The sequence below is a fragment of the Symphalangus syndactylus genome, chromosome 6 (genome assembly GCF_028878055.3).
Source record: "Symphalangus syndactylus isolate Jambi chromosome 6, NHGRI_mSymSyn1-v2.1_pri, whole genome shotgun sequence".
Taxonomy (NCBI): domain Eukaryota; kingdom Metazoa; phylum Chordata; class Mammalia; order Primates; family Hylobatidae; genus Symphalangus; species Symphalangus syndactylus.
Window position 1 is genome coordinate 28,569,183 of NC_072428.2, and position 256,994 is coordinate 28,826,176.

General features: G+C 40.0%; 2 protein-coding genes and 1 long non-coding RNA gene across 12 annotated transcripts; 1 reads left to right on the forward strand and 2 right to left on the reverse strand.

The window, feature by feature from the left end:
- The first annotated feature begins 27,008 nt into the window (after positions 1 to 27,008).
- BDNF (brain derived neurotrophic factor) lies at positions 27,009 to 95,034 on the forward strand. 9 transcript variants are annotated; one of them, XM_055282083.2, is made up of 2 exons: positions 27,009 to 27,628; positions 93,777 to 95,034. In XM_055282083.2, the coding sequence occupies exons 1-2, from the start codon at positions 27,626 to 27,628 to the stop codon at positions 94,539 to 94,541; spliced, it is 768 nt and encodes a 255-aa protein (XP_055138058.1). In that variant the 5' UTR covers positions 27,009 to 27,625; the 3' UTR covers positions 94,542 to 95,034. The 9 variants fall into 9 exon arrangements, with proteins under 9 accessions (XP_055138058.1, XP_055138061.1, XP_055138059.1 ...); XM_055282086.2 differs by lacking the exon at positions 27,009 to 27,628 and adding an exon at positions 28,287 to 28,614; XM_055282084.2 differs by lacking the exon at positions 27,009 to 27,628 and adding an exon at positions 28,630 to 28,697.
- On the reverse strand, positions 92,860 to 224,384 carry LOC134736996 (uncharacterized). 2 transcript variants are annotated; one of them, XR_010121509.1, is made up of 3 exons: positions 224,328 to 224,384; positions 112,003 to 112,163; positions 92,860 to 93,195 (listed from the first exon to the last, which is right to left on the reverse strand). It is a non-coding gene; the product is annotated as an uncharacterized lncRNA (long non-coding RNA). The 2 variants fall into 2 exon arrangements; XR_010121510.1 differs by having other exon boundaries at positions 224,292 to 224,382.
- Positions 170,513 to 170,988, reverse strand: LOC129484304 (small ribosomal subunit protein eS25-like). The gene has a single exon (XM_055282090.2). The coding sequence runs from the start codon at positions 170,947 to 170,949 to the stop codon at positions 170,578 to 170,580; it is 372 nt and encodes a 123-aa protein (XP_055138065.2). The 5' UTR covers positions 170,950 to 170,988; the 3' UTR covers positions 170,513 to 170,577.
- Positions 224,385 to 256,994: the final 32,610 nt, after the last annotated feature.

The window sequence follows — 256,994 nt, forward strand, 5'->3', positions numbered from 1 at the left end:
TTGCATTTGTTCTTTGCTGTGCCAGTAACTTCCTTTTTCTTCATCTTCCCATGACAGAGTTTAGCTCAAACATCACATCTTCTGAGAGGCTTTCTCTGGCCATATGTCACTATGATATGTCATTATGACTTTCTGCTTAAGTGTTTCATGAATAAAGAGGTCCATACATTCTCGTCCATGTTTGCAATTTAAGAGAAAAAAATACAGTTACATGCCTTTTTCCAAAGTTGGCTTATCTGCAGATAGATCAGTTCTGCCCAAGTACTGAAATCAGCATTCAGCTGAATCTTCAGACACTTTCAAAGCAGCTTCTTGACATATGAAGTGTGAAACTGAGAGCAATTTTGGTGAAAAATCAAAAATCAAGTAACAAATCCCATTAGAAGAAAGTGATTTTAAGTATTCAGGCTATAAAATCTTGTTTTGACAGTTTACAAAGACAAAAGAACTGCTGCTCTTTAACCTAAAACATTGGTCCTGCTGACCTGAAATCATACCCACATCCCAATGGTTTGGAACAGCCCCCAGTACTCCCATAAGGACAGAATTCATGAATCCCTTTGCTAGGATACAGAAGGGTCTCTTTTTTGTAGGTGGTTCACACTGCAACACACTCTAACATTCTCTGGACCTGAATTCTTTCACTTATTACAAGCCTCTTCCTTATTTTTGGATTACAGGGGATAGGGGGACATTTTCTTGTTCAAAAAGAAACAGAGAGAGAGAGATTACTATTGGCCAAAAGGCATCCCCAATTTCTCAAGGTTATATTATTTTTCTGTAAAATGCAATACAATATCAAGTCTCTTTCATTTGAAAGTGATTGAGACCCAACTAAAAATGACCTCAGCCAAATATGTGTATATATAAAATTTATTGACTTGTATAATTCAGAGGTGCACAAATATTTTGGCTCCAAAATCCGTTTACACTCTTAAAAATTACTGATGACCTCCCAAAGACCTTTTGTCTATATGGGTTATATTGATCAATATTTACCAGATTATAAATTCATACTGATAATCATTTCTAAATATTTACTTATTCACTCAAAAATAACAACTATACACCCATTATATGCTTATATAATAGCATATTTTATTTTAAAAGTAGCTATATATTCCAAAATAAAAATATATCATCAGAAGAATGCTATCATTTTACATTTTTGTAAATCTCTTTAATGTCTAGCTTAACAGAAGACAGCTACATTCTTCTATCTGCTTCTACATTCCATCAACTGCATTGTCACACACAACTTAGCCTGTAAAGCTCCACTGTATGCTCCTGAGGGGATGACAGTGAAAAATATAAATAACATCTTATTATTGTGAAAATAATTTTAACCCTTTAGACACCTAAGAGGCTCTCAGGGATCCCCAGGGTTTCTCGGACAACAATTTTTAGTTACATGACAGTGTGTATTTTTCAGCGATAGATTTGGGTTCAGGTATAGCTGAATCCAAGGGCTTAGGAGGTATCATCAAGCATCTGTCTATAACTTTTGGCTCTGCTTTGCTCTGAGTTGGCTTTGTTCCCAGGCTGATTCTCTCCCATCAGCAGCAAACATGGCCATTCACAGCCCCAGGCTTATATCTGAGTAAATTAGTAAACTCGTGGTAAATACTGCCTCTTTTCTGGGAGTGCCAACAAAAGTCCTAAGTCTGACTCTCATTGGAACACTTGAGTCATGTCCTTATCCTCCAAGCACAATGTCACAATAGACAGGGAATAAGACATGCTAAGTAACCACATCTAGATTGCGTGCTCAACCTTGAGCTGAGGAAATGTGTTCAGTACCCTTTGAACCACATGCACAAAGAGAGATGGCTTTCCAAAAAAAAAAAAAGAGTTGTCATTATAAACAGGGAGATGAGCTGCGAGTGGTGGCTCACACCTGTAATCACAGCACTTTGGGAGGCCAAGGTGGGAGGATTGCTTGAGCCCAGGAATTCAAGACCAGCCTGGGAAAGTGAGACCCTGTCTCTACAAATAAAAAATGGAAAAATTAGCCAGATGTAGTGGCATGCACTTGTAGTTCTAGCTACTGGGAGGCTGACATCTGGGGATTCCTTGAGCCCAGGAGTTCAAGAAGGCTGCAGTAAGGAGGTTGTGAATCTGTCACTGCACTATAGCTTGGGCAACAACCTGGACAACGGAGGGAGAGTCTCAGAAAAATAATTTTAAAAAGGAGATGAAAATAAGTGGTCAATTGCACTATTTGTTTCTAAGATGCTAAGCTACTATAATGAGAAGAAAGGTGTGTGTATTTCCCCTCTTCCCATTTCTCATTCATTCAGCCCATATTGAGTACTTGCTCTATACAAGTCCCTGTGCTGGGCACTAATGATAATCAGAAACTAATAACATAGCTGATGCTCATGGAGCATTTCCTATGTGCTAGGTACTTTTTTAGGAGCTCTGCAGGTACTAACTCACTTAATCCTCACAACGACCTCTGAGGAGATACTATTTTAATCCCTAGGGACACAGTAATGACTAAGGCAGTGCCTATCTCCAGAGATGCTGACAGAATTTGGGGCAAGTTATTGATTTCCAAAACAGGGAGAGAAGTCTTACTAGAGTGATAAGAACAAAAAGGCTGAGGATGCCTGGAGAAAGAAGGAACTAACTCTGAAAGAGTTTGGGAAGGCTTCATGGTAGAATAAAAAGAATATGCAATAATATTGGGGCTTGAAGATAAGTTCTGGAAATGGAGAATTCAGTGTCACTGAAGGGAAATCAAACCAAACTCTTATTTATTTATTTATTTATTTATTTATTTGATAGGGTCTAGCTCCATTGCCCAGCATAGAGTGCAGTGGTGTGATCATGGTTTACTGTAGCCTCTACCTCCTAAGCTTAAGCTGTCTTCCTGCCTCAGCCTCCCCAGTAGCTAGGACTACAGGCACATGCCACCTTGCCTGGCTAATTTTTAAATGTTTTGTAGAGATGGAGTCTCACCTTCTTGCCCAGGCTGGTCTCAAACTCCTGGCCTCAAGCAATCATCCCACCTCTGCCTAACAAAGTGCTGGGATTACAGGCATGAGCCACCACGCCCAGCAGCTTTTTTGTCTTAACCAGGAACAATGCCGAACATTTGGCATACATTGTCTCAGTTAATTTCCCCCATTTCATATTATTAGCCTATACAGCAGAAGAGTGAAAATTCAAAAAGCAGAGCTAATAAGAAAGTGAGCCAAAATTGAATCCAGGTCTGTCTGAAAAGTGGGGTATATATGAAGAGTATGGGCATCCAAGATTGGAGGAAAGATTGTAAAGAGGCTGAGGAAACGTTGTTCCCTTTACATGACTCCTGGAGAAAGATGGAGCTTCTATTTATACAGCCACAGGATTTGCCAAACCAGAGAGATACAGTTATTTATAGTTATATAGCTTGACAAAGGGTTTTTGAAAAGTTTGTGAATTTACTTATACCTTTACAAGTTCTAAAAATGAATTTCCATTTAGGGAAGCATTTAACACAATGCCAATGTAGAAAAATATAAAATTACATGAAATTCTAACTCTCATGGAAAATCTGGGATCGGCCTAGAGCAAACGCATTGATATGCTAGCTTCCTCTCAATTAAGCCTGGGAAATGTGATTGACTGGGACTCTATGCTTACAAAAAGATTCTTTCCCCCTTATTCAATTCAGTAAAGACATAGACATGGGTAGCACATGGGCGCAGTGATTAACAAGAGTGGTTGTCTCCAGAAATTAAACTCAGAAGTAGTAAAGAAAGAGAATATCTTCAAATTTTTGAACTAAATCCACCTTGAAAACATCACACCTCTCTACTCTTTTGTCTGTAATGATTTGCAAAGAACATATGCTTAATTTTAATCGCAATATGGATCCAACATAAAAAGCCAAGATGTCTTTCCAATGTATTGACCCAATAATAAAGATACTTAATAGACGGCTAAGAAGTAACCACAAATGGCTAAAATAAAGCATCCTTGAGAAAGAATGGTCCAGAGGACAGAGGAATAAGACCCCAAGAGGTGGACTGTTGATTAAATAGTAGGCTAAATTTGGACTTCATCCTAAAAGCAATGGCAAGTCACTGAGCAATTTTAAGAAACATGATATGAGTTTTGACCATGGAGATCAAGGGTACCATGAGAGTGCGTGGCTAACATTTCTAAATCAAGTGAGGAAATCAGGGAAGGCCTCATAGAGCAAGTGACATTGAGGTTGGGAACCAAAGGAAGAGAAGAGCTAATGGATGAAGAAGAGGATGATAGTGTCCTAGGCAGAGAAAATGTAAGAATTGCACATTCGAGGAACTGAACAAAGTTCAAAAATGGCTGACGCATGACTGAGGAGATGAGGGAGAGGGATGCGATGAGAGAAGTAAGCAGTGCACAGATTGTACTTCCTGCTGCCTTGGAAGTAGTTTTCAGAGTTTAGACAAAACAAAAAACAAACAAACAAAAATCTATGTTTAAAAGATAGATGATCTAGCTACAACGTGGGGAAGGGTTGAAAGCCTCTGGATGTGGTCCTTATGACAACAAGTACATATTTCCGTGGAATATCTTATCTTTGCATAAACTTACTTAACTGGAAAAATATCTTTTGCCCACTGATTTTTCTTGGTTGACAAAGTGGAACGTGGGATTAAAATAACAGGGGTCTCTCAAAGCTTGCAAAGAAAGAAACAATATTGTCTGAAGATTTAATTGTATGATCCAGGCAAGCCAGATGAGAGCAGAGATGGAGAAAGTTACCTAAAATTGAAAGGAATCTGGCCAGAGTATGCATTTGTCTAGATGCAAAAACCTATCTAAAAAGAGAACTGATTGTCCCTGTGACAACAAACAAAGGGAAATAACCAAGGCAAATGTTGGTGCTGTGATTCTACATACTAACTAGGAGGGAGAGAATCTTGCCCAGTGGACTTTGAATAATATGGCACCATTGCAAAATCATTCCTATAGTGGAGACAAATGCTTCAGACCAATGATCTCAACCCTGATAACCAAGACAATCACATATGATTTTTAAGAGAAAACAAATACAAGTGCTTTGCCCTAATCTTAGGTCTGAAATGTGTCCCAAGCTTCTGAAAATTTCATAGACTCCAATAGTCCCAGAGACATAGCCAGAGTGGAGAACCACCACTGTGTCAGGTAATCTTAGCCTGACATTGGAATAAATTTAATCTCTCCCCTATACAGATTCTTTGATCATGCTACAATCTTCTGCTTACAGTTTGGTTTCACCTGTAGGTCTTCATAGAGGGAAAGAATGTGCTGACTCCTGCTACATAATTATTCCAGGGCAAATGATAACTATATTTCTTTTTAAAAATTGATCAACTGATATTGGCAATTTATATAACAATCTTGATATGTCCAGTTAATATAAATCTGACTTTGAGAGAATAATACTTCTCTCTGTGTAATGACAAATCAGGTTTCAGAGGATGTAAGTCTCAAAGCTCAGATTCTGGATCACCTAACTTCACTGAGATAATGTCATCATTTGAAGCTTGTAGGGGTTAGCTACCAGGAGTTACTAACTGATTTTTTACCAACCTTACACAAATGCTTTATTTCCCTCCAGAAATTATCAATCAACAATATTTTAAACTCAAGCACAAATAGTAGTGGTTTAGAAGTGAGATTCCAGGTACTGGGATATTGAACACATTCTTTAATGAGTCCTCTGGTTATACTTAAACTATTAGCCCCACTTACCTTAAAAATATTGTTTTCATCATCAAGGGAAAGTGTTCCCTGCAGTGTATTAAGCTGCTCTAGGGTGAGAGGGAAAATATTATAATTTAAACGTGGAAATGAATATAAAAGATGCATCATAAACTTCACAGATGCAGCAGCAGGTACTAAAAGAGGTCTTTATTTTATTAAAATATTAAACGACTATTCAACTGAGTAAGCTCAGCTTCAGTAGGTATTGTTCTGGCTTTGTAACAGCAGTCGCTACCCCTTTTCAAATGTAAATGGGGGGTATCTTTTGTCATCAAGAAAAGTTGCAAGAAACAATGGAGAACGGAAGAAATGTCATAAAAGCAAATGGAAGAAAGCACAGAGGTGGATAATTCAGCTGCAACATCCTTGAAAACATGCCAAAAATCTTTATCTACTGAGGGAGCGGCAGTGGGGAATGAGAAATCTCTTATCCCAGAAAGGAAGGCTTCTTGTTTTCCTGCAGAGCTGGCAATGGGCCAGAGTAGCCATCCAGAGGAAAATGGAAGAATAGAGTTTGCTAGAAGGAGGCCCAGGTGAAAGCAAAGAGACTTGTGAGTGAAAGGGAAGAAAACAATCGCTTGCTGTTTTCCACCGCCTTCTAAGGAAGGACAGTGCTAGATGCAGGCTGGGTACCTGCAGATCCTTAGGACTTCCATAGGATACACCCCCAGAATATAAAAGAAAAGCTGACACCTCTGTAATGGCTCAGATAGCAAAAAGAAGCTTGACCTCTTAACATTCCAGCTATACGTGTACCCTTACCACATAGTCCAGGTCTAAGCCGAAAAGAATGTTCACCCCACAGCACCAATTTGTATGAGACCTCCATTTAAACTGGTGTTAGAAACATAGAAATAAAATAAGGGAGAGGACATGGCATTTTTTTTTTTTCTCAAAATGCATCCCTCTGGGCTCGCAATACGGCTAGTGAATGAGTGGTCATGCAAACAGATCTGGGAATTAGAAAGCCCTGACTTTGAACACCAGGTCTCCTGCTTTCCGGTTGTATGATCTTGTACACATTACTTAACCTCTCTGTGTTTCCTTTGCCTCATCTATTAAATCAGAAAATAATATCTTTTCCACAGAGTCATTATAAAAGTTAAATAAGGGGCCTGATACAGGGTTTGGCATAGAGCATCCTAACCAGGAATGAAATGGTAGTAGAGCAAGAGAATATTTTGAACTGTGATCCACTGTCTTCCCCACTCCACCTCCACCACTTCCACCTAAACTCCCCATTTCATTTCTTCACATAGACTCTGTGACCCTTTCCTCAGCCCTGGCAGCTGCAGTGAATTCCCCCTTTGCCTTAGAGAAGGTTGTGAGCGTGGAACTAAGGAAGAAAGTAACTGATTGGCCCTCGAGTTTCAAGAACTGTGATCTAAGTGTTACTCAACAAAATATTTATAAGAATAAATGATTAAGTTTTATTTTCTTTCTCCACACCAAGTAAAGATTCCAGGACTGAGAAGAGAGGATGACTATTGAGACAGACAGGATTCGAACAGAATAGGGAGAGATGGCTGAAGGTGGCCAAAGTACCATTTGTTGTCAGCCCAAAGCAGTCACCAGCAGGGAACTGGCTCAGTGCCCACATATAGTTCCCTTTCCATTCCTGGACCCCTGTGCATCACCTGACTTGAGCAGCTATATTAGCTTTCTTCTTATCAGCTAGTGAGGTCCACCCAATGACAGCAGCCAACACGTCATCCAAGGATCACCCAATGATTGTCTGAAAGTGATCCCCATTTGTTCCCTCAAGACTTTGTTCAGAACTATCCGACCCACTCTGCAATTCCCCTCAGTGACCAGAACACTCATTGGTCCAGGCAACTTAGATGGGTGATAGTGGTTCAAATAGAAGTCCTTCATATCTAGCCAAGATATTATTTGGTGGAACCAGCTGGAAAACTAGCACTGAACGAGGACAGTGTGGCACTCCTGCACTTCCTATGTTATAACAACTATTGTCATTTTAAGTTATACCCATAAAATCCCCAGACAAATTCTGACCATCCTCTATTATGAATTTAATCTCAAGAAGCAAAATAAATCTACTCAGCATTCTATGATTGCAGGAAAAACCCACTAGCTAATAAACAAACAAATAAATAAATAAATGGTCTATCTTCTGACTCCTTGAGCCATACAGCTGGAAATAAAAAGGCCCATTTCCACAGCAGCAAAATAATCAATTACTGTCCTACGCCATGCCTATAATGTCAATGAGTCTTTAAAGGATCCCGAAGCTTACCTTTTCCCCTCTACTTAGCAAGACTCCTACAATGGCTTCTTCACAGTTCAAAGTGGCTGGAGAACTGTCCATAGATTAAGAAAGGAAAATCCAGCTGGGCACGGTGGCTCACGACTGTAATCCCAACACTTTAGGAGGCCCAGGTAGGCAGATCACCTGAGGTCAGGAGTTCAAAACTAGCCTGGCCAACATGGTGAAACCCTGTCTCTACTAAAAATACAAAAATTAGCTGGGCATGGTGGCATGCACCTGTAGTCCCAGCTACTTGGGAGGCTGAGGCACGAGAATCACTTGAAGCCAGGAGGCAGGGGTTGCAGTGAGCCGAGATCGTGCCACTGCACTCCAGCCTGGATGACAGAGCAAGAACCTGTCTCAAAAAAAAAAAAAAGGAAAATCTATTCTCATTAAACCAGCTTTAAAAAGTTATGCAGAGCCAAGTGCAGTGGCTCACACCTGTAATCTCAGCACTTTGGGAGGCTGAGGTGGGCAGATCACCTGAGGTCAGGAGTTTGAGACCAGCTTGGCCAACATGGTGAAACCCCATCTCTACTAAAAACACAAAAATTAGCGGGGCTTGGTGGTGCACAGCTGTAATCCCAGCTACTCGGGAGGCTGAGGCGTGAGAATTACTTAAACCAAGGAGGCAGAGTTTGCAGTGAGCCGAGATTGTGCCACTTCACTCCAGCCTGGGCAACAGAGCCAGACCTTGTCAAAAAAAAAAAAAAAACAAAACGCAGAAGAAGAGGGTCAAGGATGGCTCAAGAATTTTCTATGGGGACATGGAAAATAATTTTCAAAATTTCCAACTTGCCCCTGAGAATTCAGGTAGACTGTGATGCTCCTGGGTTTTGCTACACATGAAACACTGGACATATGAACAAGCCAGAAAGAACAAGTAGGTATTCAGTGAAACAAAGCAAGTAACAAGGGTGAGTTTTCCATGCAGAATGTGCTGTAAAAATAATATTGAGTAAAGAAAGCATTTGTGAAGAATGTCTGTGAGATAAAAAATCGTCAAGCAGTTTGGCTTGAGTTCTATCTTCCTTCCCTTGATGGGCATTATAAAGAGAATCCACAGGGCAAATTTTGGAACAGGATGTATCTGAAGCCTTCCTAAATGAACTCCAGTATTTATGACACTAATATAGTACAGAAAGTGTTGAAACTCTGTAACACATTGTACATTAAAATCTTGACCCTCCTCTTTCCTTAACCAGTATCATACTGTACCAGTGTATCTTTCCCCCACTTTTTCTTCATTCTGTATTCAACTGATTGTAAAAAGAATTTGAGCTACATTTTAGAGAAAATAAGAATGCCAATAACCAGTAGAGTGTGAGCATCATAAAGCCAGTAGCCAGGTCTCTCTTGTTCACTCCTCTAACCACAGCAGTGTCTAGTTCATAGTCAATCTCTATTCATTTATTCATTCATTCATTCATTCATCAGTCACTCTGCAAGTATTTATGGGGTACCAACTAGACACAAGATACTGTTCCAAGAGATTAATACATAACAGGGAACAAAATAGATGAAGTCCCTGCCTTCACAGGGCTTGTAGTCTGATACAGTGATTCAAACAATAAGCAAAGATATAAAATGTCAATCATTGATAAATACTTTAGAAGAAAATAAAGCAGAATACCATTCTAGGAAATGCCAAGGGGTGCAGGGCAAGAGGAGAGGACAGACAGCGGGGATAGGGTGCATTTGAGGTGGTCAAAGAAGACTTCTCCGACAAAGTGACCTTTAACCAAAAATGTGAGAGAGTAAGAAAATGAGACATGTAGTTGTCAGAAGCAAGTCTCTAGCAGGCTAAGAAGGGAACTCACAGGTACTGAAGAGGGACATGATTAAAGAATTGTAAGACAGTCAGTGTGGTTGGAACAAAATGAACGATGGTGAGAGTGGAAGGAAATATAGTCAGAGAAGTAGTGGGAGCCTTGAGGAGGAGGAAAATAATGCAGAGCCTCACAGATCCCATAAGAACGAAGCTGTAAGTCCTATAAGAATGCCAGCTTTGTGCCAAATGAGGTTGGAAGCCCCTGGAGAGTTTGAACAGAGGAACCACTTGACCTGGCTTCTGTTCAGAAATGATCTGAGTGCTGTGCTTTGGGATACCGTAGACACACTACTGAAAATGGGCCAGTGTGGGAGCAGGTAGGCTGACGGAGAGCTGATAAAATAACTCAGTGAAAGCTAACGGCTGGCGCAGTGGCTCACGCTTGCAATCCTAGCACAGAAAGGCTGAGGTGGGCTGATCACTTCAGGCCAGGAGTTTGAGACCAGCCTGGGCAACATGGTGAAACCCCATCTCTACTAAAAATAAAAAATTATCCAGGTGTGGTGACACACGCCAGTAGCCCCAGCTACCTGGGAGGCTGAGGCACGAGGATCCCTTGAACTCAGGAAGCAGAGGTTGCAGTGAGCTGAGATCATGCCACTGCACTCCAGCCTGGGTGATAGAGTGAGACCCTGTCAAAAAAAAAAAAAAAGAGAGAGAGAGAAAGAAGGAAAGGTAATGACAGCATGGACCAAGTGAGTATGGGGGTAGAAAGTTGTTGGTTCAAAGATAGAGGGCTGGCAGGGTTTGTTGATGGATTGGAAATGGGGTGTGAGGAAGAGAGGAGCCAGGATGACACCAAGGCCCTTGGTGGTCAGCAACTGATTAAAAAAAAAAAGTTAAGCCCAGAATTCCCTCAAAGGAAAAAAATGAGCTAGAAAACAATGAGGCTCAAAGTTGTCTGCTTAGTAGTACATATGCCTATTTTATTTTTTAACAAACACCATACCTATGGCCCTTTTGCTGATGCAGTATTTCTCTTTGCATTGTGTGAATATCCATTGCCTTTTAAAATTTTTTTTTTTATTATACTTTAGGTTTTAGGGTACATGTGCACAATGTGCAGGTTTGTTACATATGTATCCATGTGCCACGTTGATTTGCTGCACCCATTAACTCGTCATTTAGCATTAGGTATATCTCCTAATGCTGTCCCTCCCCCCTCCCCCAACCCCACAACAGTCCCCGGAGTGTGATGTTCCCCTTCCTGTGTCCATGAGTTCTCATTGTTCAATTCCCACCTATGAGTGAGAACATGTGGTGTTTGGTTTTTTGTCCTTGCGATAGTTTACTGAGAATGATGTTTTCCAGTTTCATCCATGTCCCTACAAAGGACACGAACTCATCATTTTTTATGGCTGCATAGTATTCCATGGTGTATATATGCCACATTTTCTTAATCCAGTCTATCGTTGTTGGACATTTGGGTTGGTTCCAACTCTTTGCTATTGTGAATAGTGTCGTAATAAACATACGTGTGCATGTGTCTTTATAGCAGCATGATTTATAGTCCTTTGGGTATATACCCAGTAATGGGATGGCTGGGTCAAACGGTATTTCTAGTTCTAGATCCCTGAGGAATCGCCACACTGACTTCCACAATGGTTGAACTAGTTTACAGTCCCACCAACAGTGTAAAAGTGTTCCTATTTCTCCACATCCTCTCCAGCACCTGTTGTTTCCTGACTTTTTAATGATGGCCATTCTAACTGGTGTGAGATGGTATCTCACTGTGGTTTTGATTTGCATTTCTCTGATGGCCAGTGATGATGAGCATTTCTTCATGTGTTTTTTGGCTGCATGAATGTCTTCTTTTGAGAAGCGTCTGTTCATGTCCTTTGCCCACTTTTTGATGGGGTTGTTTGTTTCTTTCTTGTAAATATGTTTGAGTTCATTGTAGATTCTGGATATTAGCCCTTTGTCAGATGAGTAGGTTGCAAAAATTTTCTCCCATTCTGTAGGTTGCCTGTTCACTCTGATGGTAGTTTCTTTTGCTGTGCAGAAGCTCTTTAGTTTAATGAGATCCCATTTGTCAATTTTGGCTTTTGTTGCCATTGCTTTTGGGAACACATCATTTTTTATGGCTGCATAGTATTCCATGGTGTATATGTGCCACATTTTCTTAATCCAGTCTATCGTTGTTGGACATTTGGGTTGGTTCCAACTCTTTGCTATTGTGAATAGTGCCGCAATGGGGTTCTAAGGAAAGTCCTTGTGAAATTGAAATGCCTCACTTTTAAAAATACTCTTCTATGATTTGTTTGACTATTAAGGATTAGATGTTCTTTAAAAAGCTGATCTAAAAGACAATCAGATTTCTTTCCATTAAGGTAGAAGTGGAAAATCAATATTATTTTTTCCCATGTCAAGTGGAGGGGAGAGTCATATAGTAATTTTAATTTCCATATTCTTTCCATTCATTCCCAGTGGTTGCTTTAATTTTATTTGTTTTTTTACTTTCAAATGTTTTTTCTTGAAAAACCGCTCCTTTCTCTTGTCCTGCTTCATCTCATACTCCAGTGAAGGCAATTGATATTGAACCCTGTTTCCCTTCTTAGGTGTGTGGTACACAAAGAAAATTCAATACACAGTTGATCTCAGCAAACAGACCAATCGGAGAATGATAACTTGTTTTCAAAATAGTTCTTTGCTTTTCAAAAGGAGGTCCCAATAGGATTTCTTTAAATAGTTTTTTAATCTTCTGGACATTGGTACTACAATAAATTGTTGAGAACTTGATTCAGCATATAGTAAATACTTAAGAAATATCTATTTTTATAGATGATCATAATTTTCTTGATATCATAAGTATTTGTGTATTTATCTGTCCCTCTCCTAGAGTCAGGATACAAATGGATTTTATTGCTTGTTCCTGTTCAGATTGATTGGAAACTGCTGCTCAGAGCATTGAGTTTAAAAAGATTTTGAGACTGAATCTAGGTTCAGACAAAAAGATCACCAGGATCGACTGGAAATGTCTGATGTGGGAACAAGAAGGGAGCATGCCTGCATGTGTGCTTTCCAACTGTACTAGCAGTAAATATCTTCAGGGAATGATATCTTTGAGTCACTCAGCGCATAGGACAATGTATGGCATGTGTGGATACAGTGTATATTCATTGAGTTCAATTAAATAAAAGGATAATGACTTTCAAGACTATATTCAATAAAGCAAATGGCTTCCTTATACATATCTGGTACTTTTGTCACCCAATCAACACACGTATTTAGCATCTACCAGTCAGAAGAAGTCCTTCCATAAATGCATTGTCAAATTCCCTCCCTCTCTCCTTAAAGGGATCAAAGTGTACACACACACACACACGCCTCATTCATAAACCCATGTTAACAGAGATTTCAGTTTTGCCTTGGTTTACCTGTAAGACCTAGGTGCCTCCAGGATTCTGCCTACAGTTCTCTACCGTAAGTTCATGATCATCCATGAGTATTTCTGCTTGTCCCTCTTTGTTAGAGTCATAACAGTAGGCAAATAAAAGATCAGTGAACAGATCTGGCCTAGAAGTTATATAAATACCATGTGATAGCTCTGCCTTAAGTCTCCTAAGTTAAGGGATAAGTATTCACAGTTCTTTAACTAAACTACATCATAATCACTGGAGGAGTGTATAATCCAAAGGCTCCCTAACTATAAATAAAATGGTCACAAGATTAGGAGAATTTTCACTAACTATAATAATAATAATAGTGTACTTAAGGTCGTAACAGGAAGCTCCCTGTCTTGAGTGACATCGCTGAGCAATGCATAAAACTCTGGCACAAGGTCAGTAACTACATGGGAAATCTTTCAAGGGGCACATTGCATGCTTTGTGTGGCCACTTGAATGCTTCCTCAACTTCATCCAAATATACTGTTGTGGAGCTGGGTTGCTAGGAGGGGCTTCTGTGAGTCTGTAAATATGCCAAAATTCTAAGCAAAATTTGGAAAATGCATGTGTTTTTTAGAAAAGCGATTCCAGAAGTCCAAAAATAGTTAAGAAGACCTCCTACAGGAACTTTACTTTCTAATTCATGACCATACCTTTCTTCCTTTCCTTTCCTTTCCTTTCCTCCACGTCCCATTTTTATTTATTTTAACTCCAGATATAATTTATGAAATTGTTAGTTTTCTCCAAGATATACACTATCCATGTCAAGAAGGAGCGAAGTAAGAGGGTTATATTGGCATAGCAAGTTTTTTAACACCTGTACTTGGCCAAAGGAAGTACTCAGTAAACATTTGGTGATGGAAGGAATGAACCGTCTATTTAAAACAGCAGGGTCATTCAGCTGTTAAGCAAACCCCAGGTTTGGGTTTGATTTGCTGTCATTGTATTCACAACCTGGCTTTTTAAAGAGCTACAGATGAAGGAAGGAACTCATTTTAATTTTGAATTTAAATATTACAATAGATAGCAATTAGCACAGACATCAAAGGAGTGGAAAAAATTTCATCATTATAAGGAAAAGGATGTTATTATTATAACCAAAGTAAAATTATTAGATGCAAACCTATTATAGCAGCTTCTAATTTAACTCAGTAAAATGGGTTAAATTACCTCCCTAATATTAAACAAATGATTTTACAGAGCTTTCTTGCTGTAAATGGGTATGAGGGCAAGTCATGGCACATTAGTGCTTCTGTTACTGCATTCCATGACAAAGACAGAAAATAAACAAATAAATGTCATTGTGATCCCACGAGTATTTATGGAGCTGCCTCACTTTCTAATACCTTTCACACATGTTCTCATTTCTTTATTAGACTGAAAGTTATATCAAGTCAGGTGGGGGAGGTTTGAGTTTCCAGTGTACAACCCACTGTAATCTGTATTTATTCTACTGACTAGATAACACTTGTGGCCCTTGAAAACTTTTAGAGCCAAGATGGTGTACCTATGAGAAAGAGTATTTGAATTTTTATCTCATTTCATTCTCCTCCTATAAACACTGAGATCACTCACTATGAAGGAGTTTTCATATCATTCAAAGTAACTGTCTTCAGCACTGGAGAACAAATTATAAGGCCCTAAAATAGTTTGGAGATAGTATGCAGGAACAGCCTTTCATCCAAAGGAATTACGTGAAATTATACAATGCCTTAAGTGTTAAAATGTATTGAACCTCAGAAAAAGTACATAACCCTTTAGAAGAAAGAATAAAACAGCTTACAAATGAGGTGACATCTCTGTTTAAAGGCCAAGGACAGCAGTGCAAAATAATTTGGGATGGGAAGCGAAGCTTACCTTATTCATTTGAAGAGTTCAGGGGAACTCAAAGTTGTCAGAATGCAATTATCCCTGCTGAAATTTGGTCAGGCCAACATCTGACACTTCCAAGGAATGCCGAAGGCTTTTTTAATGAACACGAGGCTTCCAGGTTGGATTTCACCTCAATTCAAGGCATAAAACCTGCACTCTGAGAATATAGAGTTCAGAGATGTTAATTAGTTCACTACTGTCAGGTTCACAATTGCCCTCCTAGAGATCAATAGATCTAATGCCTTCATTTCACAGAAGGAAACTGAGATCTGGAAAACATCATGCAATAAAGAAATAAGTTAATAACTTTGCTTTTGTGCACCCTTTTATGTTCCTCAATCCACGGGTTCCTCAATTCAATTCAATTCAACAACTACTTATTGGTTCCTGGTTTGCAACAGGCCCCTTGCTGGAGTCTTGGTACAGAGATGAAGGATGCCTGGTTTCTGCTTTCTGACAATTGCTACTCTGGGTGGAGGGATTGATATGGACATGAGTAATTTTTCAGAAGGCAGAATGTATAATGAGCTAAAGAACACTTACAGGGCGATGGGAATATGCCAGAGGGAAAGAGTCCGTCTCTGGAGGAATCTGGGAGAGATCCCTGGGGGAGGTCTGTCTTTATGTGTTTCCAGAACTCCACCATAGCTTCCTTCTGGGTTTGTCCTCTTGCTCAGGGTCTCTGCTCTGCCATTTCTGAGACCTAAATCTCAGTCAAAATTTAAGAGAAGTCTCAAATTCAGTCTTTCAAAATTTGCTGAATTTTGGCTTGGCAGTAGGGGTGGATCCAGGTTTTGTGAGAGCTGAAGTATATACAATTTGGGGTGAGCCTCTTTAAGAAAAGAATACACTGTTACAGATACAACTGTAGGTCAAAACAGAAATCTTGCAAATATGTATTTAGAATAAGAGGCCAAATGTGGTGGCTCACACCTGTAATCCCAACAATTTTTGAGGCCTAGGCGGGAGGATCACTTGAGCCTAGGAGCTCAAGATTAGCCTGGGCAACATGGTGAGACCCCCATCTCTACAAAAAAAAAAAATTAGCCAGGTGTTGTGTGTTCCAATAGACCCAGATACTTGGGAGGCTGAGGTGGGAGGATCACTTGAGCTTTGGGAGGTTGAAGCTGCAGTGAGCCATGATCTTGCCACTGCACTCCAACCTGGGTGACAGAGCTAGACCTAGTCTCAAAAAGAAAAAAAAAAAAAGACAAGAAAAGAAATCACAAAAAATTGTTGTAGACTTAGAGGTTACGTCTCTTTCTTCTTGAGTCTCTTTGTCAATCTGCAAGAAAGGCTTACATAGAAATACTTCCTGATTGCTCCCTGGCTTCCAACCCTCCACCCCACCCTCAATACTCTGCAGCTCCTGGAAACTCCTATCTCTTCAGGAGTCTGTGCAAGTGAGATGTTTCATTAGCTTCACGGTAAAGCTGCCTTTGCTTGGGCAGATGACTGGCTCAATGTCACATAGTCAGTAAAGTCGTCAAGCTAGGACTGAAACTAAGGTCATTTTAGGGAAATGAGTATGCACTTTGGATCACATAGACCTGGGTTGAATCCTAGCCCAGGCACTAACTACCTGTGTGACTTTATGAAAATCATTTCTCAGTTTCACTTTCTTTCTCTCTTATATAGGGATGATAATAATAAGCTCATAGGCCAGGTGCGGTGGCTCACGCCTGTAATCCCAACATTTCGGGAGGCCAAGGCAGGTGGATCACCTGAGGTTAGGAGTTTGAGACCAGCCTGGCCAATATGGCAAAACCCCATGTCTACTAAAAATACAAAAATTAGTCGGGCGTGGTGATTGGTGCCTGTAATCCCAGCTACTCAGGAGGCTGAGGGAGGAGAATCACTTGAACCCCGGAGGCGATGGCGGCAGTGAGCCGAGATCGTGCCTTTGCACTCCAGCCTGTGCAACAAGAGTGAAACTCCATCTAAAAATAATAAAAAATAAAAAGGCTCACAGGGCTGCAAAGTACCTGAATTGCCTACCACCACTCCTGACTTGAAATAGTGCTCAAGAAATTGTTAACTGTCACAAAGATTACTTCTTTTCCCCAGTAAGCATTTCTTCTTCCTTGATAATAGAATTAATGTACTAGGCACATGCATGTCAAGTTCACATTTCCCACCCTGTGTAGGAGCTAGATTTGGCCTTATGACTAAGTTTTGGGCAACAATGTATAAGCAAGAGCAATTTGTCCAACTTCTAAGAAGTTTCCTTAAAGTAATAGGGTGCATCCTTCCCAACCAGTCTTCTTTCCTGATAGTGAAGAAGCAGCAGCCATGTTATACCATGAGACGACATGCAGAATAAAACTACATACAGCAGAAGATAGACAGAAGACAGATAGAGCTTGGGTCCCTGACACTATAGAACATCATATGGCTCCAGATCTACTTGTAATTTACATGGAAGTCAAATTTCTAACACATTTAATCCACTGTTAGTTTAGATCTGGAAGGACTTGTAGCCAAAACTAGTTCTAAAATTTTTTAAATCATCTGCTTTTTTTCACTTTGCTATTCTGTTTCCAGTTTGTAATGTTTTTGCCTGTGTTAACCTTGCCAGGTGTAACTGGAAATTTAAAGGATATTGAGTCCTTAAACTGAAATGCCATAACTTGAAAAAGCCAATGGTGAGATTTTAGCCCTCTGGCAGACCAAGGAGAGCTGCTTGTTTGGAAGGGGCATTTCATCCAACTCCACTGGCAGTCATAGGCAAGATGACCTGGTTTCATCATGATTATCAGCAGCAGCAGTAGCATCACTATTGCATTGAGTGGTTACCCTTTATAGGATGCTCTCTGCCTAGCAATAAAATATCTAATTAACACATTAAGTCCTACCAAAACTCCACACAGCAGATGTGATTATCCCTATTTTACAGATAAGGAAAGTGAGACTCAGAGATGTCAAATTACTTGTCTGAAGAAAACAAGTGACTTGTTAATGGCAGAGCTTACCTGAATCCAAATCTCAGTCCAAACCCCAATCCCTTCATAATGGCACCTTACTTTCTCCGTGGGCACAAAATAGACCTGGTAAGAATGAGCCTGTATAGAATTAATATGCTCATAAATGTCTAGTAAATCAGTTCAGAAACTTATTACATCATTGTAACACGTTAACAAGCACTGTAACAAAACTTAGTGGCTTACTCAACAACCATATTGTGTCTGATGAATAAGAATTCTGGCAGGTCTTGGCTAGGCAATTCTTTCATTTCACATGGCACTGACTGGAGTCACTTAGTGACCTCCAGCTAGTGGCTGGTCTGGTCTGGAGTGTCCAAGTGAGTTGTACTCACATGCCCAGCATCTCAGCAAGGCAAACTGGAAGACTGGGCTCAGTTGGGCCTTTCACTCTCTCCATGTAATCTCATGACTACTTCACATGGCATCTCCAGCAGGGTAGTTGGACTTTTTACGTGGTGGTCCAGGGCTCCAAGAGCAGGCGTTCCATGACACAGGAAGAGTAAGTGAAGAGTCTCCTAAGGCTTGGAACCAGGAAACTAGAAGTGTAACTTTTGCCTTGTTCTATTGGTCAAAGCAGTCACTGAGCCCACCCGAAAGCAGGGGAGGAGCACATACAACCCGTTTCTTGATGAAAGAACTATCAAAGAATTTGCAGTCAACTTCAATCCATCCCAATACTAAGCCTGTTGAAGGAAGTTTCACAGAAATAGGAAGGCAGATAATTGGGCCATTTGCAATCTGTATTTGTTTGCTGTAGCTGCCAAAACAAAAAGGCACACACTGGATGTCAATAACAGAAACTCATTTTCTCACAGTTCTGGAGACTGGAAGTCCAAGAGCAAGGTGCCAACCAGGTTGATTTTTTCTGAGGCCTCTCTTCTTGGCTTGAAGATGGATGTCCTCTTGCTGTGTCCTCACATGGTCTTTCCTCTGTGCATGTGCATCCCTGGTGTCTCTCTCTTCTTCTACTTTTTTTTTTTTTTGAGACAGAGTTTCACTCTTGTCGCCCAGGCTGAGTACAATGGCACAATCTTGGCTCACCACAACCTCAACCTCCTGGGTTCAAGCAATTCTCCTGCCTCAGCCTCCCAAGTAGCTGGGATTACAGGCATGCGCCATCACGCCCAGCTAATTTTGTATTTTTAGTAGAGATGGGGTTTCTCCATGTTGGTCAGGCTGGTCTCGAACTCCCGACCTCAGGTGATCTGCCCACCTCGGCATCCCAAAGTGCTGAGATTACAGGCGTGAGTCACTGTGTCCAGCCAGTTTCTCTCTTCTTATAAAAAAAATTAGGCATATTGGATTGGAGCCCCACCCTAATGCCTCATTTTAAGTGAATCATCTCTTTAAAGACCCAGCTCCAAATACGGTTACTTTCTGAGGTACTGGAGGTTGAGACTTCAATATATTAATTCAGAGAGGACACAATTCAACTTGCAACAAATGTCAAGTCTAAGGCCATTATATAGGTGGAAAAACTGAGGCCCAGAGAAAGAAAACGGTTTGCCGAGGTCAGACGATCCAACTTGTAACAGAGTCAGCATGAATGCTCTTTCCCTCCCAGCCCCCTTCCAACACATCAGATGATTCCAAGAGATGTCCTGTCTTACAGGAGGTAGGAAACAAAGTACTGAGACAGGGAACACCAAGAAAGGCCCAGCATTAGGGCCAGAGATTCCTCTTTTTCTCTTGAAATTTCAGGCTTCTCCCCATTGTCTTTATTCCAAATCACTGGGTTCATAGGCTTCTCAACAGGCCCAGATCTCCGGCCTGCCCATTCCTTTTCCCATTTCTTGGCTGACATTTCTGGCATTCAGGTCACTATTTAGATTCTGAATCACAGTAATATTGGAGAATATGATGTCCTTGTTTCTGCCTTAACATAGATCTGTCAAGACTTTGGGAACATCTCCACAGAGATTTGCATATTCAGACCCATTCTGGGACTCTGAGTCATCGCATTAGTGCCCCCTAATTTGCAGTGTATACCCCATCTTCAATTTGCAGCTCGTAGATTTCAAGAATAACCTGCATCTTAGAAGCGAATTGGCCTATGTTCTGTCGAGGCCTCTTCAAGGATGCATCTGCTACCTTCTAGGATGGAGGTGGGGGAAAAGGAGGCTCCAGAAGTGGTTTAAGCCTCCCCAGAACATAGGGCAATTGGTGATCACCATTGTTCTTCAGTCTCTCCTTGTATTGCAATCTATGCTGCTATGCTGGATAAAGTTAGAAAACAAGTCTTCCCAGAGATAAACAAAAGCAGTTTGATTCTAACTCATATAGGAAAATTATATTAAGTTTCTATTATATAGTAGTCAAGGTATTGGGAGAGGGGGAAGCAGTATAGTTAAGTGAGACTGGCTTGTCCCAAAGATGTAACACAAACAAACTGCAACAAAAGCAAAAGTGTACGTATTCAGAAAGGAAGAAGGCAAGAGGGGTAAATATGGTCCGGTGCTTAAAACCATAAACTTTAGGTCTGAAAATCCTGAATTTTAATTCCTCCTCTACTACTTACAAGCCGTGTGACTATGGAAAAGTTGCTTAACCCACCTAAAGTTAGTTAACCAACTTTCCTACATTTTGGGGAAGTTTGGGTCAACTACCTAAAGCAGTGAACCTAGAGCAACTCCCCTCAAAGGTTGTCCAAGTAAAAAGACACAGAGCTGAAAATCAATTTTGACAGAGGACCAGAGTACTGAGCTAACTCATGGAATAATTGACATTTTCCAGATAGCTCACTGGGGAATTTTCAGTTTCCAGAAAGCATATATGCTCTAGTACCATACACATAAAATCTGTATGATTATCAACTCTATGAGCTTTATATTCCCCTGCTGTAAAATTATGGGGTAGTCCAGGATGGTCTGCAAGTCCTTTTGTCTCTGAGATTCAGGGATCAAACTAAGATGTTGAGGTCTCATATAAGAAGTCATGGACAGTGCTTTTCTACCAACTGAAAAGAGAATCAGCCCCGGCACAGTGGCTCATGCCTGTAATCCCAGCAGTTTGAGAGGCTGAGGCAGGCAGATCATTTGAGTCCCAGAGTTCAAGACCAGCCTGGGCAACATGGCAAAACCCTGTATCTATAAAAAATATAAAAATGATCCAGGTGTAGTGGCATGCACCTGTGTTCCCAGCTGCTCGGGAGGCTGAGGTGGGAGAATTGTTGGAGCTCAGGAGGCAGAGGTTGCAGTGAGCCAAGATCGAGCCACTGAACTTTAGCCTGGGTGATACAGCAAGACCCTGTCTCTAAAAATACATAAATAAAATAAAAAGAGAATGTTTTCCAGGATTGATGAAGAGGAAAAAGTAATTTAGAGGGAAAATCCTGCATATTATAACTATTTACATTTCTTTGCTGAATTGATGGACAAAATGCCATCTTGGGATGAAGAGGAAGCAGAGATGTGATGTGTTACAGAAGCAGAACCCTTGAGCTTGGGGAATGTTGGTAAAGTTCACCACATGCCTTGAGTGCAGGGCTTCTATAGGATTAATAAATGCCTGTTTGAAAATGTTCTCAATGAACAAAGACATAAGATCCCCTCTGCCTCCTCATTTTCTGTCTCTCAGTTATTTCCTGATCCCAATCTAGTGTTTACCCCTCCTTTTGCGAGTAGTGGAGTTCTGCCAATAGGAACACTGCTAACTGAGGGCCTTTAGAAAAGCTAGAGCCATTCTTCTGGCCTTCATTCCTTGCCAGAATCCTTCTACTCTTGTTTCCATAAGGCACTCTTGTCTCATCCTATTACTTCCACTACTTTTGGAATGATATCACCTCAGTGAGGTACCATCTTTTCTCTCCTTACAAAAGAAAACAGACCTAGTTTCCTTAACCTTTCAGCAGAAGCAAATTCCCCAAATCCCTCTGTCATTCTGGTTGCCTTCTGCTATGCTTTCTCTAGTTCCAAAATATCCTATTTATAGAAAGAGACCCAGAATGAGCTCAGGACTCAGAATATGACCTAACCAATCCTCTTTACATGACTAGAATAATGTTCCCTGACTTTTCCATTTTGCACTGTGCCCAATATATTCCAAATGGATTCTCTTTTCTTTTACTCCAATAGGTACAAAATGATAAATGTTCAAACTATAGCCAATGTTACTGATAATAAGAAGTTGATGTCCACTGTGCTTAAGAACTTTCTAGAATTAATGGGTTCAGGAGCAAATTAGAGTCTGTGGTTTGTGTAACATTAGAGTTAAAGGAACAGGTCTTTTCCTCGAATTATTTTTTGTTATATAGCATTCACTTCAGTTACTAATGAAGTGCATTAACGAAGCCATAATGCAAATGAAACCATAGGCTGGGGCAGCAAGCTTTAGTATTTTGCTGTGCAAAATGTGGCACAACCTCATATCACCTGGGAATCTGTTGAAAATGCCAAATGTAGATGCTGACCCCAGACTTAGAATCTGCTTTCTAAAGAGTCGCCCAGGAGATTCATGTGCACATTAAATTATAAGAAGCACAGTTTAGCATCTGTAAAAGTTTCCTTCCAGATGTTCTAGGCAGATTAGATGTCAAGCATACCTTGGTAGGCCCTATCATGATTCAAACTTGGCTCCTTTTACTAGTTTTCACTTGCCTCCTTTTACTAGTTTTCACTTGCCTTTCCATGATCCTAAGTTTTGTGACTCCTTGGAGTTTTTATTTCTCATTTTATCCAATTCTGAATATGAACTCACATTTAGTTAAGTACATCTTGCAAGTCCTGACCTGACGTGATCCTGACCCATCTTAATCTCCTGTCAACTTTTCATATTAACAATGTCACTTCTCTCTTACTTGCTACCCATACTTCCTCTTATTCATCTCTTTTTCGTAAGATGGTTTAGAAAGAGTCATTCAGTTCTTCTTCAGTATTCCATGTGGTCTTGCTTCAGCCTCATTATAGGGTTGTCTGGTTTTCTGAAATTGAGTTAAGTCATGTCCAGATCTTCTGTCTCATGCTTGCTTGTCAGGCTCAGAAATGCACAGAGGTTATTGCAAACTAAATCATGACTTTCCCAAGGCTTTCTCTTGCTTACTTCTTTTTGAAGTTTTGATTGTTTCCTTTATAACTAAACTAGGTTTGGTAGATTGAGGATTCTTTGAGTTCTTTTTAAATATGAGCTCAATACCAGTTTCTTGGCAATCATTGCCCATTCTTGCTTTCAGAAGGCTTTCCAAATTGTGTGTCGTGATTCTTTGCCTCTCCTTCTATTACCTGTGGAGAACCATTAGAGATCAGGAAGTGACTAAGAGAGCCAATCTTTCTTCCTACCTGGTCAGAAGCTCTTCTTATATCATAAACAGAAGGATTTTGCTACCTGTTTTTTGTTTTTTAGGCTCCAAGATAGCAATTATATCACCATCAGGAGCTTCTCTGTGACTACTCTTCTGCATTGATTGTAACAAGTGATCCTGAGGTAATGAAGGGGAAGGCACTGTTGACCTCTCAGCTATTATCAACCAAGCACTCTTTAACTTCTGAGATACTTTAGGTAGAGAATTAACATGTGGATCACCAGTCCCATCAGAGTCCCTGGCACAGAATAAGTACTGAAAAGGAAGGAGAAGTAAGAGTAGGAAGGAAGGACAACACCAGGTGAGATGGAGAGCCTGGAAATTAACTACAACCAAATAGATTTGGAAAGACTAGTTGGGAGAAAAGAATGGAAGTACTATCTCATCTTTGTCTTCCTTGATATGTAGTAAGGAATACACAAACCATCCTATTAAAAGTGACTTACTGAATTTCCTTTTAGAAATAAAGACAGTGAACTTTGTCTTAAGAGGTACTCCAATTATTTCTTAGTTTTCTAAGAAAAAGGAGTTCTCTTTCATTTCTGACATTGTAGACTCCTGCTTTGTTACCCATCTCCCACCAATTCCAAGACTTTACACATCTACTTAGTGAAGTTTTTGTGCCTCCTAATATTGATGGGTCTCATTAATTTTTGAACCTATCTTCATAAAGATGTGGGCAAAGAGCAAGCTTTATAACTGTGGCATAGGTAGAAAACTGTGAATATTGAACAGCTCATCTATAAGGAGTGCAATACCCATATTTTGAAAGCAAAAATCCTTCCTTCTAGGTTGTATTAACACATTTTGCTTTAAGTTTGGTTATGTTGTTACGTAGTGATCCTTAAGGAACAATATTTTTTCACTATTCAGTTTGAAATGTTCTTACCATTACTAAATATAAATGGGGTCAAATGAGCCTAGAGAAGTGGGATATTCATATCACAGCTGATTGGGCTTGTATGAAAAAATAAGATAACCTCAGGAATAAGTACAACTGAGATTAAAATTGTGGCAGATACAGTGCTTGGCATTTATCTTAACAAATGAAATTATTGCAACCTTTACTTACATTAGACACTGGATTTCTGCAGATGGAAAAAAATTATGTAAGTGAGTGGATGGAGATAAAAGGTTGGAGAGTTGGTAGTGCACCAAGAGAAGAGAATTGTCTATCAGATCACTGAGAAATCCAGAGTGGGAATAGGTATATAGAGATATATGGCAAACACCATATCTTCACCACTCTCCCTAGCTCCCTATATCAACCCTTATTATTTAGCAACTCTTGTCCATCATTTTGGTCCCTGAGTTGGAGGTTTTAGTAATGGTTCCAAGAAATAAGAGCACTGGTTAAATATATTTCTTAGGAAATATCTTCAGTACAATCATGTGTCTAAATGATTTCAAACTAATCAGTCATTCATGTTCTGAAACCTCAGGCACCTACACCAACAATTCAGGGTATCCCACTATAAGATATAATTTTCAGAATGAAGATCCATCAGAGGAGTAGCTGATAGTTTCTATACAGACCACAAACTGTTGACAAAAAAGTCAGAAAAATATATCACATTGATGGCTACGGGGAATAATATGTTCATATACAGTGGTCATCTCCTTATGTCTTTTCAAGATTGCAGATCTGTGCTAGTCATTGAATTTGTCAGTAGGCAAGGAAAGTTATTAACAGCATTATGGATTCCATTCTCAAAAAAACAGTTTTGTCCACAAAGCCTGTACCCCAAAACCTCTGAGAATGGTATGTACCAGCTGTCCCAGTCTTAGGGCAGCATCTGCTGGCTAATTCATGGATGGACAAAAAGTGGCAGTTTGTGGGCAATTTGAGTAGGCCTTTCATTTGGCGAGAACTGTTGTGTTGATGACTGTGAGGGTGTCTGAAATCCTTTCATGAGGACCCATCTCAGGTCTCCAGGAGCCTGGCAAATCTAGAACTATTCCTAATGAGAACCAGGAAGACTTTGTATACAGATACTTTATCTGGAGCCTAAGATAAGCCTGTTTGATTTTGGAAACATTTCTAGAGAAGCATGAACTCAACATTGGACTTACTGCTAATAATAATAACCCAGTACCAATGGGGGCTGCAATGAACAAAGGTCCGTGCACATAATTGGGAAGTAAAACTTATTTTCCATAAGGAAGGCATTTCTGGGATGGGAGGGGGAGGACCTTGAAGCAGCCACTGAATGCTTATGTTCTGTTGCTTCTAATCATCCTATCGTGTAAGTAAGATTTTTATACATAAGCAAGCAAGAATGATATTCAAACAAAGCACTTTTGATTGGAATAAAGGAACTGGAAATTGGAAAGGGCTGGGTGGTCTGAAACTTAAGAGCTATCCACCATCTTCTGCAGCATCGCTGTGCCTCATCCCTGCAGTCAATAGCGCCACGGCCAGGGCCTGTGACGCCGTTGGTGGGCTCCCCTTGGTGGGAACTCAGAGCGAGTAAAATTATGGTGTCAGTGCCAAAACGACAAAACCTGAAATGCGTCTGGGGACTTCCCAGGGCACTAGCGCTCCTCAGAGCGACGGGCATCTCCATAACAACTGGTCTACATTCATCCCTGGTTCCTCTGCTCGGCTGTGCTAGCGATGGCTGAGGGTAGGCAAAGGGCAGCTTCAGTGGAAAGATACCTTGCGTTAGCGCCTCCCTAGGCTGGGGGACGTTGCCAAAGCTCGAGTTATTGCCTATTTCCCGAGATTTCCGGAGTCGTCCCCACGTCTCCCGCGGAGAGCGGCGCCCCTCCCCCCCTCCCGCTTCCCCCTCTATTAGACACTCCAAGGGGGTGGTTTGTTTCATTGTGCTTTTTTTCCTCTTCTCAAAGTTCATCCTTTCGCCTCCAAGTTACTTTCCGCCAACACGTGACCTCTCCGCTTCCCAGCCTGCGCAGCCACTGGTGGGGAAGCGCGGGCGCTAACCGCGGGGCTTCCTGGGAGAGCCCCCTCCGAGGTTCGCCACCCCAGCCTAGGCTCCCGCCGCGCTCACCCCGGCACCCTGGCGGCGGGGCAGCCCCCGCAGGATGAGGTAGCGACTCCGGGGAAGCAGCACCGAGCAGCCGCGGAGCGCCCAACCTGCCGCCTCCCCTCCCCTCCCTGCCTTGGCCCGCGGCTCCGCTCTCCGCAGCTCGCCTTCCGACCTAGCTGCGCACCGGGGCTGTTAACTCACATTTGGGAAGCCATAACCCATTAGAGCAAACGCAGTCTTAAGTTCATTCAACTCAGCCGCTTGAGAGCTCGGCTTATACAGGTTCCTGTGGGCAACTAGTGGCTCGCCTTGTTGCCTCTCGCCTAGTCATCAGTACCTAAGAGGAAAAGGGAAAGTTGTTGGGCTGATGCGCGCTTCGACGCATGCAGATGTTCCCAAGGACAAGTCACTTACTCGCCCCCCTCCCCCCAGTCCCCATTTGATCATCACTCACGACTTCATCGGCTGGAGACCCTTAGTCATGATGGGGAGGGGGAGGGGCACGAACTTTTCTAAGAAGTTTCCTTTTTTTCCCCAGGGAGTCACAGTGAGTCGGTCACGTAAACAGGGAGGTTAGTCGTCGCCGTTGCCGCCCCCCACCCCCTCCCTGCTGCGCTTTTCTGGTATTATTATTAAAGCGGTAGTCTGCCGGCGCTGATAAGCAACAAGTTCCCCAGCGGTCTTCCCGCCCTAGCCTGACAAGGCGAAGGTTTTCTTACCTGGCGACAGGGAAATCTCCCGAGCCGAATTCAGCTTCGCCGGAGCCCCAGGTGTGACCTGCGTAGTGGGCAAGGGAGCGGTGTGCAGGCTGGGCTTTTTTTTTTTACAGGGGTACCCTGAAACTCCTCACTTTCTCTGGGAACTTTCAGTGCCAGCACCCAGTAACGGGCGGTTAGAAGGCAGCCCTAGGAAACACCTGCTACATAGCAGGGCAGTTGGGCAATCATTGGTAACCTCGCTCATTCATTAGAATCACGTAAGAACTCAAAAGGAAACGTGTCTCTCGGAGTGAGGGCGTTTGCGTAAATCTATAGGTTTTTCGACATCGATGCCAGTTGCTTTGTCTTCTGTAGTCGCCAAGGTGGTTGAGAGTTTAAGCTTGCGGATATTGCAAAGGGTTATTAGATTCATAAGTCACACCAAGTGGTGGGCGATCCACTGAGCAAAGCCGAACTTCTCACATGATGACTTCAAACAAGACACATTACCTTCCAGCATCTGTTGGGGAGACGAGATTTTAAGCCACTTGAGTCTCCAGGACAGCAAAGGCACAATGGTGAGTAGCAATAAACCCTGCATTATAATTGAAAAATCTTGACATGTTGCTTAACAACGGGCATATCACGGCTCTTCCTAGCACTTCACACGCCAAAGAACAGAGCTACTCAGGCCAGGGGAATCGGGTTTTTACACAGTGCAACTTTAATTGGAATCATTTGAGATTTAACACAGCTATGTGGAACTGCGTGGAACAAACTTGGAGCTAGAGGGGGGTGTGTATGTTATATTGGTTGTTCAAGGCTGATGCTTGTCTCTCAGCCGTCTTGCATTCCATTCTTTTTCTTTATGTGTATGGTGTATGATCATATTCTATGATTTATATGTGGGCATGTAATTGACATTTGCAAGGGGGTTAATTTCCATCTAAAAACAATAATGCTGTTAGAGGTTGGGGTTGGGGGTGGAGTGGGGGTAAGGGTGGGGTAGAGACTGGAAGTTTAGGTGTAGATGGGGGGTGGGGTTGGGGGGAGAGAAATAAGTCAGAAGTGCATATCACCGGTAATGAAATGGGTAATCCTCTCGTAGAAGAAAAGGTTCTCATAAACATGTGATCAACTGTTAACAGGATGGCTTTGCCAAAGCCATCCGCACGTGACAAAACGTAAGGAAGTGGAAGAAACCGTCTAGAGCAATATCAAGTATCACTTAATTAGAGGTTTTTAAGCCTTTTCCTCCTGCTCTGCCGGGTGTGTAATCCGGGCGATCGGAGTCCATTCAGCACCTTGGACAGAGCCAACGGATTTGTCCGAGGTGGCGGTACCCCCAGGTAGTCTTCTTGGCCCCGCTGTAAAGCCAACCCTGTGTCGCCCTTAAAAAGCGTCTTTTCTGAGGTTCGGCTCACACTGAGATCGGGGCTGGAGAAAGAGTCAGATTTTGGAGCGGAGCGTTTGGAAAGCGAGCCCCAGTTTGGTCCCCTCATTGAGCTCGCTGAAGTTGGCTTCCTAGCGGTGTAGGCTGGAATAGACTCTTGGCAAGCTCCGGGTTGGTATACTGGGTTAACTTTGGGAAATGCAAGTGTTTATCTCCAGGATCTAGCCACCGGGGTGGTGTAAGCCGCAAAGAAGGTAAGCACCGGGGCGGGGACCCCCTGCATCCCCAATTCTTGAGCTATTTTGATACTCTGTCTTCCGGAGAGGACGCGTGGTGGAGGGGAGGAGGTAGAGGGGGAGCATGAGAGGGGGTTGTTTCTTGGTATTTGCCCAGTTTGAATTGCCCTAGGTGAGAACCCTGGGGCAAAGGGAGAAGGAAAAAAAGAAACTCAGTCTTCCTGCGGATATAATGAGTTTAGTTAACTTGGACCTGCGAATGTCTGATTCAAATGTAAGATTTATCTCTCTTGTTCTCCCCTTCACCTCCCTCTTTTCCGTTTTCTTTGCTGGTGTGTGTGTGCGTGTGTACAGTAGATTCATTACTAATTATGAAGCTTTCGCACAACATTCGATTTCCTAAAATTTGACTTTGTAGCATTTAGAATCAGGCGGTGGAGGTGGTGTGCAGTGGGGAAAGAGGAGGTGGAGGTTGGGAAGAGGGAAGGAGGTAAAGCTAAACCTCCAACATAAAAAATGAATCAAGGTAATTTCAGCTCTTCTAGTGAGAAGGATTCATTCTCTCTGTATACCTCCCTCCCTCTCTTTCCCCCTCCCTCCTTCCCGCCCCCCTTCTTCCACCCCGCCCCCTCCTCCAGCCTCCATCCCTCCCTCATTCTATCTCTTCCTCTCCGTCGCCCTCGCTCCTCGCTGGATGTTTCTTTCTGGGTTTTTTTTTTTTTTCCCTTCTGTCCTCCCTCCCCGCGAGTTTCGGGCGCTGGCTTAGAGGGCTCTCGCTTTCTCAAGGGAAGGGGAGCTGCCGAGACCGCGCTCCGCTCCCCAGCCGGGCCGGATGCCTCACTGAGCCCAGGTCCGAGTCAGTCGGGGTAACTCAGGGAAAGGGGGGCCTCCGCCTGGGAGTAGAAGGTCCTTTCCGGACCGAAGAGCCAGCGAGCGGGCCGGGCGAGGGGGCCTGGGAGGCTGGAGGCGGTGGAGAAGAACACTCTTAGCTCCGTGCGGCGGCTGGACAGAGCCACCAATCAGCTGGGCGCGCAGACCGCCCTGCCAGGGCGAGGTTGCGTCCGGAGGCACCGGTGGAGGGCGGCCGGCTAGTCGCTGAGCCGCCGCCGCCACCCGGGTGGGCCGGGGGACTGGCGGGGGGTGGAGGTGGGGGGCTTGGCGGGTGAGATAGAAGCGGCGCGGAGCCGCCCAGCCCTGTGTTCTACCTCTCCCGCCCCCGGCTGCACCCCCGGGCGACCGCGAACTGCCGGAACGCGCGGCTGCGTTATCCTCTTGCCACTCTTCGGGGAGCTCAGGGACTTAGGCGCCCCTGGGCGGGGGCCACCAGCCTCTCCACACTCCTATAACCCTCACCCCCACCCCCTTCTCAGGCCTTTTGTTCCGGCCACAGAGCCGTGCCCGGTGGCAGTTTTCGCCCCAGGGCTTGGTCGTTCTGGACTCCTCCCCGGATCAGCTCTTCTTAATTAAAAGGCAAGAGCTTGGGGTAGGGGTGAGGGGAACATAGGAAAAACCTATTTCCGAAACTCAAGACCACTGTTTTAACGAACGAAAAGAAAGAATCCCAACTCTGCGCAGGTGGATTCATAGGCGAAGCGAGGATATTGTGGAAATTTAGAAGGAAAAGATAAAAAACAGGCGCTAGGATCAGATGACGGTGATAGGCTGCTCGGCACACAAAGGGAGCGTAGGGCAGGGTTTACGGAGCAAGCCTGCAGCGAATGGGGCACAGATTGTTCCGAGATCCAGTCGTTTTCTCAGTCAGATCTACGCGAAGGGAGGGGAGGGGAGGGGCGGGCAGGGGAGCGTGGCAGGAGGGGCTGAGCTTGGGGGCGGGGGGATTTCTGATCAGTCTGATGCAATTCCAAGCGTGCTGCAAAGGAACTCCAAGGCGCCCGCATCACCATCGCCACCCACCCTTCCCAGATGGTGCTGTTTTAAATACGGATCTGCAGGGCTGAACGCAGAACTGGGAGATTTATTGCAAAATCCCGGGAGGGGCGGGTGGGGGGTGTGCGGAACGGGGAATGGAGGAGCAGAATTTAAAGGTGCAACGCTTGCTTTTTCCTATCAGGCGGCAACCGGCCGGAATTATTATTTTTTTCTTTCTGTCTGCTTGTCTCTGGATTCTAATTCACCAAGAAAGAGGTGTAAATATTGTGACATTTTGAGGTAGCTTGATGGATGGGAAAGAAATCATCTGTCACTCTAAATTGCAGTTTCCTCTCCCCGCGCCATCCCTTGCTAGCGAATACTCGCTGCTGCCTAATACAGTTGCTAGGGCTTCAAATGAATGCATCGTTAAGGGAATATTATCCTTTTAGTTGACTTGCCAATTTAGCTGACAGTTGAATCGAGAAAATTGTAGATATCGTGTCTCTGGGAGGAAAAATGCTTAACAGTCTATGTCTTGTAACCTTGAGATCTTTAACAAATTAAATAAACCTCAAAAGTGTCACGTCATCCTCTACACACACACACACACACACACTCAACTTGTAAGATGACATGGTTTCACCTAAACTGTTGTGGAAATGAATATCACTTTAAAAATGGTGCACCTGATATTCACTGTTTATGTGTATTTACAAAGAGCTCTTCAGCATGAAGGCATGACGTTTCAATTGTCCTGTTTGGAATCAGTCAGAAGTCTAGAAGGTGACAGAGAGAAGAAGGGAAGAAAGAGGAAAGAGAGAGAATTTTAATCTGGCTGTTATTAAATTAACAGTAACCTAGCCTACTTTTATACCCCTTGGTCTTGCATATTACTATTTCTGTATGTGAGATTTTAGCTTGGTCTAGCTCCCCCAATGGAGTATACCAGTATTGATTCACATGAGAATATGTGCATCCTGCCAGTAGCTTTTTCAGTGTCATTGATAGTAAGACCTACAACACAGCAATTTTTGGAGGATAGAAGAGAATATCTATAAGGGCTTTGCAAACTGGGAAGCAGGCACTCCATAAATGGGAGGTATCGTTATGACATTCTCTTTCCATATATCATTTTCATTTGACTGAACCAGAGTACTAGTTATTTTAAAACAAAATCTAATGTATATGCTCAAGGTAGTAAGTGGGGATTTTAAAAGCAAGTGATTAGTTGACTTATAAAATATTATTTTTCAATTGTCTATTAATGTACACTGGAAAGAAGGCTTTTAAAGATCTAAAATCAACATAAATAAGCTTCCCCTTTCATTTGCCAGACTCTTTCCCCATCAAATCTCTGATCTAAATTCTTAATAGGAGAGAAGCTGGTGAATTTAGTTTCTTTCCTTTTCCTGGCCTGTCCTCTAGGGGAAGCTTTAGTAAGAAACAACATTCCAAAATCAAGCAGTGAGAGAGAGAGAAGGCAAGGGACTGGATGACCATAAAATAGATAATCAGCCAACAAACAGAAATGAGGGAAAACCAGCATTAAAGCATGACTTACAAAGGGTTTTTATTTTGTAATTCTGTGATTTTGGGACCAGGCTCAAACTTGCTCAAGTAACATTCACTCGATCATATTGCTTACAATCTGTCAGTTAAAATGATGTCTAACTGAGCATATTTTTTATTAAATATACTTCTATCAAAGGCCAGTAAAGCTACTCTTTGGTTTTAATTAGACAAACTAGTCTAACCACTTAAATAACTCTAATGAATATGAACTGATATCATCAGATTTAAAAGCTCTGCTGAAAACTAAATTTATTCTGAAAAGCACTGACTTGCCAGAAAAATATCTATTTTTGCAGCTTTCTTTTCACTCTATGGATAATTTAATGAGTTGCTTATTTTAATTTTACAACTGCTACCTCAGAAGTATCTCAAATTATCTTTCTTTGGCTGGTGTCTTTCTCTGCTGATCTGCTACTGCTGTGTGTGTGTGTGTGTGTGTGTGTGTCTGTGTGTGTGTGTATGGGCGTGTGTGTCTCTGTGTGTGTTTTCTGGTGGGAATTTAACAAGCAGTGAGTCTCTTAAATTTACATGCCATAATCTATGTCAAGAACATTGCGTACTACTTAGCAATAAAAATAAACATTAGCATCTAGTGAAAGCTTACCATCATTGAGTGCTATGGAAATAGAGGTCTTAAAGAAAGAAAGATTAAATTTTTCAACAACAAATAAATTTCTCCCCTTTTTGGCTTAAAGGTGATTATAATTTCAGAAATATGACATCTTTCCTCTTTTACTTTGGAATGTAGAGCTGCTGCTTTAACAAGTGTCTTTTGAGAAAGATACACGTGTTTCATAAAGATTAATACCCTTAAAACACTATGGTGCAGAGATGGAAGGATGAATTCTTTATCCCTGCCTCTAATCTCATTTGGCAATTTTTGGAGTGTTCATTCTGACTTTTTAAAAATTCAGGTGGATTTTTTTTCTTCTTTCTTTCCAACATTATAAAACAATCCTGGCCGGGCGCGGTGGCTCACGCTTGTAATCCCAGCACTTTGGGAGGCCGAAGCGGGCGGATCACGAGGTCAAGAGATCGAGACCACGGTGAAACCCCGTCTCTACTAAAAATACAAAAAATTAGCCGGCCGTGGTGGTGGGCACCTGTAGTCCCAGCTACTCGGAGAGGCTGAGGCAGGAGAATGGCGTGAACCCGGGAGGCGGAGCTTACAGTGAGCCGAGATTGCGCCACTGCACTCCAGCCTGGGTGACAGAGCGAGACTCCGTCTCAAAAAAAAAAAAAAAAAAAAAAAAAAAAAAAAAAAAAAAATCCTATAAGAAATTTTTCTGCTGTAGTGCAGACTTTATTTGTATTTCCTAGTAATAACACTTTAGATTCATATAGTACTTTGACAGCTCTCTACAGGTTTCATTTGATTTCCTTATCAGTCATGTAAGGTAGGAATCACCAATCACCTTTTACAGATGAGGAAAGTAAGGTGCAGAATTATCTAACACTACACTGCCAGTAAGATGTAAAGACTAACTCAGAATCTTTCTTCAAATTTTAAGGAAATTTGTGTTTGTTCCTCTCTAGACCATGCTGCCTGAAACTCCACTAGGGCATCAGAGGGAGCTGTAGGCATTATTTTCTCCTATTTTGATTTATTTAATTAAATTAAAAACATTTTCTACAAATTGTTTTCAAAATTGTCAGGCCTAATGGAAAGTTTTAACTAGTCTTCCTAAGACAGTCTTTCCCTCTCCCACAGTCAGAAACTCAAAGAAAGCAGGACTCTTCCTCTAGTTGACATACCATCTAAGTCATAGTTGCTAATTCCCCAAAAAACAAATACAGAGAATAAGAAGAGCCAAAGCCAAGATGTACATTACCTTTACTTGTGAATCATAGAATCTGGGGTCTGGGAAGGTTCTCAGAGGTCACTTAGCCCAGCCCATATCTGATACATGAATTCATGCTGGCTTGTTTTCTTTCGACCCTCTGGAATTTCATCCCAGTCTTGGACACTGGGTACTTGTTTATCTTGGTAGATGTTCTGATACTTATGTGGATCATGAGCTTGGCTGATCATTTCCCGTTTTGCCCAAAAGGTATGCTTCCTATAGAGACTCTAGCATTAATAATTTTATTTTGTAAGTATTAATTGGCAACACATAGTTTGCCATTATGTGCCAGGAACTATATTACAATATGGAGATTCAAGAATAAGCAAGACCAAATGGTCCCTATCTTGGTGGATCTTGTGGCCTAGAGACAAAGACTGGTCTCTTTATTTGCTCCAATTCTTAGAAGGGGACAGACTTCTGGACTCATAAGATTCCTTTTTTTCAAGAGAACACAGTGAATAAGATTAAGAGCCTGAGTTTAGGCTTTACTTCCAACCGCTGGTCAGTACCCAAAAAAGTCAATCAGTCACTCTTGATCTCTGCTTCCTCACACATAAAACAAAAGAGATGTTCTCAGAATAAACTCTAAATTCCACTTCCGTTCCAAGTTTGAGTGATATAAGAGATATAGTCTATAACTGTTTCTTGTGGTGTAGGGGAAATTAAAGCCTAAGTTACCCTAACCTTTGATGATTTACAATTTTGGGTACCACAAATTTTTAACTTGTTAAGAAGTATATCATGAAAAAAATCAAAGTAACATATTTGAACCCAGAATAGAAGGAATCTACGTGTTGAACCTGTTCGTTTATGGAATGATGGCTAGGAAAGTTTTAATTTAGAGAATGATCTCAAATTTCTGCGGATTATTTTTAAAAGCAGGTGGTGCGATGGAAGACCTGCTGTCAAATTTACTGCTTATTTTCTTTGTGCAAGCAGAAGTTATAATTTTTCAGGTCATTTCCTTTTAAAATCAAAGATATTACATCCTGAAATTGCCTGGGTCTCATGAATAATGCATTATATACACATGATAATAGATAATTAGATGGACAAGCCAAAAGAAACATGAAAGGGAGCAGGTAGCCCAAGGATTGCAGAAGGTGTGTGGGCATTTTGACATCCAGGAAATGCTATAGATCTGTCCTTAACTAACTCAGCCTGGTGGAGATAATTAAGAAAAAAAATGTGGGTGTAGAAAGACTGCAAGCCATTCCCTGGGATTGGCTAGATTGCTGCAGTAGTTCAAAAACAATTGGCACAGCCACCCACACTAGACATGATTGCCCTTTGATGAGGCAGCTATTGACTTTTATAAAGATGCCATATTTAAAATAACTTCTGATGCACTAGGCATAACAGACATCATTCTTGAATTCTATTTTAGACAAATGGCAAAATATATTACAAAGTATTAATTTAAAAATAAAAAATCTTCAAAGTCTAGTGTCTTAAAACCAGCAGTTTAGTAACATGTGACCTCTGGATTTAACAATTCAGCCTGAAGCTAGGAGAAAGCTGTAGCTTGTATAGGACATTCTGATCCACTCTGGGCATTTCCCAGACCACTACAGGAAGTAAGAGGTACTTTGTCAAAGTTTTTAACCTCTGAGTGAATGTTAAATCCACTCCAAAATCTTCGCATCCTGGGAAAGGTGATCCAACAATTTTCCTAAACAGCAGCAGAAAATGCTCTGAGATCTTTGTTCCCAGAGTGAATGTTATAATGTTATGCTATCTAGAAATTTCCTTGTAGCACCATGCTCATCAGTAGCAAAAGAAGTTAGAATTGATTCCTCCCTCTTCAAGGAAATATATCAACCACCTCCTGTCTCTAAGTAACAAGGTTACTGTGGGGAAAAAATACACAAATTAGGTGATTGCAGAAAGGTGCCACAAACATCCAAAGCCTTTGGGATAGGGCATTGCTGTGTGAGTGAATAGAGAAAAGAAAGAGAATGTGGAAAAAAATCGAGAAATAAAAAGGGAAGTCACAATGGAGTTCTAATTATACAGGGGCTCTTGAATTGACTGTTCTCTACCTTCAATGCTCATTGTTGTTCTGGCTACTTTAGTAGGAAACAATGATTTCTTCTGCTTTCACCTTCCTCCTCCACTAAGGACTTCTTCCTTGCCAATAACTTCCATAATCAATGTTTAAGAATTGCTCTGATGCCCAGCGTGGTGGCTAATGCCTGTAATCCCAACACTTTGGGAGGCCGAGGTGAGTGGATCACTCGAGGTCAGGAGTTCCAGACCAGCCTGGCCAACATGGCAAAACCCTGTCTCTACTAAAAATACAAAAAATTAGTGGTTCATGCCTGTAATCTCAGCTACTCGGGAGGCTGAGGTAGGAGAATAACTTGAACCATGGAGGCAGAGGCTGTAGTGAGCCAAGATCATGCCATTGCACTCCAGCCTGGCAAAAAAAAAAAGAAAAAAGAAAGAAAGAATTGCCCATTGTAAAGACTTTCATGCCATGGACTCAACTCTCTTGGCAGTCTGGTGAAGCCTATGTAAACCCTTCTCATAAAAATGTCTAAATGGGCCCAGGCACGATGGCTCATGCCTGTAATCTCAGCACTTTGGGAGGCCAAGGTGGGTGGATCACTTGAGGTCAGGAGTTCCAGACCAGCCTGGCCAACATGGCAAAACCATGTCTTTACAAAAAAAAAAAAAAAAATTAGCTGGGCTTGGTGGCACGTACCTTTAATCCCAGCTACTTGGAAGGCTGAGGCACGAGAATCACTTGAATCTGGGAGGTAGAGGTTGCAGTGACCCGAGATCAGCCACTGCACTCCAGCCTGGATGACACAGTGAGACTTTGTCTCAAAAAAAAAAAAAAAATTCTAAGTGAATGAAATAAATGTATAAGATTACAAAGGAAGCCAGTGGCATTGATGTACAGTTATAAAAACATTTAAAATAACATATGTGTGATAAAGTAATATATATGCTTTTTAATACATTAAATAAGATCTAACAGCAAGGTAAATATTATAATTTTGAAGTAATGATAAGTATCAATGTATTTTGAAATATCTATAAAACTGACATGTGATATGAAGGTGTCTGTGATGTATACTGGTGAGAAAGCATGCAAATACTACTGTGTAACATTTCCCACACATATTTAACAAGAGAACACTTGAGAAGCACTTATTAGCACAGCGTAGATTCAGAAATGTTAATTTAGTCAATGTCAACATTAGCCATTGTCGTTTCCTTCCTGGCAAAAGGAAACTGGCATTGGGAGAAAACTTTTAAAATTCACATTTGCCATTAGACAAGCTGCCAAGTGGGGAAAGGACCAAATACTGAGAAGGCCAGGGTATGGTAAGCATGTTTCTATTGAATGAGCTTGCTATTACTCTAACATTTATCTTTAGTATCACCAGCACAACCCCATTACCCTAGCAATCCATCACTCCACTGAAAAAGATAAAAAGTTCAGATTCTGGTCATTAACTCAGCATTGCTTAAGATACCTGTTCTGACCTCACTAACCCAAGAGATTACTGAAACTCTTCCTGTTTGTCTTTACTACACCATGGGAAATTATAATGATGTAGGATGACATTTATTCTGCATTCATCCAGTACTGTTATTTGTTTTGTATTTGGCATATATTACTTAACTCTCAAAGTAACTCTCAGAGATAGATTAAGAGAACTAGAGCTCAGAGAATTTAAGTAACTTGCCCAAACTAACACAGAAAATCTGAATTGGAGAAGCTAAACTTCAAACCCAAAGTTTTCTTGTTCCAAAGTCCATTATAAAGTTGTGCCTCCCCATCTTATAGCTACCACCCAGATTTAATCTGGGTCTCCCATTATCAGATGGTTTACACACACATTTTCTTACAAGATCTTGACCACAACTCTTTGAGATGGCCATGAGTCTCCCAATTCATTTCCAGGAGTGCTACTTTAGAATCATTTTGATCTTTGCTAACCAATGAGAGATTTTCAAATAGCTAATTGTCACCTACCCTTTTTGAAGCCCAGTTTTCATAATCATAAAATGGAAAAAGTATTAAAATGTTTTGTTAGGATCATATACATTAATAATAAAATCTAACTTTGTTGAGCTCACTATGGTGAGCATTCTGCATTTCCATAGTTCATCGAATCCTCACAACAATCTTTCTAGGCTAAGATGATTATTTTTCTTTTAAAGATAAGGAAACTGAGGCATCAGTAATTAACTATCTTAAGTTAGCAGAGCCAATAAGTGGCAAAGCTGGGTTCAAACCTAGGTCTGCCTAATGTCAAAGCCCTTTTTTTAATCACTAATCTGCAAATCACTATTCAATCTTAGCTTTTATTATTATAATTATCATCACACTTAAAACACTATCAAGATACAGAATGATCCAGACATAAGTATATAGTCACTGAAGAGATTAGAATCTGAAACCTTTCACCTGCATGTTCTTCCTTCCACTTTAGTTTATTGACCCAATGGGTGATGTCTGACTCCTTTCTTAACTTGTTTAGGGCAGTTCCAAGTTAGTTGACTTCTGAGAGTTATTGAGTAAGAAACGTTATAAATTGTTTGGATTAGGATTTAGTATGTTTAGAAGCTATTTCATAAGTTTGCCTTTGCAAACTGTTACTGGCTATAATACTGCAGATGCTGTGATGAGGAACACCCTCTCCAAAGACACACAGTGGATGACAAACCTCCAAAGCTAACATGTTGTTTACAGATATGGAGAAGAAGAGGATGGACAAGCACAGTCTAAAACGTAATTACAAGGCTTATAGTCCCTGTTGGGGACTAGAATGTTTATTGGCTTTCCTTGTGCAATTCAATGCTCTTCCTCCAAAGGATCCACTCCAAACTTGGAACTTTCCTGAAAACAGCATCTCATTTGGGAGCATGCCAGGAATTGGTGTCTGGGTCCTTTGTGTCTTTGCACCAACTCAGAACTCTGGATACTAGCTCTAGAAACTAAGCTGGGATATATTCTGGGTAAGGGAGTCGCATATCTACGTGGGCATCTTCCTGATATATTTATTTCATCCATCTTCCTCCTAGAAAGCAGCTCCTAGAAAGATGTGGTTTTAAATGAGGGATTGGATGCATACTGGTATGTCTTAGCACACAAGTCAGTGGTCTTTGCAGAGCTGCCAAAGGCATATAAGTAATCAAAGATGCGGAAGTCCATGAAGAGACTTCATCCCACCTCCACTCTAATTTATTCAGGGAAGGAATAACCATGAACCACCATGAACACATAATGGATTTGATATGTCCCAGAGCTCTGAAAGCAGCCTAGCAAAAAAGGATAATCTTGAAGGACATTTTGATATATGAAAAAGTCCACCTAAAGCTTTGTCAGAGATAACTAAGTAATATGATGGCTGGTAGACTATAAGTCCTTACCTTGGCTCAGGAACTGTATATCATTTGGTAAACTAAACTTGGAGTTCAAATTTCGATAGAAAAAGTACCTTACAAATGATCTAGTTCACTGATTCCCCTCATGCATTGAAATCACCTAAATCATCTCTTCTTTCTGAGATAAGGTCTGAAAGTGTTGCCAGGTTTAGCAAACTCAGTTTGTAGCTCACTGACCTCATTTGATTGATTGGGCAACTGAGGTGCACAGTGGTAGATCTATCAATTTATTCAATAAACAATTATATGGCCCTTACGGTATCTATCTGAACAACCCTGGGCTAGTGAAGTCACTTGCCCAGGTTACATGGCCAGAAACTGACAGTTTTAAATTAGGACCCAAGTTCTTTTGACTACTATCTGGGCCTTAAAATAATATCATATGACAAAGATATTTCTTCTATTTCCTAATAGTCACATCAAAAGGAAACAATGGAGAGTCTGTGCAAGATTTTAATTACTTTAATGTTCAAAATAAAATTAAAAACAGATTAATTACTAAAACATAAGCATAACAACACTTTAATAGCATTCTAATCAGATATTATTAATTTCAAAATGGTAGGACAAAACTAATTATACTTTATACTTCTTAAATATCCTATAGTTACTTTGTGACTATTGAGACACTAGCTAAAACTTGAAACTTCGAGTTTTCATTGATTCCTATATTATTACTTGTTTCAGAGTTACTTCATTTGGTTCTTTTAGCTGAGATTTGACAACAGCTTTATTTGATTTTCAGTGACAAAATTCTTTTCACTCCTGATCCTCCACCCCAAGAAAACAACAACGACTAATATATTTTCCCTAAAGTGATCAAGAAATAAAAGAGATGTGGTGGCTCATGCCTGTAATCCCAGCTCTTTGGGAGGCTGAGGCGGGTGGATCACCTGAGGTCAGGAGTTCAAGACTAGCCTGGCCAACATGGTGAAACTCTGTCTCTACTAAAACTTAAAAAATGAGCCAAGCATGGTGGCCTATGCTTGTAGTCCCAGCTACTTAGGAAGCTGAGGCAGGAGAATTGCTTGAACCCAGGAGGCAGAGGTTGCAGTGAGCCAAGATTGCGCCACTGCACTCCAGTCTGGGTGACAGAGTGAGACTCTATATCAAAAAAAAAAAAAAAGAGGAATTCTAAAATTAATTATATCTATTAATATCCCTACTCTTAAAATGTTAGAAAATGTTTGCTCATTTAAAATTTTTATTTTTAAAACCACCTTATGTTCCAACTAAATACTCTTTGGAGCAATTTCTTTGTTCCTCATATAATATCCATACATATAATTCTGCTTTTGTGATTAACTTTTATTACTAAATATTCTTCTAAAATTGTGCTCTTATAAACATCAATTAACTAAAGGGTAAATTTGATGTTTTATAAATTCTTTCTAGAAACAGCAAAATCATATAAATAACAATATGAATTTCCAAAAGTACAATAATAAAAAGAAACATTAGAAAAAATATTAATCTAGGAAATAGTCAAGAATATGTCAAACTTGTACATACTTTTGAGATAAATTGGCATCATGTAGATTAGCATGATTCTTCTTTATGGAATTCAACTTATTTTTACTCACTTTGCTCTAATTAGTTTTTGTGTGTGGACAAGATGGAAGGTAATGGAAATTTGGCTTGCAAAGTAGTTCTAACATGATCTACATCCACAATCTGGTTATAATGCTATAAGAATATGTTTATTATGTGAGAATAGTAGTTCAAATCAGTATTTAGTATCAACATAAAGGGACAAACAATGCAAAGCTAACTTCAGTTGTTTACACTTGGAACTTATTTAAATTAAAAAGGCCAGTGGATGGTCATATGTTTGGCTCATTCTTCTCAAGGCCTTCAGGAAAATATGCCTATGAAATAAAAGATCCTCAATATTAAACATTTTACTGCATTTGGGGGACACATGAAATCTGGTAATAAAGGAAGTGTTGGTCTTCATTTTTCTAATTCAGCATGGAAACTATCTTGAGGAAAACTGACAATGGTCTTAGTTTGTGTCTCAGAAATATATTTAGTTTGAATAATGGCATCGACATCCGACTTCCAGAATTGGATATCTAGCCATATAATACCTCACCTCCCACACACACCACCCCCCATTCCCAGGTCATGACTACTGTCCAAGCAGCAAAAAAGAAGTAATTTCCTGGAGTACATACACGGCAGCGACTACCAACCAAACAAAAAACAATTATGGGGGCTGGAATTTAAATTAATGGCTGTGCTCTCACCAATTCATTCCCCATTCCACCCCATCTCTCTGTCTTCAACTTTTATGAAACATTATATTTGTCCTATTCTTCTGTATCAGCATCAGCCTTTCCTATATCCAACTAGACTTATAGCTTCTTGGTGCCTCTCACTGGCTGACTAAGGTTTCAGAAGTACCTACTTACAGCAAACACTTGTAGTAGTCTCTTTTTGGTTACAAAGTCCCTGGACAATTTCTCAAGGCGGTATTATGAAGAGGAAGTAAACGTTCTCCTCTGCTACCCCATTTCTTTTTAGAGTGTTAACTTTATTCTATATCTGGCTTAATGTCTTCTTGGGCCAATTGGATTGATTTTACAGACACTATAGAATATCTCCTGGGTAATGGGAACAATATTTCTGCTGATCCCATGATTTGGTCACATTGGGTTGTAAGGCCATAATGGAGACATACTTAATGAGTTTATGAAGACTTGATTCTAGGTATCATGTAGGTTAGCATAATTCTCTTTTACTGAATTCAACTTAGTTTTATTCACTTTATTCTAACTGGAATTTGTGTGCGGACCAAATGAAAAGAAATGGTTCAATTTAGGTGAAAGGTAAAGCTTCGAAAGTAGTGTAGTATTTCATAGACCTTACCTTTGAGAGAAATTATATCAGTATATAATAAGGACCTGAGAATATGAAAGCAAAAATCCAATTTAAATGTGAAAGGTCTACAACTTGGGATTTTAAGTGGAGTACAGAAAAGCCACCGGTTCTTAAACAATTTTGTTGAGGGGGAAAACAGTGAAAGCTAAATGTTCTATTCAAGAGTTGTTTCTTTTGAAAATAATGCTTCATTTAAAAGCTAAGGACAGAAGACATAGCTTTGTTATGAAGGCTCATCTTTTTATTAAACAACCACTACTTTGTCTCCAAGTTGCAAGGGGAGGATTTGTCAATCTGATTGAATCTTCCCTTTAGTTTTTCCCAACAGCTGTGTTCAGATAATTCATGACTCCTGTGTTTCCTGAGCCCTGGATAATTTCACACACATGTCTGGTTTGGGGCTCCACATTTTCAGAAAAATATAGAAATCTTGGAGGAGGTCCAGGGTAGACCAAGGGAAATGATTAATGGGTTGAAAGTTGGAGTTTATGAAGAAAGGTTGTGAGATCTGATCTTTTGCTATGAGAAAAGTCTGAGTGGTGACTTAATAACACAAGGAGGTTAGTAAGCAGCTGTTCTCCATCTTCACTAAGGTTGAATGAAATGAAATAAGATATAAATTGCAACAGGAACAAAAATGCATTACAAGTGAGGACTTCCAAGCACCAGCATTGCTGGATTCTAGATAGCTCCCCAGAAGAAGGATGTGTAGTCTACTTCCCTGGTCTGCAGTGATAGGCCTATAAATAGTGAGGAAGATGAGATAATCTCTTAAGATCCCTTCTGGACCTGTCTTTTATAGGTCTATCTATCATATTTAGAAAAATTATTTGCCTCAAACAAAAATTGTCTCATTTCCTCCCTCCCACCCTATCCACTCCTTCTCCTTTGTCTACCTTTTGTAAAACACTGCTAACCAAAATAACTGGGGACTGATTAACCATGGTGGGCCATCCCCAGCATCTAAGCGCCACTCCAGCTTTGGGAGCAAGTTTCTTGTCCATCACTACCACCCCCTGGCCACTAGGGGCATGTTTACCATCATCTTTATGCACACCAAACCTTTGGCAAGGGAAAATAAAACAAAACAAAACAAAACTTCCTAGACTTAACAAATTTGCAAGTGGCACCACGGATTAAAATACAACTCTTATGTTCTAGAATATGAGCATGTAAAGGGCTAAAATGTATTTTATGCATCTGCCTGTATCAGCCCATAGAATAGCCTCCTGACAGATAGTAGATACTCAGCAATCTTTCATCAACTGAATGACTGTAACTATGAAGTAAAAGGCAACTAAAGTTGAGAAAGTCAGGAGTTTCGGATGTTTCCAAATGATTCTGTATGCCAGACTAATCTAAAGCCTAACCCATTCTTCACAACCATGCACTATTAAGGATTTCATTCTCACCACACCTGTGCTATCTGGAGGTAGAAAGAGGGCCAGTTGCACATCCTGCCCAAGTCCTTGGTCAAAAAGACCACCAAAGACTGCTGTGTGGATTCACGTATCAGAATCACATGAAAGTAGGCCAAATTCTTAGTGTGTGTTTTTAAAATAAGACTTTAGGAAGTTCAGTTATTTTTTTTCTAAATTCTTTTGGCATATTTTTCTTTTTCGTTTTTTTCATGAAGAATATAAAATTTGGCTGTAGAAAATCTCTCACTCCAATCATCACACAGCCTAAATAGGTGAGTCTCAAAAATAAGCTAATGTTCATCTTTCATCTGATTCAATGTCCTGAAACCCTTTGGTTTAAATTTGTTAATTCTTCTCACGGCTTTTCTCCTAGCAAAACCAACTAATACCACAGCTATTTATTACTGTCAGCTCTAACTTATGCCCACAATCTAACATCCCTTTTGACCATGCTTATAGAAATATTACAACAAGTAAACCAAATTTATTCTTCATTATTAATTTTTAAATGTTCTCAGCACAAATCTGGTAACTTGGAGGGCTACAAGTTGATGATTCTCATATGTTTGGGGGTCTAGTCTCAACAGTTTCTTAATGGTTTCTATGCTGTTTTTCTTGATCCAACTAAATATTATTCCCAGATGGGATCAGTTTTTGACCCTCTTGTTCTACTCTCCTAGTCTTGGCCCTTCTAAAAGTTTCTTGCTGTGGTTCCTTTCTTTTGTCTGCCACTAATGGCTACGCCTGGTTACATAACTCCTGTAACAGGTGTTGACCAATTTGAACACATTTGGGTATGGTATAGAGCTATTCTTATGTTTCATAAAAAGCTTAGTGAGAATGTAACATCTCATGAATAGGGAAATTACTTCTCCCTTAAGGTTTTTCTCAGGACAGGCCTTATACAAGAATTTCAAGGATTGCGAGTGACATAGTTTAACATTGGACTGGGCCTTTCAAATTATCCAGGATGAATTTGAAAACACCTGTGCCACTCTGCTCAGCAGCAGGGTTTTCTGTTTACTTAGTATTTTCCCTATGCTAATTACGGAAAGTTTCAACAGTTTTTTTAGGCCAACTTATTTGATACTAGACTAGACAACTTATTTTGTTTTTTCTTGCAAGGAAGACTGAAGGTAGGAGTAACTAGGAAGCTTAAATAAACATAATTAAATATAAAATGCTTATAGTGATAGAATTGACCTCAGCCAATTAAAATTATTAATAGAAAAAACATGTCAATGTCAAGCCTACTACCTCTGTTCCCACTTGGGTAATGAGGATTAGTTTATATTTCCTGACAAGAATAGATGGGAATTCAAATTTCTTCCTGACCTTTGTCCCCCCTGGAACGTTGGGTTAGGATCATATTAGAACATAACCAAAAAGAAGTAAAGATTCAGACGAATTCACAATTAATTTTTAAGCCCCACAAAAGTGAAATAGGTAGCATTATTTTTTCAAGCTGTGAAACTTTCCCTCATTTTAGTAATAGAGAAAATGTTCAGATTATAAACTTGGAAACTTTGCTCCTAACATATCCATCATGCCAGAGGCCAATTTTTAAGAAGAATAAGAAACGCATGCTCTGTATTCTCAGCATCATCCTTGCCCACAATAGGGAAATAATTTGGTAAAAAGTTTGATTTTAGACCTCCAAAATTATCTCTATGCTACCTGAATTCAGCAAACTAAAAATAATATTTAGAATTCCATGCAAGGTACTGGTACAATTTTGTTTACCTTGGCTTCATTGTTTTTGAATGTAAGATGTACTTTTAAGGCAAATAAGTATGCGTTTTAAGTCTGGTCACTTGCAGTTTTGGTAATGCTATAATCACAAATCAGAAAGTTTGGAAATGCTTAGAAGTGTTAAGAGGTGTGATTCATCATGGTTATCTGAATTGGCATTTGATCTTCTTTTCTTTCTAAATATCCCTGACATTTCTGACTCCTCTGTCTTTTCCTCAGTAAAACTGCACCACACACTGGAAAGCGAAGATACACACATTTATTTATATAATGTCAAGGGAGAGTAGGAATAAGAAGATTGGCCATAGACCCACCCAATCAGAGTCTGGGAAATGAGAACACTTTTTCCTTCAGCAGAAATGCTGACGTGCCAATGTGAATTTAGCAGGAAAAAGATTTGCCATAACTTCTAAGTGAGCAGCATTCAGAATGCTAGCTTAGATTCCTGGCATTAACTTGCCAGGTATTTTTCAGGAAGGAAATAAATTACAATTGAGCTTAAAAACCTGAGGTTAGAACTCATTTTCAAGCAAATGTGAAGCATCAGTTTGAAGTTAACAAAGTTAAAGTTTGGAGTAGGGTTCCTCCAGTCCTTTATAATGTAGTACAAGTATTTTTTTTAAATGTATAACACTAGCCTTTTAAATTGTATTGTGCTACTAAAAGAAATTGTGTCTGCATTCAGCTTACAACCTGGGAACCAACTCAGAGGGTCTCTGGGGGAACGGTATCCAGCTTCATGCCCTCTGTCCTTTATTGCTTTTTGGTTAGCCTGCGTATTTCACATACATTAAATATTCCACAATAAACTCTGCCATCTGTGCTGTAGGGTAGTTTGTATTGGTCATGTGCTCTGTCAAGTTGACAGAGGTGCAAAGCTAAATGTGTGACACTCGAAGAATATGCATATATTTGAATAATTTGACTATTTAGTCCAACAATTTGCAAAGGCGCTCTGAATGATCACACATTCTGATAACACTTCCAAGGAACAGATAGCTTCACTTAGGGGGTGGGGGAGATGGAAGCAGGGTTATTTCTAGAAGGAATTCTTGAGTTCACTGAAGTCTTGTCCCTGGTACTTCACTGTGTGAACGTGGGTAAATTATTTCCTGGCAGAGGATCGGATTCTTCTTTATAAAACGGGTAAATAATTTCTGTCACTAGTCTTTAGAAGTTCTAAAATAGCTAATGTTAGTGAATTCATTTTGTTAACTGTAAACCCTTAGGTAAATTGAACTGAGTATGTAATAATATTATATATTCAGTTCAACAGCACATTCTTGGTAACCACAAGAGGGTCCAGGAAAGGAAACTGTTTATAAATCTTTCCCTTTAGCAAAATTAATGTTGGAGTCTTTAGGGAAATTCTTACAGCAATGAGTCTTCGCAATTATTAGGTCAAACCCCCTTGAGATTACAGAAAAATGCACATACACAGAAAGCTGCCAGCAGAATTTGGGTGTGGGCTTGGTGGGAGATTCCTCTGATACCCAGTGTTGTACCCCCAAGAGAGTGTTTCTCAAAGTATGACTTCAGACTGTCTGCATTCGAATTGCTTGTGGTATTTATTAAAATTATAATTCCTGGAGCCTGCCCCACCCCTACTAAATCACAATTTCAGGAGGAGGGACCTTCATTTTAACACTCACCCAGGTGATTTTTATGCTCCGAGGAGGTCCAGGGACTCCAAGTTAAGTACGGTACTGCTGTCTTGTTCTTTATTCTAAATTTTAAGGTCTACACAAATTGGTTGATTGAACTAACGAGAAGAAAATTCAACTTTAAAGCAGAAACACAGGTAGACGGTTGACAGAGTTCATCAAATGGATAATTGAAAATGTCCTCTGGACCCTAGCCATATTAGTTTTCTTCAAGGGTCTTGGCTACAGGCAAATGAGAACCCGAAAGGCTATTTGCTCTTTTGCTGAGGGCAGGTGGGGGTGGAGGGCGGGGGAGGATTAACTGAGCCAGTTCTGCCCCCACCCTCGAATCACCTACCCCCACTCTGGTTAAAGCAGAATACTTTTTAGTTATCTTGGTTGCCCTGGTTCGTTATTAAAAGGGTTAGCTTATATGTGTGTTTGCTGGGGCTGGAAGTGAAAACATCTGCAAAAGCATGCAATGCCCTGGAACGGAACTCTTCTAATAAAAGATGTATCATTTTAAATGCGCTGAATTTTGATTCTGGTAATTCGTGCACTAGAGTGTCTATTTCGAGGCAGCGGAGGTATCATATGACAGCGCACGTCAAGGCACCGTGGAGCCCTCTCGTGGACTCCCACCCACTTTCCCATTCACCGCGGAGAGGGCTGCTCTCGCTGCCGCTCCCCCCGGCGAACTAGCATGAAATCTCCCTGCCTCTGCCGAGATCAAATGGAGCTTCTCGCTGATGGGGTGCGAGTATTACCTCCGCCATGCAATTTCCACTATCAATAATTTAACTTCTTTGCTGCAGAACAGAAGGAGTACATACCGGGCACCAAAGACTCGCGCCCCCTCCCCCCTTTAATTAAGCGAAGGGAACGTGAAAAAATAATAGAGTCTGGGAGTTTTGGGGCCGAAGTCTTTCCCGGAGCAGCTGCCTTGATGGTTACTTTGACAAGTAGTGACTGAAAAGGTGGGTTTGTTTTCTTTCTTTCTCTTTCCGTTTTTCTGTTTGGTCGGCTAGAAAGCGTGTGGCTTTAGCGAGGTCTGTCATTGCCTGGGCTTCCTGGCTGGAACAAGTAACTTGGTGTAACGTTATCTGGGGGCGTTCATCAATAAAAAATGCTGTTATTATCTTGATTGAATTCCTATTAGGCAAACTCTAGAGAGGTCAGTGCGCGAACTCTGTTTAAGCCGGCGTGTTTAAGGCAGCAGAGTAAACCAATAGCCCCCATGCTCTGTGCGATTTCATTGTGTGCTCGCGTTCGCAAGCTCCGTAGTGCAGGAAGGTGCGGGAAGGTGTGTCTGTGGCCCGGGAAACGCACGCCCTCTCCCAGAGAACTTGGGTGCTGGGATGGGGAGGAAGGGGAGAGTTGAAAGCTAGGGGAGCAAGACCTCGGGGCGTGCTATTCTCACTCGCTCCCTCCCGCCCCAGCGCCCACAGCCGGGGTTTCTGCAGAGGGTGCGGGACGCGGGGTTCCCCGGGGCTGGGGCTGGGGCTGGAACACCCCTCGAAGCCGCGGGCGTCCTGCCCAAGGCGCCCCGGGAGGGCGCAGGACTCTCAGGGCGATGTCGCGGGGCCCTGGGGGAGGAGGTGAGGACAGGCCCCGGGGGAGCGGGGAGTCCCGGGCGCCCCTCGGTTCCCCGGGCGAGGAAAAGACGCGGCGTTCCCTTTAAGCGGCCGCCCCGAACGGGTATCAGTAGCGCGGGCGAGCGGGGGGAGGGGGGCGGGGGGGCGGCGCCGTTTGACCAATCGAAGCTCAACCGAAGAGCTAAATAATGTCTGACCCGGGCGCAAGGCGCAGCCTGGAGCTCCGGGTCCCCGCCGCTGCCGCCGCCGCGCCCGGGCGCACCCTCCCGTTCGCTGTCCCGCGCACCCCGTAGCGCCTCGGGCTCCCGGTCCGGACAGAGGAGCCAGCCCAGTGCGCCCCCCGACCTCCTGCTCGGGGGGCTTTAATGAGACACTTGAATGCAGCTGCCACCGCTGCTGTGGGGCCGGCGGGGAGCAGCACTGCGACGGGGACCGGGGCTGGGCGCTGGAGCCAGAATCGGAACCACGATGTGACACCGCCGCCGGGGACCCGTGAGCTTTGTGTGGACCCCGAGGTAGGCAAGCGCCGGGCGTGGGGCTTGGTGCAGGAGCTGCCCGTCCGCGGGAGAAAGTTGACTGGGGGACTCCCCCCCCCCCCGCAAAGTTGTGGGACGAGGCCAGTCTCCTTTCTTCCCCTCCAGTAGAAGGGACGATTTGGAGTTACTCCTGGGGAGTTTTCTCCCCCATCCCACAACCCAGAAGGTCAGCGGGCACCACGAGGGAAAAAGGGACCCGGGGAAGTCACGAAGTAGAGGAGAGAAGGCCTGGAGGAGACCCAGAGCTACGTAATGGGAGCAAAGACGGCGACCCGGGGGATCCCTCGCAGCCCTCTCCCAGCCCAGGAGGAGTCGAGAGAGACTTAGGGGGCTAGAGCTGTCGGGGGCCCTGACTGAGAGGAGGGTGCTGGGGCTAGGCTAGGAATCCTTCCAGGGGTTGGGTGGTCCCCGCGCCGACTTGCGCGGGGAGTGGGAGGGAAGCTTGCGCCTTCAGCCCGCATCCCGTCCCCGGAGCTGCACACGGCTACCTGCTCCCAAGGAGTTGAGACTGAAGTGGACTTACAAGTCCGAAGCCAATGTAGCTTGGAAAACTTGGGAGGCGGAATTCCTACTGCTGGGAACTGAAAGGGTCTGCAAGATTCTCGGGCGGGCCGAACCCACATCTCTACCCATCCTGCGCCCCTCTTCTGCAGCGCCCTCCAGGGAAGTTAAGAGTTTTGACTTTCGGGGAGTGGGTGGGATGTACGTGGGGGATTCTTGATTCGGGTTAGTCTCTGGGGATGCAGAGCCGGGAAGAGGAATGGGTGAGTGAGTTGCGCCTGGAAGGAAATAGCTGAGGACTGGGGGCTCTGTGCCTGACGGGCAAGAAGAAGGGGAGATTACAGACTAGGGGCATCCCTAAGGAAGAAGCCTCGGGGCTGCGAGGGTGAACTGGAGGATGCAGTGTTTGTGTGTTGGGGGTGGAGCGGGGATGAGGGACCGGGGTGGAGGGGAGGCAAGGAGGAGGAGGGGACCCGGAGAACGAAGCTAGGGAAGGTAGAGGGTGCCCTCTGCCGGCCATGCTGCCAAGAGCAGCTACTCGGGGGGGAGGCTGGGGGTGGGGAAGTGGTAAAGGAAGGTTTTGCGGGATCCCTTGAAGAGCTGGTAGGAGGGACTTGTTGAATGGTGCTGCTGACTCCAGCTCGGTGGGGCGTGCGACTCGTCGTCGGTGGATTTTGACTCCTCGTTCTTGTTTGGCTTCTATGCAAGTTTTCCTCGCGCTAGGAGAGCTTTGATAAGCCTCGATTGGTGGTGTGTTAGGGCTTCTTGGATCTTATTTTAGGGTCCTCTAGTTACCCTGCACTTACTCCTCAATGTCAGTAGCAACCAAAGAACATTTTCTGACAAGCACGCAGGAATGTTCTTGGCCAGAAGCGAAGAAAGGCATATTTCTGAGTGTTTATTAATCCTCCTAGTAATCTTTTAAAGCAAAGTAATATGTAATTGGGAACGTTGATTTTCTAACTGCCTATAAAAGGCGACATGCTATTAAATGAGACCCCTCCCTACTGGCTCAATATCCTGCAAAATCTCTCTCTCCCCTTTATTATTATCAAAAAATCTATTTTTATATGAGTTTGTTGTAAGGTCAAAAGCCATTTTGGTCTTACAATTTGATATGTCTTTACATTTTAATTTATTGAGGCATAATTACAGATTTAATTTCTCTGAACGTGTGTGCCTTCAATGCTTATCTCATGCGACATAATTTTTAGGTTGGAGATTTCTGATGTTATGACATGTAGCGCTTCAAGACATTACACATAATAGGTAACATAGCATGTTGAAATTACACTACAAAGTTTTGACCCTGGGAACAGCACCTTTTAAAAACAATCACTAAACTCCTGTTCCTGTTTTCTGATTTTGCAAATGCCTTGCTTAAGACTTTTTTTTTTTTTTTTTTTTTTTTTTTTTTGGTAAATTTACCTCTGGGTTAGCGGGAGAGGTAAGAGAAAGGAAAGAGACACTTGTTGAAATGTAACCATAACCTTTACTGGAATTTAAAACATGTTGGTCACCATTACTGGAATTCCAGGGCCATAAAGTCGTTGTCTTTTTTTTCTTCTACTTCATTTTGTAAAATGTGATAAATGTTGGTAAATATAGACCAGTAGTAAGTATTATGACACGAAAAGCATTATGTATGTGGAACTATTTTAAGTTATTACAGAACATTTTCTATTTATAAATGATATAAGCAGAAAGAAATGATTTCCAGATAAACAAGGCTTACGTACATGTTTTGAAGCATTAGAACATTGCAGACACTCTTAGACATCACGTTTTTAAAAGCAAAATAACGGTAATTTTTCACATACCTTTGGAGCCTTTCATGGCCCATTCAGAGCTGAGTTAGTAGCTGGAAGTTTCGTTTATTTTAAGGTGATATTTTAAAACCATTTAAGATGTATAGTAGGTCAACATTGGCGTATCCAGAAAATGAAGCATTTAGGAAATCTGTTTCAGAGTGTCTTTTCAATGTGTGTAACTTTTACTTGCAAACCAGGGGAACCAAGAAAGTCATCATCTGCCTAAAATGCAGTCATCACCTCAAATGATTCATTTATACTATGTGAGTTAATTGCCTTAATCTCATTAATGGCCAAGGAGGGAAGGGAGGTCCTGGGGTATTTCTTGTTCATTTTGACTCACCAGGAGGGAAAATCCTGTAAAAAAAAAAAAAAAAAAAAAAAAAATGCAAATTTCTAAAATCCTGGCAAAGTCCGTGGGTTTCCTGTTTAAAAGGGGCACCATGAGAATGTAAACTATTCCCTTTTTCCTGGAATCTTTAAGAGTACCAGCTTTTCAATAGTCAAAATGTAGATGATTGATATCATTTCTTTCTATGAATAGCACTGGTTTGTAGTTCAGCACACACAGTGAGCTGGGCACGCCCACCTGATAGTATAGCAGAGAACTTGTTTACATTCTTTTTACATTCATCTTCTAAAACCTGGGGCGCTCGCGCTCTCTCTCTCTCTCTCTCTCTCTCTGTCTCTCTGTCTCTTTCTGTGTGTGTGTGTGTGTGTGTGTGTGTGTGTGTGTGTGTGTGTGTGTGTAGAGGGAGAGAGAGAGAGAGAGAACTGTGAAATATAACACAGCCAGCAGCTTTGGTCTCAATCGTAGACTTACTCTTAAGAAAATTGAAGATTTACAGAATGGAAAGGTCATGTTCAAGTAGTTTATTAACATTTTAAGATGTAGGAAATTAATCCCGGAGTAGAGAAGAACAATTTCAGACTTCCTGAATAAAAACAGACAGCATAGAGAGTGCATGATAGCTAAACTCTGAATATCTTTTGAGAAGAAAGGCACTCCCATTTCAGGTGCCCATAATATGGATTTGATTTTAGTGATTAAAACATTAATTTTCAACTTGCATCTCCCTGTGTGGAAGAGTTCAATTTGTGTGAGGGGTCTCACCTATCCAAAAAAAGTGAATATGTCCCTTTTATAGGGTAATTTCTAATTTGTCTCAACTTGTTTTCAAACAATTGTTATAGAACACTCAGTTTCCACTAATTGCAAAATTGTTGCTTAATTGAAGGACTCTCAGCCATCTAGTGCAGCCTTTCAGCCACTGGCAGGCTCTGTGATCTCAAGCTGTGAATTGCATTTTAAAGAGGAATCGAGGAGAGAATTCTGCGGAATTCTAGGTTTTAAGTTCTGGCTGTTGTTCAATGGAAGAGGAAATCATTTGAACAAGAATCGCATCAAGTTGTGTTGTGATAAATTTTATTAGGATGAATAACATGCACAGATGAGCTTCAAAAGTGAATGAGCAAACTTACTGGTTACACTCTGCATCCATTTACTCTGTTTAGTATGGAGTAATGTTAAGCAATAAATGATGTTGGCAAATGAAATCCGTATGTTATTTGCATGTGGTATTTAAACCTAGGAAACATCGAGTGGCTTTGGCATTTGTGGGCTTAGTCATGTGTGTCCTAAAAGTCCTCTTAAACTTCTACTTAAGGCATAGAATTATTTAATCCTAAATAATTTTATACTTAAGTGCCTTACTGGATTTCCAGAATATTTACACTGTAAAGACTTAGAAAGGTCATGGACCCAATTATTGACTATATGGAATCATTATTGATGGCAGATGCAAAATGGAGCTCACTAATGTACTGACATTGAAAACCTTTTGCAGGGGAGAGGAGGGGGAGTGGTAAATGTGTGTGTTCTTTAAGTGGAACAGGAAGGTATTCTCTTTTCTGTAGAAAAATTTGAGTATCTGGTCAGATAAGTGTGGAAGCTTTCATTTAAATTAAGTATTTAAGTTCAAGTAGAAGCTCTAGGGCACTTATCCTCTTGATGAGACAAATCTTATCAAGTATACTAGATGCTAAGAAGTGGCTCATTGCCCTGATGTCTCATTTATAGATTGATGTTTGAGGATGGGTTGCATTAGGTGAGTTAGGGGGCTGGGTGTGGGACAGGAGAACGATTGGAGGGAAGCAAAGTAAATTTACAAGCTTTAGTGACAGCCATAATAAAGTAAAAGTTTATTTCCAGAGAGCCTAGAGAGCAAGGAATGTTATATAGTTTTCCCCAAAGGTTCACTTGAAAGAACTTTTCATTGGTTGTCATGGTAGTAATGTCCTGATTTTGAAATCTCCCAGAACCTAGTAGCTCTTAAACATGCTTTCATGTTGGTTCTTTTGGTCTGATGGAAACTTTATGATGACCCTCGGTGTTTTTGACATGCCTCTGCATTTCTGGAGAGAGGAGGTCAGGCAAGGCAGGATTTCTTAAATCTAAGACAGTATAGTAAGGAAACATAAGATTATATGATAAAAAAAATCACTGAACTTCAAACTGACTTACTGAAATAAAACCTAGAAGGCAACCTGTCGTTTAATTACAACTAGCTTGTATAAAATTAAAATTTATAAAATGGTAATTCAAAGAAAATAAACGGGCAGTTCCAAGTAATTTAAGCAACTCACTAAAAATTGAAGTAATAGTGCCACCTAGAGAACAAAATCACCAGCTTTACCAGCCAAATGGCTTATTTCCATATGAACCATTTTTCCAAGGCTACAGTTACTAGGATTTCCTTGTTACCATATTCAGATCTTGTGAGTGTGTATGGGGGTGGGGGTGCATGTGGAATTACAGATGAAATTTTAAAACAAGCAGATCCACAATTTGATATATGCACTAAATCCTTTTAACGTTGTAATGTAGCCAAATGTAGAATAGCATGCCAGGAATCAACGGCTAGCCTCCTTTTTAACATTTATTATTTTCATGGATATGTACCGAGATGAACCATTGAGTATAAAGGTTCTGATTTTATTTATTTGCTACAGGCAATTCATTATACGTTCTGAGATACAATAACACCAAATAATTTGAGTAGAGAGACCTTTAAGAATGTTTTTGATTTATGATCTACCTTTAATGATCTCAGAAGATGTGAGAATAAAATAAAGTCAAATATAAGCAGGACTTTAAACACACACACTAAAAAAAAAAAAAAAAAAAAAAAAAAAAAAAAAACAAGAAAAAGGAAGAAAATTATAAGGATTGCCTTAACCTTAAAATAGATGAAGGTATACATCTGAGCCAGCACCAAAAAAAAAAAAAAAAAAAAAAGTTATGGAACCAGGAACCAATAATTACAAATTGACTTAAAATTCCTGGATGACAAAATATATTATTTAGTTCATTTTTGCATGTGCCCACAATAGCATCCAAAACAGTTCTGGTAACAGGGGAGGCGCTTTGATAAATGTTGCTGAATGCACTAATAGATTGATTAATGGCTGCTTCAGATTATCACTAGTGATGTAGACAGAAACTTCATGAAAATGGTTTGTCTTGCTGGAAGAAAGGCAGAAATTGGAGGAAAAGGTTTAATAATATTTTTCCCCAGTACCTATTATAAAAGTCATTTAGTTGGCTTAGTTCTACAATTTCTTATGTGTAATTTGATTCACTCATGAAATTGTGAATATATGAAATGTTAAAGTTGATTGAGACAGCAATATAAACTTGTGGATTTTCTTTTAAATGTCTTCAAAATTTTTAAATGCCAGTGGAGATGCCAGCTACTGTGCTTCAGGGAGTAGAATATAGTATATCTTAAATTTGTGCCAATTTCTGGTAAGCAGAGAAAAAATTGCATGATAACCAAAGAAAGTCATATTGTTTGTGCTTTGTGTTATTCGTGGAAGCAATCAGGTGCAGAAAACTTTCTTTTTCAGAAAAAAAAAATTACTAAAATAAAGGTGCATGTGTGTGTATGCACATATACCTAAAGAGAGAGAGGGAGAAGGAAACTTACTAAATAAAATTTTTGCCTCATGGGATTTAGTCTAATCAGTCTTGGTTTTGGAGTTGCTATCATCAGTAGTTCCACTTCTTGATTCTTTCGTTCTGCCTTCATGTGCCTTTGAAAACTGAAACTATGCCCAAATTAAAACAAGTTTTTCTGTCTTTTCACATGTTCACTTATTTCTTGAATGTGTTTTTAAACACAGACAAACTTCTTTTACATCATGTAGAATCTGAAGGTCGAGAAATTTGCAGTCATTTTGCTGGAGAGAGATGCTTGGCGGAGTCCCAGGCCACATTCCTAGGCCAAACTCTCGAAGGTATTCTCTCTTATGCAACATTGGGAAAATACATCCAGCACCGACATATTGGCTGATAATGTGTCTGAAGGCATATGCTTATCATATGAAACATAAAGCCAGCAGATATTGCAGACATTCTGTTGAATGATAGAATCTGGATCATTTACATTTACTTAAATATAAAATACTATGATTAAGTTCAAAAAATCAATTTAGGAGAGAATAGAGAGTTGGGGGCACGATTTTAGGGGATGACTTATCAGCAGATTGTAGAAAGGAAACTTGAATGTTTTAAATTAACTGCAAGTTCAGTATAAGCCAGTGGTGTGACAAGAGTCTGTTATCATAGCTACTGAAATTTTGGGCTGCACTGCTAGAAATACTGAAATGGAGAAGCTAATAATTCTTCACTTTTTAAATAGACTGTGTCTAGAATATTATCATCAGTTGAAGGAAATGAAATAAGTTGCTTTAGGTGCATCATTGATAAATTAGTGTACATTCAAATCACTGTGACCAGGATGCATAAGGAATTTGAAAGTATTGCATGTGAGCAATGGTTGAGAGGACGTGGAATGGATGACTTAGGGACAAGAAAACTTAGGCTGGAACGGCAAGTGGTTTTTGAATGTTGGGTTGAGAAGAATTCTAAAACTGTGAAGGATTAGTAAGAAATAATGTTCAGATTGCTAATGCCTACTGTGGCTGGGAGATTAGAGTGTCAATATGTGTGATGTATTTTTTTTTTTTTTTTTTTTTTTTTTTGAGACGGAGTCTCGCTCTGTCGCCCAGGCTGGAGTGCAGTGGCGCGATCTAGGCTCACTGCAAGCTCCGCCTCCCGGGTTCACGCCATTCTCCTGCCTCAGCCTCTCCGAGTAGCTGGGACTACAGGCGCCCGCCACCACGCCCGGCTAATTTTTTTGTATTTTTAGTAGAGACGGAGTTTCACCGTGGTCTCGATCTCCTGACCTCGTGATCCACCCGCCTCGGCCTCCCAAAGTGCTGGGATTACAAGCGTGAGCCACCGCGCCCGGCCTGTGTGATGTATTTTTGACATCCTTATTTTGAGGATGGGCTTCAAAGATTTGACGAACTGTCATAAGTGTAATTTGTGTTGCTTCCGAGAGCAGTTCTAGAACCAATGATGTAAATTTAGATACTCTACATGGTAGTTAGAAAACTTTCCATTAATTTAATTTAGCAAATATTGAATGCCCACTGCATGCAGAGCACTTTATTAGAGGAATATATAATAAAGAAAAAAGAGGTCTGGTGTGGGGGCTCATGCCTGTAATCCCAGCACTCTGGGAGGCTGAGTGGGGAGGATCACTTGAGCCCAGGAGATCATTACCAGTCTGGGCAACATAGCAAGACCCCATCTCTACAAAAGACAAAATTATCCAAGCCTGGTGACAGGCACTTGTAGTCCCAGCTACTTGGGAGTCTGAGGCAGTAGGATCGTTTGAGCCCAGGAGGTTGGGGCTGCAGTGAGCCGTGATTGTCCCACTGCTCTTCAGCCCAGGTGACAGAGTGAGACCCCGTTGGAGGGAGGGAAGGGAAGGAAGGAAGAAAGGTAGGAAGGCTGAAATGAAACCCTTTTAGAAATGACACTAAAATGGGAGGTTGGAGTAAGGTATTTTCTGAAGTGCCTTTATACTTGTTTTTTTCTAATGCATTGGCCATAAGTCTGCTCCTTACTTATAGTTCATAAAGAATCCTAATGAGAACAGTTATATATTTCTGCCTTTGAATCATCTACTTTATGTGTTTAGCATCATGAATCGAGTATCAGAAATCCCTCCCATTTCTTTGCAAAGAGCTGTACTTTACTTTTCCTTATTCGTATACAGATTCTCAAAATTGGCTGTTTTTCCTTTGGGTTAGACAGAACAGAATGTCTGGAAAAAAAAGAGTTCTTATCAAATTCAGGTGTCCAAATTGCTTAAGAAATTAACTTTTGAGATTATATTTTTTTAGAGTTCAGTAGCTAAACTAAGAAAACTTCTCACCGTTCACCGTCACCTTTTGGAAACCACAAAATCTTCAGATATTACAGTTTTCCAAAGAGTTTCTCTTTTTAAATATAAACAAAAAGGAATTGACTCCTCCCCCAACTCCCTCAGGCCTCAGCATGGATAGAGTTACTTTTTTTCTTTAATAACTTATAACTTATTTTGCTCTTCTGTAGAACGGTTGGAGATTAAGCAATATGGACATGACATAAAATGCAAGTTAGATCATAAGATGGGCAGCCCACTCCAAGTATGAATGAGTACCTATTCTTGTGATCTCTCATACTGCTTTTAGGTATTAATAGTGTCAGTCAGCAAAGCAAACAGTTTAATATTTACATCTCCTTTAGGATATCATATATTTTATAGTTTGTATGTGTTCTTGCGTGTATGTTTTCTTCTGTTTCAAATTCTTTTTTCCTAAAGTAACACTGTTATATGTAGCAAATGGTTCTTTCATTAATTCATTTGTTAATTCACCATGCATTAATTGAGCACACAGTGAGTGCCAGGCACTGGGCTACTTGGATTTCTTTTCCTTGTATTGATCCATATATCTTCAGGTGCTCCTTGATACGGCTCTCTATTGACTCTCTCATATAAGGTTTTCATTACCTACTCACATACTCCCTCCCAAAGAGGACTGGTCCAAAAGTAAAATCTTGAGGAAATTCTCTGAGTTATTTCAGAACTTCTTGCCCCCAAACTGCATTTTTAATTATTGACTGGTAGCATTTTGGAATAACTTACCTCTCTGTTTTAAAGATTGAACTTCTTTATCCTCTCTGATTTTCAGGTGTCAGTTTGTGTTTCAAATTGAGACAATAAAAACCCTTGTTAGACATTGTCTTACAGCATTTTGCTGTCTGAGAATCTTTCATGAAGAACTCCTTTGAACAATGACTCTATAGCAGAAGCCACAGTAGAGGGAGAACTTCTGAATCAAAGATGGTATTTGAGTCTATGATTTTATGATGGATTTTTTTTTTTTACATACAAAGATATGCATGAGTCTTTTAGTATTCAGGAATCTGTTCTTCACTTGACAGTATTTATAAATTGTGTGTTTCCCCCTAGAAAAACTTAAATTGTGAGAATGCTTCCATTTACTAGAAGTTGGTTAATGATTATGCCAAATAAGGAAAAGAAGACAGAAAAATCAGTTTAGTGAATGCTATTTTGCCTTTAAATTTAGTAATTTAGTAACGGTATCTCTTTGGGGTTTACTAGAAACCACTTATTAATCCAATACGTCTCCTTTCATTGTGAAGTCAGGAGGTGATTTTGCTTAAATATGTAGTATAGGAATCTATATGTGGTGTTCGAGGATCATGTAAATATGCTGATATAATTGGAGCACAATTTGGCATCATTAACTCAGAAATATTTAAACTCTTGCTTTACAACATGGAAGCAAATTTGTGCATAGTTTGTGTGTGTGTGTGTGTGTGTGTGTGTAAATCTTAAAAAAAAAAAAAATCATAGGATCAGGAAGTCGGAACAGGTCTCACTTTCCTTCTAATACCAAACCTACAGCCGTGTTCCTAGCCTTCTCTTTTACTCCCGAGCAGGACAGACAGGCAGATGACCATCCTGCTGCCCATTTCTGTGTATATTCACTTGCATTGAGAGTTGTATTCACCTGCTTGTTGAGAGTATTCACAAATGGTAACCTGATAGATACTTCTTTAAAAATGTGAATTTTTTTTCATTGTGTAATGTTTAGAAATAATCATGTATAAATGGTTGAGTATTACTACAGAATTGCCTTATCTTAAGTATTTTATTAATCATTAAAATGTGGTGTCATTAATACAATTTATTTTAAGTGTTTTTCCTAAAATATCAGATTATTTTTCTGATATTCACATCCCTGACAATGACTTTCTTAAACTTGGTAGCCAGGAACAGAAAACCTAACACTGCATGTTCTCACTCATAAGTGGGAGCTGAACAGAGAGAACACCTGGACTCAGGGAGGGGAACCACACACACTAGGGCCTGGGGCAGGGGGCAGGGGAAGGGAGAAAGTGCATCAGGACAAATAGCCAAATAGCTAATGCATGCGAGCCTTAATACCTAGGTGATGGGTTGGTAGGTGCAGCAAACCACCATGGCACATATTTACCTATGTAACAAACCTGCACATTCTACACATGTATCCCAGAACTTAAAGTAAAATAAAAAAAAATAATAAAATAAAATAAACTTAGTAGCATCTATTGTTTCAGAGCCTGTAATTGCTCTTCAGTCAGTCTCACATAAAAACCTAGGAGAACCCTCACTGTCACTGTTCCATGAGGTGTTAGGAAAACTTGCTCTAGTGCAGTGCCCCAGTAGGCATTGGTACTGAGACCAAAATTCAGTTGGTTTGTTGTTACCATGATTCCTACATGATTTCACTTGTCACGTAGACAAGATTGCACACCTTAATAATAATCTTGTCCCAATGTGTGGTATTCCATACATTTTAGAAATGCATTCACATATCTCATTCCATTTGATCCTACAAATAACCCTACAAAAAAGATTGGCAGACATTATTTCTATATAACAGAGGGGGAAACTGGAGCTTAGAGAAGCTAAATAGCAATCCAAAATGCACAGCTATAGAACCAGAGAGCAAGGATGATAGACCAGTGACTTCACCTAACCTAGTCCTCTTACCACCACTCCAGCTGTCTATAACCAAAACCTGCAGTATTCAAGTAAGAAACCATATCTTGCCCTTGATGCATTAATGTAAGACCTGGAGCAGGGACAGGCTGCTATTGCCACCCTGGCCTAGTATCCACTTTTCTCTCCAGCAGAGACTGGTACCCTTCTGTGTGCCAAGGAATAAAGTGGTAATGGGGAGATTCAAAATGTTTATTCCAAGGAGTTTTTTAATTTAATTTTTTTTAAAAAGAAAAAACTCTTAGAAAGAGGGAAAAATGAATATATGACTTTTGATGTATTGTTCCTTAGTAACTTAGTTATAATTTTACTTAAATCTGAGAATCTTGCTAAGTGAATGATTAGAAATACTAGGTGGCTGGCAAGATGGCAAACAGGAACAGCTCCAGTCTGCAGCTCCCAGAGAGATCAATGCAGAAGGGGGGTGATATCTGCATTTCCAACCGAGGTACCTGACTCATCTCATTGGGACTGGTTAGACAGTGGGTGCAGCCCAAGGAGGGTGAGCCAAAGCAGGGTGGGGCGTCACTTCACCCAGGAAGTGCAAGGGGTCGGGGGAACTCCCTCCCCTAGCCAAGGGAAGCCCTGAGGGACTGTGCCATGAGGGACGGTGCTATCTGGCCCAGATACTACACATTTCCCACAGTCTTCGCAACCTGCAGACTAGGAGATTCCCTTGGGTGCCTACACCACCAGGGCCCTGGGTTTCAAGTACAAAACTGGGCGGCCATTTGGGCAGACACCGAGTTAGCTGCAGGAGTTTTTTCTCATACCCCAGTGGCACCTGAAATTCCAGTGAGGCAGAACCATTCACTCCCCTGGAAAGGGGCTGAAGCCAGGGAGCCAAGTGATCTAGCTCAGTAGATCCCATCCCCATGGAGCACAGCAAGGTAAGATCCGCTGGTTTGAAATTCTCACTGCCAGCACTGCTGTCTGAAGTCAACCTGAGATGCTCCAGCTTGGTCAGGGGAGGGGCATCCGCCATTACTGAGGGTTGAGTAGGCGGTTTTCCTCTCACAATGTAAACAAAGCCGCTGGGAAGTTTGAACTGGGTGGAGCCCACCACAGCTCAGCAAAGCCCCTGTAGCCAGATTGCCTCTCTAGATTCTCCCTCTCTGGACAGGGCATCTGGGAAAGAAAGGCAGCAGCCCCAGTCAGGGGCTTATAGATAAAACTCCCATCTCATGGGACAGAGCACCTGGGAGAGGGGGTGGCTGTGGGCGCAGCTTCAGCAGACTTAAATGTTCTTGCCTGTTGGCTCTGAAGAGAGCAGTGGATCTCCCAGCACAGCACTTGAGCTCTGCTAAGGGACAGACTGCCTCCCTAAGCAGGTCACTGACCCCCGTGATTCCTGACTGGGAGACACCTCCCAGCAGGGGTCGACAGACACTTCATACAGGAGAGCTCCGGCTGGCATCTGGTGGGTGTCCCTCTGGGACAAAGCTTCCAGAGGAAGGAACAGGCAGCAGTCTTTGCTGTTCTGCAGCCTCTGCTGGTGATACCCAGGCAAACAGGGTCTGGAGTGGATCTCCAGCAAATTCCAGCAGACCTGCAGCAGAGGGGCCTGACTGTTAGAAGGAAAACTAACAAACAGGAATAGCATCAACATCAACAAAAAGGATGTCCACACAAAAACCCCATATGAAGGTCACCAACATCAAAGATCAAAAGTAGATAAATCCACAAGGATGAGGAAAATCCAGCACAAAAAGGCTGAAAATTCCAAAAACCAGAATGCCTCTTCTCCTCCAAGGGAGCACAACTCCTTTCCAGCAAGGGAACAAAACTGGATGGAGAATGAGTTTGATGAATTTACAGAAGTAGGCTTCAGAAGGTGGGTAATAACAAACTCCTCCAAGCTAAAGGAGCATGCTCTAACCCAATGCAAGGAAGCTAAGAACCTTCAAAAAAAGGTTGGAGGAATTACTAACTAGAATAACTAGTTTAGAGAAAGAACATAAATGACCTGATGGAGCTGAAAAACACAGCATGAGAACTTCGTGAAGCATACACAAGCTTCAATAACCGAATCGATAAAGCAGAGGAAAGGATGTCAGATACTGAAGATCAACTTAATGAAATAAAGCATGAAGACAAGATTAGAGAAAAAAGAATGAAAAGGAAGGAACAAAGCCTCCAAGAAATATGGGACTATGTGAAAAGACCAAACCTACATTGATTGGTGTACCTGAAAGTGATGGGGACAATGGAACCAAGTTGGAAAATACTCCTCAGGATATTATCCAGGAGAACTTCCCCAACATAGCAAGACAAGCCAACGTTCAAATTCAGGAAATACAGAGAACACCACAAAGATACCCCTCGAGAAGAGCAACCCCAAGACACGTAATTGTCAGATTGGCCAAGGTTGAAATGCAGGAAAAAATGTTAAGGGCAGCGAGAGAGAAAGGTCGGGTTACCCCCAAAGGGAAGCCCAACAGACTAAGAGCGGATCTCTCAACAGAAACCCTACAAGCCTACAAGCCAGAAGAGAGTGGGGGCCAATATTCAACATTCTTAAAGAAAAGAATTTTCAACTCAGAATTTCACATCCAGCCAACTAAGCTTCAGAAGTGAAGGAGAAATAAAATCCTTTACAGACAAGCAAATGCTGAGAGATTTTGTCACCACCAGGCATGCCTTACAAGAGCTCCTGAAGGAAGCACTAAATAAGGAAAGGAAAAACTGGTACCAGCCACTGCAGAAATACACCAAATTGTAAAGACCATTGACACTGTGAAGAAACTGCATCAACTAATGGGCAAAATAACCAGCTAACATCATAATGACGGGATCAAATTCACACCTAACAATATTAACCTTAAATATAAATGGGCTAAATGCCCCAGTTAAAAGACATGGACTGGCAAATTGGATAAAGAGTCAAGACCCATCAGTGTGCTGTATTCAGGAGACCCATCTCATATGCAAAGACACATAGGCTGAAAATAAAGGGATGGATGAAAATATACCAAGCAAATGGAAAGCAAGAAAAAGCAGGGGTTGCAATCCTAGTCTCTGATAAAACAGACTTTAAACCAACAAAGATCAAAAAACACAAAGAAGGGCATTACATAATGGTAAAGGGATCAATGCAACAAGAAGAGCTAACTATCCTAAACATATATGCACCCAATACAGGAGCACCCAGATTCATAAAGCAAGTTTTAGAGACCCACAAAGAGACCGAGACTCCCACACAATAATAGTGGGAGACTTTAACACCCCAATGTCAATATTAGATCAAGGAGACAGGAAATTAACAAGGATATTCAGGACTTGAACCCAGCTCTGGACCAAGTGGACCTAATAGACATCTACAGAACTCTCCACCGCATATCAACAGAATATACATTCTTCTTAGCACCACATCACACTTACTCTAAAATTGACCACATAATTGGAAGTAAAACACTCCTCAGCAAATGCAAAAGAATGGAAATAATAACAAACAGTCTCTCAGACCAAAGTGCAATCAAATTAGAACTCAGGATTAAGAAAATAACTCAAAGCAATACAACTACAGTGGAAACTGAACAACCTGCTCCTGAATGACTACTGGGTCAATAACGAAAAGAAGGCAGAAATAAATATGTTCTTTGAACCAATGAGAATAAAGATACAACATACCAGAATCTCTGGGACACAGCTAAAGCAATGTTTAGGGGAAATTCATAGCAATAAATGCCCACAGGAGAAAGCAGGAAAGAGCTAAAATCGACACCCTAACATCACAATTAAAAGAACTAGAAAAGCAAGAGCAAACACATTCAAAAGCTAGCAGAAGACAAGAAATAACTAAGATCAGAGCAGAACTGAAGGAGATTAGAGACATAAAAAACCCTTCAAAAAAATCAATGAATCCAGGAGCTGGTTTTTTGAAAAGATTAACAAAATACATGGACCGTTAGCCAGACTAATAAAGAAGAAAAGAGAGGAGAATCAAATAGATGCAATAAAAAATGATAAAGGGGATATCACCACCAATCCCACAGAAATACAAACTACCATCAGAGAATACTATAAACACCTCTACACAAATAAACTAGAAAATCTAGAAGAAATGAATAAATTCCTGGACACATACACCCTCCCAAGACTAAACCAGGAAGAAGTCAAATTCCTGAATAGATCAATAACAAGTTCTGAAATTGAGGCAGTAATTAACAGCCTACCAACCAAAAAAAGCCCAGGACCAGACGGATTCACAGCTGAATTCTACCAGAAGTACAAAGAAGAACTGATACCATTCCTTCTGAAACTATTCCAATCAATAGAAAAAGAGGGAATCCTCCCTAACTCATTTTATGAGGCCAGCATCATCCTGATACCAAAATCTGGCAGAGACACAACAAAAAAAGAAAATTGCAGGCCAATATCCCTGATGAACACTGATGCAAAAATCTTCAATAAAAAACTAGTAAACCGAATCCAGCAGCACATCAAAAAGCTTATCCACCACGATAAGTCAGCTTCATCCCTGGGATGCAAGGCTGGTTCAACATATGCAAATCAATAAACATAATCCATCACATAAAGAGAACCAATGACAAAAACCACATGATTATTTCAATAGATGCAGAAAAGGCCTTTCATAAAATTCAACAGCCCTTCATGCTAAAAACTCTCAATAAACTAGGTATTGATGGAACGTATCTCAAAATAATAAGAGCTATTTATGACAAACCCACAGCCAATATCATACTGAATGGGCAAAAGGTGGAAGCATTCCTTTGAAAACTGGCACAAGACAAGAATGCCCTCTGTCACCACTCCTATTCAACATAGTATTGGACATTCTGGCCAGGGCAATCAGGCAAGAGAAAGAAATAAAGCATATTCAAATAGGAAGAGAGGAAGTCAAATTGTCTCTGTTTGCAGATAACATGATTGTATATTTAGAAAACCCCATCATCTCAGCCCAAAATCTCCTTAAGCTGATAAGCAACTTCAGCAAAGTCTCAGGATACAAAATCAATGTGCAAAGATCACAAACATTCCTATACACCAATAATGACAAATAAAGAGCCAAGTCATGAGCGAACTCCCATTCACAATTGCTACAAAGAGAATAAAATGCCTAGGAATACAACTTACAAGGGATGTGAAGGACCTCTTCAAGGAGAACTACAAACCACTGCTCCAGGAAATAAGAGAGGACACAAACAAATGGAAAAATATTCCATTCTCATGGATAGGGAGAATCAACATTGTGAAAATGGCTATACTGCCCAAAGTAATTTATAGATTCAATGCTATCCCCATCAAGCTACCATTGACTTTCTTCATAGAATTAGAAAAAACTACTTTAAATTTCATATGGAACCAAAAAAGAGCCCGTATAGCCAAGACAATCCTAAGCAAAAAGAACAAGCTGGAGGCATCACACTACCTGACTTCAAACTATACTACAAGGCTACAGTAACCAAAACATCATGGTACATAAACAGATAGATAGACCAATGGAACAGAACAGAGGCCTCAGAAATAACGCCACACATCTACAACCATCTGACCTTTGACAAACATGACAAAAACAAGCAATGTGGAAAGGATTCCCTATTTAATAAATGGTGTTGGAAAAACTGGCTAGCCATGTGCAGAAAACTGAAACTGGACCCCTTGCTTACACCTTATGCAAAAATTAACTCAAGATAGATTAAAGACTTAAACATAAAACCTAAAACCATAAAAACCCTGGGAGAAAACCTAGGCAATACCATTCAGGACATAGGCATGGCAAAGACTTCATGACTAAAACACCAAAAGCAATGGCAACAAAAGCCAAAATTGACAAATGGGATCTAATTAAACTAAAGAGCTTCTGCACAGCAAAAGAAACTAACATCAGAGTGAATAGGCAACCTACAGAATGGGTGAATTTTTTTGCAGTATATCCATCTGACAAAAGGCTAATATTCAGAATCTACAAAGAACTTAAACAAATTTACAAGAAAAAAAAACAACCCCATCAAAAAATGGGTGAAGGATATGAACAGACACTTCTTAAAAGAAGACATTTATGCTGCCAACAAACATACGAAGAAAAGCTCATCATCACTGGTCATTAGAGAAATGCAAATGAAAACCACAATGAGATACCATCTCATGCCAGTTAGAATGGTGATCGTTAAAAAGTCAGGAAACAATGGATGCGGGAGAGGATGTAGAGAAATAGGAACACTTTTACACTGTTGATGGGAGTGTAAATTAGTTCAACCATTGTGGAAGACACTGTGGTGATTCCTCAAGGATCTAGAACCAGAAATATCTTTTGACCCAGCCATCCCATTACTGGGTATATACTCAAAGGATTATAAATCATGCTACTATAAAGACACATGCACATGTATATTTATTGTGGCACTATTCACAATAGCAAAGACTTGGAACCAATCCAAATGCCCATCAATGATAGACTGGATAAAGAAAATGTGGCACATATACACCATGAAATACTATGCAGCCATAAAAAAGGATGAGTTCATGTCCTTTGCAGGGACATGGATGAAGCTGGAAACCATCATTCTTGGCAAACTAACACAGGAACAGAAAACCAAACACCACATGTTCTCACTCATAAGTGGGAGTTGAACAGTGAGAACACATGGACACAGGGAGGGGAATATCACACACTGGGGCCTGTTAGGGGGTAGGAGGCTAGGGGAGGGATAGCATTAGGAGAAATACCTAATGTAGATGATGAGTTGATGAGTGCAGCAAACCACCATGGCACCTGTATACCTAGGTAACAAACCTGCACGTTCTACACGTGTACCCCAGAACTTAAAAGTATTAATAATAAGAAGAAAATAAATACTAATAAAATAGAACACAGCACACAGCAGTGATTCTCAAACACATTGAGCATCAGAATTACCCTTGAATGTTTAAAATATGTATACATATGAGATCTTAGTCTCTAAGATTTGTAAGTTTGGTATCGGGTCCCTGGGCCTATGCTGGGTTTAGCAACTTCTACAGATGGTTTGGACGTATAGGACAGTTTAAGAATTGCTGAACTAAAATCAAATAAACTGAATATCCTGTGATTTAGAGAGACATCGTTTATTTCACTATCCAAGTACTTGCATTAGAGCGTGGCTAGAAGGGATTTGCAGCCTTGTAAATAATCAGAAATTCAGACACTTTGAGATGAGAGAACTGCTGAAGATTTTATTCTGACTTGAAAGAAATTTTCTAATTAGAAACTTCCAGGTGAGAGCAAAGGCCTGCAACAATATTCTTGAGCCAGAGGAGGATCGAGTTTGACTCCAGGCCTAACACTTACTAGGTCTATGACCTTGGGCCAGTAATTTAAATTCTCTGTATCTCAACCTCTCAACAGGGTGTTGGTAGGGATTAAATGTGTTAGTGCCTGTGAAGTGCTTAGAGCAGTGCTTGGCATAGTAAATGCTTAATGAATTTCAGCCACTGTTTTTATTATTAGTACTTTCCAGCTCCCCAAAAAAGATACTTTTTTTAGACTTGTATTAAGACAATAAAAAGTTTAATCAGCATGCTTCATACCTAACTATGCTTCACTTTATAGCAAAATTTACAAGACTAAAACTGTTTTGTTGTAATTCTCTGAGTCTCATGTGTTTATTCATGACTTTTTCTGCTCTTTATTCATCTCAATTCTACTCATTCTTCAAGACCCAGCTGGAATTCTGTTTCTAGAAACTCTTGCCCATAATAATAAACCTGCCCTATCTGAGTTCCTAGGTGGTCTGTACCTCACAATTTGGTAATTAATTGTATATGCACTTTTATAACAAATCATTGTTGTGTGTCTTTGCTGCATCAGATTTTAGGCTGGAAGTTGTGGATATGATGTTTTTGTCTAGAAAAATGTTCTAGAATGTCCTACTCAGGACAGTCTGTTGACTTTAAAGACACATTTCCTAAATAGAAACTTCACGAGGCAGCCCCAGCCTGTACCTGTGTTCCTGGACCTGATGATCAAGTTTGATTTAAGCCTCACCACTTACTAGCTCTGTGATTTTGGGCAAATTACTTGAATTCTCTGTGCGTAGATAGAACGATGTTGAGGGAAATCCCTTTCCCCCATCCTTGTGTTTCCACAAGGGAACTTGCTTCCTAATAAGTAACACTTTCAGGGGAATATTTTAGGCCCTTCTCTTATCCCTATTACTTGTTCTTTCTGTGAAAAGAGGAGAGGTTAATCTGATTGATGAAATCCTTAATCTTTCATCTTCTGGACTGTAGAGCCTGTGAACCAAAGCAATGGACCACTTGCACTGAAATTGAGGCTGACCCTGTATTTTGATTCTGATTTGGCAACTTGTTTCTATTCTGTTCCCAATTCAAAATCCCAAGGGGAGAAGGAAGATAATTGATTACCAGAAGTAGGTAATGGCAGTAGGAAGTTGACTAAATGGTAACTTTAAAAGTTGCATGAGATATAGTCCTTATCCCAGAGAAGCTAAGTTTGCTTTTTTTTTTCTCTCATGTGTTTTAGTATTATCTCTACAATTAGATTGTAAACCCTTTAAAAGCAAGAATATTTCTACATTTTCTTACTCCTGATAGCACACAGTAGACTGCTGGGTACATACATAGTAGGTGGCTCTGTAGGTACTTGCTAAATGATTCAACATGTTTTTCCCTCATGGAAAAAGTAAGATTTCAGTATTGTTCTTATCAGCTAGGAAGGCACTCTGAATAGGAAATCAGTTCTAGGTAGGTATTCATAAATGGGTTACGATTTCCAACTTACTTGCCCCAGAGGCTCGCTAATATTGAACTCTGCATGGGTACTTTGTCTTGCTTCATGAGCTATACGTGCTAAGGGGTTAGCAGATCATATAATCTTTTGATCTATAAAATATTATCTTTATTGAACAAAAACTTTGGCCAAAGGCTTTTCTCCTCTGCCACCTTCCTCCCTCTTTTCATTCTCTTTTTTGGGAATGCCCTTTGTGCATGTTAGTTACAGCATGTACCACATTGCACTGTATTGTTGGTTTTTGGGTCTAACCCACCTTTAACACTGCAGTCCCCAATGGCAGAAATTCAGTCTCATTTATTTTGATGTCCTCAGTGCCTGTGCTCAGAGAATGTCTATTATATGAACAAATAGTGCAAAAGTAAATTTTAGGAGAAGACTACATCACACTCATCTAAACTGCAAGTTTGACAAGTTAACATCCAAAAGAAAGGCTCTCCCAAACAACCTCGCCACAGAAATTTGGGTGACCTTTGTAGCTCTGGAGGAAGCAGAAGCAAAAATGAAACCTAAAAATTATTTGTGGGTTTTTAAAAAATGTTTTCTCATGGAGTAAAGAAGGTCTACAGCTGAGTTCTTTTCATATGAGGGAATGACAGAAACACAGCTGGTTCCGACTTTCAGCTTCAACTGAGCGACCAGAGTTCTGCTGGTGAAACAGGAACTTGTATTTTGCCCCTGACATGCACCTTGAAGGTGTCAGCTCATTGTCCCTGTGTTCACATGAATAGTTTTTTAAGGATTGTTTTTGATCTTGTGAGCCTCTAACTAAATGATTAACCATGCAAAGTTGGCCGTTTGGGGTAATACTGAAGCACTTCTCTTGAGGGCTATTGACAGGTGGGAATGTGCCCACCTCCTTGGGTCTCTGGTTTTCTTGTCATACTTGAAAATCAGTGACAATTTAAACTTGGAGCAATTACTTAGCAAATCCATTGAGTTACCAAGTTAATTATTCCCACTTTGCATGAAGCAACCTTGAAAAATGATTTTCCTAAAGCAAAGTACATCCAAACTCAGTAACTTCTTAATAACCTTTGCTGAATGAATAAATGAATAATTCATAAAAAAGTAACATATCTTTAACTCTTACTTACAGGCACTTTAAGCCTCTTGTGTAAGAGGAGGCCTCGGCCTGAGATAACATAGGATAGTAAGCCTCCTAGAGAAATTTCTATATGGAAACATGGTCTGCTCAATGAAGCTGGAAGTGAGAGGACATTATATTTGACCATTATATTTGGCTTCAGAGCTTCTCAACATGGGGCCCAAAGTCAAGGTCCCTCGTTTCATTAAGAGGAGGTCCAGGAGTGCATGACACCCATCAGACTACTGAGACCCAGCTGGAACTAGGCACCTTGCACAGGGGCCTTGCCTAATCAAAATAGTTCTTATTTTTTCTGAGTTCCAAGTAACTAGTTTCCTAACCCAGTGTCTGGATAGTAGTGCCAAATGGGAGTACCTTCAATGAACTTCCTCATGAGGTTATTTCTAGCCTATTGGAATGTTTCGTTTTAGGAGGGTGAGAAAAGGAAGTCGTGAATTTTTGTGCTTAGTTTAATGTTGTGATACAGCTTTGACCATCTGTTTAATGGGAGATCTGTTTTCCAGATGACTATAGATGTGGAAAGGAGAAGTTTTTTGAGTGTTTTTTTTTTTTTTTAACCCCCTTTAAAGAATGGTTTTTCATTTAGTCTCTACATTTGGGGGTAAAAGGTCCTCTAGGGAGCCTTTTCAAAAGTATTTGAAGTTTGCTTCTGATTTCAGAGGTGAGTTGGAGGCCTATCTGTGTATGACAGACACATGTCTCCAACAACTATATGTTCACAAGGACTAAGAGCCATCCTTTTGGGTCCATCATTCAACATTGATCTCACATTCGTGTTCGTATTAGTGTCTTTACAGTGTGCTCCCAGTTACATCTCCCTAATTTCCCTTAGTAGGCTTTACAGAATTTGCAGTGTATTCAATGGCAGATGACCACATGTGGAGTTATGTAACCACATCTTCCACTGCAAGTCAGCCCGCTCTTGATGTCTGTTTATGTTTAGATTCCATCTTTTGGAAGATTTCATTCTTCTGCACTATCTCAGTATCTCAGATGCTTTTAGGACTGGGTCCTTTTCCCCTCCTATGTTTGGCCATGGCCACCCCCTCAGGGTTGTGTTGTGTTTCACAGCTGCTGTTTGTAGGGTTGACCTTTACAATGTACAAAGCTCTTTCCCATATGTTGAGAATCCCTGGTGTGATGCGGTGAGTTAGGCAGGGTGTGTATATGTGTCCTCATCATATTACAGTGGTGAGGCAACAGGGTTTTTGAATTTGTTCACCCATGAATTTGTTGGTAAAAAGTGGTTATGTATCAGCCATTTCACAGGGTCAGCTTAATAGAAAGTGGGAGTTAGGCAGGACCAGAACTTCAGGATTTCAGCCCCCGGTCCCAGGGACTATTCTCTATACCCAATTGTCCCACCTTGAATCAGTTTCTTCTAGGGAAATATCTCCAAAACTGAGATGGCACCCACAGGACTTCTTAATTGTAGTCACTACCAGGAAAAACAAGCAAAGGAACTGGTGTAAATCTCTGTTTTTGGTGATTAGTGGAGATTGAGAGATTGTCTTGTGTCAAAAGTAAAGCCACTAGATTAAATGTTTTGTTAAAAAATTAGTTATTTTTAATTTAATTATTTGACAGTTAATTTACATTATTCAAAAATCAAAATAAAATTTAAAAGAAGTTTACATTGAAAAGTTTTGCCCCACTTATACCCTGCTCACCCCAGTATCCCCCAATACATACCATCTATAAGGTGATCATTTGTATTAGTTTCTTGTGAATCCTTGATAGTGTGTTTTATATAGATACAGGTAAATATGAATATGTACTATTATTTCCCCCCCACCCCACCGTTTTTTTTTTTTTTTTTTTTTGAGACGGAGTCTTGCTGTGTTGCCCAGGCTGGAGTGCAGTGGCACGATCTCGGCTCACCGCAAGCTCCGCCATTTTCCCTCATTTTTAAAACAAAAGGTAGTAGCCATATATACACTATTTTACACCTTGTTTTATCACTTACTAATATGTACCAGAGAGCTTTCCATCATTTTGTACATATGCACCTATATCTGTCAATTTATTCCCAGAAGAAGAATTGCTGGGTCAGCAGGAAAAATCATGTATAATTTTGATAGGTATTGCCTAATTGTCCTGCAAAAGGCTTTAATTGTTTGTACTCCCACCATTAGTGTATGAGAAGACCTGTTTCTCCATAGCCTCATCAAACAGAGTGTGTGAGATGAGATGAGAAATAGGAGGTGAGCAGTCTTTTACCCCATCCGTAGTTTGCAGTGGGAACACTGCACAGTTCCAGGAGCTGGTGCAGGTATCAGATTAGTTCCAGTGGAAACAGTGCCTCACCATGGCCATGGGCTTGTGCCAGTTCTAGTGACACACATGGAATGGACCCACGTTGCCACTTGCAGAATTTCCTGTAGCAGAAAGTTGAACATGCATTCATTATTCACCTAACTAGCCATGCTGGATCTAAAGAGCACAACAGTGTTTTTTAGAACCAAAAAGAACATTGTTTCACCACAACACACTGTGTATAAGGCTTTCAATGCTCTTTTCTCAGCTATTAACATTATTTTCAGGACTGAGTTCAAGAGATGTATCCCAAATCACAGGGATGTCTTGCTAAGCTTGGAACTTTCATACTCAAGGGATGCTTTTTTGAGGAATGATTTTACACTTACTCAACATTTGTAATTAAATAATTAGTACTTTATAAGATAAATTTAAACTGCCCAAGTACAATATAAACACTGAACTATGATGCAATATTGCTAGACTTTTTCCTTAAAAGTTGCCAAGTGGTTTCCTGCATTAGGCAAATAGGGGATCATATAAAAACGCCATGATTTACGGCCGAGATAACATCTCCACCATTTGAGCAGCATATATTCCAGGTCATCCTCACATAACTCCTTACCATTCTCATTAGAAAGGTTGATTCTCAGTCTTATTTTTCTCTGAGGACAGCAAAAAAAAAAATCCCCGTCAGTTCCACTGCATAGAAAAGTGTGGTAAATGGAGCCGGACACAGTGGTTATTTAATTTAAATGGACAATATTTTCTTATAGAATTTTGACAGGGCCACTTTATAGGGGAAAGTCACTCCTCTTCCCCTTTATAGAAGAGTTGCACCTGGACAGTTGCACTGATGACTGTGTCCAGTCAACACAAGAGGTCATTCCTGGGCATAAGAATGGACTGCCAAAATCTAGCTGACACACTATTGACAAATACACATTTTCTTTTGTTAATAATACCTGTGAAGGCTTTCATAACAGGCATTTCCAGTTTGTTCTCAGGCTCCTTGCAGCTGCTCCTCTAAAAGTGTGCTGTCTTCCAAGAGCTGACAATGGCCAGAAGCAAGGTGTTCTGTCTTTTGTGCCATCATCATCTAACTTGCCACACACATTTGGGATGTCAGCCTAGGTATAGGTTTTGTATCCACTCACTATGGCTTGTGGGTCTGGTTGCCTTTGTTATTCATGCCGAGGGCCTCTGGGCATCAGTTTGGTGTGAGAGAACCCATTCCATGACCCTCCTTCCTTTGGCTGTTTTGACTCGATGGCTCTTGTTGGCACAGTCTGTGAGTGTCTGATGCTCTATCCACGCCGGACCATCTGTTCTGCTGTCTCTGTGGTCTGAAGTAGTTGTCTGAACTATTTCTTGATAATAAATTTGAGATGATCTTGTTCTACCTTTCTTTTCAAGTCACATCTCAGCCCCTTAGCCACATTCCCGAAGAACATGACAAATGGATGGGTCACAAGTCACGTAGCATAGGGTGTCAGACCACCAGGCTTTGAAGGGATTCTGTTGGGTGCTAAAAAGAAAGATTTTATGTCACCACGATTTTTTTAAAGGCATGTTGACACTTAGGCCTTAATTGAAAGCATTCTTACTCAAGTAGAGTTGACAGAGGAGTATTTGGTAGTCACGGTTGCTGGTCTGAAAAGCATGTGGTTCTGTTTCAATGCCCAATGAGATCTTCTCAGGGAAAAATGTTCTGACATCTCAAACAAATGACCTTCATGCATAGTTTTGACATGATACCCTATTAAGTATGCATGTATGGTTGGTACCTTGTGGTAATAATTCAATACTGGGAACAGTAGCAACAAAGAAACATTAGGGTTATATTTAACCTCTGTGGAATTAGTGTGTAAACAAACTGCTTATCAGAAATGCTCACATGAGGCTTTGTTTAAATAAATAAGAAACTGGCATATAGGGTCTGCAGGATATCTCTGCCAAGTAGACCTCCCTCACATTATAAGACACCACATCTATGTCTGACCCCATATGGAAAGTGGCATAGCAAGCCAGCACTGGTTCATATTCCCTTTCCACCACATAATGGGTATGTGATCTTAGGGAATCCACTGAAACTCTCTGGGCCTCAGTTTCCTCAGCTATAAATGGTGGATAATCACATTATCTACCTCACCATTAATAAATGTTAGCTATTATTTTTTATCAAGCTTAATACAAAGAGAAACATTTTACTTATTTTTCCAGCTGCCCAGAGCATCTTCCAAAATCCTATCACCAACAAATACTGTATTGTATTTATTTTAGCAACTATGTAAAAATGGAGTCCCTGTCCTATGCTTAGATGAAATATGTTGGTGTTTGAGTTTGCATTTCTTCTACAGGAATCAGTGTTTAGTGAAAATGGGTGGATACAAACAGATGTTTTCACAGTCCTGTTGTTCACAGTACCGCCAAATTTAATGTTTCCGTATAGGTGCATTCTAATGGCTTAAATGATGCGGATATTTTCTGGCCAGCCATATGGATCTTTTGTCATCTAAGATGTTAATATTTTCCTTATATTTTATACTAGTTCTGGAGTACAGCCAGTTTCTTGAATAGGGTCCACATGGCTCATTATGCACAGGGCCTGGAAACTGCCTTACTCGTGCTGTTGAAATGAACAGTGACACTTCAGAAGAGCTGGGACCTGGGGTAGAGCAGTGGCTAGGAGAACATATTCAATTATATTTCCTCCTGCATTAAGCTACAAGTAATGAGCACTTTCCTGTGCTTTACAGTAAGTAATTAAAAGAAATTATAGAGTGGGATGCAAAAATAACCCGAAGGACAACTGGATGTGTGGAGCCACCAGTTTTCTCCGTGTGTGCACAAGGTTAATCCTTGTTACTACTCAGAATACTGAGTTTCTGCAGAAGGGGTTGCAGGTCCACACATGTTTTGGCGTCTACCCACACGCTTCTGTATGGCATGACTGTGCATCCCAGAAGAAGGGCTGTGCTGTGTACCTCCACGTTTCAGTGGAATTTAACAAACTGATCCCTGAAAATGGTCTCATAAAGGTGAGTAACAGAAAGCTAATAGCCTTCTCTTGCTAATTTTATCTTTCCCCCAAGATTTCTTGATAATAGTTTGAAAAGGAGTGTTATTCTTTGGTCTCTAGAGGCAACTTACCTTTCCAGTTTCTTCCATCACCTGTTTTCACCTCTCTTGTTTTTTTAAATTTAATGCTGTATGTATTTCAGAGGATAGGATCTAATCTAGTGCGTCCCTTCATCAGGTGAGAATTATTCATCTCACTTTCATTTTAGCCCTTCTGAATTAATGACATTGAAGCCCAGCAATTTGGTCCTAAGATGGGTTTAATTATGTATAGATACTCTTTCTATAATGGAAATTGCTCAGATAACTAATTAACCACAAGAATACACTGACTATGGAAAATTTCAGGAGCACCGTCTGTGGAAAAACTGGGAAGGGCATGCTGTCACCACAGCTCTGGGGTCTATTAAAAGTGTGGTTATGCAGCACTGGTGTCTAATGGGGTGTTGGCTCTCAGCTGTCAGAATTCCCATAGCATTTCATGGCAGAAAGTCAAGGTGTCCAGCAATACTCTGAAAGCGACCTGTTGATTAAAGTCGTCAATTCTGAAGAAAGAGACTGAAATAAGACAAATGGGTGTTAACTTTTTTTCTCTTTCTCTCTTTTGTAAAAATGTGTGATTGTTCTGGCATGTTCCCAATCCCCACATAATGCCAACATCTTTTCTTAAAGGGAGATTCCCTTTATCCTTGGATCTGAGAGTTATTGCATGTTCTCCCTTTAGGGACAATGAATGCAGTTGCATCACCCTTGCTTTTTTTTTTTTTTTTTTTTTTTTTTTTTTTTTGTACACAGCATGCTTATTCTTGGATGCAGGGACTTGAAAGACAAAGCCCCACCTGGCTTTCACAACATCTCCTGTTAGTAGGTGTGCCTTGTGTGTAATTTGAAGGAGGCGGTCCCTTAGCTGTGTTTACACTGTACTTTTCAATGTGGGGCTGAAGGTAGAATCAACCATACCTAAGATGCCACCTGGGGAAATAGGGTTCTGCGTCATCTCAGCCCCACCCATTTGCAAATGACTTAACAGCAGCACTATTAGGGTTCCTAGTGTGAGTCATTTGCATTTGGACTGGTGAACTTGGTGACTTCTTGGTGTTTGGAAACAAACAACCTTTGCAGTCTTTCGTAAAAAGCCTAAACAGTGGACCAGTCTCCAGTTCTACTTGCAAAGCTGCCCCCATCAAATCCCTCATAATGTTCAACTTAAAAAATGTTACACTTTTCTCTGGAAATCTAACCTTTTTTCCTTTTTTAAAAGCCATTTTAAGTACTTCAGTCTTGAATCAAATGATCCCAAATATTGGACACCAACCTAGAAATTGGGTTACCTCCTGGGAACTTTATTGAAGAAGAGAGATTTTGGTTGGAGAGGGGGTTTCGATGTTCGATACTTATATTTACTATTTTAATATTTCATTGTTGTTGCTGCTGCTGCTGTTTTATTTTGTGAGTTTCATTTGTTTAAATTTCATGGTATTTGGTAGGAGAGAGCTGGATCTGTTGGTTTCAGGACAAGTCTAGAAATAAGAAATCTGCCTTGAGTGAGTGAGTTGGTTCCCTCTGTTGCTATTTCACCATTAAGGACCAAGGGAACTCACAACGACCAGAGACGTCTGGCTAAAAGCAATACTAGTGTGACTGGTCATCTACTACCTGCCATAGTTGGTCGTATCATTTCCAGTATGATTCTGATTGAGTGAGTGATATTGGGCTATGTTCAGGGATCAGGGAGGCTAATTATGCTTATATTGCCTTGTAGCATTTTGATAAGAATTAATGATTGTGTAGATGTCCAGATTTAGGTCAGCAATATTCTAAAAGTTCTCATTGAACTAATCATGTTTATAAGTAGCCTGTACTTTCTATCATAATAATAGTGGAAAAGCTAGTTGACATAAAAGGAGCCCAGATTTTACTTAAGTAAAAACACAAAAGCAAAGATATTTTCCCACATAAATTACAAAAGCAAAGATATTTTCCCACATAAATGTCCCCATAAAACAAGTTGAACCAGAGAGGAAAGATGACAGGTAACTGTATGACATGCTAAGAAAATATCATAATATTTAACTTCAACCTTTTATTTCCTTATCCTAAGGCTGCTTAGGATATCCTAGGCTGCAGCCTCTTTTCTCTTTATCATTTAGTCTAGTGCTTCTCAACTTTGACAAGTAAAAAAGTTATTGCACTAAATAAATCTTATTGAAATGCAGGATCTGATTGAGTGGGTGGGGTAGGTGGAATGAGGGTGGGGAACTTGAGATTCTGCATTTCTTAGAAGCTTCTACTTTATGTTAAAATGGCTAATCTATCTCAACATTGAGAAGTAAGGTTTCACTTAATTTCAGCCTGTGTAATTTTATCCCATATGTACATTTCCTAAAACTCTCATCTCAGGCCCCTTGAGTTTCTCCTTTAGTTAAAATATTTTTAGGAATAAATTTGAATTGCATTAATACACAATTTATAAATTTAACACTCAAAAAATTATTTGAAGTTTGAGACTTTAGGTTGCATGAAATCAATTTCATACTTGAAAATTTTCTATAAATTCAGAAGTCTGTGTATTTAAATACAATTTAAATACCTGTGTTACAGTGATATTTGTTTTTCTATCTCTCTCTGCACCATTTCCAGAGTCATCATCCCTGTACAGGAAAATTTTTCCCACATGATTTCACCATAGTTAAATTCATTAAATATGATGCTTACTTGATAATTTCTCCAGGTTCTTTTTTTTTTTTAATTATACTTTAAGTTCTATGGTACATATGCACAACCTGCAGGTTTGTTACCTATGTATACATGTGCCATGTTGGTGGGCTGCACCCATTAACTCGTCATTTACATTAGGTATATCTCCTAATGCTATCCCTCCCCCCCCACCCCCACCCCATGACAGGTCCCGATGTGTGATGTTCCCCACCCTGCGTCCAAGTGTTCTCATTGTTCAATTCCCACCTATGAGTGAGAACGTGCGGTATTTGGTTTTCTGTCCTTGCAACAGTTTACTCAGAATGATGGTTTCCAGCTTCATCCATGTCCCTACAAAGGACATGAACTCATCCTTTTTTATGGCTGCATAGTATTCTGTGGTGTATATGTGCCACATTTTCTTAATCCAGTCTATCACTGCTGGACATTTGGGTTGTTTCCAAGTATTTGCTATTGTGAATAGTGCCGCAATAAACATACGTGTGCATGTGTCTTTATAGTAGCATGATTTATAATCCTTTGGGTATATACCCAGTAATGGGATGGCTGGCTCAAATGGTATTTCTACTTCTAGATCCTTGAGGAATCGCTACCTTGTCTTCTACAATGGTTGAACTAGTTTACAGTCCCACCAACAGTGTAAAAGTGTTCCTATTTCTCCACATCCTCTCCAGCACCTGTTGTTTCTGGACTTTAATGATTGCCATTCTAACTGGTGTGAGATGGTATCTCATTGTGGTTTTGATTTGCATTTCTCTGAGGGCCAGTGATGATGAGCATTTTTTCATGTGTCTTTTGGCTACATAAATGTCTTCTTTTGAGAAGTGTCTGTTCATATCCTTCACCCACTTTTTGATGGGGTCGTTTGATTTTTTTCTTGTAAATTTGTTTAAGTTCTTCATAGATTCTGGATATTAGCCCTTTGTCAGATGGATAGATTGTAAAAATTTTCTCCCATTCTGTAGGTTGCCTGTTCACTCTGATGTTAGTTTCTTTTGCTGTGCAGAAGCTCTTTAGTTTAATTAGGTCCCATTTGTCAATTTTGGCTTTTGTTGCCATTGCTTTTGGTGTTTTAGTCATGAAGTCCTTATCCATGCCTATGTCCTGAATGGTATTGCTAGGTTTTCTTCTAGGGTTTTTATGGTTTTAGGTCTAACATTTAAGTCTTTAATTCATCTTGAATTAATTTTTGTATAAGGTGTAAGGAAGGGATCCAGTTTCAGCTTTCTACATGTGGCTAGCCAGTTTTCCCAGAACCATTTATTAAATAGGGAATCCTTTCCCCATTGCTTGTTTTTGTCAGGTTTGTCAAAGATCAGATGGTTGTAGATGTGTGGTATTATTTCTGAGGGCTCTGTTCTGTTCCATTGGTCTATATCTCTGTTTTGGTACCAGTACCATGCTGTTTTTGTTACTGTAGCCTTGTAGTATAGTTTGAAGTCAGGTAGCGTGATGCCTCCAGCTTTGTTCTTTTGGTTTAGGATTGTCTTGGCAATGCAGGCTCTTTTTTGGTTCCATATGAACTTTAGTATTTTTCCAATTCTGTGGAGAAAGTCATTGGTAGCTTGATGGGGATGGCATTGAATCAGTAAATTACCTTGAGCAGTATGGCCATTTTCATGATATTGATTCTTCCTGTCCATGAGAATGGAATGTTGTTCCATTTGTTTGCATCCTCTATTATTTCATTGAGCAGTGGTTTGTAGTTCTCCTTGAAGCGGCCTTTCACATCCCTTGTAAGTTGGATTCCTAGGTATTTTATTCTCTTTGAAGCAATTATGAATGGAAGTTCACTCATGATTTGGCTGTTTGTTTGCTATTGGTGTACAAGAATGCTTGTGATTTTTGCACATTGATTTTGTATCCTGAGACTTTGCTGAAGTTGCTTATCAGCTTAAGGAGATTTTGGGCTGAGATGATGGAGTTTTCTAAATAAACAATCATGTCATCTGCAAACGGACAATTTGACTTTCTCTTTTCCTAATTGAATGCCCTTTATTTTTTTCTGCTGCCTGACTGCCCTGGCCAGAACTTTCAACACTATGTTAAATAGGAGTGGTGAGAGAGGGCATCCCTGTCTTGTGCCAGTTATCAAAGGGAATGCTTCCAGCTTTTGCCCATTCAGTATGATATTGGCTGTGGGTTTGCCATAAATAGCTCTTATTATTTTGAGATATGTCCCATCAATACCTAGTTTATTGAGTTTTTAGCACAAAGAGCTGTTGAATTTTGTCAAAGGCCTTTTCTGCATCTATTGAGATAATCATGGTTTTTGTCTTTGGTTCTGTTTATATGATGGATTACATTTATTGATTTGCATATGTTGAACGAGCCTTGCATCCCAGGGATGAAGCCCACTTGATCATGGTGGATAAGCTTTTTGATGTGCTGCTGGATTCGGTTTGCCAGTATTTTACTGAGGATTTTCCCATTGATGTTCATCAGGGATATTGGCCTGAAATTCTCTTTTTTTGTGTGTCTCTGCCAGGCTGTGGTATCAGGATGATGCTGGCCTCATAAAATGAGTTAGGGAGGATTCCCTTTATTTCTATTGATTGGAATAGTTTCAGAATGGTACCAGCTCCTCTTTGTACCTCTGGTAGAATTCAGCTGGTCTTGATGGATTTTTTTGGTTGGTAGGCTATTAATTACTGCCTCAATTTCAGAGCCTGTTATTGGTCTATTAAGAGATTCAACTTCTTCCTGGTTTAGTCTTGGGAGGGTGTATGTGTCCAGGAATTTATCCATTTCTTTTAGATTTTCTAGTTTATTTGCATAGAGGTGTTTATAGTGTTCTCTGATGATAGTTTATATTTCTGTGGGATTGGTGGTGATATCCCCTTTATCATCTTTTATTGCATCTATTTGATTCTTCTCCCTTTTCTTCTGTATTAGGCTTGCTAGTGGTCTATCAATTTTGTTTATCTTTTTAAAAAACCAGCTCCTGGTTTCATTGATTTTTTTGAAGGGTTTTTTCTGTCTCTATCTCCTTCAGTTGTGCTCTGATCTTAGTTATTTCTTGTCTTCTGCTAGCTTTTGAATGTGTTTGCTCTTGCTTCTCTAGTTCTTCTAATTGTGATTTTAGGGTGTCACTTTTAGATCTTTCCTGCTTTCTCTTGTGGGCATTTAGTGCTATAAATTTCCCTCTACACACTGCTTTAAGAGTGTGGGGGCCAATATTCAACATTCTTAAAGAATTTTCAACCCAGAATTTCATATCCAGCCAAACTAAGCTTCATAAATGGAGGAGAAATAAAATCCTTTACAGACAAGCAAATGGTGAGAGATTTTGTCACCACCAGGCATGCCTTACAAGAGCTCCTGAAGGAAGCACTAAACATGGAAAGGAACAACTGGTACCAGCCACTGCAAAAACATGCCAAATTGTAAAGACCATCGAGGCTAGGAAGAAACTGCATCAACTAATGAGCAAAATAACCATCATAATGACAGGATCAAATTCACACCTAACAATATTAACCTTAAATGTAAATGGGCTAAATACTCCAGTTAAAAGACATGGACTGGCAAATTGGATAAAGAGTCCAAGAGTGTGTCCCAGAGATTCTGGTATGTTGTGTCTTTGTTCTCATTGGTTTCAAAGAACATCTTTATTTCTGCCTTCACTTCGTTATGTACCCAGTAGTCATTCAGGAGCAGGTTGCTCAGTTTCCATGTAGTTGAGTGGTTTTGAGTGAGTTTCTTAATCCTGAGTTCTAGTTTGATTGCATTGTGGTCTGAGAGACAGTTTGTTCTAATTTCTGTTCTTTTACATTTGCTGAGGAGTGCTTTACCTCCAACTATGTAGTCAATTTTTGGAATAAGTGTGATGTGGTGCTGAGAAGAATGTATATTCTGTTGATTTGGAGTGGAGAGTTCTATAGATGTCTATTAGGTCTGCTTGGTGCAGAGCTGAGTTCAATTTCTGGATATCTTTGTTAACTTTCTGTCTTGTTGATCTGTCTAATGTTGACAGGGGGGTGATAAAGTCTCCCATTATTATTGTGTGGGAGTCTAAGTCTCTTTGTAGGTCTCTAAGGACTTGCTTTGTGAATCTGGGTGCTTCTGTATTAGGTGCATATATATTTAGGACAGTTAGCTCTTCTTGTTGAATTGATCCCTTTACCATTATGTAATGGCCTTCTTTGTCTCTTTTGATCTTTGTTGGTTTAAAGTCTGTTTTATCAGAGACTAGGATTGCAACTCCTGCTTTTTTTTTGGCTTTTCATTTGTTTGGTAGATCTTCCTCCATCCCTTTATTTTGAGCCTATGTGTATCTATGCACGTGAGATGGGTCTCCTGAATACAGCACACTGATGGGTCTTGACTCTTTATCCAATTTGCCAGTCCATGTCTTTTAACTGGAGTATTTAGCCCATTTACATTTAAGGTTAATATTGTTAGGTGTGAATTTGATCCTGTCATTATGATGGTTATTTTGCTCATTAGTTGATGCAGTTTCTTCCTAGCCTCGATGGTCTTTACAATTTGGCATGTTTTTGCAGTGGCTGGTACCAGTTGTTCCTTTCCATGTTTAGTGCTTCCTTCAGGAGCTCTTGTAAGGCATGCCTGGTGGTGACAAAATCTCTCACCATTTGCTTGTCTGTAAAGGATTTTATTTCTCCTTCATTTATGAAGCTTAGTTTCACTGGATATGAAATTCTGGGTTGAAAATTCTTTAAGAATGTTGAATATTGGCCCCCACTCTCTTCTGGCTTATAGAGTTTCTGCCAAGAGATGCTGTTAGTCTGATGGGCTTCCCTTTGTGGGTAACCTGCCCTTTCTCTCTTGCTGCCCTTGACATTTTTTCCTTCATTTCAACTTTGGTGAATCTGACAATTATGTGTCTTGGAGTTACTCTTCTTGAGGAGTATCTTTGTGGCATTCTCTGTATTTCCTGAATTTGAATGCTGTCCTGCCTCACTAGGTTGGGGAAGTTCTCTTGGATAATATCCTGCAGTATGTTTTCCAACTTGTTTCTATTATCCCCTTCACTTTCAGGTACACCAATCAGATGTAGATTTGGTCTTTTCACATAGTCCCATATTTCTTGGAGGCTTTGTTCATTTCTTTTTTCTCTAAACTTCTCTTCTTGCTTCATTTCATTCATTTGATCTTCAATCCCTTTCTTCCACTTGATTGAATCGGCTACTGAAGCTTGTGCATGTGTCACGTAGTTCTTGTGCAATGGTTTTCAGCTCCATCAGGTCATTTAAGGTTTTCTCTACGCTGTTTATTCTAGTTAGCCATTCGTCCAATGTTTTTTCAAGGTTTTTAGCTTCTTTGCGATGGGTTCAAACATCCTTCTTTAGCTCGGAGGAGTTTGTTATTACCAATCATCTGAAGCCTTCTTCTCTCAACTTGTGAAAGTCATTCTCTGTCCAGCTTTGTTCCCTTGCTGGCGAGGAGCTGCGTTCCTTTGGAGGAGAAGAGGTGCTCTGATTTTTAGGATTTTCAGCTTTTCTGTTCTCGTTTCTCCTCATCCTTGTGGTTTTATCTACCTTTGGTCTTTGACGATGGTGACGTACAGATGGGGTTTTGGTGTGGATGTTCTTTCTGTTTGTTAGTTTTCCTTCTAACAGTCAGGACCCTCAGCTGCAGGTCTGTTGGAGTTTGCTGGAGGTCCACTCCAGACCCTGTTTGTCTGGGTATCACCAGCAGAAGCTGCAGAACAGTAAATATAGCAGAACGGCAAATGTTGCTGCCTGATTGTTCCTCTGGAAGCTTCCTCTCAGAGGGGCACCTGACCATATGAGGTGTCAGTCGGCCCCTACTGGGAGGTGCCTCCCAGTTAGGCTACTCGGGGGTCAGGAACCCACTTGAAGAGGCAGACTGTCCATTCTCAGATATCAAACTCCATGCTGGGAGGACCCCTACTCTCTTCAAAGCTGTCAGACAGGGACGTTTAAGTCTGCAGAAGTTTCTGCTGTCTTTTGTTCAGCTGTGCCCTTCCCCCAGAGGTGAAGTCTACAGAGGCAGGCAGGCCTCCTTGAGCTGAGGTGGGCTCCACCCATTTTGAGCTTCCTGGCTGCTTTGTTTACCTACTCAAGCCTCAGCAATGGTGGACACCCCTCCCCCAGCCTTGCTGCTGCCTTGCAGTTCGATCTCAGACTGCTGTGCTAGCATTGAGCCAGGCTCCATGGGCATGGGACCCTCCGAGCCAGGCCTGGGATATAATCTCCTGGTGTGCCATTTGCTAAGATCATTGGAAAAGTGCAGTATTAGGGTGGGAAGTGTCCTGATTTTCCAGGTACTGTCAGTCATGGCTTCCCTTGGCTAGGAAAGGGAATTCCCCAACCCTTTACACTTCCTGGGTGAGGCAATGCTCCGCCCTGCTTTGGCTCATGCTCCGTAGGTTGTACCCACTGTGTGACAAGCCCCAGTGAGATGAACCTGGTACCTCAGCTGGAAATGCAGAAATCACCCGTCTTCTGCGTCACTCACGCTGGGAGCTGTAGACTGGAGCTGTTCCTATTTGGCCATCTTGGAACCTCCCTTTCCAGATTCTTTATTACAGAGTGGGTCACAGAAACTTCATGGAACAAATTGGAAATTATCTTCTTAATGTCACTGTCTACCATGTGTGGGAATTTGGTAAATATTATATGGTTTCAATAACATAGTAGATAAAACATTGTTAAATCTAAACTTCAGTGAATTGTAACAGATCCTACCTGAAATTCTAAAGAAAACAGAATCCTAATTGAAGAGGTTAAACTTTTACAGGGAATGTCAACTGCCATTTGGGTCCTGTAAATGAAAAACTGTTTTTTAAAAAAATAACCTTTAAAAGTATTTTCAGATGACCTCATTTGCTATGCAAGTGGCTTGAGTATGCTTGATGCTAAGACTTCTTTGTTATAGACTGGAGATGTGTGCTATTGGGGCAGTGTTGCTCTGTGACAAGGAGGCAGAGGATGAGGGCAAGGTTCGATGTGACTGTGAATTCTGGGTGGCTCTGGCTATCAGGAGCCTTCATTGATTAAAGCAAAACAGTTGCTTTCCTAGGGCAATAGTGTCTGTGTCACCCAGGCTGGAGTTCAGTGGCATGATCAATCGCTCACTGTAGCCTCAACTTCTTAGACTCAAGTAATCCTCCCACCTCAGCCTCCCAAGTAGCTGATACTACAGGTGTGCACCACCACACCTAATTTTTTTTAATTTTTAAGTTTTTGTAGAGACATGGTCTCACTGTGTTGCCCAGGTTGATCTCGAATTCCTGGGCTCTAGTGATTCTCCCGCCTCGGCCTCCCAAAGTGTTGGGATTACAAACGTGAGCCACTGTACCTGGCCCTTTGCAACCTTCTTGACAATGCATTTCTTTATTCACTAACTGGAAATAATTTCTTTCTCTTGATGGAAGCACTAAGTGCCTGGGGTCAGGAAGCCAGATGGGATGTTCTTTGCCCAGTTCTGGCCCTTGTGCTGGGCATTTTTTATCATTTATTCCAAAATTCATGACATAATTTCAATCTACCTTAAGACTTACTGCTTTTAGTTTAATTGCACTTCCGTAAATACTATATAAATATTTCTAGCACAAAGAGAATTGAGTACTTAATTTGTGCATGGTACTGTACAAATTGTTCTAGGTGCTAATTCAAAGGAGAATACCCAATGTCAATCCTTATCCTTTGCTCCTTATCAAGCAAAAACAAATGTCTTTGTAACATAGGCATTTTAAATTTATTCTTGAAGAAAGGTAGAACATCTGCCAATAAAAAAAAATCCTTATATTTTCAGAGATGAGGAGTGGGGGTGTAGTGGGAAGTAACAGAGGGTCAGAGCTATGGTGCTTTCTAACAAAGATGCATGTAAATTTATCCATCAAATTAATGATTCTGGAAATTATACATTTTTTCTTATGGTAGTTACATGTAGGTATCACTTCAGGTATGAATTAAGAATCAGCAATTTCTCTGACACTCTTAGTGAGTTTAAGTGATGTCTGCAAGTATCAGTCAACACCATGGACATACCAGGGGCTTAGAGCATACTGTGGTATGAAGGACTGTGTTTTGTAGGACATGTATTTGGATGTTCTCAGACATAAGCTACATTATGGCTAAAAACTATATTTTTAAAGGTACCTGCAAAGCTTTGGAATATCTGCATTTTCAGATATCATTTACTAAAATATTTATTAATTTCACTTGAATGGCCATCCGGATAAGTAGGTGAGTATCTATGATGACCATAACTTTTTTTTTTTTTCATTTTATTTATAGATTTCAATGGCTAATTATTTTCTTTGAGGAATGTGTGGGTGGTTTTTGTTGTGGTGGTGTTGTCTTGTTTGTTTAGTCTTCTTGGCTGGGTAATATGTATATGATGGGAAAGTAATGTGGAAATAATATAGAGGAATGAAACAGTCCCTGTAGTTTAAGGCCTAGTTTCCTTTGGAATCTGGGGCTCTGAACTTGTTCTATCAGGGGAACCACAGTGAGTAGATGAGTTGATTAAAAACTCTGGTCCTCTCTCCTCCTGTACCAAATGGGGATAATTATAGTTACCTACATCTCTAGGGTCTTCTGAGTCTTAATTAGTTAATATTTACAAAGTGTTTGGAGATATTTGAATTAAAAGTACTGAGCAGTGTAATCAAAATTCACTGTAATTATAATTGGAATCAGTTTGTAGTCCCACCTTTCCTCCGTTTTTCTCTATCTTGTTCTTTCTGCCAACCCAGACGTTACTGATGGTTACTACTCAGCTCTGCACACTCTCTCATCCACTTTTCTTTTTGCAACTCATTTCAGCTTATAAATAAATAAATGGATTAATTAATTAAAAAGATATAGCCAGGCTTTAACCCCACATTTAAGTAACTACCTAATATTTATTTTTAAAGCTCCATAGTCACTAAGAGTAAAGTCAGCCAATTATTTTCTTCTAGTCTATCATTTTTTTCAGGTCCTCCTTCACATGATGATAAACTGGTCTTCTTGCAGCATTCCCATGCTCAGAAACTCTCACTGGCTCTTTGGTGCCCATATGGCAACATCCAAACTCTTTGGCATCCCCCCAGAGGCTTTCAAAATCTGGCAATCATTCAGTCTTATTTTTCACTGTTCCCATTCCACTCTCTTCTCCCCAGACATTTACTCTATGCCTTCCCACCTTCCTGCCATTCAGCAAGCTGCCATTCACCCACTGTAGGGAACATTTAAACTCTTTGCAATCTTCTTATTTATTTATTTTTGAGACAGAGTCTCTCTGTCGCCCAAGCTGGAGTGCAGTGACTTGATCATGGCTCACTGCAGCCTCAACTTCTCAGACTCAAGTGATCTTCCCACCTCAGCCTCCCAAGTAGCTGGGACTACAGGTGTGCACTACCACATCTGATTAATTTTTAAGTTTTTGTAGAGACCTGGTCTCACTATGTTGCCAAGGCTGATCTTGAATTCCTGGGATCAAGCGATCCTCCCACCTTGGCCTCCCAAAGTGTTGGGATTACAAGTGTGAGCCACTGCACCTGGCCCTTTCCAAACTTCTTGACAATGCATTCCTTTATTCCCTAACTGGAAGTAACTTCTTTCTCTTTATAAAATTTTATCTGTACCTTTTCTGGGTCATTTCTATCTTTATATTCTAGTTACATATGTCCTACCTCCCTCCTAGACTAAAAGACTGGAAAGTAGACTTCATGTGTGATGAATGAATGAACAAAAGGAAGTCTAACATATGGATATAGTCAACTGGATGCAAATTAAAAATTTTTAAATATTGATTTGCAAGATGTCATTAAGGTCAACTCTTAATAGTTTGTATCATATATGTTAGGAACCAAATATTAATAACTTCTTCAGCATTACTATTATCTTTATAGGACTGTCTAAAATGAGCAGCCACATCTTTAAATTGTGTTTTCTCTGTTTACACGCTCACAGGTAGTAAAACCCAAAGGGTCTGGGAACAAACAAGACTTTTTTTTTTTTTTTTTCTGTATGCCTGAATTATCTGTACCGTTGCTTGTTTTCCCAGCTTTGGCCATAGAAACTTAGTTCTAACATGCTGAAAGTTTTGCAGTTCTTTCTCTTAGAAAAAGACCACATTGTCTGAAATTTCATCCACTGAAGTAATCAAGCCTTAAAGTTGAAGGATCTTGGTCATGATTAATCTAGCCCTACAAAGTAGTATCTTAATGGCACTCCTTTTAGAAAGTTAGGTTCCAGGACACACATAGCTGCAGAAAACTGTGTCCACATTTTGTAAGGTCCTTCGTTGTCATAGCCACTCTCTTCTCTGTGGCTGATATTCTAAAACTGGCAACACATCCTGATGGTAAAAGCTTGGTTCAGGAGACAGGTGACCTACTAGCTTTACGGCATTTAACAGGTTACCTAACCTCTCTGACGGATAATTGCCTCATCTATGTAATGGGGATAATAATACCCATCCTGTCTCCTTGTAAAAATCAAATTAGATGATGCCTGTGAATGTTCTATAGTCTCTTAGACAAATGTAAGTTATGACTACAGCAAGAGTAAAAGAGCATGTTGTTACAGACATTCTTTCAGTGAAATGTCTAAGACTTGTGAGTCACACTAACTTGATATCTACTTCATTGATTTTCTTTTTAGTTCTATGTACTGTATTGAATTTCCTGACAGTGGGGCTATGAAAGCCTTCCTAGCATTTTATAGATGTGGTTGAATTAATGGTTGTAAGCCTTAAAGCAGAATTAGACAGCATCAATGAATTTATTAAGTATAAATAAATATATAATCTACTTAGCAATATTACACAGCCTCTTTATCTTATGTGTGATAAAGAGTCATCCGAAGGCTGAAAATGAAGAATTGTCCTGGAAGCTCTTATTTAATCTTTTATTATTTCCTAATACAGTATATAAAATTACTCATTGAAAGCTTAGCAGAATAAGAAACAAGAAGTTAAAAGGCTGAAAACTACAAATTTTGCTATTATTATTGTCATTAGTATTACTGATTATATTACTGATTACTTCCCAAGTCTCTTATTGATCTGTTAGAAATAGAGCTACACAGGAAATTGTAGGACAGTTAGTATGTGGTAGTGTTATCTGCTTTTTAATTATTCAAGTAAAGTTTTATCCCATTAGAGGAACTCAAGAAGGTGGTTGTGGCTGATAATTGCTATCTGTCAAATTCCTTAGAGCAGGGATCCCCAACCCCCAGGCCATGGATTGTTACCAGTCCCTGGCCTGTTAGGAACCAGGCTGTACAGTAGGAAGTGAGTGGCGGGTGAGCAAACATTGCCATCTGAGCTCTGTCTCCTTTCAGATCAGCAGCAGCATTAGATTCTCATAGAAGCGTGAGGCCTATTGTGAACTGCACATGCAAGGGATCTAGGTTGCGTGCTCCTTATGAGAATCCAATTCCTTAAGATAATTTAACTGATGATCTAAGGTGGAACCATTTCATCCCAAAACCATGCACCCTGCTACTCCCAGACCGTGGAAAAACTGTCTTCCACAAAACTGGTTCCTGCTGCCAAAAAGGTTGGGACCACTGCCTTCGAGTTTATAATTTGGGGTTAGCACAGCCTATATTTACCTAAGAATTTCAATGTGTTCACTGATCTTTCCAAATGAAAAGACTTCTTACGAAAATTATATCCAAACTGTCTTTTTTCTTATTGTAATAAACCTATCAGTAAGTTTCTACTGAGTACTGCTATTACATTTTTCTCTGTGAAGAATTATGGGGGCTCAGACACGATCCATTCCCTCAAAGAACTTACCTTCCAGCTGAAGACGGACCAGAAGGAGCAAATACGGTTAACAATTAACAAGTGAGTGGGCCAGCCTGGCCAACAGGGTGAAATCCTGTCTCTACTAAAAATACAAAAATTAGCCGGGCATGGTTGTGGGCACCTGTAATCCCAGCTACTTCCTGCTGAGGCAGGAGAATTGCTTGAACCCAGGAGGTGGAGATTGCAGTGAGCCGAGATCGCACCATTGCACTCCAGCCTGGGCGACAGAGCAAGACTCTGTCTTGGGAAAAAAAACAAAACAAAACAAGTGAGAAGGGAATCAAGTACTATGTAAGATGTAATGTGGAATTTTTGGGAAGGATGGCAGTGTATGCTGGAGTAATTAGAGAAAGGGGCATGCATGATTTGATGCTTTAACTGGATCATGAAGGATAAGCAAGATTTTGGCAGTGAGTGAGAGGGAGAGAGGAGTTTGTCAGAGGAATGGAACAAGTCAGGAGGCAGTAATGTGTATGGCGCTCCAAGGACTCTGTCCTGATCGGAGCAGAAGTGATGAAGCATTGAGTAGTTTGAGAAAGTTAGCTAAGAAGGGTGAGGGCAGATGTTGGAGAGTGTCGAATATCAGAAAGAAGACATTAGATTTGAGCAGATAGAACAAAAACGCCATTGCCAGTTTTTGTGTAAGAGAATAATATGAGAGTGGTTACCCAGGAAGTGGTCATCAGAGTTGAATGGAGCAGAAAGAGTGTCTGATACAGCATGGGGACATTGTGGTCACAAAATGAGGTGGTGAGGGCTGAGCCAAGGTGGTGGCAGTGGGATGGATAAAAAGGGATGGCCAGGAGAAATATTTTAAAGGAAAAATTAACAGGACATCTTTACTGATTGGATTGGAAGGCCATACAGGAAATATATTGTCAAACTTGATTCCAGGATTTCTATCCTATGCCTGGGTTGCCCAAAATATCAGGAAACCATTGTTAGAAAAGGTAGGAGATACCACTGTTGCGACAAAAAGTGTTGAGTTTGGTGTTGCACCCACTTGACTTCAATGCCTTACAAGTGAGTAGACAGAATTGCAGAAGTGCCACTCAGAGAGCAGGGCTTGCAATGTGGGGTTGGACTTTGTCACCATTTTGTTAATTCCTAATTCTATGCAGATGCTCAGCTTGAGGAATGCCCATGTTTGGGCTTCAGAATGAAAGCCAAGTAATATTTACTCAGATGCCAATTTTCCCTCTGAAATATTTGCTCATGGAACTGAGAAAACAATATATAAAGCATTATTTTTCTCATAAAAAAGTTATTAATAAAAAGATAAGATCAGTGAAAGGCAGAGTAAACTAGAAGCCAAGTATAGAAAATGGTATCATTCAAAGACTCATTACTGTAGTGGTGATAACAAAACAATTTTCCAACAGTTTAAGATGCCTCAGTACTTTGGACCATTTTTAAGTAGTTAGTGTGGGCACTTAGTAAATATGTATTAAACTATAGTTCATTAATTCTTTTCTTTTTGAGATGGAGTTTCACTCTTGTCACCCAGGCTGCATTTTTGCTTTCTTAGCGATATATAAAATGTCGAGTTTCACAATGATGGTATCTTAGATTTGATTAAATATGGTATTAAAAAATAGCTCATCACAGAAAGTCTCTACCAGTGTGACGTAGATGGCTAAAGTATTCCACATTTGCAACCTTTTATTGACCAAAATAAGAGGTGCCCCTTGGGTTGTTTTTATTTGGACTGAGAATATTAGGAGAAAGCTTTTTCATTCAGTGTGTAAGTACAATCTACCAGAAATAGAAACCCCCATGGAGGATCTATTTCTTTGATGGTACAGGACTCAGAACATTCACAAAGATTTAGTTATTAGCAGAATAGACATCTGTATTTCATTCAAACCAATTTGCCCTTCCTAATCTGAGAACATTGTGCAATCTAAGCAGTTCTAAGCATGTTTGCTATTCATGCAAAGTGAGAGTAAATCTAAAAGAAATTTTTTTGTGTGTTTAGGGATGGTAATAGTCTCTTAGTGGTTGAAAATGTTATTTCTTACAAAAGTGGAGAACATTTGCTTTTCAATACCAGAGTTTTCAGCCATTTCTGCATTCTGACCTATTGACTGGAGGTAGGTTGCCTTTGAATTCAGTAAAACTTCATGGGCAGAAACACAGTTCCTTTTCCTACTTACTTGGATATCATGATGGCCATTGCATGTATGTGTCTTTTTGTAAGTCCACGCCTCAGAACTGAGAAGTAGGAATAAAATTAGGGTCAGGGCTTGGGATGCTACTCTTTGCTGCTGAGACACAATGCTTCAGGTAAGTGATTCTGAAGTCCTTCACCACCTGACGGTAACCTTGGGTTGGTCCATAGGTATGTTTTCATTTTGCTTGTTCATCCATTTTAATTGGCTTCCTAGAGCATGCTTGTAGATGTAGAGCCAAATTTAGAGTAGAGCAACCCTCTGGCAAACAGGAAGAGATTAATTTTGTGGTATGCTTTTAAGGGACTTCCCAGGAAACTTCAAAAGCAGAAAAAGAAGCACTAGCTGCCTATTCCAAAATGTGTAAAACACCACTCAGCTTTTTAAAAGTAGGATAAACTCAGAGCACACACACACACACACACACACACAGGACATCTCCAGTAAAAAGAAAAGTTGAGCTTTCTTAGCTAGATGTGGGTATTAGCCAGAAAAAGCCAAGGAGTGAAGGGTTTTAGAGAACTGGAGGAGATAAAGTGGAGTCTGCATATGGGAGGCATTTGAAATTGACTTAAATGCCTTTTTAATGCTGACTTTTTCAGTTTTCTCCTTACCAGACACATTGTTTTCATGATATTAGCCCCAGGCGTAGACACATCATTAAAATGAACATGTCAAAAATGATTTCTGTTTAGAAATAAGCAAAACATTTTCAGCTGTGACCACCCAGGTGTAGAATAAAGAACAGTGGAATTGGGAGCCCTGAGTTCTAACATAAACTTTCTTCATGACATAAGGCAAGTCTTCTATGGCCTTTGGTTTCCTTATCTGTAAAACAGGATGGCTCAATGAAATTGTCTTTCTTCTTTGCTATAATAGAGTATCTCTGTGGGAAGAGAAAAAAAAAAGTCAATTTAAAGTCTCCTTATAGTTCCCCAACTGCTGTTTTATTGTGCTATTCATGCCTAGACATCACATAGCTAGAAAGGCCCATCAGACCCCTCAGGCCACTGCTGTTCCTGTCACACATTCCTGCAAAGGACCATGTTGCTAACTTGAAAAAAAATACTATTACACTTGCAGTTGTTGCTTAGTAACATTTCTGATTTTGTGTTTCTTGTGACAGCATGAGCAGAGATCATTAAAAATTAAACTTACAAAGCTGCTAAAGTGGGAGGAAGGAGAACTTGAAGCCACAATTTTTGCACTTGCTTAGAAGCCATCTAATTTCAGGTTTATATGCTAGATCTTGGGGGAAACACTGCACGTCTCTGGTTTATATTAAACCACATACAGCACACTACTGACATTGATTTGTGTCTGGTGCAGCTGGAGTTTATCACCAAGACATAAAAAAACCTTGACCCTGCAGAACGGCCTGGAATTACAATCAGATGGGCCACATGGCATCCCGGTGAAAGAAAGCCCTAACCAGTTTTCTGTCTTGTTTCTGCTTTCTCCCTACAGTTCCACCAGGTGAGAAGAGTGATGACCATCCTTTTCCTTACTATGGTTATTTCATACTTTGGTTGCATGAAGGCTGCCCCCATGAAAGAAGCAAACGTCCGAGGACAAGGTGGCTTGGCCTACCCAGGTGTGCGGACCCATGGGACTCTGGAGAGCGTGAATGGGCCCAAGGCGGGTTCAAGAGGCCTGACATCGTTGGCTGACACTTTCGAACATGTGATAGAAGAGCTGTTGGATGAGGACCAGAAAGTTCGGCCCAATGAAGAAAACAATAAGGACGCAGACTTGTACACGTCCAGGGTGATGCTCAGTAGTCAAGTGCCTTTGGAGCCTCCTCTTCTCTTTCTGCTGGAGGAATACAAAAATTACCTAGATGCTGCAAACATGTCCATGAGGGTCCGGCGCCACTCTGACCCTGCCCGCCGAGGGGAGCTGAGCGTGTGTGACAGTATTAGCGAGTGGGTAACGGCAGCAGACAAAAAGACTGCAGTGGACATGTCGGGCGGAACGGTCACAGTCCTTGAAAAGGTCCCTGTATCAAAAGGCCAACTGAAGCAATACTTCTACGAGACCAAGTGCAATCCCATGGGTTACACAAAAGAAGGCTGCAGAGGCATAGACAAAAGGCATTGGAACTCCCAGTGCCGAACTACCCAGTCGTACGTGCGGGCCCTTACCATGGATAGCAAAAAGAGAATTGGCTGGCGATTCATAAGGATAGACACTTCTTGTGTATGTACATTGACCATTAAAAGGGGAAGATAGTGGATTTATGTTGTATAGATTATATTGAGACAAAAATTATCTATTTGTATATATACATAACAGGGTAAATTATTCAGTTAAGAAAAAAATAATTTTATGAACTGCATGTATAAAAGAAGTTTATACAGTACAGTGGTTCTACAATCTATTTATTGGACATGTCCATGACCAGAAGGGAAACAGTCATTTGCGCACAACTTTAAAAAGTCTGCATTACATTCCTTGATAATGTTGTGGTTTGTTGCCGTTGCCAAGAATTGAAAACATAAAAAGTTAAAAAAAATAATAAATTGCATGCTGCTTTAATTGTGAATTGATAATAAACTGTCCTCTTTCAGAAAACAGAGAAAAAACACACACACACAACAAAAATTTGAACCAAAACATTCCGTTTACATTTTAGACAGTAAGTATCTTCGTTCTTGTTAGTACTCTATCTGTTTTACTGCTTTTAACTTCTGATAGCGTTGGAATTAAAACAATGTCAAGGTGCTGTTGTCATTGCTTTACTGGCTTAGGGGATGGGGGATGGGAGGGGTATATTTTTGTTTGTTTTGTGTTTTTTTCGTTTGTTTTGTTTTTTAGTTCCCACAGGGAGTAGAGATGGGGAAAGAATTCCTTCAATATATATTCTGGTTGATAAAAGATAGATACATTTGTATGCTGTGAAGATGTTTGCAATATTGATCAGATGACTGGAAAGTGAATAAAACTTAAGGCAACTGAACAAAAAATGCTCACACTCCACATCCCGTGATGCACCTCCCAGGACCCACTCATTCTTTGGGCGTTGGTCAGAGTAAGCTGCTTTTGATGGAAGGACCTATGTTTGCTCAGAACACATTCTTTCCCCCCCTCCCCCTCTGGTCTCTTCTTTGTTTTGTTTTAAGGAAGAAAAATCAGTTGCGCGTTCTGAAATATTTTACCACTGCTGTGAACAAGTGAACACACTGTGTCACATCATGACACTCGTATAAGCATGGAGAACAGTGATTTTTTTTTTTAGAACAGAAAACAACAAAAAATAACCCCAAAATGAAGATTATTTTTTATGAGGAGTAAACATTTGGGTAAATCTGGTAAAGCTTAAAAAAAACTTATGGTAAGGCTTAACAATGTCTTGTAAGCAAAAGGTAGATCCCTGTATCAACCCAGAAACACCTAGATCAGAACAGGAATCCACATTGCCAGTGACATGAGACTGAACAGCCAAATGGAGGCTATGTGGAGCTGGCATAGCACTTACCGGCAGTGCGGGAGGAATTTCTGAGTGGCCATCCCAAGGTCTAGGTGGAGGTGGGGCATGGTATTTGAGATATTCCAAAACAAAGGCCTCTGAAGGACCCTTCAGAGGTGGCTCTGGAATGACATGTGTCAAGCTGCTTGGACCTCGTGCTTTAAGTGCCTACATTATCTAACTGTGCTCAAGAGGTTCTCGACTGGAGGACCACACTCAAGCCGACTTATGCCCACCATCCCACCTCTGGATAATTTTGCATAAAATTGGATTAGCCTGGAGCAGGTTGGGAGCCAAATGTGGCATTTGTGATCATGAGATTGATGCAATGAGATAGAAGATGTTTGCTACCTGAACACATTGCTTTGAAACTAGACTTGAGGAAACCAGGGTTTATCTTTTGAGAACTTTTGGTAAGGGAAAAGGGAACAGGAAAAGAAACCCCAAACTCAGGCTGAATGATCAAGGGGACCCATAGGAAATCTTGTCCAGAGACAAGACTTCGGGAAGGTGTCTGGACATTCAGAACACCAAGACTTGAAGGTGCCTTGCTCAATGGAAGAGGCCAGGACAGAGCTGACAAAATTTTGCTCCCCAGTGAAGGCCACAGCAACCTTCTGCCCATCCTGTCTGTTCATGGAGGGGGTCCCTGCCTCACCTCTGCCACTTTGGGTTAGGAGAAGTCAAGTTGGGAGCCTGAAATAGTGGTTCTTGGAAAAATGGATCCCCAGTGAAAACTAGAGCTCTAAGCCCATTCAGCCCATTTCACACCTGAAAATGTTAGTGATCGCCACTTGGACCAGCATCCTTAAGTATCAGAAAGCCCCAAGCAATTGCTGCATCCTAGTAGGGTGAGGGATAAGCAAAAGAGGATGTTCACCATAACCCAGGAATGAAGATACCATCAGCAAAGAATTTCAATTTGTTCAGTCTTTCATTTAGAGCTAGTTTGTCTTTCACAGTACCATCTGAATACCTCTTTGAAAGAAGAAGACTACGTAGTATAGGTTTGTTTTGTGTTGTTTGAAAATATTATCTTTGTAATTATTTTTAATATGTAAGGAATGCTTGGAATATCTGCTGTATGTTAACTTTATGCAGCTTCCTTTTGAGGGACAAATTTAAAACAAACAACCCCCCATCACAATCTTAAAGGATTGCAAGGGCCAGATCTGTTAAGTGGTTTCATAGGAGACACATCCAGCAATTGTGTGGTCAGTGGCTCTTTTACCCAATAAGATATATCACAGTCACATGCTTGATGGTTTATGTTGACCTAAGATTTATTTTGTTAAAATCTCTCTGTTGTGTTCGTTCTTGTTCTGTTTTGTTTTGTTTTTTAAAGTCTTGCTGTGGTCTCTTTGTGGCAGAAGTGTTTCATGCATGGCAGCAGGCCTGTTGCTTTTTTATGGTGATTCCCATTGAAAATGTAAGTAAATGTCTGTGGCCTTGTTCTCTCTATGGTAAAGATATTATTCACCATGTAAAACAAAAAACAATATTTATTGTATTTTAGTATATTTATATAATTATGTTATTCAAAAAAATTGGCATTAAAACTTAACCGCATCAGAAGTCTATTGTAAATACAAGTTCTATTTAAGTGTACTAATTAACATATAATATATGTTTTAAATATAGAATTTTTAATGTTTTTAAATATATTTTCAAAGTACATAAAATCTGGGGGTTCTGGGTTTTTTTCTCTTTACTGTAAAACAAACATGAAAACGTGTTTTATTATAAATACGTGTGTTCCTTGCTTTAAGACTAATCTGACTAGTTTTAGTAATTAAACAGCCCTCCAGAGAGGATACTTATTTGAAAGCCTGGGAGGCCAATCCTGCAGTCTGTGAGCTTCTGAGAAGTTGTAGGATTGGATCTGTCTTCCATGGTGGAAGACGGGAGTGTCATTTTCTCGGACACTTGAAAGTTTTACCCCTTTGAAGTGATATACTTTCATTAGATACCAAACCATGTATCCTAGCAACATCAGGTTCCACGAATCATGGCTGGCTGGCTGGCTCTATTTGATTATAAAATAACTGTTAAAAAAAATCGAAGTAGGTTTACTTAGGGATAATGAGAATAAATTGGCCCAAATTTAGAAAGTCAAGTACTGGGGAAAAAAAAAAAATCAATATTTGGAGACAGGTCACATACCCTCAGTTTGGAAGTGGTGCCATTTGCAGTATGTATTTGTATCCATAGCACTGATTTAATTTTTGTACGTGGAGCACACAGATTTTATGTCATAGTACCCAAAATCTAACAGATTGCTAGGATTTCTAAAAGGATTTGCCTCTGTGATGGCTGCCAAGCCGCTGGGTAATTTAGTTAAAGTGTGTAAAGTTATCACTAAATCTTAGGGAAATAAATGGAAGGATTTTAAATCAGAAAGGGCCATTAAGGAAAAAAAGCATCTGTTCTTACTCTTCAGCCTCCCCATTTGAACACTGACAACCCATCCCATAACGTGGTGAACTATATCTGTGCAATGTATCATTTCTATTTCTAAACATACACACATGGTTCCCTCTTGTATTGTCTTATAAATAAGGATCAGGAAAGTCATAACAAACATTGACTTGTGTTGTGTATATGGAAAAACAGATCGAATGAGATGAATTACTCTATCCTAATCTGTCCAGTGAACTTGAAAAGTACTCTAAGAGAAGCCCTTGACTGCCAGTCTTGACAGCCCAGCCATGGAATTAGAACTTTGATAAACTTCAGGCTTGACCAATTTTCATAGTCAGAGGACTAAAATATTTTTTAAATAGTTGAGTAAAAAAAGTAAAAATTAAACATGACATCCAAATTACTTGAAGTTAAACGAGTTTGGTAAACATGACTGAAAGTTTTCATTAGAAGATGAGGTTGGAGAAAAAAACAAAATAGAGACATCTACTAAATTATCCAACTTGGAGTTAAGAGGAGTAACCAATGTGTACTGCATTCATTGAGTAAGCAGTTAAACTTGTTTAATTATTAAGATGCCTGGAAATAGATCATTGCTTTGATATGTTGTTTTTCACCATACTGATAAGCCTCGGTGGTCATTAGCTGTGTCTATGAAATCTTTTTATGAGCTGTACTAATTCAATGAATAATAAGACAGTTCGAAATGAGAATCTGAACTAAGTCTTAGAATGGATCAGGGTTAAATTGTTCCTCATTCATTTAAGTGGCTTCTAGATCTGGATAAAATGTCAAACGCTTTTTGAACTGCAACAAATGGCTTCAGGCATTGCCTCAGTTCAGCCAGCACTCCCAGTAGTGTCAAGGTTTAAGCTTATTGTAAAACATACTTGTCTCCATCATGTTCTAACATCAAGCCTGGTCTATAAGTTAAAGTGGAAATGGCTGCATATTTTGATAAGCCATTGTTAAGTAAAGACTGTTAATTGGGATAAGAAACAATATACGTGTACACAAATTTAGGAAGATGAAGCGTTTAGCTTGCAAAAAGCCATTCACGGATTTGATCCAACCTCAGAATGTTGACCAGCAAAATTAGTGTTTTATGGAACATAGGCCATCCTTTTAGCTGTGGGTTTTTAAACTGTGGTTTTAAAGGTTGGTTGGCTGCTTGGTTTAGGGACAAGCGGGGGTAATGTTTGGGAATCTGACTTTTGTTGGTTACATTGAACTAACTGGTGGTTGGTGAACTCCCCACCTAATATCTAAAGTTAGCAACTAGAGTAGGTGAAGCCACTCCAAACCAGCCCACGTTTATGGACATTCCTTCTAATAAACACCCTGCCTGCATGTCTATCCCCAATTTTGTGAGTATGATCATCCATTCTCTCAATTCTGGCCACCATTTGAATTATTTGTAGGGAAAAAAAAGCAAACTCCTTGCTTTTTAATATGTGATTATTTGCAGTAAATTACTTGAAAACTATGTTTAAATATTAACAGAAAAAGCACTGTGATCTTACACATTATCATAATTGAGAAGACCAATTTCTGTGGCACTCTGTAGGATTTCTATAGGCCTTTACCTCACCCCCGCACCCTAATTATTTACAAGGCACAGACCACCACATTAGGAGCTCCCCAGCCGGGCATTTGCTTTTCTAACAACAATCCTATGTGCTTGGTAATGTCAGTAGCATGGAATTGTAAAAAGTGGGCCTTCCAATTAAACCTCACCACACAAACAACAAACAAGACCTTTGCATTTAAGTGTGAGCTGCTATTTTATATCTGGCAAAACAAAAGTCCTTTGCTTTAGAAAAATAAGCTTATCTGTCCTGAAAAAAAGCCTCACACACAATGTTGTAGTTAATGACAGGACTTGTCTCAAGCCTGTAAATGACCAAAAAGCGTTAGTTGAAATCCTGAGCTTGAGGTGTATGTTCTACATTTAGAAAGGACATAAAGATGCTTCTGCAGCTCTGCACTTTGGTACTGTATTCTATTTCAAATGGTTCCTTAGAAACCAGGGGCTGGTCTGCATAGAATGGCTGAACCCAGGGGAAATATTTTTGTCTGGCTTAAGTGCTCACAATTTGAAAAAATCCATATCAAGTACTGCAGTACACATTTAGATTTATTTAGTCAAGCTGCATTCTCCATTGAGCCCTAACATTTAAAAAATAGTTGCTAAACTGGGATTTGGTGCATATCAGGAAGGAAAGAGGAAAAAGACATAAAATAGAAACCTTACCCAGCAGAGACCTGCTCCAACAGATACCAAGCAGTGTTTACTTGGAGATAACAGTACCCATACTCTCCTCCAGTTAGACTCATGTAATGATCTCAAAGTGTGGTCTGCAACCAGCATCTGCATCTCTGGGAACTTGTTACAAATGCAGACTCTCAGTTCTCATCCCTAGACTTAGTAAATAAGAAGCTCTGGGGGTGGAGTATAACAGTCTGAGTTTTAACAACCCCTCTAGATGATTCTGTGCCCACTCAAATTTGAGGATCATTGGACTAAGGGGATTAAACAGCCTTTCACATGTTCTAGATAATAGGAAGATAGATAGTACAACCCAAGAATTTGAAACTGTGAGATCTGATCCCAGTCATGTCACTACCTGTTTCCTTGGCCCTGAAAACATCAAACCACCTATGTCTGCATTTCCTAAACAACACAAAAGTGACGGGTGCTCACAGGTGGAACAAGGCTTAGTGTCGTAAGAGAAGAGTGCACTGATGGTTTGAAAGTGAGCATGCAAACGTGAGCCAGGAAAGCTCAGTGCTGTTCATAGTCAACTATTTTTTTTTCTTTCCTTTCAAAGCAACAGCAGTAGTGGATTCAGGACCCAGAGCATGTAGTCGTTTGTAACACATTTGGAACGACTGTGAGAAATGAGAAGCAACATGCAGCAAATTAATAAGGAAAAGATTATTCCATCTGGGAAGCTGGTCTCTGCACATGCCAACACAGCCCATTCTCTGTGAAATAGCGTTTTATAGGTCACAAATTAAATCAGCATCCTGAATTAATCAGCTATTAACATCTAGCTGAGGAAATCTAGGTTCACACCTCTAGAATGACCAGACTATAAATACAAAGGGCGTCCCCAGACTTTGTGGCAAAGCTTTTCTATATTGTAGGAACTGGTTTCTGGAAATGAGGACCTGAACATAGCTATTCCCATCTCTGTGTGTATGTGTATGTGTGTGTGCACACTCCTGCACATTTTACATGGCAAATTGCATTAGAAGATTTTTCTATTTCTGGGATGGAGGGGAGGGTGTCCAAATGTATTACCCATCCATTAGGCAATTCAGAAGCCTGAATTCTAACAAGCCTACCTTGGGAGCCAGGTATCTTGTTAGTTCAATCATTAGGTTGGCCAACCCTTTCCAGTATCTGAGCCTCCATGCCCTCAACTGTCAGAGGAAGAGGCTGAACTTGGGGGATCTCCCAAGAGAATGGTCTTGGAGGTAAATTTCAGTTTTAAGACTATAATTTCATTCTTCCTACTTCATTATTTGCCATAAAAAGAGATTAAAGAGGTTTCTGAAGCACTTAAAGGCTGGGAAGCATTCTGAGATAATTCACTGTGCATCTCCTGCCTCCCTCCATAGTTGGTGTCCTTATTTCTTGGCACTTGCCACAAGATTAAAAGCATGAGGCACCTTGGGTTAGTGTGGCAGTTGGGGAGGATGTGACCAAAGGAAGGTTTCTACTTCATATGCAACTATAAAAATATTACCAACTGTCTGACAAGCAGGCAGAAAATACCTTGGGGAAGGTGCCCATATATTCCTCAAGATGCAAACTTTCTACCAGGCTCTAATCTTACTTTCAAAGCCAGGCAATGTTTTCAAAACCAGCCAAGCTTTGTTTTATGTCACTCATTCTTACTGTATTACATGGTGCCTGGCAAGGAGAGATTCCTTGTGTTTTACCAAGTTGCAGGGTCAGGAAACTCTGCATGAAACTGCTGGATTAGCATCCTGTAGAGTCACTGTTTATAGAGCTCTTTGAATGAAATGGGTTTGCATCTCTGTTCTTTGGGGGCTTTATAAATTCACCAAGGATGTACAGTTCCCAACCTGTTTCACCACCACCACCCGAGTACTCTGGATAGTTCCTCCTCTTGAGAGGATGGCCTTGAGAACAAGAGTATCTCATAACAAATCACAGCAACACCACATTCAGCAGCAGATTTCCTCAGAGCAACAGCAGATATTTCAGAATGGTAAAGAGGTCATTCTGAGTGGAGCTTTGGCTAGCTTAGGAGACAAACCTCACTGGCATGCCAGTGTTTGAAACTCCTCATTTCAGCAATCCAACTTTGGTTTATTCCTGGCCCTGAGTCCTTTGTGCCTGAATCTCTGAGAAATCTATGTTTTTGTTCAATCCACCTCTGCTCCCACTTCATGCCCTGCTTTCCTTCCTGACGACCTCAGAGCTCTGCTTCCTCTGCGATCCAACATCTCACCTCTCAGGGGGCACATAATATAGTAAAGAGTGGAGTCTGAATCCCAACTCTGCTACAAGAGCTGTGTGACTGTAGGCAAGTCACTTAATTTCTCCGTGGCTCAGTTCCTCACCTGCAAAGGACAGGTAAAAATATTCCCACTTGCCTCATGGGATTTTGTGACAGTTAAATGAGGTAATACATATAAAGCACTTAGGAAAGTTATAGACCCATGAGAAAGCCTCAGAAAGTGTTTACAAACTCTTAGAAGTCACTCTGCTGACTGGTAATAAGCTGGGCTCATCTAGTACACACTTCAGAGACTCTTTTCTCATATTCAGACTCCTGGAAGAGATCCCATCTCATCCATGCCATTAGCATCCAGGGTCACTTTGTCTTTTCTGGAAGACTCAGAGAAATAACTCTTGTTTACCCACTAGCAATAATACTGCTTGGCAGTTAAACTGTGGCCACTACATACACTCAGGCAAATGGAAGAGATATACTACAATAAAGGGTGTTTTTCTAGACTGTACATTCCAAACGAAGCCCATTATCCCTAAGTGTCTATCCCAGCTGAATGGCAATGACTGAAGCCAGGGAGAAATGGATGAACTCATGTAGTCTGAAAGAAACAAGGGGCCACAGTCACATTTCTAAAAATAGACATGGCACATAAGGAAAATCCTACCTCAACCTCTGCCCCATGTCCTTGACATACATTTAACCCATTGCACAATTATAGTGACTAGTATTTACTACAAGCAGGCAGTGTTCAAGGCATCTTATGCAGATTTTCTCACTGCACAACAATCCATAAACTAGGTGGTAGTTTTAGTACTCCTGTTTTAGAGATGAAAAAACTAAGGCACAGAGAATCCAATTAAGTTGGCAAAGGCTGCAACACTTGTGAGTAGCAGGGCAGCCTGGATCTGGAGCCACTCTTAAACCACTGAAAAATTTAAAAGTGCAAAGGGCATTGAGAACATACAGAAGGAAAAAAAAAAAAAGGCCATGGTTGGGGGGAGGGGGGTGGAATAGCTAGTTACATGTCCAAAGGATATGGCTTCCATCAAAAAGGGAGACCACTAGCAGTGCTTAGAATTTTTAGCTTTCAAAAGAGTACTGGATTGATCTTTTAAGGTTAACATGCAGTCTCTCATTGCATGGAGGCCTTTGCAAAAGTGGATACAACCCTGCTCTGTGCTGAAAAACCTGAATGCAGGGTTTCTAGAGCTTCATGTCAGCTATTTCCAATACTTGGATATGGGGCTGTTGTCACCACTTTAACCTCATGGCCAATCTGATGAGCTTCCTGTGAATTGCTGGGATTGGGCAGATAGGCAGAGTGTTGTGGAACCACTTGCAAGACTCAGGAATGCCCAATCCTCCCTAGGTCAATACTTTACAGTTATTTTGTGTTTGGGATTGGTGGAGAAGAGAAAGTACAATGACTCAGGCCTGCTGGGTCTGCAATAGCCCTGGCCACCAGCACCAGCCTTCTCTCCGCCATTCCTCCATGTATGGCTGACATCACTTGTAAGTCTTTGCTGCACCTCAGCCTCACAAGTCATCTCAAGGTCATGCTCCACTGCCAACTGAATTGAATTGAACCAAAAGATGAATTCAGTTTGCTACCTTGGCTTTTCCAGTTTCTTAAGAACAGATCCCATTGGTGATGGGGTAGATCAGGTAGTAAAGTCAAGGTGCTGAGGACTGGATGTGTCCCTCGAGTTCCGCAGAAGTTAGATGCGAAAGGGTGAAGAATGTTCTATAATGAGTATAAAGAGTTCTATCGATGGGCTTCAGACAGATGATCCATATGCAAAGAATCATATGTAAATCAAGTAGAGGGTAAGATTACCCTAGGAATTGGTTGAACACAAGGATAAGTGTTTGGCAATAGGCAATACTGTTACATCCCTATTTTGTACCAGATGCCATGCTAAATGTTTTGCATGCTATCTAAAATAATCATGAGATAGATGTAGTTTGAAAGACAAGAAAACTGACAACACAGTAGCCTAAATAACTTGCCCGGGGTCATACAGTTAATAAATGATATAATCAGATTTGAAGCCACATCTATATAATCCCAAGGCCTCAAATTTTAACCACCAGACTGGTGGCTCTCAATCCTGACCTGTACATTTGAATCACATAGGGAATTTTTAAAATAGATCTATACCTAGATGAGGTAAATCAGAATCTCTGGGGGTGGGGCCCAGGCATCTGTATTTCTTAAAGATCTTTCCAGTGGTTTTGTTGACCAGCCAGGGTAGAACTGCTGCCCCAGATTCTTCTTCCTCCAGGTAAACAGGAGTCAGAGGTATCAGAGATTTCTGCCCACGGGACTCAGAGCCCTAACCTGGTCCCAAACTTGGGTGTGGGATTCTAATGACTGGGAATTAACAGGACAGGACCCTAGTTCTATAGGAAATTGAATACAAGTAGGACCCTAGCCATAGAAACAGGAATAATGATTTTAGATAGTAAAATCAACATTCAGAGTCAGAATGGCCCACCCAGAAAGCTCAATCTAACACTGAGCTCCTGAACGAGGCTCCTTAAATTTCTTTAGATTCTTTGTGATTAGAAACAGGAGAGGCACTAATGGCTGCAGGAAGGCTGAGTCTACAGATGAGGATCAACTGACCCAGTGGTGAGGAGAAGAGAGCTCTATGGGCTTCTCACAGGCAGGTTGTGACCTCTCCCACCTCCAAGCAACCTGCTCTGAGCCAACAACGTGTTTCCACACATTTCACACTGCTTGGCTCATTCTGCTGGACTCCAAAAGGGTTTATTAAGTTGAAGCAAAGAGAAAAAAAAAAACAATCCATGTTGACTGTTTGGAGTGTTTTCTCTGTTTTTAGAAGTGACTGTTAGTGTTTGGTTTTATCTTCTGCATCTCTAATATTTTTATATCCTCCCCATCCCTACCTCAAACTGCCAAGCAGTGAGTCCTGCTTGACAGTAGGAAAAAACATCTCCGAGTCTCACAGCCTCTTCCTGGAGAGCTTGTTTTAGAAGCAATGCAGGACATGCCCAGCTTAGCCAGGCCACGGGGCTAATCGAATTTGGCAGATGCTCTGCGTCAGCAGGCACCAGGGTGCTAATGCCCTGGGTCAGCTGGTGAGAGGGTAAGTGGGCAAATGCCTGGCTTCTTCCCCGTGTTTTCAGGACAGGAATCTGAGTCCCAGTAATCACTAGCCTATGGGACCAGAGGCTATTTTGGGCCTTCTTTTATCCAATGGAAAGTTAGGGGTGGTGACATCTGAAACTGCCAAGGAGCATCTGGTTTCACCCTTATCCAGGACATGTCCCTAGAGGAAATGGAAGCAATGTCAAGGAGACCAAAACGTGGGTGTCAGAACTTCCCTTTGTTTTTATTTCTGTGCTATTTGTTTTCATCCATTCCTTTCACTTTCAGCTCACCTTTCCACTACTCTGGTTCAGGTCTTCAATACATCTCGCCCGGGCTATCACAGCAGCCTTCCAACCCATCTCTCTACCCCCAATCTCTCTACCCCCACCCACTTCCAATATCCTCCCATGATAGCAGAATGATCTCTCTGAAGGTTCAATGAAAATAATGAATGTGAAAACACTTGATAATACATTACACAAATAGCAACACCTACCTACACACAAATGTACCGATGTGGCAGGAGAGACAGAAATGCAGTATTTACTCACTGTTGACTATGCAGGTATAAAGGCCAGTGCATTGCAAGGGAATGAAATCGACAGACTAAGAGGAATGTTTCTGGGAAATAATGGTCTAAGTTGGCACACACAGTACTGGAACCCTCAAATGAGTCAAAAAAGCATTCAAGGTGGACTTGTCTGCTTGGTAATTGTATGTCACTGTGATAAACCTGATGAGAGATGTAAGATATAGATCTAATTATGCCCATTTTTCAGGTAACTGAGGCTGAGAGAGGCAGTAATTTGCAGAAGATCACTCAGTGAGCATATAGCAGAACTAGAATACAAATTCAAAGGACATATGCTTTTCAAGTGTGCCATATTGATACAGATACATTAATGTGGATGGATGGATGAACGGATGGATAGATGAATGGATGAATACAGCATATGATTTCCCTCCCTTTAACATATCAAAGGGCTCTCCATTGCTGACAGAGTACAAATTGGTGATATTGGCATTATGGCCTTATAGGATGTAACTTTAGTTTCCTACTTTAATGTCCAGACAACTTCCAACACACTTGACAGTGCACTCCAACCCTACTTCTCCCTATTCCCTAAATGTACCTTAAACTTTACCTCCTCTGCACCTTTGTCCATTTCGTGTCTCCCTCTCTGATTATAAAATCCCTACCCAACCATAACCCATAATAGGGCTGCCAGAAAAAACATCAAACCAAATGAATAATTGTTTAATATAAGTATGTGCAAATACTCTATGGAACATATTTATAGTAAAAAATGATTTGTATTCATTTAAATTCAAATTTCACTGGGTGTCCTGCAATTTTAATTGTAAAATCTAGCAAACCCACACATCAGGCAGTTGCCCCATGTGTACCCTTTGGTTTTCTTCGGCCATCTCAAGGTGGGATTCAGCACTTCTTCGAATTTTTCATACACAATTCACTCTCACTAAATAATGAGCAATGTGTATTTTATGGAAGACTTCTTAATAAATATGAAAATGAAGTTTACGTTCCATAATTGACATTTTAGTTTTAACAGTTCTTATTAAAAGTGGCTTTATGGCTGGGCATGGAGGCTCAGGCCTGTAATCTCAACACGTTGGCAGGCTGAAGCAAAATGATTGCTTGAGACCTGAAGTTTGAGAACAGACTGGGCAACATAGTGAGACCCTGTCTCTACAAAAAAATTAAAAATACATATATAGCTGGGTGTGGTGGCATGTGCCTGTAGTCCCAGTTACTCAGGAGGCTGAAGCGAGAGGGTCACTTGAGCCCACGAGTTTGAGGCTGCAGTGAGCTAAGACCATGCCATTATACTCCAGCCTGGGTGACAGATTGAGACCCCCATCTCTAAAAGTCATTAAGTGTCCTTTTGACCATTTCCCTACACAGCATTTAGTGCTGATCACCTGCTCTCACTCTCTATTATGCAGAGAAGCTTTCACTTTTCAAACCCAGGCACTAGTCCACGGCTTGTTTGTATACCATGGTAGACTTATCAAAGCAAATTTTTGATCAGGCAGGTTTCTCTTAACAAATGCATTTTCTATGAATATAAAAAATGTTTCTATACGTTCAAGGTTCAATTGCATGAAGGCTTTAGCATTTTCTTGGGAAAAATAACTGCTCCCTTACTAAGCCGCAGTTATTTGTATAAACTCTTCTAGAGCAGTGGACATTTTCATTCACCTGTTCACTGCAGTTCACCTAGCCATATACCAGAAAGCACTCAACAAGTGTCTATTAAATTGAATGAATGCAGTGTAAGACCACATTATAAGTGTATTTAGCCCCAAGTGGCTACAACATTGTTCGCAGCAGCCAAGGAAGGGATCCCAGCAGTCAGGGAAAGCTATTTGATAGTCTAATTGAGTAATTCTCCACCCTAGTTGCACATTAGGCATCTGGGGAGTTTTAAAAAAATCATGAATTGTAGACCCCATCCTGCATCAGGTAAATCAGAATCTCTGGGGGTGAAGCTCAGGCATCAATATTATTTTCAAAGCTCCCAGGTTATTTTACCAAGCAGGAAAGGTTAAAAATGATGAACAGTTGCTGGAGATTTGGACTAATATTCTTCCCTGGGTCTAATCCATGACAGCGGAGAGAGACCAAGATAATCAGAGGGAGAAATACGGGTTTCTTTTTGCTTTTCCCTGTTGCAGATGTTTTAGAGTTTACACTGTTCTTTCACATGCATGCACACCTTGCCACATCCCACCCCCACCACATAGTCTGGCCACTGAGCCCTGAGCTGTGTGTTCACTTTGTGAGTGTGGAGAACAACATGGCTACAGCCATGCTATGTAAATATGCGATCTTAGTTTTGGCTTGGTTGAGTATTGCTTCCCCAGGTTCCCAACTCCACTTTTACTGTTTTAGGTTCTGGTTTCACCAAGAATTCAGTGGCTGTGGTACTTCCTGGGTATGAGAGAATAAAGAACTTGTAAAGCGAAATTGGCCAGCTTTCCACACCCCCACCTTCACCACACACCAACCTGCGCTGACATCCAGAGGAGAACCAAGGGAATTGTTTCCTCCTGGTTTGGACACATTCCACTTGAAGCTCCTCCAGGCATTGTGAAGCAGAATTCCTTTCAGTATATGTGACTGCAAAGAGATGAATTTTTGAACTGGAGATTTTGAAAATAAGGATGAGCATGTACAGAGTGAAAGCATGGGCCTCGAGTCAGCAGATTGGAATCCCTGACCTTGCTCTGTACGTCTCTAGCCACATAAGCTAAGCAGGTCCCCCCTCACTTCTTTCAGCTTTGGTCTTCTCCTCTGCAAAAGGAGTTTCTTCACCCATTTGTATTGTTTTAACAGAATTGCTGAGACTGGGTAATTTATAAAGAATGGAAATTTATTTCTGACTGTTCTGGAGGCTGGGAGGTCCAAGATCATGGCACCAGCAGGTTCAGCTGTCTGGTGAAGGCTGCTCTCTGTTTACAAGATGGTACCTTGATGCTGCATTTTTCAGATGGGAGGACACTGTGTTCTCACACAGAAGAAGGGATGGGAGAGTGAAAACGGGCCAAACTCTCATCAAGCCCTTTTATAGTGGCATTAGTCTGTTTATCTAAACATCTCCCAAAAAGGCCCCACCTCCCAACACTGTTGCATGGGGGATTCTTTTCAACACATGAATTTTGGAGGGACCATTTAGACCATAGCCAGGAGGATGCTGAATTTGAGGATCTTAAGGTTCCCTCCAGCTCTAAATACTTCATAGATTCTAAGTCCTGCAGCAGTACATGAGAAGTCTGTTGAGACTCCCTAAACCATACTCAAGAAGGTAAAGGCCCAGAGCCCTGCCTACACATGTGTGCAGATGATGCACTGAAATGAGCACTAGAAAGGAGCCAGAAAACAAATCCAAGTCCCATTTCTGCCTTGAATTCACTCTGTGTTTCTGAAAAAGTCATGTTCTTTCTCTGAGCCTTCATTGTCTCAGCTATAAGATGAATGTTAGAATAGATCATCTCTACTGTTCATTTCAACTCTGCCATTCTAGGGATGTTGGATGTCCTAGTGGCCAAGGGTTCATATTATAATACATATTAAATTGAAACATAAAACAGCACTCAAAACATGAAGGAGAAATTGGGATTAAGAAATGAGAAAATACCTATTGTCTAAGAGAGAGGAGTGAACCAAACACAAATGCAAGCAGAGGGAAGGAAGGGAGAGAGGGAGGGAGGGAGGGGAACAATTCACAAATAAAATTTAAATTCTAGATCTATTTTATCCAATCGAGGAAAAATACCTATAATTGCATTTTAACTTAAATCTAAAAATTATATCACATTTCAGAAAAAATGCTTCAACTCTTCAAATGAACAAGTATGTTGTTTGCAAAATCAACTTCTTTTTTTTCGGTAAAACCTATGTGGCTTTTTCAGAAGAGAACTAACTAGGTTAATAAGCCCATATTCCGCCAGTTCTTACTGACAAATAATCACCATGTCTGAAAGTCTTAGGTCTTATTTTTTCCTTTTTCCCATTTGGTCTTTTTTTTTTTTCCCATTTAGTCTTTTAAAAAGCTATTTAAGGACGTTCAATTTTAGATGCACACTCTTTAGCTTGGTACTTGAGGCCCCTTGTGATCTGACTTCACCTAGGGAGGGTTGCAGGCCTCACCCTTCCCTGCTCTCCTGCACATATCCCAGGGTCCACTTTTACTGAACCATCTACTGCCTGTTTCCAAACTATACCTCACCCCTCTCATCCTTGGTTTTTTGTTTGTCCTTTCTCACTCCTGTTTCTGCACAAATAAATCATTCAAGACTCAAATTCCATTTATTCCTTAAAACTTCCTCTGATTTTCTAAGCTGGAAACAATTTCCCACAGGCCCTGTTGTGAAATCCCCATCCACATTATTTCTCTCTCTCTAGTGGCACTTAGTGGCCCTGCAATAAGGCTTCTAGAATATGACTTTCTGGAGAGCAAGGTTTGTGTCTGAGGACAGCACACAGAACAGTGTTTATGAGGCTAGGCCTGGCTGTCGGACAGACCTGGGCTTGACTTTTGGCTCTGTTGCTGGTTGCAGGGTGACCTAAGTGGGCTACTTGGTCAAGTCCTTAACTTCAGTTTACTCGTCTATAAGAGGTGGATGGTACCTACTACATAGGCTTATGGTGAGACCCAGGGAGATAATAAATGTAAAATAACTGTTACTATAGCACTTATTATATGTCGGACCCTGAAAGCACCTGATATTTGTTTTTTTTTTCCACTGTTAAAATAACTTTATCTTGCATTTTATAGAAGTCTATGAATGATTTTTAAAAAGCACCTCCTTACCCCACATCATGTTTCTCTGACAGTTGTTAAAGTAGGCAATGAGTAGGTCAACAGCTTGAGCATCAGCATCTTGCAAAGATTTCAGACTAACCAACCACTCACCAAAGAACTTGGCAGCTTTTTTTTAATCTTGTTTTTAATACAATGGTATATCGTCTCTGATGGCAAACCTGTCCAGCCACATCTCCACAACACGCTTTGCAAAATCAGTGATTAGCAAATTAGTTAGCTTTGGCAAGGAGCTTGATATTTGTTAAATTCACAACTTCACAGAAACTATTAAGTAAGCCACACTTTATACATGAAGAACCTGACTCCCAAAGAGCTTAAGGGTCTTGCTCAAAATTAATCATTCTGCTAGTAAGTAGCTAGTCTGGCTCCATAATCCATGGTCTTGTCCACTGGGCTATATTGATTTTAGTCTCTGATTGTTATTTACTTATTCATTTATTGAGATGGAGTCTCACTCTGTTGCCCAGGCTGGAGTGCAATGGTGCGATCTTGGCTCATTGCAACCTCTGCCTTCTGGATTCAAGCGTTTCTCATGCCTCAGCCTCCTGAGTAGCTGGGATTGCAAGTGTGTGCCACCACGCCCACTTAATTTTTGCATTTTCAGTGGTGATGGGGTTTCACCATGTTGGCCAAGCTGGTCTCAAACTCCTGACCTCCAGTGATACACCCTGCTCGGCCTCTCAAAGTGCTGGGATTACAGGCATGAGCCACTGTACGCAACCTGGTTGTTATTTATTTTTATCTGTGAGTAATTCACATTTATTTTCTTATAGAATCTAGCACACCACTGGTATGAAGTAGATGCTCAAGAAATAATTTGAAGTGACTCAAAGAAACTCACCTGGTTAGATGCATTTGTGCTGTTGTAAGATTAGCCACTTGAATGACATGTTTGTAGGGAGCCAACAAACAACTGGTGAGCCTGGGGGGCTCTTCTGGTTTCCCTCCTTGGGCTCATCTCTACAGCTTCCTTAAGTGAGCCTAAGATACACTGCTCTAGCCCTGGAAAGAAAAGATTTCATTTTAAAAATTGTTCTTTTTCCAAGGAAATGTCAACAATACTAAACACACCCACATATTTCAGAGAACGAATAATGACAGAAAAAAGATTACTATTTTGCTGTGTGACCTTAGGCCAGTCATTTTGTGTCCCTTAGACATAGTCTCCTCATCTGTACAATGGCAGGGCTGAACATAATGATCTTTAAGCTCCAACCTTTTGTGATTCCATGTTGTTATATGTTTTTTTCTTCTTTTGATATCTCGACATATGTCTTAAGGCACACAGGATGCAGAAATGTAGAAATTTGATTTATATAGGCTATATTTGCACAACGCAAAGAACAAAACAGAAATAAAAGCATTTTTGCTCATAGAGTTATTATTTCCACAACTACTCATAAATTTGCACAGTATTAGTAGTAATAGCACCTCCTGTAAATTTAAAATACTTTTGCATTTATACAGGCTTTTAGAGATTTTTCAAAGCCTTTCACTCCATTGTTAAGAGGTCTCCAGACTGTTGAAAAACATCCCAAAAAAACATGAAAGACAGATGCATAGAAAGCTTGAATGTTATCTGTACATCTAGCGTTTATTAAACATCCATTATTTCTAAGTTCTGTAAAGAAACTTGAAAGACACACCCTAGATTCAAAACTCCTGCCACTTAAAAAGTAAGACATGCAAACATATGCAGCTACATATTAAGAGTATGAAAATACTATGCAAACAATGGCCTTCCCGAAACTGCTTTTGCAAAATTATAACTAAGGAAATTATGACAGTGAAAGATATCAGACATAACCAACTCCATCTTGCTTCTAATCTCTAAACTGTCCTTGTCCATTCCTGGGTGTAGGCTGAACTAACCTTGGGAAGGAATTTAGTTTATAGTTTAAATAATAGGCCTTCCCCAAAACTAAGCTATTCTTGTAAAATGAAGGAAAGGCCACCAGCCACCAAGTTAGAATGAGAGATGCTGGAATTCTAGATATTAGCAGCCATTATTCCAGAGGTCATAGGATTTGCAACTTCCCCAGTTACTCTTAAAGGTAACATCACTATTGTGAACCTAAGATGGGCCTTTTGAGATGTCTTTTCAGGTTTTTGTATTTCTACAAACTGGACAGCCCCACCTGGACCTGCCAACCAGTTCTGTGGTCTCTACCCAGGAACTGACTCAGCATAAGAGCTTTGACTCCCTGTTATTTCATCCCTGAGCCAACCAATCAGCACTCCTGATTCACTGGCCCCCTGCCCACCAAATTATCCTTGAAAACTCTGATCCCCAAGTTTCTGGGGAGACTAATTTGAGTAATAATAAAACTCCAGTCTCCTGCACAGCTGGCTCTGGGTGAATTACTCTTTCTCTATTGCAATTCCCCTGCCTTAATAAATCAGCTCTGTCTAAGCAGTGGGCAAGGTGAACCCATTGGGTGGTTACAAATTTAGAGGCTCATCCAGGATTGCCCTTGTGGCTACCTGCCCGTGGTTCAGTAGCCCCCTCCAGCAATGGATCCAGAGGCCAGCCCAAGCAGCCACCTAGTTCACTTGGACTGGGAGCTGACTCTGGTACTCTCTCTACTGATGGGGCACTCCCGACCAAATGGGCATGGATTTAATTGCAATAGAGAAATAGTCCTGGGGAGATGTCCCATAACTGTAGCCCTATCACAGGGTGTCTGTCTATAGTCCCATTGTAGGGTGTCTGGGTTGGTGAGTATCCTAGGTGCTGCCAATGTCTCCTTCCTTTTCGCAACTAGTTCTGTAGCTCCATTGTGAGGTGTCTGTAGCTACAACATGGGGTGTCTGTCTTGGTTTGGCTCCTGGGGGTCTCGGTTGGCTCTCCCTAACTAGTAAAAAGAGTCTTGGTTCAGGAGACTTCTCCTCAATCAAGAAGATTTCAGGGAGATTTCTCAAACAGAGAATAGGAGGATAGTTTGGAAGAGATACTCTGGAATTCTTGGTTAGGAATCTTGATTTGGAAAGCCTCTGTCTGTCTTGTCTATATGTGTGTATTTGTATATGTGGAAGAGATCTCTGAAGGAATTGCTGATGGAAGTCTAGCAGGCCTAACTCAGAGAACTCTCCTTATCTATCTGGTCACATTCAGTGAGTCCTAAAGAAGTTTAACAGCCCTGGATCGGGTTTGTGACTGCTCTTCATCTTGCCCAGAGACCACCCATTGAATTCCCGGATGGAGGTCACCATTCTCCACTTTGTGCAGATCAAAGACAACAGGGACCAATGGGGAAAAGTTTCAGTCTTGCCAGGTTGATGTTGGGTGCTGAACAAGGTGACCAATGTCTGTTGCGTTATGTGTATTTTGCATCCACTGGAATGGAAAATGTTAATTTGGTTCCCCATGCAGCCGATCAGGCAGCATCTTGCAACATTGAGAAGCTTTTGCCTATGGTTCCATAAAACAGAAAAGGATCATTTTCTTTTGTAATGGGGCTTCGTCCCCCACGTCTATGGCACAGTGAACAGGTTGCTGTGCCATCAAACGCTGCTCCATTCTTCTAGAAGCTGCAGAGAAAGGGGACCCAGAAACCTGATATGCTGGCACAAAGGGCAAGAATTCTTACCAGAAAAGTGTCTGGCCTCTCTCTCTCTTGCTCTGTCTCTCTGCATTTTGTGTGTGTGTGTGTGTGAGTGTGTGTGTGTGTGTGTGTGTTGGAGGGGGGCAGTGGTAAGTGATAAATGTCACTGTGTGTCTCTGCAAAGGTTTGGTGAATAGTAAAAAAGTATTTGTGAGACTAGTCTTAGGCTGTGGCAAATCTGGTGCACTTTGTGCTAAGAATTTGTCTCTGTAATGGAGAGAAGGGTGTCACAGGATAGAACATGAGTTTAGGACCCCTATAATCCTGCTTTTCAAGCCAACCCAGCAGGCTGGTCAGTTATAAACTTTGCCGTGGGTCCCTGAAACCAATACCAGATGAAATTTCTGTCTTGTTTTGTGTCTTTAAGAGCTTAACCTTGTGACCATGTAGAGGTACTTTATCTTGGTCTCCACTATCCAGAGGACAGGAATTTGGGGGTTCATATCACAGCCCTAAAAATTTTCTTGAGCAGTTAAAAGCCTTTGCAAGCTTGAAATCAGCCGCTGTAGCCTTCTTCGGGGGAGAGCAGTAGAAACTACTCAATGCTGTGTAGCTCAGTAGCTAAGGTTTTATCTCTTGACAATGGTGGCCCGGGTTCAATTCTTGGCTTCCAGAATGATTCCTTTCTGGTTTGTTATTTGTGGAACTTTGCCATTTATTGAGGTTTTTTTTTTCACCCTATAGATAGCTTCTGATTTCCTGTCTTGAATTTTCCTTTCACTGAACTACCTTTGGGGATATTCTAAATCTTGTTTTAAAAAAAAAGCTGCTTACCATCTCTTTAAAACACCTTTTGTATCCATGGTTAAGTTATAACCTTAATTAAAACTTGCTAATTTCATGTGGGCGGTTACCTGGGGTAGAATTCAAAGGCCGGAAATATTGGCTGTCCTGACTACAGTCTGGTAATAAGAGATTTAAAAGAGATTTTCTTTAAACAAAAGAGCTCTATGGTTAAAATTTGCTTAATTAAACATGAATATCGAAGCTATATATATTTAAAAGACCTTTATCTTTTTTCTCTTTGCTCTGCATTAAGTATTCTTTCTCTATTGCAATTCCCCTGTCTTGATAAATTGGCTCTGTTACATTTCCAAAGCATTCTGGGAAAGAGGCTATAGGACAAAAAGTCATTCTAGAATTTTTCTGCCTTAATAAGAATTGAGAGAGGAGACAGAAAGAAATCGGCCAGGCAGGCAGTTAGGATGGGCCCTGGATTGAATTTTTAGAAACAAAAGAACAGCCTGCAGGCACAGATAAGGGAACTTGCACTGGGGGACTTGCCTAAGACATACCCACAGCTGCAAAGAAAGAAAGGCTACACAGGTGACTTGCCCAGACATGCCAGCAGTGGAAAATTTCATCCCCTGACACATGCATAATAAGGGCAACAAAGCAATATGGGTAACTCAAGCTAAGGGCCCACATGCGCCGCAGGAGGATGGGGTGGAGCTACCAGAAATACATGTCTTATGCAAATGAGATGCCCAGCCCTCATCAGTTTCCTGTAAGTCTTTGCATTCAACTGTGAAAAACAGCAACCCTCTTCCAGGTCCCCTTTCCGCAGCAGAAAGCTTTCTTCATTCACTTATTAAACTTTCACTCCAACCTCACCGTTTGTGTCCGTACTCCTTAATTCTCTTGGTCTCGGGTGATACCTCACAAGGAGAGACTGCTACATTGTGGTGCGTCGGTGAGACTGTAACAGACTCCTTTCCAAGTGTTTGATGTCTTTGAGTTTTCAGAACCTTTGACATGCATTTCTTCATTTAATGCTTAGAACAGACCACCACCAATAATAACAACTCCACATCTTATTTTTCAGATGGGGAAACTATGATTCAGAATGATAAAAAGACTTGCCTTAGGTCAGACAATTAATACAAAGCTGAAGCAAGATTCAAATCCAAGTCTTCTGACTTGAAATCCTACTTTCTCGCCACTTTTTAAACTATTTATCTGATGTTGGCAATTCATGGCAATCAGAGGATGGATGAAGGGCTCTGGAGGTTTTTGTTACAGTCAGGGAGCATTAGAAAGAACAAGTATGCTTGGATGAGGTGGGAAAGCCCAGGTACATGAAGGAAAAGAATAATTTGCCTAAGTTGCCTAGTTTAAAATCGTTTTTAATTGGAAAGGTATTTTTATCTTCATTTACAGATGTGGAAACTAAGATTCAGAATGATTATTCAAAAATCACATAGCTAGTGGCAACCTCAAGGTTTGAAACCAGGTGTGTCTGTCTCTAAATATAGTGATAAAAAGCATGCATTTTGGGTTGAACTCTGCTCTCCACATAGATCTTGGTTCAGCCAGCCCCCTAACCCTGGTGTCCTCATGTGAAATGAGGCTAATAATAATAACCAATGGTAAGACCTTCTTGTATGTAATAGGTGAGATAATTCCTGTGATGTACTCAGTACAGTATCTGTTACATAGGAAATGCTTAGTAAATATTAGCTACTAGGATTCTTTGTTAGGGTTGAGTGCGGTGGCTCATGCTTGTAATCCCAGCACTTTGGGAAGCTGATGTGGGGGGATCACTTGAGGCCAAGAGTTCGAGACCAGCCTGGCCAACATGGCAAAACCCCGTCTCTATTAAAAATACAGAAATTAGCTGGTGTGGTCGTGTGCACCTGTAATCCCAGATGCTCAGGAGGCTGAGGCATGAGAATCACTTGAACCCAGGAGGCAGAGGTTGCAGTGAGCTGTGATCACACTACTGCACTCCAGCCTGGGTGACAGAGTGAGACCCTGTCACAGAAAAAAAAAAAAAGCAAGAAAAGAAAGAAAACATTATTGTTAGCCTTCACTGCTTCTCTTGACTATCGCCCCTCTACTCCTCAGTGCCTTTCCAGAAAGGTACAAGTAAATGTGAGAAAATGGGGGAAAAAAATGGTCAAGTAGAATGGATGTGTATGTGGCTGTCCAGCTCACTGTAACCTCTCTGGTCTATCTTTGATCCTTAGACACAGACTTGGTGGATGGAACACAGTTGATTGAATCAGAGATGAACACTGACCTAAACAGAAATAATCAGGTTCTTCCTCTTGGGAATTTTAAATTGGGACTAGAAAAGTCTTGCATATTTCTGGAACTATTATATGTAAACCTGAAAAGAATGGGATGGTCATATGCCACCTTGTGAACTGGGAGTCAAAGGTAGACAGTCTGCATAGAGAGAGGGAGGATGAAACCAGTTGACAGAGGAAGGCAGGAACAAGAGAAAGTTCACTGCCTCAATCCCTTCTTCCCAAGACCTAGCCATAATCCTTTCCTTGGGTTCCACTTCCATTTCCTCCTTGTGGCTTAAGCTGGCTCAAAGAGTCCCACCTATTGCAGTGGTGTCTGTAGCCTTATAACCGTGCTACTTGGCCCACATCATGCAAGAATCCAAATTTCAAAATCTCCTTTGAGTCACAGGCTTGTTTCTTCAGGAAAGAAGACAATGAAGCTGTGTACCCAAGCACCTAGAGGAACACTTAAGCCAATCTGTGTCTGGGTTGAGGCTGTATGATAAAACTATTTCAGATGATTTGGGCTTTAAGGACACAAAATTATATAAAATACTGCCACCTAAGATTTCAGGGGTTCCGGCCAGGCATGGTGGCTTGTCCGTAATCTCAGCACTTTCTGAGGCCAAGGCAGGTGGATTGCTTGAGCCCAGAGTTCAAGACCAGCCTGGGCAACATGGCAAAACCCCACCTCTACAAAATATACACAAACTGAGCCACACATGGTGGCATGTGTCTGTAGTGCCAGCTACTCAGGAAGCTAAGGTGGGAGGATCACTTGAGCCCAGGAGATTGAGGCTGCAGTGAGCCAAGAGTGTGCCACTTCACTCTGGAGTAGGTGAGAGAGTGAGACCTTGTCAAAACAAAAAAACAAACAAACAAAAAACAGAAAACAAAAAAACAGATTTCAGGGGTTCCAATTTGACTTCGAGCCACCAAGACATATCCATCACTTAGAGCCAGTCATGCCCAATACAGGCAAGATAGCAAGGGTTGCACAGGGGAGTAAAGAGCCACCTGGGAGAAAACTCAGCCTAAGGGAAGAGGGTACTAGGCAGATAGTCTTGGTGCAAAAATAAAGCCTTAGTCATCAAAGGGAAGGAGCAAACCCTAGCTCAGTATTATATCTCCCAGACCAGTTTCCCATGGCATCTCCTCTGAATCCTGTGGAGCAATGCAAAGGTATGTATGGAGGCAGAGGGATGTTGCGACAAAAACCAACCAAGCTAAGCTCCCTAAGACATGGCACTACCAGCAGTTTGGTAGCCATGTGAAACACAGACCATGAGAAAGAAACATTCATTCTACCCACCAATGCATGCAACCCAAAATGACCTTAAACACCTCTTGGCAGTGGTGTCCGGTGGGAGACGGTGGTACCCAGCAAAAATAGCTCACAGGGAGCTTTAACAGAGCAAGGTAGAAGGCATGTAGAAACCCAGAGGACACAGTGTCTGATACACATGCAGTAACCCCTGTGGGCTGTTGGAAATAATTGGGAAAGGAAAGACTTTAAAAAAAATACCAGAGGTACTGCAAGATCAATTAAGGGTAGTGGGAGGTGGAAGCAGTTAAGCACAGGTTAGAAATGGCAATAACTCATGGGACATAAATATACACTTGGGTAACCACAAAGATTGGGACCAGATGACCAGAAAGAATTTAATGAGGCTGAAAATTCAGGCCAGTGATGTGAAGTACAGATGGCTGCTGAATTGCCGAACTGAGAGTCATCGAACCTCTTTTCCCTTAATGCAAATGGTAACTCAGTGATACACAAAGAAGTTTCTCCTATCCTATTTGAATATCGCTGTACACATTCTCCTTAGAGACTCAGGGAGCAGAGAGGATGCCAGCCAGCATCAGAGAAAAACAAGACTCCTCTTGAATTTTCTTGGTATCAAGAATGATGACTGGTATAACATTAACTCTTTGATATCAGACAGGGCATCGGGTGCCCTGGATATGCAGAAGCGTGAGGGCATCCTATTCATCAAAGGGAAGCAGATTCTGGGGGAGGCCACTGTAGCAAAGTGAGATTTTGTGGTCACATGACTTGGAGTCAAAGAGACCAAACCTCAAATTTTGGTTATACCATTTACCAACACTTTAAGCAGCTTAATTCACTTCTCTGGTCTCCAATTTATCTTTTTGCAAAACTGGATGTTTTGCATGATATGTAAGGGAAATAGTTACCTGAAGTGCCTTTTACTTTTCGTGTTATTAACTGTGTTAGGTTGTAAGTCTTGTAACTCTATTGTTATTTTCCTTCCCGTTCCTTCTTTCAAAACTCAAATGCCCAGGGAACAAGACAGGTAACCTAAGGGAGCATGGGGTCAGGTGAGGACTGGGGCACACAGGACTGCATCTGCCCCACCTGAAGAGGCTTCCCTAGATCCAGCCTACTCTTGCCCATAGAAATGCTAGCCCAGGATTATCAGGTGTGATTTTTCAAGGGAAGCCAGAAATCTGGAGTTTCATTTGTAGTCTCCCATTTTAAATGTTGCACCTGATTCAAATTTGTAACAAACACATTAAAAGGCAAATCCATAACAGGCTTCAATGAGGCCATGGCAGCTGGCTTGCATCTTCTGGCTCCATTTTGAGGAAGGAGATAACCATGAGATCCCAGCCTCAACCTCTCATCAGAAACCAGCTCAAACTTTCCAAGGCATTGCTGCCTCCCCACAAGAAGACCCCCAGAGAAGGTCATATTGAAGGAGAAGGGAAGACATGACTCAGGGATGGTTTCTATGGCTCTCTCACAGGGCTCCTTATTATCCACATTGGACCAAGGGCTCTAAGGTTCCACCTGCAGCTCCCAGAAGTCCCAGGGGATGACACCCCCTCAGCTCCCATCTTCCCACACTAGGACTCAGATGCTGTGAGGCTGACATCCCCTCATGCATGAGATTTCATGTTCTAGGATGTGTTCTAACCTCCTGATTCTCCTTTGGGTGGCCCCACTGCTCGAGGAAGAATTGGGCAATAGAGATACCCTTTCTGCAAAGCCAAGGGATTGTATTTACAAAGCTTGTAGGAGGGTTGATTGATTTTGACATCATCTCTCAGGCTGCTGAAGCTCAAATGAAAAACAAATTATCTTGAGAATCAGGTAAAGGAGGAAATGTCACTGAGAGAGACAGCCACAAACAAATGCAGATGGAGGTCCCTCGAGAGAAACACTGGCGGTAGAGGAAGTCAACACATTACAAGAAGGTCATGGCCTCGGTGGATTAAAAGGCTATCAAATTCACAAAGAACATGATGATAGTTAAACTCTAGTCCAGCAGAGAGGGAGTGCTCTTCCAAGGGTTTTTTCTTCAAAAATCAGACAATTTTAAAATCTTCTGTGGCTAGCATTGCAAGCAGAGTGAAAGGAGAAAACTCACATGTGTTAAACACCTACTGTATTCTATGTGTGATGATTTATATATATTCTTTAGTGAGACATGGCACAAGTTACTTAATAACACTGAAACTCAATTTGCAGCTGTAAAATAAGAATCTATGGTACTTATCTTGTAGGCTAATTTTAGAAAATAAGACCAAGTATGGGAAAACCCTTGGTACTGTGCCTGGAAATATTAAGTATTCAGTAGACCATTGCTGTCATTATCTTCTTATCTTAATAATTCCTCACAACAGCCCAGGAATATTATGTGTACTTCATGATGAAAAGTTAAATGCAGACAACTTGCTTGTCCAAATTGTTTGCCCAAATTCTTCTAGCTATTAACTCAAGGAGACTGGATTCAAATCTGGATTTGCTCTTGTTTTTCTTTTTTATACATATTTTTGACAATTTTTTTTCTGGTTTAGTGATACTAATAAGCCTGCGTTCTAAAGTATTCTAACCAGAGTTATTTTTCTTTTCAAGCAAAATTAAATGAGGCAATGTTTAATATCTGACTAAACCCTCCCAAGGCTCATGGTTCATCATCAATGCCTTCTTCTCCTCCATCCCCAACAGCTTCACCCACCTGATGTCCAGGGCCAGACCCTATACTGCCAGTGTCCTCTCTGCCATGGATCTTGGTTTGGGGGTGTCCATTCCAGGCCAGCTCACTGTCATTTAATGCAGGATAACTTCTTGGCTGGGTGTGCATCTCTGTGCTGAGTTCCTACTTCTCACTCTCTTGCTACTGTCACTCCATTCCTCAACTGTGTCCCCTATTGCCCATTTTGTTGGCTCCTCCATGCTGACATCTGATTTGGCATCTCTGTCTTGACCTTCCAACATGGCATCAAACTAGTTCTTCTGTCCCTTCCCACTCCTAGGACCTACCAGTCTGCCCTGCTCATCCTTGATCAGGATGAGACTGATACCCTGCAAGATAAAACAGAATCAGCTTCTGGGATTGTGTTAGCAGAATGATGGGAGTGTGGGATCCACCACATGGCGAGGCACCCCAGGAACCTGTTTTCTTCTTGAAGAGCAACCGAGAACTATTTCCAAGTTATCCTTCACTTTGAGGTCTAAACCATACATTTGTCAATTTTAATACTAGAGTCTAGCATTTATTTAATAATAGCCTACTTTGTGAAAGAAAGGCAGATAAAATGAGAAACAAATCTCAGTATTAAGACTGACAACCTGATTTCAGAAATACTAAGCAGTGGTTTTGTGTGTGTGCGTGTGTGTGTGTGTGTGTGTGTGTGTTAAGGGAGCAGTGTTGGCAATGTATGTGTTAGGATAAAGAAAGTGTATTATTACTACAGTTTGATGAAATTTACATTTTACTCAGGGTGAATCTTAAAGCAAAGGTTTATTTATGAGTGAATGAAAGCAAAGTCTCTGTTTATTATTCATTAACAGAATGGCAGGTTAGGTCTTGCAAGAATTGCAGAAGACGCAGACCTGAGTAAGCCACAGTGATGCCTTCCTGGACTCACTGTCCATAGGAGAAGATAAACTTGCATATGGAAAATGTCATCATAATGTGTTAAGAAGGGGCCTGAGCCCTTAACCCTGCCTGGAGTCTCAGGGATGCTTTCTTCAAGGCACTACCACTTGAAGTAGCTATTGAAGGATAATAAATATGATGACACTTACTGAAAACTTATTAAGTGGTAGGCACTGCCGTAAGTGCTTTCCACCATTACCATTTGATCCTAACAACTGTTTAATGAGATGAGAATTATCACTATGCCTATTTCCAGATGAGGAAACTGAGGCACAAAGAGCTTAAGTAACATGCCCAAAGTCACTCAGCTAGAAGTAGTAGAGGCAGGACACAAACCTAGGAAGTCTGAGGATTTGAAATTGATCAGAAAGGGAAAGGAGTGAATACAACATGAGCAAAGACACAAAAGAGTAAAGCAACACTGGTGTGAGGGGAACTGTGAGAGTTACACAGTAGACACTGTGGCCATGCCCACATCCCTTAGCTGTGTTCCAGAAAACTCTTTTTGCACTCTTGACCTGAAGGCTTTTCCTTAAACCAAGGCAGGCTGCTCAGCCTTTGCATGGCAGGCTAGATGTGCTGGTAATTAGCACATTAGCACATTAGGGTGTGCTGATGGGATTTCATGTATAAACACCCCAGCACCCTTGATCTAAAGGCAGATAACTCTGAAGCATGGGTTTTATGCTGTTTCTCAGCATTGCCCTTTGGGATTAAGCCCAGTGATAGCTGGCTTGATAACATACCTTATATCAGCCACCTCTCTTACTGATCTTTCCTGCACTTTCTAAATATAAACCTCTTAAACTTGAACCCTTGTCCCTGGGTCAGCTTTTGGAGGAACACAAGCTAATACAAATGTATTATACCATTCCAAAAATATAAAGTAGGAAACTGAAGAGGCATAGCAAAGTCAATATAGCCCAAAGTCTGTCATCAATCCACAGACAGATACTTGTTACCTGCCCAGGACAGTGTATGTTTAGGAACGCAGAGGACATATGATAATATGTATGATATCACTTCAGAAAGTCTTTAGGAGATTATCTGTGTCCCATCTCCATTTTACATGATCTATCTGAGACCTCGAGGGGGACATGGTTTGTCCAGGTTCTCTTAGCTGGTTAGTTGTAAAGCCTAGATTATTGTTTCCTATACACTAATAGTGAGGGTCCTATTCACCGAGGCTAACTAGAGAGATGTTTAGAATAATCTTTGCACCAACTCCACCAACTTTATCAAATGCATGAAGATGAAGATCTTGAGAAATGCATTTTCAGGCTCTTTCTCTAAAACCAGCATATGCTAACCAACCCACCAGAGTTGGCCAGGGCTTGCAGTGCAGAGAAACAGATAACTATGCTCCTGTTTGCAAATAAACCTGAGTATTGATTCACTAGCTACTTGGTCAACCTAGTCAGTTCACTTCTAGAAAGTGATGATAGAAAAAGAACACAGAGACGTACATGTATGTGCACAATACAGCACTGTGTGAAAGAGCACAACAATAGAAACCACCTGAGTACCCATCAGTGGAGCAGTACCCAATGTCACAAATAAAATAAGGACACTCTAAGAAGTGTCCTTATTATTTCACATAGTATAGTGTCCACACTATACTATGTGAAAAAAAAAGCAAGCTGTAACTGCATATATATAGTACAATCCCCTTTTTGCTTAAAAAAGAAAAGCTTATGTGTAGAGAGATTTTTGCTTTATAAGCACAAGAACATTCTGGAAAGAGACTTAGCAAACGGTCAACAGTTTGTGGTGGTATAATTTTTGGAATATTAACTTGTGTTTGTCCTCCCAGTGTTTCTTCCCTTCCTCCCTTGTAAGCAGATGGTCAGGGCTTTTTGTGGCCTCCTGCCACAAGGGAGATGTTTGTCATACGGCCAGAAGCCAAAGTTGTCTGCAAGACACTTCCGATTCTGGTACTGAATTTTGTAAAACCTAATCCCATTGAGGAGATTATGATTGGTGTCCTGGAGGAACTGGAGAGAGAAGGGAAGGTGTTTGGAGTGTAAATGGAATCCTAGTCTGAGTTCTAGAGCACTCTGATGAGGAGGAAGACCCTAGGGAGGCTGGGCTAGGGAGATGGGAATTCCAAAGCCTCACCAAAGATTCTCCTGATTTGAAAAGCGGCAGCAGAGGAGCCAGAACCGGAAGAGACCTTGTAGTCTGAGACCATGGACACCTCAGCAGTTAATATTGTAGAGTAAGTTCAATGGCTGAAGAGATCTTATTAGGGCTTGGTGCTACACAAAACCCTGAGACCCTTGTCCATCCCTGAGGGTGACAATAATATCTGAGACCAAATTCCCAATTACCTAATATGATAAAGAGAGTTGCCATAGGCTTAGAATTAATTTTATGTAAAAAGTAAAGTGGTATTTTTTTTTTGCACGTCTGAGTTTGTGGAATAAGATTCATATTTACTACAAGTAATGGAATTGGAGATTCAGAGGGGAGAAAGTCACTTATCACATTAGTGTAATTTTCTGATGGTAGGATTATGGAGAGCTTTAGGTTTTCCTTTTTTTTTTCCACCTCCTTTCCCCTGAGTATTTTAAAAATAACATTGTGTGGTTTTTTTGTTTGTTTGATTGTTTCTTGTTTTTCAAACAGGGTCTTACTCCTATACATGTAGGCTAGAGTGCAGTAGTGCAATCTTGGCTCACTGCAGCCTCGACTTCCTGAGCTCAGGTGATCTTCCCACCTCACCCTCCCCAGTAGCTGGGACTCCAAATGTGTGCCACCAAGCCTGGCTAAATTTTTGTATTTTTATTAGATACAGGGTCTCGCCATGTTGCCCAGACTGGTCTCGAACTCCTGGGCCTGCCCACCTCAGCCTCCCAAAGTGCTAGAATTACAGGCATGTGCCACCATACCCAGCCTAATAACATTGTTTTTAATGTTAAGTCATCCCACCTTCTCAGTCTTGCAGAAGCCTCTCAAGAGGGACAGAATCAGTTGCAAAAGTACCATTTCTGACCCTGAGACATGGATATTGTTTATTCATTTAAATATCACCTGAAAAACCCACTCACTCAAATGGTCTGTGATGCTTGCATAAACAGGAATGCGTACCCTCCTGGGTCCTGAATTTTTGGTTCTCTTGGACTCTTTGAAATTCTCCTTTCTCAGAAATGAGCCCTCTTTCTATTTCCCCTCAAAGTTGTGACTTGACCCTCACATCCCTTTCTTCTCCAGGGCCCCTTGATAAGATTCTTTTAAAATTTCTTTGGAGGGCATCCCTTTTAGGAAGAGCAAATGTCTTTTGGGATAGATATGAAAGACAGAGGATACGGTGATAGCTGGGGACAGCTGCACAGTCTGAAGTGGACTCTGTTGTAGAGTACTACAGAAAAGATGACTCAGTGTTTAAAAAATGCAATAATTCTAAGCCCCCTACAGGGAAAAAAAAGAAGAGGCTCTTTTCTACACATCAGTTCTTGGGTCCTACCAATCCATCCAGTCTTAGTACTCACTGCTCTCTAACACACAGTCTCCAAACTCTCAGGCCCTCTCCCTCCATTCTCCCCCTTCAAGGCACAGACCCCATCTCCTGGTCTTTGTACAAGCTGCTTCCCCTTCCTGATGGACCACCTGCATTGCACTTCTCATAGCCTAATCCTATTTATCTCTCCATGATTCTACTTCCTCCTGGCTACAGTCACTTTCTCTGAATCCAGATGTTACATATACACATGTGTACGAGTCGAGAGGGACTGGAGACAGAGAGGAGATTTTAGGGAATTGGCTTATTCAATTGTGGGGGCCAGCCAGTCCAAAATTTGTAGGGCAAGCTGGCGGTCTGAAAATTCAGATGAGTTGATGTTTCAGACAGTGTTGAGTCCACAATCTGCAAGTCAGGCCAGGCTGGAAATTCTAGTAGGGTTTCTATGCTGCAGTTTTGAGGCCAATTTCTTTTTTCTTCAGGAAACCTTAGTCTTTGCTCCTAAGGCCTTCAATTGATTGGACTAGGCCTACCCATAATACATAACGTAATTGGCTGTACTCAAAATTTACTGACTTAAATCAGCAACAAAGAACAGAATGACATCATAAGCTTAGGCAGAGATATATTGATTGAAAGTCTTTATATCTGCACAGTTCCTGTGACTGTGAACTTAACCATCCAGGGATAGAAAAGGTAGATTTCTCATTCTTTCTGCTACATCCTCTAGGATTCTTGATGTAGAAATGGCGTTTTCATTGGGGGTGAGTTCAACAAGGGGACAGGAGGCAACTCTCTGCTAAGCCCCGAGTTATCAACTGTCATAAAGTGCCCATAGGAGTAGACTGTTAAAAGTTGTGATCAAAATGAAATTCATGATTTTTCTCTGGATTTCTTTAAGCCACTAAATGTAACGGCTTAAATGGTTGGTCAAATAGTTGATGAAATGCTAATTGGGTCATCCTCTCTCCTCTCTGAACCCCTGCCTTGAGAAACAGACAGCAGACAGACAGACACCACACACACACGCACACACACACACACACACACACATACGCACACACACACACTCTGATATGAATGAATCTTTGCCCCAATTAACTGAAGGCTGACCAATTAACTTAAACTCAAGTCTGACATATTAATCTTAGAATATACCTTCATGGAAGCTCCTGAGGATCTGAGTCAGAGAAAAGAAGGATGCCAAAAGGGGAAGCAAAAGGGACAAACGTGTCTGTCTCACAGCTTTGCCTCTGCCAGCCTCTAGAGTTAACCACAATAAATAGCACTTAAAAAAGTCTCCCCACTGCCCTTGACAGTGACCATAAGACATAGCCCTGCTTATAGATAGAATATCTCTGGTATGGTAGGGTTGAAACATCTCTTGGCTGTTGTTGTTTTTTTCCCTGAAACTTGTCATCTCCAAGAGGGATGGTATATGTAATATTTTAATATTTAATATAAAACACACACAAGTAGTATTTAATCTGCCTGTATCATGTTCCTAGAAGTATATTTAGAATTTTAAGCTGTTCCAACTATTATACATTTTGCCAAATTTTAGTCATTGAGGGAGTTGTGTTTAAACATCTGTTGACTGCAGATGTTAAGCAGTGTGAAACATTCTTTTAAGATGCCAAAATGCAATTAAAATCATAATATTTTTCCTAGTAACAAATCATGCTAATCAGTGAAAATTTAGAAAGATAAAACTCAGTGAACAATGAATGGTAATAATTCTCTAAATAATCAGCTGTGGCTCATGGCAGGGGAGAACTAACTTTTAACTAAATTATGTTAAATCAATGCCAATTTTCTCAGCTCTTGAAAAGTGTTCTCTTTTTTTCTTCAAACCAGGCAATGGTCAGGTGGAGTAAAACATAAGGAAGAACATCTTTTTGGTTCAAAGGATGAAAAAAATTGGGTAACACACTTTCCTTACATCTAGCTGGGCCATTGAACCAGAATATGCCAGTGTTTAAAACGCTGAAATGCCAGCTTTTCTCTTAAAGGACAACATGGAGGTGTCTGATTTCTGCTTGGGCTGAGGATTCAGGAGAAGATGTGTGGAACACAGCCTGGACATGCCCTAACCTGGTTGATGAATTCCACCCCCAAGTAGTGGAAGAAACACACCTACAACATGAGCAGAGAAGATTTTTCTTCTGTACTTTCCAGGACTTGAAGCTGCTTTGTTTTTTGGTTGCTGGGTGGGGAAGGAAGAACAGTATAGCTTCCAGAAGAAAGAAGAGAGTTATTTCTTGGGTGTGAATTAAGCAGTACCAAGAGGCCTCAAGCTAGCTCTTTCTCCTGCTTGAAATTCTACTGTTAAGAATTTTTCTTTAAGTTTAAAACCTTGAAAGCTCCATGATGCTCCTGAGTAGAACAATAAAGCCATTAGTAGTCAATGGCCTTCTTTAATATTTTTCTTCCATTTCAATTTTAGTCCTAATTTTATCTGACTCCTAAAAATATCTTTCATATTCTCATGAGGACTGGGCCCATATGTGTAAATGGTTCAAACATCTTAATTTGTTGACTGAACTAGTCTAAATAGTCAAATTTTTTTTTAGGCAAAAGTGAATTTCATCAAATTGGTTGGCCCACCATTTCTTAAATTCATCATTGATTATCTGTTATGTGCCAACCCCTGTGCAAGTTCCTAGGGCAACAGAGGTGAAAATCCATAATCTCTGTTTCCAGGACTCTATCAGTTTGATAGGGACACAGGCACATAAGCAGACAATCATAATGCAGTGGTAGTAGGGAGATGCCACTCTCATCCAGGCAGTGTATTGATGACCATGTCCCTGAGTTCCCAAGTACATTGAAAAAGGTGTAATAAGGAGATGCTAAATTAGCAGGTAGTACTTATACGAAGTTCCACTGTGTCTACTCCTGTGCTAGGTGTTTGGGTTGGGAATAAGTATTGGGCAAGAGGAGAATAGAAGATGGAAAGGCAGAAAACATCAACTCAGCTGATATGGTTGGGATGTTTGTCTCCTCTGAACTTCATGTTGAAATGTAATCCCCAGTGTTAGAGGTGGGGCCTAGTGAAAGGTATTGGATGAGGGGAGTGGATCCTTCATGAATGGCTTAGTGTCATCCCCTTGGTGATGAGTGAGTTCTTGCTCTGTTAGTTTACACAAGATCCGGTTACTTAAAAGGGTGTGGTACCTCCCCCTGCTCTCTCTTACTCCCGCTCACCATGTGACATGTTGGCTTCCCTTCCCCTCCATCATAACTGTAAGCTTCCTGAAGCCCTTTCTAGAAGCAGAAACTGGCACAGTGCTTCATGTACAGTCTGTAGAACCATGAGCCAATTAAACCTCTTTCCTTCATAAAGTACACAGCTTCAGATATTTCTTTGTAACAAAGCAAAAACTGACTAACACATCACCCTTTAAAGAGTTTACTTAGAGGAAATAAGATGGAAGTGTAGGGAGTTATTAGAAAGCAAGACAACCTACAAATGTGTAAAGTATAAGCATCAAATTTTGTGGACAAAGAGTATGATGTAGGTATTGAGAAAAGAAAAAGTGGGATATAGGGTGGAACAGTCTCAGAAAAGTTCTCCCAAAGGACACAGGTAAGAGAAAGACATGGAAGGACTGGTCCAACTTACATTGGTAGAAGCAGAGGGCCTAGGTCTTTTTTTTGTTTGTTTTTGTTTTTGTTTTTGAGACAGAGTTTCACTCTTGCTACCCAGACTGGAGTGCAATGGCGCGATCTCGGCTCACTGCAACCTCTGTCTCCCAGGTTCAAGTGATTCTCCTGCCTCAGCCTCCCAAGTACCTGGGATTACAGGCGCCCGCTACTACACCTGGCTAATTTTCGTATTTTTAGTAGAGATGGGGTTTCACCACGTTGGCCAGGGTGCTCTTGAACTCCTGACATCAGGTGATCTGCCTGCCTTGGCCTCCCAAAGTGTTGGGACTACAGGCATGAGCCACCGTGCCTGGCTGGGCCTAGGTCTTCTAAGCAGTGAAAATGGCAGGGGCAAGTGTCCAGAGCCGGGAATAAGGGGAGGTTATGTTGGTATCATAGGGATGGGGGCAGGGGACTTCACCATAAGACACCAGCCAGTCTAAAGTTGAGTTTGTGTAGGATTTTTTACTCATCTATTATTGAGGGCCATGCACTGAACTACATATTATGGATAAAGAATTAATACATTCCTGCCATCTTGAAGTTCATAATCTAGTCCTAAAAAGAAACTTATCAGAGAGGTTTCTCTGAGCCTTAGTGTGTTGCGGTCTATGCCTTTTCATTTCATCCTTCAAATACTGTGTACTCAATGAAATTTACCTGGCCTGTTCGGCCAAAATAATTTATAAAGGCAATAATAGCTAACATTATTAAGACTCTCCTAGACCAGTGTACTGTACTAAGTACTTTGCATGCCTTATTCATAATAAGTTAATGTCTCTTATATTTTTCAGTGTACTATGCACCATGTTACAGTCTTTATGAAGATTACATACTGTAATCTTTACACCAAACTTTGCAAGGATGTAGTACTGTTATCCCCATTGTCTCTATGAGAAAGCTGAGGCTCTGCGAGGTTAAATGATTTCCCCAAGGTTCTCTTTAACTTCATAGGGGAAGACGGAGGATGCTGAGAATGGTATGAACAACATCACGTGCCTCCTGATGCGATACAATGTGCAGCACATAGCACCACTTTTGAAGTGCTGCATGCTTGCCAAAAGAAAAATTGAACATAAACTTTCAAGTTTATTGAAAATGGAGGGTCCAGGAGTAGTGACTCATGTCTATAATCCCAGAACTTTGGGAGGCCAAGGCAGGCTGATCACTTGGGCCAGGAGTTCAAGAGCAGCCTAGCCAACACGGTGAAACCCTGTCTCTACTAAAAATACAAAAATTAGCTGGGCATGGTGGCTCATGCCTGTAATCCCAGCTACTTGGGAGGCTGAGACATGAGAATCACTTGAGCCTGGGAGGTGGAGGCTGCAGTGAGCTGAGATCATGCCATTGCACTCCAGCCTGGGCAACAGAGCAAGACTCTGTCTCAAAAAAGAAAAAAAATAAGAAAAGAAAATGGAGGGATAAAGGATTAAGATAAATGATGCCACAAAGAATAGAAAAATTTAGAATTTTGGAATGCAGGGACTGCAGGACAACTGACCAAATTTCTTCAACATGTCAAATATATGTGTGTTTGTGTGTGTTTATTCTATAAATATAATAAAAATATTTTTATATAAAAGTATATTATATATAAAAGGAAATTTGGATTAGATTAATGTAATGTTTACAGTTATGGTAATGGCTATGTTAATGTAATGTAATGTTAGGCCTTGTTTAGTTCCTGATTTGAATAAACTAATTTTTAAAAAGGCATTTTTTTAATAAGTAGGAAAATTTGAATATGGACTGGTTATTGGAGGCTACAAGGAAATATTCTCAATTTTCTTGGGTGTGATCATGGCACTGTAGCTATGGGAGAAAATGCTAATATTTTTTAGAGATATGTACACGTGTTGGGAAGTCACATCAAATGTGGGATTTGCTTAAAAATATTTAGCAACAATAACTACAACAGAAAAGAATAAGTGATGCAAACATGATGAATGCTTGCTAATTGTTAAAGCTGGGTGATGACTATATAGAGGATCATTGTACTAGTCTCTCAATCTTCCTGTGTTTGAAATTGTTTTAAATAAAGATTCATTTAAAATGCATGGCTTAAAATAGCCAATGAGGCTGAAAACAGATTCTCTTGTACCACTGAGCCCAGTTCTTTGCACACAGTAGGTGCTTAATAGGTGCATTATGAATTACTAGAATTGGAGCATGGAAAATAGCTACAGGATGAATGAAAATCTCCCTGTTCTAAACATACAATCACAGCAGTGTGGGCTCCAGACAGAAAACCTCTCTTATTTTCAAGTATGTTTATGCTGCATGTTGCTTTTTTTTTTTTTTTTTTTTTTTTTGGTGGAATCTTCTCATCTCTTTGGCTTCAAGGCTTCCTTTACTGTTAATCTTGATCAAAATTCACATAGATAAAATTTTAAATGTGAGGTAGAAGGGCCTTTGCAGTGTGGTTCACCTAGTAAGTATAACTTGCTTTACTATAGAGAGCTTTGAATACAGGCTGACATTGGCCTTGTCTCCAAAAACAGCAAACTGCAGCCACAACTTAAACACAGACATGATGAAATCAATGTTTTAAGGAGATCAGTTTCCAGCCTCGCTTCTCTTCTCAACATACCTCCAAATCTGCCTTTCACAAAAGCATTTCTCTTGTACCAGGATATAGAACCACTCCCAAACCGTGACTGCAGAGGAATGAGGGCTCCCACAGGCCGAAAGACACTACCAGAACTAATCTATTGCTTTGAACATGACCAGGCTATTTTTCCGTATAAAATCCATGAGGGATATAAAAAATGACGTCAGCAAACATTCTTCCGGAAACTGATTTATTAGACCAAATATGAAATTACTGGTGCTTTTCCAAGGGAAACAAGATTGAAAGCTCCTGCATATAGCCTGTTTATATTAAGATATTTGTGTCTCGATTCCAGAAGCTGGCAATTGAACTCCCAGAAATAAACTGGCACCAATTCCCATGAATAAAATGACTATGAATCATTTCATTTTTGAAAATTAAACAAAGATGTGACTTAACAGGTGATGAGTTGGGTGGATGTGCAATATTTCCACAAACACTCAGCCATAATACGTGCTCATATTATTGGTATGATTCGGAACCCTTTAAACATTTCTATATCTGAGTCTTATGAAAGAGAAAAAACCAAGCCTGTCTGTTTAAACAAGCTTAGCAAATTATTTTGGTGGAAGTCTGTCTTTCAGTGTTTCCGATGAGGTGATGTGTAGTTTTAGGGTGTGGAATGTCTCACATAGTCAGGACATCCTATTAGAAACAAGTGTCTGCTTGTGAATTGTCCCCTCACCTAAATGAGAAATGAGGAGAGGACCAGAATTAACAATCAATCTTTTTTTTTTCTTGTAGCAATGGAGTCTCACTATGTTGTCCAGGCTAGTCTCAAACTCCTGGCCTCAAGCAATTCTTCCACCTCAGCCTCCCAGTGTGCTGGAATTACAAGCATCAGCCACTGCGCCTGGCTAACAGTCCCTTCTTGACTCTCTTCTTTTACAAGTCCAGAAGCCCATTTATCCATCGCTTTGAGCATATAAATCTGGGCTGTGATATACACTAATCATTAGCCACATGTGACTATGTAACCTTAAGTTAATTAAATTAAATTTAAAATTCAGGTTCTCAGTGCACTAATCACATTTCAAGTGTTCAATAGTCACATGTGGCTAGTGCTACCATATTGAACAGCCAAGATTTAGAACATTTTCATTGCTCCAAAGAAAAGTGGGCTATTGACATAATCCCTATTTCTTCATTTTTTGAAGTCAGAAGAGAAGTATTTGTCCTATATCTCTCATAGAAAGACATCATAGGATCAGTAAGAATATACCTGGAATTAGTTTCTCTAAAACTTATTCTGAAACTCTGTAGCCTCAGTTTAAATAGTATAAAATTTTGACTCTATAAATCTTGAAATATTCAGTAAGAATGGCCAAACAGAAAAAATTTTGGGGTCTACTTGAATAGCTAATTGGATTTTTGATATTTTGTATAAAATAGCATTTAATTAGATCTCATTTGAAATGAACAGAATGCATTATATGCATGTATATATTTGGAATACTGATTGGAAAAGGCCAGGCATGATGAAGACACGTTCATGTAATACTTATCTTTTATCCTGTGTCTTGTCCTTAAGGAAAAGAAGACATCAAACAGGATACAAAGTAGCAAATGGGAGTTTCTTCTTAAATGTTATGTGAATGACTCACTTGTTAGGCAAGTGAGATGATCAAGGACAGGAGGAGAAGACAGCAGAAGAGCTGGAAGTAAAGTCACTTCTAAAGCTCTAGAGTTGGTAGTTCACGTCTATTTCCAGGAAGACTTCTAAATCTAATGAAATGATTTGAATGCAATGCTTTATCCAAAAATAAAAGCAATGTTAGATTATGCAGCACCTGTTAGCCAGTGAAGATTAATGAAAAAAAGCACTGCTGTGGAGAAAAAGTATCCACCATTATTTATTCAAAAAAGAATGGAGCATCCACCAGTACTAATTGTTGTGTTAGGTGTTTACAGTATGTTAAGAGTAATAAGCATTCAAGAGATAATAGAATGGATAATTAATTACAACTGAAATAAATATTACAAAGGAAAAGTAAAGGGTCCGATAAAAGCACATAACAGGAGGACCAAAGCTTTTGAGAGTCAGAGGTTTTTCTAAAGAAATGACATTCAAGGAGAAACCTAAAAGAGGAGTAGAGTTTATTCAGGTGAAGAGGTGGAGAAAGAGCATTTTAGGTGGAGGATATGTGTATGGAATTTCTAAAACAGGAAACAGCATTAGGCATTTGTTGTGTGGTAAGGCATAGCAAGCAAGAAAAAGGAGAATGTGACACAAGACTGGGAGGTAGGTGGACATCTGCTCATGCAGAACCTTATAGACCACGATCAGTGTATAAACTAATGAATGAAACATGCCTTGATATAAATATTGCTAGTTTGTGTTTTTATGAACAGTTATAATTCACAGAAAAAGACATAAGTATGCAGAAATATATGGTATAGAATGTTACTTAGTTATCCAAATCTATGAAAAGAAAGATTTCCAGATGGAAAGAGACAGTGTTTTCAAAGTTGTGGAGGTAAGAAAGAATATGGTGTTTTCTAGAAATAGTAAGGGGAAGGACAAGAGAAAAAGTTAAATTGTAGATGAGGCCAGATTGTCGAAATTTTCAAATGACAGGATAGGGTGAATGAACGTCACCTGTTACGCAGCCAGGACTCAGACAACTTTCAGTAAAGAAGGGGCAAAGTGAGAGCTGTTTTAGGAAAATAGATCAAGTGGTGGTGAATGGTTGGGGAGGGAAAAATTTAAATGGATATGAGAGTTTGGGTTTGATGTTGTGGCCAAAAGCAAGTTGTGTTAGATTCTTCAAGTGGTCATAAAACCTTAATGAGGAAAATAATTCAGTAGGTAGGTGGAATAAAACTGTCACAACAATGAAGTAAGGAAGAGTTCAGAGTGGCAGTTGGGAGGGTGGGGGTACTGGGGGGTGGATATAAAAGCCAGTGAGAATGAGTGGCTTCCCAGCCTTCATTTTCCTCTTCCCCTACTAACAGCAGCCAAATTTCCCTTTGGAGACCTACCCACCCACTCAGCTTCATGGTAATTAGTATTGAGTAATGAATTTGGTATTTAGTAGTTAGATATTTAGAAATTGGTTCAGGAATTTACAGGTGACCCCATGTGGGCAAATAAGAAACAGACATTTGCTGAGGTTTCTCTGGGAAAGAAGTTTCTTCATGGTTTCCCAGGACCTATCAGGGGCGATGGTCTTTCTCTAGCTGAAGAGAGGAAGGTAAGGATGTGGAGCTTGTAATAGCTGCAGCTTTTTAATACAAGGATGAGGAAGCAGAACGCGAATGAGCCTATCAAAGGGGGGAGAGTAGAGGGAAAGGAATCACAGAGAAGTTGTGTCAATACCCTGATGACACTGAGAACCTCTGACTCAACCTCTGCGCACCAGTTATAACTCAATACATTTCCCTTTTTCGTACAGGTCAGTTTGTGCAGAGTTTTCTGTAGTTTGATGCCACTACAATATTAATGACACAGGGAGAACGGATTAAAAAGAGTTAATCTTTAAAAATAGAAAACTGATGAGAAATGATTGCCAGGCAGGATTAACTTTGTCCCAACTATTTGATAATATGAGAATTGGCTTTATAATCAAAAGTAGAAGGAAGAAATAAAATGAAAAAGATTATCATCTATAAGTGATACAGCAGCACATGGTATTAAAACCAAAGATCTCACGTCTGGCCATGTGCTGCTGCTTTTTTTTTTTCCCCCCAGAGTTGTTGCTTGCAATAAGAACCATGACTGAAAAACGCTCCCGAAAAGTGAAATCCAAAAATTTAAAGAAGAATATTTTAAACCACTGGGAATTGCTATTAACATTTAGGAATCTATCTTTCCAGCCATTTTTGTACATATGCAAATTTATTTTTAAAAGAATGGGATCCTGATGCCTACCCTGTATTACAATCTGAGTTTTTTGCATAGCAATTTATAATAGACATATTTCCATGTCAATCAATGAAGATTTATATTATCTTCTTACTAGCAGTTTCACATTTATGTCTTTATAAAGAATATCGGCAGAGTGGTAAAGGGAAGGGGTTTTAAAAGCCAAAGTGCATGCTCAGATATTGGCTCTGCCTCTTATCTCTCAAATACTCTGTGGTTCCTCATTTCTGTTTTGCAGCTTAAATGAAAAGTTACCTCTACAGTCCTGAGCACAATGCCTGGCACAGGGAATAAGGGTTACTCTCATCATTTTTTAAATTACTACTGTAAGGTATGCTGCAGGGGACCAAAGTGAGGAGATATAAAAGATATGTATGAGGTATGGAGATGGAATAGAATTGGGCCTTATCTACACAATACACAGTGCATGACAGAAAAAAAAATCAATAAGAGAAGTAACAAGAAATAACCAGAAATGACCATATTTTTTCCTATAAAAATTACATTACTGATTTGGGGTCAAATAATTTTTAGAGCATAATTGATATAAAATTTGAGTGATGAGATTATTTAAGCAAATGAAACTGTATGCCCCCCTATTTGATTTCTTCCCACTTTCTACAAATTAAAATGAACAGAAACATGAGTGGAGTTTATGGTCTTTATGAAGAAGTGATTTTCTCTGTGTCCTTAGGCAAAATGCCTTCAATTGACACAGGCTCCATCTGTACTCCAGGCAAAACTGCACGTTCTTCCTTTTTTAAATGTGTGTTTTTAAAATACCATTTGGCACCTACCCTACAAAGCTTAAAAATTAGCTTTTGAAAAAAAAAATCACCCAAAATGTTGCCTCTCATATAGAGGCAAGCAAATTGGATTCATGTAAATGATCCTTAAGAAATGTCTTTAAGTCTGTATTCCAACAATTGCATTTTTTAAAATACACATTGATTTGCTTTTAAAATTTAGCCTCCTCATTTTTTTCTCCTGTATTAGAAAAGAATCTGCATTATGCAAGTATATCTTGCACTGAGAAACTTAGTAAATAAAAACTCTTATTTGCATCATAGAAAAATTAGGGAGTCATTATTTACCCTTTAAGATGATTTTCAAAAATAATTCAAAGTAAAATCCCTTTAAAGAGAACACTTGCCAGGGGAACTAAAAATATGATTTTAATGTAATACAACTTTTCTGAAACTCATCTACTATGTATAGTAACAAAACAATGAACATGGAAAAGTTGATTATATATCCTCCATTATATTCCCAACAGTATATGTATTTCTGTAAATATTTTGAGCTAAAAGAGATGGAAGTATCTCTAGCATGGACAGCCCTGGTGATTCAAGAAGCTGACCACATCCAGTGCAGACTGGTAAGACAGTAATAATAGGGGTCTGCCTTGCTTTGGAAGATTTTATACTTTGTATTAGTGTTCTTTTCCCTATCACATATTGAGTATTTACATTCTAAAACTTCCATTCTGTGAATTATTCAATAAATAGTGTTGTTTTGTGTTTACTGGATGACTTTGAAAAAATAAAGCAGGATTCCCTACCATACCCATTACTATATCAAAATTAAGTCTGTATGGATCAAAGATGTGAGTGTAAAAAACATTAGTCTCCAAAGGCACTAACCAAATAAACAAACCAACCCCCCCAAAACAAAAAATAAATAAACAAAAAAGATACCATAGACTTCTATTTCAGCAACATGAAACACTAGGTTTTTGGAGACTTCCTCATGGTTCAGAACATCTAAAATTTGAATTAAATTTAAAAAAATTTAATGCATGAACGAGCTTTCAGATTCCCTAAAAGATTAAAGGGAATTCCCAAAGCCCTTGAGGCCAGAATCAACAATAAGGAGAAATAATCTAGTACTAAAATTCCTTACTCCTGGTAGCAAAAAGCCTTGGTTTTATTGGGGCAGACATGAGATGTGAGGGAATAAAGCAGAATGAGAAGGTAAAGCAGAGATTCTAGAATAAAGTTTCCCACAACCCAAAGGTTGACATCCTCATTAGATGATTAATGAACTTGCAGTGAGAAGAAAGTCATGGCCTGTCTCAGACTTGAGACAGTTGGAACTGGAAAGGAGGGAGTATGGGAGGAAGGATCTCTCCTCTCACCAACTCCCTAAGCGCAGGCTCCCATTTACACGAGTTGGGAGGATAAAATTAACGTGACTTGTACAACTTGCCCTTTCCACCTCCCAAAAAAGCCTCTAGTCAAGATTTAGATGGAAATGATAAAATGTAGTTATTGGACTAAATAAAATTATATTTAAATAATGACTAACCATATGAGGGAAAATGAAATTGTATTTTCCTACCTTATACTATATGCAAAATATCAATTCTTGATGGTTTGATGACCTCCGAGAGACACAAAGTTTTCAAAACTTTAGTAAAAAATAAAGAAGTATATATTTTTAATCTTGATCTAGAAGAGAATCTCTTAAACAAGGTATAAAATGTGCAAACCAAAAAGGGAAAGGTTGATAGATTTGATAATTAAAATTAAGAGCTGTTCATAAAAAGCAAAATATACAATGTGGAAAATGGCAATCTCTACATGGAGACTACGATGAGCTTAGAAGGGAGCCTTCCAACGACTACTACAGAGCCCTTTCTTCAGTTCAATATGGGTCTCTTAACCTGTATTCTTCAGATAGAGACATTCATTTGATTATAATGCCACTATGCTCAGGCCATCTTATCTAAAATATCATCATTAGAGTTGCTATAAATACAGCATAAATTAAATTTCTGTGCAGCATTATATTGATCTAGTTTGACAATATCCTTTAGGAAATTCTTTTACTTGTTCATTCAATTGCTTATTCATTCATTCATTCATTCATACTAATTAGTAAACATTCATTAGGCATTTACTCTATGCCTAGCACTGCACTAACTCCTGAACATCCTCAAAAGAATCAGATCAGATTTTTAAAATTTATTCATTCATTCAACAGCTATCTATTGAGCAACTACAATATACCAGGTACTGTTCTAAACATTGAAATACAGCAGGGAAACAAAGGAGAAATGTTCCTGTCCTTATGGAGTTTACCTTCTAGTGATACCTATCAATATCACATTAACATTAACATCTAAAGCTCTCTACACCCACCCCTTAGCTGTTGACTCAAGAATTCCAATCCCTTGCAAAAACTCCCCCACCGTCAATGTATTTCTGGTGACCGCCAAGGAAGTATCATTCATTCCCATAATTCAGGGCAGGCTGTCAGTTACCACTTGATTATGTCATTTAATTCTGTGAGACATTCTATGTGGTCTTTTAACTTTAAAATATATCAGCATAGACAGTAGTTTTTCTGTGAGAGAGTGTTTGCATACGTATTTTAATCTACATCTTAAAGTAGTTAATTACCCTAGTTAATTGCCCTAATTAAAACCGCCTTAGGGTGGTCAATTAATATTCAAAGAATTCTAATCAGGAAAATACTCTGCAAAAATGACTAGCTTTTGCGAGACGCTATTAGAATACAGTATTCCAGAAAGAGTTCCTACAGAACTACTTTATTCTTTAGCTATCACGATTTCTGGTCAACACCAAAGGTTTATTCATTAGCATAAAAATGTTAGAAATCATTTTTCATTGGTGAAATAAATAAAAGTGTTCCAGGCACTGCACTGTCTATAAGTATCATACAGACACTCCCCCTTTACTAAATAGCCCAATTGCTTCAAAAAAGAAACCGTAGATTTAGGATTCTGAAGAGAGGATGGTGTTACTTAGAATCTACTAGAAATTTAAGTTGAATTCTACCTCTAAAAATTGTCCTATTAACCAATAGAGAATTATGGAGAGAGCTGGGATTTTGTCACACTTACAGAATGAGTTAGATGACTGTTTTTGTGCCTACCTATCTGGAAGAATTTGAGAATCTGGCCTGAGACTTGCTTTCATGTAGCAAGTAGCACCTGGTAGAGAAATTTTGAGGAGGAAACTGAAAGCCTTCTACTTGCAATGATTATAACATCTACCATCTACCTACTATGTACCAAAAACAACCCAATCATAATCCTCAAAGGATCTAGTATTTGTGAATGAGCAAACTGGCTTAGGTCCATTTGCCACAAGTAGGCATTGTTATCCCATTTTAAAGAGGAGGAAACTAGTAAGATTTAGAGATGTTAAATCACTTCATCAAGTTTTCAAAATTAGTAAGTGGAGGAACTGAAATTTGAAAAGCAGATCTGTGCAGTTCCATAATCTTTATTTCAAACCCTTAATCATTATATTATTATGAAATTCTGCGTCATTATTGGCCATCTGGCCATTTTTTACACTCTAGCCTTTGGAGGCAGAGATTGGCTCTCAATCCATGGGTGAGTTACAAGCAAACTCATTGCAAGGTTTACCAACCAAGAATACATATTCATCCTGTTAAACCTCCTATCCACAATACCACTCCCTTGACTTTGGGCACATTTCTCTGGCACATTTTGGGGTGTACAGGTGGTTCTAGTGGACATGAAGGTCTTTTTTAGCTGTATCTGCCTCAGAAAGGCAGATGCAGGGCATCCTGAAATCCTACTACTTCCCTAAGACACTCTTCTCCAGAGGATTCTGAATGGAATCCTGTAGAAAGAAAAACTATAGAAGGGGCCAAGTTGCTAATCTTATTAAAATAGTTCAATTGTTTGAACTCAGAGGCTTGACAGCATATGAAGATGCACTGATCAGTTTACAGGCATGTAATCCAATCTAGATAATGTTCTGCCTAAAAAGGGACTACTTATACCCACTCTGGCAGCAGCCCAGGCAAAGAGCTTTCCGGTTAGAGCAGCAAGATGCCCAAGCCAGTAGACTCTAGGACTTCATCGCTGCTGGGTAGGGTGACTGGCTTCTCCCCAGATTTTGATATTCCATACATGTGCATAGGCATGCCAGGATGACATTGCCTTTCTGTTAATTCCAGCACTGCACATCTGACTTGTGTCCTACTCAGCCCTTTATCCTTCCTCATCACCCATACAAATGGCCCCAAAGCTCCCCGACTGGTGCCTGGTGTTGAGCAGAAGATCTACTCACTTTGGGATTAATAATGTCTTAGCCCATTTGACCCTCATAACAAAATATTATAAACTGGGTACCTTATAAGCAACAGAAATTTATTTCACACAGCTCTGGAGGCCATGCTGTCCAAGATAAAGGCAGATTTGGTGGTGTCTGATGAGGGCCTGCCTTCTGGCTCATCAACAGTGCCACCTTGCTGTGTTCTCACATGGCGAAAGGGTGACCAGAGTTATTAGCACCTTATAAGGGCACTAATTCCATCATGAGGGCCCTATATTCATGACCTAACCAGTTCCCCACAACTCCACCTCCTAATACCATCAACTTGGGGGTTAGGTTTCGACATATTAATTTTGAGGGGACACAAACATTCAGTCTAGAGCAAACAATAATAATAATAATAATAAAGCAATCATTTACTAAATATTTTCTCAGGGAGCAGCCTATATCCAATGACAGCTGATATGAAGATGCAAAGACCAAGATTCTATGATTCAATCTGGGACAACTCTGAGGGCCCTTCCCAGCAACAGAGCTCTCCACAGGACAGCAAGGCCTGAGTTAGAACTGCCTTGTAGGTCAGCTTTTCCCTTTGCACAATGCAGCCTTCCTCATTTCCTTATAGCTGTATTTCCCAAGAGCACTTTCTAATAAACCTTCTGCATGCAGCTCTCCATCTCAAAGACCATTTCCATAGAACTCAGTCTAAGATAGGACACATCTTTTCAAAGGACAGATCCATTGTGAACTTTAGCAAGTAGGATCCCTCTGTGTATCACAGGGGCTCAGGGAGCCATGGAGGCTCCAAGAGGTGGGACAGATATAAGACCGAGGCCCTGACAATTGGAAATGTTCATTAGTTAAACTATGCAGTATAATTTCATAGAAGATTATTCTATCTGGAGGCTAACAGATGGCTCTGAAGCCAAATTCGGGAGTCTAATTCAACAGAGAGATTCTGCTGATGTCACCAGCACTTGAGCTGTGTGTTCCAGTGTGGGCTTTTTAAGGGTTTTGGTTGTCTTTTTTATTTTTTCTTTCCACAAACAGCCATAGAGACTTGAGAGTTAATTCAGCCTTGTAGTCACTCCAAGGCCATCTGTTGTTCAAATTAAAATACATATTTTTAACTTTAACCTTTCAATCTCTAAAGTTTTAAACCTTTGCAATAGAAACAGTCATTTTGCAACAGCTTTTCGGCTTCCTGATTCAGTGACATCAATGAAAGGGGAATGTCAGTTTTGGGAACGTCAGTAAGGAACGTTGGCAGGGCTGACATTGGTAGAGGGACATGGAGAATCTACCAGGTTATTTTCTGTTCTTGCATGACATGGTAACTAACATGCTGTGCTCTCGTTTATTGGAGTCCATCAAAACTCTGATTAGATTTAATAAAGGATAATTTGAGAATTCACATTGCTTCTGAGGCATAAATAAATAAAAAAGGAGCTAGAAAAAAATGCTGCAGAATTTAGGCTCCTTTGTTAGTTCTATTAATCTGCTGGCATACTCTAATGAGGAAGCCAGAATAAAATATAACCAAAATGCTAATTTCTTTTGAATGATTTTTTTTCTTATTTTAAAAGTCATGTACATTCATTGTAAAAAATAAGAAAAATGTGGAAAACTACAAAGATACTTCTCCTGCTGTCTAGAGATTAATGCTTTTAACATCTTGGTGTATTACATTCCTATTTACTTATTTATTTTTATTATTTTAGAGGCAGAGTCTTGCTGTGTTGCCCAGGCGTCTGACTCAATCTCCTGGGCTCAAGCAATCCTCCCACCTCAGCCTCTCAAGAAGCTTGGACTACAGCCATATACCACCCTGTCTGGCTGTGTTCCTGTTTTTAAAGGTGAATTTAAATATCTCTTTTATGCAGAGATCGGGTCATTATAATCCATGATGTGCTGTCCTTGATATTTGAATATGCTACTGCTAATCCCTGATTAAAAGGAGCATATGTTTTGAATCTGTTTGATCTTATTTCTTACTAAAATGTATGATTTTTTGTGCCATCCACTTTATCTGTGACAAATGAATACATTTGCTAAAACTATTTTAAACTACACAAATTAAAATGGTATATTACCCTTCTCAGTTCAAATTAATTCAACAACCCTTTTTAAATGACAGTTACTATGTATTCTGCACTGTGCTAGGGAAAGTATAAGGATGGAGTTGGAACAGGGAGATACAACTGTGAAGACCACACAGTCCCAGACTCTAGGAGCTTGTATTTCCTTATTCATGCAACAAATATTTATTGAACACCTACTTTGTGCTGGCAATATGGTCATGAACAATAAGGACACGGTCCCTACCTTCATGGGGCTTACCTTCTGTTAAAGTAGATAGACAAAAATAAATGAGATTATTTCATATAGTTTGTATTTAATCATATTTTTTTATTTTGTATATCTTATGATATTTTGACACCTGAAAAATCTTGTTGTCTCGAAAGAGACTTTTCCTGCAACACTAGCCAATTCTTAGAGATACTTAAAAGCTCAGGATTGAGCTCTTATGAAAGGCATACCTTTCATATGCCAACCAACCAATCCAGAGTCTATATCCCCAACTACCCCCTTTATCTAACTCTCACACACCAAGCTAATATTTTCCCTGCCCTAAATGATCCTGGAACCATGTATGAGGCAATTAGAGACCACCTCTATAGCCCAAAGCCCACTGAAATTATCAAAACTAGCCAATCCTAAAGTATTTATTCTGCCCTGTCTTGACTTTCCCATGGAATCTCTGATAAAGACTGTGGCCTAGACTCTCCCCTTTCCGGCTTCTGCCTCCTACCAAAACCTGGTGCTTTCTCTGTGGCCCTGCGTGGTGTGGTATATCCCCTTCTCTTGGGAAATGTAAAGTAGTAAGTCTTCTTCCAATGGCATTGACCTCTCCATGTTGTCACCTCCATTAACTAAAATCACTGAGACACAGTGGTAAATACAGTTGGCCCTCCACATCTGTGGGTCCTGCATTCATGGATTCAACTGCCTGTGGGTCAAAAATATTCGGGAAAAAAAAGTTCCACGAAGTTCCAAAAAGCAAAACTTGAATTTGCCACATGCCAAGTGCTATGTTGAATTCAAGCAAATGAAGTGATGTGTAGGCATTGTATTAGGTATTATAAGTAATCTAGAGATTATGTCAAGTATACAGGAGGATGTGTGTATGTTATATGCAAATACTATGCTATTTTACATAAAGGACTTGAGCATCCTGGGATTTTAGTATCCTCCAGGGATCCTGGGACAAATGTCTTACAGATACCAAGGGAAGACTGTACAATGAAGGCAAAAAAAAAAAAAGTATGTTCTAGAGAAAAGCTGAGGGCTGCTACTTCATAGTAGTGATGAGAAAATGCTTCTCTAAGGAGGTAGTATTTTGGCTGAGACCTGTATGGTGGAAGGAGCCAGCCAAGCAAAGGATATTCTAAGCAGAAGTAACAGCAAGTGCAAATATCCTGAGGCAAGGCTAGCTTTGCTGGTTCAGTGAACAAGAAGGCCAGGTTGGCTGAAGCAGAGAGGGACAGAAAGAGATGGGAGAGGCAGGTGGGGCAAAGTTCATGGAGGGCCTAAGAATAGAACAGACCAGACACACATGCAAATCAGCATGACGATACATTATAAACAGTACATAATTTTTGCACTTCTTTCAAAGTCTTTGGGGATACAATACTGGTGCATCTACAAGATTAAATCTCTGATGCAATTCCAAGAACTGTGTCACAGCAAAATTGGTGACACTTTCGGGTGGATGTATTTGATAGCATTCACTAATCTGTACTCTGGCCTTTCTCCTACGTTTCCTGTAAAGTGCGTTTTTGTAAATTGAAAGAAGACTCTTTTCATCTAGTGGTGTTGAGTGAAGTAATAAATGTTACACTGTGCATAGTAAGGTCAAAAACCTAGTGCAAGGTGCATATCCCTTTGTGATCTGTGGGTGGGGATTGAGGGTGGTAGTAAGTGGGGGGCAGGAAGAGGGTGGTTCTCCTTAATTAAGTTCTTTATTGAAGCCCAGCTTACCAACTGTTGGGTTCAGAGCCTGCACATGACTCACGATTCACAAGCTGGGCCTGAATCCTCATTAGAATGAAATCTAGGTGGCTTAGACCTGACAGCTTTTAAAGTCAGATGCAAAAAGATGCATTTGCCTTTTCAGTTTGGTGTGACATAATTTTGTTTTCATTTACCTGCCAAGTTGATAAGAATATTTAGTTTCTAGGTTCATAAAACAGACTCCAGGTATCAGAGAGAAGAGATTTTTTTTAAAATTCCCCTTTTCCCATAATGCAAAATATTTTCTTTTGAGTAAAGCTTGGGCTGCAGATTTACTCAAATGAAAGGGAGTGGGTGGAGAATAGTTTATTAACAACAGTAACACAAGCCAAGCTTTAAGCTTAGGGCTGTACAACTTTATACATTCATTGTTATTACAACCCTGTTCTGTAGCTACTATTATTTTCCCCACTTAACAGATGAAGAACCTGGGCTTGGAGAGTTTAAATGACTAGGCTAAGTCCAGACAGGGAGTGTGGACCCAGACGCTTGGTGAACCTTGCATTCAACCCAGGTCTGTTTGGCTTCAGCCTGCATTTCCCACTGTACAACACCATCTCCCCATGTGCCATCTCACCATCTGCAGAACAAGAGCCAGCCTACCCCACCTTTCATGGTTGTTGTCAAGAACATAGGAGACAAATGGTAGCTTCCAGAAGACTCTACAGATGGCCATTTTAAAACAAGAAAATAAAAGGAAGCCACATATTGGGCTGTACCCTAACTCGTTTACAGGCCTCACCTCAGTGGTAAAGCAAATGGCTTTCTTAGTGCTGAATAGGAAAGAACGTGCATCCTGTGAACATGAACTGTGCAGCAACTCCTGGTGAGTTCTCCTTTTTATGGAACTGGGTTTTAAATACACATTTCAAGGTAAAGGAGTTTCCAATTTAGTAGAGAAAGTAGCACCTTTAAAATGCTTGTGCCAAGGCCTAGACCAGTAATATCATATATTTTCTCTATAACACATTCTCTCTATAATATTCTCTCTCGATAATATATTCTATACATAATTCCCCCAATATACTTCCCCAAGACAATAATAATCATAACAATTCATTAAATGTTGATTTTATGTATATTTTTGTTTATTCCACCATATTTCAAAAAGGAGATGAGGCACCTTAAAATATGAAAACAATTTAGCATTATACAAACAATTATAAATAAGTTTTGAATGAATGCAAAGAAAATAGACAAATGGAAACACAGAGAGGATATGTTACTTGATATCTGTGCTTTAAAGCCCTTTCTCCCTTCTAGAATTCATATGCATTACCCTATTTGATCCTTGACACAACCCTATGAAGTGAGAAGAAGACTGGGTGTGGCATTATTAATCCACTTTTACAGATGAGGAGACTGAGGTTCTAAGGACTTCAATGATCTTCTCAAGGTGACAGAACTAGAAAACAAAAAACAAAAGACAAAAAAACCAAAAACAAAACAAAATAAAAAAACACAGTAATACCAGATACAAGTTTTCCTAAGGGCTAGTCCAGAGTTCAATGAATTCTGATGCCCAAGTCTCCAGGGTGGGAGAGATCCCAGAGAAAGTAGGAATGAATGCAAGTGAACCATGTCTTGGCACACCTGGTTCTTCTATGGTCTGTCTTCCTGTCTTCAAGTGTCATTCAAAGCCCTCTTGGTGCTTGCTGGCTGTCCAGCGGTCCTTGCCAAAGCTGTTGCCCTCCTCCACTCCTCACCCAACCCCCACCAAGAGTTTCACTTGGAACTAACATAAAACACTCTTAAATAGTTTGGCTATGTCCCCACCCAAATCTCATCTTGAATTGTAATCTGAATTGTAATCCCCACATGTTGAGGGAGGGAGGTGATTGGATCATGGGGGTGGTTTCCCCCATGCTGTTGTCATGATAGTGACTGAGTTCTCATGAGATCTGATTGTTTTATAAGTGTTTGAAAGCCTCTCCTTTGTTCTTTTCTCTGCTGCCACCTTGAGAAGAAGGTGCTTGCTTCCCCTTCCACCATAATTGTGTTTCCTGAGGCCTCCCCAGCCATGCAGAACCGTTAGTCAATTAAACCTCTTTCCTTATAAACTGCCCAGTATTGGGTAGTATCTTTATAGCAGTATGAAAACAGACTAATACATACTCCTATGTCATGAAAGGCACCCAATCCAGTGTGCAGGTCCCTTGGTGTCAATTCTTGGCTAGGTGAGCACTAGCTGACATGTACACTCAAGATTAGACATGTAGGCTGGGCTCGGTGGCTCACACCTGTAATCTCAGCATTTTGGGAGGCTGAGGTGGGAGGATCACTTGGGGCCAGGAGTTCAAGACCAGCCTGGGCAACATAGTGAGACCCCCCCATCTCTACAAAAAATTTAAAAATTAGTCAGGAAACATGGTAGCCCATGGCTGTAGTTCCAGCTACTCAGGAGGCTGGGGTGGGAGGATCACTTGAGCCCAGGTGTTTGAGGCTGCAGTGAGCTATGATTGCACCACTGCACTCTTGCTTGCTTGGGCAATGAAGCAAGACCCTGTCTTTAAAAAAAAAAAAAAAAAAAGATTAGATGTGATGAAGGCAAATTTTAAGCCAAAGGTGATGTTTATAGAGAAAGTTTTGGTCTCAATAAAACAAAGATTTTTCTAACAACAAGGCTGTCCCAAACTAGAGTGGGCTACTCAGGTGAGGGTAGGCATGAGTGGTCTTGAGCTCCCATCCCTGCAGTGGCTCCAGCGGAGGCTTTATGCCTGCCTGTTAGGGACTGACAGTGCAGGGAGCACATGCGGAATCTGTGTTGATGTGCTACTATAGCGCCACCTCACTCTGCTCAGGCAACCATTTCACAAGAGCCTTTTGGCATGAATGCCAATCAAGTGTCACTACACAAGGGAAAATTCTCCTGGCCTGCTGGGTGTAAGGTCAGAAGGACTTTCATGTTCTTTAGTTATACCGCACAAGAAACCACCATGCCCATATAACCTTACCTCCTGGGACAACCAGGCTCTGATTATAGGTTCTTTCCAAACTTTTCTTTTTAGATAGCTGTTTAAAGGTTTTCCCCGAAAATCACTGAATTATATCTCTATATTTTAAAGCTTAAGGGCATTTTTCAGTGAATTTGAATACTGGGAAACTTTTTACCATTAAAGCAGTCTTATATTTTAATCTACTCTGGTCCCACAGTGGTTGTCTCCACCACGAACAGCAGTTGAGGCTGGAATAGGAAGGAGAGGAAAATAAGAAGAGCCATTTTTCAGCCTGTGTGCCTCCTCCCAAAGAGACTCCTTTCAGCATTTTCAGTGTAATATATGTTGACAGTACTGTTATTAAAATGATCATTAAAAAGATGTTGGGGAAGAAAAGTAAATGCAGGAGCATAGAACATATAGATAAGATTACCAAAGGCTTGGACACAGGGACACAAATGTTCTGTGTTCTGCATCACCCCCAGCCAAGGTGCAGGTATCTCCTGACTCCCCACTGCATTCACCTCACCCACAGGTTAGAACAGAGTGTTACTTATGCCAGTGAACACATGTGTCAAACATCTCCTTTGTGCTAAACATGTGCTGGACACTATCTTTAAGGAGCTTATTGTCTTATTGAAGATGAAAACTATGAATGTATTTAAGCTGCACACTGTTCATAAAATAATTAAAGGCAGTTTACAGAGAAAACAAGGGCAACAACATAAAATTGGCTAATATAAAAATGGAAATCATAGATGAATAGATAAACAAAATATGGAACATATATAAATCAAGTATTATTCAGCCTTAAAAGGAAGGAGGTTCTTACACATGCCACAACACTGATGAATCTTGAGGACATTATGCTGAGTAAAATAAGCTAGACGCAAAAGGACAAATGGTGTACAATTCCTCTTATATGAGGTATATGGAGTAGTCAAATTCACAGAGACAGAAAATAGAATGGTGGTTGCCATGGGCTGGGGGAAGGGGAGTATGAGGAGTTATTGTTTAATGGTATGGAGTTTTCTCTTGGAAAGATGAAAAAGTTCTGCTGGTAGATAGTGGTGATGGTTGCACAATAATGCGAATGTACTTAATGTCAGTAAACTGTATACTTAAAAATGGTTAAAAGGTCAATTTTATGTTATATATGTTTTACAACAATAAAAAACACATCGGACTCCAAAGGTTTAGTACAAAAAAATGAAAAACATCTCATTAATACTTTTTTTTTCTGCATTGATTGCAAGTTGATACGATAACATTTTGAATATGGTGGGTTAAATTTAAAATATTATTCTTAAAATTTTTTTAATGCAACCTATAGAGGAAGAATATTAAAATCAAATTACTTCAAGGGGGCCAGCATGTGCATACATATATGAAGTGACAAGTGATGTTTACGACAGGGGGTGAGTATATTTGAGGCAACCAAGACTCTATGCCCAACCTCAATGCATTTAGGTTAACTTATTTTATTTATTTATTTATTTATTTATTTTTTTTTGAGACGGAGTCTCACTCTGTCGCCCAGGCTAGAGTGCAGTGGTGCAATCTTGGCTCACAGCAACCTCCAACTCCTGGGTTCAAGCAAGTCTCCTGCCTCAGCCTTCCGAGTAGCTGGGACTACAGGCGCATGTCTCCACGCCTGGCTAATTTTTTGCAGTTTTAGTAGAGACGGGGGTTCACCATGTTGGCCAGGATGGTCTCGATCTCCTGACTTCGTGATCCACCCACCTCAGCCTCCCAAAGTGCTGGGATTACAAGCGTGAGCCACTGTGCCTGGCCCGGTTAAATTTTTAAGAAACCCCATGTATTGGTCTGTTCTCAAGCTGCTAATAAAGACATAACCAAAACTGGGTAACTTATAAAGGAAAGAGGTTTAATGGACTCACAATTCTACATGGCTGGGGAGGCCTGACAATCATGGTGGAAGACAAAGTCGGAGAGCAAAGGGACATCTTACACGGCAGCAGGCAAAAGAGCTTGTGCAGGGGAATGCCCCTCTATAAAACCGTCAGATCTCCTGAGACTTATTTACTACCATGAGAACAGTATGGGGGAAAGTGCCCCCATGATTCAATTATCCCCCCCTGGCTCCATGCTTGACACGTGAGGATTATTACAACTCAAGGCGAGATTTTGGTGGGGACACAGCCAAACCATATCAACACACCTAAACAAACAATCATGTCCTCAGTCTCAATGACCTGGAGGCAACAGTTACTGGCATCTGACACAGTATGTTACACATTTGCTAAGAGTGTGCAAGTTTGGCTTGAGTTCTCTAGCAGCCAATGTGAAAAGAGAAATTTAGCCAGTTGCACAGTTCACAAGGTAGTGAGATAAAAACCAAGCAGTTATTCAGAAGCATATGTGGTACTGATATTGAGATAGAAAAGAAATATCTCCTGAGGGTCTTGTAGAAAGAACACTGCAATGTAGTGAACAACATCCTTAGAGGTTGGGACAAAGTCCCATGGAATTTTTCTCACCCCATCCTTCATTTGAGACCCATTATTTCATAAAACTGTCACAAAAAACAGTTCTGCCAGAGGTTAGTCGTCCAATGGAAAACAAAGTAGTGCTGGACGAATGGTAGAGGTGATGAGGAATGTGAGTGCTATTGTCATTCAAAGGAGAGCAAACTTCATAAGGAGTCGTGTGCAAAGAAAGGCAATGGGCTGAAGCTTTAGGAAAGGGAGGGTTTAGATTCTTGCCTGAATCGTGGTGGGTACACTGGAAGTATTTGTTGCACGAATGACTGTATAGATGTCCTAGTCCATTCAGGATGCTGTAACAAAACACCTTAGACTGGGCAGTTTATAAACAACAGAAATTTATTTCTCATAGTTCTGGAGCCTGGGAAGTCCAAGATCATGGTGCAGCAGATTCAATGTCTGCTTCATGAACTACGCCTTCTACCTGTGTCCTCATGTGGCAGAAGGAACAAGGGAGTCCATTGAAGGCTGTTGTGTAAGAGTGCTAATCTCATCCATGAGGGTGGAACCTGCATGATTTATTTACTCACTTCCCAAAGCCTCCACCTCTTTGTTTTTTTTTTTTTTTCCTGAGGTGGAGTCTCGCTCTTGTTGCCCAGGCTGGAGTGCAGTGGCACGATCTCGGCTCACTGCAACCTCCGCCTTCTGGCTTCAAGCAATTCTCCTGCCTCAGCCTCCTGAGAAGCTGGGATTACAGGTGCCTGCCACCATGTCCAGCTAATTTTTGTATTTTTAGTAGAGATGGGGTTTCACCATGTTGGTCAAGCTGGTCTCGAACTCCTGACCTCGTGATCCACCCGCCTTGGCCTCCCAAAGTGCTGGAATTATAGGCTTGAGCCACTGCGCCTGGCCAAGGCTCCACCTCTTAATACTATCACATTGGTTTTCCAGTTCCAACGTATGAATTTGGAGAAGGCACCAACATTCAGAACTTAGCAGTAGAGAAACACACACACACACACACACACACACACGTATTCCAAAACCAAAAGGATAGAAGAGTATTCTGGAGGGCAATCTGGCTGAAGGGTATCAGTCAGGATGTTAATAGCAAGTGAGAAAAATCTAACTTGACCTTGATTTTTTAAAAAATGGAAATGTATACCACCCAGGACATAGGCATAGGCAAAGACTTCATGACTAAAACACCAAAAGCAACGGCAACCAAAGCAAAAATTGACAAATGAGATCTAATTAAACTAAAGAGCTTCTGCACAACAAAAGAAACGATCATCAGAGTGAACAGGCAACCTACAGAATGGGAGAAAATTTTTGCAATCTATCCATATGATGAAGGGCTAATATCAAGAATCTACAAGAAGCATAAACAAATTTACAAGAAAAAAACAAACAAGGGCATCAAAAAGTCGGTGAAGGATATGAACAGACACTTCTCAAAAGACGACATTTATGCGGCCAACAAACATGAAAAAAAGCTCATCGTTACTGGTCATTAGAGAAATGCAAATCAAAACCACAATGAGATACCATCTCATGCCAGTTAGAATGGTGATCATTAAAAATTTAGGAAACAACAGATGCTGGAGAGGAAGTACAGAAATAGGAATGCTTTTACACTGTTGGTGGGAGTGTAAATTAGTTGAACCATTGTGGAAGACAGTGTGGCAATTCCTCAAGGATCTAGAACCAAATACCATTTGATCCAGCAATCTCATTACTGGGTACATGCCCAAAGGATTATAAATCATTCTACTATAAAGACACATGCACACGTATGTTTATTACAGCACTATTCACAATAGCAAAGACTTGGAACCAACCCAAATGCCCATCAATGATAGACTGGATTAAGAAAATGTGGCACATGTACACCATGGAATACTATGCAGCCATAAAAAAGGATGAGTTCATGTCCTTTGTAGGGACATGGATGAGGCTGGAAACCATCATTCTCAGCAAACTAACACAGGAACCGAAAACCAGACACCATATGTTTTCACTCATAAGTGGGAGGTGAACAATGAGAACACATGGGCACAGGAAAGGGAACATCACACACTAGGGCCTATGAGGGGCGTGGGGGGTTAGGGGAGGGATAACATTAGGAGAAATACCTAATATAGATGATGGGTTGATAGGTGCAGCAAATCTCCATGGCACGTGTATAGCTACGTAACAAACCTGCACATTCTGCACATGTATCCCAGAGCTTAAGTATAATCATAATAAAAAAAGAATGCGAAAAACCAAAAAAAAAAAAAAGGAAATGTATTGGAAGCATATTGGAGTATCTCACATCATTAAAATAAGAAGTTGAAGATCAAACATGTTGAAGGCAGGGTAAAGGTGGGCCTACATGGTGGACATGGAGAAGTGCCGCTCAGATACCCTTTCACAGAACAATATGTTTTCCCAGATGCTGGCCATGTGGTCAGTAGACAGCCTTCATCTATCATCTACTTCAGGGTTTGCCTCAGCTGCTGAGACTTGCCTTGTCCAAGAGCTTGCCCTTCCCTGGGTAGCCCATATCCAGTGACTAATCCCTGTGGAAGTATAAAGGCCAGAACATCTCAGCCCATGCAGCACAATTTCAATGGGCCATTTATGCTCAATGGACTTATTAGGCTCCATAATTCTCTGTGGAGTTGTCAGACTTGCATTGAGTTCAGTTTCTTCCCCTTCCCAATCTTGCTTTTTCCTCCTCCTTTCCATAAGTGTTGGTCACTAATAAATATCCTACACCCCAAATTCTATCACAGGGACTGTTTCAGTAAAACTCAACCTTCGACAGCCTTGGAAATGAACTCAAACACCAGTAGGATGCTCTCTCTGTCTCTCATGTCTCCATCTTTCTGGATCTTTGCTTCTGACTCTTCCACTCTAGATTGCTTCTCCAAACACTGGGAAATCTGATCATGAAGAGTTTCTCTTAATGTTAGCCACTGGGGGAAAAATGTTAGCCACAGAAATGATCAGATTGTTATTGCTTGGTTTCTGATAAAAACTGTTTAAAATCCCAGGAAAGGAAAACAAATAGCCCAGCTGGGGTCAGGTACCTACCCACAAACAAATTCAGGCCTGGATGTCAAGACATTACAACTGGCCAGGCCTGAGTCAAAACCTGTTTCTCAGGAATGGGATCATATAATAACAAATATGGCAGCCCCATAGACCCATGGGGTTTTGGAGAGGATTGCTGGTCAAAAAAAGAAAAACCAGCAGCGGCAACAACCACAACAACAAACCACATTATATTCTCTGTATTTTGGGGAGTACTAGCAGGTTCCTTTGAAAGATTAATTTAGGATTTGTATGTTAGGTGTAAGAGTTAAAATATTTTTAGTTAATTGGCTTTCAAATACTTAGAGCAACAGGACTCTTTTTCAGACAAAACTTACTCAAAACACCTACATAATAAGCAGATAATAATGGAGTTGCTGATTTGAGAGGAAGTAGAAGCCCCAGAATCCAATTTCTTGTCTTTCTCTAATTCCATTTCCCAGCAACCAATGAGCCACCTCGTTCACTCATTCAACAAATATTCATTGAATACTTCTTCTGCCTCCACATTGTGCTAAATGATAGAAAGATATTCGTTGAGTAAAAACAATCTCTCTTTCTGGAGCATACTATGTATGATCGTAGGACACAGTTTGAAATCCACTATTCTGGGTAATATTGGGGGGCTGGGGAGAAGGACAATGAAGGATTAAGATAGAAAAGTGGCTGTTTTAGAAATACTGACCTGGTGGTTTTAGATGTTGTCAACCCAATTTGGGGAATACTAGTCATGTTGATTAACTGGAAAACTATTGAAATAGCCAAGACATTAAATGTGTGGTCCAAACTAGAGAAAAGGCAGAGGAAATGAAGAGAGAATACAAGAAATATAAGGTAAGAAAAATTGATGAGTCTTGGTGACAACCTCTTAATGGATATGGCTAGTATCTATTAATGCATGATATTAAAACAATCCCACATACATTTAGAGGCACTAAGTCTCCCCTCCCACTTTTCCCACTCAATCTAATTTGCAATATATTCCAATCCACATCACTGCACTTACATATTAATCATTCATGCATTCTTGACAGCCCATTTCAGTCCTATTCTTTCAGCACCCTGACCACTCACACGTTTCTTATGGTTCTAAGTACAACAGTCTCTCCTGGCTGATGGCAGCCCATCACATTCCTCATGTCCTCTTTGCATATAACTGTAATCAATATTAAATTCCTAAAAATTTACAGTTCAAATAACATCAAATACTCCTTTAGCCAAGATATCATTCTCTGGCTTCTCAGGGACTTGTTTTGTGTAATATGCAAAAAATTTTTAATTTCCCTTTCCATATTTTAAGTTCAATGTGTGGTTATATAAGATAAGGTCTATTTTTCTGGCCTTGGTGATGACTCAGTATTTTTGAAGCATCTTGGGCTGAAGATGCTTGCACAATTACCCCCTTGTATATTCACTTTGCAATTTAGATTTTTCTAAGAATTTTGCAAGATTACCTCTAGAAAGTTCCTTTTGAATTATTGCTCCCCACTAACCTGTCACAGTTGAGGGAAACCGAAGAGACTACATGCTGGACTTTTAAGTTGCAGCCTTGTGTTCTTTTGCTACTAGAAGATACAAGAAAAGGCAGGGGCACATACACTTTGTGACAACTCACCATAAAGGAGCAGGGTAATTTTTATTGGTCACTGAAATCCTATTCACAGGCAAATCACTGCGGGCAAAGATTTAAACTTAATTTCTGCTTCAGTGCCTTTTTTCTTTGTGTATTAGAGTTTTGTCTGCATATTCCTAAGTATCTACCTAGGCCACAAGCAACTTGAAAACAGAGACTGTGTATTGCATGTCCTAATATCTCATATACTACTTTATTGGGCACACAGATTCTAGACCACATTTCATTTATTTATTTATTCATCTCACAAAAATTTATTGAGTATTTACTATACACCAGGCACTGTTCTAGGTGCTTGGGTTACAGAAATAATTAAGGAAAACATGGTCCCTACCCTCATGGGGCATACTGCATAACAGGAAAATTAGAAATTGAACAGGGAGGATCTAGTAGAAAAGACAATATTCAACAACTAATAGAAGTATGATGAGGTTTCTAAAAGGGAAGTGCAAAGTCTGAAAGAACAACTATCAAGAGATTACCACCCCTCCCTCACTTATCTTCTGAACATCCCTCCTCCCCTGCCTCATCCCTCCTTGATCCATGAGTGAAACTGGCATCAGGGACACAGAGCATGAGTGTCACCATTCTGTGACTTCTGTGTCTCTTGGGGCCCCTATTGGTTAACATATTTTGGCACATCAAAGCAAGTGACTCAAGCACAAGATTGATAGTAGCTCCCAGGAGGGAACAACTGAGAGTGACAAACCTACATTCATTCATTCATTCATTCAGCAAACATTTATTGAGCATTTATTCTGTGCCAGGTACTATGAGCAAAACAGTCACTGCCATCATTGGAGTACTCATGTGCTGGGAAAATGTATTTTAAGCAAAGGATCACACAAATAAATGTAAAATAAGTCCTACATCATGCTCTAGAGGGTTAGGATATATAAAATGGAGTGATTTGACTTCTGTAATATATTCAACACAAGTAACCCATGATCGTATGATCCCAAAGCCTGAACTCTCAATGTCTATGTCACACTGAAAATTCAGCAAGTACATGATCACTGCCAGGCCATTTTCCTCCATATTTAGGCAACTCTGATTATTAGAAAAGTTCTTCCTTCTATGGAACCTGAGTTGGCACTCTATACAATATCATTGTTCTAACCACAGGAATCACACATAAAAAGTTGACATGACTTTTTTTTCAAACGTTTAAAAAAAAAAAAAAAAAAAGCTAGCAAAACTTCCTCCATCCCAACCCTGGATTTCAAACCTTCCATTCCATGGCATGCTTATAAAGTTCCCACCCCATCTTTGTCACTTCCCTTTGGACTTGTTGTATAGCCCAAGGTTGACTGACAGCTGACACACCCCATTTCCCTATCTTCATACTCATGGAAAACATTGCATATTGATCCCTACATCCTTTGCTAATATGCCCAGATGAAGTCTTGTAACCAATTTCAGCACAGCTCTCTAGCTCTGATCAATCAATTAGTGTTAATAAGAGGGTGAAATCTTTTTGCTATCCGAGCCTAGCCATGTCCCTCTAAAAGTCAAGTGTGCAGAACTAAATACCAGGCTCAACACTGGGTTCCAATACTGGATCTAAGCTAACCACCATTCTAGCCTCATTCTGAAGATTTTAAACTTTATTATCAATGCTTCCTTCCCTAGATGTTCCATTACCTGGCATGCTCTTGCAAATAATATATGGAGTGGAGACATACAGGCACATAAATTTATATCCTCCCTTCACTATTGACCACTTTTTATTTATTTAATACTTAAGGCTCCTTATAACCATTTGTAAAATGTAGCTAACAATGCCTACTTTACAGAGTGGTTGTGAAGAACTGTGAGACAATGTAAGTAGATTTACCAGATCCTTGATACATTTTCTAGTGTATTTTTTTCTTTCCTGACCGCTTATGGCCTAGGACAGTCTTTTCCTAGTTCTAGATCAACCAAAAGACTCCACAAAAAAATTGTAAATTACTCCAGAAAAACTGAAAAAAATTAAAATAAAATGTTCTTGGTTTAGGTAAGTCAACAGTATGAAGATGTCAGTCTTCTCACTGCTGAAAGAAATCACAGATTACACAAACAAATGGAAAAACATTCCAACCTCATGGATTGGAAGAATTAATACTGTTAAAACGGCCATACAGCTCAAAGCCATCTGCAGATTCAGCACTTATTCCTATCAAACTACCAATGTCATTTTTCACAGAATTAGAAAAAAACTATTCTAAAATTCACATGGAACCAGAAAAGAGCCCAAATAGCCAAAGCACTCCTAAGCAAAAAGGAATAAAGCCAGAGGCATCATATTACCTGACTTCAAAGTTACATTACCTGACTATAAGGCTACAGTAACCAAAGCAGCATTGTACTGGTACAAAAACAGACACACCGACCAATGAAACAGAATAGAGAACCCAGAAATAAAGCTGCAAACCTACAGCCATCTGATCTTCAACAAAATCCACAAAAATAAGCAATGGAGAAAGGACTTCCTGTTCAATAAATGGTCCTGGGATAGCTAGCTAGCCATATGCAGAAGAATGAAACCAGACTGCTACCTTTTACCATTTACAAAAATTAAAATGAATTAAAGATTTAAATGTAAGACCTCAAACTCTAAGAATCCTAGAAGAAAACCTAGAAAACACCATTCTGGACATCAGCGTTGGGAAAGAATTTATGACTAAGTCCTCAACAGCAATTGCAACAAAAACAAAAATTGACAAGTGGGACCTAATTAAACTAAAGAGCTTCTGCACAGCAAAAGAAACTATCAACAGAGTAAAGAGATAACCTACAGAATGGGAGAAAATACTCACAAACTATGCATCCAACAAATGTCTAATATCCAGAATCTATAAGGAACCTAAAAAACTGAATAAGAAAAAAACTCATTAAAGAGTGGGCAAAAGACATGGACACTTCTAAAAAGAAGACACATAAGTGGCCAACAGATATATGGGAAAATGCTCCACATCAGTAATCATCAGAGATATGCAAATCAAAACCACAATGAGATACCATGTCATAGCAGTCAAAATGGTTATCACTAAAAAGTCAAAAAACAAAGGCTGGCAGGGCTGTGGAGAAAAGGGAATGCTTATACACTGTTGATGAGAATGTAAATTAGTTCAGCCACTGTGGAAAGCAGTTTTGATAATTTTTTTTTAAATATGGAATCTCACTCTTTTGCCCAGGGTGGAGTGCAGTAGCATGGTCTGGACTCACTGCAACTGCCGCCTCCCAGGTTCAAGTGATTCTCCTGCCTCAGCCTCCTGAGTAGCTGGGATTACAGGCATGTGCCACCACACCCAGCTAATTTTTGTATTTTTATAGAGATGGGATTTTGCCATGTTGGCAGGCTGGTCTGGTCTGGAACTCCTGACCTCAAGTGACCCACCTACCTCAGTCTCCCAAAGTGCTGGGATTATAGGCATCAGCCACTTTCCCCGGCTGAGATTTTTCAAAAAACTTAAAACAGAGCCACCAATCAACTCAGCAATGCCAATACTCGGTATATATCCAAAAGAAAATAGGTTGTTCCACCAAAAAGACACATACACTTGTGTGTTCATCACAGCACTATTCACAATAGCAAGGACATGAAATCAACCGAGGTGTCCATCCACAGTGAATTAAAGAAAATATAGTACATATATACCATAGAATACTATACAGTCATAAAAGGAATGAAATCACATCCTTTGCAGCAACATGGATGCAGCTGGAGGCCATTATTCCAAGAGAATTAATGCGGGAACAGAAAACAAAATACCATGTTCTCATTTATAAGCTCAAATCACTGGGGTAAAGATGGACACTCTTAAACAAATAGTCCTGGGTAGACATTTGGAGAAAGACAAAATTAGATCCATCTCTCACATCATCCATATTTATAAATTTCAAATAAATTAGGGATCTAAATATTTAAAAATAAAAATATGAAAGTACTAGAAGAAACTATGGGCAAACTCATTTTTAATCTCAGTGTAGGGATAAGTTTTCTAAGGATGACTCAAAATCCCAAGGCAATAAAAAATAAAAAAAAAAATCAGAGGCAGGTGGAGCCAAGATGGCCGAATAGGAACACCTCTGGTCTACAGCTCCCAGCATGAGCGACACAGAAGACAGGTAATTTCTGCATTTCCATCTGAGGTACCGGGTTCATCTCACTAGGGAGTGCCAAACAGTAGATGCAGGACAGTCGGTACAGCGCACTGTGCGCGAGCCGAAGCAGAGCGAGGCATTGCCTCACTCGGGAAGCACAAGGGGTCAGAGAGTTCCCTTTCCTAGTCAAAGAAAGGGGTGACAGACGGCACCTGGAAAATCAGGTCACTCCCACCCTAATACTGCATTTTTCCAACGGGCTTGGAAAACAGCACACCAGGAGATTGTGTCCCGCACCTGGCTCACAGGGTCCTACGCCCACGGAGTCTCGCTTATTGCTAGCACAGCAGTCTGAGATCAAACTGCAAGGCAGTAGCGAGGCTGGGGGAGGGGCGCCCGCCATTGCCCAGGCTTGCTTAGGTAAACAAAGCAGCCAGGAAGCTCGAACTGGGTGGAGCCCACCACAACTCCAGGAGGCCTGCCTGCCTCTGTAGGCTCCACCTCTGGGGGTAGGGCACAGACAAACAAAAAGTCAGCAGTAACCTCTGCAGACTTAAATGTCCCTGTCTGACAGCTTTGAAGACAGTAGTGGTTCTCCCAGCACGCAGCTCGAGACCTGAGAATGGGCAGACTGCCTCCTAAAGTGGGTCCCTGACCCCCGAACAGCCTAACTGGGAGCCATCCCCCAGTAGGGACAGACTGACACCTCACTCGGCCGGGTACTCCTCTGAGACAAAACTTCTGGAGGAACGATCAGACTGCTGAATTTGTGGTTCACGAAAATCCGCTGTTCTGCAGCCACCGCTGCTGACACCCAGCCAAACGGGGTCTGGAGTGGACCTCTAGCAAACTCCAACAGACCTGCAGCTGAGGGTCCTGTCTGTTAGAAGAAAAACTAACAAACAGAAAGGACACCCACACCAAAAACCCATCTGTACATCACCATCATCAAAGACCAAAAGTAGAAAAAACTACAAAAATGGAGAGAAAACAGGGCAGAAAAAGATCATCGAGGCTAGGAAGAAACTGCATCAACTAACAAGCAAAATTAACCAGCTAACATCATAATGACAGGATCAAATTCACACATAACAATATTAACTTTAAATGTAAATGGGTTAAATGCTCCAATTAAAAGACACAGACTGGCAAACTGGATAAGGAGTCAAGACCCATCAGTGTCCTGTATTCAGGAAACCCATTTCACGTGCAGAGACACATACAGACTCAAAATAAAGGGATGGAGGAAGATCTACCAAGCAAATGGAAAACAAAAAAAGGCAGGGTTTGCAATCCTAGTCTCTGATAAAATAGACTTTAAACCAACAAAGATCAAAAGAGACAAAGAAGGCCATTACATAATGGTAAAGGGATCAATTCAACAAGAAGAGCTAACTATCCTAAATATATATGCACCCAACACAGGAGCACCCAGATTCATAAAGCAAGTCCTGAGTGACCTACAAAGGGACTTAAACTCCCACACAATAATGATGGGAGATTTTAACACCCCACTGTCAACATTAGACAGATCAGTGAGACAGAAAGTTAACAAGGATACCCAGGAATTGAACTCAGCTCTGCACCAAGGGGACCTAACAGACATCTACAGAACTCTCCACCCCAAATCAACAGAATATACATTTTTTTTCAGCACCACACTACACCTATTCCAAAAGTGACCACAGAGTTGGAAGTAAAGCTCTCCTCAGCAAATGTAAAAGAACAGAAATTACAACAAACTGTCTCTCAGACCACAGTGCAATCAAACTAGAACTCAGGATTAAGAACTCACTCAAAACCGCTCAACTACATGGAAACTGAACAACCTGCTCCTGAATGACTACTGGCTACATAACGAAATGAAGGCAGAAAAAAAGATGTTCTTTGAAACCAACGAGAACAAAGACACAACATACCAGAATCTCTGGGACACATTCAAAGCAGTGTGTAGAGGGAAATTTATAGCACTAAATGCCCACAAGAGAAAGCAGGAAAGATCCAAAATTGACACCCTAACATCACAGTTAAAAGAAGTAGAGAAGCAAGAGCAAACACATTCAAAAGCTAGCAGAAGGCAAGAAATAACTAAAATCAGAGCAGAAGTGAAGGAAATAGAGACACAAAAACCCTTCAAAAAATTAATGAATCCAGGAGCTGGTTTTTTGAAAAGATCAACAAAATTGATAGACTGCTAGCAAGACTAATAAAGAAGAAAAGAGAGAAGAATCAAATAGACACAATAAAAAATGAAAAAGGGGATATCACCACCGATCCCACAGAAATACAATCTACCATCAGAGAATACTACAAACACCTCTATGCAAATAAACTAGAAAATCTAGAAGAAATGGATAAATTCCTCAACAAATACACCCTCCCAAGACTAACCCAGGAAGAAGTTGAATCTCTGAATAGACCAATAACAGGCTCTGAAATTGTGGCAATAATCAATAGCTTGCCAACCAAAAAGAGTCCAGGACCTGATGGATTCACAGCTGAATTCTACCAGAGGTACAAGAAGGAACTGGTACCATTCCTTCTGAAACTATTCCAATCGATAGAAAAAGAGGGAATCCTCCCTAACACATTTTATGAGGCCAGCATCATCCTGATACCAAAGCCTGGCAGAGACACAACCAAAAAAGAGAATTTTAGACCAATATCCTTGATGAACATTGATGCAAAAATCCTCAATAAAATACTGGCAAACCGAATCCAGCAGCACATCAAAAAGCTTAGTCACCATGATCAAGTGGGCTTCATCCCTGGGATGCAAGGCTGGTTCAACATACGCAAATCAATAAATGTAATCCAGCATATAAACAGAACCAAAGACAAAGACCACATGATTATTTCAATAGATGCAGAAAAGGCCTTTAACAAAATTCAACAACTCTTCATGCTAAAAACTCTCAATAAATTAGGTATTGATGGGATGTATCTCAAAATAATAAGAGCTATTTATGACAAACCCACAGCCAATATCATACTGAATGGGCAAAAACTGGAAGCATTCCCTTTGAAAACTGGCACAAGACAGGGATGCCCTCTCTCACCACTCCTATTCAACATACTGTTGGAAGTTCTCTCCAGGGCAATCAGGCAGGAGAAGGAAACAAAGGGTATTCAGTTAGGAAAAGAGGAAGTCAAATTGTCCCTGTTTGCAGATGACATGATTGTATATCTAGAAAACCCCATTGTCTCAGCCCAAAATCTCCTTAAGCTGATTAGCAACTTCAGCAAAGTCTCAGGATACAAAATCAATGTACAAAAATCACAAGCATTCTTGTACACCAGTCACAGACAAACAGAGAGCCAAATCATGAGTGAACTCCCATTCACAATTGCTTCAAAGAGAATAAAATACCTAGGAATCCAACTTACAAGGGACATGAAGGACCTCTTCAAGGAGAACTACAAATCACTGCTCAATGAAATAAAAGAGGATACAAACAAATGGAAGAACATTCCATGCTCACGGGTTGGAAGAATCAGTATCGTGAAAATGGCCATACTGCCCAAGGTAATTTATAGATTCAATGCCATCCCCATCAAGCTACCAATGACTTTCTTCACAGAATCAGAAAAAACTACTTTAAAGTTCATATGGAGCCAAAAAAGAGCCCGCATCGCCAAGTCAATCCTAAGCCAAAAGAACAAAGCTGGAGGCATCACGCTACCTGACTTCAAACTATACTACAAGGCTACAGTAACCAAAACAGCATGGTACTGGTACCAAAACAGAGACATAGATCAATGGAACAGAACAGAGCCCTCAGAAATAATGCCGCATATCTACAACTATCTGTCTTTGACAAACCTGACAAAAACAAGCAATGGGAAAAGGATTCCCTATTTAATAAATGGTGCTGGGAAAACTGGCTAGCCACATGTAGAAAGCTGAAACTGGATCCCTTCCTTACACTTTATAAAAAAATTAATTCAAGATAGATTAAAGACTTAAATGTTAGACCTAAAACCATAAAAACCCTCGAAGAGAACCTAGGCAATACCATTCAGGACATAGGCATGGGCAAGGACTTCATGTGTAAAACATCAAAAGCAATGGCAACAAAAGCCAAAATTGACAAATGGGATCTAATTAAACTAAAGAGCTTCTGCACAGCAAAAGAAACTACCATCAGAGTGAACAGGCAACCTAAAAAATGGGAGAAAATTTTCACAACCTACTAATCTGACAAAGGGCTAATATCCAGAATCTACAATGAACTCAAACAAATTTACTAGAAAAAAACAAACAACCCCATCAAAAAGTGGGCAAAGGACATGAACAGACACTTCTCAAAAGAAGACATTTATGCAGACAAAAAAGACATGAAAAAATGCTCATCATCACTGGCCATCAGAGAAATGCAAATCAAAACCACAGTGAGATACCATCTCACACCAGTTAGAATGGCCATCATTAAAAAGTCAGGAAACAACAGGTGCTGGAGAAGATGTGGAGAAATAGGAACACTTTTACAGTGTTGGTGGGACTGTAAACTAGTTCAACTATTGTGGAAGTCAGTGTGGCGATTCCTCAGGGATCTAGAACTAGAAATAACATTTGACCCAGCCATCCCATTACTGGGTATATACCCAAAGGACTATAAATCATGCTGCTATAAAGACACATGCACACGTATGTTTACTGCAGCATGATTCACAATAGCAAAGACTTGGAACCAACCCAAATGTCCAACAACGATAGACTGGATTAAGAAAATGTGGCACATATACACCATGGAATACTATGCAGCCATAAAAATGATGAGTTCATGTCCTTTGTAAGGACATGGATGAAACTGGAAGCCATCATTCTCAGTAAACTATCGCAAGGACAAGAAACCAAACACCGCATGTTCTCACTCATAGGTGGGAACTGAACAATGAGAACACATGGACACAGGAAGGGGAACATCACACTCCGGGGACTGTTGTGGGGTCGGGGGAGGGGGAAGGGAGAGCATTAGGAGATATACCTAATGCTAAATGACAAGTTAATGGGTGCAGCACACCAGCATGACACATGGATACATATGTAACACACCTGCACATTGTGCACATGTACCCTAAAACTTAAAGTATAATAATAATTTTTAAAAATCAGAGGCAATAAAAAACAAAATTGATAAATTTTACTACTTAAAAATAAAAAATATTTTACATAACAAAAGCACCACAAAGAAAGTCAAAAAGCAACTGACAAAACGGAGAGAAAAGATTTACAACATGTACGACAGACAAAGGGCTAATAGTTTTAACATATGAAGAACTCCTAATAACTGAGATACAAAAGACTGAAAACTCAATTTAAAAAATAGGAGGACAGGCATGGTGTGTCATACCTGTAATCCCAGCACTTTGGGAGGCCAAGGAAGGAGGATCACTTGAGCCCAGGAATTCAAGACCAGCCTGAGCAAAATAGTGAGACCCCCATCACTACCAAAAAAATAATAACAATAACAGAGCACGGTGGTATGTCCCTATAGTTCCAGCTACTGGGGAAGCCAAGGCAAAAGGATCACTTGAGCCCAGGAGTTGGAGGCTGCCACGAGCCATGATCACACCAGTGCATTCCAGCATAGGCAGTAGAGAAATTCTGTCTCAAAAAAAAAAATTAAAATTAAATAAATAAAAAATGGGGAAAGATATGAATGGGCAATTCGCAAAAACTGGACATTAAAAATGGCCTTCAGATATATGGGAAAATGCTGAAATTCATTCATAATTAGAGAAATACAAATTAAAACACACTGAGTATCATTTCTCACCAGACTGGTTAAAGTTTAAAAACTTGACAACACATTCTGTTGGTGAGGCTGTGAAGAAAAAGTCATTTTTATGGGTTTTATGTACCAATTATGTAAAGGGTACAACCCTTCTGGAAATAAATCTGGCAATACCTAACAAAACTACATACATTTTTACCTTTCAACCCAGCAATCCCACTTCTAGGAATCTACCCCAAAGATATACTTTCAACAATACATAATACATATATACAAGGTTATTCATTGCAGCTTTGTTTGTAGCTGTACAATACTGGAAGCAACCCAAATGCCCATACATAGTAAAGTAGTTGAATAAACTATGATACATCCGCGCCATGAAATACTATGCAGTGGTAAAAAAAGAATGAAGAAGGTCTCTGAACAGGCATGGCATGATTTCCAGGACATACTCTTAAGTGAAAAAAGCAAGGCCCGAAAGAGTATCTCTAGGACATAAGAAGAAGATAGAAAATACAAAGGTGTCTGCTCTTTTGTGCAAAAGATCTGAAAGAAGGATAAATAGAAGCTTAGTAGTGTGGTTACCTAAGGAAGCAAGTGGAAAAAGAGGAGAAAAGAGGTGAATGGAAACAGAGTTTTAGGGATGAGGAGGGAGTCACACTTCTCTAAGTACTATTTTTGTATAGCTCTGACTCTTAGAACCACAGTTTCACAAACCCTTCACATATCCTCAAAATAAACAAAAACTTAAAATCAACCAGGATGCAAGGAAAGGAGAACCCAGAACCGAGTAGAAACACTAACAAATGAACCTAATCATACACAAATGAATAACATAACCACACTGAAATCGATGGGTAACTATCCTAAGTAAATATGGGAGATAGTGTCTTGATAGGCCACTGTGTGGCTAAAAAACATTAATTTTGCCTAACTGATCAGACACCGACTTAAACAACTGATCAAGATAAACATCACCAGCAATAAGACATATCAACATCATTACTCCTGGATAATGATACCTTGAGAAAGATACAGGTATATTTTTGTAGTGCTCTTGCCTCAAACACACAGCCTCAATCCAATCATGAGAAAACATTCCAAATTGAATGACATTCTACAAATTAACTGACTGGTACTTATTAAAAGTGTGAATGTCACAAAAAAAAAAAAAAAACAGGAAAGACTGAGGAACTGTTATAGACTGAAAGAAACTAAGGAGAAATAACAAATAAATGCAATCTGGGATCATTGTTAGCATCCTAGTACAGAAAACAGGCATTAATGAAAACATTGATGAAATTCAAATAGGGTCTGCTGTTTAGTTGCCAGTATTGTACCAAGGTTAATATCCTGTTCCTGATCATTTTATTATGCTTATGTAAGATGTTAACTTTAAGGAACATGGGGTAAGGAATATAAGGAATTCTGTACTACTTTTACTATTTCATAAGTCTAAAATTGGTTTAAAATTTTAAAAGTATTTTTTAAAAGACTTCAATGGGAAATAGAGAGGGCCATTGGGTCTTACGATGTTGGCAACCCCCAGCAGAGCAGGTATCCCAGTCCTTGAAAGTCTGTGGCCTTTTGTGCCTATGTTCATATGAGAGCCTAGAGCTCAGTAATTATTTCAACCTCACCACTAGAGTTGAGGTAATGCTCTTCAACCCTGTGGCCCAAACTAGGGGACTGATTAATAATTCATGGTATATTCATACACTGAGATGCCAAAGGCCAATTAAAAATAAAGTTGTAGACTATTTAATAATTCCATATCATGTTTTCCAGAAATTAAATAGGTTAATATAGATAGAGAGAGAGAGAGAGAGAGATTGAGGGAGAGAAAATTTGGAAAAATATTCTTCAAAATGTTAATAGTAGTTACCACTGATCGGTGACCATATATCCTTTGCTAAATAAATAAAAAGGAGTTATTTTAAAATTAAGCAAGGAGACTTCTGGTTTTAAAATGGTGGAGTAGAAACATCTGTCTCCTTTCTCTTCTCCAAAGTCACACTGCAACACGCAGAAGAAGGAAAACAGAATGCAAGTTCCATCCTTGAGAAAACTAGGAAATGACTGTAAATCTGAACCATGCTCTGTGAGGAAGGGGCTGCCTAATGCAGAGTCTACTGGGAAGACCACAGTGGGAAGAGCCCATTAAATTGGCCCATGGGGAAGACAAAGCCAGGACCCACCAGAAAAGGTAGAGCCCAGACAACCCTGCAGAGCATGTGCTCTCCTAAGAAGTGGGACAGCAACCACCAATTCCTTGTCTAAACAATGGTGTTGGAACATGCAGGCTTAGAGGGGAAACTTCTTTGGTGCTTGTTTGGCACCTTAGAGAAGTAGGAAAGCTGGGACTGAAAGTAGAACCGCACAGACATGACATTTCAGCAGGAAGCAAGTTATTGGTGAGATGAGGCAGGATAGAGGAAGATCCTGAACTCCAAGCTGGCACTTTTGGTAAGCAGTGAAAAAATAAAGGCAAAGCGATTCTCTTGCATACCCACATACTCACAGTCACACAACTCTGTGTTATAAAAAGCTTTATTACCATATCAGTTAAGATGAAGTTCAACTACGTAACAAAAAAAATCCAAGAAACTTTAACATGATTATTTTTCTCTCATTTGAAAGAATTTCAAATGTTCTAAAATTTATTGTGGTGATGGTTGCACAACTCTGTGAACAAACTAAAAACCACTGGATTGTACACTTTCAACGGGTGAACTGTATATATAAGTTATATCTCAAAAAAACTAGTTTTTGTTTAAAAATTTCCAGGAATAAGATTTGTATAGTGGCTTCATGGTGTCATCAGGAAGCCAGTGTACATGGCTTCCATCTTCAAGCACACCTCATGGTTTTAGATGGCTTCTGGAGCTCTGGTCATTAAATCCATATTCTAGGCTGCAGAGATGAGGAAGAAGCCTCCATTCTCCTCCTACATTTAAGGTACTTACCCAAAAGCCAACTCAACACTTTTGCTTTATATATTCTTGGACAAACATTAGTCACATGGCTATAACCCCCTGCAAGGAAAGTTGAGAATTTTAGGGCTATAGCTGAGCACAGGGACAATGAATAGAACCTGGTTTCTATTGTTTTAGAAGAAAGGAGAAACGAGCATTGAAGGATGCAATTAGTAGTTTATGCCACAACCATGAACCACAGAAAATTCTTTATAGCTCAGAACATAACCCTGTCCTATCTCCTGCAAATAGTCAGAAAGAACTTATCTCACTGAAAGATAAGCAGTGATTAAAAAGAAACCAGTATACAAACTATGTAAAGATATAGCAAGAAAAAAAGGAGGAAGGAAACAGAAAAAACAAATGGCAGATGAAGAAGGAACATTTGTTTTTTAAAAAAAAAAATGTTGTCACCAGGCAGACAAAATTATGATCAAGCATATTGTCATATATTTTAAGAATTTTTAACAATCTTAAAGCAGAGATACAAGAGCCAGGGAAAAGATGAATAGGCATTACTGAAAATACTATAAGATATACAGAATACGGGGCTAAAAAGGAAGCAATAGGAATATACATGAAAAAAGATAGAACTATACAAGCCTATCAAAGTTAAATGACAATGTAGATAACTGGCATCCTTGGATTATAGGTGTTCAAAACAACATTCAAAAATAACAAAAAAGAATCAAATGTACAGTGTGATAAGAAAAACTGATGAAGAATAAGTGACACTAAGATTAGCCTAAAAGTTATGAGATTTCAGAGATAAAGGAAAAAACCCTTTAATCATGCAAAAATATCAAGTCATTAATGTAGGTAATGGAAATGTAGGTGGGAATCAAGTTGACCTCTGATATCTCTACAGCTTTATTTACCTTTAGAAGATAGAGGCGCAATGCCTACAAATTTCTTGCAGTCCAGAGAATTTAATTAGCTAACCAGTCAGAAAACTTTTAAAGGACCGGATGGTAAATATTTTCAGCTTTGTGGCTCGTACAGTTTCTGTCACAACTACTCAATTCTGCTGTTGTGCCAGAAAGCAGCTGTGGACAACACATAAATCAATGGGCATGGTTGTGTTCTAATAAAACTTTATAAAAACAGGCAGCTTATTGGATTTGGCCCTTGGGCCATAATTTGCTGACCCCTGAGCTAAACTATCATTCAATTATAAAGGCAAAAGAGAAGTATTTTTGAAGTTTGACATCTTCAGGCATGTAATCCACATAATCCAAAGTATTAGAAGACAAACTTTAGTGGACAACAGATAAATGAAGAAACTGAAGCAAGAATACTGGCAAGAAATAAAAAGCTAAAATATGCTCTACTACCTGGAGAACAGAAAAAGAGGCATACCTTCCGGCTCCTTTGGCAGCAAGTGCCTTAGAAGCCCCATGACGTGAAAGGATAATTCAAGAAACCAAGACATCTGTTGGAAGCCATAAAAATTACGATCAGTTCTAAATAAAGAAGGTGATGTCACATTTGCAGAGCCCTTTTAAAAACATCTAGAGATTCACAGGGATATTTAGATTGTTAACCCACAGTGACAGCTAAGTAAAAGGGGCCTCAATTTTCTCAGATGTGAAACACCAGGGTTGAATTAAATCAGAGACGCCTCAGCCCTGACTGCTCATGAGAATCACCTGAGGCATTTTTTTTTAATGTCTATGCCTGGGTTCCATCCCAGACCACTTAAATTAGAATTTCTGGAGATAGGAAAGACAGTATTTTTTTAAAGCTCTCCAAATATTCAGATATGCAGCCAAGGGGGGAAACCACCGAATTAGATGGTTTGTGAGGTAATTATCAATTCAGATATTCTATAAATATATATGTATATAATGCATATATAAAGAATTATCCAAAACTTAAAAATTTAGAAATTGCTACATAAACGAGACAAAACTACTTAGTCAATTTTGGATGCATGTTTCTATTACAGAACTTTATATTATGGTCCATACTGGTCTACGTCACAGGGGCTTCTAATAAAAAAAAACCTAAAGACTTAATGCCATCCTAATGTACATAAACTAGTAATTATTTGTGAATAAAGAAAAAAGTAGGTAACTCCTTCTGACAAGGTAATCAATTCCTTACTTTTAAAAGAAAAGTGTCCATGTCAAGTATTTGTAAAATGTCAAATGTTCCTTAGTTTTGAAAGTCTAAGGTTTTGGCATAGCATCTGTTCGCTTTTAAAGAGCATTTCTTCTTTTTTTTTTTATTTAATAAAGTTTTATTTTTCCAAATGTACAGTTGGTTGGACCTATTCATGCATCTTCACCAGCAGCTGGACCATCTCTGCCCTTGGTATTTCTGGTGTAAATTATTTGAGCTCTGTGCTTTGAAACCAGTTTGATAAGTCCTTTACTAAGGAGCTCCTGAAGGGCTGCTCTGGCCAGGGAGCCTAGAATCTTCAGTCTCTCAGAGACCACAGCAGGGATTATAAGTTTATAACTGGGAACTTCCTTACAGAGTTTGTCATAGGTAGCTTTGTCAAACAAGACTAAGTTATTGAGCTTGTCCCGAACTTTGCCTTTGGACCACTTCTTTTTGTCCTTGCCCCCGGATTTGTTAACTGGGTCTTTGTCTTTCTTGGCCGACTTTCCAGCGTCCTTCTTCTTGCCATCCTTGGGCGGCATTGCGAAGCTCGGAGAGCAGCAGCAGACACTGCAGCCTTGCTAAGATGTCAGACAAAAAGGACTAAAGAGCATTTCAATAAGACTGATCTCTAATCTACTTACTGAATTGCTTATTTCCAGGAATTAGCAAACTCAAAAAGAGATTTAAACACATGAAGAAAAATAAATGAATCTCAATACAGAAACAAAATATTTTCCTAGAGAAGCCAGATAATCAGTAATGATTAGGGTGACAATAGTCCTAGTTTGCCCAGGGCAATCCTGATGTGCATCTGTTATTCCAGTGTAATTATTAATAGTGTTCCCTTTCACTCTTACATATTTTCTGATGTAGGTAAGAAATTATATGGTAACTCTACTTTTGATGCTAACAATAATAAACGAGTTGTATCTCTTCATTAGAGCAGATACAAAGATCCATGCTTGGAAATATATTAACGATGAACAATGAGGCTGGGTGCGGTGGCTCACGCCTGTCATCTCAGCACTTTGGGAGGCAGAGGCGAGCAGATAACCTGAGATCGGGAGTTCAAGACCAGCCTGGCCAACATGGCAAAAATCTCATCTCTACTAAAAATATAAAAATTAGCCAGGTGTTGTGGCATGCGCCTGTAGTCCCAGCTACTTGGGAGGCTGAGGCAGGAGAATTGCTTGAACCTGGGAGGCAGAGGTGGCAGTGAGCCGAGATTGTGCTGCTGCACTCCAGCCTGGGCAATAGAGTGAGACTCCATCTCAACAACATCAACAACAACAAAAAACAAACAAACGAACAAAAACAAAAACAATGTATCCTCACAATTAGGAACCAAATCTTTACCAGCAGTGCATAATTGGTAATTAGTCTTAGTCTGTAGTGTGGGAGGCGGAGCTAAATCATGTAGTAGAGGCAACAGTTAATGTTTTCACAAAGGGATGTCAAGAGATATTTAAAGATAGATGCTAGAAAGCCAGTTGGAATTGTTGGTAATGGGAGTAGAAGAGTTTGGGTGGGAATCAGAAAGGACTTGCTAAGATGCTGGGAGGAAAGCAGATCCAAAGACCAGGGTCCCAGGACCAATTCTGATCAGGAACAATAAGGGGAGGGAAAAACCCCAGACAGGAGCCAGGGAGGGTCTGGTATAGAACAATTGTGCTAAGAAACTTCTGGCTGTTTTCTCCAGCTTTTTATTGACCTAATCTCACCACAAGGATATCACTCAAAGCATTATCCTGGCACTTTTGTAATTTCTACAAAAAAAATTTAAATGAAGTCTATTGTGGCAGATTATGTTAATTCAGACTTTTAATTAATTCAAACTGCTCAATTACTTAAAAGAAATTGTTTTTTCAAGTCAGTAAGCCTGACTTTCAAAGAAAACTAATCAAATGGTTTTTGAAGATAATTATCCTAGACTAGTGTTATTTGATCTTCTAAGATTTTCATGTGTTCGGTGGAAAATTAAAGTCTGCAGAGAACACAAAGATAAAGTGTCAGATCAGTCACATCAATCCTGCCCAGGGCAATATTGATGTGCATAATCAGTCAATGGAGGGACAGATGTCACTGTCACATCTTCATATAAAAGAAGGAATGTGACAGCATTCTAAAAGTGAGTTATAATACTCATTCAACAAATGTTTACTCATCATCTACTATGTACATTGCAGCATGCTTATCTGGCAAATTACGGGCATTTGTGAAAACGTGAAAAATGAACTGCGACAGCAATAAATATTTATATAATGGTAATTGAAAGGCACCTCATGGCGTCCTTGATCTCTTCATTCTGAGAATGGTTCATTACTTATGGCTCCTAAAAAAGGCATGGACTTAATCACTAAGTTAGTAATCTATGACCCCTCAAAAGCAGAGAGCAACATGTCAAGCTCTTGGCTTTCCATGTGCTGGGTTCAGATCCTCAAAAGTCTCAGCTTCATTTCTTATTCTAGGGTTTAATAAGCCATCCCCATCCCTTCCAATAAATTCTTCATTTACTTAAGTTAATTTCAGTGGATTTATGTTTGTTGCAAATAAAGACCCTAATTAAGACAGATAACAACGGTGAATTTGATATTTTAATATAAGAAAGTAACAATTAATAGTGTTCCCTTACACTCTCACACATTTTCTGATGTAGGTAAGAAATTATATGGTAACTCTACCATTGAGGCTAACAATAATAAATGAGTTATTATTAATATTTGGTATAATTCCTGTGAAGAATATGACAACAAAAGAGAATGTCTTCTGGAAATGAATGGATTAAATATAAAAGGAAGGGGGAAAGCCCAGTGATATATAAGATATAATCTTAATGGGAATTCTTAAACTTGTCACCAGGAGCACAGTGAAGACCATTTGGGTTAAGACAAAGTGAGAGAGAAACAGAGTTAATCGTTATAGAAGAATGCTACAGCCTGGGGAAAGGATTCCCTATTTAATAAATGGTGCTGGGAAAACTGGCTAGCCATATGTAGAAAGCTGAAACTGGATCCCTTCCTTACACCTTATACAAAAATTAATTCAAGATGGATTAAAGACTTAAATGTTAGACCTAAAACCATTAAAATCCTACAAGAAAACCTAGGCAATACCATTCAGGACATAGGCGTGGGCAAGGACTTCATGTCTAAAACACCAAAAGCAATGGCAACAAAAGTCAAAATTGACAAATGGGATCTTATTAAACTAAAGAGCTTCTGCACAGCAAAATAAACTACCACCAGAGTGAACAGGCAACCTACAGAATGGGAGAAAATTTTTGCAACCTACTCATCTGACAAAGGGCTAATATCCAGAATCTACAATGAACTCAAACAAATTTACAAGAAAAAAACAAACAACCCCATCAAAAAGTGGGCAAAGGACATGAACAGACACTTCTCAAAAGAAGACATTTATGCAGCCAAAAAACACATGAAGAAATGCTCATCATCACTGGCCATCAGAGAAATGCAAATCAAAACCACAGTGAGATACCATCTCACACCAGTTAGAATGGCCATCATTAAAAAATCAGGAAACAACAGGTGCTGGAGAGGATGTGGAGAAATAGGAACACTTTTACACTGTTGGTGGGACTGTAAACTAGTTCAACCATTGTGGAAGTCAGTGTGGCGATTCCTCAGGGATCTAGAACTAGAAATACCATTTGACCCAGCCATCCCATTACTGGGTATATACCCAAAGGACTATAAATCATGCTGCTATAAAGACACATGCACACGTATGTTTATTGCAGCACTATTCACAATAGCAAAGACTTGGAACCAACCCAAATATCCAACAACGATAGACTGGATTAAGAAAATGTGGCACATATACACCATGGAATACTATGCAGCCATAAAAAATGACGAGTTCATGTCCTTTGTAGGGACATGGATGAAACTGGAAAACATCATTCTCAGTAAACTATCACAAGGACAAAAAACCAAACACTGCATGTTCTCACTCATAGGTGGGAATTGAACAATGAGAACTCATGGACACAGGAAGGGGAACATCACACTCCGGGGACTGTTGTGGGGTTGGGGGAGCGGGGAGGGACAGCATTAGGAGATATACCTAATGCTAAATGACGAGTTAATGGGTGCAGGAAATCAACATGGCACATGGATACATATGTAACAAACCTGCACATTGTGCACATGTACCCTAAAACCTAAAGTATAATAAAAAATTAAAAAAAAAGAAAAAAAAATGCTACAGCCTATTCAATCAAATAAAAATTACAGATAATCAATGCCTTTTTAAAATATACTGGCAGCCCTGAGTTTTGATAATGACATATTTATACTCCAAAATTTACTTTAATACTTGAATTTGGACATTAATCTATGAACTTTTTAAAATTTTTAATTTAATTTTAAGTTCCAGGATACATGCGCAAGACGTGTGGGTTTGTTACATAGGTAAATTTGTGCCATGGTGGTTTACTGCACCTGTGAACCCACCACCTAAGTATTAAGCCATCCATGAACTTTTGAAAAATGTTTCAAGCTATCATTGGGTGAAATTGGCCATTCGTTGGCCAAAACAGCTTAGTTTTAACAATGTAGCCACCTTTGACCTTAATACAGTGTTTATGCAATTATGAGTATCTATTATATCTCTGTAGTTATTTTCTAAAATATGAGTGTGGAATAAAAGGGTGAACATATTAATGCTACTAATAAAGAATATATTTTCCTAAACTTATTACAATTAAAACCAAGATTGAGGTCATTAGGTATGTCAAAAGTAGCCCATCCCAGCCTGGGCAACATAGTGAGACCCTGTTTCTACAAAAAAATAAAAAATTAGCCTGGGGTGGTGGTACATGCCTGTAGTCCCAGTTACTCCAGAAGGTGAGGTAGGAGATCACTTGAACCTAGGAGGTCAAGGCTGCAGTGAGCTGTGATCATACCACTGCACTCCAGCATAAGTGACAGAGTAAAATCCTGTCTGAAAACAAAAATAGCAGAGCCTTTGCCATCGATTGAGGTCATTGGGGTCAAGGTGCCAAATTGATGCTTGGTTATAAAGGAACAAACTAACATTAAAGAAATTGAATTAAAAAGTAGAACATCATCAACTTTTATTTTATCTTTTCTTTCACTCTGTCATCCAGGCTGGAGTGCAGTGGTGCAATCATAGCTCACTACAGCTTCAACCTCTCAGGCTCAAGCAATCCTCCCACCTCAGCCTCCCAAGTAGCTGAGACTACAGGAATGCACCTCCATGCCCATTTGCTTTTTTTTTTTTTTTTTTTTGTAGAGATAGGGTCTTACTGTTGATCAGGCTGGTCTCAAAATCCTGGGCTTAACCAATCCTCTCATCTCAGTCTCCCAAAGTGCTTGGATTACAGATGTCAACCACTATGTCCTGTCAACTTTTGTCTTTTCTAGAAGTTGCGGTATAATTAAGGATTCTTTATTCTTCTGGAAACAGAGTCCTACATTATAATGCCTAAGTCTACTATTCAATATATGTGGATCTGATTTCCTGCACAGTCTTGGGGACATTCATGTACTAAATATAGTGGACTGCTTCTATGACAAAACTGACACAGAGGTAAGCTATATGTTCATGGGAAACTCTCACAACATTTACTAGAAGCCTTTGCAGCTCAAAGTAAAGTAGTTAAAAACTGTTTTACTTACCTTACTGACAATATCCTCTCTGAAATGATAGCAGATACAGCAAAGAAACTGCTATTTTTGGACCAATTTCTGTCTTACAAGGAAGAACTGAATGGTTACCATGTCATCTTGGAATTTGTAATAAGAAAGAAAATATAGGGCAGAGGCTGGCATGCGCTGAAGATGTTAAGAAAGCAGATGTCAAGAACTTCAAAGGAAAGGAAGGAGCTATAGCACAGAGGGTAAAAGCTCAGACTACAGACTCAAGAAACATATAGGTTTGAATCCTAGGTGCGAGACTTACCAGTTGTGTGACATTGAGCAAGATACTTAACCTCTTTAAATCTCAGAGTTTTCCTTTGTAAAGCAAGAACAGCAAAAAGAGCACAAACTGCCTAGGAAAATCACTTAACCTAAGCTTGTTGCTTTCACTTGGAAAAATGAAGGAAGTAATAGTATATACCACGTAGGTTTGTTGGGAATATTAACTAAGAAAATGCACATAAAATACCTAGCACTGAGTTTAACAAAAAGTGAGCATTTTTAAAGACACACACACACACATACACACACACACACACATTATTTACAGTATTTCATGGACTCTAAAATTCTAAGAAAGAAGAAATTCATGAAAGAATCTAGTCTGCCTAGCTCTGATTTAAAATAAATAGAAGGTGAAATAAAGGAGGATACAACTAATAACACAAAAGGCTATCATTGCTATTATTATCTTCTAAGAATAGAGTTTTAAAAAGCTAATGCTCAGAAAGAAACGAAGCTGGCCGGGCACAGTGGCTCACACCTGTAATCCCGTACAGTGAGCCGGGCACAGTGGCTCACACCTGTACTTTGGGAGGCTGAGGCAGGTGTATTGCTGGAGTCCAGGAGTTCAAGACCAGCCTGGGTAACATGGCAAAACTCTGTCTCTATAAATAACATAAAAATTAGCTGGGCTTGGTGGTGTGTGCCTGTAGTTGCAGCTACTACGGAGGATGAGGTGGAAGGATCGCTTTGAGCCCAAGAGGCCAAGGCTGCAGTAAGCTGAGATCGCACCACTGCACTCCAGCTTGCGTGACAGAGTGAGACCCTGCCTCAAAAGGAAAGAGAGAAAGGAGGGGGACAGGGAGGGAGGGAGGGAGGAAGACGGGGAGAGAAAAAGAAAGTAAAAGAAGATTATATTTCTCAAGACAAAATGCTTTCCTCAGCATTCAAATACTTCTTGGGAACATCTATGCAAAATTACCAGATGAAAGGAAGGCAAGGCTGCATAATTTCTATTTGAGGTCTACATTTTCCAGCAAGAATGGTCCTCAACTGGCTATGGAAGAAGAAGCCAGGCAGAGTGTATGTATCAACAGGAGTATGTTAACAGAGAGAAAGGGAAGACACAGTTCCTACTTTACATGGATTCAAGTCTCCAGATCTCAAGACTTTTTGCAGGATAATAAATGCAATTGTTTGGAATAAAAAGATTTGTTGGAACAATGAAGATCTGAAATTATTCCATCAAAGAAGCATATATAAAGATAGAGATATGTTTATTTAAATAAATTGGCCATCTAGATTCTTCATGGATTTTATTGTGCTTTATAAAGCACACATAGTTTACTTTGATGCATTCTTATGTAGAATATAAGATGTTTCTAAAGCCAATCAACCATTAGTAGTTATTATCCATTAAAAAAATTTGCTCCATCATTCTTAGGACTGACAAGGAGGTCAGTGAAACTAATTCTTAATCATCCAACAAGGTTTTGAGTACTTATTATGTGCCAAGTGAACTGGGAATATAAAAAATGATCCCTTTTTTATATGGGGAGGTACCCAGCTATGTGAGCAGGCTGGAGTTCAAAACATAGTTTGACATACTAAGCATAGGGGCAAGAAAACTACTGCAGGAACACAAAGATAAATTCTGAGTCAAAAGATAAAAGAAAAGGAAGGTTGTAGGTAGGGTTGATAGAAAAACCAACAAGTTATATGGCACCGCAAATCAGAATTGGCCTCCAACAAAGCAGAACAGACTTGGGCTGTAAGTACTCAGTAAAGGAATATTTATAGGTGGCTAGCTGAAAGCTAGTCCTAGTTAGAGGGGAGGCCTGAAAAGAGTAACAAAATTTTGATAAGTGTAGAGTGGAGGGTTGGGAGGGACTCTAATTTGAGGGAAGAAAATAGACCAAAAAAAAGTATTGCATAATATGCAACCAAGGACTTCAAGTTTTTTAATAGGCTGTCATGGCTGATCCATAAGATTTGCATAAAGATGTAGGAGATGTGGCTGAAAAAGCTATTGAGGATCATTAGTAACTTTGAGTACCAGAATAAGAGTTTGAATTTAATTATATAATAACCACAATAATAGCTATGATTTATTGAGCACATACTATGTGACGTAATCTTTACATGCATTATCTCATTTAATTCTCACAATAACCCTATAAGGAAGGGAAAATTATAATCTCTACTTTACAAACTGAGGCTTAAAGATGTTTATTCACTGCCCATGTTCCTAAAGTTAGTTAAGTGTTGGAATTTAAATTCAAATCCATAGCTCTCTAAATCAAAAACTCGTAGCCCAAATGACAAAGCTATACTCCCTTGACAGTGGAGAAAATTGGGAGCAATGAGAATTTTTAAAGGGGGATATATAATCAAAACTACATTTCTATAAGACAGAATACAGTGGATATAGGGGCAGTGGATTCCCTGAAGAAGTGAAAAATTGAAAATGACAAGACTAGTTAGAAAGTTATTAGTTCAGGTGAGAGACATGAAGACATAAATGAGGGCCATAGTAATAGAGAAAAAGGGATAGATAAAGACACCAGAAGGGGAGAATGAAGAGAACTTAATGTGTTAGTTTTCTATGCTGCATAGCAAGCTAATGCAACTGTAGTAACTTAAAGCAACATACATTTGCTATCTCACAGTTTGTGGGTTGAGTCCAGGTGTGGCTTAGCTAGGTCTCTGCTCAGGTCTCACAAGGCTGCAGTAAAGGTGTCAGTTGGGTTACATTCCTATCTGAAGGTTTGACTAGGGAAGAATCTGCTTCCAAGCTTAATTGAGTTGTTGGCAGAATTCATTTTTTTTGTAGTTATATTACTGACCTCCCCATTTTTCTTGGTACTTACTGGCTGGAAACACCTTTTAGCTCCTAGAGGTCACTCTCATATTCTTACCACATGCTCTTTCTTCTGACAACATTACAGTTTATTTCTTCAGAACCAGCAAGAGAACATCTGCTACTCCAAATGTCTGGGCTCAGGAAGGCTAAATCCCTGTTTTAAAGGGCTCATCTGATTAGGTCAGGCCCACCTAGGATAATCCACTTTGATTAAGTCAAAATCAAGTGACTATGGACCTTAATTACATCTGTGAAATCCCTTTGCCTTTGCCATATAATGTAACCTAATCGCTAGAGTGACATCATCATATTCATAGGTCCCACCTATGCCTAAAGGGAAGAAATTATATAGAAAGTGTTACACCAGGTTGCAGGAATCTTGGGGACCATCTTAGAATTCTGCCTACCACATTTAACAGCTGGTTTGATACAAAGAGAAGACAAAAATAAGTCAAAGTTTTTAGCCTGAGTAATTTAGAGGATGGTGATAATATTAACTGAGATATGACACATAAGAGGAAAAGAGATTTAATGAGAAAGATTATGAATCTTGCTTACAAGTATTCATCTTGCAGTAATAGTGGTACAACCATTTATCCTAAACCAATTCCATCCATTTGTTTCAACAGTACCTAATGTTTAATTAAATGGTGTGGAGAAGAGGGTTTCTTACATCTGAAAGTAATTCTATCATAATGTACATAATTATTTTTAAATGTTACAAATGGCCATTAACTTGAGAAACAATTAGTAATTTATTATGTTTTAGATTCATGTCTTCTTCCTTTAATCCAGCAACCAGTCACAGAGATTTTTTTTTAGTTGTTTTGATAAATGCTCTTTTCAAGCTCTGTTATTTCTGAGAAATAGCCAAACATCTTTTTCCTCCAGGAATGTTTATTCTAAAATATACCCAGTAATAGTTGAATGAGTTGTTAGGCAAGTAGATAAGTGAAATATCCAAAATAACCAAGACAATATTAGGGTTAGTACAAATTTAAATTAGAATAAATAATCTAAACTCTCCTTTTAAACCATCTGAATTATGCCATGGCTTTTGGGTTAAGGCAGATCACACATTCCATGGTACGCATGGTAAAATGCAGAACGCTATTATTGCTTGGAAAAGTGTAGAAAATAAACATTTACTGGGTGTCTTCCTAATGCCAAGCCTTATGCTAAAACTTTCACATACGCTATGCTATCTCATTTCATTCTAACAACTCTGAAATAGGGATATTAGCCTCATTTTTTTTTAATAGATAAGGCAGTTGAGGCTGAGAAGTTAAACATTTTACCCAAGCTAAGAAGTAGGAATGGCCAGGTTTCCAACCTAAATATAGCTTATTCTTCATACCTTATTCTTTTCACTATTATTCTCTCTTCAATCCTCTGATTAGTTATAACTTCCTCTAAGAAGCCTTCCGTAACCACCCTCTGGGACTTCCAAGACTATGCTAGATGTACATTCCCACCACCATGTTTTCCCATAGCAACCAATTAGTGTCAAAGTTAAGTGCTTGAGTTCTAGGACTGCACAAACAGGATTCAAATTCCACAGGCCAGGATTCAAATTCCAGCTTTACACTTGCTAAGCTTATGAACTTGCAAAATTGACCAAGCCTCAAGCTTTTTCAGTAAAACAGGAATAAAATTACTACCTAGCTCAAGGGATAGTTGAGAGAATGACCTAAGAAATATACCCCTATTATTGTTATAATTATCATCAGAAGATATATTCTACTTATTACACTGAGTTGCAATTGCCTGTTTACTTTTCTGTATTCCATACTGGAATGTAAAATCATCCCTGAAACACAGGCTACATGTTGTTAGTTGTGATTTCCCCAGAGCCTAGCACAGTGCCTATCTGGCACATGGCAAGCACTTGAAAACCTCTGCTGAGGGAAGGAATGAAGAAAGGAAGGGAGGGTGGGTCGGAGGAAGATATGACACTTCCCATTAAATGGATGTTCTTGCTTTTCCCTGTCATAGTCTCAACAAAGGCATGAGAATGCATGCAGATGAAAATAAACCATTACTTCCCTTGATTATATTTAAGGATCAGAAACCTTAGAAAGTGGAGTTTGTTATGACATCCTTAATGCCAAGTATGATCTAGAACTCCTAATAGTTAAATGGTGCCTGGAAAAGGACAAAGTCCAGACAGGCTTTCAGTAAGTGAACATTCTCTCTCTACGAGATATGAGCATCACCCTTACCCCCATAGCCTGAGATTAATATGCTAAATGTGAATGACTTCCACATAACTTCAAAGCCACACACAGGACAGTCCCTCCTCCCAGCCAACCACTAACTCCAGGGCTGTTATGAAAAATGCCCAAGGCTCCCATTTTTTTAAAGTTATCTCAGCTATGCCTATTTCCACTTTCTCATCTTCAGCTGGTAGCAGACTAGTGCCTGTTTTTATTCTTCTGGTGGAAAGAGCACATTTAGATTTAACTGTATATTATTTGCACCCATTTGAAACCCTACATACAAGGAGAACAAAATATCCAAAAAAGTGTATTTAATTCACATAGGGTCAAACAGTTTGGGCACTCATAGGCCGTGATAATAAAAGAGGATTCTTCATATTTTTCACATTTCTTATAGGCAAAGTGACAGGTAAAAACGCAAATTAGGCAGAAGTAATCACAGAGAAGAGAGATGAATATAAAGACGAAGAGCCCTATTCATTTGTGATGCAAAAATCCATTATTAGGAACAAATCTTCTCTGACAGTCTGTGGATGCTGCATAATTCAGAGAGCCCCACTGTACTTAGGAAGTGATGGTTAAATATTGAAAATCTGATTGGAAGACGGACGTGGCTTCCTGCTCTTTCCTGTAATTGCCTTGTCTGATTTGTCTCATGAACAATGTATCACTGGAATTTTTGACTGTGATAGAGTGCACCTCCTGAGAGTTCTGCCCTGAAGGCTAGGACTCCAACTCTGCAGGAGCTATCTGATGGAGAACTTCATATATCTCCTCTGCACCTGTCATTCCTCTTCCCTTGTGAAGCCCCAGGGTGTTGTGTGGAACTTATGATCCTCTCCCTAGCCCATCTCCCTTCACCCTACCACCTCATGCACATTACGGCAGCCTAATGAGTTGGAGAGACACAGCCAATCCAGGCTTCTTATTACAATCACATTCCATTTTCTTCAAATAAACCCTGTTCAGAACAAAGGCTTCTGGGCACAGACTTTGTTGTGGATGTTTAAATCATAACATTTTGGTGGGATCCAGAATATCATGATGATTGCTTTCAAGTAATTTATGATATACATGCTCAGCAGATGATGTAACCGCATATTGCTGCTGTGCTTTTTGCTCCATTGCTTCATGCGGCATAGTTTTCTATGACAGTATACTCCACAAATGCAAACAGATGTATTTCCCATGACCTTAACCCCAACAAACAGAGTTGTTTTATGTATTTCCCGGTTCACATTTTTGAGGGCTTCAAAATGCAGTCTCCTAAGGTCTTTCAATACTTGTGCTTTTCATGCTTTTAACCATTTTAGGTATTTCAGGAATGTGATAACACTAATGAGATATCAGAGCAAGAAAAATAACAAAAAGCATGTAGTCTCCAACCCTAAAAAGTTTATTTTAAACATGTTGCTTTCCTTTAAGCTTTGCTTTCAATTAACTGACTAAAATGATAGAAAAGAGCTTTGTGAAGTTAAAAATATTAACAAAAAGAACACCCAAGAGAAAAACATCTAGAGTAAGTTGATTTGAAATATTGATGTGAAAATCTACCAAAGAGAATTCATAACACATTTTGAGATCACTGAACAACAAAGTGGGAGTTAACCTAAAAGAGTTAAAATGGTATATAAGGTCTATTAAAACCATCCCACCTCAAATGTTATAGTTATCTCAGTTAGCCATTTCTTGTTTTGCGCTTTTTTATTTTAGGGTTTAAGGAGACAAAAATAATTTTGAATAGCTAGGAGTGTCCCTTATTTTGTGCCTGCTAACATAGGCATTTTTCTAATAGATCCTTACCATGTGGTATAGGATGTATAGTATACCATGTGGTATAATCACACTGGCTTTGAAGTCAGACAGGCTTGAGACTAGAACATTTTTAAAAATTTGTTACAACTGATTTTTTTTAATTATAACTCTTATTTTGAAATAGTTTTAGATGCAAAAGAAATTCCATATATAGTACAGAGAATTTTCATGTACCCCTCATCCAGCCCTTCCTAATGATAATATCTTGCATAACCATAGAATGTTGTCAAAAGTAAGAAACTGACATTGGTACATACAACACAATAATAATAATTTTAACACAATAGTACAATACATTATTTGGATTTCACCAGATTTTGTGTGGACTTCTTTTGGGGGTATGTGCGTGTGTATATAGTTCTATGATTGGTGTAACCATCACCAGTCAGTATACAGAACTGTTTTATCACCACAAAGAAACTCCCTTGAGTTACACCTTAGTGATCATATCCTACCCCTAATCCTAACTCCTGGCAATCATAGATCTATGCAGCATTATGATTTTGCCACATCAATAATATTATATAAATGGAATCATACAATATGTAACCTTTTGAGACTGGCTTTTTTCACTATGCATAACTCTTCTGAGATCCATCCAAATTGTTACATGAACCAGTTAATTCCATTTTATTTTTGAGCAGTATTCTATAGTGTAGATGGCCCACAGTTTGTTTTTCTATTCATCAGTTGTAGGACATTTGCGTTGTTTCCAGTTTTGACCGGTACAGTATAAAGCTGCTATAAACATTCATGTACAGGTTTTTGTGTGAACATAACTTTTCATTTCTCTAAGATAAACACTGATGAAAGAGATTGCTGGGTCCCATGGTGTGTGTATGTTTATAGGAAACTGCCAAACTATTTTCCAAATTGGATATGCCATTTAACATTCATTCCTCATCAGCACTTGGTACTATCAGTAATTTTTATTTTGGTTATTCTAATAGGTGTGGTAGCACATATAGCTTTAATTCGCATTTTCCTAGAGGCTATTTTTCGTATACTGACTTGCCACCAGTATGTCATCTTTAGAAAAGTGTCTGTTAAGATTTTGACCATATTCTAATTGGATTGTTTGTTTTCTTACTACTGAATTTAGAGAGTCCTTTATATATTCTGGATATACATACATATAGGTATGTAATTTGCAAGTATTTTCTCTCAGTCTGCAGCTTTTTTTTTTTCATCTTTGTAGCAGGTATTTTACAGAGCAAAATACTGTAATTTTGATGAAGTTTAATTTACCAGTTTTGTTTCCTTGTTAATGCAGGGCAGAGAGGGAAGTCAGGGTTTCACACACAGGCTCCACCAGAGAGGGCAGGGCATTACTGCAGGACAGGGGTTCAGGGTAGTTATGGACTGAATTATATCCCCCAAAATTCATATGTTGAAGCCCTAACCCCCAATGTGATTTTCTTGTGGCTTTTTTTTAAACTTGAATATATAGATATCCAAAATGAAGGCAAAAGAAATGAGAAACTATCTTATGAAAAGTGAAAATAACCATATTAGGAATACAGGATGAAATACTTGGAAAACATTTTTTATCTGGTCTTCCTGCCAGCCATGGGAAAAATGAAAACTCATTGGTTATCTAATTCTCGTCCTTTCTTTTTGCTTCTTTTTTTCCTCCTTTTCTACCTCCTGGGTACTGATAAAATTTTCTATACTCCTTTTTGCTCTGTGAATTCAGAAGCTATGGAGAATATTACTCTCATTTTAATGGTTATTCTTAAGTTTTAAAATGATAAAATATGTATTTAAATAAGTTTTAAAAATATATACTTTATAATTTTAAAACTATATCCTTTTTTAAGTGTTTTTTTTAGGAGAGTATAAAGTCATTCAGCATAGTATCTCTATCTTCCTCTCAAATAGGACAAAGATGTTAACACATTAAGTATCCAGTGAAGACTCACCTTATCTTCTATTATTGTGGTTTAGCAATTTGTTTCACTTTTTAATTGAAAAAAAAAACTTTATCCACCTAATTGTTTCTGAGTTTCCATTCAACTTTTTTAAAAAATTTTTTATTTCCACAGGTTATTGGGGAACAGATGGTGTTTGGTTACATAAGCAAGTTCTTTAGTGGTGATTTGTGAGATTTTGGTGCACCCATCACCAGAGTAGTATACACTGAACCCAATTTGTAGTCGTTTATCCCTCAGACCCTTCTCACCCTTTCCCCCAGGTCCCCAAATTTTATTGTGTCATTCTTATGCCTTTGCATTCTCATAGCTTAGCTGCCACTTATCAGTGAGAACATACGATGTTTGCTTCTCCATTCCTGAGTTACTCCAATAATGGTCTCCAATCCCATCCAGGTTGCTGCAGATACCGTTAATTCATTCCTTTTTATGGCTGAGTAGTATTCCATTATATATATATATAATATATATATAAAATATATAATACATATATGTTATATATAATAAATATATATTATATATAATACATATGTTATGTATATAATACATATATATTATATATAATACATATATATAACATATATGTATTATATGTTTCCACATATATATCCATGTATATATCCATATATATATCTATATCTATAGATATAGATATATCTAGATATAGATATAAATATAGATATCTCAGTTTCTTTATCCACTCGTTGATTGGTGGGCATTTGGGTTGGCTTACATTTTTGCAATTGCGAACTGTGCTGCTATGAACATGTGTGTGCAAGTATCTTTTTTCGTATAATGACTTATTTTCCTTTGGGAAGATAACCATTAGTTATCCACTTAATTTTTAAGTTTCTCTACTTGGTTTTGTTTCTTGCATCTCAGTCTTCCTCCTTGAGTTCAATTTCCTTCTTGCTAATGTACATCCTTTATAGTTCATTCCATAATAGTTTGTGAGTGGAAAAGTCTCCTAATTTTTGTATATGAAAAAATGTTTTATTTTACTAGCAGTGATCACAAGTTAAGACTGGAAATCAAATTCATATAACACAATAGGATTTAATCTATCATTAAATTATTCAGATTTATAGAAGCACAGAAGTCAAGAAAAACAGCCTTATTACTACTTGGAGGTCCTAAAAGTATATGTATGCACAACTTCTTGTATCTCCCCTTACCTACGCAGCATGTACACAGAAAGTGGGGATGACTTCAACATATATATGGTTTCACTTAGCACAGAGAAGCTACTGCCTTAGTTTCCCACCTCTGTTATATATTGTTCCTGTCATATAGGCCCAAAACTTGTATGCCCACGTAGAATAATCTCAGTCCAGATACGCTCTCTCTGATCAGGAATTTCACATAAACAAGACAGATCATTAGCTCTTAGCATGCAGTATTCCATATTTATCTTTTTGTTTTTTTTTTTCTTGAGACGTAGTTTCGCTCTTGTCACCCAGGTTGGAGTGCAATGGTGTGATCTCAGCTCACTGCAACCTCTGCCTCCCAGGTTCAAGGGATTCTCCTGTCTCAGCCTCCTGAGTAGCTGGGATTATAGGTGCCTGCCACCATGCCCAGGTAATTTTTATATTTTTAGTAGAGACAGGGTTTCACCATGTTGGCCAGGCTGGTCTCGAACTCCTGACCTCTAGTGATCCACCTGCCTCGGCCTCCCACAGTGCTGGGATTACAGGCATAAGCCACCGTGCCTGGCCTTCCATATTTATCTTAACTCAGTAAGCATCCAAGGAAATGATGTGAGAACCGATGTTTCCTTCCCAGGAAAGCCTTGTTATGTTTAGGTACCTGGCCTGATGTAACCTTTTACACATAGGTGGTTTTGCCAGGCATATAATTCTAGATTGACAGTGGCTCTCCCTCAGCAATTTGTAGATATTGCTCTATTGGATAGTTGCTGATTGGAAGTCAACTGTCTGCCTAGTGGCCTTTTTTTTTTTTTTTTTTTGAGACGGTGTTTCATTCTTGTTGCCCAGGCTGGAGTGCAATGGCACCATCTTGGCTCGCCACAACCTCCTCCTCCCAGGTTCAAGCGATTCTCCTGCCTCAGCCTCCCTAGTAGATGGGATTACAGGCATGTGCCACCACGCCCGGCTAATTTTGTATTTTTGTTTTGTATTTTTAGTAGAGACGGGGTTTCTCCATGTTGGTCAGGCTGGTCTCGAACTCCCGATCTCAGGTGATCAGGCTCCCAAGGTACTGGGATTACAGGCATGAGCCACCACGCCCGGCCAAGGCCATTCTTTAAGAATTTGATTTTTCCTTCAAATAGTTTTTTACTGTGCTTTGTGTTTTATTGTGGTAAGAACATAGCATGAGATCTACTCTCTCAACAAATGTTTATGTACAAAACACAGTACTGTTAACTATAGGCACAATGTTGTACACCTGATCTCTAGAACTTATTCATCTTTCAGAACTAAAACTTTATAACATTTTCTCCTTGTCTTCAAGTTTACTAAGATGTATCTAAGTATGCATTTATTTTCATTCATCCTTCTTAGAACCTGGATTACATTTGTCATCTGAGGACTTGTGTCTTCAACACTGAAAAATGCATAGCCAAGGTCTCTTCAACTGTTGCTACTTCACTCTTTTCTCTCTTCTTCTGGAGCTTCTGCTATACCCAGCTTTCACCTCCTCAATCCTCCTTCCCTTTCTCTGAACTGCTTTTTCACAATGTCTCAGGTCTATTTTTTTGATTTACCAATTCTCTTTGCTTTTGCCTTTTCAAAAGTTTATGCCATGTTATTTCTCAAATTTTTAATAAGCTACTTTTAGATCTGACTGTTATCATATCATTTTTGCATGGTTTTGTTTTATATTTTCTTAGTCTTCATTATGAATGTTTTTCTTTTTTATCTTATCGGTGAAAGATCATAAATGTCTTATTATAAAGCATTTTTCAGATTGTATAATTATTTTCACTTCATCTGAGAAGGAATTGATGTCAATAATTTATCTTTGCAGCTATTTTTAGCATTTTTTCTTCATTAATTATGGAATTTAGATTTTCAGGTTTGTCTTGGGTAGGAGGAAGCTTTGTCAATTATTTAGGCTTTTCTTCCTCCATCTCTTTCCTCCCTTTCTGATGGGTTTTCAATGGCCCTCAGCCAACCCTGTGAGGATCCCAAATTAGAAATAAATCTTATATTGTTATATCGGTGTTTCTGCCTCATTGGGATAATTGTGACATTATCACTCATCACTGAGCCAGAAGGCAGCTTCACAGAAGCTGTGGCTAAAACTGTAGCTTCATCTTTACTTCCTTTCTTGATATTCTGGTAGTATTAGACAGCAGTTTTTTGTTTTTGTTTTTGTTTTAAGCTTCCTTTTATGGAGTGGTACTCCACCTCAGACCCTGATTTCAAACAATGATCCAATGTCTGGTTGCCACCTGCTTGGCACTTTTAGATCCTGTCACCCTGTGAGTTCTGAACTCCTAATCATCTCTGCCTGCCTACAGTGCTACAGCCCAGCAGACACTCATCTCCAGCCCTACTGCTTTGCATTTCTGTTCTTTTCTAGTCAAAGACATATTTAGTTTGTTCCTTAAAGTGTTATTGTCTTTTAAATTTTCTCTTTTGTTATTTTATCTATAGTTACTATTATCCAAAGAAGAAGAGTGATAGCTCAGATGTTGGAACTTTGTCTTGAACAGAACTATAGTAGTTCTCACTACCCAATATAAGAAGCATGCTACTTCTTTAGAAATATTTTTTTTTCTCAAAGACACATTAAGATAATGGAAAAATACTTTGGGGGTGATTCTTCAGAAGTAAGCATCTTTTTATCAATCCTGCACAAAATCAGAAAGCACAGGCCGGGCACCAGTGGCTCACGCCTGTAATCCCAGCACTTCGGGAAGCCGAGGTAGGCGGATCATGAGGTCAAGAGATCAAGACCATCCTGGCCAATATTGTGAAACTCCATCGCTACTAAAAATACAAAAATTAGCTGGCCCTGGTGGTGCACACCTGTAGTCCCAGCTACTCGGGAGGCTGAGGCAGGAGAATCACTTGAACCCAGGAGGAGGAGGTTGCAGTGAGCCGAGATTGCGCCACTGCACTCCAGTCTGGGTGACAGTGCAAGACTCTGTCTCAAAAAAAAAAAAAAAAAAAAAAGAAAAAAAAATCAGAAAGCACATTACTTAAATGTTATTCACTGATGACATTTCTAATGGAATTAGAGCTGTGGTCCAAACGAATTTTTAACTTGTAGTCCAAACTTAGAGACTGAATGATTAGCTCCAAATATCTCTCAAATATCACTCTTTTTAGCTGAGCTTCTTGGATAGGGCTGAATATCAGTCAGTCCAAGATTGAGCTCTTTAGAAGAAGTGAAGACGTTGTGTTGATTGAAAAGAGATCCATATGCTTTGGGCATATGTTTTAGACTGTCAGGTGGCAAGGCTGACATTCCGTTATGAAAATTTAGGAGCCTGACTTGTATTCTCACCCCAGCAGAAGGCCTTCCCACCTCCCCAGTGAGCCATAACAGTGCCTGTGAAAAAGCTAAACTTTTTATTTTAAAAAAGCTTCAAATCTTCTCAAAGTCTTGGTAGAAACCTCATTTGAGGTCTTCTATAGCATAGGAGGAATTTTCTAGGAACCAGAAGGAAGATACTGACAAGAGAAGATCTTAGATCAGGAGTATCAAAAGGAAAAGACACATGTGATCCTGATTTTCCTCCTTATTTAAATTGGTGCTATTCAACAAGGACCTTCTGTGTTCCCATCTCATCCTCAGTTCTGAGGATACTAAAATGATGGTCATTTGGTTCCTATCCTTGAAGGATTAGATCAGAACAAGACAAGAGGCAGAGACACAAGCCAGGAAATGACTAGTCATTATGAGACATAAAAAGACTAAACTAAGGCAGCAAGAATGCAGAAGAGATAAGGATTTTCAAAATGTATTTAAGAGACAGAATCCTGATAGACTGTAGAGTAAGGAAATAGGAAGAATTTATAACTCCAAGATGACCTCCACATCTTTTGCTTGTGTGACAGGATTGATTGGTGGGGCCATTCGTTAGCACAAAGGATATGGAAGAAAAGGAAAAGGAGCAATAAGATAAAGGTTTCAGGTTTTAGACAGATTGAACCTTGAGTGTTTTGGTAACATCCAGGTGGAGGAATTCAGTGGAAGCTTGATATATGCTAGATTCTAGGACAGAAACTAGGAAGTTATCAGCATATAGGGATATAGAATAAACAGAGACAGAACCCTAGAGGGAAGACTAAAACAGAGTTATTGTTTCTCATTCCATCAAAAATTATTAATCAGTTGAGATAAGTGAATAAAAATCAAAGAATTAGCATTTTTAATATAATGAAGCCCCAGGATACCAACCTACTCTTCTTTACCCTTGTAGTACCTTGGAATTGGCCCAGCACATCTCAAGTACTGTAAAAGAATCAATCAAACTGTGAGAAGTTGGATTTAGAGCTATATTCATTTCCTGGAATACACAACTGCTAGCAGAAAGTTCAGCCTGACAGAGAAATCACAGAACCTCTCACAGAGGTTCCTGCCTATAATATCAGAAGGCAATGTAAGTCCAAGTTAGCAGTATCTTCTATTGGTGGACAAAGACAAGAGACATGGATCCTAATACTGAATTCCCCTAATTGCCTCACAAAGGATAGTCAAGAGGCAGCAGAGGCAGCAGAGCCCTAGCAATCAGGCAAAAGTAGGAAAATAGAACTCTAGTGCTCTGGTGGGGTTAGAAGAAGACCCAGACAGGAATCGGGACAACACAGAAACAAAGAAGCAAATCCATGATCAGACTTGTAGTACCTAGAGCCTGGGGGCTGAGTGTCAGAGTAGACGCATGAAGCACCTGATCCACTATCACGTTTTATCATTTCTACCTCCTCAATAGTTATCAAATCCATCACCTCTCTGCGTTTTCACTGTTGTTCCTTTGGTTCAGGCCACCATCACCTCTTCTCTGAATTACTGGAACAGCCTCTTATCTGGTCTCTGTCTACAGTTTTATTTTCCCACCCTGAGTTCACTCTTGTCACTACAGCTGGAGTGACCTTTGAAAAGTATAAATCTGATCATATCACCCACTTTTCATTTTAAAACAATTCCTTGAATGATTTTATGGATGAGATAAAGAACTGACAATCTTTTTCTGTAAAAGTCCAGATAGTAAATATTTTTGACTTTGCAGGTCATACCATCTCTGTCATAACCTCAGCTCTGCCAGTGTAGTATAATAGCAGTCATAAATAATATATAAATAAAATAGGTGTCGCTGGGTTTCAGTGAAATTTTATTTATAAAAACAAGTGGATTTGGCCCCTGAATTAGTTTGCTGACCCCTGGACTAGAGGAAGAAAGGACTTCCTCTATTTCTGTTGGGCCATTTGTACTGAAATCCTAGGTATCAAACCCTCAAAGAAATTCCATCATTGGGGGTAAGCAGCCCTTGTACAACTGGGGAGGCTAGAAGAGGGTAGTAAGAGCAAGTCTGGGCTTTCCACAAGCATATATGCTGGTCCTCTTACATCAGCTGCAGCTGTGGGTGCAGAAGTGCAGAGATGATGGCTGGAGAAGAGGCCAGTCTCAGGGAAGTGACAGAGCCACCCTCAAACCTCAGGAGATTCTGTCACAGTTCCATTCCATGTAGAAAACAAACTATCTCAGCCTTTGAGCCCAAAAGTAGCAGTGCTGACATGACCAATGGAAATGAACAAACGTAATAAGGGGTTCAGGAGCGGCGGGAATAAAGAAAGGTAGTGATGGGTTCATGGGAGGTGGGAATGAACAAAGATAGGCACAGAAAAGCAGTGAACCACAAGGAGAACAGAGCACGGACAATGGCATGAAACTCAGAGGAGAAGAGGTGGAGAAACTCAGGAAGAGCCCAAGGGATCTATTCCATCCCCATGGAAATACCCAGAAATAGCTGGATGATACTTTGAGTGGGGTCAGCTTTCAAGCCACAATAATTTGTAGAGCAAAAGGAGTTGCAACTGTATTTGTTGTCACAGACCGATAAGGCAAGAGGCAGAGGAGTTATATGCATAATGGCCAAAAGCTCCCAGGAATTCAGGAGTACACTGAAATGAATTTGAGTTTTATTCATCATAACATCTATATTCATTTGGAAAGTAGTAGCACATGAAAGTGCAGAACATGTTATTTACTCATACTAAGACTGGTGTGCAACTAGGTTTATGTACTTATGCTAATTTTATGTCCTCCTTTCCCCACCTCCCACCTCACCTGAGAGGCTCAAAGACTGGTACCATTTGGTGTCAGCAAAGGTCCAAAGAAATGCTTGTTGATCCTATTTAGGAAGGAAACTGCTGGTAAGTGTGAGATTTAGCTAAATAAGTAAAATGCTAGCCCTCAAAGCCTTCAGAATCTGGCCCCTGCTACATGTTTAGCCTCATCTTACACCAATGTCCATATTGCTTTTCCTGCTCTTGCTCTACGGGTCTGCTTTGTGTTCTTAGGAACCACCATTCTCTCTCATTCCTCAGGGTCTTGCAAGTGCTATTTCCTCTACTTGGAATACTGTCTTCCCCACCCATACACCCCCACCTGTGCCTAATATACTTCTAGATATCCCGCAGATCAGACAGTTCTGTTTTAGATCTCAGTGGCCTTGTGGGATAGTAGGAAAAGCCCTGATCTATAAGTTGAAAGAACTCATTTCTGGTCCTAGATCAGCCTCCATCTAGCTGTGTACTTTTGGGTTACTTTACCTTCTCTGAAAATTAACTTATTCAGAACAACAGAACTAAAAATATCGAGTGTACCCAATCCAAAGAGTAGTAAGAGAATTATACAAGATAATAGGAAGGGCTTTGAGTAGTATAAGGCACTATATTTGGAAACCTCCACAGAGGCCTTTCTGTCGCTCAACCTAGAGCTTCCCTGTCAGCCTGTTCTTCACATTCTCTTTTCCTCTTTACTGTAGTTACCAGAAATCCAACTTGCTTTCCTATCCTGCAATAATTTTCATCACTCACTCAATCCCTTGAAATCATGTTGCTCAAGACTGGCTGCTCTCCCTACCCACAATAATATTTGATGACCCAAAGCACACATGTTGTTTGACTGCTAATTATCACCAGGAAACAAAACTAGCAAACTTGGTGTCGTTAATCCTAGAGCTTTGGAAATATTTTATACTTCTGTTCTTCATATTTTTCAAAATAACTGACACACCCTTGGACTTCTGCCTTTTAGCTTTCTTCTCAAATATGAAACTCAACAAAACTTCCTTTTCCTTCTGACTCTAATGTTACCCAAATCCCTGAGAACTCTTGAACAAGAATGCTCCTCTTCCTAGACTAAGAATGTCACCCACTAAGAAAGGTCGTCTCCTTGTCTTAGGTACAGTTTGTAATTTGGAAGCCTCCAGCTTAGGTGACTCCATGGAGCCTCAGCCCATACAAAACTGACCTGAAAGAAGAGAGAAAATACATGGCCCAAGTGCTGCCATTCCCCATGCCAATACACATACATACACACACACACACACACACACACACACACACACACACGTCGCCAAATGAACATAGTGCTCTTTCCGGCTGATTCCAACTCAACCTCAGAGTTCTATTCAATCCAACACTTCAGCCAGCTTCATCAATCAAGAGCTGGCAAGTAAGATAAAGCCAATTAGTTGCAAATACCATTGAGGTAGAACCTTTCTCTAAAAGTTCACTCTTAAAGGACTAGGGTAACCTTTTATATAAAGGTTGTGCCAGAATTGGAAAGTACCCACAACACTGTAATTTATATGTACTCTCGCTCCCTGCAGTGATACTCAGTTCAGGTTGGTAGACTGCTTTAAGAAAATATTCATTAAATGGAACAATTCTCTTCTGGGTAAAAATTTACAGGCTGGAATGGTCCTTATGAGGTGATTTGGTCCTTCCTCTGAAGCAGTTGTGTACTTTATTTTCTGCAATTGCTATTTAGGTGCTAGAAACCAAGACTTTTGTTTCCATCTTCTTCCTTGTTGGTTGAACCAGATTTCATTTGGGTATTTATAGGGTTTTCTTTGCTCTATTGGGGTAGCATGCCCATTTTGACTGGTTGGTCCATGCTCCATCCATTGTTCAGTATTTTGAAGATCATTCTCTAGTTGTTCATCCTCCATACAGCTATGTGCTCAAGGGAAGGTGCTCCTTCTCATTGCCAAAAGTGAATGGCAATTTTTCCAGGCCAAAGTGACCTCATTCCCCTTGCCAGTGATTGGCTTATGACTCTGTCTTTTGCATACAGCATATAGCTCCATCTTGGCCAATGATATGGGAGGGGAAGTCTAGTGAGAAAAATTCTCGAGTAAATGTCTTTCATCTTAAAAGAGAGACCCAAGGGACTTCACAATAAAGTTGGCAGATTAAACGATTAAATACATGTATTTACCACTGGTTCCTCTCAAAACCCCCTAAAATAATAGTATTTTTCCTTTAAGGCATAAATTTGTAAAAATGAGGAAAGTAGGAGGGAAGAGAAGACCAAGAAAATTTTACAAAGTAGGAAGCATGCAGACAAGTAGAACTGACTTGCAGACCCAAGAAAGCTGAATGAGCTGAATGTAAGCTCTCCGTGGAGAAAGCTGAGAAGCAACTCAATTTCACAAGAATGCACCAAAGTCAGCCAAAATGTTGAGTACAGCACATAGGAAAGATAGAACGGAACTGTATCCCTGATGACATCACTGAGACAGGCTAAAACCGTGCTGGTCTCCACACTTCATGTTATGTGAGATAATAAATGTCCCTAGTTTACACTGCTTTCAGATGGCTATTTTTATTTCTTGCAGCCCAAATCATCTAATTGATACAGAGTCTCAAGTTCTTTAAGAAAAAATGGGAGTAGGGTGCATGGCACGAGGTCTGGGAAGACATGAATTAAAGCAGCTCTCTCGTTAGTCACATGAGCACTCTTGCTCATTTTTCTCTCTCCTACATCTATCCAACCTCTACTTTCTAGTCATAATTTCCTCTGCTTGTTAATGTTACCTGCTACTTTTTTCATTTTTATTTTTAATTTTTGTGGGTACATATTAGGTTTATGGGGTATATAATGCATACATTTATGGGGTACATGAGATACTTTGATATAGGCATGCAATGCATAGTAATCACATCATGGAAAATGGAGTACCCATCCCCTCAACTATTTATCCATTGTGTTACAGACAATCAGTTATACTCTTTTAGTTATTTATAAATGTACAATTAAGTTATTGACTATAGTCACCCTGTTGTGTTATCAAATAGTAGGTCTTGTGTCTTATTGTTTTTATTTTATATGTGTGTGTGTGTGTGTGTGTGTGTGTGTCCCTGCTACTTTTCTAAGCAAATGGCTGGAGACAACTCCCCTCTATTTCATGGCTTCCCTTCAACTTCAGCTCCCATTGTTAAAATGCATTTTCTCTAGAGTAATTTATTGAAAAAGTAAATAGGATAGGTGCGGTTCATTCTTTAATGTCAGGCTACATGGTGTTTCTGACCAGTTTTCTAATTGGTTTCCCTTCATTACAATTCCCATCCCTGGTCCAATCAGCACATGTTGTGGGGGAAAGAAAGGTGTATCAGGGTTGTGGTGATATAAAACTACTTCCCTAGACTCACCCACTGTGGGTAGGAAGGCACCATTTCTTCTTAGAATAGGCTGTAGAACAGACTGACTTAACCTCAGAGAACTGGTTACCTTATTGAAACATCAAAAAAAGGAAGAATATACAAACTTCTTTAATGGCCCATTCCTTCTATGTTACCTCACAGCAAAGGCATTTTAAAGCCTAAACCACAACTTCCTGCTACAATAATTTTCTCTTGTGGCCTCACTGAAAATGAGATACAGCAACTTCCTACAACTTCATAGTATCCATTCTGGAAATATTATACCCTTGGGTAGTCTCATCTCCAGGCAAAAGAATTCCATTTCCTTACACTATCATTTTAAGGACTAAGGAAGAAAATATCTCACTTATCACATTTATACAACTTATCTCCACAGAATGAGTGCATAGGTTAGTTTTTGTTCAACAGTAATGAAAGGCACTATGCAAATACCAAGGGCAATATTTTAAGTTATGGCATTTTTATTCACAGAGTATGTACTGAATATAATTTAAGGATGCAAAATCTTTTGTCCTTGCATTGATCACAAAATACAAAGGTCATTTCTTGTGGGGGGCCAGAAATTTATGATGGATGACAGAATAATGTATTAGTATGCATATAGATATACAGTACATTATAGAGAAATATGCCTGGATAGAATTCATGTGCCTTTAAGTGTGCATAAACTTTACAGTAGCTTAATGCATATGTATCTATTTCTAGATAAAGCTAATGTGCCATGTGTATACATATGTATACACATATACATACACAGAGATTTAGGTGTGTATGTATGTGTGTACATATGCTGAGAGAGAAAAAGGAAGAACGTGGCATGTCTTTACAGACATAAAGACTTAATGTATACTACAGACACATTCACATTATAATGTATCTTTAATACATTTTTTTTTGGCGGGGGGACAGGGTCTCACTCTGTTGCCTAGGCTGGAGTACAGTGGCGTGATCATAGCTCACTGTAGCCTCGACTTCCAGGCTCAAGCAATCATCTCACCTCCAAGTAGCTGGGACTATAGGCATGCACCACTATGCCAGGCTAATTTTTGTATTTTTTGTAGAGACAGGGTTTCACCATGTTGCCCAGACTGGTCTTAAACTCCTCAAGTGTTCCACCTGTCTCACCCTCCTAAAGTGCTAGGACTACAGGCATGAGCCACCACTATTGGCCTTTTAATACATATTTTAATGTGCCTTTAATTCTAACCCTATGGCAGCCCAGCAAAAATATAAAATTGGCCTAGCAAGTTAGGCTTCTTCAAGTATAGGAATTTTCTCATTAGTAGCCTATATGTTCAGTCTATGGTCAGTAAAAGCTCATGTTTCTTGAGTACTGACCAAATAAATGCTAGAAATGGTGCTACAGGATTTTCATCTCATTTAAGGATGAACCAAGGAAGATAGTCTCTATACAAACATGGTCAAATCTTCTTACATGTTCTTCTCACATTTTGTCTTTCCTCACCATTCAAGCTGCCATCAGCCCAGGCATACCTGGTCACCTTACCCCTGGGCTCGGCAATTGCTTTGTTCTTCTATCTTCTTTTCTCCAGCACTTTCCTCTGCCACTTATTCCTTTTCTACAGTAAATGCTTTATGGGATCTCCTTCTATCAGCCTGTAAGTTTTGAGAGGCAGAAATTATCTTCCTCCCTACAGTTCTCCCCAGTTTCATCACAAGAGATAGCGCTGGTGGGAGGCCCAGAGGGAAATCACTGGGAGAACATTACCCGGGCAAACTAAATTCTACCTTTCCCACTCGTGTATTCTTGGATAAACTGTGGCAAGCTTCATCATCTGGGAAATGGCACAGGTAAGCGGATGACCTCTTAACTTTATGTGTCAACTTAACTGGGGTAAGAGATGCCCAGATAGCTGGCAACACATTATTTATGGGTGTATCTCTGAGAGTGTTTCCAGAAGAGATTAGCATCTGAATTGGCAGACTAGGTAAAGAAGATCACCCTCACCTATGTGGGTGGGCATTATCCATTCCATTGAGGGCCCACATAAAACAAAAAGGCAGAATCAGCACAAATTATCTCTTTCTTTAGCTGGGACATCCATCTTCTCCTGCCCTTGAACAGCTCCTTGTTCTCAGGCCTTCAGACTCTAGGACTGACTAACATCAGCCACCACCCCAACCACCAACCCTAGTTCTCAGGCCTTTGGACTTAGACTGGGAGTTACATCATCAGTTCTTTTGTTCTTAGGCCTCTGGACTTAAACTGGATTATACCACTGGCTTTTATTGGTTCTCCAGTCAGCCCTCTGTATCTGTGGGTTCCAAATCTGTAGATTCAACCAATTGCAAACCAAAAATATTCAGAAAAAAATGGATGGTTGCATCTGTACTGAACATATACAGACTTTTGTCACATCATTATTCCCTAAGCAATACAGTATTAGGTATTGTCAGTAATCTAGAGATGATTTAAAGTATATGGGAGGATTGTGTGGGTTATATGCAGATTCCACATAATTTCACATAAAGGACTTGAGCATCTTCAGATTTTGGTATCCACTAGGGGGTCCTGAAACCAATACCACACAGATACCAAGGGATGACTACACACACATACACATACACATACACACACACACACACACCACATAGTGTATATTGGTTCTGTTTCTCTGGAGAACGTTGGCTAATACAGATTTTGGTATTGAGATTGGTTCTAGAGAAACAGATTTTCAAAAGTGAGGGTTTTTTAAAAAGAATTCATTCTGCAGTTTCTGAAATTGGCTTTCTAATCTGACACAATTTAAAGATGATAATGATTCCTTTTCCAGTAGTAAAGAGGCAAACAGTTTGTGGCACAAACTGTAGATATATACAAAATATCTGCATTGGATACTCCTAATCAATCACTTCTAAGATGCAAGGAGCTTAGTAACTCTGTATATGTTAGTTTTGAACACTTTGGAAGCCTAAGGAATATGACACTGAATCACCGGAAAAAGTAGTTTACAAAAAAAAAAAAAAAAAAAATGAGCTAAGGGATTCAAATTCCCACCTCAAGTGCTACATAAATGACCTAAGAGCTTATAGGTGTCCCTGAGGAACAGCATTATCTCCTGTAATGCAGGGCTGAAATTGCTGAAAATCAAATGTAGGATCTCATCCTATAATTGGCTGAATTACAACACAAAGTATATACTGTAAAGTGAGGACACTGTGAAAAAATGGGATCTTGCAAGTTGGGATGTGAGTATGTGGGAAGACTCTAAAGAAGGTGGGGACACTGAGTCCCTAAACTGTGATTATCTATTTTGGCAGTGAAAGAAGTCTCCCCACCCTCAGTAGAGCTTAGATCCCACCCCCAGAGTAGTTGGTCTCCCTGACCCCAGCATCCCCTGGATGGCATCCCTAATACCAGCAGAAATGACCCCCTACTCCCAGTGTCAATGGCATCCCCACCTCCAGTAGGAACCATCTCCTCATTCACATTGGTCTGAGTCATTTACCTCCATCTGAAGGGATTAGCCCTGCATTGCCTGAGGAATGGCCTCCTCTGAGGCGACTGCCATGCAAGACACTGCTGATTCTCCACAAGAGCTACCTCTAACACTCCTCTTTTCTTCTAGACAAATAACTAGACTCAAGACCCTAGCAGGCCCTCAAAGGGGAAGTACAAAGTGTGGCCCATGAGGAGGCATGCTATATTCCAAAAGAACTACCTGATCTTGCTGACTTTCTTTTCGGACTCAGCTCACCTGCACCCAGGTGAAATAAACAGCCATGTTGCTCACACAAAGCCTGTTTGGTGGTCTCTTCACACGGACGTGCATGAAACCCAATACAAACTCGACAGTAGTTCCAAATAGCCGGAAAACGGCACTTTCATTTTTTCCATCCTACAAGAGCTAAATAATTCTTGTTGTAAAATGGGCAAATGGTCTGAGGTGCCTGACGTCCAGGCATTCTTTTACACATCAGTCCCTTCCTAGTCTCTGTGCCCAGTGCAACTCATCCCAAATTTTCCTTCTTTCCCTCCCACCTGTCCCCTCAGTCCCAACCCCAAGTGTCGCTGAGTCTTTCTAATCTTCCTTTTCTACAAGCCCATCTGACCTCTTCCCCTCCTCGCCAGGCCGAGCTAGGTCCCAATTCTTCCTCAGCCTCCGTTCCTCCACCCTATAATCTTTTTATCGCCTCCCCTCCTCACACCTGGTCCGGCTTACAGTTTCGCTCCATGACTAGCCCTCCCCCACCTGCCCAGCAATTTACTTTTAAAAAGGAGGCTGGAGCCAAAGGCATAGTCAAAGTTAATGCTCCTTTTTCTTTATCCCAAATCAGATAGCGTTTAGGCTCTTTTTCATCAAATATAAAAATCCAGCCCAGTTCATGGCTTGTTTGGCAGCAACCCTGAGACGCTTTACAGCCGTAGACCCTAAAACGTCAAAAGGCCGTCTTATTCTCAATATACATTTTATTACCCAATCTGCTCCCGACATTAAATAAAACTCCAAAAATTAGAATCTGGCCCTCAAACCCCACAACAGGACTTAATTAACCTCACCTTCAAGGTGTACAATAATAGAAAAAAGTTTCAATTCCTTGCCTCCACTGTGAGACAAACCCCAGCCACATCTCCAGCACACAAGAAATTCCAAACGCCTGAACCGCAGCAGCCAGGCGTTCCTCCAGAACCTCCTCCCCCAGGAGCTTGCTACAACTGCCAGAAATCTGGCCACTGGGCCAAGGAATGTCCACAGCCCGGGATTCCTCCTAAGCCGCGTCCCATCTGTGTGGGACCCCACTGAAAATCTGACTGTTCAACTCACCTGATAGCCACTTCCAGAGCCCCTGGAACTCTGGCCCAAGGCTCTCTGACTCCTTCCCAGATCTTCTCGGCTTAGCAGCTGAAGACTGATGCTGCCTGATCGCCTCGGAAGCCCCGTAGACCATCACGGACGCCAAGCTTTAAGTAACTCTCACAGTGGAATGTAAGCCCGTCCCCTTCCTAATCAATATGGAGGCTACCCACTCCACATTGCCTTCTTTTCAAGGGCCTGTTTCCCTTGCCTCCATAACTGCTGTGGGTATTGACAGCCAGGCTTCTAAACCTCTTAAAACTCCCCAACCCTGGTGCCAACTTAGACAATACTCTTTTAAGCACTCCTTTTTAGTTATCCCCACCTGCCCAGTTCCCTTATTAGGCTGAGACACTTTAACTAAATTATCTGCTTCCCTGACTGTTCCTGGACTACAGCCACATCTCATTGCTGCCCTTCTCCCCAACCCACGCCTCCATCTCACTGCCGCCCTTCTCCCCAACCCAAAGCCTCCTTCGCGTCTTCCTCTCGTATCCCGCCACCTTAACCCACAAGTATAGGACATCTCTACTCCTTCCCTGGCAACCGATTACATGCCCATTACCATCTCATTAAAACTTAATCACCCTTACCCCGCTCAATGCCAAGATCCTATCCTACAGCACGCTTTAAAAGAATTAAAGCTTGTTATCACTCACCTGCTACAGCATGGCCTTTTAAAGCCTATAAATTCTTCTTACAATTCCCCCATTTTACCTGTCCTAAAACCAGACAAGGCTTACAAGTTAGTTCAGAATCTGCACCTTATCAACCAAATTGTTTTGCCTATCCACCCAGTGGTGCCAAACCCATATACTCTCCTATCCTCAATACCTCCCTCTACTATCCATTATTCTGTTCTGGATCTCAAACATGCTTTCTTTACTATTCCTTTGCACCCTTCATCCCAGCCTCTCTTTGTTTTCACTTAGACTGACCCTGACACCCATTAGGCTCAGCAAATTACCTGGGCTGTACTGTCGCAAGGCTTCACAGACAGCCCCCATTACTTCAGTCAAGCCCAAATTTCATCATCATCTGTTACCTATCTCAGCATAATTCTCATAAAAACACACGTGCTCTCCCTGCTGATCGTGTCCAATTAATCTCCCAAACCTCAATCCCTTACAAAACAACATCTCCTTTCCTTCCTAGGCATGGTTAGTGCGGTCAGAATTCTTACACAAGAGCCAGGACCGCACCCTGTAGCCTTTCTGTCCAAACAACTTGACCTTACTGTTTTAGGCTGGCCATCATGTCTCTGTGCAGCCGCTGCTGCTGCCCTAATACTTTTAGAGGCCCTCAAAATCACAAACTATGCTCAACTCACTCTCTACAGCTCTCATAATTTCCAAAATCTATTTTCTTCCTCACACCTGACACATATACTTTCCGCTCCCCGGCTCCTTCAGCTGTACTCACTCTTTGTTGAGCCTCCCACAATTACCATTGTTCCTGGCCCAGACTTCAATCTGGCCTCCCACATTATTCCTGATACCACACCTGACCCTCATGACTGCATCACCCTGAGCCACCTGACATTCACCGCGTTTCCCCACATTTCCTTCTTTCCTGTTCCTCACCCTGATCACTCTTGATTTATTGATGGCAGTTCCACCAGGCCTAATTGCCACACACCAGCAAAGGCAGGCTATGCTATAGTATGAGCCACTAGCCCCACTTCTTAGAACCTCTCATTTCCTTTCCATCATGGAAATCTATCCTCAAGGAAATAACTTCTCAGTGTTCCATCTGCTATTCTACTACTCCTCAGGGATTATTCAGGCCCCCTCCCTTCCCTACACATCAAGCTCGAGGATTTGCCACCACCTAGGACTGGCAGATTAGCTTTACTCAACATGCCCCAAGTCAGATAACTAAAATACCTCTTAGTCTAGGTAGACACTTTCACTGGATAGGTAGAGGCCTTTCCTACAGTGTCTGAGAAGGCCACCGCAGTCATTTCTTCCCTTCTGTCAGACATAATTCCTCAGTTTAGCCTTCCTGCCTCTACACAGTCTGATAACAGACCAGCCTTTATTAGTCAAATCAGCCAAGCAGTTTTTCAGGCTCTTAGTATTCAGTGAAACCTTTATATCCCTTACGGTCCTCCGTCTTCAGGAAAAGTAGAACGGACTAAAGGTCTTTTAAAAATACACCTCACCAAGCTCAGCCACCAACTTAAAAAGGACTGGACAATACTTTTACCACTTTTGCTTCTTAGAATTCAGGCCTGTCCTCGGAATGCTACAATGTACAGCCCATTTGAGCTCCTTTTTATTAGGCCCCAGTCTCATTCCAGACACCGGACCAACTTAGACTGTGCTGCCAAAAAACTTGTCATCCCTACTATCTTCTGTCTAGTCATACTCCTATTCACCGTTCTCAACTACTCATACATGCCCTGCTCTTGTTTACACTGCCGGTTTACACTGTTTCTCCAAGCCATCACAGCTGATATCTCCTCGTGCTATCCCCAAACTGCCACTCTTAGCTCTTGAAGTAAATAAATAATCTTTGCTGGCAGGACTATGCTGAATCTCCTCAGGCACTCTCTAATCAGATGTCCTGAGTCATCCCAATTCTTAGACCTTTTATACCTGTTTTTCTCCTCTTATTCCATTTAGTTTTTCAATTCATACAAAACCATATCCAGGCCATTACCAATCATTCTACATGACAAATGTTTCTTCTAGCATCCCCACAATATCACCCCTTACCACAAGACCTCCCTTCAGGTTAATCTCTCCCACTCTAGGTTCCCACGCTGCCCCTAATCCCGCTTTAAGCAGCCCTGAGAAACATCGCCCATTCTCTCTCCAGACCACCCCCCAAAAATTTTCGCCGCCCCAACACTTCAACACTATTTGGTTTTATTTTTCTTGTTAATATAAGAAGGCAGGAATGTCACGCCTCTGAGCCCAAGCCAAGCCATTGCATCTCCTGTGACTTGCACGTATACATCCAGATGGCCTGAAGTAACTGAAGATCCACAAAAAAAGTAAAAACAGCTTTAACTGATGACATTCCACCATTGTGATTTGTTTCTGCCCCACCCTAACTGATCAATGTACTTTGTAATCTCCCCCACCCTTAAGAAGGTTCTTTGTAATTCTCCCCACCCTTGAGAATGTACTATGTGAGATCCATCCCTGCCAGCAAAACATTGCTCTTAACTTCACCGCCTATCCCAAAACCTATAAGAACTAATGATAATCCAGCACACTTTGCTGACTCTCTTTTCGGACTCAGCCCACCTGTGCCCAGGTGAAATAAACAGCCATGTTGCTCACAAAAAAAAACAAAAAAGAACTACCTAACCTTTCTAATTTATACAAGCAGAAATCTAGGGAACATGTGTGGGAATTGATATTAAGGGTGTGGGATAATGAAGGAAGGAACATAATGTTGGATCAAGTCGAATTTATTGACGTGGGCCCACTAAGCAGAGATTCTGCATTTAATATTACAGCTTGGGAGTTAAGGCTCTAATAATGTGGTTGATTGGTTGGCTGAAACACAATCAAAAGATGGCCCATTGGAAGCAAATTGGAAATGTCGGCTCTCCCTAGGTTTAATGTAGAGGAAGGGATTCACAGGCTTAGGGAGATTAGAAAGAGTGAATTTATAATTTATGATATATTCCCCAACACAGAGAAGATCTAGAAGACACACTTTTACCAATACTTTAAGAAATAAATTGCTAAAGGAAGCCCCAGTATTCTTGAAGAACTCTGTGATTACTCTTTGCAGGCCAGACCTTATAGTGGGAACCATGGCCACTTAATTGGAAAATCTAAATGCAACGGGAATAACTGGATCCAGAGTGGTGAGGCCAAGTGGCAGCATTCCACTGCCAAAGGCAAGGTGGGCGTAGTTACTGTGTTGGGTGGCAGAGTCAAAGCAGCAATTAGAATAGTCTGACTCACACAGATCTGTGGCGTGGGCTAGTTAATCATGGTGTTCCTCGAAGTGAAATAGATAGAAAGCCTATTAAATTTTTACTTGATCTGTATAAACAGAAAAGTTCCAGGTCAAATGAACCAAAGTTTAAACTGAGTCATAAAATTAGAGAGTCAGAGCCCCTCAATCAATTTTCAGACTTGAGCCAGTTTATAGACCCAGAAGCCCTCAAATGGAAATTTATACTGTGAATCTTTCTCCCAGCTTTCTCTGAAAGGACCTACAGAATTTTAGCAGGGTAACTGTGCACCAGGGTAAAACATATAATCAGACCTTTGGGGGACTACTGAACACTAGATCTGAACTGACACTGATTCCAGGAAACCCAAAATGTCACTGTAGCCCCTCATTCAGAGTAGGGGCTTATATAGGTCAGGTCAGGTGATCAATGGAAGTTTTAGCTCAAGTTCATCTCACAATAGGTCTTGGAATCCATCCTGTAGTTATTTCCCAGTTCCAGAAGAAATAATTGGAATGACATACTTAGCCACTGGCAGAATCCCCACATTGGTTCCTTGACTTATGGACTGGGGGCTATGATGAAGAAGGCCAAGGAGAAGCAGTTCCTAGAATCGCTTCCACCTCAAAAAATAGTAAATAAAAAGCAATACTGCATTCCAAGATGTAGGGGTGGCGATTCCCATCACATTCCCATTCAACGCTCCTATTTGGTCTATGCAGAAGACAGATGGAGCTTGGAGAATAACAGTGGATTATGGTAAGCTTAACCAAGTGGCAACTACAATTGCACCTGCTGTACTAGATTTAGTTTCATTGCTTGAGCAAAGTAACACACCCCTTGGTACCTGGTATGTAGCTATCATCTGGCAGATGCCCTCTCCTCCATTTCTGTCAATAAGGCCCACCAGAAGCAGTTTTCTTTCAGCTGGCAAGGCCAGTAATACACTTTCATATTCCTACCTCAGGGTTATATTAACTCACCAGTTATATGTCATAATTTAGACAATGTCAAACACACAGGGATCTTGATCACCTTCCCCTTCCACAAGACATCATACTTGTTCATTACGTTGATGACATTATGCTGAATGGACCTAGTGAGCAAAAAGTAGCAACTGCTTTAGATTTGATTGGTAATCATTTATGTGTTACAGGGTGGGAAATAAATCCAATTAAAGTTTAGGTGCAATCCATCTACCTGAGTTAAATTTCTAGGGGTCTGTGGTGTGGGCATGTTGAAATAGCCCTTCCAAGGAGAAGGCTAAGTTGTTGCACCTGGCCTCTAACCAAAAAAAGAAAAAAAAGGCACAATGGCTAGTGGGCCTATGTGGATTTTGGAGGCAATTCATTTCTTATTTAAGCATGTTATTCTGGCCCATTTACCAACTGACTCAAAAAAAACTACTAGTTTTGAGTAGGTCCCAGAACAGGAAAAGGCTCTGCAACAGATCCAGGAGACTACGTAAGCTGCTCTGCCACTTAGGCCATATGATCCAGCAGATCCAGTGGTACTTGAGGTGTCAATGGCAGACAGGGATGCTGTTTAGATCCTTTGGCAAGCTCCTATAGGTGAATTGCAGTTTAAGGCTTCAGGATTTTAAAGCAAAGCTATGCCATCATCTGCACGTAATGATTCTTCTTTTGAGAGACAGCTCTGGGCCTGCTACTGGGCTTTAGTAGAAACGGAATGCTTGACCAGGAGTCAACAAGTTACTATGCAACCTGAGCTGCCTATCATGAACTGGGTATTATCTGACCCATCAAATCATAAAATTGGCCATGCACAGCAACACTCTATCATCAAATGGAAGTGGTATATATGTAATTGGGCCCAAGCAAGCCCTGAAAGCACAAAGAAGTTACATCAAGTGATCCATGGTCCTCATTCCTGCTACTGCCTTCTCTCTTTCAGCTGCACCCATGGCTTCATGGGGAGTTCCCTACAATCAGTTGACAGAGGAAGTGAAGACTTGGCTATGGTTTACAGATGGTTCTGTGTGATATACAGGCACTACCCAAGAGTGGACAGCTGTAGCACTATAACATCTCTCTGGGACATCTCTGAAAGGCAGTGTTGAAGGGATATTCTCCCAGTGGGCAGAATTTCAGGCAGTGCACTTGGTTGTGCACTTTGCTTAAAAGGAAAAATGTCCAGACATGTGATTATATACTGATTCAAGAACTATAGTAAATGGTTTGGCTGGATGGTCAGGAACTTCGAAGGTACATAATTAGAAAATTGGTGACAAGAAATTTGGGGAAGAGATACATGGATAGATCTCTTTGAGCAAAAAATATGAAGATATTTGTATCCCACAAGAATGCTCACCAAAAGGTGACTTCAGCCAAAGGGTATTTTAATAGTCAAGTGAAGAGGATGACCTGTTCTGTGGATACTAATCAGCCTCTTTCCCTAGCTACTCCTGTCATCACACAGTGGGCTCATGAACAAAGTGGCCATGGTGGCAGGGATGGAGGTCATGAATGAACTTAGCAACATGGACTTCCACTCACCTATGCTGACCTTGTTATGGCCAGTGCTAAGTGCCTAATGTGTCAGCAGCAGGGACCAACACAGAGCCTCCAGTATGGCACCATTCTCCAGGGTGATTAGCCAGCTACCTGGTGGCAGATTCATTACACTGACCACTTCTACCATGGAAGGAGCAGCATTTTGTCCTTACTGGAATAGACAACAGCACATATGGATTTTCCTTCCCTGCACACAAAACTATGTCCATGGATTTACAAAATGCCTTATCCACCATCATGGTATTCTACATGGCATTACTTCTGATCACAGCAAAAGAATTGCAGCAATGGGCCCATACTCAGGGAATTCACTGGTCTTACCTTGTTCCCTACCATCCTGAAGCAGCTGTCTTGATAAAATGGTGGAATGGCCTTTTGAGACTCAGTTACAGCTCCAGCTAGGTGCAGTGCTTGGGCAAGGTCCTCCATAAGGCTCTATATACTTTGAATCAGCAACCAATATATGGTGCTGTTTCTCCCATAGCCAGAATCACAGGTCCAGGAATCAAGGGGCGAAAATGGTTGTGGCAACATTCACTGTTACCCCTGGAGACACACTGGCAAAATTTTTGCTTCTTGTTTCCATGACTTTATGCTCTACTGGCCTAGAGGTCATAGTTCTAGAGGGAAGAATGCTTCCACCAGGAGATACAACAATGATTCCATTGAACTGGAAGTTAAGACTGCCATCCAACCATGTTGGGCTCCTAATGCCTCTATGTCAATAAGCAAAGAAGAGAGTTACAGTGTTGGCTGGGGTGATTGATCCAAACCACCAAAATTGAACTACTCCTACACAATGGAGGTAAAGAAGAGTATGTGTGGAATACAGATTTCTTAAAGAGTTTCTGAGTATTGCCATGTCCTGTGATTAAGGTCAATAGGAACTACAACAACCCAGTCCAGGCAAAACTATGAATGGCCCAGACCCTTCAAGAATAAAGGTTTGGGTCACCTTTATCCTGTGGTAAAGAACCACAACCAGCTGAGGTGCTTGCTGAAAGCAGTGAGAATACAGAATGGTAGTAGAAGAAGGTCCTTATAAATATCAGCTACATCCATGTAACCAGTTACAGAAATGAGAACTGTAATTGTCCTGCATATATTCTCCTTCTGTTATAAATATATTTGTGCATGTGTGTATGTGTAAAGAAAATATCTTTGTATTCTTTCCTATTCCTTTATCATAGTAACAAAAGATATATTGACTTTACATCCATATTTAAATAGTGTTAATTTTACATCATAGTATTTAAGCTACAGGATTCCAGGAGAAGAGTAAACATCACTCAAGAATTTTACCTCCTCTTTGAGGGAAGGGATTAGTGTGTTTTTGGTTGTACACAGGTTAGTTGTATGATGTTACATGGGATTTTGACCTTGTTATTGTATTTACTTGGAGATTAAGTATGGTTTAAAGAGACATGCATTAAGTGCGGACTTGACAAGGGGTTAGTGAACTTGTGATGATTAATTTTATGTGTTAACTTGACTGGGCTAAAGGATGCCAAGATAGTTGGTAAAACATTATTTCTGGGTGTGTCTGTGAGAGTGTTTCCAGAAGAGATTAGCATTTGAATTGATAGACAGGGTAAGAATAATCACTTTCACTAATTCTAACCTCACAGGGTAAGAATAATCACCCCCATTAGGGTTCCCAATCTGTTGAGGGCCCAAATAGAACTAAAAGGTGGAGAAAGGAAGAATTTGCCCTCTTTTTTAGCTAGGATATCCATTTTCTCCTGCCCTTCGACATCAGAGCTCCTGGTTCTCAGGTCTTCAGACTCCAGGACTAGCATCAGCCATCTCATCCTGGTTCTCAGGCCTTTGGACATGGACCAAACTACATCACTGGCGTTTCTGGTTCTCCAGTTTGCAGAGAAACGATCATGGATCTTCTGGGCCTCCATAATCACATAGGCCAATTGGTTCTGGTTCTCTGGAGAACTCTAATACAATCACCAAGCTCATCTTCAGCCATTGATTTTTCCCTTTCTGAAGTTCAACCAGTCTCCACTATTAGAGATGACAGTGATGTGGGAGGTGAGGCTTCAGAATGACTCCTCCAGCTGTCACCAGAGGCCCAGCTCCTTCTAGGTGCATCTTTCTCTTGGAGAGACGTGTCATAGGGGCTTTCTGGTTCAGTTCAGTTTGGGAACAAACCTATCAAGACACACAAAACAACTCGGAAATATACTCAAGGAATGAGACTTTCTTTTTTTTTTTTTTCCTTTTAGTCCATGAAGTTACTAGATCAACCACACCTCATCTACTCTTTCACAAGGGATAATGATATATCTTCAAACAGTGTAGTCTTGAATTCATCTCATCTTTAGCTTCTTGGTTGATCTGAATTCCCATCAACTTGAAGGAGAAGTGAGTCTGCTCACTTTTGTGGTTTACATCGAATGCCCAATTAATTAATATTATTGTGTTCTCCAGGTCTAACAACAAATGTTGAAAGACACTTTTTTGGAAAATGTAAATGTTATTCCACCATGTCACAATAGTCCAGTTCTTCCACATGATACTTAAACGTTTTAAAACAGAATATATAAACTTGCCAGCCCACCTCCTTGTCTATTTCACCAATTCTTTAATTACAGAGATTGATTTAACTTCAGGAGATGGAGGGTTGAAAGGAGGGAAAAAAAACATCCTGCACAGCTCATAGCAGCTGTTCCTCATTATAACACATTAAGGAAGAAAGCAGCCTATTAGTTCAGAACAACTGCAAAAACCAATCACAGCATAAAATTTCACCTTCCTCTACCTTTGTCAAATTAAGCCAGTTGTTCCAGACTCCACTTCCTAAATCAAAGTCATACATTGAAGAAGGACTTACCTATGGTTACTTTCACACAAAAATCAAGAGTGTTTTTATAAGTCTATTTTATTTATGCAATCTATTCACACGGGTAGCATATGCAAAATGGCGTCAGTTACTTTAAACACATGAAGTGGGCAGCTCCACAGAGTAGTATTTTAATATAAATCTTTAGAGTTCTATAACTGCTTTTAATTTAATAGCATTGTTCTCTTTATAAAAATAATTCATGCTTAGTATAGAAAATCTGAAAAATAATACGAGGCCTAAGGAAGAGTATAAAAATCATCACATTTCTCATGCTATTTCTTTATAATAAATATTTCTATTTTGGAATATATTCATTTAGTCTTTTTTCTATTCAAATGGATTTTTTTCAAAGAAGTATATCTCACCATACTTGAATAATATCTTTCTTCTCTCTTTATGAATTGCATGCATGTTATATGCATTAAATTCTTCTCTTACATTATTTTTAATGGCTAGAAAGTAGTCCACTAAATGGATGTACCACGGTTGAAAGAAAAATCTCCTCTTATTGCACATTTATAATGCTTCTGATTTTTATTATTAAAAGTATTACTGTAATGACTCAAGATTGATACATTTTTGCATGCATCCATGACCATTTCCTCCTGCTCTATTTCTCAGGATGGATAGCTGGGTCAGAGTTTACAAAGTTTTAATACTCCCAAAGTTATTCACAGAAGATTCATTAAGTCAAGAATTTTGTTATAAGAGCTAAAAATGTTGTGCCAACTTGGATTTTATTTTTATTATTATTTTTTAAGATGGAGTCTCACTCTGTCACCCAGGCTGGAGTGCAATGGTAGGATCTCCGCTCACTGCAACCTCTGCTTCCCAGGTTCAAGCGATTCCCATGCCTCAGTCTCTAAGTAGCTGGGATTACAGGCATGCACCACCACACCTGGCTGATTTTTGTATTTTTAGTAGAGATGGTGTTTCACCATGTTGGCCAGGCTGGTCTCGAACTCCTGACCTAAAGTGATCTGCTCACCTCGGCCTCCCAAAGTGCTGGGATTACAGGCATGAGCCACCGTGCCCGGCCTGGTTTTTAAAATCTTAAATTTTTATAGCGTAAACTGAAGACAATTACTTCTAGAGAGTCTAACTTAAATGCTCTGGAATGAGACCCAGGCCAGGCACAGACTTTTTTTGTTTTTGTTTTTGTTTTTTTTTTTTTAAGTTTACAGTTGATTTTGCATGCAGCCGGGGTTTAAGACCACTGGGGCTTGTTAGTGAGTTTTCTGGTCTACCCTGGAATTTTACTTCCAGGGAAGAGATAACTGAATTACAAGCCCATAAAAAAATTTTTTTAATGACTAGAGCAGAAATTTTTCTGAGAGGTGCAACTGCGAGTCCTCATAAATGAATTTTATAGAATATCTTTCACCCATACGTATCTGTGTATAGGCATAAGTATACGAAATATCTAAGTTGCAGCAATGGTTGATGAAAGGAGTATAAACAGCACCCCCTGTGCCATTGCCTCTTTACTTTGGAATCCAGGAGTAAATCTACAATAAACAAACAAGTTAGACATTTTTTCATCTATGATTTCATCTTTATTTTAGAATAACTTTTTAAAGGAATGGATAAAATAAGAAGCACTGGAAACATGGTATCCAGCAGCATAAATTCCCAGGGGCAGGAAGATGTGATTCTACTACTTCCTCTTTCTAAGCTTCAGTAATCTCTCAGAACATTATAATCCCCTCATCCTCCTAAAGAAACCTGATCAGCAGTTTGCTCATGCTGCTCTCTGTTTCCAGGTCCCTTTTGCAACAGTAACTGCCATCTCCTCTCCTCACACAGACACAGTCAGCTGTGTACATTGATGCCACATGACAAATAATGACTCCACTCCCACCCACCAGCCCCCTGGTGTAGTGTGCCTATCCATTTATATCTTTAATAGTGCTTCATCATTTATCCCATTTGAGCTCAGGCTTTGCATTCAACTCTAAATATCTCTGCAATTCCCATCGAGGGGCCTAGTCATGCCAGCTGAAGCCACCTAAAGATCAATTTACAAAAGACAGGAACTATTTCTGTCTGAAAATGTTGGCTTGCAGTGTCTCTGGCCATTTCCTAAAGAATAGAACCACATTTCTAATTAATCATAAAATTAAAATCTAATATGAAGTATTTTGTTTAAAAAGTCTGGCACTGCACTAGGTACATCATATATCTTTTGTACTCACAAAGACCCATTTTACAGAGGGGGAAACTGAGTCTTAAAGAGGTCAAGATACTTTTTTAAGGTTACACACTCCATAAGTAACTGAATGAACTCAAGCAGACATCCACCCACCGAACCCGAGCATGAACATGCTTATTCACTGTGCTTCTAAACTTAGTCTTGCTTTAAAGGCCATCCACTCTTCCTCTCCAATTTATCTTGGAGGCAAACTCCAGCCATATTGTCCTACTCCATGTTCCCTCAAAGCACTAACTGGAATTATGGTAAAGAAAACTGCCTGTCTCATTAGAGCAAACCAAGAATCCTTTAGAGTTTTAGAAAAGAATTCTAGAAGAATAATCCCCAGGTAGGGAGAGAGTCAAATATCTGTTAATATGCACCTATCTACCCCAATATTTTCCTGCCAAAGGTCTTGTTTTGTTTTCAAAAGGCAATCTATTTCCTAATACCTCTTCTTCCTTTACGCAACCATTTGCAATCATACCCTCCACACACTGAATTTGTTGCCAGCTACTGCCTAGGTAGGTATTTTCTCTTTTCTTATAAATATCTGATTCAAGGCCAGGTGCGGTGGCTCACACCTGTAATCCCAACACTTTGGGAAGCTGAGGTGGGCAGATCACTTGAGGTCAGGAGTTCGAGACCAGCCTGGCCAACATGGTGAAACCCCATCTCTACTATAAATGCAAAAACTAGCTGGGCATGGTGGCACATGCCTGTAATCCCAGCTACTCAGGAGGCTGAGGCACCAGGATCACTTGAATCCGGGAAGCAGAGGTTTCAGTGAGCCGAGATCTTACCACTGCACTCCAGCCTGGGTGACAGAGTGAGACTCTGTCTCAAAAAAAAAAAAAAAAAAAAAAAATCTGAATCAACAAACTGCATGAATACATTTAGAAATGGACCAGCCATGTAGTTATAAGTATCTTCTGCATGTGTACTATATTTGTGGTGGAGAGTAGCTTATGTAAAGGGAAAAATTGGGGAACTAGCAAAATATAGCAATGGAAGAGGAGGGAAGCAGATTAAGCATGTCCTTGGCCAAGTTATTTCCTTCCTGAGTCTCAGCTTCTTTATCTTTAAAATGAGGAGGTTAGGTTAAATAAATTCAGTTCTTATTTCTTGTACATGTTTGTATACCTTTCACCATCTGCAACACTGTAGGTGCTCAGCCAGTGTTGAACTGACTTACTAATTTTGAGTACTACCAAAAAAAAAAAAAGATTATGTCTAAAGCTTAAGTACAGGCCACTATTACTTGGCTTTAAGTTTTGCCAGAAATGCAAAATTTCACTAAAATTCTTACTTAGCTTGGCCTAATGATTTGACATAAGAGTAATCTTCCCACCAAAACTTTATTCAAGAATCCAAATACAGGTAAGCCAAAGCTTTATGAGGGCACTTCCTTACCTCTCATGTATTTCTAAAGCTATGTCCCTAAGATTCTTGCCCCCACATCAACCCTAAAAGTGCTTTTGCAACATTACCGATGACCTTCTAGAGCAGGGGTCCCCAACCACTGCGACACTGACAGGTACTGGTCCATGGCCTGTTAAAAATCGGGATGCACAGCATGAGGTGAGCAGTGGGCCAGCGAGCATTACTGCCTGAGCTCTGCCTCCTGTCAGATCAGCTGGGCATTAGATTCTCATAGGACCGTGAACTCTATTGTGAAATGTACATGTGGGAGATCTAGGTTGTCCACTCCTTCTGAGAATCTAAATAATGCCTGATGATCTGAGGTGGAACAGTTTCATCTCCAAACCATCCCATCCCCTCACCTCCATGAAAAAATTGTATTCCACGAAACCAGTCCTTGGTGCCAAAAAGGTTGAGAACTGCTGTTCTATTGGACAAACACACTGAGGACTTTTCAAACCTCATCTTACTCAACTTCATGCCATTGGAGAGTGCTGCCTCTTCTTTCCCAACTTTCTTGGCCTCTGATATGTGTCCCCATCCAAATCTCATCTTGAATTATAGTTCCTATAATCCCCACGTCTGGTGGGAGGGGCTCGGTGGGAGGTAATTGAGTCATGGGGGCAGCTTCCCCATGGTATTCTCCTGAAAGTAAGTTCTCAGGAGATCTGATGGTTTTATAAGGGTATCCCCCATTGCTTGATTCTCATTCTTCTCCTTCCTGCTGCCATGTGTAGAAGGATGTGTTTGCTTCCTTTTCTGCTGTGATTGTAAGTTTCCTGAGGCCTCCCCAGCCCTGTGGAACTGTGAGTCAATTAAACCTCTTTCCTTTATACTTTACCCAGTCTCGGGTAGTTCTTCATAGCAGTGTAAGAATGAACTATTATAGCCTCCATGGCCTTTTTCTTTTCTTCAATGCCCTGTTTCTCCTCCTACACTCATGAGTTCCTTTATGAGTTCCTTTTCTCATTTTCCCTCAAATATTAGTATCCTTGAGTTCTATTCTCAGTTTTTTTTTCTCGCCCTATGTATTCTCTTTCATCTACATCTACATCTCTTGTTTTCTAAATAAAATTCCCCACCCTTACCTGAATTTTAGATACATCTATAACAAATATCTCTACCAGAAATATTCTACATATACCTTCATGCATAAATCATCCCACAAAATCATATTTCACCCAAAAGTTTTTCCAACTTCATTAGTGTATATAAGTATATAAACTAATCAACATTCTTTCTCCCTCTTTCTCTCTCTGTCTCTCTGCTGGTGATAGACGAATACAGACAACCCAGGGAGCAAATGAAACCAAATTTTGGAAAGTCTGATTTTAAGATACAAATCAAGTTCTTCAGAACCAAAAGTTCAAGTAAATATTTTATTTTTAGATTACCGTACAACGTAACTGATGTTTTTGTGTCCAATTTTAGAGTTTAACACATATATAGGTTTCTGTAACTACCTCCACAATAATGATACAGAAGAGTTCCATATAACCAAAAGACAAATTCTCTTGTTATCCCTTTTGTAGTCATATCCTCTCTCTATTCCTAATCCCTGGAAATGACTGATCTTTTCCCTGTCATTACAGTTCTGTCTTTTAGAAAATGGCATATGAATGGAATTAATTATACATATGCAACCTCATGAAACTGGCTTCTTCCAACTACTATAATACCTTTCAGATTCATCCAAGTTGTTTGTAAACGAATAGTTTGTTCCTTTTATTGCTGAGTAGTATTCCGTTGGATAAAGGTAACAGAGATTCTTTATACATTCACTTGTTGAAGGACATTTAGGTATTTCCATTTTGGGTGATTATGAATACAGCTGCTATAAACATTCATGTACAGGTTTTCGTGTGAACATATTTTCATTTATTTAAGGCAAGTACCTAGAAATGGGATTGCTGGGTCATATGGAAAGTGTTTGTTTAGTTTTACAAGAGACTGCCAAACTGTTATCCAGAGTAGCTGTTTTTCGTTTTGCTACCAGCAATGTATACAAGTTCCAGTTGCTCCACATCCCTACCAGCCCTTGTCAATATTTTTTTATTTCAGCTATTCTAATAGATGTGCCATGGTATCTCATGCTGGTTTTAACTTTCATTTTCTGAATAGCAAATTAACATTTGTTAATTTGCTTACTTGCATTCCTTTTGCCCAAATTGTTTGTCATGTGTTAGTTCCTTTGTCTTTCACATAACTTATTTCACATAACTTACTTTTCACATAACTTATTTTTATTTTCTACTTTTCAACAGTTTTATTGAACTATCACTGACATGAAAAAATAGCACATATTTAAGGTATACAACTTGATGTTTTGATATATGTATACATTGTGAAATAATTACATTCCCCATAATGAACACATCTATTACCTCTACAGTTACTATTTGTGTACGTGTATAGTGAGGAGATTTAAGATCTATCTTCTTAGCAGATTGCAAGTATACAATACAGTATTTTTAACTATTGTCCCTATGCTATACGGTCTTTTCATATAAATTCCAGAATCAGCTTTATATACCTACAAAAAGTCCTGTTGGGATTTTGATTTGAATTGAGTTGAATCTATGAATCAATTTGAGGAGAACTAAATCTTTACTATGTTGAGACTTCTAGTTGATGAACGCAGTACTTTCTTTAATGTGGGTAGTTGATTTTCTTATGGTTGGGTTATGAGAGTTTTTTTGTGTTCCAGATACAAGTCCTTTATTGGATATGTGATTTGCAAATATTTTATCCCAGTCTGTAGCCTGTCTTTTCATTCTTATACAGTGTCTTTGATAGAGCAAAAGTTTTTCATTTTGTTGAAATCCAATACATAAATCTTTTCTTTCATGATTGTGCTCTTGGTATCATGTCTAATAACTCTTTGTCTAACTCTGACCAGTTTTTCTCCTAAATTTTTTCCTTTAAATTTTTATAATTATGTATTTTACATGTAAATCTTTTCGTTAATTCTTATGTAAGATTTGAAATTAAGATGAAGGTTCATTTTTTTGCACACGGTTGGCTGGCTGTTCCAACACCATTTGTTGAATGGCTATCATTCCTTTATGAAATTGCTTTTGCAACTGTATGAAAAATAACTAGAATATATTTGTGTGGATCTGTTTCTGGCTTCTCTGTTCCATTGATCTATGTGTCTATCCTTTTGCCAATATCACACTGAATTGACTGCTACAGCTTTATATTAAATCTTAAAATCTGATAGTGTGATTTCTCCAAATTTACTAGTCTGTTTCAAAATTGTTGTGGTTATTACAGTTCCCTTGACTTTCCATATAAATTTTAGAATCGGGGTGGAGCCAAGATGGCCGAACAGGAACAGCTCCGGTCTGCAGCTCCCAGCCCCAGCGAAACAGAAGACGGATGATTTCTGCATTTCTGCTTGAGGTACCGGTTTCATCTCACTAGGGAGTGCCTAACAGTGGGTACAGGACAGTCGGTGAAGCGCACTGTGCACGAGCCGAAGCAGGGTGAGGCATTGCCTCACTCGGGAAGCGCAAGGGGTCAGGGAGTTCCCTTTCCTAGTCAAAGAAAGGGGAAACAGACGGCACCTGGAATATCGGGTCAGTCTCATGCTAATACTGCGCTTTTCCAACGGGCCCAGAAAACGGCACACTAGGAGATTGTGTCCCGCACCTGGCTCGGAGGGTCCTATGCCCACAGAGTCTCGCTGATTGCTAGCACAGCAGTCTGAGATCAAGCTGCAAGGCGGCAGCGAGGCTGGGGGAGGGGTGCCCGCCATTGCCCAGGCTTGCTTAGGTAAACAAAGCAGCCAGGAAGCTCGAACTGGGTGGAGCCCACCACAGCTCAAGGAGGCCTGCCTGCCTCTGTAGGCTCCACCTCTGGGGGCAGGGCACAGACAAACAAAAACTCAGCAAGAACCTCCACAGACTTAAATGTCCCTGTCTGACTGACAGCTTTGAAGAGAGTAGCCCAGCACGCAGCTGGAGATCTGAGAACGGACAGACTGCCTCCTAAAGTGGGTCCCTTACCCCTGAGCAGCCTAACTGGGAGGCACCCCCCTAGTAGGGACAGACTGACACCTCATTCAGCCGGGTACTCCTCTGAGACAAAACTTCCAGAGGAACTATCAGACAGCTGAATTTGTGGTCTCACGAAAATCCGCTGTTCTGCAGCCACCGCTGCTGACACCCAGCCAAACAGGGTCTGGAGTGGACCTCTAGTAAACTCCAACAGACCTGCAGCTGAGGGTCCTGTCTGGTAGAAGGAAAACTAACAAACAGAAAGGACATCCACACCAAAAACCCATCTGTACATCACCATCATCAAAGACAAAAAGTAGATAAAACCACAAAAATGGGGGAAAAACTGGAAACTCTAAAAAACAGAGCACCTCTCCTCCTCCAAAGGAACGCAGTTCCTCACCAGCAACGGAACAAAGCTGGATGGAGGATGACTTTGACGAGTTGAGAGAAGAAGGCTTCAGACGATCAAACTACTCTGAGCTACGGTAGGAAATTCAAAACAATAGCAAAGAAGTTAAAAACTTTGAAAAAAATTAGAAGAATGGATAACTAGAATAACCAATGGAGAGAAGGTCTTAAAGGAGCTGATGGAGCTGAAAGCCAAGTTTCGAGAACTACGCGAAGATTGCAGAAGCCTCAGTAGCAGATGCGATCAACTGGAAGAAAGGGTATCGCTGATGGAAGATGAAATGAATGAAATGAAGAGAGAAGGGAAGTTTAGAGAAAAAAGAATAAAAAGAAATGAACAAAGCCTCCAAGAAATTTGGGACTATGTGAAAAGACCAAACCTACGTCTGACTGGTGTACCTGAAAATGATGGGGAGAATGGAACCAAGTTGGAAAACACTCTGCAAGATATTATCCAGGAGAACTTCCCCAATCTAGCAAAGCAGGCCAGCATTCAGATTCAGGAAATACAGAGAACACCACAAAGATACTCCTCGAGAAGAGCAACTCCAAGACACATAATTGTCAGATTCACCAAAGTTGAAATGAAGGAAAAAATGTTAAGGGCAGCCAGAGAGAAAGGTCGGGTTACCCACAAAGGGAAGCCCATCAGACTAACAGCTGATCTCTTGGCAGAAACTCTACAAGCCAGAAGAGAGTGGGGGGCAATATTCAACATTCTTAAAGAAAAGAATTTTCAACCCAGAATTTCCTATCCCGCCAAACTAAGCTTCATTAAGTGAAGGAGAAATAAAATACTTTACAGGCAAGCAAACGCTGAGTGATTTTGTCACCACCAGGCCTGCCCTAAAAGAGCTCCTGAAGGAAGCACTAAACATGGAAAGGAACAACCGGTACCAGCCACTGCAAAAACACGCCAAATTGTAAAGACCATCGAGGCTAGGAAGAAACTATAGCAACTAACGAGCAAAATAACCAACTAACATCATAATGACAGGATCAGATTCACACATAACAATATTAACGTTTAATGTAAATGGGCTAAATGCTCCAATCAAAAGACACAGACTGGCAAACTGGATAAGGAGTCAGGACCCATCAGTGTGCTGTATTCAGGAAACCCATCTCACGTGCAGAGACACACATAGACTCAAAATAAAGGGATGGAGGAAGATCTATCAAGCAACTGGAAAACAAAAAAAGGCAGGGGTTGCAATCCTAGTCTCTGATAAAATAGACTTTAAACCAACAAAGATCAAAAGAGACAAAGAAGGCCATTACATAATGGTAAAGGGATCAATTCAACAAGAAGAGCTAACTATCCTAAATATATATGCACCCAACACAGGAGCACCCAGATTCATAAAGCAAGTCCTCAGTGACCTACAAAGGGACTTAAACTCCCACACAATAATAATGGGAGATTTTAACACCCCACTGTCAACATTAGACAGATCAACGAGACAGAAAGTTAACAAGGACATCCAGGAATTGAACTCAGCTCTACATAAAGTGGACCTAATAGACATCTACAGAACTCTCCACCCCAAGTCAACAGAATATACATTTTTTTCAGCACCACACCACACCTATTCCAAAATTGACCACATAGTTGGAAGTAAAGCTCTCCTCAGCAAATGTAAAAGAACAAAAATTATAACAAACTGTCTCTCAGACCACAGTGCAATCAAACTAGAACTCAGGATTAAGAAACTCACTCAAAACCACTCAACTACATGGAAACTGAACAACCTGCTCCTGAATGACTACTGGGTACATAATGAAATGAAGGCAGAAATAAAGATGTTCTTTGAAACCAACGAGAACAAAGACACAACATACCAGAATCTCTGGGACATGTTCAAAGCAGTGTATAGAGGGAAATTTATAGCACTAAATGCCCACAAGAGAAAGCAGGAAAGATCCAAAATTGACACCCTAACATCACAATTAAAAGAACTAGGAAAGCAAGAGCAAACACATTCAAAAGCTAGCAGAAGGCTAGAAATAACTAAAATCAGAGCAGAACTGAAGGAAATAGAGACACAAAAAACCCTTCAAAAAATTAATGAATCCAGGAGCTGGTTTTTTGAAAAGATCAACAAAATTGATGGACCGCTAGCAAGACTAATAAAGAAGAAAAGAGAGAAGAATCAAATAGATGCAATAAAAAATAAAAAAGGGGATATCACCACCGATCCCACAGAAATACAATCCACCATCAGAGAATACTACAAACACCTCTATGCAAATATACTAGAAAATCTAGAAGAAATGGATAAATTCCTCGACAAATACACCCTCCCAAGACTAAATCAGGAAGAAGTTGAATCTCTGAATAGACCAATAACAGGTTCTGAAATTGTGGCAACAATCAATAGCTTACCAACCAAAAAGAGTCCAGGACCTGATGGATTCACAGCTGAATTCTACCAGAGGTACAAGGACGAACTGGTACCATTCCTTCTGAAACTATTCCAATCGATAGAAAAAGAGGGAATCCTCCCTAACACATTTTACGAAGCCAGCATCGTCCTGATACCAAAGCCTGGCAGAGACATAACCAAAAAAGAGAATTTCAGACCAATATCCTTGATGAACATTGATGCAAAAATCCTCAATAAAATACTGGCAAACCAAATCCAGCAGCACATCAAAAAGCTTATCCACCATAATCAAGTGGGCTTCATCCCTGGGATGCAAGGCTGGTTCAACATACACAAATCAATAAATGTAATCCAGCATATAAACAGAACCAAAGACAAAAACCACATGATTATCTCAATAGATGCAGAAAAGGCCTTTGACAAAATTCAACAACCTTCATGCTAAAAACTCTCAATAAATTAGGTATTGATGGGACGTATCTCAAAATAATAAGAGCTATCTACGACAAACCCACAGCCAATATCATACTGAATGGGCAAAAACTGGAAGCATTCCCTTTGAAAACTGGCACAAGACAGGGATACCCTCTCTCACCACTCCTATTCAACATAGTGCTGGAAGTTCTGGCCAGAGCAATCAGGCAGGAGAAGGAAATAAAGGGTATTCAATTAGGAAAAGAGGAAGTCAAATTGTCCCTGTTTGCAGATGACATGATTGTATATCTAGAAAACCCCATTGTCTCAGCCCAAAATCTCCTTAAGCTGATTAGCAACTTCAGTAAAGTCTCAGGATACAAAATTAATGTACAAAAATCACAAGCATTCTTGTACACCAATAACAGACAAACAGAGAGCCAAATCATGAGTGAACTCCCATTCACAATTGCTTCAAAGAGAATAAAATACCTAGGAATCCAACTTACAAGGGATGTGAAGGACCTCTTCAAGGAGAACTACAAACCACTGCTCAATGAAATAAAAGAGGATACAAACAAATGGAAGAACATTCCATGCTCATGGGTTGGAAGAATCAATATCGTGAAAATGGCCATACTGCCCAAGGTAATTTATAGATTCAATGCCATCCCCATCAAGCTACCAATGACTTTCTTCACAGAATTGGAAAAAACTACTTTAAAGTTCATATGGAACCAAAAAAGAGCCCGCATCGCCAAGTCAATCCTAAGCCAAAAGAACAAAGCTGGAGGCATCACGCTACCTGACTTTAAACTATACTACAAGGCTACAGTAACCAAAACAGCATGGTACTGGTACCACAACAGAGACATAGATCAATGGAACAGAACAGAGCCCTCAGAAATGATGCCGCATATCTACAACTATCTGATCTTTGACAAACCTGACAAAAACAAGAAATCGGGAAAGGATTCCCTATTTAATAAATGGTGCTGGGAAAACTGGCTAGCCATATGTAGAAAGCTGCAACTGGATCCCTTCCTTACACCTTATACAAAAATTAATTCAAGATGGATTAAAGACTTATATGTTAGACCTAAAACCATTAAAATCCTACAAGAAAACCTAGGCAATACCATTCAGGATATAGGCGTGGGCAAGGACTTCATGTCTAAAACACCAAAAGCAATGGCAACAAAAGCCAAAATTGACAAATGGGATCTCATTAAACTAAAGAGCTTCTGCACAGCAAAATAAACTACCATCAGAGTGAACAGGCAACCTACACAATGGGAGAAAATTTTTGCAACCTACTCATCTGACAAAGGGCTAATATCCAGAATCTACAATGAACTCAAACAAATTTACAAGAAAAAAACAAACAACCCCATCAAAAAGTGGGCAAAGGACATGAACAGACACTTCTCAAAAGAAGACATTTATGCAGCCAAAAAATACATGAAGAAATGCTCCTCATCACTGGCCATCAGAGAAATGCAAATCAAAACCACAGTGAGATACCATCTCACACCAGTTAGAATGGCCATCATTAAAAAGTCAGGAAACAACAGGTGCTGGAGAGGATGTGGAGAAATAGGAACACTTTTACACTGTTGGTGGGACTGTAAACTAGTTCAACCATTGTGGAAGTCAGTGTGGCGATTCCTCAGGGATCTAGAACTAGAAATACCATTTGACCCAGCCATCCCATTACTGGGTATATACCCAAAGGACTATAAATCATGCTGCTATAAAGACACATGCATACGTATGTTTATTGCGGCACTATTCACAATAGCAAAGAGTTGGAACCAACCCAAATGTCCAACAACGATAGACTGGATTAAGAAAATGTGGCACATATACACCATGGAATACTATGCAGCCATAAAAAATGATGAGTTCGTGTCCTTTGTAGGGACATGGATGAAACTGGAAAACATCATTCTCAGTAAACTATCGCAAGGACAAAAAACCAAACACCGCATGTTCTCACTCATAGGTGGGAATTGAACAATGAGAACTCATGGACACAGGAAGGGGAACATCACACTCCGGGGACTGTTGTGGGGTGGGGGGAGGGGGGAGGGACAGCATTAGGAGATACACCTAATGCTAAATGACGAGTTAATGGGTGCAGGAAATCAACATGGCACATGGATACATATGTAACAAACCTGCACATTGTGCACATGTACCCTAAAACCCTAAAGTATAATAAAAAAAAAATAAATAAATAAATAAATAAATAAATAAATTTTAGAATCAGCTTGTCTGATTCTAAAAATACTGTAAAAATAGTAAAATACTGTAAAAATCTAAAAATGCTGTAAAAATACTCCTGAGGTTTGCTTGGAATTGCATTAAATCTATAGATCAATTTTGGCAGAGTTACATCTTTTCTTTTCTTTCTTTTTTTTTTGAGACCAAGTTTCGCTCTTGTTGTCCAGGCTGGAGTGAAATGGTGCAATCTCAGCCCTCTGCAACCTCTGCCTCCCAGGTTCAAGTGATTCTCCTTGCCTCAGCCTCCCTAGCTGGGATTACAGGCATGAGCCACCATGCCCGGCTAATTTTGTATTTTTAGTAGAGACAGGGTTTCTCCATGTTGGTCAGGGTGGTCTTCAACTCCCGACCTCAGGTGATCCATCCAACTCGGCCTCCCAAAGTGCTGGGATTACAGGCATGAGCCACCGTGCCCAACTGAGTTACATTTTTTCTATGTTACTTCTTTCAATCCATACAATAGTATATCTCTCCATTTATTTAGGTCTTTTTTGCTTTATTTCACTAAGTTTTTGTAATTTTCAGCATACAGACCCTGTTTTCGCTTTGTTTCACTTATACCTATGTGTTTCATTTTTTGGAGCTAATGTAAATTTTTAAAAAATGTTTAGTTGCCAATTATTCATTGCTAGTATAAAGAAATACACTTGACTCTTGTGTGTGTGTGTGTGTGGTTTTTTTTTGTTTGTTTGTTTGTTTGTTTTTTTTTTGAGACAGAGTCTCGCTCTTTCACCCAGGCTGGAGTGCAGTGGCACGATCTCGGCTCACTGCAGGCTTCGCCCCCCGGGGTTCACGCCATTCTCCTGCCTCAGCCTCCTGAGTACCTGGGACTACAGGTGCCCGCCACCATGCCCTGCTAATTTTTTTGTATTTTTAGTAGAGACGGGGTTTCACTGTGTTAGCCAGGATGATCTCGATCTCCTGACCTCGTGATCCACAGGCCTCGGCCTCCCAAAGTGCTGGGAGTGGCCTGATTCTTTTGTGTTGAACCTTGTACCCTGTAATCTCATTAAACTCACTTTTTAGTACTTGGAATTTGCTTATGAATTCCTTGAAATTTGCAGCATAGACAATCATATCATCTGAAAATCTGCTTGCCTTTTATTTAATTTCCTAACTTTATTAACTGGATAGGGCACCCAGTAAAATGTTTGTTGAATGATGGGAGTAGATATCTGTATTAGTCCGTTCTCAGGCTGCTAATAAAAACATACCCAAGACTGAGTAATTTATAAAGGAAAGAAGTTTAATTGACTCACAGTTCTGCAGGGCTGAGGAGGCCTCAGGAAACTTACAATCATGGCAGAAGGGGAAGCATCCTTCTTCACACGATGGCAGGAAGGAGAAGTGCTGAGCAAAAGGGAAAAAATCGCCATATAAAACCATCAGATCTCATGAGAACTCACTCACTATCACTAGAACATGAGGGTAAACGCCTCCATGATTAAATTACCTCCCACTGGGTCCCTCCCATGACACATGGGGATTATGGGAACTACAATTCAAGGTGAGATTTAGGTGGGGACACAGAGACAAAAAGTATCAATATCCTTGCCTTATTCCTAAATTGAGGGAAAAAGCATTCAGTCTTTCACCATTAAGTATAATGTTAGCTTTTGTGTATGCCTTTTATCAGGTTGAGAAAGTTTCTATTTCTAATTTGCAGAGAGTCTTTATCATGAATGAATGTTGAATTTTGTCAAATACTTTTCCTGCAACAATTGATATGATCATGTGATTTTTCTTCTTTAGACTGTTAATATGGTGTACTACAATGAAAAATTTTCCAGTATTGAACCAGTCTTATATTCCCACTACAATCTCTACTTGGTCATGGTGTATTATTATTGATTTTATATGTTTAAGAATTCAGTTGGTTAATATTTTACTGAAGATTCTTACATTTATGTTAATGAGGTGTATTTGGTTGTGTTTAAAAGATTATTTTTCTTATGCTGTCTTTTGCATCAGGGTAATGCTGGCCTCATAAATTGAGAGTGTTCTCATCTCTTCTTATTTCTGGAAGAGATTGTATGGAATTGGTATTAACTTTCCACAAATAATTGGTAGAATTTGCCAGTGCAACCATCGGAGCTAGAAGGTTGCTTTCTTGGAAACTTTTAACTGAAAGTTAAGTTTCACTAATATAATTTTAATTTAATTTCATCTAGGTTTTCAAATCTATGTCTACAGAGTTATTCTTAGTATTCCTTCATTATCTGTTTAGTGTTTATTGGATCTGTAATGATACCCCCTCTTTCATTCTTGATATTAATAATTCATGGCTTATCTCTTTTTTTGGTCAGTTTTGCTAATGTCATTAATGTCAAAAAATCAGCTTTTGTTTTTATTTATTTTTTTCTATTGTTTTTCTGGTTTTAATTTCATTGCTCTCTGCTCGTCTTTGTTATATTCTTCCATCTGCCTGTTTGGGTTTATTTTAGTTTTATTTTTCTAGTTGTTTAAAGTGAAGGATTTGAGGACTTTATTCTTTTCTCAGGTAACCATTTAATGCTATCAATTTTTTAAATTTTTGCAAAAAACTTTGTGTGGTAGAAAAAATACTCAGACCTGGGAGTTAAGGGTGTAACAGATTTACATTTGCATGTAAGATAAGATATTTGTGACATAATGAACCCATCAACTTATTTGAGAGATGGGGACAAAATGATTCCAAATGTGAAAGCTCTAGACAGCCTAGTGCAGAATTAATCACAGAGTGATAATAGGCAAGAGTTTTCAGAAAGCAAAGAACAGGCAACACATTCTCTACAGGGTGGGAAGCTCTTTCACAAGGCTCTAGATCTCTTCTACTAAAATGCATCTGATGGCCCCGTGTACACTAGCATTCTTTAGTCCTACCTGTTCCTACTTCCATGTTTCTTCTACTAGGAAATACTGATAAAGATTGTGGGTGTATTGATGTTATACTTTTTACAATATACTTATTTGTACCCAACGTGATTCACTCAATAAATGTTTTTTGTGGCTGCTATCATCTTTGTTTTTAAAAAAGTTATTATTTCTAATTATTATGGAAATATAGTAGTTGTACCTACTCAATAAATAATAAATATTTCTGATGTCCTTGAGGCTACTAGATAATTATTTTAAGTCCCATATCTTAATGAATTTATAGTTACCTTAGGTAGAAGCACAATATACACAAATGAGATCTATATTAATCTGTAATAGCTATCATTTAAATTAAATATACTATGCACCAGACGTTGTATATGCTGGGTGTGTTACATACATTTAATCTTTACCACCTTTTTGCAAGGCATAAATAATAGGGAGGATAGTTTCACAGAAAGAAAGCCAACCAACCAGAAAAAGCCCAGGACCAGACAGATTCACAGCCAAATTCTACCAGATGTATGAAGAAGAGATGGTACCATTCCTACTGAAACTATTCCAAAAAATTGAGGAGGACGGACTCCTCTCTAAGTGAGGTCAGTATCATCCTGATACCCAAACCTGGCAGAGACACAATTAAAAGGAAAACTTTAGGCCAATATCCTTAATGGGCATAGATGCAAAAATCCTCAACAAAATAGTGGCAAAGCAAACCCAGCAACACATCAAAAAGCTAATCCACCACAATCAAGTAGGCCTTATCTCTGGGATGCCAGGTTGGTTCAACATATGCAAATCAATAAATGTGATCCACTATATAAATGGAACTAAAAACAGAAACCACATGATCATCTCAATAAATAACAGAAAAGGCTTTCAATAAAATTCAACATCTCTTCATGTTAAAATCCCTCAACAAATTAAGCATTAGAGGAACATACGTAAAAATACTAAGAGTCAGCTATGAAAAATCCAAGCCAATATCACACTGAATAGGCAAAAGCTGGAAGCATACCCCCTGAAAATTGGAACAAGACAAGGATGCCCTCTCTCATCACTCCTATTCAACATAGTAGTGGAAGTGCTAACCAGAACAATCAGGCAACAGAAGGAAATAAAAGGAATCCAGGTCAGGCGCAGTGGCTCACAACTGTAATCCCAACACTTTGGGAGGCCAAGATGGGTGGATCACTTGAGGTCAGGAGCTCGAGACCAGACTGACCGACATGGTGAAACCCAATCCCTACTAAAAATACAAAATTAGCTGGGCCTGGTGGTACATGCCTGTAATCTCAGCTACTTGGGAGGCTGAGGCAGGAGAATCGCTTGTAGCTGGGAGGTGGGGGCTACAGTGAGCCAAGATTGCACCATTGCACTTCAGCCTGGGCAACAAGAGTGAAACAAAGAAAGAAAGAAAAAGAAAAAGAAAGAAAATGAAAAAATGAAAAAGAAAGAAAGGAAGGAAGGAAGGAAGGAAGGAAGGAAAGAAAGAAAGAAAGAAAGAAAGAAAGAAAGAAAGAAAGAAAGAAAGAAAGGCATCCAAATAGAAAGAGAGGAAGTCAAACTATTTCTGTTTGCAGACAATATGATTCTATACCTAGAAAACCTCATAGTCTCTGCCCAAAAGCTCCTAGATCTGATAAACAACTTTAGCAAAGTTTCAGGATACAAAATCAATGTACAAAAATCAGTAGTATTCTTATACACCAAGAACATCTAAACTGAGAGCCAAATGAAGAATGCAGTTCCATTCACAACAGGCATAAAAAGAATAAACACCTAGGAATACAGCTAACCAGGGAGGTGAAAGATCTCTACAAGGAGAACTACAAAACACTGCTCAAAGAAATAAGAGATTACACAAATAAATGGGAAAACATTCCATGCTTATGGATAGGAAGAATCAATATCATAAAAATGGCCATGCTGCCCGAAGCAATTTATAGATTCAATGCTATTCCTATAAACTACCAATGACATTCTTCACAGAATGAGAAAAACTATTCTAAAATCGATATGGAACCAAAAAGGGGCCCAAATAACCAAAGCAATCCTAAGCAAAAAGAACAAAACAACAAGCATCACACTAAGTAACTTCAAATTATACTACAAGCCTATAGTAACCAAAATAGCATGGTACTGATACAAAAACAGACATATAGACAAACGGAAGGGAACAGAGAGCCCATAAATTATGCCACACACTTAGAACTATCTGATCTTTGACAAAATCAACAAAAACAAGTAATAGGGAAAGGACTCCCTATTCAGTAAATGGTGCTGGGATAACTGGCTAGTCACATGCAGAAGTTTGAAATTAGACCCCTTCCTTACACCATACACAAAAACTCAAGATGGATTAAAGACTTAAATGTAAAACTCAAAACTATAAAAACCCTGGAAGACAACCTAGGCAACACCATTCTGGACATAGGAGCAGACAAAGATTTCATGATGAAAATGCCAAAAACAATACCAACGAAAGCGAAAATTGACAAATGGAACCTAATTAAACTAAAAAGTTTCTGCACAGCAAAAGAAACTATCAACAGAGTAAACAGACAACCTATAGAATGGGAGAAAATATTTACAAACTATGCATCCAACAATAAAGTCCAGAATCTATAAGGAACTCAAACAAATTTACAAGCAAAAAACAACCCCACAAACAAAAAGCCCACAGAGTGGGCAAAGAACACGAATAGATACTTTTCAAAAGAAGACATAAATGCAGTCAACAAGCACGTGAAAAAAAGCTCAACATCACTAATCATTAGAGAAATGCAATTCAAAACCACAGTGAGATACCATCTTACCCAGTCAGAATGGCTATGATTAAAAAGTCAAAAAATAACAGATGCTGACGAGGTTGTAAAGAAAAGGGAATGCTTATACATTGCCGGTGGGAATGTAAATTAGTTCAGCCATATGGAAAGCAGTTTGGCAATTTTTCAAAGAACTTAAAACACAATTACCACTTGACCCAGCAAATCCCATTATTAATTATATACCTGAAGGAATGTAAATTGTTCTACCATAAAGACACATGCATGCGTATGTTCATTGCAGCACTATTCACAATAGCAAAGACATAGAATAAACCTAAATGCCCAGCAATAGTAGAGTGGATAAAGAAAATATGGTATATATATACCATGGAATACAATATCATGTCTTTTATAGTATAATATGGATGGAGCTGGAGGCCTTTATCATAAGCAAACTAACACAAGAACAGAAAATCAAATAGCATGTTCTCACTTATAAGTGGGAGCTAAACACTGAGTACATATAGACACAAAAAAGGCAACAACAAACACTGGGGCCTACTTGAGGGTAGAGAGTGGGAAGAGGGTAAGAATAAAAAACTACCTATTTGGTGCTATGCTTGATGACAAAACAATCTACACACCAAACCCCTGTGACATGCAATTTACCTATATAACAAACCTGCACATGTACCCCTGAACCTAAAATAAAAGTGAAAAAAAAAAAAAGAATGTGAATTTTGGAGTCAGAAACCAAGTTTGAATCTCTGCTGTTTCACGAGCTGCATGACTTAGGCCAGTTGTGTAAACTCTCTAAACTTTAGGTTTTATAATTTTAAAATGTGGATAAAAGCTGTTGTGAAGATTAAAAACAATGATATATGAAAAAGGTCTGGTAGGGTAGGGAAACTAGGGATTTTGAAGTCTATACAGTAATACTTCACTTCAAACTCAACATCACCCATGTTAGCTATGAGATCTTCAGCCAGATACCTAACATCTTGAGTTTTAATACCTCATATATAAAACATCTGATTAGATAGATAGACAGATAGATAGACAGATACAGACAGGTAAATATGTAGACAGCTAGATAGATACATAGATAGATAAGTAGATAAATAGCTAGAGAAAGAGACAGATAGATCATCTTCCCCTTTACTTCAAAACCTCTTCTTTAGGAATCCCTGTCTCAATTACTAGCAACTCCATCCATCCACTGAGCTATTCAGATCAAACAACTTGGGACAATTTTTCACTCTTTCCCATGACTCATGATCAATCTGAGGGTTAATTCTATTAGTTCTATCTTCAACATCTATTCAGATTCTTTCACATACACTACTTCCTCTTCTATCATCACGGTCTGAGACACCTGTCTTATTACCATAATTTCCTAACTGATTTTCTTGTTTCCCTCTTTACCTTCCCACCCACGATTTTTATCCCGGCAGCAAAAATAACCCTTTCAACCTTAAATCAAATCAAATTCTTCAATGGTTTCCCATCTCAGTCAGAGTAAAAGCTGATCTTTACAATGACCTAACAGGTCCCTCCAAAGCTCTCCCAACACCGCCACTCAGCTGTCCAGCCACTCCCGTGATCTCTTATCCTACACTCTAACCTGCACTGCTGCACTCCAGGCCAACTGCCTGCGTCATCCTCGAAACTCCTGAATTTCTGTCTCACCTCAGAGACTTTACACTTCCTATTCCTCCCACCTGGAATATTCTTCACTCAAATAGCTTCAAGACTCTCAGCCTCACCTCCTTTAAGTCTTTGCTCAAGTTTCGTCTTCACAGCGAGGCCTTCCCTGTCCACCCCATTTTAAAATCCAATAGCCCACTCCATCCAGCACTCTCTATTCCCTTACTCAAACTTATTTTTCTCTATAGCATTGATCACGATCTAACACTATTATATTGTACTTACTTTTTTGTTTTTGTCTGTTTCCTCATTACATGCATACACACACACACACACACACACACACACAAGCAAGAGTGGAAACTCTGAGAGGAAGTATTTTGGGCAGTTTTGTTCATTTTTGTATCCCAACAACCTTAAATAGTATGAAGAACTTAGTATTATCTCTCTCATACCCTTCCTTCTGTTCCTCTCTCCTCCCTTCCCCTCCTCTGCATTCCCTTTTCCTCCCCGCTCCTTTCTTTCTCTAAAATATATATGTGTACATATCATGGCAAAATTTATTTGTTCATGGAACCCTAGAGAAAGTAGTATACAAAGCAAATCTTAGTTTCCTTAGCTTGTTAGAAACAACCTCTTTCATTGGGAAAGAATATACAATTTATGGTACATTTAACATGTATGTACTAGAACCTACTGTGCACCAGGTACTATTTTATTTAGGATAAATAAGAAATAATCTCTGTCCTCAATGCACTGTCCAGTTTAAGAAAGAAACAAATAGATACATAAGAAATAAAAGAAAGGTGCTCACAAAAACAATATTTTACTTAGTGAGAAGGCAATTGTTGAGAGGTTTAAAAATAGGTCTGATGTGGTTGAGACAAATCTGGCAATAACAATCAATTACAGAGAAGACTAATGGCACGGTGTGAGTTTGGTGCAGAAGTTTCCTCATTTGATCAACCTAGGGGGTTGCTCAAAATGATCCGTGTTCCTTTGACAATGAGTCATCCATAATTTCATGATTGCTTTTGCTGTGTTTGTGGTTATGAAATGATCCTCACACCACCATTCCTAATACTAGAAGATTCCGTTCTAACCAGTACAAATTGTCAGGCAAGAGAGTGGGTGTTTATAGTATGGGTTAATTTGTTCTCCAGCAGGCCTGAGTTCCAGTGAACTCAGCATTTGCTGCATAAGAAAACCATACTAGAACCTTCCTTAATTTGCTGAATGGGAATAAACAAGAGGTGCTTGGGGGCACATTCAGGGAAGCTCAAAGAGCTAGAAAGGAGCAATGGGGAGGGTGAATAGTAATAGCTAAAGTGTTCTTGTATTCTGAAAACGAAATTGCCCTTCTGAGTATACATTTAGCAAACTGGCAGATTCACAACTCCAAGGTTCAGAGGTCTGAACATGCCAATAGCAACAGCAAAAAGAAGCCTTAACGACATTCCTTTAATTTCCAAACCTTATTTCATTAGTGGAAACTTTTGGAGCTCTGTTTCATGACCTACAAGTCTAACTCTGTGTAAGGTTGAGGGTGGAAACTTTGAACACAAAGGGAACATCTGGGGGGAAACACACACACACACACACACACACACACACACACACACACACGATCTTTAATGGAGTTCTTTGGAAAATAGCAGGAATAGCTGGTGCTTGGTTATTCCACCTGCATTATCCCATCTAACCCTCATGGCCTCCCTGAGAGGTACGTACTGTTCATTTTCCTCATTTTATGAAATAAAAAACTGAGACTCAGAGAGATGAAGTGACATTCCCAAGAGGCAGAGCCAGGACTTGAATCCTGGTCTTCTTACTCTAGACATGTGACAATTCTACACTTGTCTTTTCCTACTTGCTGTGCTGAAATTCTGAAAAACAGAGTTTGTAAAGCTCTAGTCTACAGCAGTGTTTCTCAACCTTAGTTCCACATTGGAATCACCTGGAGATACTTACAAACCCTCTGATGCCCGGGTCCCAGCACTAGAAATTCTAACTTAATTTGTCTGGAATACAATCTGGGAAATGTTTTTTGTTGTTGTTGCTTTTTTAAACAGAGTCTCACTCTGTCACCCAGGCTGAAGTGCAGCAGCATGATCACAGCTGACCGCAGCCTCAACCTCCCGGGCTCAAGTGATTCTCCAGTGGGATTTTCTAAAGCCCCTCCCTGCCAGGTAATTCTAATGTTTAGTCAAAATTGAGAACAACTATGAAGAAATTATTTTAAATGACAGATTCCCTGAGCCCCATCCCAGGTTTATTGAATTAGAGCCCCAGAGGCAAGTTGGCATAATTGTGTTATTTTATAATCCTCCCATGCCATTCTAGTAAGCAGCCAAGTTTGGGAACCACTGGTCTACTATATGACCTTCAGAACTGCTCAAGGTGAGTAATTACTGAAGAACCAGTTATTAGTCCAACCTCTGTCCCTGTCCACGTTATCATGGGGAACTGATTTATCTTCACAGCATCTGTGTTTCTTAATCTTAAAATGAGGTGATTGGTATTTGTCCTGTCAATCTCTTTGGAATGTTCAAGAGAAAAGAGACAAATATGAAAGTGTTTTAAAAGGTATTTTAACTTGTAAGGTATTATTATTATTATTATTATTGAACTAGTGTTCCTGATTTTTATCTCTATAATTGCCTCCTGAATAGACCATGTCCATAGGAGAAGGGTTCTAGTCTTGGCTTCTGATTCACATTTTATCCTCTTTATAACTCACAAGAAGGTAGTCTATTGGCTGAGAAGAAAAGTAGCTGCAGATGCTCTTTCCCAACAGAGGAAAAAATACACAGAGGAAGTTTGCCCCAGTGAGGGGAAATGGAAAGAGATGAGAATTGTATAACTTCAACCACAAGCATTTGTTGTCAAAGACACAAATTCAACCAAAGGTCTGAAACATTAGCCAATATGCTTTCCCAGCACTCAAATTCAATTCAGAAATGAGACTTCCCATTACCAATATCATCCCATCCCATCGGGAGCATGCAGCTTCTTCATCTGGGTTTTCTGTGTCTAAATCTATAATGGAAATATTAGGAGTGACTTGGGAGTGGGGAGAAGCTACACAAAGAAATAGAGCACATTGCACAGATGCTTTCTCGGTTTAGATCCAACTCTTGACTTCTAATAGGTCACTACTGTTCAAATTTTTAGGAGGAAGACACAAAAGGACTGATGATCGTCTAGAAGGTTTAACCCTTTTAAGCCTAAAGAAGACTTTGAGAGACACTAATGCTTGGGGTCCACTCTGACATTCTGAATTAAATGTTCTCAGGTGACATCATGTGTTTTTTTAAAACCTTCCATGGAGATTCTAATGGTTCATCAGTGCTGAGATTATAAGGAGAGAAGGATGACAGAATAAAAAGGGCCATGTCTTTATCCCTAGGCCTTTACCTTCCCCTAGGGGTTCTTCTGTGGTCTAACCACCAATCTACCACCATTCTAACCTTAATGGAGTATCTATCCTTCTGTAAAGCTCCTGACCAAGTGTCTCAGGGATGGGAGTGACTCTGCCATAATTTTTTTAAAGACTTGACTAAATTCTGAGGGAAAAGCAAGTTAAAATGAACAAGAAAATATAAGAAATTGATATAGTTATAAATACAGATTTTTGGCCAAAGTTTCTGTCACATACAGCACTTGCTAGCAGCTTATTCTCAAGAAAAATCCTGATGAAAACAATTACCCACTATGCCACCATTACCACGAGGGTATTTCTAGCACGTAAACAGGTATTTCAGTACACACATACACGTTCACATACAAACAACACTGGGTTATGTAAATATAGGTATGAGACAAGGTTTTTCCTCAAATTATCCCTCAGAAAAGAAAGAATTGTCATATATTCCAGTTCTTACAGCAGCGCCTGTATTACTGGGCTGTCTTAAAATTGCTTTAACAATAATGTATTATTTAGGGTGAACATATCAACCAAATAAATGCTAGTTTTGGTGTCAAATTAGTAGAGGTTACCTGACAAAAAGTATTAAATGGAAGGCCAGTAAATTTAACTAAAATTCACAATTATTTCTGAGATTACAACCTCACAATTTTACTTGCTTTCTTTTTTAAAAAAAAACACCTTTTAAAGATCATTTATTATAACAATTATAAAAATATACTAGGATGAATTTTTTAATTCAGGTATTATACAAATGGATACTTAAAACTAGAAATAAAATCCACTGTGGCAAATCATACACATTTAGAAACTGCTGTGTCTCAAACCAGTGAGCCAGTAAGTGCTCCAGAAAATTATATGACTCCAAAGGTGGTGCTAATAAGGAGGAAAACACTGATGTCTTTCTCATAAAATTTGAGTGGAAAAAAGACATAAAATTTGAGTTAAAAGCCATATTTCTAAACATATTTTTCTATAATATGAAATCATGAATACCTATGTTCATCTAAATTTATATATTACATATCATCTTTTTAAAATTTCATGGAGAAAACGGAGAAATCATTTATGATTAGGTATAAACAGAAGAAGGGTTGATTCTCACAGTATTTTTCAGAGCCTTAAATATACTTACATGCACTGTGGCTCCCTGAAGTGGAAAAGGGATATATATGGTATATTTCTCATTCTTATTTGATCTATTGAGACAAGAATCCTACAGAACATTTATTGAGAAATACTGCTCTGACTCAAAATGACCCAATCAACCTCAGAAATGCCCCTCACAGGTTTCTTTCCTTTGACATCCAAGCAGAGTGCCTCTTTGTGTGGGTGCCATCCTACAGTCCACCACACTGAAACCCAAAAATCACACACTGAGCAATGGGAGGTCAAGTGGCACTTGCCATATGCCAGGCACACGATAATGAGTAATAATATGAATTGTAATTACAGTGAATTGAGCATCCCTGGGGCTGTGATACTGATAACAAAATGAATAATAATAACTGCCAATGATACTAATGAACACATGTGGAGTACATACTATGTGGTAGGCTCCTTACTAATTTCTTAACATTTAATTTTCCCTACAGTGATCCCCACAAGATTGGTAGTTATAACCATTTCGTAACTAACTAAACTGGGAGTCACAGTCAAAATAACTTGCTCAAATCACATAACTAGTAAGTGATCAATAGCAATTACTTAACCATCTATGACACTGCATTTCTCAATCTTTAATTCCTCGCAATTTATTCTCAAATTGTTTAGGAGAAAAAGTAGTCTACCTTCATATTGCAGAGTTATACTTTGAACTCGAAATGATTGGCTTTTATACAGTAGCTCCAGCTGGTGGCAGACAGAAGGAAATAAAATGCATTAGTAAAAGGCCTACCTGATATTAACCCAGAACTTCGAAAGAAGTCCAACAATTGACTAGAAATATTTTGTTTTCATATTTTTTAAAAGATACTTGTTCTATTGTATTTTTACAATACAATATCTATCTGTCAAGGTAGGGGGAAGTAACTACAATTTAGGAAAGATAAAATGTTTCAAAAATGTAAATGCCATAGACCAGAACACATAGCGAATTAGATTTTTCATAGGGATATAGCACAGGTATCTTTAAACTCTGATGATGTAACTTGCTCCCTTTAAACATTTTTTTACTTGTGAAAAAAATGTAGATCATATTATATAATATAGAGTTGCCATGAGGATTATGTAAAATGATATGTGTAAAGAGCCTGGCATGAGACCCAGCATGTAGTGAACATTCAATTAATATTAGTTCCTTTTGCTTTTTCCTATGTAAAGATGGGCTTCACCTAACATTCTGATTCTACAAAAGTGGCTTAAATATTCTTTGGAGACAAAGATAGCAGCTTTTTGCAGACAGCTTAAAACCCTCAGAAACCCAGGGTGAACATCAACCAAAAATAAAATAAGTTAAAGCCAGTGTGAAAATTGTAAACATAGACTAAGTTATTTTCTTTACAAAGCCTATAGAAAATACGTTAAATGTGGAAATGAAAAAGAAGATGAGAAGCTGTCACAACTCAGACAACAAGTCTGTGGAGTCTCTATCCCTCAATGTGTCCATCTTCCTTACAGGTATAAAAATAATGAAAACAAAGAACAGAGTAAAGGGCTCAGAGCTCTTCCTCTCAACACTCATTATTCTGACATGAAAGCAGCTATTTGTAAAGTAATGCCTAGAATTCCTGTTGCTTTATAATTAGAATGAATAACATTCTGTTATCCTTTTATTGAAAATCAAGGGGAAATCAAATTTTGAGCAGCAGCTATTAGGATGGAAATGCTTAATCTCCGAAGGATTTATAATATTGCCTCTTATTTCACAGTACTGGCAGCTGAAGGCAACCTATATCCAAATGAAAAGAAGACAAACAACATACATAATAATCGGATAAACTACCCAGCAAAGAAAATGTTCTTACATTGGTTCATTTCTAATCATTTTCTTGAGGCTTTGAAATGGTCCTCAACTTACCAGAAACAGCAAGCCTTCCACATTTGAAACACGACAAGGTAAGCTAGACTATGTAGCTAGCTAACGAAGAACAGTAAGTAAAGGATACTGACAATAGCCTACATTTGTCGAAGTAAAGCACTTTCCTATCCATTATCTCATTTGATCCTCAATAGCTGTGTGACGTTGGCAAGGCAGGTGTTTCTTATTATCTCCATTTTACTCCTGAGGAAACTGAGGCTCAGCAGGTTATACAGTAGATAGTAAAGCTAGGAAGTAGGAATGAGAATAGGATGGGAAAGGGGAAATGTTGACTCTCGCAATGGGAAGGAAAGGATGGGCAACAATGATATTAGAATGCCAAGAGTTCTCCATGGGGATGGGGCAGTATATAATAAATGCAATTTTCTGGTCGGGCGTGGTGGCTCACGCCTGTAATCCCAGCACTTTGGGAGACCGAGGCAGGTGGATCACTTGAGGTCAGGAGTTCCAGACCAGCCTGGCCAACATGGTGAAAACCCGTCTTTACTAAAAATACAAAAAAATTAGCCGGGCGTGGTGGCAGGAGCCTGTAGTCCCAGCTACTTGGGAGACTGAGGCAGGAGAATTGCTTGAACCTGGGAGGCAGAGGTTGCAGTGAGCTGAAATCATGCCACTGCCACTCCAGCCTGGGCAACAGAGCAAGACTCCATCTCAAAAATAAATAAATAAATAAATGCAATTTTTTAGCAGAGCAGGAGTAGATAAGACAGCAGTGACCCTCTCTGCCTGCATGTAATCTTGTGTTTCTGGGCTTGAGCCTGGCTTGGTTTGCAGCTGGGTACAAGAACACAAGCAATGTGATTCATTCTGGCACTATTTAAACTTTAAGTACATCTCAGATGTAAAAACAAAGGAGAATATGCCACCAACCTGGTTTATTTGGGTGAATATAAAAAGGAGATTACTCAAAGCTTTAAAAAAAATTTTTTTAATGGGCTGTGTTTCTTACCCCACCCTTAGGGAGTGTTGGCTAGGAAGACTTATGTATTGTGTTAGGTAGCATGAAAGGTGGGGAAAAACAGAGTGGGGCAACCCAAAGTCAAAATCAACAACCTTTATGAATCTGAGCCAGGGACTCTTTGCCTAAAGGGGATGAGGGAGGAACCAAGTTTCCACCCTCTTAATGCAGAAATGAGAGCAACTGTTGATAGAAAAAGGAAAATATTTTCCTCTCCTCCCCTCCCCAGAAAAAGCATGATTAAATAACAAAGGTTGCTGCCCCAATTCCCCATATCCTAATTAGAAAGTAAAAATGGTGTGCTTTTAAAAAATTATACAGAATTCATATATAAAACAACAACAGAGTAGGGTGTCTCCCTCCAACTTTTGGTCTAGTGTAATTACACCCAGTAATTAACAACGAATTTGTAACCAGTCCTGTTGGCTCTGTTCAGGTGCCAAGTATGGTAGTCCAGTGGATCATCAGCTATGGGTGTTGATCCCTAATCTAAAGGCACTGAGACCTCTAGATGATGAGTGATGGATTCCAAATGATTGCATAGACTTGAGGGAAAAGAAGAAGGCTTTGGGACTGAAAAAGAGCTAGACACCTGGGTTACTTTCTTGGTGCCAAATGTCATCCCTCTAGTCCACAGACCTCTTTTGGACAGAATCAAATGCAAGCCCAGCACATGCAGCAAAGCACAGACTCAGCCCAGCACTTAACTCTCTGCCAGCCTGAGATTAGGCCTGAGGACATCAGGCTCAGCCAGAAGAGAAGGAGTGCCAGAAAGCTTGAATTTGGCCTGCCATCCTGTGTTTGCTGGGACTTGTAGCATCAGTATTGGTGCTGGATGGCAAATTCCTGTAGGCCTGGCTATGTGTGAGGCTGAACAGAATTATCTCCTTAATGAAGGCTTTGGGTAATGGATTATGGTCCCATGGTGATCAAACCATTTCAGCTATTCCCACACATAGGGATCATATCACCATCAATGAAACCAGGCCAGCCTTAAATTAAAATGTAGACCAAATCTACCCTTGGCCTGCTCAAAGCTGGGTGACTTTATCCACCTCTGTTCTCTCAACATGCTCCACCTTCCCTGTCTTCCTCCTACCCTCCACGCTAGCAAAGCCCAAACCCTCTTTGCTGCCTCTGCCTATCCAAGGATCTCTCTCAGTAAACTGGTTATCTGAAGTGAGGTCTTGCCCCACTCCAACAGACATTCATTAAGTCTTAACTATGGGACAGACAATATGCTATGTACAAAAAATACAAATATATATATTTTTAAAACGTGCTCCTCAGCCTTGATGAGAAGAGCCATATAATTCACTCAAACATAAGTAATGAGCCTTCTGCTGTGGGCAGGACATAGTGCTGGGCATGTCAGAGGGCACAGAGATTAAGAATACACATTGTCTCCCTCCAGAAATTCCTTGAAATCAAGAAAAGACCTAGAGGCAAGAGAAGAAGAGCTGTGTAGTGGAAAGAACCATAATGCATTGCCCAGTTAGTGTAAAAGCTTCTAATTGCTCTCTTTGCTTCTACTTTTGTCTCCTGTAATAATAATAGCAATAATAATTAATATAATACAAATCCATGCGCCATCCAGGAGCCAGAGTTTTCTTTGCAATACATAAATCAGATCATGCTACGTCTAGCTTAAAACCTCCCAAAGGCTTCCTTTGGTGCATAAAATAGCATCCAAACTCCTTCACTGTGACTGACAAGGCACTGTATGACTGGTCCCTATCTGCCTCTCCATCTTACCCACTTCAGACACACTGGCTGCTTTTCTGTCTCTCAGATATTCCTGCCTCCAAGCTTTTATCTTTGTAGTACCCTGTAACTAAAAATGATTTTCTTCCAGATTTTTGTTTGGCTGGCCTCATTTCATCATTCAGGACTCAGTTCAAATGCCCCTTCTTCAGAGACGCTTTCACTGACAAGCTTGTCTAAGAAACTCCTCCTCAGTCACTCTATGGCTATTTTCTTTTCTTCATGACACATGTCGCTATCAGAAGCTATCTTCATTTTTTGTTGTTGTTTGTTTGTGGTTTTCGTCTGTTTGTTTAATGGAAAACTCAAACTTAACAAATCCAAAATTTGAACTACTGATCTCTGCCTTCTCCAAAATTTATTGATCTCAGTCCTCCCCATCTCAACTAAAGGCAACTCTATTCTTTCAATTCCTCCAGTGGTTCAGATTAAAAATCCAGGAATCACCTTGGACTGCTTTCTTTCTGTACAATCCATCTGGAAATCCTATTCTTCAACATGTTCTACCTTCAACATACCACTCTTCTTCCAGTCTACCCCACTCTCTCCTTCATCTTTGACCTGTACTAACCTTCTAGCTGGTCTCTCTGCTGCCCCCTTACTCCCACATTGTTTATTTTCAATGGAGCAGCCAGGATGGCCTTTTAAAAATGAGTAGTCTGGCTGGGCATGCTGGCTCACGCCTGTAATGCCAGAACTCAGGGAGGCCGAGGCGGGTGACTCACTTGAGGTCAGGAGTTCAAGACCAGCCTGACCAACATGGTGAAACCCCGTCTTTACTGAAAAAAAAAAAAAAAAAAAAAAAAAAAAAAAAAAAAATACAAAATTAGCCAAGCATGGTGGCACACGCCTGTAATCCCAGCTACTTGGGAGGCTGAGGCAGAAGAATTGCTTGAATCTGGGAGGCAGAGATTGCAGTGAGCCGAGATCGTGCCATTGCACTCCAGCCCGGGCAACAAGAGTGAAACTCCATCTCAAAAAAAAAAAAAAAAAAATGAGTAGTCATGTCATTTCCCTCCCCAACACTTTCCATTTGGGCTGGGCACAGTGGCTCATGCCTGTAAATCCCAGCACTTTGGGAAGCTGAGATGGGAGGATCACTTGAGGCCAGGAGTTTGAGACCAGCCTGGTCAACATAGTGAGACCCCATCTGTATATATATTTTTAAATTTAAAACTTTGTATATAAAAAACCTTTCCATTGGCTATCTCACTCAGTAAAAGCCAATTTCCAGCATATAGGTCTGTGCTATCTAATATAGTAGCCACTAGCCACATGCAGCTACTGAACACTTAAAACGTGGCTAGTTCAAATTGAGATGTGCTATAAATGCCAAATGCACACTGAAATTCAAATAATATTTTAAAAATAATGAAAAACATCTCATTATTCATTTTACATTGATTACATGTTGAAATGTTAATTTTTTAATATGTTGGGCTGAATAAAATATGTTACCAAATTAATCTAACTTGTTTCCTTTTCATTTTTTAATGTGGCTATTAGAAAATTCAAAATTATATCTGTGACTCACCTATCTACTATGTGGCTTGCATTATACTTGTATGGGATAGCACTGATAGTATGTAGTTATTAGATAGTATGTAGTTATTAGACCAAATGAGGTCATCTAGTGAGTAAGTGTAGACAAAGAACAGGTCTAAGGATAGAATTCTCAGGGTCCTCCAAAATTAAGAAGCCAAGTAAGAGAAACCATTAAAAAGATTGAGAAAGTACCCAATAAGGTCAGTGAAGGTTTTGATAGAAGACTCAGACATCTCTATTTGAGCTGGCCACATTTTAAGGGCTCAGACTTGAAAGGATGATATCCCAGAAATCAAATGAAGAAAATGTATCAAGGAGGTGTGATCAATTGTTTCGAGTGAGATAAGGACTGAAAACTGACAATTCACTTTGACAACGTGGAAGTCACTGGAGACACTGACAGGGTTGTTTTGGTGGAATGGTGTAGATAAAAGTCTACTTAGAGTTATTGAAGAGAGAGTAAGAGAGCAGAAATGGATGCTACAAGTATGAACAATACTTTGAAGAAGTTTTGTTATAAAGAAGATAAGAAAAATGCAAAGGTAGCTGCAGGGAAGCTTGAGATCAAGGGAAAGTATTTTAATATAGAAATAAAGCATATGTATATACTGATGGACATAAATTGATTGGGAAGAAGAGAGAGCCTCGGCTGGGCGTCGTCGCATATGCCTGTAATCCCAGCACTTTGGGAGGCCGAGGCAGGTGGATCATTTGAGGTCAGGAGTTTCAGACCAGCCTGGCCGACATGGTGAAACTCCGTCTCTATTAAAAATACAAAAATTAGCCAGGAGTGGTGGTGCACACGTGTAATCTCAGCTACTCGGGAGGCTAAGGCAGGAAAATCTCTTGAACCCGGGAGGTGGAGGTTGCAGTGAGCCACGATCGTGCCACTGCACTGCAGCCTGGGTGACAGAGCAAGATTCCATCTTAAAAAAAAAAAAAAAAAAAAGGGAAGAGAGAGCCTCTCCAAAATGGCTAGAGTAAAACTGCTAGAGTGATCTCCTTGAGTAGATGTGAGATCCTGGGACCTAGTGTACAATAGGAGGGCTGTGCCTTGGACAGACCCATAGACAGTTCCTCAGAGGACAGAATGGATGAGGGGACACAGGCAAAGATGCAAGCAGGTTTGGAAGAAGAGATGGGAACCACATGTGGAAGTTCTCTTCTGATTGTTTCCATTTTCACCATGTAAAAGAAATCAAGGCCATCAGCTGAGAATAAAGAACCAAGAAGTCGCAAAAGTTTGAGGACAGAGCAGGTTTGAGATCATGTTTGTGAAGCAAGAGTTCACAAACTCTTTGAATGAATTAGAATTGCTGGGCCCACTTAAATTTGGGGGCTCATGAGTTTAAAGTGATACCAAGCAGTAGATTGGGTACTTTCCTCCAGCCAAGTTCAGCAACCAGAAAACAGGTGCAGAGTAAGAAAAGGGCTGCAAATAACTAGGATTAGGGGTTTTCCAAAGAAGGAAAAAAACATGAAAGAGGCTCCAGGGAGTTACAGTTGTATAAAGTGAGTGATGATTATGATAGACTATAAGATCTAGGATGGATAAGGAGGTAAGGATACAGGGGATGTAAAGGACAGTGAAAAGATGGTAGGACAAATTCATTGTTAGGTCAACGGATTTTTAAGTCAGGATGTGAGGGACAGTGAGCTGGAAAGATATGAGGTGGTGGGCCCAGGGTAGAATGCTTGAGATTGAGATTTTGATCTATGGCTATACCACCCTGAACATGCTTGATCTTGTCTGATCTCAGAAGCTAAGCAGGGTCGGACCTGGTTAGTTCTTGGATGGGAGACAGAGATTATGGAAGATGAGGAGTTACTGATAAGGACAAAGTTGAGGGGAGGCTATGAATGGCTCATTCCATGAGCATGAGTGGCTGAGGATGGAAGAGAATGAAATCATTGTAGGAGAAGAGGTCAAGGGACTCAGATGCCAGAGAGTATTGAAATGATCATCTAGGAATTGTGACAGACAAATTGTTGTCACAAACAAGTGAGGATAGCTGGGAGCTTACATCCTCAAGGAACGTGGAAAGTAACCCAGTCGGCAGATGACTGCAATAAGAAAGGGCAGCTGGTAATGATGTCTAAATTTCACACCAAGGGAGAAGAGAACTTGGTCTAATAGGAGCAATAAAAACCAGGGAGACATCTCCCCATCTCTAAGTCCAGAATTCTATTCAAATTCACATTCCAAATATAGGCTATATGTTTCTGATCTCACAAGAGTCATACTCTATCCTAAAGGAACCTGGAATAATTACAGGCTTCCTGCTTTAACTCAAAGGGGTGTGGAAAAGAAAACAAGCACCACTCAACCAGGCTACAAGAAAGCAGGACTCAGAGGTCCAGGTTTCAGTTAAAAAAATAATGTGTAGGAGACACTAAGAGAAGAGGTTGAGAATATGAGGGCTTTTGCCGATAATGGGCCACAGAGCACAGAAAAGGGGTGGAAGTGGGAAATGGGCAATGGGGTCAGAATAGGGAATAAACAAACAGGATGTAGATCTAGACTATTAGGAATGACCTTAGAGTTTGGTATATGGGATAAAGGGAGTGGCGAGATTGTCCTGGATTGTCTCTTAGGCACATTGTGGTGGAGAGGCTGTGAGTGTTGGGGGACGAGGGATGAGGGTCATGCCAGAACCTTGCCAGGGTTCTGGGGCCCTTTGAAACTTTGGTGTCATCTTTACCACTTCCTCAGACCCAGGATGAATGGCTCCCTCATTAAACCTTGCCCCCTAGCAGAGTTGAAAACCCCTAACCTGAGCCAGCTTATACTTTCATAAATAATTTTACTAAATCCTGAAGGAAAACATAAGATGAAATAACAAACAGAAAAGACAAAATATCCACATTCCAAATATGTGTTTCTGATGCCAGAAGAGTCTTGCCCTATCTCAAAATGAGCTAGTGTGACTATATACTTCATGGTTTAACTCAAAAGGAAATACTTATTAATTGTTGAGACACAGGCATCGCATAATACCAGTGTGGGGAAGATGTTTTGAAAAGGCATCTTTAAACCATTCCCAGGCATTTACCCATATGAGCAGTTGTTCCTGTATAGGACTTTCTTCACATTAACAACAACAATAAAAACACATAAAAATAAGCCCAAGGGTAAATGTTTCCTAATGGTTAGAAAAATAACATTTTACCTGATACTGTGAATGAGAGATTTTCAGGTCATGTTTATTGAGAACTAGGAAGATGAGTCAGTAGCTAAGATCTGTGGAAATGCTCTTAATGACTTTTACAATTGTTTCCTTAATAATGGACTCTTAATAAGCAGGTCAATGTTAAATTAATTACATGGAAGTATTCTAAAAAGCATATTGAAACCTGATTTTAGCCCATTCACTCAAGGCTTAAAGTTGTACTTTGGGTTTTTTCTTTCTCTTCCTGATAGAATATCATCTATTGGAAGGAAATGTTTAAGCTAGGGGATGAAGTTTAAAATATAAATTAATAAGGAGAAGAAAATGTAGTTCTAACAGCAACCAGGCAAAGGCTATGTAGGCCCAGAGCCACAATCTTTCTGCCACTCACTGATTTTATTACCCATGGTTCATTCAGCAAATGATCATGGAGCTTGGGTAATATGCTTTGCTACCTGCTAGAGAGTCAGTGATGATTACAATGCCATTCTTAGCCCTGAAGGGGCTCACTCTCTGTTTGGGGAAAATAAACACTTTAGCAAACACAATACAATATTGATATTTTGTATACAGGGCAGAGCAGAGAATGGAACATTTGAAGTGGGTCTTGAAGGATGAGCAGAAGTTTGTTAGAAAAGGAAAGCGTGCCAAGCAGACAGAAGAGCATGTAAGTATGATGCAGACTGGTATACTGGAGAAGCATGAGCAGTTCTGTGGGGCAGGACTACAGGACCTGAAAGGAAGAAGTAGGAGAAGAAACTGCCCATTATAGAAACATCCAAATTATTACTTCTATGCTACCATTGAACCATTGTCACCAACCTCCTCTCCCAATCTTCACAATCAACCCAAATATAGTCATTTTGCACAAGAAATCCAAGCACAAGCATATTATGATTTTTGTAAAGATTACCAAAGCTCTGGAAGCCATGAAGAAGGGTCTCACAGCATAAACACCAGCACTGCACCACTCTCTCATTCCCTTGGCCTTCCTCACCTCCTCACTGCACACCCAACCCAGGCCCAAATATGCAGAATTTCTCCCTTCTCTGCAGTTTTGCTATTTTCCAACAACCAGAGGTTAACAAACATCAGACAACACCCAAAATAAGGGTGACTCCCTTAAAGGAATTTTCTTACAATCTGCTATGAGAATCAAAGCTTTTCCTTCTGATTTTATTTCTAAAACACACTTTTAATCCTATTGCTTCCATTTTTTAAATCCTTCATAGCTCACTCTGGCCAAAAGAATAAAATCCAAACTTTAGCAGCTTGCACTCTGCCTCAATCTAAATGCTAACCCCCCTTTCCTTTTACAGCTTCCCCAGGCTCAGTTGTGTAACTTATACCCCACTGAAGCCCTCCCTCCTACTTCCTGAACAAGGCCTATATTTTTTTCCCATGGGGCTTTGCTCATTTAGTACTGTCTCTGGGATTCTTGTCCCCATTTATCCACTTGTGAAAATTCTAATCCTCCTTGTACAACGTATCCATCTTATTCAAGCAGGGTTTCTCAACCTAGGTACTACTGACATTTTACGCTGAGTAAGTCTTTGCTGTAGGGAGTTGTCTTATGCATTGAAAAATGCTTAGCAGCATCTCTGACCTCTACTCACTACGTGCCAGTACCAACCCTCACCCTCACTATCCATCTATCCATTGTCATAACCATTAAAAATATCTCCAAATATTGCCAAATGTCCTGTGGGCTTGAAAATTGCCCCTAGTTGAGAACCACTGCTCTTCAATGTGTTTTCTGGTTACCTCCAGTGAGAAATCATTTCTCCCCACTCGTTACTCCACAACACTTTGTAACTCTGTTAAAAACCCCTATAACTAAAGCAACAACAAGAGCAGCAATAAGCAGCAACAACTAAAGCAACAAGAGCAGAATAATATTTAATGCCATCTCCTTTGTTTCTGTTGGTTGCTTTATATGTCTGACCCCTTCCACTGGGTTTGTGAGCTGATGAGAGAAGGGTGAAGTCCTGGTGCCTCTAGACCCCAGCACAGTGTCTTACCATAGTAGGTCATAATTTGAATTGATTTAATAAAGCTATTGTCTTCATCTATTTGTCTTCTGACTAGCCATTTGACAGCCACAACAGTTGGAAGATCGAGAAGCTAAAGATTATTGAAATGCTCTTTTGCAAGGTTTTGTTCATATCTGGGAAATTATAAGAAACACTAACAGGGAATGGTGGTTCATGCCTATAATCCCAGCATTCTGGGAGGCTGAGGTAGGCAAATCACTTGAGATCAGGAGCTTGAGACCAGCCTGGCCAACAAGGTTATATCCCATCTCTACTAAAAATAAAAAATAAAAATAAAAATTACCCAGGCATGGTCGCAGGTGCCTGTAATCCTAGCTACTCGGGAGGCTGAGGCAGGAGAATCAAGGCAGAGGTTGCAGTGAGCCAAGATTGCACCACTGCACTTCAGGCTGGGCGAGAAAGGAAGAAAGGAAGAAAGAAAGAAGGAAGGAAGGAAGGAAGGAAGGAAGGAAGGAAGGAAGGAGGAAAGAAGAAAAGAAAGAGAAAGAAAGAAAGAAAGAAAGAAAGAAAGAAAGAAAGAAAGAAAGAAAGAAAGAAAGAAAGAAAGAAAGAAAGGAAGGAGGGAAGGAAGGAGGGAAGGAGAGAGAAAGGAAGGAAGGAAGGAAGGAAGGAAGGAAGGAAGGAAGGAAGGAAGGAAGGGAGGGAAGGAAGGAAAAGACAGAAGGAGAAACACGGATCTGGAGGATCTGGAGAGGGTTTTTTTGTTTGCTTGTTTGTTTAATCTTCACACTACTGAATGGTTTGTAGTTGAGTAAACATTAGCTTTCAGACTCAGTTTGGGTTAAAACAGTAATGTGGCTCATTTCAATTTAGTTTGAGTCAGTTTGCAGACAATGGGTTTTTAGGTTTAAAATACAAAGTAGTGGTCCAAACCATAAAACATAGCATTGCAGTACATACAGGTAGATAACATTCCGATGGTCTCATTGGTGTAGTTTCCGTTTGCTGAAATTGCCTGAAAGTTCCTCAAGCACATGAACACATCTGACATTTCTCCTCTCCCGTAGCACCTGCTAGTAAATGTTTTTGAGTTAACAAGTTGAAAACTTTCCAATGAAGGGAAATAAATCTATTGACCTGGAATGCTTCAGGAACTAGGTTTAAAGGTAATTTCCAGAAGTTGTGGTGTAGTATGGCAAAGCTTGCTGGAGGCTTATCCCCATATTTATTTTGCCTTTCTTCCTTGGGGACAGAATTGAGATTTTGTAGCTGGGCTCTTTGTCATTCAAAATAAAAGATTTTATTTCCTAGTTCTTTTGCAGTAAGATGGAGACATGTAACTGAGTCTGGCTAAGATATAAGTCAAAATATTATGTTGGACATCTGAAAAGGGTGCTTTAAAGATGCTTATTCAACTGGGAAGGGTGATTTTTACCCTTCTGCAATTCCTTATTCTTTTTTTCTGGCATGCAACTCACATGTAATAACTGAAATTCCTGCAGCCATCTCAGATTATGAGTGAACTTGACTATGGAAGCCATGTCCTAGGATGGTGATGCAAAATGAAAAAAGCTGGGATCCTGGTGATACTATGGGGCTGTTATACTTGTACCAAGTTACCTAGCTGTAGATTTCTTTTATTCACTTTAAATGCACTATTATTTTGGACTTTCGTGTTTTGTTTTGTTTTTTTTTTTTTCCAAAACAGGGTCTTGCTCTGCCACCAAAGCTGGCAACCTTTAACTTCAAAGCTACAACCTTTAACTTCTGGGCCTGAGCAATCTTCCCGCCCCAGCCTACCAAGTAGTTAGGACTACAAGCACACACTATTATGACTAGCTAAATTTTTTTATTTTTTATTTTTGTAGAGACAGGGTCTTGCTATGTTGCCCAAGCTGGTCTCAAACTCCTGGCCTCAAGTGATCCTCCTGCCTTAGCCTCCCAAAGTGCTGGGAATAGCTGGGCACAGTGGCTCACATCTGTAATCCCAGCACTCTGGGAGGTCAAGGTGGGTGGGTCACTTCAGGTCAGGAGTTCGAGACCAGCCTGGTCAACATGGTGAAATCCAGTCTCTACTAAAAATACAAAAAATTATCTGAGCGTCGTGGCGGGCACCTGTAATGCCAGCTAATGGGGAGGCTGAGGCAGAAGAATTGCTTGAACCCAGGAGGCAGAGGTCACAGTGAGCTGAGATCATGCCAAAGTTGAGATTACAGGCATGCGCCAACATGCCCAGCTTGGATTTTTGTGTTTATATGCAGCTATACCTAATTCTAATTGATGCATATTTAATTGTAATTCAACAATTTTTATGCCTTCTATGTGGTAGATCAATGGTTCTCAACAAAAAGTACATGTCACGCACAAAAACCTTTATATTTTCGGAAAATACAAATGTTCATGCCATACTCGAGTTTTTAAATCAAAATTTACATGGTGGCCCTCTGACATGAATTGTGTGACAAATATAAATTATATTTTTCAGCAAATTAGATAAGTTAGATGACATACATTCAGTTATATATAGTATATACTGCGTGTGTGGCAAGAGAGAGAGATTTTTATAGTATTTCCTAATATTCTTTTTTATTTTTGTAAGGTTAGTAGAAATGTTCCGTTTCATTCCCGATTTTAGTAATTCCTCTTTTTTTCCTGGTCAGTCTAGCTAAAGCATTGTCAATTTTGTTGATCTTTTCAAAGAACCAGATTTTGGTTTCATCAGCTTTCTCAACTGTTTTTATTTATATTCTATGTTTTCCTATTCTGTATTGTTTTTATTTTATTCTAGTTCTGCCCTAACTTTTGTTGTTTCCTTTCTGCTACTTAGTTTGAGTTTAGTTTGTTCTGTTTTAAGTGTCTTAAGATAGAAGTTTAGGTTGTTAATTTGATATTTTTCTTTTTTGTTTTTTTTTTTGTTTTTTTTTTGAGACAGAGTCTCGCTCTGTCGCCCAGGCTGGAGTGCAGTGGCGCGATCTCGGCTCACTGCAAGCTCCGCCTCCCGGGTTCTCGCCATTCTCCTGCCTCAGCCTCTCCGAGTAGCTGGGACTACAGGCGCCCGCCACCACGCCCGGCTAATTTTTTGTATTTTTAGCAGAGATGGGGTTTCACTGTGGTCTCGCTCTCCTGACCTCGTGATCCGCCCGCCTCGGCCTCCCAAAGTGCTGGGATTACAAGCGTGAGCCACCGCGCCCGGCCTTCTTTTTTTTAATATAGGCACTTATAGCTATAAATTTCCCTCTAAGCACTGCTTTAGCTGCATCATGAGTATATTTTTAAAGCCCTACAGAGAATTCTATGTGCATACTTGGTGAGAATATACTGCACTTCTTTGCCACTATAAGGTTTTTGTTTTTTTCAATTTCCCAGCATGACTGCTGATCTTCTTCGTAGACAAAGGTTTTTTTAATAAAGCAAAATACTTCGGCTTTGGTTTGGTTAGATATTGCAGACTCTTGCTTGCAGCTCAGAAATTTCTTTCATAGCCTAATATAAAAATCAAGGATATGTTTGCTTTACTTGATTTTCTCTAAGAAGTGAAGACTTCCTGGATTACAGGGCCCTTCTTTAAGGGCTCTTTCAGTTGGAAGTTTTCCTTTCTGCCTGTATTTTTACTATGCATATTTTTAGCAGCCCTAAAACAATGTTTATGTCCATTCATCTGATAGTGAAAGCTTACTGTGCTACCTAAGTCCTTTCTCTTGGTCTGTGTACTTTCCTATTTGCCTTGCTTTTTCCACAATTTGGCAGCATTATCACTTACTCCACGTGACAAGTGACATCATTGCTATAATGAGAATTCCAAGCAGCACCACTGGATCAAAGCCCATCTGTGTGCCTGCTCCCACACTTGACAAAACAAATTCCAAATTCATTCAGCATGCCGGTGCCATTTAGTCACTGTGACATATCCTAAATTTTGGACTCTGTGCAAAAACCAATCTGTGCCCACAAAATTAATCATGGAACACATTTTATGACGTTTGACAACAACTTAAAAGGTTCTCATCTCTGGCAGTTGGCTCTGCCAATCTGCAAGTATGTGCACGACAAATCCTGAACAATACATTGTGTGGCTGAAAATACACTGTGCAGGATGCACACCCTGAAGAGAGCCAAAGTGACTCCAACCAATCCTGAAGTCTTTCTCAGGGACAACTAAGCCAGTCTGCTGCCTTGTGAAGGAAGGATGATGGCCCCAGGTACACGCAGAAAGCCAAAGAAAAGGCAACAGCTCATGTGCCAGTAGATGCTGAGAACATTGGCACAATCAGCTGTGTTGGCAGGACCAAGAGTTTGCAATGGCTAATTTAAGCAACAAGATCCTGGCAAACCAATTTATATAGGGCAAGGGTGCGTCAGGAAGATGCCAGAAAAATACATCAATCTGTGCCTTTACATGTACTACAGAGTGATGATGAAACAAGTGACATTAAAAAAGTCAACCCTTACACTTTAATAGAATCTGCAACTCATCCTACAAGGAAAAGTAGGGTTTATGTTAGATCTCTGGAACTCACAGATGGGTTTCTACGTTCTTATCTGAGATCTGTGATAAAATTTCCCTTCAAAGGTGCTCTTGAAGAGATTTTCCCATACTGTTATGTTTACTTAATTAGGCCAAGTGTTTTTATATATTGTTTAAATTATTTTAAAATGCAGGCTCTTTAAAATTTGACAATATCATTCACTTCAAATAAAAGAATCTATTCAAAATTTTACTTTGCTGAGTACATCAGAGAAATTCTGTTAAAAAAAAAAGAAGATTGAGACTTTAATTGTACTGTTAGAAGCCTTTACTTGAGAGTAATGTTCTGCAATGACATAACTGTTTCAAATAGCTATTTTATGTAGTAGTGCCTATTTGTGTACAGTTCAACAGGCAATGAAATAGTAAAACACACCACTTGGAGCATATTGCTTCTCCATATTACTTTCCATTTTCCTAGCTTCCCTTTAGACAGCCTTCTACCCCCACTGTTCCCCACCCACTCCTTTTTTCACTTAGTACGTTGTATTTGCAATGTCTCGGGTTAAGAAAGCTTTTATACCTTGGCAGCCTACTTAGGGTTTTCATTTGTTATACAAAGACTAAATTTCCATAATTTAGCCTTCACTGGGATTTGTCTAGACCCAAACATCCTATTCTAATTTTACAGTTCCTCTAAATCTCTGAGGCAGAAAGTAATATGAGGAAGCAACAGGTGAAGAGGAGTTCTTCCACACGAAGAGCAATTCTTGATTAGGAGGCCTGGTGATTTAATAACCTGGCAGAGGCATAGAAGGAAAACCAGCTTCCCTTGGTTCATGCTCCTAATGGCCTCCTTTGAATGTAGGACAGCAATCCATCTTCTCTTCTTTAAAATGAGGGAGTTGGACTCTCTAGGTCTTTCCCGACACTAATACTCTTGAATTTCGATTAATGAGGAACATTTCGGGGTTCTCTCCTTACACAATAGTTGATTCTTTTATTTTATATGTTAAGTACAAGCTGGCTGTTGATTAATTTGAGGCATATTTTTCCCTCTCAGAAGTAGTTTCCAAAACTTTTTTCTTCCTTATCTATGCCTAAAATAATTAATATAAAATAAATTTTAAAATTAGCTAGAAATGCTGCCCTTTATGCAAGAGCTACATATTCCTTTATAATGAAAATCATTTTCTCAATAATTTGTCTCTGCAGTTTTATAGAGAAACTGAATTTTAGTAGAAAAAGGCCCCGGAAATAATCTTTTAAATCCTGAACACAGGTCCCTGTGTCAGGCTAGCTGTGTCAGAATCACTAGAGACTTTTTAAAATGTAGATTCCCAGAGCCTTCTCCTAAGGATTCTGATTTGGTAAGTCCATGAAGTTCAAGGGAATCTGTATTTACTTTAATTACTTTATTGACATAGAATCAAGTAATTTTTATGTGCTGACAGATTTTTTTAAAGATTTGGGGTGTTGCTGTGATGCTCAGGCTGAAGAAAAGTGGCTATTTACAGGCGCAATCATACAGCCTCAAACTCCTGGCCTCCATCCTCCTGCCTCAGCCTTCCAAGAACTGGACTACATACAGGTGGATATCACTGCAGCTGGCTCAGACAGATCTTATTCAGTGATCGTGCGAAATAAGGAAACAGGTCCAGAGTGAGAATGTGCCATTGTCAAGATCACACTATACAAGGTGGCTCATCTATGATTAGTAACCAGAGCTCCTGACACTTAGTCCTGTGCTCTTCCCATAATGTCAGGCTGCTACTCTTACGGAATTTGCAACATTTTTCCCAAATGTATATGTAATGTATTATATTAGACAGGCCAAACACATTGCCTGCTGTACTCTAGCCCTTTCTAAGGGAAGATGTTCTACCCCCAGACTTATCAGAGACCTGGGTGAACCATTACTTCCACTGTACCAGATAGAATTGATTGAACCAAGGGTGAGTACCTGATCAAGGGTAGCAAATCCATAGACTACAACACAATGAGATTCAAATGCCAAACAAAGCAGATTTACAAATCTATTAAATGAAAATTGTCTAATCATTAAACACTACTTTAAACCTAGTAAGTCTGTGCTTTTTCAGCATTCAAATTGTGCTTATAATTTTTTTTTTTTTTTTTTTTTTGAGACGGAGTCTCCCTCTTTCACCCAGGCTGGAGTGCAGTGGCGCGATCTCGGCTCACTGCAAGCTCCGCCTCCCAGGTTCACGACATTCTCCTGCCTCAGCCTCTCTGAGTAGCTGGGACTACAGGCGTCCGCCACCACACCCGGCTAATTTTTTGTATTTTTAGTAGAGACGGGGTTTCACGGTGGTCTCGATCTCCTGACCTCGTGATCCGCCTGCCTCGGCCTCCCAAAGTGCTGGGATTACAAGCGTGAGCCACCGCGCCTGGCCTATAATTAAGTTTTCTTATTCCCCTTCCCAAGAGCAAAGACTTCAAACTGAAAACATGAGGCCAATACAAATTAAAGATTTCAAAATAAAATATATCAAATATTATCTTTAGTATTGTGATTGCTATTTATTAATTTTCATTTTTATTAAAATGTCTTTAAAAATGCAAACAGCATTACAGGGTTTATACTCAAAAAAATTAAAAGTTGCTGAATATGTTGTATGCAGCTGATCCACCTTATACTCATTATATATTTTCTTTATTACATGGCTTTTCAGGTTTTTTTGGAGTTAATAATTGCTTTATTTCCTCCCATTTGCTTAGTTTTCTATGTGCCTATCACCAATTTATTCCCAAACTCTCCACTAAAATGCATAAATGTGTTATCAGTATGCTCACCCACATTGGTGAACTGCACATTTCATTTTTTTTCTTGGCAACACCTCACCTCCACTTCTGCCCTGCTCCAGTGTGAATGGATTGCTCTCTTCGCCAGCTGCATGTCTGCTACCCTAGGCTTCCCTTCACAATTGTGGTGGATTAATTTTATGTGTCAATTTGACTGGGCTAAGTGATGCTCAGATAGCTGGTAAAACAATATTTCTGAGTGTGTCAGGAAGTTTCTGGAACAGATTAGCATTTTAATCAGTAAACTGAGTAAAGATCACTCTCACTAATGTGAACAGACATCATCCAATCCACTGAGGGCCCAAATAGAGCAAAAAGAAAAGGAAGGGCATATTTGCCCTTTCTGTTTGAGCTCAGATATCTTTCTCCTGCCCTTGGACTCCAGTGTTCCCAGTTCTCAGGCTTTCAGACTCAGACTAGTACTTACACCAGAGGCTCTTCTGGTTCTCAGGCCTTGGTTCTTGTCATGCTTAGACTGGAACTAAAGCATCTTTTCTGGGTCTCTCACTTGAAGACAGCAAATTATGGGATTTCTTGGCTTCTGTGCTCTCCTGAGCCAATCCATCATAATAAATCCTTTCTATATATCTAAATATATTCTATTGGTTCTGTTTCTGTGAGGTACCCTGATACACTAATCATTTTGAAATCACCTTAATCTCCTCTATATTGGATCCTCTTTTTCTTGGATTACATATACCTTTATTGGCTAACTTTTTTTTTTTTTGAGACAGATTCTTGCTCTGTTGCCCAGGCTGGAGTGCAGTGGCACAATCTTGGCTCACTGCACCTCCCGCGTTCAAGTGATTCTCCTGCTTCAGCCTCCCAAGGGGCTGGGATTACCACCCCTGGCTAATTTTTGTATTTTTAGTAGAGATGGAGTTTCGCGACGTTGGCCAGGCTGGGTTCAAACTCCTGACCTCAAGTGATAAACATGTCTCAGCCTCCCAAAGTGCTGGGATTACAGGCATGAGCCACCGCCCCTGGCCAGCTAACCTTTTTTCTTAAAGACGGGGTCTCACTCTGTCACCCAGGCTGGAGCGCAGTGGCACAATCATAGCTCACTGCAGCCTCAAACTCCTGGGCTCAAGTGCTTCTCCCACCTCAGCCTCCTGAGTAGTTTAAACTACAGGTATGAGCTACTGTACTTGGCTTGGCTCACTTCCTACTATTGATGGAGCACATTTTCTAGTAGCTCTTGAGAAAGTGTGTATGGAAGGTTAACAATTTTTAGAACTTACATGTGTAAAATATTTTTCATTATTCCTTCACACCTGATTGATACTCTGGTTGATGTTATGGGGTGAACTATATCTCTTCCCTTCAAAAAAAAAATTAAAGTTCTAACTCCCAGAACCTCAAAATGTGACTTTATATGGAAATGAGGTTACTGATGATGCAACTAACTTAGGGTAAGGTCATACCAAAATAGGAAGTTCTTATAAGATGATTTCCAGCTGACGACAGATACACAGGGGAAGACGCCATGTGATAATGACAACAGAGATTGAAGTAATGCAGTTGCAGGCCAAGGAACACCAAAGCCTGCCAGCAAACTACCAGAAAGTTAGGAAGAGACAAGGAAGGAATCCTCTATACTTTCAGAGAGCACATGACATCCTGACTTCTGACTTCTAGCCTCCAGAAGTGTGAGACAGTGACTACCTATTGTTTTAAGTCACCCAGTTTGTTGTATCTTGTTATGGCAGCCCTAGAAACCTAATACAGTTGGATATAGAATTCTAGTTTGCAAATAATTTTTTCTAAAAATTTAATTGCTCTCTGTGTCTTAGCTTCCAGTGCTGCTGAGAAGTACAATCTTGTTCTGATTTCCAATCCTTAGAATATAATTTTTTATCCTCTCTGGAAACTTCTAGGATCTTCTATCTATTCCTAGGATTCTGAAATTTTATGATGATTACATGTGTTAATCATCCATCCGGGTGCGGCGGCTCACGCCTGTAATCCCAGCACTTTGGGAAATCAAGGTGGGTGAATCACTTGATGACAGGAGTTTGAGGCCAGCTAGTCAAACATGGTGAAATCCCATTTCTACTAAAAATACGAAAATCAGCAGGGTGTGGTGCCAGGTGCCTGTACACCTAGCTACTCGGGTGGCTGACACACGAAAATCACTTGAACCCGGGAGGCAGAGGCTGCAGTGAGCCGAGACTGCGTCACTGCATTCCAGCCTGGGTGACAGAGCGAGACTCCATGTGAAGAAGAAGAAGAAAAAGAAGAAGAAGGAGAAGGAAGAAAGAAGAAGAAATTAATTACCAGACAGGGAAAGGAAAAGAGCAAAAAAAAGTCCACAATCTCAGTTCATAAGAATTGTTCCCGTTCCTACCAATGTAGAAAAACCACATAATTCACTTTGGGTATGGGGTAAGGAACTTTGAAGGGTATTGTCTTAGTAGTGGGATACAATTAACCCTACATAAATGACTGAATTGGTTCCACCTAAAAAAAATCAAAACCCAAAAGAACAAAATTGTTTTTCAAGTAAGTAAATTTTACAAAGTCTAGCATCTTGTTAAAAAAAAAAAAATTTCCAGGCATGCAAGAAGCAGGAAATTACGAACTGTAATGAAGAGAAAAATCAATAGAAACTGTGCCAGAAATAGCATAGATCATAGAATTAGTAGACAAAGACATTAAAACTGTCATTATAATTGTATTCTATATGTTTAAGAAGCTACAGAAAAGATCGAGCACGTTAAGACATAAAAGATGTAAAACACACACCCACACCCAAATCAGACTGGTAGAGGCAACAACTATAATGTTTTATATGAAGAATGAACTGGACAGGACTTCAATATTAGATATTGAAAAAAAATTAATGAATATGAAAACATAGCAATTATCCAAAAGGAAACATAAAGAAAATCTTGAAAGAAAAATGAACAGAGCATCACTGAGCTGTGAGACAATGCCAGTTAGCTCAATATACATGTAGACTACATACATGCATATGACTCCAATAGTCACCAAAGGAGAGGAGCAAGAGAATGGAAAGAAAAAATATTTGAAGAAATAAGGGCAATGTTTGCATTTGTCTTGCTCTACCTGGTATTCCTATCAAGGCACCTGGTAGATATTAGGTGTTTAATAAATATTTCTTGAACACATCTGCAGCAGAAAAAAGTGACAACAATGAGTAAGAGATAAGCACCTGAGTGTTATGGCAGCGTATTTAGGCCATCAGAGGGCAATAAAGGGGAATAATATGGAGAAAAGGCTTGGTAGAAGTGGCATGTCTTCAGCAGGGACCCATGAAATGGGTTCAACTGAGTGTGTACAAAGTTTGGAGACTAGAAGGGGATGAAGAAGGGCATTCCACACAAGAACAACACAAATGAAGATTTGGAGCCTGGCACAGTGGCCCACGCCTGTAATCCCAGCACTTTGGGAGGCCAAAGCAGGAGGACTGCTTGAGCTCAGGAGTTTGAGACCAGACCAACATAGCAAGACCCCCATCTCTACTAAAAATTTAAAAATT

Bases quoted from the DNA above. Each gene is read 5' to 3' on its own strand.
- BDNF (XM_055282080.2), top strand. From the start codon at position 75,420: ATGTGTGGAGCCACCAGTTTTCTCCGTGTGTGCACAAGGTTAATCCTT. The intron at 75,645-93,776 runs GTGAGTAACAGA...TTCTCCCTACAG, and splicing joins CTGAAAATGGTCTCATAAAG to TTCCACCAGGTGAGAAGAGT.
- LOC129484304 (XM_055282090.2), bottom strand. From the start codon at position 170,949: ATGCCGCCCAAGGATGGCAAGAAGAAGGACGCTGGAAAGTCGGCCAAG.